Source organism: Pongo abelii, chromosome 23 (genome assembly GCF_028885655.2).
Source record: "Pongo abelii isolate AG06213 chromosome 23, NHGRI_mPonAbe1-v2.0_pri, whole genome shotgun sequence".
Taxonomy (NCBI): domain Eukaryota; kingdom Metazoa; phylum Chordata; class Mammalia; order Primates; family Hominidae; genus Pongo; species Pongo abelii.
This window is the reverse complement of record NC_085929.1, coordinates 41,417,692-41,706,049: the sequence shown is the minus strand read 5'-3', so window position 1 is coordinate 41,706,049 and position 288,358 is coordinate 41,417,692. Positions and strand designations below refer to the sequence as shown.

The 288,358-nt window shown below is 44.9% G+C and overlaps 1 protein-coding gene and 1 long non-coding RNA gene across 3 annotated transcripts; one reads left to right on the top strand and one right to left on the bottom strand.

Annotated features, from left to right (window-relative positions):
- Positions 1 to 82,434: 82,434 nt before the first annotated feature.
- ISX (intestine specific homeobox) lies at positions 82,435 to 102,715 on the bottom strand. Its single transcript, XM_024240067.3, has 4 exons — positions 102,487 to 102,715; positions 87,159 to 87,310; positions 85,329 to 85,445; positions 82,435 to 84,372 (listed from the first exon to the last, which is right to left on the bottom strand). The coding sequence occupies exons 1-4, from the start codon at positions 102,713 to 102,715 to the stop codon at positions 84,133 to 84,135; spliced, it is 738 nt and encodes a 245-aa protein (XP_024095835.3). The 3' UTR covers positions 82,435 to 84,132.
- Positions 97,986 to 287,237, top strand: LOC129052732 (uncharacterized). 2 transcript variants are annotated; one of them, XR_010139522.1, is made up of 11 exons: positions 97,986 to 98,457; positions 98,961 to 99,103; positions 147,083 to 147,241; positions 167,338 to 167,394; positions 171,259 to 171,372; positions 172,349 to 172,488; positions 268,733 to 269,365; positions 270,891 to 271,050; positions 273,484 to 273,604; positions 279,987 to 280,135; positions 281,451 to 287,237. It is a non-coding gene; the product is annotated as an uncharacterized LOC129052732 (long non-coding RNA). The 2 variants fall into 2 exon arrangements; XR_008517877.2 differs by lacking the exons at positions 97,986 to 98,457; positions 98,961 to 99,103; positions 147,083 to 147,241; positions 167,338 to 167,394; positions 171,259 to 171,372 and having other exon boundaries at positions 171,965 to 172,488; positions 268,733 to 268,873; positions 268,970 to 269,365.
- Positions 287,238 to 288,358: the final 1,121 nt, after the last annotated feature.

Genomic DNA, 288,358 nt, shown 5'->3' with positions numbered 1-288,358 from the left:
AAATTATTTTCATTCTTCTCGAGCTTCAGATAATAAAAGGAAAAAAAAAGTCACCTATCATCTTACCATGCAGAAATGTGTCCTAACTAACACTCTGGTGTATTTAATCTCAGAGTCTTTTTGGTTCATATGTTACATATAAGTATACATTCTTTTTTTTTTAAAGGTAGCTGTGTAAATTTATTTTATTTTTATACTTTAAGTTCTAGGGTACATGTGCACAACGTACAGGTTTGTTACATATGTATACATGTGCCATGTTTGTGTGCTGCACCCATTAACTCATCATTTACATTAGATATATCACCTAATGCTATCCCTCCTCTCTCCCCGCCACCCCACGACAGGCCCTAGTGTGTGATGTTCCTCTTCCTGTGTCCAAGTGTTCTCATTGTTTAATTCCCATCTATGAGTGAGAACACGCGGTGTTTGGTTTTCTGTCCTTGCGATAGTTTGCTGAGAATGATGGTTTCCAGTTTCATCCATGTCCCTACAAAGGACACGAACTCATCATTTTTTATGGCTGCATAGTATTCCATGGTGTATATGTGCCACATTTTCTTAATCCAGTCTATCATTGATGGACATGTGGGTTGGTTCCAGGTCTTTGCTATTGTGAATAGTGCCACAATAAACATATGTGTGCATGTGTCTTTATAGCAGGATGATTTATAATCCTTTGGGTATATACCCAGTAATGGGATGGCTGGGTCAAATGGTATTTCTAGTTCTAGATCCCTGAGGAATCGCCACACTGACTTCCACAATGGTTGAACTAGTTTACAGTCCCACCAACAGTGTAAAAGTGTTCCTATTTCTCCACGTCCTCTCCTGCACCTGTTGTTTCCTGACTTTAATGATCGCTATTCTAGCTGGTGTGAGATGGTATCTTATTGTGGTTTTGATTTGCATTTCTCTGATGACCAGTGATGAGCATTTTTGCATGTGTCTGTTGGCTGCATAAATGTCTTTTTTTGAGAAGTGTCTGTTCATATCCTTTGCCCACTTTTTGATGGGGTTGTTTGTTTTTTTCTTGTAAATTTGTTTGAGTTCTTTGTAGATTCTGGATATTAGCCCTTTGTCAGATGAGTAGATTTCAAAAATTTTCTCCCATTCTGTAGGTTGCCTGTTCACTCTGATGGTAGTTTCTTTTGCTGTGCAAAAGCTCTTTAGTTTAATTAGATCCCATTTGTCAATTTTGGCTTTTGTTGCCATTGCTTTTGGTGTTTTAGACATGAAGTCCTTCCCCGTGCCTATGTCCTGAGTGTTATTGCCTAGGTTTTCTTCTAGGGTTTTTATGGTTTTAACTCTAGCATTTAAGTCTTTAATCCATCTTGAATTAATTTTTGTATAAGGTGTAAGGAAGGGATCCAGTTTCAGCTTTCTACATAAGGCTAGCCAGTTTTCCCAGCACCATTTGTTAAATATGGAATCCTTTCCCCATTTCTTGTTTTTGTCAGGTTTGTCAAAGATCAGATAGTTGTAGATGTGTGGTATTATTTCTGAGGGCTCTGTTCTGTTCCGTTGGTCTATATCTCTGTTTTGGTACCAGTACCATGCTGTTTTGGTTACTGTAGCCCTGTAGTATAGTTTGAAGTCAGGTAGCATGATGCCTCCAGCTTTGTTCTTTTGGCTTAAGATTGATTTGGCAATGTGGGCTCTTTTTTGGTTCCATATGAACGTTAACATAGTTTTTTCCAATTCTGTGAAGAAAGTCATTGGTAGCTTGATGGGGATGGCATTGAATCTATAAATTACCTTGGGCAGTGTGGCCATTTTTATGATATTGATTCTTCCTATCCATGAGCATGGAATGTTCTTCCATTTGTTTGTGTCCTCTTTTATTTCCTTGAGCAGTGGTTTGTAGTTCTCCTTGAAGAGGTCCTTCACATCCCTTGTAAGTTGAATTCCTAGGTATTTTATTCTCTTTGAAGCAATCATGAATGGGAATTCACTCATGATTTGGCTCTCTGTTTGTCTGTTATTGGTGTATAAGAATGCTTGTGATTTTTGCACATTGATTTTGTATCCTGAGACTTTGCTGAAGTTGCTTATCAGCTTAAGGAGATTTTGAGCTGAGACGATGGGGTTTTCTAAATATAAAATCATGTCATCTGCAAACAGGGACAATTTGGCTTCCTCTTTTCCCAATTGAATACCCTTTATTTCTTTCTCCTGCCTGATTGCCCTGGCCAGAACTTCCAACACTATGTTGAATAGGAGTGGTGAGAGAGGGCATCCCTGTCTTGTGCCAGTTTTCAAAGGGAATGCTTCCAGTTTTTGCCCATTCAGTATGATATTGGCTGTGGGTCTGTCATAAATAGCTCTTATTTTGAGATACATCCCATCAATACCTAATCTATTCAGAGTTTTTAGCATGAAGGGCTGTTGAATTTTGTCAAAGGCCTTTTCTGCGTCTATTGAGATAATCATGTGGTTTTTGTCTTTGGTTCTGTTTATATGCTGGATTACGTTTATTGATTTGCATATGTTGAACCAGCCTTGCATCCCAGGGATGAAGCCCACTTGATCATGGTGGATAAGCTTTTTGATGTGCTGCTGGATTCAGTTTGCGTATTTTATTAAGGATTTTTGCATTGATGTTCATCAGGGATATTGGTCTAAAATTCTCTTTTTTTGTTGTGTCTCTGCCAGGCTTTGGTATCAGGATGATGCTGGCCTCATAAAATGAGTTAGGGAGGATTCCCTTTTTTTCTATTGATTGGAATAGTTTCAGAAGGAATGGTACCAGCTCCTCCTTGTACCTCTGGTAGAATTTGGCTGTGAATCCATCTGGTCTTGGAATTTTTTTGGTTGGTAGGCTATTAATTATTGCCTCAATTTCAGAGCCTGTTATTGGTCTATTCAGAGATTCAACTTCTTCCTGGTTTAGTCTTGGGAGGGTGTATGTGTCGAGGAATTTAACAATTTCTTCTAGGTTTTCTAGTTTGTTTGCGTAGAGGTGTTTATAGTATTCTCTGATGGTAGTTTGTATTTCTGTGGGATCGGTGGTGATATCCCCTTTATCATTTTTTATTGCGTCTATTTGATTCTTCTCTCTTTATTAGTCTTGCTAGCGGTCAATCAATTTTGTTGATCTTTTCGAAAAACCAGCTCCTGGATTCATTCATTTTTTGAAGGTATTTTTGTGTCTCTATCTCCTTCAGTTGTGCTCTGATCTTAGTTATTTCTTGCCTTCTGCTAGCTTTTGACTGTGTTTGCTCTTGCTTCTCTAGTTGTTTTAATTGTGATGTTAGGGTGTCGATTTTAGATCTTCCCTGCTTTCTCTTGTGGGCATTTAGTGCTATAAATTTCCCTCTACACACTGCTTTTAATGTGTCCCAGAGACTCTGGTATGTTGTGTCTTTGTTCTCATTGGTTTCAAAGAACATCTTTGTTTGGGCCTTCATTTTGTTATGTACCCAGTAGTCATTCAGGAGCAGGTTGTTCAGTTTCCATGAATTGAGCAGTTTTGAGTGAGTTTCTTAATCCTGAGTTCTAGTTTGATTGCACTGTGGTCTGAGAGACAGTTTGTTATAATTTCTGTTGTTTTACCTTTGCTGAGAAGTGCTTTACTTCCAACTATGTGGTCAATTTTGGAGTAAGTGCGATGTGGTGCTGAGAAGAATGTACATTCTGTTAATTTGGGGTGGAGAGTTCTGTAGATGTCTATTAGGTCTGCTTGGTGCAGAGCTGAGTTCAATTCCTGGATATCCTTGTTAACTTTCTGTCTCATTGATCTGTCTAATGTTGAGAGTGGGGTGTTAAAGTCTCCCATTATTATTGTGTGGGAGTCTAAGTCTCTTTGTAGGTCTCTAAGGACTTGCTTTATGAATCTGGGTGCTCCTGTATTGGGTGCATATATATTTAGGCTAGTTAGCTCTTCTTGTTGAATTGATCCTTTTACCATTGTGTAATGGCCTTCTTTGTCTCTTCTTACCGTTGATGGTTTAAAGTCTGTTTTATCAGAGACTAGGATTGCAACCCTTACCTTTTTTTGTTTTCCATTTGCTTGGTAGATCTTCCTCCATCCCTTTATTTTGAACCTATGTGTGTCTCTGCACTTGAGATGGGTTTCCTGAATACAGCACACTGATGGGCCTTGACTCTGTATCCAATTTGCCAGTCTGTGTCTTTTAATTGGAGCATTTAGCTCATTTACATTTAAGGTTAATATCGTTATGTGTGAATTTGATCCTGTGATTATGATGTTAGTTGGTTATTTTGCTCGCTAGTTAATGTAGTTTCTTCCTAGCATCGACGGTTTTTACAATTTGGCATGTTTTTGCAGTGGCTAGTACCAGTTGTTCCTTTCCATGTTTAGTGCTTCCTTCAGGAGCTCTTGTAGGGCAGGCCTGGTAGTGACAAAATCAGCATTTGCTTGTCTGTAAAGGATTTTATTTCTCCTTCACTTATGAAGCTTAATTTGTCTGGATATGAAATTCTGGGTTGAAAATTCTTTTCTTTCAGAATGTTGAATATTGGCTCCCACTGTCTTCTGGCTTGTAGAGTTTCTGCCAAGAGATCAGCTGTTAGTCTGATGGGCTTCCCTTTGTGGGTAACCCGACCTTTCTCTCTGGCTGCCATTAACATTTTTTCCTTCATTTCAACTTTGGTGAATCTGACATTTATGTGTCTTGGAGTTGCTCTTCTTGAGGAGTATCTTTGTGGCCTTCACTGTATTTCCTGAATTTGAATGTTGGCCTGCCTTGCTAGGTTGGGGAAGTTCTCCTGGATAATATCCTGCAGAGTGTTTTCCAACTTGGTTCCATTCTCTGCGTCACTTTCAGGTACACCAATCAGATGTAGATTTGGCCTTTTCACATAGTCCCATATTTCTTGGAGGCTTTGTTCCTTTCTTTTTACTCTTTTTTCTCTAAACTTCTCGCTTCATTTCATTCATTTGATCTTCCATCACTGATACCCTTTCTTCCAGTTGATTGAATTGGCTACTGAAGCTAGTGCATTCGTCTTATAGTTCTCATGCCATGGTTTTCAGCTCCATCAGGTCATTTAAGGACTTCTCTACACTGGTCGTTATTCTAGTTAGCCATTCGTCTAATCTTTTTTCAAGGTTTTTAGCTTCTTTGCGATGGGTTCGAACTTCCTCCTTTAGCTCGGAGAAGTTTGATTGTCTGAAGCCTTCTTCTCTCAACTCATCAAAGTCATTCTCTGTCCAGCTTTGTTCCATTGCTGGTGAGGAGCTGCATTCCTTTGGAGGGGGAGAGGTGCTCTGATTTTTAGAATTTTCAGCTATTCTACTCTGTTTTTTTCCCCATCTTTGTGGTTTTATCTACCTTTGGTCTTTGATGATGGTGACGTACAGATGGGGTTTTGGTGTGGATGTCCTTTCTGTTTGTTAGTTTTCCTTCTAACAGTCAGGACCCTCAGCTGCAGGTCTGTTGGAGTTTGCTGGAGGTCCACTCCAGACCCTGTTTGCCTGGGTATCAGTGGCGGAGGCCGCAGAACAGCGAATATTGCTGAACAGCAAATGTTGCTACCTGATCGTTCCTCTGGAAGCTTCATCTCAGAGGGGTACCTGGCCATGTGAGGTGTCAGTCTGCCCCTATTGGGGGGTGCCTCCCAGTTAGGCTACTCGAGGGTCAGGGACCCACTTGGGGAGGCAGTCTGTCCGTTCTCAGATCTCAAACTCTGTATTGGGAGAACCACTACTCTCTTCAAAGTTGTCAGACACAGACATTTAAGACTGCGGAGGTTTCTGCTGCCTTTTGTTTGGCTATGCCCTGTCCCCAGAAGTGGAGTCTACAGAGGCAGGCAGGCAGGCCTCCTTGAGCTGCGGTGGGCTCCACCCAGTTCGAGCTTCCCGGGCACTTTGTTTACCTACTCAAGCCTCAGCAATGGCGGGCGCCCCTCCCCCAGCCTTGCTGCCACCTTGCAGTTCGATCTCAGACTGCTGTGCTAGCAATGAGTGAGGCTCTGTGGGCGTGGGGCCCTCTGAGCCAGGCATGGGATATAATCTCCTGGTGTGCTGTTTGCTAGGACCATTGGAAAAACGCAGTATTAGGGTGGGAGTGACCCGATTTTCCAGGTGCCATCTGTCACAGCTTCCCTTGGCTAAGAAAGGGAATTCCCTGACCCCTTGTACTTCCCGGGTGAGGCGATGCCTCGCCTTGCTTTGGCTCATGCTTGGTGGGCTGCACCCACTGTCCTGTACTCACTGTCTGACAAGCCCCAGTGAGATGAACCTAGTACCTCAGTTGGAAATGCAGAAATCACCCATCTTCTGCGTTGCTCATGCTGGGAGCTGTAGACAGGAGCTGTTCCTATTTGGCCATCTTGGAACCACCCTCCATAAGTATACATTCTTAAAAATGAGACAATAATAAATGTATAGACTTCTTTTTAATTGCTCTATTAACTTTACATTTTTTCCCTGCAAATGAGCAAAGTTCTACTGATGACAGAAACAGACTGGGTACAAAGGCTTTATTTATTGATATTTATCGATCATCTGCAAACATCAAGCTAGAAGCTGGAAGCACAAGATTCACCTGACTCATGGAAGTAACTAACATAAGGTTCACAGCAAATGAGTAAAGACGTATTAGGAAAATGCAAGGAAGAAGAAAACAATGGGAATCACAATATTAACCTCATGGAAAATGGCAGGAGTCCAGGCATTGGCAAAATTCATCATGATGGTCATGGGGATTAGAGAGCTTCCCATAAGGATAGACAGACAATTCCTCAATTGTAGCTCCCTTTTCTCTCCTGATTCCTCTCATCTCCTCCATGAACATTTCCATATCATCTCCACCTCTATTCATCCCATCATTGACCTGCCTATTGGGTATGGCCCATTGAAAATTAGGGGCCAATAAAAAAGAATGAGTTCATGTCCTTTGCAGGGACATGGATGAAGCTGGACACCATCATTCTCAGCAAACTAACATGGGAACAGAAAACCAAACACTGCATGTTGTCACCCATAAGTGGGAATTGAACAATGAGAACACATGGACACAGGGAGGGGAACATCACACACCGGGGCCTGTCAGAGACATGGAGGGAAAGGGGAGGGATATAATTAGGAGAAATACCTAATGCATGCGTGGCTTAAAACCTAGATAGGCCAGGTGTGGTGGGTCACACCTGTAATCCCAGTACTTTGGGAGTCTGAGGCGGGTGGATGACGAGGTCAGGATATCGAGACCATTCTGGCTAACACGGTGAAACCCCATCTCTACTAAAAATACAAAAACAAAATTAGCCGGGCGTGGTGGCAAGTGCCCGTAGTCCCAGCTACTCGGGAGGCTGAGGCAGGGGAATGGCGTGAAACCGGCAGGCGGAGCTTGCAGTGAGCTGAGATCGTGCCACTGCACTCCAGCCTGGGCGCCAGAGCGAGACTCCATCTCAAACAAACAAACAAAACAACGACAACAACAAAAAAACCTAGATGATGGGTTGAAAGGTGCAGCAAACCACCATGGCACATGTATACCTATGTAACAAAGCTGCATGTTCTGCACATGTATCCCAGAACTTAAAAGAAACAAAGAAAATTAGGGGCAAGTCAGCGAGCCTGTTTCTGTTTATTCTTTTCTGTAGGCTGGTGGTCTTTTCCTCCTCCCAAGGGTGATCTTGCTCTCTATTCTGAATAGGCTTCCCTGTTTTTTTGTTTTCCTGGTGGATGTTGGCCACTATGAGACTTTTTTCTGCTCTGCTTTCCCGAGTCCTGATGACTGTTAGCATTTTGATGTATTTCCTTCCATTTTTTTTTTTTTTTTTTGAGATGGAGTCTCATTCTGTCGCCAGGCTTGAGGGCAGTGGCGCGATCTCAGCTCACTGCAACCTCTGCCTCCTGGGTTCGATTCTCCTCCCTCAGCCTCCCGAGTAGCTGGGACTACAGGTGCCTGCCAGCACACCTGGCTAATTTTTTGTATTTTTAGTGGAGATGGAGTTTCCACCAGCCAGGATGGTCTTGATTTCCTGACCTTGTGATCTGCCCTCCTCAGCCTCCCAAAGTGCTGGGATTACAGACGTGAGCCACCGCGCCCAGCCTCTTCTACCTTCTTTTCTATGCTCATGCTTATATATTCCAAAAGTACACATTTTTACCTATGGATATTATGACATATTCAGTTTTCCCGGTTTGTATTTTCACTCAACATTATATTAGAAGAAATTCTTCATGCCATTGAAGTGTTTTTTGAAAACATGACTTCTAACTCCTGCATGTATTTCATTATGTGAATGTACCTTACTTCACTTAGCCATTTCCTTGTTTGACAGCCGGGTTGCTTCCAATATTTCTCTACTGTAATTAATCCTGTGATGACTATTCCTATATAGGTACTGTGTTCATATCTTTAATTATTGTCTTGGGTTAAATTTCTAGGGATGGAATTACAGCGCCAAAGGATATGAACTTTTTATGACTATTGTTATATATTTCAAAGAAAATTGGACACATTTACCCACTTATCAGCAAGTGAATCTGCTGTGGTCTGAATATTTGTGTCCTTCCAAAATTTATATGTTGAAATCATAACCCTCAAGGTGATGGTATTAGGAGGTGGGACACTTGTAAAAAGATCGGTGCCCTTATAAAAGAAACACGAGGGAGACCTCTTGCCTTTTCCACTGTGTGAGGACACAGTGAGAAGTCACCGTCTATGGGGAAATGGGTCCTCAGCATCACTGAATCTTCTAGTACCTTGATCTTGGACTTCCAGCCTCTAGAACCGTAACAAATAAATTTCTGTTATTTACAAACCACCCAGTTGATGGTATTTTGCTATTGCAGCCCAAGGAAACTGAGACAATATTATCTCAGCTTTTGACATGTTCTAGTGAACACTCCTTAATAGAAAACAACTCTGTTTATGTTATGGGTAAAAATTTGTGTCTAATTGTCATTTTAAGGTACATGTCTTTGTTAGTGAGGGTTTGCAGTATTTTGTTTATTAACAGAAAAGTGACTTATTTTTTCCTTTATGAACAGTCTGTTTATGTTCTTTGCTCATTTATCTACTGTGGTTAATGTTTTTTTCTTCTTACCTATTTGTATGATATATTTGAATATAATGATATTAATCCTGGTTCTGTAATACTTGTGGCAAACCTGTTCTCTTTGTTCAAAGCTTCTTTTCAAATAGGGGCAGGGAGCTGGTGTCATTCAGGTTAACCCCCAACCCTGCCAGTTTCCTTTGGGAATGGCACTGGCCCACATCCTTCTCCATAGAGTTAGCCCCGACCTGCAACCCCTGGCTTGCTGAATCCTTCATTTTGTCTTCAAAAGGAGTTGAATTTTAAGCATCTTTTATGGTCCTCTGGGAGTAAAACCACTTTGCCAGCTTGAGATCGTTCATTTCCCCTTTTCTTTCCTCTCTTCCATTCCTCATAGATAATCCCTGGCAATTATTAAGCATTTTTGTGTTGCCTTAGACTTTTGAGTGCTTAATGATCCTTTAGTGGTTCAGCAGAGAAAGGAGAATCTTTCCTTCCTTCTCCCACCCCCTTTGAAAATTCTGGGCTGTAGGAATCTTTCTGATGGACTCACAGCTCTTGGAAGGGAAACAGATCCTGGACATTGTCCATCACCCGGTCCAGATCTGGTAATTTCAATGTGGGGGAAAAAAGGCCAGAGAAGGCACAGGAGTCATGTAGGATCTCACAGATGCTTGGTGATGAAGCCATACTTCCCTAAGTGAGGACTGAGGAAATAGAGAGTTCTATCCTGGAGAAGGCAGTAGACTAACGAGATGGTACACATGGAAACAGCCCCATAGAAACATGTTCTTAGCAGCATGGCATGTGAGCAGCATACAGCTCCACCATAGCAGAAATGGAGATAGCACTGTCCTCCCTGGACCTGGGAGAGTCAGGAGCTGGGCACAACGTGGGCACAGAATGGGACTGGAGATGGCCCAGGATGAGGGCTATGGGCAGTCAGGGACAGGGACGGCTGTAGAAACTTTATGATGCTCTTGTTTCAGGAAAGGCAAGGCCTAGGCAACTCCATTTAGTCCCCCATCCATGGAGGCTTAGGAGGGAGAATGGCCTGCTCTTTACCCCTGCGGGAGTAGAAGGTGTAGGGGAAGGAAAGGGCTCTGGGAGTCTTTGGAGCCCAGCTTCCTGACGGTGCTGAATGTTGCATCTTAACCATGCAGCTCTCTGGCAATGCAGGCAGAGGAGCAGCAACCGTACTTTACCTGCCCTGGCCGCAGGGTCAGGCCTGCTTACCCACCTTTCCACCCAGCCCACCCTCCCCCCACAGGACCCCGATCCAAGGCCCTCCTGCAGGCCCCTGCACAGCAAAGAACTCTCTTTTCAGCACTTCCGCTGGAGGCTCCCCTTAACTCTCCCACTTGCAGCTCCTTATCCAAAGGTGTAAGTCCTCTTTCTAGTTCTCTCTCCTCTCCCCTTGCTACTGCCTTGGGATGCCATGTGAATTCTCTTCTCCCTACCTTTCTTTTCTCATGGACAGGCAGTCCCAAATTTAAAAACATATTTAGGCCAGGTGCGGTGGCTCATGCCTGTAATCCTAGCACTTTGGGAGGGCAAGATGGGCGGATCACTTGAGGTCAGGAATTTGAGACCAGCCTGGCCAACATGGTGAAACCATATGTCTACTAAAAATACAAAAAATTAGCTGGGCGTGGTGGCACGTGCCTGTAGTCCCAGCTACTCGGGAGACTGAGGCAGGAGAATCGCTTGAACCCGGGAGGCGGAGGTTGCAGTGAGCTGAGATTGCGCCACTGCACTCCAGCCTGGGCAACAGAGCGAAACTCCGTCTCAAAAACAAAAACAAAAAATTACCCTGGTGTGGTGGCGCGTGCTTGTAATCCCGGCTATTTGGGAGGGTGAGGCATGAGAATCGCTTGAACCTGGGAGGTGGAGGTTGCAGTGAACCGAGATCTTGCCACTGCACTCCAGTCTGGGTGACAGAGTGAGACACTTTCTAAAACAACAACAACAAAAACATATTTAATATTTTCTCATATTCTTATCTTACTATTATCTGCTAACATCTCTATTGCTGATGCTTCCTTCATTCATTCAGAACATATTTATAAAGCACAAAGCACTGGGCGCAGTTTTTCACACCTGTAATCCCAGCACTTTGGGAGGCTGAGGCAGGCGGATCACTTGAGGTCAGGAGTTCGAGACCAGCCTGGCCAACTTGGTGAAACCCTGTCTCAACTAAAAATACGAAAAACAGCCGAGCATGGTGGCACATGCCTGTAATCCCAGCTACTCAGTAGGCTGAGGCAGGAGAATTGCTTGAACCTGGGAAGCGGAGGTTGTAGTGAGCTGAGATCGCGCCATTGCACTCCAGCCTGGGCGATAGAGTGAGATTCCATCTCAAAAAAAGAAAAAGAAAAAAAAAAGCACAAACCTTGCGGCTAAACAGGGATTAAAAAGACAAACCATGCAAGCAGAGAAGGGGGACTGCTTTGAGAAATACACAGGAAGTGAAGTCAATACTGGGGTGTGGGGAAGAATGGTATTGGGACCTCTGCTAGCCTACCTTTGAGAAAATTAGAACCTTTGTTGCCATCTGCCAGGAAGTGGTTGTAATAAATAGAGAAATCTATGCTGTCATGAATGGCGGGCTGTCTCAGGCATGTCCTTCTCATGACAGCAAATGGAAGGGTGAGAACAAAATGAGCAGGTGCGTTCTCATTCTTTTGGACAAAGCCCCGTCACTGAGCCCAGAGTTAAAGGTGTGGGGCAGTTACCTGGCAAAGGATATGGATACTTGTAAGGTGGAAGAAATGTTCTGTTACAGAATCGGTTTGTTAGCCAGTCTGCTACAGAATATAGGTTTTTTTTTTTTTTTTTTTTTTTTTAATTGAGACTGTCTCGCCCTGTCGCCCAGGCTGGAGTGCAATGATGCGATCTCAGCTCACTCCAACCTCCACCTCCCGGGTGAAAGCGATTCTCCTGCTTCAGCCTCCCGAGTAGCTGGGACTACAGGTGTGCACCACCACGTCTAGCTAATTTTTGTATCCTTAGTAGAGATGGGGTTTCACCATATTGGCCAGGCTGGTCTCGAACTCCTGACCTCGTGATCCACCTGCCTTGGCCTCCCAAAGTGATGGGATTACAGGTGTGAGCCACTGCGCCCGGCTGGTGTGTTTTTTTTTTTTTTTTTTTTTAACTCTGCAAGAGTAGAGTATTTTGGATTTGGGGGCTTATGGGCATCCCGCATATCCTAATCTAGGGGTGAGTGGAAGGTCATAGAGCACATTCTCAGGAGGCTTTCCATTCTTACAGAGATGAGCTGGACATGACCCATTTAATAAGTTTGGAAAAGCTGCCTTCTAGTGAGCCATAACACAGTCATGGACAGGGAGACAGTCATGTGAGCTGTAGAGAGCTGTAGAGAACATTAAAGACCGGAACTAAATATAGCTCTGAATTTATTAGTATTACCAACTACCCCAAAAGCTCCATCCCCAGGGACTGAGATACACAACATCACCTCAGAATCCTTACCAGAGGCTTCCAGGAGGAGCTCAGATCCCTCTGGACAGGGATTAATTCTTAATAGAATTGCTGCTGCACAGAGTGGAGCTGAGGCTACATTAGGCACCCTCATCTCAGTGCGGCTTCATGCAGGATCTCCACCCCCACCTTGCAGGTGCCCTGGGTCCAAGCCTAGAGGGATATTGATTTTCCCATGATGGCCCAACACCCCATCCCCAGCTAGTAAATGGCAGGGCCAAAGCAACCTCTGCTCAAGCCACTGCCTGTGAAAAGTTCCGACAACTTCATACAGACCCCGAGATATGTAAGAGCTCAGGAAATGGCAATTAATATTCTAATAATAATACTTTGTAGGTAAATATGAATGAATAACTATTGAGTATCTCCTAGGCTTCACGCACCATATGAAGCACTTTCCTTGAAGTGACTTTAGCAGCTGGGATTGTCATCCTCATAGATGGGGAAACTGAGACCAGAGAGGTTAAGTGACTTGTCTAAATCCTCCTCTGGAGGTAAATTTAGTTTTAGGAGATGGTTTTGCTAACTTTGGGGAAAATAAACCGTGCATTGTCATTCAGTTTGCTCATGAGACTTTTAGGAATGGCATATTTAGAGGTGAGGGATAATTGGAAATTCTATGAAAAAAAATGGAAAAAGTACTTGGAATAAAATGAAATACCCTTGCCTCAAGTTTTTTACCTGTATTTTTTTTTTTTTTTTTTTTCCTGGAATGTTATATCTCTGACAAGGAGTTAGAGCTTTGGGGCCTGCCGCTGACAGGAAGGCTGGTGGAGCCAGATACGGGCCAGATGGAATGTGCAAAGTGTCCTATCTGTCCCTTTAATAACTCCTTGGCCAGGGTGACCTGTCACTATAAGCAAGGGAAAGGGAGAAAAATGAGCCAATTCATTTCTAAATGGCTCTGTAACTCCAGGGTGTTATCGAGCAGAGACAAAGGACACCCCATAATTCTTGGAAAGGGAATCAGGATCTCCGGGAAGCAGGCACAGGCTCCATCCGGTCCGCCGAAGCCTCCTGCCAACCAGGGATCCACGTTCCATAAATACACAGAGAGATAGATCTCCTGGCCCCATTGATTTCCCCTTGCCATTATTGATTGCATTCTTAGATAAGTGGAGACTTTTCGACCAGAACTAAACTCTGTATCTTTCTTGGAAGCCTTTGCAATGCCAAGGGTTCGGCCGAGGGAGGAAGTGGTGTCTGCCGTCTTCTCAGAATGCTACCCACCAGCTATGTCCTGGGTAAGAGAAAATAAAGGGCTCTCCCTGGGCCCCTCAGTTTTCCAGAACATGTCAAGTTGGGAGTTCTCCCAAGGGGAAAAGAAAGTGGCTTCAACTGACAGAGCCTCTATAGGTGTTCTGTGTGGATGACATCAACTTTGGTTATAATCCCTTGAATTATGAATGCAGAAGGGTAAGGTTGCCCTTGGCAGAATTTCTCAAACTTTAAAATGCAAAGAGGTCCCTTGGCCATCTTTTGTGAAAGCTGCCTCTGATTCAGTAAGTCTGGGGTAGGTCCTGAACTGTGCATTGCTGACAGGCTCCTGGGTGTGTGGGGGGCTCTGGGTCCCCACTCAGGTCAACTCTGTACTCTCTCAGGCTGTACACGTGAGCCTTTGCTATCCTTCAGAGCTTCCTTTAAGTATTAATTCATTCATCAAGCATTTATTAGCTTCTACTGTGTGCCAGGCCCTGTGCTGGGCTCTGGATAGAAGATGAAGGGAACAGAGAGCTCACCTTCAAATTACTTACGGCTGGGTTGGAGACACAACTTTCCAACAAGCACTGCTAATGCAATGTGATTGCAATGTGATTACGTCCTGAGCAAGGATGGAAGGCCCTGCTACAGGACCCTTCTCAGGTGAGGGGCAATTAATTCTGCTGGGAGGCCTCAGGGAGGGGGATATTGAAGCTGGGTATTGAAGCATGAGGAGGAGCCTTTCAGATGAGAGAGTGGAGGCAGAGGAGATGAGTATGAAGGGCTGGAGGTTTGAAAGTTTGCCATTGCCAGGAAAACATGGATGCTAGTTGCAAATGCCCCCAACTAAGAGATGGCTGGCTGGATGTGGAGTGCTGATCTGGCTATCACCACCAGACTCGGAGTCCTTGAGGTCAAGAGCCTCATCTGGCTTATCTCTACTCCCCCAGCTCTGGCAAACAGTGCGCAGAAAATAATTAAACCAAAATGAAGTTGATTTGTTCATTTCTGGCAGAGGTGCTCATTCTTGAGTGTACATCAGAATGCCCTGGAGTGCTTGTTAAAAAGACTCATGGGCCCCACCCTCAGTGCTTCTGACCCCGCAGATCTGGGCTGGGGCCTGGTATTTGCATTTCTAACAAGTTTCCAGGCAATGCTGCAGCTGCAGAACCAGGAACCACCCTTTGTGGACCACCAATCAACATCCAACGTCATTGTTTTCAAGTGAGTAATTCCTCCTGAGGGAGGGGAGTGGGTGGTTCACAGAAGGCAACGTGGATTAATGTAGAAAGCATGGCCTTTAAAGCTGCATACACTAGGTTCAATCAAGTTCTGCCATCTGTGTAACCTTGTTTGGATCAGACATTCCATAATACCTATCTTAGGACTCTTTAGTCAAGTTTCAGGTGAGAGAAACCCAGCTCAATAAATAAAAAAGAAATGACTGGGACATATAACTCAGAAGTTTGGGTGTCTGGAGTCGGGTGTGCCTGGATCCAGGAAGTCAAATCATGCCCTCGGAACTCCGTCTCTTTCCACCCTTTGGCTAATCTTTCTTCTGTATTGATCCCATTCTCAGGCAGGCACTCTTCCTGTAGCAGCTAGGATGACCAGTTGGCTCCACAATGATATTTTTTTTCATAGTTACTGATCCCAGAGAAAAGAGTATCTCCCTTTTCTAGTGTTTTTAGCGAAAGCCCCAGAGATTCGTTTGATTGGCCTGGGCTGGGTCATGTGCCCACTCCTGAACCAATCACTGAACCTGGGGTACGGAGCGCTGTGATTGGCCAAACCTTGGTCACACGGCTATTCCTTGAAGAGAGGGGGTGTGTGTGTGTGTGTGTGTGTGTGTGTGTCTCTGTGTGTCTGTGTCTGTGTGTGTGTGTGTGTGTGTGTGTGTAGGGTATTGTTGAGGCTGGCATGGATGGATGGGATTTTCCTGAAAAGCCGCTCTGTTGCCAGAAAAATGGGGCAAGGAAAGTATGTATGCTGGGCACTTTAAAACCACCTCGCTTTCAAAATATTCCGAAATCTAGAATCGTCATGTCACCATTTTAGAATTCCTCTCAGTCGGCATGGCTTAATGAGGTTTTTAAAGGACTGATAAGGACTTAAGAGCACCTCACATTATATACTTAGGAGGACCAGATAGTGTTTTACATATTTTACACATCAATTCACGTAGTCTTTCTAAGAGCCTTATAAAGTAGGGACTCTTCTTCTTTTTAACAGATCAGGAAACTGAGGCACAGAGAGGTTAAGTAACTTGGCCAAGGTCACAGAGCTAGCGAGCGGTAGAGACCAGCTGCAAACCCAGGCAGTCCAGCTGTCTGTGTGCCTAACCCCTATGTTCACAGCCTGCCTCTTGAGAATTTTGAAATCTTATTACTGGAAAATGCCTTGGAGATGATGTCAGCCAGCACCCCAACCCCTCCTCCATGTTTATTTATTTATTTTTTAACAATTGAGGACCAGAGAGGAGGATTCATTTACTTGAGGTCATGCAACCCAGTAATGGCACAACCAGGATGAGAATTTTTGTCTTTGAATGCTGACTCCAGAGCTTGTTCTGCCCCACCATCCCTCTGCTGCCTCCTACTGGGTTTTCTGGAAATAGTCGCTGTTCTTAAGCGTGTGCAGGAATCAACTTTTACGATTCTCCACGACCACCAACCACCTGGAACACCTTGTCCTTTGTATCCTGAGCACCTGGCCCTTGTGTCTAGTAGCTTGTGCAGATACTGTTCCTATATGCAATTTTTTGGTAATACTGAAAGCTTTTCCTCATGTTTTACCCAATCTGACTCTATTTCTTTGGGTCAGATCAAGGGGAGGCTGGGCACACTGGAACCACTGACCACACAAAAGCAGCGTTGATGAGCCCTTGCAAATTGGCAACTGGTCAGCACAGCTCAGAAATTCCGTTTTCCTCACCCCTCAAAGTGGGGTCTGAGGATATGCAGTAGCAGGATTTGCTGGGAGCTCCTTGGAAATGCAGAATCTCAGGCCCCACCCCCATCGACTTTTTAACAAGACCCCCAGGTGATTTGTTTGCCCGATGAGAAGCCTCATTGTCAACCTGACTCTTAGCCAGTCCTGGAGCGAGAGGAGAAAGTAGCCACTAGGTGGGGGTATTGCCTGGGCCGAGGACTAAATTGCTGGAGCGGTGGGATGCCTGCGAAGAAGAGGCGCGAGGAGCCAGGAGAGGCTCAGCCAGCCAGGCTTTGAGTTGCAAATGGCACAAATGTTTTGGATTTCAAATAGCATCCCCTCTGTCCGCACCCATGTATTCCCTTACTCCCAGCGGCTCTGGAATGTTTAAAAACATTCAAAGTAACATTAAGGATAAAGATGTCCCCCACAGAGAAGATTCAAAGAAGATGCCTCAGGCCCTGTAGACATCCTCAAAGCCAGGTTAACTTACTTTGTCGTTGAGGAGACAGAGGGTCCAGGTTGGAGGTGACTGACTTGGAATCCTCTTTGAGGATCTTTGACTACAAAGCTTGTGTCCATTCTGCCCCTGCACCTTGGTTCCAGAAATGTCCTGAGCGTGGAGCACCTTGTTAGATTCAGTGTCTAGTTTGTACTGGGGACTTTTGTACCGGGGACTTCTTTAAAAAGTGTAGGCACAAAGGTCTGAGGCTGTAAAAGTTCTCTCCTTTTGTCCAAAAAAACTTGCTACTGGATAGTGCAGGTCTAGACATCACACTGTCTCCCAAAGCTTTTTTTATTTTTTAGCAGTCTCTCTGATCAGGGACTGATACTCTTCCAGTCTCTGGCTCTGCCACTCACTGGCTGCATTTCTTGGGACAGGTCACTCAATCTCTCTGAGCCCTTGAGACGGGGATGATAGTATCTGTCTCGGGTTTATTATAAGCATCAAAATCAAATGTCATTATAAAGCAAAAGCACCTTCTAAGCTGCAGAGTACTGTAAAAAATGAGGGGCGACTGGGGATTTGGCCATTACGAGGAGATAAAGGGTAATTTTTTTTGCAGCAGTGTAGCTAGCTGTTGACATCAACATCGTCTCAGCTGCAGAGGTCTCCTCTCTGTTTTCCCTGCTCCAGCTTCTGTCCCACTCTCGACACTGCAGCCAGAGTGATTTTTTTTTTTTTTTTTTTGAGGTGGAGTCTCGTTCTGTTTCCAGGCTGGAGTGCAGTGGCACGATCTTGAATCACTGCAACCTCTGTCTCCCGGGTTCAAGTGATTCTCCTGCCTCAGCCTCCCGAGGGCACCTGTCACCATGCCCAGCTAATTTTTGTATTTTTAGTAGAGATGGGGTTTCACCATGTTGGCCAGGATGGTCTCGATCTCTTGACCTCGTGATTTGCCCGCCTTGGCCTCCCAAAGTGCTGAGATCACAGGTGTGAGCCACCACGCCCGGCCCAGAGTGATATTTTAAAGTAAAAAATCAGTGTATGACTCCACTCACCCCTTAAAACTCTTCGGCAGTTTCCCTTTTCCCTTAAAATTAAACCCAGTTCCTTATCTGAGCTGCAAGGCTCTTCTGCTGCCTGCTCCTATGCAGGGGGTCCTGCTCGCCCCTCACTCATCCCACCCCCTCTTACTCTCTGTCCCTCATTCCCACCTTAGGATCATTGCATTTGCTGCCCCTGAGCTTGCTTTAGGAGCGCTGGCTCTTTCTTTTCATTCAGACCTCCATTTACCTGTCACCTCCCCAGTGAGCCTGTCTTGGGCCATGTGGTCTGAAGTGGCCATCTAGCCAGCCCCTCTTGGCACAACACCTTATTGAAATTCTCTGCAAAGCACTTCTCATTGTCCGATATTCCACTTGTTTATTAGTCTAGTCTCCATGACTAGAGTGTAATCAGCATTTGAGGGGGGATTTTGTCTGCTTTGCCCACCTTGTCTTCCTAAGGCCTAGAACGAGCAATGCCTGGCACATAGTAGTAGGCACTCCATGAATTTCTGTTGAGTGAATGAATGGCTGAATGAACACATCTACCACCCTGACTGCTGGGAATACTCCAAACCCAGTGGAACACCTAGACCCTTTGCACAGATAGGATACCTGGAGCCACTGTGCTACATGTGCCGCCATCTTGGCCCTTTGCCTTCTGCCTTGAGAGATTGGAGGAATTAGGAGGGAAACACGTGCTTTGTTATGTGAAAACATGCGTTTCCTCCGAAGCCCCTTAATTCCTGAGAGTTGGGAGAATAATTAAATCCCATTTAGTGATTCAATGTTATTTCACACTTTGGGTTCTGTTGTAATTATTAAGTAGGATTGAAAATAAAACGTCCAAATATCATAATTAACTTTCAGATCAGAACAGATGTCAGCTTGGGGAGGACTCACACCTCTGGGGCAAGTCTCTTTTTCTTCTTCCTGCAGCACCTGCCTGTCCCTCACCTGTGTCTCCCCTCCCCTCATCAACTAGACGTGCATCCTAATGTGGTAGGAGTTATTAGGAAATTATTTTAGGCAGATTGAGAGGAAAAGGGGTCTTTGGAAAATTTTCCTGTCTTTTAAAGCAGCTCCAGAAACATTTCTTGTCTAGCAGGAAAGCCCCAGCTCTTAGAGCCCACTGGCAACCTTTGATATGCAAATGCAGGCCATTAGAAAGTGGGTCCACCCAACATGGCGATTCACACTGTTGTCCTCTTGCCCTTGCCCCTACATGTGCCTGGCAACATGGCCGCCCCCACATATCCCCATGTGTGTACAACATCATGGCGCCCTGCATTTGCATATTAAAAGGGCAGGGTGGGAGGGCCAGTGTTTTCGAGGGCTACATGAATGACATGCATGGTCAAACCACTCCCCTGAGGCCTATGCAAATCAGATACCATCTTCTCCAGCCTCTTCATATACCTGGCTGATTTCTGCTGCACTTGGGGTCTCCTCTCTCGACTTTGGAGCCCCCCATCTCTGTACAAGGGAGCTTCTTCCTTCTGGATCCTCCTTTCTTTCTTGCCTATCAAATTCTCTGCTCCTTAAAACCACTCCATGTGTAGGCCGGGCGCGGTGGCTCACATCTGTAATCCCAGCACTTTGGGAGGCCGAGGCAGGTAGATCACGAGGTCAGGAGATCGTGACCACCCTGGTTAACACGGTGAAACCTCATCTCTACTAAAAATAGAAAACAATTAGCCAGGCGTGGTGGCAGGTGCCTGTAGTCCCAGCTACTCAGGAGGCTGAGGCAGGAGAATGGCGTGAACCTGGGAGGCGGAGCTTGCAGTGAGCCGAGATTGCGCCACTGCACTCCAGCCTGGGCAACAGAGCGAGACTCCATCTCAGAAAAGAAAACAACAACAACAACAACAACAAAAAACACTCCATGTGTGTCCATGTCGTTTTATCTAATTTGACTTGAGACAAAGAGCCCTGGTGTTCCTCCACTCATCAGAGCCGCGTCACTAATCCTATTTCTCTGCTCATGCGGTCAACATACATTCACTGAGCATTGCTTAGTGATAGACTTTTATGGAGAACAAGAGGGAGAGAAAGAACTCCTCCTCATACTTCAAAGCTTAGCATAAACTTCACCTCTATTTACTGGCTTCCTGGGTTCTTTTTTTCCCCCACTCTGTGGGAGTTGGGTTCTGCCTTATTCCATATGGGGTTTGCACCCAGTGCTCAGTGGAAGACAGGCTGGACACGTACATGTCAGTCCCCCCAACCCCACCCATACTGACTGCACCTTGAGGATGATGCATGCCTTGTGTGTCATCAACCCAGTGCCTACAGCAGAGCCTGGTACTTAGTAGGTGCTCAGTAAATATTTACTGGTGAATAAAAGTTCTTATTCATTTCTCTGTCTCTAAGAACGAGTCCATTGTCAGGCTCAGTAAATATCTGGAGAATAAATGAGCAAAGGAGGTATCTTCAGATATGGAGAGAAAGAGAGAGTGAGGCAGGGGAGAGGGAGGGGAGAAGCAGGCCAGGAGGCCAGAAAGGAAAAAGGACTAGGAGTCAATGAATCGGCTGGGGCGGCCAAAACAGAGTACTGCACACTAGGCGGCTTAAAGAGTGGAGATTCACTTCTCACAGTTCTGGAAGATCATCAGGACAGCTTTCTTCTGAGACCTCTCTTGGCTGTATAAGGCTGTCTTCTCCTCAGGTCCCCATGTGGTCTTCCTCCTGTGCGTGTCTGTGTTCTAATCTCCTCTTCTAATAAGGATACCAGCCACGTTGGTTAGTGCCCACTGTCATTACCTCACTCTACCTTAATTACCCCTTTGAAAGCTCTATCTTCAAATACAGTTGCATTCCGAGGTACCTGGGGTTTAGGGGCTTCAACATACGAGCTTTCATGGGGACAAAATTTAGCTGTAACTGGGTCCAAGGCCCCTTCTGTTACTATGATGGAGGCGGAAACTGGACCAAAAGACTCTAAGAGAGGAAGGGATAGTGACTTTTAGGCTGTATGGCGGGGAGCAGTGATGATGGTGTCTTCCTCCTCCTCTGGTTCCTCCTCTGCTTGCTCCCGCAGTCTTTGACACTGGACAGTCACGCTGAGCTCGTTTCTGGTCTTGCCACCAGGGGGAGCCAGAGCTCATAGCACTGGCCCCACTGCAGGAAGCCAGACCTGCTGGGGCAAGCCAGGGGCTTCCCACCCGGTCGCTGGCACAAACCCAGGACCCCAGTTCAGAAGCAGCAGAGTGGTACAAGCAGCCCTGTCCTGAATGTCTAGAGTCCTGGGTTGGAGGGGACTCGGGTGCAGTGGGTGTCCTGGGGCTCGTCACTTGTCAGCTCTGGGCACCCTCCCATTTGTGGAACAGAGGGGGTCTGCTCCCTGCTCCCTAACCCCCTTCCAGCTGGCATTCTGCAAGGGGGCTGCCAAGCTACCACATCTGGCTGTAATCTCCGGCTGTCATAGAGGAATAAAAATAGCAGCATGACAGACGATGACAACTTGTTTGGATGTTTCCCCTGCCTTTTTTGTGCATGTCAATTTATTTTCTCCCAAGTTAGGGAAAGATTCCTTGATACAATCAGGATTATCTGATAATGCTTAATGAAGGGCCTCCTGGCGCCTCGGTCACAGATTACTTTAAGCTCTTGCTAACCCGCTGAAAGGATGATAGAAATCAGCACAGGTACAAACCCACCCCTTCCTTGTGCAGGGCCATCAGAGCAGAGGGTATGAGGACTTCAGCAGAGCCAGTAGGCCTACTGCTATGGCCTTGTGTGGTGAGGCAGACGTTCAAAAAGAGAAGAGAGCTGAGTCTCTGCTGCTCACTCACGTACCCAGTGAGACAGGCACTGTCACAAAGTACACTGGGTGTCCCATCCCAGCTCTGGGTCCCATCCCAGTTCGGTCCCATTCCAGAACTGACCATGTGCTAGGGAATAAGCCACTCCTCTAAGCAGGGCCTCCTCTGGAAAATGAGGGAGTAAGTTTTCTCCTGCAGGTCAGTGTTGTTTGACTGGCTGCCTGAAGGTCATGCTGAGAAGGGTTTGGAGGCTACATGGGACTCTTCAAAGAATGGCTGTGCTCAGTTGGGGATGTCTGCCATGGCCAAGACTGGGAGGGTGGCCATATACATGCCACTGGACCTCTCTGGACTATATGAAATCTAAGGCTCATCCCAACTCTGATATCTTATTAAATCTTATGGATATTCATCCTATGATCAAAACAGCCATAATATTCTCCTTACTGTGGCTTCTTGCCAAGTCCTTCAAATCATCTTTTCCTATCAAAGGTGGCGAACGTATGTAGTGGACACTCTTGTGTGCTACCCAGCTCTCTCCTTTAGGATTGGGGTTCTCATTTCTTTCCCCCCAGCTGCCAGGATTGGGGGCTGCTGATGGCTCATGATCCCTTTCCTGGAATTGCACTGGGTTGAAGGGAGTGGCTTTGTCTTAGGTCATGCCTGCCCCCTTCCGCAAGGGGATATCTGTATCCAGTGACTGGTCTATTTAGGAATACAGTGTGGGACAACTTTCTCCTAAGTTTGGACAGTTAAAGTCTGTCCCAGCTCTATAGCAACTAGAAACTCCACACCGCACAGTTTCATAGCACCAAGGACTAGGGCTGGAAGGGACTAAGGGAGGTTATGTCATCTGTCCCCTGCCCTCTGATTCGATGGTGGGAAGGTGGTAACTTATGTAACAGGCGAGAAGGAGCAGTGGCATGTATTGACCAGCTGTCATGGCTTCCCATAAGCAAAGCTCTTCCCTTGGTAGAACTGAGCTTCTGTTTATTACATCATTAATTGCATCTTAGTTCATCTTTTCCCTTTCCCCAGTCCTGTATCTTTCACTCTCTTATAAATGCTATTCCTGAAAGTGTTCCCCAAGGAACTGCCTACATGCACATCTCCATCTCAGGGTCAGTTTCTAGTGAGCCCAATCCAAGAAGCAAGCTGATTGCTGCATGTCAATGACCTGGGTCACCTGGGTTTCCAGGCTTCCTGTTCACAGACATTTGAGAGAAGCTGATCAACTGCCTGCACAGCCAGCCAAGGGAAGAGACCTTGCTTAGGAGAAGCCATGACAGCTGGTCAGCAGATGCTGCAGCTGCTTTTCAGCAAAGTTACCTAAGTTCCAACCTTCCCACCATCTAATCAGAGGGCAGGAGACAGATAACGTATCCTCCTGCAGTCCCTTCCAACCCTAGTCCTTGGCGCTGTGAAATTGTGCAGTGTAGGGTTGTGTGCTGTAGTGCATAGGCTGGAGACCCAGGTTCTGATTGCTGCTCTGTTACTAACTTGTGTGACCAGCGGCAAATCATTCCGTCTGTCTGAGAGAATGGAAAACTGAAGGGATCATTTGGATAGTTGGCTTGAAAACTCACCTGCAGCCCCTCCACAATTGCTTCCCCGCAGTTCCCCATCACTTGTTCTTACTTAATCTTACTTCACTGCCCAATGTGTAGAGGAGATTGCAGGGGAGCTGCTCTGCTCCACGAGGGATGGCTGGCCTGGAGTCTGACCTACTTGTCCTACGCACTCCTGCCTGAAGATGCCCCCAAAGGCCCTCTGAGGAGCAGGGTTTAAAGATTATTGACCAGGCTGGGGGCGGTGGCTCACACCTGTAATCCTAGCACTTTGGGAGGCCAAGATGGGTGGATCATCTGAGGTCAGGAGTTCAAGACTAGCCTGGCCAACATGGTAAAACCTGACTCTACAAAAATACAAAAATTAGCCGGGCAATTCTCCAGGCTGAGGCAGGAGAATCACTTGAACCCACGGGGCGCAGTGGGGAGGCTGCAAGTGAGCTGAGTTTGTGCCACTTCACTCCAGCCTGGGTGAAAGAGCGAAATTCTGTCTCAAAAACAAACAAACAAAAGATTATTGACCAGAGGGTCTTCAAGTCCCTCCAGTATATACTCCTGTATTAGCTTCCTATGCCACTCAAAACTTGGTGGCTTAAAATAACAGAAATTTATTTTCTCATAGCTTTGGAGGCCAGAGTCTGAAATCAAGGTGCTGGCAGGGTTGTGCTCCCTCCGGAGGCTCTGGGGAAACCTCATTCTGTGCCTCTCTTCTAGTTTCTGGTGGCTGCTGCAGTCTTTGATGCTTCTGGGCTAGTGGCCGCAACATTTCAATCTCTGCCTCCATCTTCATATTGTCTTCTCCTCTGTGTATCTGTCTGAAATCTTTAGATTTAGGGCCCACCAGGATAATCTCCTCTTCTCAAGATCCTCTACTTAATAACATCTGTACAACCCCTATTTTCAAATAAGGTGCATCTACAAGTTCCAGGGATTTGGTATCTTCTGGGGGCCATTTTCCAGCCTGCCACACCTAATAGGGATGGAGTGAGTGATTCTTGGGAGGCCAAGCTGCTGGCGGGAGACATAGCCTATCGTTAGGGCTTCCTAGGCCAATCCAGCATGAGAACCGGGGGCAGTCGGGGTGGAGGTCAGCTGTGTGGTCAGAGTGGGTCTTGTCTTCCTTCCCTGCCTTCATCCCTCTCCCTGCTTCTCCTGCATCCTCTGAAGAAGAGCTATGTTGTGTATCCCTCAATTTTCCTAAAATGAGATTCCAAAGACAAAATGGTCCAGAGACAGTTCTGGTTGGGGGGCCCAGACTGGGTCACCATTCGCCTGCCAGTCACGGTCACTTGCAAGTCTGTCCCCCCAAAGCTCAGCTCCCTTTTTGACATGCGTTATGAATTCAGCTCATTTCTGGATCATGGCCCTTCTGGGGAATTAATAGAACATAAAGAAACCTCTTTCTAAAGTTTCAACACTTTTCATAAATCAATAGTCTAGTGAAAAGTCAATGTTCTTTTTTGGCATTAACTTTTATATCGGTCAGAGTTTGGTCAGAAAAACAGGAACCTCTCTGCGTTCCAGGCATGAAGGTTATAGGGGCTTACAGGACTGCCAGAAACAGGGGCTGACAGAATGGCTGGAAGATCCGGGGTGTCAGAGGTTAGAGGAGCTGCTGACAAAATCCAGGGACATTGACATGGCCAGGAACCTGGGCCTGAAGTATTGAAGCTGGTGGTTCTCACAAGCCTGCAGGAAGTTGCTGCAATGCTCGAGGATCTCTAGAAGCTCCTTCCAAGTGCTTTGGTTGGAAGCAGCAAAACCAGTGGTTCCCAAGCAGCTACTCTTTGAGAATGATGGCTTCTCCTTCACTTCCACCTTTCAAATCTTGTGCCAGTTCCCCTCAGTGACAGACTCAAACCCAGAACCACATGGGCAAAGAGATGCTGGAAAATGTGATTTGTAGATTCCTAACTGGGGAGAGAGTGGGGGATGCTGAGTTGGAAACACACAATCCAGTGTGGTTTTCAAATGATTTTACGTCTTCCAAAACCTGCCTCTCCCTTTTCTTTCTTTGAAAAGAGGACCCCAGTAGCCAGGGGGTGGGTAAGGAGCCCCACAACGTTTTTAGGACAAGGGTCTATTCATACTTAAGTGACATGGAAGAAAGGGCATTTGTTGTGACTTAAGGGGTGCTCAGAGGTGGGGGCTGTTGGTAGGGCAGGGGCAGCAGCCTGGTGTGGGGGAAAAAGCGTGAGCTCCACACCAGCTTGGGCTGAATCCTGGCTCAGCCCCTTGACTGTGCCCACTTCAATTTCCCTTCTTCAAAAGTTGGCACATAGTAACCTGCCTCACAGGTTGTTATGAGTATTTAATGAAATAATGGCATGTCCATGCCAGGATGTTTAATGCAGCATTATTCATACAAGTTAAAATTTGGAAATAACCTAAATGTCTATCAAAAGGGGAATGGCTAAATAAAGGATAGAAATCAATGCTATGGAGCAGTATACAGCAGGTAAAAAGACTGAGGCAAACCTATAGTACTAACCTGGAAAGATTTCTAAGACATCTAAGTGAGTGAAGAAACATATTTGCACAATACTAATGACAGAAAAGCAACCTTAATGGCTGATGCTTACATAGCCCTTTTATTGCTTTGTGTACATGCATACGTGTGTGTGTGTGTGTGTGTGTGTGTGCATGCCAGGCAATGCCCCTGATTATGTGGGTCTCACAACAACCCCAGGAGTAGGGTGCTATTATTATCCCCACTTTCTAGGAGAGGATACTGAGACACACAGAGGTCAAGTAGCCTGCTGAAGCTTCGGCTGCCACTTACATAAAACATGTCCAAGGCGGGCGCAGTGGCTCACACCTGTAATCCCAGCACTTTGGGAGGCCAAGGCAGGCAGATCACCTGAGGTCAGGAGTTCAAGACCAGCCTGGCCAACATGGTGAAAACCCATGTCTACAAAAATTAGCCAGGTGTGGTGGCATGCCCCTATAATCCCAGCTACTCAGGAGGCTGAGGCGGGAGAATCGCTTGAACCCAGGAAGCGGAGGTTGCAGTGAGCTGACATCATGATACTACACTCCAGCCTGGGCGACAGAGCAAGATTCCATCTCAAAAAAAAAGGAAAAACATGTTTGCATTATGGTCTGCATGCAAAATTGGTACAATTGATACTATTTATGTTATGAACCCCAGAAAAATGTAACGTATATGTTTGAAAGTAAATGCATGAGAAAAGACAGGATGATGTTGGCTAAATGGTCACAGTGGTTCCTGGAGGAGAGTTCAGGGGGAGGTTACAGTGATCTAAGTCACTTATGGACTTATCCATAATGTTTTACATTTTTTATTAGAAGGCTGTTGTATTATTGGTGTACTTTAATGCCACCTTAAACACATTTAAAGTGTGAGATGAAGGGTGTAGGAATGTGGCACCCAGAAGGAGCTTGAGGTCAGTGTGTTCTTCCTCCTCTGTCTTCCCTTCTGCCAGGTGGGTGCCTGGGAAGGGCAGGTGGAGCTGAGATGGGTGTGAGGGTCTTCGTGGCTCCCACCACTCATCTGCCTGTTTGAGCATCATGCCGGCTGGACATCATTTTCCTCAGGAAGTTCCAAGGAAGGCAAAAGTCCTCCTCAAGCCCATTGAACTAGCACAGCAGGCCAAACCCTGAACAAACTGCCAGCAGAGAAGGCGTGCGTGTACCCCAGGTGCCTCCAATTTTCCTGGTGACCTCTCACAGCTGAGCTATTTAACTTCCTCGGGCCTGATGGCTCCAACTGTAAACCAGTGAGAAAATCATCCCTGCCTCCTTGGAAGGGGAGGTCACCTCTGAGAGGAGCTGGCACTGTCCAGGAGTAACCCAAAGTGTCCTGGCACTTTTGCCAGGCACTGTCCAGGAGTAACCACCAGGTGAGTGCAGGCGGAAGAGTCTGCTGGGCTGAGAAGGTCGCATCACCTAGGGTCAGGGCACGAGGCGTCTGGGGAGGACAGCAGACATGAATCTGGGGATCCACAGAGATCTCCCAGTAGGCCACATCTGTTCTGTGACTGTTTCTCCTGGTAACATCCCCCCCTCCACAGCGGGGGCATGAGATCCAGCCTGGACCTGTCTGAATCCTTCCTCCTCAGACAGTTGTGTTAGGGGACCTGGAGCATCCTGGGCCCACATGCTCTTCACACAGAGAAAGCTCATCTGCAGTGGGAGAAGATGAAGGCGATGGCAAAGAGACACAGACAAAGATGTGTTTCAGCTCCTGAGTTGGCCTCTCTTGAGGGGATGTCCCTTCACCCCTACCTTCATCGTCATGATTCCATTAGAAGAGCCATAAATCCCCGCCCCTTTGTTTCTGCTTAGTTTCCTTCACCATAAGTGTCATTATTAGGTACTTAGATCAAACCCACCTCCTCATTTTACACAGGGGAAACTGAAGCCCAGAGAAGGGGGCTGACTGGCCCATGACTCACATCCAGGATGGACAGACCTGGGGCTAGACCCCAAGGACATCTGCTCCTTGAATCAACCAGGCTGGCTGGTTCTGTGTGTGTCCATGGAAAAGAGGAGCCCTTTCCTGGGGGATGCAGGAATGGCCACTCATCCATGTCCCAGCAGGGCGCTCCACTCTGGAAGAAGCGACCAGAGCATTGGAGCTGGGGAGTTATCAGACTGAGGAATGTTCTTTATTTTCTTGTTTCTCTTCCACCAATCGCCTCTGTGATCTCTCTGTGTCATCTGCTTGTCCTCCTTACAGCCCACAGCCCCACGTGTGGACCTCCTGTTTGGCTCTTGTCATCGTCCACCTTAGATTAGACTCATGTAGGAACATGGTTTGCCCTCTCCCTCACTCCTGAGCACCTCTCCCTCATATTTCTCATATCCATCCCATCCTGCTATTGCCTTAACATTGCCATGTCTCACCCTGACTAATCCGACAGCTTCCATATTACATAGAATAACACTCATTAGTTGTGGTAGCAATCACCAAGCTCAGTGGCTTAACACGGTAAAAGCTAATTTCTCGCTTGTGTAACAAGTTGGTGAGGGTTGGGCAGCTCTCTTAGGCTTCCCTCCTCCAAGTGGTGACTCAGAGATCCAAGCCCCTTTCACCCATCACTAGACCATCTTGGAGTCCTTCTCTTCTAATTGTGTGCATGAGGGGAAGGCACGCCAGGTACCTTACCACCTTGCCTTGGAGGTGACTTACATACTTCCCACTCCATTGAATTGCCCTGAATCAATCACAGGGCCAGCCAGCTACAAGGAAGACTGGAAAATATAGGGGGATTCCCGCATAAAATACGGAGGAATGCTAACAAATTCTACCATGTCTTTCTAACAGGACTTCAGTCTCGCACAAACCTTTTAGATAGGATAGTCGGGGCTGGAGTTTTGGTACTGCAATTGACTAATTCAAATGTCTTCCACCTGTGGTAAGCCCGGTAGTGAAATAATAGCCAAATGGGAAATGTATAGAAATTTCAATGGCTAGGCAAATACCTGACAAATGAGCCCCCAACTTCCCTCCTAATGTAGGACTTTTCTGGTAAGCCGTGTGGGAGGAGAGGTTCAGGTCCCATTTCTTTCCTCTGCAGCTAAGTGAGCAGTCTTCCATCCTGTCACCCAATCAGCCATGTGTAGAAGGCCTTAGAGCCTGCTTTGGTGGTGGGGATGTTGAGAGATGGGAACTCTTCTAGAAAGCATGAGAAGGAGGAGATCCTCTTTTGCATGGACCCAGGTAATGACAGAAGGCTGATTCTTGGGACCTGCCTTTAAGGCACAGTTGCTCTGTCTGGTAGTGACTTAGGCCTGGGAAAGAGGGGTCCTGTGTTTTAAAAGGTCTTATTTGCTCTCCTCCAGCTATGTCCCTTCTCTCAGGGGACATGGACAGCTGGAGGAGCTGTGCCCTCTTCCCTTATAGATCATGTTCTGGGTACTCAGAACCCTGGAATTTTCTGGCCAAAGGGCCTCAAGGCAACTTCCAGTACCTGGAGCCCTCTTTCCTGTCCTTATTCTTTACAAGGTGGACCCCACTGTTGGTGGGTGCACTCCCAGCCCAGAGGGTACCAAGGGGGTGTATGGAGCTTGGATGTGCAGCCAGAAGGTCCACACATGTGCAGGTAGGGACCGGGGAACACAGGATTCAGGACAGAGACACGAGCGGCTGCATGCTGGGGGCTCACGCCTCAAACCCTCTCCCCACCATGTTCTAGCATGGAACACCAAGGAGTTGGAGTAGCCTAAATTTGGACCCAGACTTCTAGGTTGCTATGAAGGTCTATTTGTCATGTTAGGTGGATAGAATGTATTTTATGAACTTAGTTTGAGTGATGACTTTTAAATATTTAAAGTATGGTCAGGGCTGCTTCTTGGGTGTGGGAGCTACGGGAAATTTTTATAGGGTGTGTAGGAGCTGGGGCAATTTTTTTTTTTTTGAGACAGAATTTCACTCTGTCGCCCAGGCTGGAGTGCAGTGGGGTGATCTCGGCTCAATGCAACCTCTGCCTCCCAGGTTCAAACAATTCTTCTGCCTCAGCCTCCATAGTGGCTGGGATTACAGGCACCCACCACTATTCCCGGCTAATTTTTGTATTTTTAGTAGAGATGCGGTTTCGTCATGTTGGCCAGGCTGGTCTTGAACTCCTGACCTCAAATGATCTGCCTGCCTTGGCCTCCCAAAGTGCTGAGATTACAGGCATGAGTCACCGCACCTGGCCTGGGGCAAATATTTTAATGTCCCTGTTTATATAAAGAATTTGTCACCCTGAATGAGTGTTGGTGCCAGTCTACTGGCACAATCACAGGTCATCTCATGCAAGAAAAACCGGCCAGTGGGAGCCATCTGCTTGCTGGTTCCTTTCCGGAGCAGGAGTCTGGCCTTGGGCCAGAGGATGGAAGGTGGGGGAAGGGAGAGGGTCAGAGAGTGCCCCACAGGGGAGAAATGGGGACTGCAGCCCACGTGGGACCCAGCTTGGGCCTGGATTGCACCCCAGGTTGGCACTGCTGGCCATGGGTGGTCATAGGCCCTGGCGGAGGATGTAGAGTGTTTGAGGAAGGCAGGGTACAGCGAGGGGCCCCTGGAACATGCCCCTAGGGGCAGTACTGGGGATGCCATATGGGCTCTATTTAAACTCTCACTCTAGGCCCCACAAATGTCAGACATGGAGCTGATCCACCCCCTTGTGCCATGTGGCCCAAGACATCACAGCCTTGAATTACTCAGGGGAGCAGCCAGCTCTCCCATGTGGGGGCGCTGTCTCCCCATAATCCCTCTCGTTAGGAGTGAAATTTCCGTTCCCTGTGAGCCAGCCCTGTAACCCAAAGTCTCCTTTCCCAATGAAGATCTTTTCTTAAAAGCCTCAGGTCAGAGCCAAGCCCTTAGCCTGGCATTCCCGGCCTTTCCTGAGCTGGCCCCATGTGTCTTTCCAGACCTTCCTCCTGCTACTCTCTTCCGAGCAATTTACCCACTATTACCCATGATGATTCACAAATTCCAATTCAATTTGAATTTTTTTTTTTTTTTTTTGAGACGGAGTTTTGCTCTTATTGCCTAGGCTGGAGTGCAGTGGTGCTATCTTGGCTCACTGCAACCTCCACCTCCCGGGTTCAAGCGATTCTCCTGCCTCAGCCTCCTGAGTAGCTGGGATTACAGGCACGTGCCACGACGCCCGCCTAATTTTTTGTATTTTTAGTAGAGACGGGGTTTCACCATGTTGGTCAGGCTGGTTTCGAACTCCTGACCTTAGGTGATCCGCCCACCTCAGCCTCCCAAAGTGCTGGGATTACAGGTGTGAGCCACCATGCCCGGCCTCAATTTGAATTTTAAAACACATATAATGAGCAGTTAGCTACTGCCGAACACATGCCAAACACATTCCTCAAGCAGCGGTTTCTAACCTTGGGCTCCTGATATTTCCTCTTCTTGGAATGACCTTCCTGGCAATGCTCCTTGCCCAGTTCAAACATCATTTCCTATAGTTTTTTCTTCTCGTTTGAATAACTTTGCTCCCCAATTAAAAACTTTTTTTTTTTTTTTTTTTTTAGTAGAGACGAGATCTCGCTATGTTGCTCAGGCTGGTCTCAAACTCCTGGCCTCAAGCCATCCTTCTGTGATGGCCTCTCAAAGCACTGGGATTATAGGTGTGAGTCACTGTGCTTGGCTGGTTCTCCCCTTTTATTATGGCATCAATTCAGTTCAATCAAATTTATCACATAACAAAGCATGATACTCAGTGGATAAGACCCAGCCTTTGGGGTCAGTTTGAATTCTGGCCCGGAAATGTACTAGCTGTCTGACCTTGGGCAAGCCACGTCCTCTCTCTGAGCCTCAGTTTTTTTCACTGTAGAATGGGGATAGCAATAGCACTATCTCATATGGCTTTTGCAAGGATTCAATGAGCTAATGAGGATGATGATGATACTTAGAGCCTATCCCTAAGCCTGATGTCTGGCACTAGTTCTCAATGACGGTTAGTCATTACAGTCATCATGGCTGTTACTAATATTAATTATGTACCTTCTGGGTTCTACACACTGTGCTATTATAATGAAGCACAACCCCTGCCCTCAAGGAGCTCACAGCTGAGTGCAGAAGCAGGCAGTTGACTCTAATACACCCGAGTTCCATAACAGAGGTCTTCTGGCAGAATCAGGAAAAACTTTGCAGAGGAGGTGTCCCTTGGACTTGCCTTGAAGGAAGGGCAGGTGTTTGGCAGGTTGGGGTGTGAGGGAGTTGGGCTGGGAGGTGCCTAAGGTCTAGTATAAAATACCTGGAGCCAACTGGATGATCCAGTTGGCCATTGGGCTGCTCTTCCAGGAAGGGGCCTGAGTTGGCTTGGTGGCCTGGTTGTTGCTTGACATCATTGATGGTGAGCCCCCTTGGCCCTCCTCATGGCAGGACTGAGGGGAACTTATTTTCTCTCTCCTAGCCTCCCTCTCTCAGACCTGATGTGGGCCATCTCCTCTGCTTGGAATGCAATTTCCCTGGGTGGCACACTCCTATTCAACCTTCAACACTCAGCCCAAGTGTCACCTCCTCTACATCTTAGCATGCTTCCGCTGCACTCTCGTGGATCCTGGCATTCCTGGTCTTCTGACACATATTGCTGTGGACTGTGATGTTCCAATTTACTTGCCTGTCTTCTTCCCTAGTAGATGAGGGCCTCATGGGGCCTCTGGAGGCAAAATTTTGACTTATTTATTTATTTTTTTTGGGTGCTCCCAGTGCCTGGAATAGAGAGTGTTTGTTGATGGTTGAGTGTTGATTACCCAGAATTCCTGGACTTTCAAGAGAGCCACATTCCTGTCTACAAATGCTCCTGTTTTAATTATCCAGCACAGCCTGACTCCTAAGCAATCCCATTCTGGGTTTTCTGTGCATTCTGAATGTGGTGCATTCAACCTCGCCACCTGTTGGGAGATGGGAAGAAAATGAGACAAATGGCCTTACAAGGACCAATTGCTATGGCAGTGCACTCATTGCAGGCAGCTCCGGCATTGGTGATCACCACAGCTCATCAGATGTGATTCAGGGGCTTGGACTAGGATGCATTGATAACTGCAATGTGCCTAGAGCAATGCCAGCCACCCCTTTCTGTCCCAGATTGTCTATACATGGAACCCTTCCCATAGCCTCTGAGTCAATACCACCCCCATTTTACAGGTGACCAAACTGAGGCTTGTAGCGTTGTGGTGGCTTGTCCATGGTGATGCTGTCAGCAAAGGCAGAGACTGAGTGGAATCCCCCAAGCTTTTCCTTCTCAGGTGTTGAGAACAAAGGTCCCAGCCTCTCTCTGGTTCTGTAGTTGGGAGAGGCCTGAGCAGTGAGCTGCCTATACCCTTGGCCAACCTTCACCTTTTAATAGGTGTTTTCTCAATATTTACTCGGTGTTGGAGGGGGAGTCAACAGTGCGAGAGACCCTTCTTCCCCCCTCACATTCTCCTCTCCCTGTCTTCCATTCATCCATTGCCAAGTCTTCAATATGCTGGCCCCTTCCCAACCTTTATTTTCCCCACAGTTTTGTTTCCCAAGCCCCAGACTGCTGAATATTCCTGTTTGTGATCTGTTATTGTCTTTCTCAAAGTCCCCCAGACCTATCCTGGGGAAGATGAATGAGATATTTTCTTTGCCCTAATGAAGCTGAATTCTGGTAGATGAACAACAGATCAGAAAAAGAAGATTCGGAGAGCTTAAGTGTCTCCTCAAAGTGTCACATGGCAGAGAGCCAGCCAGGACTCACACTTGAGACTCCAGACCCCTCACCCAATATCCTGGCGCTCTTTTCACAGTGCCAGCCTGTAGCTGTGCTCTAGAAAGGAGGGAACTCAACAATTAAGAACCATATAAAAGAAACACTGAAACAGAACAAAGAGAACCCAGGAGTCCTGGGTTCTAGTTCTGGCTCTGCCTCTGTCTCACTGTGCAACCCGAGATAACTCATTTTTCCTCTCTGGTCTCATGCTCTGCCTGTAAAATGAATAAATACTTTCCACCGTCCAAGGCCCACAAGTCCCCACACACATGCCATTCCTCCATCCTCCATGTCCACTGGCAGCAATTATTGTGGTTTCTGTCTTATTCTTTCCTGACTTACTTGTACCCATCACTCTCAGTAGAACTTGGACTCCTTAAGAGGATAAACCGAGTGCCATTTGTTTCTATTCTTCCATAATATATAACGAAGGGCCAGTTAAATGAACTGGGATTAATCCTGTAAGCAATAGAGAGCCACTGAAGGCTTGGGAGCAGGGCCCAGTGTATACAAAGCACTGTTTCAGATTTTTCTAGAAGTTATTCCTCTTCTTTAAATTCTAAGAGGCAAAAGTACTGTGGTGGTAAAGTCTTGAAGGCAAGACTTGATCAAGAACGAGTAACCTGGAACACAGCGGGAGAGTGTTGCCGGGGACAGTACCGCTAAGTGCATCCCCATTGGCACCTTTCAGTGCCTCTCCAGCCCTAAAATTGGGTAATTATGCCCACTGAGAAAGCTGTTAACAACTTGTGCTCAGCACAGTGGGAAACAGTCAGCGGGTGAGTTCAAAAGAGTGTGATAATTGGATAATGCCTGATGATGCTTTAAAGCGTCCTTGGTGGATAGATGGAACCAGATGACTTCTTTGAGCCCTTCCAGCTTGAACATTCATGATCCATGCACACCTTTTAGTTTCTTTGTTTCTCAAGTGGGGAGAGGGGAGAGAAGATGCAGAAACTACTAGAGAGAGGGAGTTACCTGTTGAAAGCGCTTGGGTTCACATGCAAAAATTAAAATCCAATCCTACAATTATTGTGTGACACCTTCACCAGACTTCCTCTTGGTCTCGACTTTCTTGCTGTAGGGAGGCTTCATGTCTTACCCTGGTGAGCATTCTAAGATGGAAATGGAATGCTAGGGCAATACCATTGAGAGGTGAGGGCAGGTGGTAAGGGGAGGCTCCCACCAGCAGATGGACTCTCAGGGCTGAATTTCCAGGCAAAGGAAGCCATTTCCAACACCAGAACACTGATGAACATTTTCCCAAGAGAAAGCCAGGTAGGGAGGAGGTGGGAAGAAAACTCTTTCAACTGAGTACCTGTTATGGTTCAGGTTCTGTGCTTCATGCTGGAGATTTATTTTCTGGGCTCAGCCTCACATCATTTCTGCGAGGAAATGACAACAAGCCCAGTTTTTATCACAACACTGAAGTTCAGGTTCTTTTTTTTTTTTTTTTTTTTTTTTTTTTGAGACGAATTTCACTCTTTTTGCCCAGGCTGGAGTGCAATGGTGCAATCTTGGCTCACTGCAACCTTTGCCTCCTGGGTTCAAGTGATTCTCCTGCCTCAGCCACGCAAGTAGCTGAAATTACAGGTGTCCACCACTGCGCCCGACTAATTTTGTATTTTTAGTAGAGATGGGGTTTCACCATGTTGGTCAGGCTGGTCTCGAACTCCTGACCCCAGGTGATCCACCCGCCTCGGCCTCCCAAAGTCCTGGGATTACAGGCGTGAGCCACTGCACCTAGCGAAGTTCAGGTTCTTTAAATCGGCTGAGGTCATAGAGCTAGAAAGCCTCAAACCTTGGATTTAATGAGCTCCCTCTCCCTATTGGTTTCTGCATCTTCTCCTAAGGTCAGAGTTGCCACCAGCCTATGTGGCACATTTGCACACATTAGAAGAAGGTGCATTTCCTCAGGTGGATGAAACCCCATACCAGCATGCACAGCTTGCTGAGCAGAGCACAGGCTGTATTGCAACCCCCCGGCCCCCTCAGCTGAGCATGGTTGTGCAGTGTGGAACTTCAACAAACATACATGGCAGCCCTGTCCAGGTCTGTCTCCTAATCCTGTGCTCTTCAAGACACACTGGGCCTTCTTGCAGCCAGATAGAATCACCTCTTTTGCCTCCTTCACAGACATTCCTTCCATCCAGTGGATAAGAGGTTGGATGAGAATCATAGAATCAGAGAAGGAGGAGATAGAATTTGAATTATCAAATCCAAGCCTCTCATTTTATAGATGAGGATATTGACAACCAGGAGGTGGAAGTTACAGCCAAGGACTTCATGACTCACATCTTGAGTCGTGAAGAGAAACTGTCAGCTCATTGGCCTCCCGACCCTGTTTGCATCTCACCCTCAAAGGGTTTTGGTCTCAGCGCTTGCCCGTCGGTCTCTGGAACCCTATCCAAATGTTAACAACATCTAGGCTGTGACCAGGCCCTGATGTTCGATCTGGAGTTCCTTTCCTTCTCAGGGTGGCTGAGAGTTTGGGCTTTCACCCTTCACCCTCAGTTTGCCAAAGTCTCTTCTTAAGACACACAGAAGGAAATTTGGTAAATTACTTTCTCTTTCTTGTTACTCTCAAAGAGCAGTGCCACTTCCCTGCGGTTAGGATTAAATGAAAGAAAGCATTTGATGAAAGGCACAGTCACTCCCCAGGGGCAGGCGAAAGGGCTGTTCCTTCTTCTGTCCTTTCCCTGGCCTCCTGCTTTCAAATACAGATGGAGCCATTCTCCTCTAAGATCTTCACGCTCAGGAAATCAGGGTTGTTGGCAGGGGAGGCATTCAGAATATTTAACCACCAGCAGGACCTGGGCACTGTCCAAGCAGGGCTGATGCAGGCGGTAGCTAGAGCAGAGTCCTAGAGCCCCCCTGTGGCTCCTGAGGCTGAATGAAGGGGGGGCGGGCGAAGGTAATGGTGGTCTAGTTGGCCCTGGGGGAGGGGCAGGGTGGCAGAGGCTCGGAACAGAAATGGTTCAATGACAAATGGTCTGCCTGTCCCTGTGCCTCCAGACTTACAGTCAACCCTGGCTGTTGGTGAGAAGTGGGTTAACCTCTGATGCCCACTCGCCAGGCACCTTCCCCAAGTCTGGGACAAGCCCACATGGTGAAAGAAGGTACTCAGGCCGAGGGGCCTGCGGCCCTCCCCTATCAGGTCAGAATTCCAGCTGGAGGCTTTCCCTGGGACAGCATGAGGTGCCACGGCTCCTCCCTTTACCTTTTCACCCCCGTGCCCTGCTGGTGACCCAGGTTTATGGGGCAGCCTATCTTCTACAGTTGCAGGGGAACCCTTATCGCAGTGCTGATTACACTCAACAAGGCAGAGACACTCGCCCTGCTCTGTTGGGAGAACAACATGGAGCTCTAATTGTTTTATGGCCTCTTCACACTCAGAAAAGAGAGGAGAAATGCCAGCCACCTCTATCTGATTTCTGAGGCTTCTATTCTACAGTTACCTCCTTGTCAACCACTCCTGAGTCCCAAAACCCTGGTGTGGGGGAGCCCACATAGGGAAGGCACCTGAGGGCTGTCTGAGAGTTTCAGGGTAGTTGTGAGAAAACATCCCGAAACTGGCTTTTCTATTTAGTGAAAGGAAGCGGTGAAAGGAATCTAGCTCCCCTAGATCCAGACAAAGCCCTCATCTTGATGGTCCTCTTGCCAGGCCCTGTAACAGGCACTGTGACTTCTCCGAGCCCAGCCAAAGCAAGGGGCTGCACAAAGCCCGCCAGGCTGAGTAGAAAAACTCACGTTTCTCAGGAACATACTGGCATTCCCTCCATCAGCCAAACTCCAAAGACTGACATCTGTCATCTCCTGGTGCCTGCAGCAGTCCAAGGAGTGGGTGGGACTGGGGAGGGTGGAGGGAGGGCAGGGAGAAGTAAAGATTATTATCCACACTTCATGGTTGAGGAAACTGAGACTAGGAATGTTAAGGGACCTTTCAGAGACAGCAAAGAGAAGAGCTGGGATTTGAACTCCAGTCTCTCCTTTTCCCTCCCCTTTCCTTCAGGGCCCTCCTCTCCCCTCCTCTTTCCTCTCCTTTCCTCCCCTCCACCTCACCTGCGCACATGCGCACACACACGCATGCACACACACGCACACTCGCTCACCTCTTTCCTGGGTCTTTCTCAGGTCGCCTCTCTCTCCTTCCTCCTGCCTTGTCTCCATCTCATCCTGCTCTCACTCTCTGTTTTCTGGCTGCCCTGCTCCGTCCCTCTCATCCTCTCCCTTGCTCTCTTTCCCTCTCATTTCTCTTTCAGTCTCTGTCTGCTTTTTGCATCTCCCGCTGCCTGCTTGGTGGATGTTATGCTTCCCCTTTTCTTCCTTTCTCCCTGCAAACTGCTTTGACATGAGGGTCCAGGAAGCCTCTGCTTCTCCCTGTCTCCTCTGCCAGTGAGCGTCAGAGCTCCATCTGCTTGGCACAAGGGCCCTGCCCCCAACTGGACTGCAGAAGCCCAAGCTGGCAGCGGACTCCATGGGAAGCACATAACCTGTTCCCTGAGCGGACTGGGACCTAGCCTTGGTGTCTTGGTGCCTTGGTGACAGAGCCTCCCCTCGACTTCCTTAGCCAAACCATTAATTCCCTATACTTGTACTCAACAGTGGCCCAGCATGTCTGTGAAAACACTTTCAATTCTATTATTTTATTTTGATCTTCAAAACTGCATGGTAAGGCAGGCTGAGCAAGTTTGATGGTTCTCGTATTACAGAAGGAGACATGGGAAACTAGCCTTTATCAAGGGCTTTCTCTGTGCCAGTCAGTAAACACACAACTGTGAGGCACACGCCAGCACTCCTGCTGACACTGGGCATCTATGTGCAAATTAGGAAAAGATGCCTACTCGTTGGTACTCTTTCTTGCTACCTGCTTGAAGACCGTAATAGTAAAATACAAATCCATGCTGCTGCTGCTATGAATGATACCTTCTAGAGTTGTGCAGTGCGTGACCTGCACACATGTACATGGTAGCTCTAAATAATAGCAAACCTGCCAAGGAGAGAGAATTGCTTGAATTTTGCACACAACGATACCGATTCTGATCCCACCATCTCAAGACAGAAGACTTCCCTTTCATTCCAACAAGCCTCTTGGTCCCCTGGTTTGGTTTTCCTGGTTCCCGGATATCAGCTGGGTTGGGAGCCACTAGCAATCTCTGATCCTCAGCCTTGATGTGTTCAGTTCAGGTGGTTCCATGATACAATGCAAAAGGCACCAGGCTGGGGGTAGGAGATTTGGCTCAAAGCTAAGCTCTACCACTTACTAGCTGTGAAACCCTGGATTAGTTACTTTAACTTCATTAAGCCTCAATTTTCCCATCTATAAAATGGGAAGAATCATGAATACTTTCCCCACAAGGTTGTCTGAGGATTGAGTGAGATAACGGATGTGAAAATAAATGACATATGGTAGACATTAATAAATGTTTGATGAATAAAATAATTCATGAATAAATATAGTGGAAAATATTGCTTCATAGGAGAAAGTGGACATAGGAGACTGTATTAAGAGCCAATGCTCCTGGGTGAATTCCTGGAGTCAGAACAAGGTTAGCTGAGACTTTGGAGTCGGCAAGGTGCTCCTGTCACCCACAGACCCCCAGGCTCTCAGTACCCCAGGAACAACTGTCTTGAACTGCACTTTCTGTTCTTGTCATGGCCTCCACATTCATATCTCAAGGACCCAGAACATTCTGGAAGAGAGGAGTTAGTAGGCACTAACTAGCTCTTTTTTTTTTTTGAGACTAACTAGCTCTTTTAACACAAGGTAGCTTCTGGCCTGTCGACATCTGGTCTATGACAGACAGAATGCCTTTCTTTACACCTTGGGAACACTCTTAGAATGTCAGGAGTAAATTGAAATTTTGCAAATCAAATTCTATTTTTGTGGTTCTAACTCAAATCTTCTTGATGGTGTTGTTTTTTAATGGGAAAATGAATCCTCAATTATCTGGCCTTCATCTACTAGATGCATTGTTTGCTTTAATTGTTAGAAAGCTTAGAGTCAAATCTGTGACCACTTTTGCAGCAAGTGGCTGGGACTCTGAGCAAATCCCAGATCTAAGCCTCTCTTCCTTTAACTTCCCTTTGCTTATTTTGCTATCTCCTTGTCTATGTCATTAGGTGCTTTATCTTGTGTCTCACGTATATCTTGGTACACTACCTTAAATCCTATGGGGAACAAGGCAGGGCAGAGATAAAAAATTTAATTTAAATGTGTCAGGTTAGTAGAAGCAAAGTCCACCTATGAAACTGAGACGATTCTGCAGATGCAAGGGTGTTATCGGGCTTCCCTTTGCTGAGCCTCCCCCACAGCCTCAGAGGCTGCACTGAAAGCTGGAATGAATTCACAAATGAATACATGGAAATCTTGAACCAGCCCAGAGGTTTGCAAACTGTGATCCGTGCAGCTTAAGCTTTCTGTGGACCCAACAAGAGCTCAAGCCTTCTGGCTCCCAGCTTCCACTAGAGCCATCTGCGTTTCCTGTTTTACCTATTGGGCCTCCACATGAGATTAAAGGAAGTGTTTCACAGCTAAAGACATCCTGAAAAGCCACAGAAGGAGGTGGTCTCTAGAGTTCTTTCAAGTCCTACAAGTTTGATTATAACTTTCCTTGTCAAGCTTTTTTTTTTTTTTTTTTTTTTTTGGAAAAGGGTAACACTCTGAGAGTCACTCTTGTGCTCTGGAGCTGTCACCTCAAGGACTCTAAGATCTCAGTTCTGGGCTCTGGCCAGGGTGAAGCCAGTCAGGCTTCTAGGATGCAAAATTAAGGAGGCACATGCTCTCAGCATTGGGCAAACGCTGGCCTTGCCCTTTAAGGAATGAGCATCTCCTTAAGTTTTGCCACCGCCCCCTCCCCCTACCCCCCACGGACCTGCCTTAGCTTAGCCTTGCTTTAGTTGCCTTTCCCATCACCCTGCATTTTGCTGTCTTGGATCTTTAAAATATGCTTAAATTCCACCTGTGTTTTGAAACAACCACCATCACAACAACCTTGGCCCTTCACTCCCTTGTGGTTGCCTTCGCCTGCCCCCTTCCCTTGGCTGTCACACTTCTTCAAAGGTTTTCTGTACTCTTGGTCCCTGTTCCTTCTCCCCATCCTCTCCCTCCTCAAGCCACCTCTATTTGGATTCTTCCCCATTGTCTCCAACAAACAGCTCTCAGGGAGGGCATCATGGACATTCCCCACGTTGCTAAAGTCCTGGACACTTTCAGACCTATCTCGTTGAAACAGCTCCTCCTTGGCTTACTTGGTACAAGAGTATCCTGGCTCAGCTCCTGGTTCTCTGGATGCTTGTCCTCTGTCTTCTCCATTATGGTCGAACATCCTTTACCAGGCACTGAATGTCGATGTTCCTCAAAGCTCCATCCTGCCTCCTCTGCTCTTCCTCACTACATTCTCATCTGCCGCCATGCTTTCAGTTGCCACCTGCATCCCCTGTCTTCAGAATTTATATCTGCTCTCTCTGCTGGGTTCTAGACCACTATATAAATTGTCCCTTGTCATCCCTACTTGGATGTCTCCAGTGTATCACAAAATCCACATATTCAAAACTGAACCCATGATCTCCTTGTTCTCCGTCTCCACACCACCCCTAAAGACCTGGTTCTGTTTATTCTTTCTTCTAAATATTTTTATAATCACGAGCTAGCTGATGTGGGAGAATATTGAGGCAATGTAGGTGGGAGGAGTCATGGAGGCTGCATGACCTTAAATCCCAAGGAAAGGGAAAAGTTATTTAATTGTCAAAAATATGACAGGACTGTCAAAAATAAATTAGATGAGAAACATAAGTTGTGAAACATGAGTCACCATTCTGTTCACTCTGAGATGCAATATTCATGGCGAACTTTTCATAAAAAATTACAAGTGGCCAGGTGTGGTGGCTCATGCTTGTAATCCCAGCACTTTGGGAGGTTGAGGTGGGTGGGTCACCTGAGGTCGGGAGTTCGAGACCAGCCTGGCCAACATGGCAAAAACCCATCTCTACTAAGAATACAAAAATTAGCTGGGCGTGGTGGCTCACGTCTGTAATCATAGCTACTTGGGAGGCTGAGGCACGAGAATCGCTTGAACTTGGGAGGCAGATGTTGCAGCGAGCCGAGGTTGCGCCGCTGCACTCCAGCCTGGGCGACAGAGTGAGACTGTGTCTTAAAAAAAAAAAAAAAAAAAAAAAATTATAATCACCATGGTGAAATCTACTGATGATAGCACTTGATGAAACTGGTGGAGTGAACTCCATCACCACATTTGAGAAACCGCTATGCCATCCCCTACCCTACTCCCAGCCCACCAGTGGGGAATTTCACTGAGCTGCGGGAGATCCCCAGAGGTAGCTAATGAAAGCAAAGCTCTACTTTGCACATGTTGTTCCCACTACCTGGGATTATTTTTCTTTCTCCTCTCCCTCCCCAGCTCCTCTCTATTCTTTTCCCCTGACCAAGTGTTTCTCATCCTTTGTTTTTTTTTTTTTTTTGAGACAGAGTCTCACTCTTGCCCAGGCTGGAGTGCAGTGGCACTATCTCGGCTCACTGCAAGCTCCGCCTCCCAGGTCCATGCCATTCTCCTGCCTCAGCCTCCCGAGTAGCTGGGACTACAGGTGCCCACCACCACACCCAGCTAATTTTGTTTTGTATTTTTAGTAGAGATGGGATTTCACCATGTTAGCGAGGATGGTCTTGATCTCCTGACCTCATGGTCTGCCCGCCTTGGCCTCCCCTCATCCTTTGGTTTTTCAGTTAAATGTTACTTCTCTGAGAAGCCTTCCTAGAATGCCCTTCCTAAGATGGTTCTGGGGTAGCGTCAGCCAGTGGAAGTGCTCATGGGAAGTATAGGCCATGGAAGAGGAACGCTTTACTCTCTAGAGGCATAGCAGCCAGGGAGGTGTACAGGCTTGAGCCTGGAAGCTTCCAGGGGAGCTTCTTGAGAGTCACCTACATCAGGGTCACAGGTGGAGGAGCTTCTTGGTGGCCTCTGGGTGAGCTCCTGAAAATCACTCCCTTCAATGCTGCTGATAATAAATAATATCCATTTTTTCCCCAAAACCATAAGCTCCATGTGGTCAGGGTCACCATCTACATAATACATGACTGTATCCCCAGGTAGTAGATTAAACTAAAATAGAGCCTATGTGGTCCCATTTAACAGATTAGAAGACTGAGAGCCAGGGTAGGTCACACGATAGTGGCAGAGCCACCGTCAACCTACTTCTGAGCGTGTTCTTTCTTTGCCATGAGAACACTAGAAATGAAAGAGGGAAATGGCTTAAGTTTGAAATAGCTTTTGAGTCATGGTTTCAGGTGTTAAGGCTCCAAATGGAGATGCTAGTCACACTGAAACTGAATCACAGGCTTCTCACTAATACCACTGAGTTATGATCACCATATTCCAGTTGACAAAATTATTTCTTATCTTTGTGTTTTACAGGTATAGTAATAAAAATTATTGTCAAGGGTATTATTACAATTTTTAACTACTAATGGAATTAAAATGTTTGATGGAGTATTGGCAACGAAAATGTACTCCTCACAGCATGCAAGAACTTTTTATTTATCATTTCTGGGCTTTCCAGTTGCTGTAGCAATACAATTCCTACTCACTAGGATTATTAACATTTTCAACCACTAATGGAATTACTATTTTTGTTTGTTTGTGGTTTTAGGCCTTAGAGTAAAATGTAATTCCATCAACGGCATTGAAAATTTTAATGTCCTTAAACATTACCATGAAAGATCAACATAATAACAGAATTCCTCTAAGCTGATGATCACTCCTCTTTCAGCCACAAGGTCTTCTTGTTTCTCTCACTATGAGATCCAAATTTGTTAAGAAAGCATTTGGGGCATTCATTCATTATACAAGTATTGAGTAAGCAGGCCCTATGCTAGGGGTGGAGGCTGCAAAGACAAGTAAGATGTCTGGCATGGTAGTTAAGGATTCAGGCTTTGGGCCCATGTGAACCTGAGTTTGAATCCTGGTTCTGGTGGGTGGCTCTGGGCAAGTTATCTAACTGCTTGAAGTTTCTGTTTCCTTATTCCAAAAGAAATGAGGAAACAATTCCCACTGTTTGATGTTGGGCGAAGGTGGAAAAAGACTATCTTTGCAATGTGCTTGGGAAGATGCTTGGTGCAGAATAGATGCTCAATGAATGATGGTGGTTGCTGTGTTTGTGGTTGCTGATGCTGTAGTCATAGCCCAGCCCTTTCTCTCAAAGGATCTGTTTTTAAGCAGGGGACATTGCATAGTTGTGACGTGCGCTGCACAGAGTATCTCAGGAGAGCTGTCTAATCCACCTGGGAAAGGTCAGGTGGCTTCCTGCTGGAGGTGACTCCTAAGCTGAGTCTCGAAGGATGGGTGGTATTGCTACTCAGGGAGAAAAGGAGAGGACTTTCCAGGTAAGTGCAAAGTCAAGAAAGCCAGTGAGAGCTTAGTGCCTGTGGGTGCGAGAGCAGTCATCAGATAGAGAGCAGTGAGTTTCTCCGTGGGCTAAGCGACCCCCACCAGGCAACTCTGACTTTGAGCAGTTCCCCAAACTCCTTCCTTCTCAACATGTGAAAATCCATTAATCATAATACACCATGCTTGGAGAGCCTTCAGGCTGTCTTTGGATGAAAGGAAGCATTATCATATTAACTAATTACATGAATTAAAATAGATTAATTAAATAAGTGGCTTAACGAGATTAGTGCATTTATTGTTTAAGTATCCATCACTACTATTGATAATAATAATGGATTCTGCCCTTATAACAGGTGACAAATCTGTCAGCAAGCAGTGGGGTTTAAAAACCACAAAGGGGGGTCACATAACATAGGGTAGACAGAGGATGCTGCAACTCCCCTGGGCTTGTCCCTCGGAATCCCATGGTGACGAAGGCCAGGATGTGGTCAGAGTGCTGGTTTTCATCCCTCCCTTAGGCGACCTCTCAGAGTTTTGGTTTCCTCACCTGTAAAAAGGACTGGGGCTGTCTCAGCTTAGTGAGATTCAGTGATACTAAAATTAGATAATGTTCCCAGCCAGATAAATCTGGGTTTACCCCAAAGGAGAGCCTGGGTCAAAGGATAATGAGGGAACGCCGTCGTTGCCACTCAACCATGCTATCTCGGTAAATTCATCCACTTGGCCTCTGAAGATGAACAGCTGCCATTTGACTGGAATTCACCATGTCCACCAACACTGGACATACCAGTTCCCTGGCAACATCTACCACTCTTATCAAAAGGATAAGAGGTCTTGTATTAGCTTCCCTTCTTTCCTATTTTTATTCCCCCTGATCCTCACGCCTTCATTCTGGGATCACATTCCCAAATAAACTATCCACATAAACTTTTGGGGGAATCCAGGATAAACATCGGGAACTGAAAGTGTCCCTTGAAAGCAATCCTCCAGGTGACATTTTGGAACTGACGCCTGCAAAGGTGCCTGCCCCAGGCTTCTCAGAGATGCTGGTTTACTCTCTCTACACCCTGGCCTGCCTCCCTCCCAATAGCATGTGGCTTATTGCCTCAGTGGAGGGTGGGTTTGCCTATGTCACATAATAAATATAGCTAGCTGCTTTATTTATTATATATAATAATATATATAATAAATATAGCTAATATAGCATAATATAGCATACATATATAATATATAAATATAAACATATATTTATATTTATTGACCAGTATATTATATTGGTGTCCAGACATATTTATTGACCAGTATATTATATTATTTTAATATTTTAATATTATATTAAATATATATAATATATAAATATAAATATAGCATAATAAATATAGCTAGCTGCTATATATTTATTAGGGAGGCACCCTAAGCCTTTTGATCCCTTTCTCAATATTGTGCCAGAGCAGTTCTAGCATCTTCACTTCATCTAATTATACTTTGGGAGGCTGAAGCAGGTCGATCATTTGACCAACCTAGCCAACATGGTGAAACCCCGACTCTACTAAAAATACAAAAATTAGCCGGGCGGTAGTGACGCGCACCTGTAATCTCAGCTACTCGGGAGGCTGAGGCAGAATTGCTTGAGCCTGGGAGGTGGAGGTTGCGGTGAGCCGAGATCACGACACTGCACTCCAGCCTGGGTGACAGAGTGAGACTCTATCTCAAAAAACAAAACAAAACAAAAAACAAAAAAACCTCAACAAATAAATCACTGTGCTCCAGCTACAAGGAGCTGTCCCAACAGAGTGTTAGGATGGCCCCCAGTATCCTTGTTAAAACAGGTCACAATCGAGTGTCCTTGTGTCAGTACTTCTACCCTAACCCATGAGAGTCTTTTTAGCTGGGTCTTGCAACTCCTTCAGTGTGAAAACTACCCCAACCCAGAGCTGCGCTTGTATGTTACTGCTTGGGCTGTACCTAGACTTTATTCTGTTTATCATCCTGAAAGTAATGAGGGACTGTAGGGGTAGATCTTGAGGAGGACAAGCATCAATTTGTGAGATACCAGTCTCAGTCTCTGCAGGGTCTCTAGGCAAGAAAACATAGCACTGCTCTGTAGAGGGGAAGAGGATGTTTCTTTCTTTTTTCTTTTCTTTCTTTTCTTTTCTTTTTTTTTTGAGACAGAGTCTTGCTCTGTCACCCAGGCTGGAGTGCATTGGTATAATCTCAGCTCACTGCAACCTCTGCCTCCCGGGTTCAAGCCGTTCTCCTGCCTCAGCCTCCTGAGTAGCTGGGATTACAGGCATGTGCCATCACTCTCAGCTAATTTTTGTATTTTTAGTAGAGATGGGTTTTCACCATGTTGGCCAGGCTGGTCTTGAACTCCTGACCTCAGGTGATCCACCCACCTCGGCCTCCCAAAGTGCTGGGATTACAGGCGTGAACCACCATGCCCGGCCGGAAGAGGATGTTTCTATCGGCCTGATATGTTCACAGCATGTGGGGTCCAATATTCTCAGGCTAGTTTACCTAACTGTCCTCATTCTGAATTTCAGGGTCCCATTCATTCCTCTGAGACCTCTGATGATCACAGGAGTCTTGTGGCTGCGCATTCAGGTTCCTCTGTGATTCTTCCACTCTTATGATCAGATCCAGGCCTGATTCTCAGCACGTTTTGCCAGGTAGCTTCAGGAGATGAGGGTATCCTTAAATAGTGCCGTAGATGCAGCACAACTCTGCCTTGAATTGACAGGTTGGCTTATCTGAGCCTGTCATTTGTCATTTTTAATGTTTCTCAAGCAGTTAAGAAAAGCTGGCTCACTGCACAATCTTCATAATTACTCTTACCCTTAGGCTGGTCAAGTGCCACAGTCACTACACAATTCAGAATTTCACTATCCAGCTGTACCTTATTCTGTTCAACCACAGATGGAGGCCTGAGTGGTTGTGATGCTACAGAATTTCAGGGGTTATTAATAGCTGCAGAATGTTAACTTTCAGGATTGCTTTCCAGGGCCACTCCCAGTACTCAGTGTCTTAGCCTGGGTTTCCCCAAAGGTTTATGTGAAGATAGTTTATTTGGAAATGTGATCCCAGGAAGGAGGAGCGAGGATAGCGGGGAATAAAAACAGGAAAGAAGTAAATCCAGTACAAAGACCTGCTATCCTTTTGATGTGTTTGGCCACCTCTAAAGAGGACTACTTATTCAATTTCAGAGTTCCTTTTTTTTTTTTTTTTTTGAGATGGAGTCTCACTCTATCACCTAGGCTGGAGTGCGGTGGCAAGATCTCGGCTTACTGCAACCTCCACCTCCCAGGTTCAAGCGATTCTCCTGCCTCAGCCTCCCAAGTAGCTGGAACTACAGGCACGTGCCACCACACTCAGCTAATTTTTGTATTTTAAGTAGAGACAGGGTTTCACTGTGTTGGTCAGGCTTGTCTCAAACTCCTGACCTCAGGTGATCCGCCCACCTTGCCCTCCCAAAGTGGTGGGATTACAGGGGTGAGCCACCTCGCCCAGCCCAGAGTTCCTTCTAAAAGCCTTCTGGGTTAGGTTTCAGAACCATCTACTGGAGGAAAGAAAGGGGGTGTCTATCCCCTACTGGTCAAGAATTGTCTGAAGAGGGTCAGCTGCCCTGCACTTCCAGTTTGCATGTTAGTGCTGAGTGGATTTTTCCCAGACACCTGGGGTCAGGAGGTGAGAAATGCATAGTAGGGGCCTGAGATAAGGCACAGTCAGGTTTAACATTCATGAAATTGGTCTAAACCTGCACAGTTCTGCTCTTCACAACAGTGGCTGGAATAAGAGATGAAGCTGATAAGATTTGATGTGATGTCCAAGGAGCGGCCAATATGTAAAGTGTTTTGCAAAGTTTCTTGTACAAAAGAAGAGAACAATTTAAAAGGCAGTTATGATTTTGTATCCCTGGTTACATGCCTTCAATAAATAATGGATGAAGGAAAGAAAAGAGTAAGTCCCTGGCCTTTCGTAAGAGGGTCTCACATGTATATTTAAACGGCTTAGCTCACATGCTAATGCAATGTGAGTGTGGGACGTCTGAGGGGTGTCTGTCCACATTCTACAAAGATCTCTGTGCTGAACCAACAGGACTTGATGTTCTTGAGAAGAGATTTTGGCCTATGTCTCTAGACGAGCACACCTGAATAAACTCAGGTGGCCTGGGGAAGTATAGCCTAGTGGTTATGATCATGGGCTCTGAGACTGCTCAGGGTTGAATCCAGACTCATTCACTTATTAAAATGTGTGTGAGTAATGTCTGCTTCTGGGAAGATAGGACAGACATACTTTTCCTTACTTCTCTTGCTATGTGCCACTAACAACCCTGAACATGAAATACAAAATAAACATAAGACTCTAAATGGTGGAGAAGGCGGCAGACTGGCTAGGGACTTTGGGATCTGAGGAAAAATCGGGTGATGAGTTTCTAGGAAATGTCAATCCAGATTCCTATACCCAGTGAAAATATCCTTCAGGAATGAAGGGGAAATCAAGCTATTCTCAGATAAAGGAAAATAAGAATTTGGCGCTAATGGACCTATCCTAAAAGAATGGACGGAAGGGCCGGGCGTGGCAGCTCACACCTGTAATCCCAGCACTTTGGGAGGCCGAGGCGGGTGGATGACCTGAGGTCAGGAGTTCCAGACCGGCCTGGCCAACATGGTTAAACCCCATCTCTACTAAAAATACAAAAATTATCTGTGCATGGTGGCAGGCACCTGTAATCTCAGCTACCTGGGAGGCGGGGCAGGAGAATCGCTTGAACCCGGGAGGTAGAGGTTGCAGTGAGCCGAGATTGCACCGTTGCACTCCAGCCTGGGCGACAGAGCAAGGCTCCGTCTCAAAAAAAAAAAGAATGGACAGAAGAAATTCTCTAAACAGTGTTTAAGCTGCAGTAGGGATTAGAGGGAAGTGGAATGACATAAAAGGGCAACATGCAAAAAGAGGGATCTTTGTGGTGATGGAAATGTTCTGTATGTTGATTGTATCAGTCAATATCCTGGTTGTGGTAGTTCTGCAAGATGTTACTACTGGGGGATTTCTCTGTATTATTTCTTGCAGCTGCATATAAAGCTCCGATTATCTCAAAATAAAAAGTTTAGTTAAAAAATGCGTGACTTCAGGCAAGTTACTCACATCTTTCAGCCTTAGGTTTTACCATCTGTGAAATGGAGATGATACAAAGATTCCCAAATGTAAAATGGGAATGCCACAGAGTGTTGCTGTAAATAAATAAAATGAAACAAGACAGTTACTCAGAACAGCATCTGACACATGGTAACCACTTATTGTATGTTAGCAATAATTACCACTAACAATAAAAAGAACTACTTTGCGGCCAGGCACGGTGGCCCATGCTTGTAATCCCAGCACTTTGGGAGGCCAAGGCAGGAGGATCACGAGGTCAGGAAATCGAGACCATCCTGGCTAACACAGTGAAACCCTGTCACTACTAAAAATACAAAAAATTAGCCGGGCGTGATGGCGTGCGCCTGTAGTCCCAGCTACTCAGGAGGCTGAGGCAGGAGAATTGCTTGAACCCGGGAGGTGGAGGTTGCAGTGAGCCGAGATTGTGACACTGCACTCCAGCCTGGGTGACAGAGCGAGACTCAATCTCAAAAAAAAAAAAAAAAAAAAGTACTACTTTGCATTGGGTAGCACATCAAACCCTTAACATAGCTTCTCTCACTTAATCCTAATAATAGCCCTGGGAGGCAGATGCTACCAGAAAGGCCATTTTCAGATGAGAAAATGGGAGCTTTAGCAAGTTTTCCAAGGTCACACAGCTAATAAGAGGCACATGCACTTTGGGAGGCCGAGGCAGGTGGATCACGAGGTCAGGAGATCGAGACCATCCTGGCTAACACGGTGAAACCCCGTCTCTACTAAAAATACAAAAAATTAGCCAAGTGTCGTGGCGGGTGCCTGTAGTCCCAGCTACTCTCGAGGCTGAGACAGGAGAATGGTGTGAACCCGGGAGGTGGAGCTTGCAGTGAGCGGAGATTGCGCCACTGCACTCCAGCCTGGGCGACAGAGCGAGACTCCATCTCAAAAAAAAGAAAAAGAGGCACATGTGGGATTTGAACCCTGGCTTCTCCCCCTGCCCAGGTTCGAAACCACTTTGTCACATTGCCCAGATATTGGTTCTTCTTCCAAGATGGATTTTTGTTGTTGTTTTTATTTGCGTCCTTTGTCTCTTTACCGGAACAATGATTACAAAGGTTTATGAAGCTAGTCTTTGACTTAGAGAGACCGTGCCCCATGTCCCAATCCTCCCCCACCAGCCATAAAACCAAGAGATAGTGTAGGAGGAGGCAGTGTGAAAAAGAGCAACACAAATAGGCAGGCTGGGGTCCTAGAGCCTATGACGAAGAGGTATAAAGAGTGGGAGAGGGCCAGGTGCTGGTGGCTCGCGCCTGTAATCCCAATACTTTGGGAGGCCGAGGCAGGCAGATCACTTGAGGTCAGGAGGTTGAGACCAGCCTGGCCAACATGGTGAAACCCCATCTCTACTACCCCAAAATGCTAAAATTAGCTGGGCGTTGTGGGGTGCACCTGTAGTCCCAGCTACTTGGGAGTCTGAGATGGGAGAATCTCTTGAACCCAGGAGGCGGAGGTTGTAGTGAGCCGAGATTGTGCCACTGCACTCCAGCCTGGGCGACAAGAGTGAGACCCTGTCTAAAAAATAATAATAATAAAAAAAGAGTGGGAGAAATCAGCCAAGGCCAGGAGGGGTCCCCCAGGGGCCTACCCCAGTGGGAACCAGAATGACAGACAAAAGTTTAGCTCCACATTTCCCTACTTGCTGATGCTATGACCTTGAGCAAATGCACTAACCTCTCTGAGCCCCAGTTACTTCATTGACAAAACAGGGCTTGTGTTAGCACCTCTGGATACTCCGAAGACTAGATGAGGTCCCAGTTGTAAGCACCTTGCACCATTGCTGGTACACAGTAAGCACTTAATAAATGTTCCCTCCTTCTGCTCTCCTCACTGGTAGCTGATTTAAGTGGGTGAGGTGATCCTCACCTTGGGGCTCATAGAGCTTAGGGGGCTTTGTTGCTACAGAAGTCAGATATCAAAAGTTGTGGAGGTTGTTTTCTGCTGTTGAAGGAAGCGTCTTTCTATTAATGTAATGTTGTGTTAAGGGTATTGCACGTGGTAGGCGTGGCAAGGGGTGAGCTGAGCTGTCAGGAAAGGGCCCTTTCCCCAGGTTTCAGGGAAGGAGGCTCAAGCCTAAGGTGATTTTTAAATAATAGTCCCAGCTGTGTGGCTCAGGAAATGAGGATTTCATAAGAACAACAATAATAAAAATAGCAACTACACGGCAGATACTTAGCATTAATAGCAGGCTAGTTTATCAGCAGAGCACTCAGCAGGCCTTAACTAATTAAAACTGCTTCAAGGTAAGCAGTTATTGATTTGTGAGGAAAGATTAAAATAACTCCACGTAGAGCTTCTTATGTCCAGTCAGGCTGAACAACGAGTGAGCCTGCGACCTGAGAATGGCTTCATTCCCAGGTGCAAGGGGTGATGCCTGCGGGGGGCTTCTGGGAGGCTGGACCCCCTCAGAAGGCCTTGGATCTTCTGGACCAAAAGCTTTTCTCAATTGTGGAGAGGAGACAGCCGTGCTTGCCCTCCGGGGGCTGGGTCCGGGGGAAGAAGGTGCCGTGGGATAGAAGAGGGTGCTATAGTGACAGTAACACTGGCTGCTGTGAATTGAGCACTTACCATGTGCCAGTGACCTAGGTGTTGACTCCCACTATCATATTTAATTTGAATAACAGCCCTATGAGGTGAATACCGTTATCCCTGTCTTACAGATTGAGAAACTGAGGTTGTGGGAGATGAAGTCATTTTCCTAAGGTCCCATAGCTAGTAAGAACGAGCTTTTTCTCAGGATTTCTTGAAGGTTTTGCAGACATGCTCTCAGTTGATCCTCAAAATGAACGCCTGGGGCTAGGGATGTGTTCTCCTTTTACAGGTGGGGAAAATGAGGCCCATGAGAAGGGCATCCCTTATCAGTGGTGGGACCAGGACACACAAGTGCAGGGCTGTCTGACTCCAAGACCACTTTTCTTTCTCCTCCTGGATTCTGAGACTAACGGAAAGAGGGGTTCTCTAGGCTGTACCTTGAAGAGGAAGTTTCCGATGTCAAACCTGGTGCTGAGAGTTTGTGACCTTTGCTCAGCACACTGGTGGTGGGGATCAGAGCCACAGATTAGATTCTCCAGCTACTCTGGTCTCTTTCCAGCCTTGGTCTGTGCCTCTGCAAAGCATTCCATGTCTACAAAGTGTTTTTGTATCTCTTTTCTCAATGCTGCTCAGCAAGCAGGACTGGAAAATGAGTCAAATGCCCAGGCCAAGTCACAGGGCAGATTCACTACTGAGCTTAAGCCACCTCCTACTGAAGGCCAGGGCTAGGGGGAACCCCAGATGCTTCCTGGACTGGAGGATCCTTGTCACCAACATGGCATCCTGGGACCACTGCTGGAGAAAAAGGAGACGGAAAGGAAACACGTACTGAAAACCTACAATAGCTTCATATTGTGTTAGATATTTTCACTTACTCCTTAATTTAACCCTGCCACAAAGCTAACATTATCATCAACTTTGCTATAGTGCAGAGGAGAGAGCTGGCTGACCCAAGGATACACAGCTAGCAGGTGAGTGAAGCAGAGCTTGATTCCGATATGACAGCTCCAGAGCCCACCTGCTTAACAGTGATGCACGCCCACCTGCCCTGGAAATGGGGCATGCACAGTGCATTATTAATGATAAAGCTCATATTTCTGAATGGGTGCTGTATGCCATGCACACGGCCCTTTTATGTAATCCCTAGGACAGTCATAGGCAGAAGGTCTATAAATCTATAAAATGCCCATTTTATAGATAAAACATTCAAAACCAGGAGGTGCGTAGCAAAGTATTCCATGTCTACAAAGTGCTTTCATATACCTTTTCTCAATGCTGCAAAGCAGGAAGGATTAAAAAATGAGTCAAGTACCCAGGGCCACTCATGGGGCAGATTCGCTACTGAGCTTAGGCCATCTGACACTGAAGACTCTTGGCCCTCCATAGGATCCCTGTCCATGGATGGATTCAGGGAAGGACAAGGGGCTGTGCCCACCCAGCCAGTACCCCGGGTGGGCTGTCAGACCCTGGCCTCCAGATTTAAGCCCCATTCTCCATGCCAGGTGCTACCGGTAATGAAGGCATAGCTTTCCTGAGTGGCCTTTCTTGGTGAGTAAGGAAGCAAGACGTGGTACTCAAGTGTGTCTGACTCCAAAACCCAACTCTCACCTACTACGCTGATATTTATTTCATCTTTGTTTCTTACGCTTGGACATCTCCTAGTATCACCTCTTCATAGTCCTTCCAGCTTCTGTTCTTGGCTTTAAAGTCAACGTATCCCAGTTTGAGGTTGGGTATCATTATAGCACAGTAGTCAGAAGACCTGGGCATTGATATTTGTAAAAGCTTCCCCATGAGGTTCTAGTGTGTGGCCTGGGCTGAGAGTCACGGCTGAAGGAAAAGGTGCAGAATCCTAGTTCTAGAACAGTCTCCTGAGATCTGGTTCCATGCCCTGTCTTTGCCCATTTCACAGGTGAGTCAGGAACCTGAGGCCCAGGAAGCTGAGGTGGCATGTGAAGGGCGTGTTGAGCATGGGTGGGGCCTAGAAGCGGATCTCCTGGCTCTGGTGTGGGGCTTTTTCTTGTACCACTTAGCTCTGCAGCCACGGCCTTGAATGTGAGCCTTGCCATCCCTTTCCTGGGCAGCTCTGGTTTCTCCCTGGTCCCCACTCTTATGGCCTTGTCCTCCCATGGGCCACTTTCTTCTGGCCAGCCTTGATTATATCACAAGTCGGGGCCTCCAAACACCGCAGGACCAAGGAATTGTGGAAGTTACAGCCGAAGGAGTACTGAGAAGGACTGTTGTTGTGGTGAGAGAGAGGGTCTTCGCTTCTGTTGGATCTGACCATCCCCCAGACACACTAGCACTTGCCAACTTTCAGCTTTGGCCTGCATCTGGAAGTAAGATGATGGAGAAAGGCAGCCCAAATAGCACCTTCATTACCGATAGTGCCTGGCATGGCAAATGGGGCTGAAATCTGGAGGCCAGGGTCTGACAGCCCACCCGGGGTGCTGACATGGAGAATGGGGCTTAAATCTGGAGACCAGGGTCTGACAGCCCACCCGGGGTACCGGCTGGGTGGGCACAGCCCCCCGCCCTTCCCTGAATCAATCTATGGACAGGGATCCCTATAGAGGGCCAAGGGTTCAGGTCCTCTATCTGAGCATCTGGCTCCTAAGAGAGAGGGAAGAAGAACGGACAGCGTTGTAGGGGCCCCGCTTCTCCTCCTTGTCAGTCCACAGGTATGAGGGCAGCAGGGCCAGGAGTGGGGTGCTGAGGGCAGGCAGAGGATGCTTCATAAACACCTGTGTAGTAAGAGGGTCTGCAAAGTGGGGAGGGTAGTATCCATGCTCCCAGGACGGCTGATGATTCAATGAGGCTGAAGCAATTCTGTTGGGATGAGCTGTCTTGTAGACACTTGAGGGTTTATTCTGAGAGAGCAGGTGGTGAAGGAGCTCTGGGTCTGAGTTCTCATCCTGGCTGTGTGGCCCTGTACATGCCACCTCTCCCAGCCTCAGCCCCCTCACTTGTAATATGAAGGTAGCCATAGAACCTGGCCTGTTTCTCAGGGTTACCCCGAGGATGCAGTGAAGAAAGGCATGCTCTCATCCCTGGTAAGGGTAGGAACTGCTGCCTGGCTTCCAGGGCTCTGCAGTGTGCCTGGCTTGGTGCCCTGGCAGGGTCTGGTCAGCCTGCCCTTCCCGGACGCCAGGAGTGAGCCCCAGGCTGCACTGCCTTGGCCGGCTGAGCTGCACCCCTTCTCTGTGCTATGACAGCACCACTTTATAAACCAGGTGCTCTCCTCGAAAGCTATGCCCGGGGCACATGTTTTTATCCTGCAGCCATAAAGTGGCATCAGGGAAGAATTTACAGTCAAGGCTATAAAGTAATAACAGGAAAGAGGCCATTTTGCTGGGTTCAGGTGGAGGTGAGCGAGGAGTTCAGAAGTTCAAGACCTCCAGGCATTTCCTGGGTGGCTGATAATCCTCCTGGTGCTGAATCCGGCTGTGCCCCGGTCCTGGGGCTTCTCAGGGTCTGAATGAAGGGGGCCATTGTTGATGGTTCTCAGCTTGGACTGATGAACACCTGTAGGCTTGAGTAGTGTCCCCAAGTGCGGGCACTGGGGGTGGGGTGCACCTTTTTGGGCTCTCACTTTTATGCCACCTGGGGAGGAGGTTTTCCTGGGCTCCTGTCTCATTCTGGGAACATAAAGGGAGGGGCGGAGTGTGGCCAGGGAAGTCAGCTAAGCTTGGCCATGTGGGGTTCCTCGGCCTGGGCTCATGTCCTGACTCACCACTGGCTCTGTGGCCTTGGGCAAGGCCCTCTACCTCTCTGGGCCCGTTTCCACACCTGTTCCTGGGGGAGAATAACACCTCCCATAACTGAGCTTATATTCCGGCACACAGTTGGTAGATAACAGAGGCGGCTCCCTGGTCTTCCTCTGCCATCCTCATGATCTCTGCTGCTGGACTTTGCACCTTCCCAGCACTCAGAGACGTGGACCTGATGGGGCCTCGGAGTCATCCTAGTCTGAGAGGGCCAGAGGTGGGAGCTCTGGCCTCTAGACCCCAAAGCGTTAGGTTCTGGTTCCCGTATGAACACTTCTTAGCTCTGTGATCTCAGGCAAGTTGCTTAACCTCTCTGAGTCCCAATTTCTACCTCCATAGAAAGCAGATTTTGTTGCCAATGTTCTGGAGCTATTCTCTGGACACCCTGCTGTACCTGGTCACTGTGCCTTGTCCTAGGGGAGGCTTTCAATAAGTGCATTTACTGAGGGGAGAATGAGGCCTAGAGAGGTGGGAGGACTTGCCCAACGTCACCCAGCTGGGAGCTTGGTCTGAAGAAGGAAGGGGCTGTTGCATCTTCTAACTGGGATTTCTCAGGCTTTCAAGGATAGAATTGAGTGTCAATGGCAAGGCAGATTTTGTGGGGTGGTGAGAAAAATGGCCAGTCACAGCAACTTTGTATTCAAATCCTCTTTAACATCATATTTTGGTGTTAAAATTTGGCCAGCAATATTTTGGGATTATTGAGGGCCAATGATGGCCTGCGGGACAAATCCAACCCACTGACTGATTTTGTGAATAAAGTTTTATTAGAACACAGCTATGGCCATTCTCTGATGTGTTGTCTCTGGCTACTTTTGAGCTACAGCTGCAGAGTTAAGTAATTGCAACAGGGATCCTAAGGCCCACAAAGTTTAAAGTATTTACTATCTGGCCCTTCATAGAAAACATTTGTGCACTTCTCTAGCAGCTGTGGGATCTGGGGCTGGGATCTATGCTCGAATCCACTGTCCACCTTCCTTTTCTTTTTTCTTTTTTTGAGACGGAGTCTTGCTCTGTCGCGCAGGCTGGAGTGCAGTGCGATCTGGGCTCACTGCAAGCTCCGCCTCCCAGGTTCACGCCATTCTCCTGCCTCAGCCTCCCAAGTAACTGGGACCACAGGTGCCCACCACCTCGCCTGGCTAATTTTTTGTATTTTGTTTAGTAGAGACGGGGTTTCACCGTGTTAGCCAGGATGGTCTCGATCTCCTGACCTCGTGATCCGCCCGCCTTGGCCTCCCAAAGTGCTGGGATTACAGGCGTGAGCCACCACACCCAGCCACCACCTTCCTTTTCTAGAAGCTGAGGGGCAGCTGCCTGCCCACTGCCTCATTGTGTGGCAGAGAGTGACCTGAAGCCACAGGACACCCAGATAGCTTCTAGCATCAGGTTACAGCATGGCTAATTTGTACTGTCCTCACCCAGGGTCACACCAGAGAGGAGAGGCAATGGTGGTGGGAATGTTCCGCGGGCCCCCAGAGCTCTCCCTCCCATGCATGAAATGCTCTGCAGTTGAAGCGTTTTCCAATCCCCTTTGTGTTTCCTCAATTCTCACAGCAACTCTCCTAGGCATGTACTTGTCAGTCAGTGCTGAATGGATAACGCAGGAGGGAATCCCAGTTGTGTATTTTAGAGGAACTGTTGAAAGTCCCATGGCTTCTCCATCAGGCTCAGAGCCTTCCCTGTGGTGCCACTGAGCACCAGCCATCCCTGTGGTTCTGCTGGGCACATCTTGGGTGGAGGCGGGCAGAGATCTGGACCCCAGCCTGTCTCTGATTCCTCACGTGGGGCTGTCTGCCTGAGATTCTTCCGTTTGTTCTGTATGCCCAGCACACCACATTCGCTTTATCCACTCACTGGTCGTGCACTGAAATGCAGAGTTTTACAGAACTCTTTAAAGACACTTGAGTGAGCCACTTGAGAGGATGTGTCTTCCTGTTGTCAAAGATGTTGCTCAGAGAGAGCTGGCTGCGTGCATATGGAGCTCCAGCTGGTGGATTTTCTCTTTCCTCCTTTCATGGTCACCAAACCCAGGAAGTTCCTCTTCCTAAAGGTTCCTTGGAGACCTTCTGGATGCCTTTTCGAGAGAGCCTGGCTCAAGGTCAACAAAGGAGTCCAAGACACAGCTAGAGTGAGGATCCATTTCTTTGGACTCCAAATGTGGACCAAGCATTGTAATATGGGGGTGGAAGAAAGAGCAAAAATGAGGGAGCCAGGAGGAGCTGGCTTTGAATCCTGAATTTGTCATAGCTGTGTGATGTTGAGCCTGTTGTAAGATCCTCGGGACATATCTTTCCTTATCTGTAAAATGGGGAAGGTGAGGGCTGCCTGATTCATTCAACGAATATGTCCTGGGGCTTCTTCCAGATGTCAGCAGCTGCCGTGTGAGTTAAATGAAATAATTCCCCCAAAGAGTCTGGGCTCAGTAAGTCCCCATTGGAGAGCTACTTTGATTCCTATCCATGTTCTTGTCCTCAGTCCTGGGTTCCCAACTTTTTTCCTCCCTGGGGCCATAGAAATGGCCTGACTATTTGCACAGAATCCTGGGATGGGCCCACAGGAGAGAGGCAAGGATAGAGAAGGGCTAGAGATCCTGGCTTGGGAGGAAGCACAGAGGGACCAGGGGCCATGGAGCTGGGAAAGATGAGGCTCACAGGGGACACAGTCCCTTCAGCCAGAACATGGCTGGGCACATGGAGAAGGCTGTAGACACAGTGAGGGGGCACGTCTCCACCCAAGATGTGCTCAGCGGTGCCATAGGGATGGCTGGTGCTTAGTGGCACCAGGGGGAAGGCTCTGACCCTGATGGAGAAGCAATGGGACTTTCAATAATTCCTCTAAAATACACAACTGGGATTCCCTCCTGCATTATGCATTCATAACAGTGGCTAAACGGTGGGCTCTGGAGCCAGATGGCTTGGGCACCAAGGATCTGCCACCTGGGATCTGTGCGATTCAGGGCGGGTCATTGGTCAATGTCTCCCCTGGGGACTGGGAATAATCACCGACCCCACCTCACAGGCTGCTGTAAGACTCAGATATGTTAGTCCGTGAGAATGAAGCCTAGCATGTGAGGTGGGCCACAGATGTGGGTGTTTTCATTCTAGAGGGCTCAAGAGGGAGGAGCTTTGTGAGGAAGGGCAGGAGAGTGGAGTGGTTAGGTACATCCAAGTTCTTGGCCTTTGGGTCAGACTTGAGTCATCTATCTGCTTCTTGTTAGCTGGGTGAGCTAGGAGAGTAATGAAACTTCTCCAAACCTTCGATTCCTCAGCTGTAGGAGAGGCACACTCTGACCTCATAGAGTACTTGAAGAGTTTCACTGAGATCACACATGAAGAATACTCAGCACAGAACCTGGCCTATAAAAGATGTTAAATAAATGGTAGTAGGATAAATATTACTGTTATTGATGATGAAAGAATCAGGGAGGTGAATTTCAGCTCAGCCCAAGGAAGGGTTCCAGATGGAATCTCACCTTCAACAGTGGGAGTGGGCTTCCTTGACAGGTCATGAGTGTCTTGTGGCTGGAGGTGTTCAAGCAGGGGTGCAGGGATTGCTTCCCAGGGATGGAGTGGAGGAAATCCATTACTGATGTGAAGATGTATTATTCACACTCAGCGTACCTTCCAGTTTGAAAATAGGGCCTGGGCGCAGTAGCTTACGCCTGTAATCCTAGCACTTTGGGAGGGCGAGGTGGGTGGATCACCTGAGGTCAGGAATTCAAGACAAGCCTGACCAACATGGCAAAACCCTGTCTCTACTAAAAATACAAAAATTAGCCAGGCAGGGTGGTGGATGCCTATAATTCTAGCACTTTGGGAGGCCAAGTTGGGTGGATCACCTGCGGTCAGTTCGAGACCAGACTGGCCAACATGGTGAAACCCCATCTCTACTAAAAATACAAAAATTATCTGGGCATGGTGGCAGGTGACAATAATTCCAACTGCTTGGGAGGCTAAGGCAGGAGAATCGCTTGAACCTGGGAGGCAGAGGTTGCAGTGAGCTGAGATCTTGCAACTGCACTCCAGACTAGGTGACAGAGCAAGACTCCGTCTCAAAAAAAAAAAAAAAAAAAAATAGGCCTCTTTGTCAGGGCTCATTGGCTTGTCCAGCCAGGGAGGTTAACCCTAAGCATAGGGAAAAATATTAATATGAATACATAGAAAAAAATGTTCTAGGTCAAACAAGATTGGAAAGTGTTGGCCCATCTCAGGAAGCCACAATGCATATCAGCACATTTAAGGCTTTGAGAAGTCCTGCAAAAAAAAAAAAAAAATCTGAAGAAATTTGTTTTGTTTTGTTTTTAAATGGAGCCCTTATTCAGATATTGCAAGGCAGTTCTAAGTTCAACAGAATATACTCTAGAAACATTTGTCTATGATAGATCCCATCTCTTGGAACTTGCTTAATGTGATGACCCACCTCACCCCGAAACCCAGACCCTCTCAGAGACTTCTGGAGCAGTAAGCTTTCCTCTCCAATACCCTGTCATTGCCCAGGGAGCCTGAATTTGTAAACTGTACAATCATCTCAGTCCCTGCCTTTTGTCACTGGTTTCTATGACAGATGATGGCCCATGGACATATGAAGACTGTCTTATAGGCCTCTCTTTGCCCCTTAAAAATGTTGGTCTGCCAGGCATTCGGCAACTTGGGCTGTAAGTGGGTTCCTGGCTGTGATTTCTGCCCTGGTTTTGCCAGAGGTTTCACACCCCATCCTATTTCCCTGAGCCCCAGGACATATCAACTACCTCATTACATACTAACCTTTGTGCACACAGCACAATGACAGCTAAGGAATTAGTAGAATCTTGTAAGAAGTTGCTTGCTCTCCAACTCCCCTCCACGGAAGCAAGCTTGGAGCTCACAGCAGGTGTGTCTGTCATGTTTGCTGGTGAATTCTTAGCACCAGGGCAGTGCCTGGCACACAGTAGGTTCTCAGTGAGTGCTTCCAAAAGGATGAACATCTCAGTCCTGAGGGTCATTTGAAAGTAGAAACTGAACTTTGCTTTAGGGCCATTAATGCGATTTCAGAGATCACAAGCTGGATAAGAAAACAACTTTGTCCTGGGCTTGATTGCATCGTTATGAAAAACTCGAGGAGGATCCCAGGATGGAGAATCAGGTTTCTCGGGCTCTTATACCCCGGTCCTCCCTGACTCTGTTCCAGTTGAGGCCCATTGCTGTCTTCCCACCAGCCTTCTCTTCCTGTCTCTGGGATTTTGTTCGTGTTGTTCCTGTCCTGAAAAGCCAGACCTCCACTTCTCTCTGTCTCTCCCTCCCCTCCCCTCCCCTTCCCTTCCCTTCGACGAAGTCTCACTCTGTCACCCAGGTTGGACTCGGGTACAGTGGCATGATCTTGGCTTACTGCAACCTCTGCCTCCCAAGTTCAAGCAATTCTCCTGTCTCAGCCTCCTAAGTAGCAATTCTCCTGTTTCAGCCTCCTGAGTAGCTGGGATTACAGGCATGTGCCACCACGCCTGGCTAATTTATTTGTATTTTTAGTAGAGACGGGGTTTCACCATGTTGGCCAGGCTGGGCTCAAACTCCTGACCTTAAGTGATCTGCCCACCTTGGCCTCCCAAAGTTCTGGGATTACAGATGTGAGCCACTGCACCCGGCCTGTCTGTTGTTCTTTCTTCTTACTTTTTCAGTGGTTAGAAATCTACCACATTTTCATGACACCTTTTCAGAGTCTTCAAAGCAATTACTTTTGCCACATCTTTGGGCTCTTCCCTTGAGGTTTAACCACTTAATTGTCCATTTCCCCAGCCAGATGCCACATTTCCTAAAGGCCATGTGCCACATCTTCTAATCTCAGCATGTGGCATAGGATTGGACATGCTGGAGCTTAGCACAGTGATTCTCAGTACCAGCAACTGAACGTTTGCCATGTGCCAGTGCTATGATAAGTTGCCTAAAGCATCTCATTCCTTGGGCTGTAGGTATACAGTACTCTTGTCAATCCCGTTTTACAGATGGAGACATTGGGGTTTATAGCTCAAGCTTGCATAGCTGGGCAGTGGTGGCAGAGTTGGGACACAAGCCGAGGACTTCCAGAGCCTGGACATTCAACTCATCACACTCAGTGGGTTCAAACCCTATAGGGACTGGTGAGATGAGGCCCCCCCCAACATTGGTTTCTTCATTTCTTGAACTAAGGCCTTATATGGGAATGTATACATTGGAAATAGTGAGAGCCTTGGAGACAGATGGTCCTGGTTCTAGGCATGGCTTCCATGTTTACTGTCCTTTGACCTTGAGTGCAATTGACAGTAGCAACCCTCTAGGACCATTGAGAGGACTTGGGGGGATGTTATATGTGAGGCGGTGCCCACAGTCCCTGGCTGCCCAAGAACGTCTAATACATGTTATTCTCCTTCCCATCCCCCCCTTTAATGCTTTAAGTTCCTCTAAAATCTTTATCTGATTTTGATTGTAACCTTTATATATTTTGGGATTCAAAAAAATCTTCAACTCCCAGAATATGGTGGATGTCCCATAATTTTTGTGAATTGATCAAAGTTAGGCCCAGGAGGAATGTCTTGTGGAATTCCACCTGACATGGGGTGATGGAGGCAGAGATATCTGGGTTTGACTTTTGCCCTACATTTACCTTACATCGACTCTGCAACCATGAGTAATTTATACAACCTCATGGAACCTTGGTCTGTTTATTTGTGCCATGGAGATAACAGAACTCATCGCACTGGGGGTATTTTTAGAATTAAATAAGATAATGAAGATAAAGCAATTTGCACAGTGCCTGGCACATACTAATTGCTGAAAATATTTAGTTTTGGTAATAATCGTTTTTCCCATTTTCTTGCTCATTAGTCAACATGGAAGAAACTGATGTCAGTTCAGGTTATTTTTCCAAGGTCACCAAGAAAGTCTAGGAAGAGTTGGCATACAGTGCAGTTTTCCTCATTTATGTGCTGTGCACTGCCCGAGGGCAGAAGGGAATCCTGCGGTGAATATCATTCATTCATTCAGCAAACATTCATCAAGTGCCTACCATGCATCAGACACTGTGGTGTGAGCTGGAGGCAAAGTCAACCAGGACTTCATCCTTCTTTCAAGAAGCTGATGGTTTAGAGCGTGAGACAGGCAAAAAGAAGATACCCGTCTGATCACTACTGTGGTCCAGGCACAGCGGATGCTGTGGGTCACCTAACCAGTCTGTGGGGCTGGCGACAGCTTCTTGGTAGAGAGGAGGGATTATTCTTGACAGAAGGAACAGCATATGCAAAGGTGCAAAGATGTGAAAAGCATAATCTAGACGTCTCCGTCTGGGAAGATAGAGTAGATGTACTTTCCCAGAGTTCTCCACTAAGTGCAACTAAAAACCATGGACATCGGTTAGGAAATAAACACAGGAAGACTCTAAGAGGTGGAGAGAAGACATAGATAGACTAGCTAGGGAACTTGGGATCCAAGGAATGGCATGGTGAGTTCTCTGTTTTTTTTTTTCCTTACATTTCCCGAATTGGGGTTGAAGAAGCTGGCAACCTGGAAATGGACCATTTTGTCCCCCTAAAGCCTGCTTTCTTTAGCCAAAGGGCCAGAAAAGTGGCATCCTAGCAAGACAGAAATCTTTTGATTAATAACTGCTCTATTCCACTCAAACACTGTAGGAAAAAATATAGCCCAATTCCCACCCAGGCCAGCAGAGGCCGAGTGGGGACTGGCCTCTACTTCCGCACTAATGAAGTTATAACAAGGCTCTCCAAATCCCTTGTTGGGGTGGTGTCTCAGAAGGGTGAGTAAGGATCTGAGGATTTTATCCCCACTGGCTAGGGACTAGCCCCCACTTTGTGGCATCAGAGAAGACCATGGGCAGAGTCTGGACTTCACTCTGCCAGGCAGCACTCCTGTCTCTCTCCTTATTGGAGTGATCAGAGGAGGCCTTGTAGAGAGTTAGGACTTTCATTATTGCCCATAGTTAATGAGGCCACCTACTCATTGCAGTGCCAATGAAGATCAGATGGAGAGCTAACCCCACCCCCTCCAGTGGTAATGGGAAGCCCTTCCCCCTACCTTGGGTGTCAGTGGGGGGAATCTGGACTTCTACCTCTACTTAACAGTAATGAGCTGGTACCCTTCTTTCCCCGACCAGAGTGGAATGGTGTTATAGACATATAGCAAAAACAGAAGGTTCAAATAAGATTGAATCTCAAAATATAATATAAAAATGTTCATGTTTCAGTAGAAAATCACCCACCATAAGAACTAAGAGGCTGTCAAAGTGAATGAAAAAAGATGGTTAATAGGTGCCAAAGCTAAAAGGACAGAGATGTCAGGATTATCTCTAATATTTTAAAGAAGTTGCAATAAAAATGCTTCAACAAGCAATAAAGAACACACTTGAAACAAACGAAAACACAGAAAGTCTCAGGAAAGAAATAGAAGAGATAAAGAAAAACCAAATGAAAATTTTGGAACTGGGAAATACAATAATAGAAAAAAATAAAACCTATGTGGTTAGGCTCAACATCAGAATGGAGGAGACAGAGCAAAGATTCAGTGAACCTGAAGATAGAATAACAGATATCTGAACAACAGAGAGAAAATAGATTGGAAAAAAAAATGAACAGAGCCTCAGGGCCCTGGGACACTATAACAAAAGTTCAAACATGCGTGTCTTCGGAGTCCCAGAAGGAAAGGAGGAAAAAGATAGGACTGAAAAAGCACTTTCTTTCTCCTTGTGAGCTTTATAAATTGCTTGATCGCTAAAGCAAAAATTATAACACTGCCTGATGTGGTTCTAAATGTAGATAGAGGAAACATTTAAGACATATTATAAATGGTAGAGAGTAAAGGAACATGTAGGGAGGCAAGCTTCCATATTTTACTTGAACTGATAAAATGATGACACCAGTGGACTATGGTAAGTCATAGGTATATATAACGTAATACCTAGAGCAACCAATAAAAAGGTATACACTCAGAAATACTATAGATAATTAAAAATGGAAAATATGTTTAAATATGCCACAAAAAATAAAACAGAGAAACCAAAACACAGAGAACAAACAGAAAAAAATTAGATGGTAGACTCAAGCCCTAACATATTAATAATTATATTAATTAAAACATACCCATTAAAAACAGAGACTTGTAGAGTGGATTTAAAAGATAGTACAAAAAAGTAAATTACAAACCAATTTTTCTTGTGAATACAGATGCAAAAGTCCTTAACAAAATATAAGCAAATAGAATGCAGTAATATATAAAAATAATTATACACTATGATCAAATGGGGTTTATTCCAGGGATGCAAAGTTGGTTTAACATTTGAAAAATCAATCAGTGTAATTTACCATATTGACAGCCTGAAAAAGAAAAATTATGTGGTCATGTCATTTAATTCAGAAAAAGCATTTTAAAAATTCAATACCTATTCATGCAAAAATTCTCAGAAAAATAAAAATGGGGAGAACTTCCTCAGCTTGATAAAGAACATCTTCAAAAAAAAAATCTAAAGCTGACATTACACTTAATGGTGAAAGAATGAATGCTTTTCCCTTAAGATCAAGAATAAGGTGAGAATGTCTGCACTCACAGTTCTTACCACTTTTATTCAACCTTGTGCTGGAAATTCTGACCAATGCAATAAGGCAAGAAAAGAAAAGGCATGCAAATCATAAAGGAAGAAATAAAATTGTCCCTATTTTTGGATTACATGATTATCTATATAAAAAATTCCAAGGAATCTATGAAAAACTCCTAGAATTAACAAGTGAGTTAGTAAGTTCACAAGACACAAAAAGAACTTACCAAAATCAGTTGTATTTACATGTACAGCAAGAAACATACAGCCACCACCATTAAAAGTGCAATATCATGTGCATTTCTCAACAAAAAAGAGAAACACATAGGTGTAAACCTAATAAAACTTGTAAAGAATTTGCATGCTAAAAACTACACAACGTTGATGAAAGCAATAGAAGGAGAGCTGGATAAATGGAGAGACATGCTGTGTTATGAATCAGAAGACTCAACATAGTACATCTGTCAGTTCTTCTCAAACTGATATACATATTCAACACAATTCCTATCAAAATACCAACAAGATTGTTTTTGTACATACAGACAAGATTATTCTAAAATTTACGTGCAAAGACAAAGGAACTAGAAGGTAAGGTAAAGTCATTTTGAAAAACAAGAATAATGAGGAAGGAGTCAGTCTACCCACTTTCAAGACTTACTATATACATCTATGGTAATGAAGACCATGTAGTGTTGCTGGAGCAATGGACACATGGGTGGAACAGAATGTAGAACCCAGAAATAACTGAACACAAATATGTTCAACCGTTTTCAATGAAGGTGCAAGAGCAATCGAGTTGATGAAAGATAGCCTTTTTAATGAGTGGTGCTAGAACAATTGCACACCCATAGGCAAAATGGAAACCCCAACCTATGTCTCACACCTTAGATAAAAATTAACTTCAAATGAATAATAGACTTAAAATGCAAAATGAAGAAACTTCTAGGAAGAAAATAGAAGAAAATCTTTGGGCTGTCTGGCTAGGCAAAGAATCTTGGACTTGCCACTCAAAGCAAGATCCATAAGAGAATAACAATAAATTGGGCTTTATCAAAATTAATAACTATTGCTCTATGAAAACCCTGTTAAGAGAATAAAAGGACAAGCTTCTGTGTAGGAGAAAATATTTCCAATCTGCATGTCTGTAAAATGATAGTACTTATAATATTTAAATGACTCTCAAAACTCAGTACTAAAAAGCAAACCATTCAGTGAGAACATAGTCAAAAGATATGAAGAAATTTCACTGAAGAAGACATACAGGTGGCAAATAAGCACATGAAATAATATTCAATGTCATTAGCCACTAGAGAAATGCAAATTAAAACCACAATGAGATATCACTATATATCTATCATTAAGGCTAAACTTAAAAGTACTGTTAACACTAAATGTTGATGAGGATGCAGAGAAACTAGATCACTCATTATTGCTGGTGGGAATACAAAATGGCACAGCCACTCTGGCAAACAGCTTGGCAGTTTCTTTAAAAACTAAACATGCAATATGGCCATGGCATTCCCAATAATTTGTCTCAGAGAAATGAAGATGTGTTCACATGAAAACATGTATTCAAATACTTAAGGCATCATTATTCACAATAGCCACACACTGGAAGGGACTCAGCGGTTTTTCAGGGGGTGAATAATGATCAAACAAACCGTGTGGTGCATACACACCATGGCATAGTGCTCAGTGGTAAAAAGCAATGGACCATTGGCACACGAAGCAACTTGAATGGATCTCAGGAGAGTTATGCTGAGTAAACAAAACCAATCACTAAAGGTTACAAACTGCATGATTCCACTTATATAAACGATTGAAAGGATAAAATGATAGAAATGCAGAAAGGATTAGTGTTTGCCAGGGATTAAAGACAAAGTGAAGGTGGGAGGGGGGTGAGTGTGGTGATAAAGGGCAACATGAGGAATCTCGTGTTTTTGGAAATTTTATGTATCTTGACTGTGTCAGTGTCAATATCCTAGTTGTGATAGTGTTTTGCCAGATCTTACCATTGGAGAAAACTGGGTAAAGGATATTTGGGATCTCTGTATGTTATTTCTACCACCCCCATTATCTTCCAAAAGTACCCCCAGAAGGCTGACTGCCCACTGTTTTGGGTGCAAATACCTGCCCCAACCAAGGGTGTGTGTTGTCATGGAACAGAAAGCCACTCATTCTAGCTTCAGCCCCAGAGTGGGAAGGAAACGAGAGACGCAGGTGCAGATTTCCTGAGCTTTGTTGTGTTATTAATAGATTTCGGTGGGGGCTAAAAAGCCTCGTGGTCAAAGTCTGAGACGCACTGGGTTCCACTTTCCTGCGGAACCTGGTTTCTTTCCCGCAGATCTTCCCAGAACCTTGGACATGCAATGAGCTCCGAGATTCTGTACGAGGGAGCCACGCTTTACAAATTTCCCAAACCCATTCGTCCTAGGAAACTTTTCATCAAACACCTACAAACATCTCAGGAATCACAACATACCCAGGATTTCTATTTGGGAAATGCTGGACTAGATGTTTCTTCAGGCTTTCTAGCTCTGATATTTTGTGATTCTGGAGAGGAAACTTCTAGGGATGGGAAATGTTTCTCCCACTAAATCCACAGCAAGGGGCCTGTCCCACCCACATCTGCTGTAGAGAGCAGCCCGCCATAGAACTTTAAAAAGCCTCCTCTTCTCTCATTGCCATGAGCAGCCATCTTTCCTTCTCTTGTCTTCCCTGTCTACTCCCCACCCCCAACCAGGTTCCCAGTTTATGGCCCCCTTCAAATAACATCTCGGGATTCTTGGGGCGATAAGAACCACCCTGTAATTGTTTGAGAGCTGTAAATGACTTAAATTGGTTACGATTCTAATTACCACGAAATGACTTTATTGCCTCCTGGCTGTAACCTTCCTCCCTGGGGAGTACAGGTCCCCATTCCCAGGGGTCACACAGTGGTCAGGGCCCAGGCTGCTGGGGAAGAGGTGAGAGGCCTTCTTTTTCCCAAACCGTGAGAGTGTCTGGGAGCAGCCCAGGCTGGTGAAAGTGACCACAATGGAGGCCCCCTCAGCCCCTCTCCTCCCTCCAGCCCTCCATCGACCTCCTGGTGACCTTGGCAGGCCCCTGCCACTCTCTGTCTGAGTCTTGACACTCATCTTCGAGGACTGCTTCTCTATCCCACATGGAATCCTGGAGCCTAAATCTATGTATTTATTCCAGCGTTACAAGTTTATAGTAGTGGGGGTTATTGTAGAGAGAGGCACAAAGCTAAGTAGTCATAATGCAGGATTTATTCATTCATGTAACATTTATTGAGCATTTACCATATGCTAGACACTGCTAGAAAAGAGAACAGACACAGTGCAGAAGGGGAGGCTGTGTGTATATACCCAGTGTATACTCGCATGGATTAGGCATACATACATGCACGCATCATGTGCACATTTATAGAGGCTTTGACATTAGGCAACCCTGAATTCAAATGAGACCCCTGCTGTGTAACACTGAGTAAGTTGCCTCCCCTCTCTGACACTTAAGATGCCTGTGTCATGGGATTGGTATAAGAATAAAACATTTGGCACGTGGTAGGACCTCAGTATATGGGACCTCTGTAATCTCAATAAGGGTACATAATGTTGTGGGAGTGAAAAGGAAGAATCACTATAAAAGATAATATATAACTGATCTATGATATCTATCTATAAAGATAATATAACACTTTTTCTAAGCTGCAAAGTCATGTAATAGCCACCCAGCTCATTCTAAGCACTCGTGTTATACAAAGGGTGTTCTTATTTTAAAGGAGGGAGTGAGGACTGTGAGGGGTGGGAGGAGGGCAGCTGTTTGAGTAGGGCCTTGAAGTTTGAGTAGTTACAATAGCTGAAGAGAGGAGAGGATATTTCTGACCAAGGACAGCGCAGAAGGGTGTGTGCTAGGAATGTGCCTGAGAGCTAGGAATGTTCCTGGAGCCTCAGATGATTCAGAGTGGTTGGGAGAAAGGGTTCCTGCAGGGTTGTGGTGGAGGAGGGGTTGCAGAGTTGGAGGGAGAAGGGGAGTTCGGGAAACTTCCTCTTCTGGTTTTCATATTAAACTTGAACTTGCCTTTCTAGATTTTTGCATTTTGGTCCTGGCTTTGCCTGGTGGGGCGGTGCAGAGCAAGTCTCCCCTCTTACGCCAGACAAGTTGTTCAGACATTTGACCATTGGGGTGTATCTCGGAGGTCCCCAGCTGCCTCCCAAGCACCCTGGTTCCTTCATGTGACCCTCAGGAGACCTGGTTTGGAGAATCTGTGCCTTCCAGATAATTTTTTTCTGTTCCAGTCTTCTTTTATTAAAAAATAAATAAATGATTTCTGGATTAACTTTTTTTATTATGGAAAATTTCTAGCATATACGAAGGTAGAGAAGATAGCTTAATGAACACCCATATGCCCACCAGCAAGTTGCAACATCTAGTAACATTTTGCCAGTCGTTTTTTAAAATCTCTCCAACCTTCCTGTGTGTGTGTCTGTGTGTTTTCTGGAGTATTTTAAAGCAGGGCCAAAACATTATGTCTTTTCACTTATAGGATTTTCACGTGCATCAGAGGAACATGAAAAAATCAAATTATGGGTTAAAGCAAGCTTGTCAAATCCGTGACCCGCAGGCCACATGCGGCCCAGGATGGCTTTGAATGCCTCCCAACACAAATTAGTAAACTTTCTTAAAACATTATGATTTTTGCCTGTAGTCTCAGCACTTTGGGAGGCTGAGGCAGGTGGATCACGAGGTCAGGAGTTCGAGACCAGCCTGACCAACACGGTGAAACCCCGTCTCTACTAAAAATACAAAAATTAGCCTGGCATGGTGGCATGCGCCTGTAATCCCAGCTATTCAGCAGGCTGAGGCAGGAGAATCACTTGAACCCAGGAGGTGGAGGTTGCAGTGAGCCGAGATTGCGCCACTGCACACCATCCTGGGAGAGAGAGCGAGGATGTCAAAAACAAACAAAATATAAAACATTATGATTTTTTTGCGATTTTTTTTAAGCTCATCAGCTATTGTTAGTGTTAGTGTATTTTATGTGTGGCCCAAGACAATTCTTTCATCCAGTGTGGCCCAGAGAAGCCAAAAGATTGGACACCCCTTGGTTAAAGGGTGCAACCATACAGTAAGATAAAAGGAATATATTCACTGTTTGATAGCAGAATTGTGCTTGGGGGATGGACATCTTAAATACCCTGACTTGATCACTATGCATTATGTACATGTAACACAATTCACGTGTACCCCATACATTTGTACAAGTAAAAAAAAAAACACACACACATTATTATGACAGTCAACAAAATTAACAGAAAATTTTAATATCCTCTGTTACTCAGTCCATATTCAGAGTACCTTGATTGTATCTAAGGTTTTTCTTAATTTTATTTTTTTTCAAAATCAGAGTTTAGAAAAGATTTACGTAGTGCGTTTGCTTGCTACGTACCGGAAGTTGCTTTTATTCTGAACAGTTCCTCTCCCATTTTTTCCATGCTGTAGATTTGTTTTTGTTTGTTTGTTTTTTGAGACAGAGTCTATTTCTGTTGCCCAGGCTGGAGTGCAGAGGTGCAGTGTCGGCTCACTGCAACCTCTACCTCTCAGGTTCAAGCAATTCTCCTGCCTCAGCCTCCCGAGTAGCTGGGATTACAGGCCTGTGCCACACACCTGGCTAATTTTTGTATTTTTAGTAGAGACTGGGTTTCACCATGTGGGCCAGGCTAGTCTTAAACTCCTGACCTCAAATGATCCTCCAGCCTCGGCCTCCCAAAGTGCTGGGATTACAGGCATGAGCCACCAAGCCCGGCCCATGCTATTGATTTGTTGGAGAAATGGAATCATTTGTCCTGCTGACTGTCCTATATTCTGAACATGGCTGATTACTTCTGCATGGTGTTTAATTTTTTTTTTTCTATCCTCTATGCTTGCTGTAAATAGGTACTTAAGTCTACAGAAGAACTGGAGTCAGGTTCAATTGTTTAGGTGAGAACACCTCACAGGTGGCGCCGTCTACTCCCCACTGCCTTAGGTCAGGATTCACGCAATGTAGCTATTCTAGTCTTAGTGAGACTAAGACTAATTGTGGGTTCAGATGGTGCCAGCCTGATCTCTCTGCAGGTCGTTTCTCTTGTGCATGGTCCACTTTGTCTACATTTCTCTCTTAAGAGGAAGCACCAAGAAAGAAATGAATCACTCCAGTTAGGGCTGGATTACAGAGGAGTATCACCTCCCTTAGCCTTCATCTAATGCCCCCATTTATGCAGTTGAAGGTCCCATTAACTCGTTAGGGGGCTGTAGCACATTGCTAACTTCCACTGAGCTCACCTTGGAATAAACTACCTAAACCTTTTTTCGTAGATGATTACTAAGCCACCTCTTTTTCTTCATGAACTTTCCTGGTTGGTTTTCTGGTCTCAAGGGCAGGTCCTTATATTTATTAACAGGAAGTTTCATCTTGTTTCAGCCAGGTCTTCAAGGTTTTTTTCCATTGTGATTTTTCCATTGTAAGAAGGCTGGTAAGAGAAGGGACCTCAGAGAGCATTGATGTTTATGCTTTCACCTTACAGATGAGGAAAATGAAGTACGGAGAGATTGTTTTGAATTAAGTGGTTCAAGGTCATGCACCATGGGGTAGACTGTTAGACTGGTGGCCCCTTAGTGAATCACACTTCCAGATCTTCACATGCTTGTGTAGTCTCCTCCCACATGGACCCTGGGTGTGGCCTTGTGACGTCGGCAAGCAACGTAAGCAAAAGCTCAATAAGCACTTGCACACTGGGCTTGTCTCATTGGAATGCTAGCTCTGGCAGGCCAGCCACCTCACTGTAAAAAAGATCAGACGTGAGTGCATGGTCAGGAGGCCTGGAGGGTGAGAGACCTCAGCCTGCATGTTCCAGCCCCAGGGGCATGAGGGACCTCACCCTATGCTATGTGAGCAGAATCACCATCAGCTGAGCCTGGTCAACCCACAGAATCATAAGACATGATCAATTGTGGCTGTCAAGCTTCTACTTTTGGGGTGGTTTGTTATACAGTAATAGATACGGAAACAGAGCTGTCTATGGAAGCTTGGATAAGAACCCACTTCTGACTCAGAGTGCCAATCCCTCTCCACAGGGCCAGTCTGTCTCCTGGGGCCATTCGTCTTTAAGGTGGGCCTTCACCTTTGAACCTTTGCTCAAGTCACATCTTCTTGTAGGGGCTTCCCTTCATTACTGCAACCTGCAACCCACCTGCAGTGGGCTCTTCCCCTTAACCTCTTCCCCTTAACCCTGCCACATCTTTGCTTTTATTCTATATCACTTATTATATTTTGGTATCCTATACAGTTTACTTCTTCATTGTGTTTATTTTGGTTCTGTCTTTCTCTGCTGGAGGGTAAGCCCCTTATGAGGCTTCTGAACACACACACACACACACACACACACACATACACACACACACACACGGGTAATCCCTACCAGGGCAGGGCTTTGGTCTGTCTTGTTCACCACTGAATCCTAGCACTTGGAACAAGGCCTGGCACATAGGGACTTGATATTATTGGTTGTATGGATGAATGAATCTACTCTTTCTCTAAGATTCTGGTTCTCCTCCAATGTTCTAATCATACCGTCTGTATCATGATCCAAGCAGTTAGTGGAAGTGTTGAATATTTCTTAGGGCTGATAGCAATCTGGTAATTAGTGCAGTCATTTCACAAATATTTATTGAGTCCTTACTGTGTGCCAGGCACTGTTCTAGACACTTGGGACCCATCAGTGTACAAAGCAGTCAGGAATCTGAAGCTTGCATGCTATAGGGGAGATAAGGATCAAACTGAAAGAAAAGGAAATCATAGGGTATACCAGGTACTATGGAGGACAAGAAAGCAGAGAAAGGGCTATGGTTATGAGGAGGTGGGAGCAGGAGGGTTCACGGTAAGCCCTCTGATCAGGGAAGGCCTCCCTGGGAAGGTGGTGTTGGAATAAAGGCTTAAGGAAGATGCAGGAGGGGTCATGTGGGATTGTGGGGAAAGAGTGTTCTAAGCAGTGGGAACAACCAGTGCCAAGACCCTGAGGCAGGAATGTGCCTTTTGTATATGTCCTTTAGTCTCTTTAACTTATCCACTTGGACTTGCATCAAGCCAGTTTTTCTCCATGACAGTAAAAGTCTTTGTTAAATGCTTCAACAACACCCATTTGTCTGTCGTAGTCAGTGTGACTAAGGTCCCAGTTTGTTTGAGCAGTCCTGGTTTATACCCAGTTGTCCTACTATGACTATTAACAGCCTTTCTTTTTCGTTCTCGAGGGTGTCCTGGTTGGGATGCTAAATTATCTGGCCATCCTGGTTATGACTATCTGAACTTGTTTCCCCTGTTAAAGGATAGTTTTCAATATTAAAATTGTAATTCTCTTAGAAATATAAAACGAACACCTGGCAGAGATTTTATTTAACTCATTAATTAATGAGGGAGCCAGTAAGGTGTTACAAATGGTTCAATGAAAATTGGACTTCAGGGAGAGCTATATTCTCTATTGGACAAAATTCATTTGGGCTACCATGGACAGGAACCCCATGCAGTGTTATGAATGGGAAACATCTGGATCATTGGGAGCCCTCTGCACGTTAACTTCTATCTATACAGAGCTGCAGAAGAGTCCAGCCAAGACAGCTCTAGGTGCAGACCCTGCAGAGTCTGCTTGCCCCTGGGGTCTACTAGGCAATGCCCAGCTCTCCATGGGAAGGACACCCAGCAGGGCCAGCCTCAATATGTGACTTGTGTTGTTACCCAGGGCTCTGTTCTTAAGAGGAGCACACACTTAGTTTAATGCTCTGCTGTTGCAGTCTTGTAATTCTTAATCCTCTTTTAAAATGGGGTTCTTGATTTCATTTGCAATGGGCCCTGAGAAGCTTGCAGCCGGTCCTGACACCCAATCATCTATTTTGCCCATTGTTCAGTTTTCCCTGACCTCTCCCAAGACTCCAGCCCCTTCTGCTCTTCCTTTGTGTTTAGCTCCAGATAGATGGTTGAGGTGATGGATATGTTAATTACCCTGATTTGATCAGTACACAATGTATACATGTATCGAAACATCATATTGTATCCCATTATTATGTATAATGATTATGTGTCAATCATAAAAAAAGAAACCAAACAATTAATTTGAGTGACTCAGCCCACAGTGGACCATTTTGTCAGCCATGGCCCCAGAGAAAGATTAGTAATAGCTTCCATTGGGAACCTTTCTCTGCAGACCCTGAGGCTTATGGCAAACCAGGCTGATTAGTCCTGGCCTCCACCTTTCGGGGAGAAAGGAGTCAGTGCTATTTGAGCCAGTTTCTGACTGGGATCCTGGGGCATAGAGAGGAAATGACTCGACATCTCCAAGGAGTCTGGGCTCAGAATTTGGCTTTCCGCAAACTGGAGAGAGTTCCAGAATATCAGAACTGGAAGATACCTCAGAAGTCATATTGATCAGTCTTACTGGACAGATAAGGAAACTGAGCTGCTGAAAGTAGGTGGCAAATCAGTCACTGCCTGCCATGCAGGATGGGGATGTGACCAGAACTCAGGTTTCCTGAATCCCAGACCAGAAGTTTACTTTATATCGTGAATATCTGCACAAAGAGTGCCTAAAGACCCGTGTGGAAGAGGTTAAGTCTGACTAGGGCCCTGGGAGGGGGAAGCAGGAAATGGGGCTGGAACTGGAGGTGGGCTCTGATTTGTGTAGGTGGAGATAAGATGGACTTGGTGTGAACAGCAGAAACAAAGACTAGAGGATGGGAGAGTCACTCGTGGGGGCTAGATGGTGAGGGCCCTGGTGTATTTCAACACGGCATGGTGTAAATTACTATGTGTACGGCCTGAGGGCTAAGACCCTAGGCTTTGGAGCCACATGGATCTGAGTTTGAATCTCAAATGGATATAAGTTGCTAGACCCTGGGCAACATAGTGAGACTCTACCTCTACAAATAGGAAAAAAAATTAGCCAGGTGTGGTGGCACATTCCTGTAGTCCCAGCTACTTGGGGGGCTGAGGTGGGAATATGGCTTGAACCCAGGTGTTCAAAGCTGCAGTGAGCCATGATTTCACCACTGCACTCCAGCGTGGGCAACAGAGTGAGACCCTGTCCAAAAAAAATGTTGCTGGGAGCAATAAACAAAATAATACATGTTAAGTGCCTGGCATTAAGTGCTCGATAAACATTTGCTGAGTTGGGGATGGTGGCTCATGCCTGTAATCCCAGCACTTTGGGAGGCTAAGGCGGATGGATCACCTGAGGTCAGGAGTTTGAGACCAGCCTGGCCAACATGGTGAAACACCATCTCTACTAAAAAATACAAAAATTAGCCAGGCATGGCAGCAGGCGCCTGTAATCCCAGCTACTTGGGAGGCTGAGGCAGGAGGATCACTTGAACCTGGGGGGCGGAGGTTGCAGCGAGCCAAGATCGTGCCATTGCACTCCAGCTTGGGTGACAGAGCAAGACTCTGTCTCAAAAAAAAAAAAAAAAAAAAAAAGAGCCCAAAAGCTTTAAATAAAAGTTCTGAGCACAGAGCAGGGGCTCAAAACCTTGTCAAGTGAATCCTGTGTTTTGCCGAATTCTGCGGATGACTTGCTTATAAAAAGGACACCAGAACCCAATCCCCTTCCCACCCCGCCACTGCCTTGGTTCCCCTGTAACATCTTGCTCAGATATTGATTAGAGGCCTCAGCTCAGGCATTGCCATCGTCTGTATGTGTATCTGTCCAAGAAGCAGTGAACCAGCTCCCTGGCCTGATCTCTACAGGAGGTGTTTTGTTTGTTTGTTTATTTATTTATTGATTTATTTTTGAGACAGAGTCTCGCTCTGTTGCCCAGGCTGGAGTGCAATGGTGCCATCTCGGCTCACTGCAACCTCTACCTCCCAGGTTCAAGCAATTCTCCTGCCTCAGCTTCCGGAGTAGCTGGGATTAGAGGTGCCTGCCACCACGCCCATATTTTTAGTAGAGACGGGGTTTTTTTTGTATTATTTTGTATTTATTTGTATTTTTAGTAGAGACGGGGTTTCACCATGTTGGCCAGGCTGGTCTTGAACTCTTGACCTCAGGCAATCCACTTGCCTCGGCCTCCCAAAGTGCTGGGATTACAGGCGTGAGCCATCATGCCCGGCTGGAGGTGGGTTTTTTTTTAATTTTTATTTATTTATTTATTTATTTTTAACCTGCTCATCCTCTGCCTTTACGCCCCTGAGATTACTTTACAAACCATCCTATGTGTAATCCTATGTGTAAGAGCTGTTTCTTGGGTGGGAGGGCTTCTTTTCTCTAATTCTAGGCCTGCCGTTTTTCTCTGTGAGTGGACCTGATCTCCTTTTGCTTTGGGTCCCAGAGTTCCCTGTTTGCTTCTCCTTGTCCGCTGAGTCCTGCTCTCCCTCCTCTGGATAACCCCTTCTAGCCCTTCATTTCTCTCTCCTGTTATTTGCAGGAATGGCTCATTGGCTGACCCCTTCAGTCCCCATGGGAGACCCCTCCAGCACCAGAAGAGGCAGAGTAACATTTTCTTTGGTAGCAGAATGTAAAATTGTAAAATGTGAAAGATAGGAGAAACATCATTAATTGTTCTGTTATTTATTAACATTTTAATTTATAGAATTATAGACTTACAGCAAAAATTCAAACACTGAGGGTCATCGGTGAAAATAAACATTTCTGTCTCTATCGCATGATACTTCCAGCTCACTCCCTGGATGTAATTGTTGTCAGGCTCTTTTGTGTATTCATCTAGAAATTTTCTATGCATAAATAGACACATGCACATATGAGTGCGTGCTGCATGTGCATAGAACAAATATTGAGTGCCTACGATGTGCCAGGCCCCGTTTTGGTTCCTCAAAATAAACCAGCATTCTACTGTTGGGAGATAGACGATAAGTAAATAAATAAATGTATAATATGTCAGGTGTTGATACGTGTTATAAAAACAATAAAGTGGGGTATAGGGCTAGAGAATGATAGTGTGTGGGGGTGGATCTGTGGGTGGTATTGGAGGGAAGACAAGGAGAAAGTGAGGGAGTGAGCTGTGCAAATAGCTAGAGAAGGATGCTTCAGGCAGAATGAGTAAATGGTAAGTGCAAAAGCCTTGGGGCAGGATGATTTGTGCCTTAGATCAGCAGGTGGGCAGGAGGCCAGCATGGCTGGGGCAGAGAGCACTGGGGAAGTGATAGGAGACTCAGGGCCTTTGAAGATGGCCATGTGAAGGACTGAGTTTATTTCTACTGAGACAGAAAAGAACTTGACGGTTCTGAGAGGTATAATCTCATTCACATTTTACCAAGATTTCTTGGGTTGCTGAGTGAAGAATAGAGCCCATTGGGCAAGGTGAGAGCAGGGAGACTAGGGAGTGTCTGTGGGCATTAGAGCACACACACTGGTGTCTGGTGTCAGGGAGGTGGGGTTGAATGCTGGGTTTGCCAGTTGATTAGAAAAGAGAGTTATTGAGGATGCTGTTGGGATTTTAGGCTGAGGAGCTAGAAGAAAGTCATTGCCATTTGCTGGGAGGGGGAAGGCTGAGGAAGAAGCAGGTTTGGGGAGGGTAGTTCATAGAGTTTGTACATAGACATGTTAAGCTTGAATGCCTATTAGACAGACATACAAATGTAGCTGTCAGGAGAGTTCAGGGAAGAGGTCTGGATGAGATGGACATTGGGAGTCACGGTGGGTGGTAAACAAGGCATGTGATATGGTTAGGCTTTGTGTCCCTACCCAAATCTCATCTTGAATTATAATCCCCATAATCCCCACGTGTCAAAGGAGAGACCAGGTAGAGGTAAATGGTTTCTGCCCTGCTGTTCTCATGATAGTGAGTGAATTCTCATGACATCTCATGGTTTTATAAGGGGCTCTTCCCCCTTCACTCAGCACTTCTTCCTGCTGCCAAGTGAAGGAGGTGCCTTGCTTCCCCTTCCCCTTCTGCCATGATTGTAAGTTTCCTGAGGCCTCCCCAGCCACGTTGAGCTGTAAATCAATTAAACTTCTCTCCTTTATAAATTACCCAGTTTGGGGTAGTTCTTTATAGCAGTGTGAAAACATGCTAATACAGAATGGCACTTGGCAGCACTTCCCACAAAGAAGAGGAATCTACTTTCCTATGCCTTCAATCTGAGCTGGTTTTGTGATTTGCTTTAACCAATAGAATGCAACAGGAGTGATGTATGAATTCTGAGCCTTAAGCTTCAGGAGCCTTCCCTAGCTTCTGCTTTTGTGCTGTTGGAATCCAGTGACTCCTAAATGAAGAAGGTGATGAGAGCCATGTGGCCCACTCACTCTGCTACCTCAGCTAACAGCCTGCCAACCCAGACCTGTGAGTGAGGTCATCCTAGATCACCCAGTGGCCATAAATTGACCAGCTGAGATTAGTTGAATCAGCCCACACCAGATGAAGAACCTAGTCAAGCCATAGAACTATGAACCAGAGAAGCGATTGTGTTTCAGGCCACTAAATTTTGGGGTAGTTTGATATGGAGCAGAAACTGACTTATGCAAAAACCATTGGCCTATAAAGGATGTAGATTAGTACAAGCATGGAGTACGGCACGGAGACTTCTCAAATAACTCAACATAGAGCTACCATTTAATACTGCAGTCCCACTACTTGGTATCTACCCAAAGGAAAATAAATCAATATATCAAAAAGATACCTGCACTCATATGTGTATTGCAGCGCTATTCACTATAGCAAAGATATGGAATTAACCTAAGCATCTGTCACTGGAGGATTGGATGAAGAAAATGTAATGTTCATATGCAATGGTATACTATTCAGGCATAAAAAAGAATAAAATTATATCTTTTGCAGCAACATGGATGGGACTAGAGCTCATTATCTAAGTGGAGTCAGGCACAGTTAGACAAATATTACATTTATCACTCATAGGTGGGAATTAAAAGATATGTATACATAGACATAGCAAGTGGAATGATAGACAATGGAGATTTGAAAGGATGAGGGGGTGGGGGGGATAGATGATGAGAAAATTACTTAATGGGTACAATGTACATTACTTGAAGGATGGATACCCTAAAAGCCTTGATGATCACAATACAATCTATGCACGTAACAAAATGGCACTTGTTTTTATAAAGATGTCATTATCATTTTTTTCTTAAGTGAGATCATAATACTGTTCTGCAACTTGATATTTCTATTTAATGACATATCTAATGGTAATTTCTCATGAGGTACATTACAATCTCTTATTTTTAACAGCCAGATGAATATATTACAATAGACTCAACCAGTGTCCTATTTAGATGGTTTCTAGTTTTTGCTATTATAAAGCCTTGGTGAACATTCTTATATACAGTATTTATATACATGTGTATTTATTGGATAAATTCTTGCAAATACAATTACCAGGTCAAGAGATTTGCACTTAGAATATTAATAGTTGATGCCAAACTCTCTTCAAAAATGATTTACTAATTCACACTTTCTTATATATGAGAGTGCCTGTTTCATCAATTCCTCACCAACATTTTAAATATTTGCCAATCTGAAGGGTTAAAAATATATTTCATTACTAACTTACTTACATTTTTAATTATGAGTGAGGTTGAGAATATTTTCAAATGTTTAGTATCCATTTGTATGTTTTTCCTGTGAATCTCTTATTTTTGCTATTTGCCCATTTTCTATTGCTTGGTTAGCCTTTTTTTTTTTTCCCAGATGGAGTCTTGCTCTGTCACCCAGGCTGGAGTGCAGTGGCACAATCTTGGCTCACTGCAAGCACCGCCTTCTGGGTTCATGCCATTCTTCTGCCTCAGCCTCCCTAGTAGCTGAGACTACAGGCACCTGCCACCATGCCCAGCTAATTTTTTGTATTTTTAGTAGAGACGGGGTTTCACCGTGTTAGCCAGGATGGTCTCGATCTCCTGACCTTGTGATCCACCCACCTTGGCCTCCAGGTTAGCCTTTTAAGAAATTGAACTATAAAAGGTGAATGGATATTAAAAAAATGTTACTGTAGTTCAAAACACTTTACAGATATGGGCTTTTAAACTTGAGTTCTAGAGGAGCTTGAAAAGCAATAAAGATTTCCTACACTCATAAAGTGTTTTATAAGCACAAAACTATACACACATCATCTAATATAATCTTCACAGCAATCTTCTGAGGCAGGTCTTGTCATCCCCATTTAATGGATGAGGAAAGTGAGATTCAGATAGACAAAGTAACTTTATGAGGGTACAGATTTTTGAAAGATTTTGAAAAGGGCCCATAAAGATTACAGGGTATTTTGTCTAGCACATTCTTTCAGAATATCTGCATCTTTATTATCTTTGAGCTATTTTTCAACTTAAATGAGTAGAAAATGGTTAGAAAGGCAAGTTATTCTTGTCACTAGAAATGCAAATAAGTCATGTTTGGTGGAGATGAAATTGATCGTTTCCTTATGGCTATTGACTCTTGTTTTTCTTTATTTGTAATGCATTTCAGCATTCCTGATTGCCTGTATGCTTGTCTGTTCCTTTAATATGTGTGCATGTTCACGTTTGAGCTGGTTATGACATCTTAGCAGTTCTCTCATTAATTAATGAGCTAAATAAAATTTGGGCATTTGTTCATTTTCTATTTTCCTTAGTTCATTTTGTGCTGCTATTACAGCATACCACAGCTTGGGTAACTAATATATGAACAGAAATTTATTGGCTCATGGTTCTGGAGGCTGGGAAGTCCAAGAACAAGGGACTGGCATCTGGTGAGGGCCTTCTTGATGTCAAGGTGTGTCATACCATGGTGGAAGGAAAAAGGTGGAGGAGTGGAGGAGAGAAGGGGACAGAAGGTGCCAGGGGTTGGGGGGCGGAGAGAGAGAGATTCTGAACTTATCCTTTTATAAGGAACACATTCTGGTAATAACAACATTAATCCATTCATAAGGACAGAGACTCATGGCCTAATCACCTCTTAAAAGTTCTATCTCTTAACACTGTTACAACGGTGATTAGGTTTCTGACACACACTTTTTGGGGGGCACATTCAAACCATAGCAATATTTTTTTATTTTACCTTTCTAAAATAGTTATCCTTGATCTTCTCTCAAGTCTGTAGTCCTCATAAGCTAGAATATGAAGGTGTCAAGATCTGACTCAGATATGTCTGACAGGGAGTCTTTATTATTATTTTTTTAAGCCCCAGAGCTCTTTGAAAAGCTGATGAAAGCAGTGAACCCTTTCCCTAGAAAAAATAAACACACAGATACACACAATTTTGCATAGTCTCTTGGGAGCTCCTTGACTTCCTGGAGACTGGTTTAAGAACTCCTGGAATAGGGCTTGAGATCAGGATGGATGCTCAAGCTCAGAAGTAGAAAGAGGTAGAAGGCGTATTTGGGAAAATGAGTTTTTCTTAATATGGCTTGAGTGCCCACCATGTGCCAAAATGTATTAACTCATTTAATTGTCACAGAAACTCTAAGAGGCAAGAAATTGTTGTTATCCAGGGAACAGGTACAGAGAGGGGACATGCCACTTGCCCAAGTTCACACAGCTGGCAAGAGTCCTAAAGTGATTCCCTTATCCCACACACATAAGGTAAAGGGAATAAAAATAGTTATTGGGGAGAAAATTCCTAGGGGGAAAGAAATGGCCTCACAAAATCAATGTTTACCTCAATAGAGAAGCTGAGACATCTGGTCATCTGAATCTCTATGGTTGGGAAAATCCTATTTCAAGAGGAGCCTGGGGAAGGAGTACGTTGCTGAGAAAGGGGAGTGGGACCCCAGAGCAGAGGGGACCTGCATCTTTTCCATTCCTCTTACAAGTTTGGAGATCTGCAAGTCTCATCCATGACCTTCCTATCACCAGGGCATGAGAAATGGCTGTGGGAGGTCTAGAATGAGTGAGACCTGCTGCCTGGCCCAGGGCTCCCATGGCCCTAGAAGTGTGTGGGATAGTTGCCAGCTTTTCCTCTTGCTCATGAGAGAGAGAGGAAGCCAGTGAGGATTCACAACTGTGGTGAGAGGCTACAGCAGAGGATGTGGAGTGAACTCCCAATAGGGAGTTGAATGGGGTGATGCATCTGTAGGGCAGAGGGGTCATGCCCAAGGCCAGGCTAGATAAGACATTAGTAGGAGACTGAGAAAGCTGGGAAGCAAACATCCCCTCTGGGAGGCTGCAGGCTAGATAAGACACTAGTAGGAGACTGAGAAAGCTGGGAAGCAAACATCCCCTCTGGGAGGCTGGAGGTGGCACTTGTATAAACACTTCTCCAACCCTCCCCCTCAGCCTAGCAAAGACCCCCGTGGGAAGAAGGGGAACAGAGGGCAACGATCTCAAGTGACTGCCTTTAAACCTGAAGTGCCTGAGGCATCAGTAACCTAGAAGTTACCAGAATACATTTCCTGCAAACAACATAGAAATTAAATCCAGTTATAGCAAAATGATAGAAATTTTATTTTGCACATTTGAGTTTAGGGTCCTAAAATGGGTACCTGCTACCCAAGTGATGAGCTACTGCCTTTGTTTGTTAACTGCTCTTTCCTTCCTCAGCCTCTAGACTTCTCCTTTCATCCAGCGGTGCTAGAGACCTGGTGTTGATATCCACATTCGTAGGCTCTGAGTGATCTGGCACTTTTAAGATGGCAAAGCACTTTTGCATCCTGTGGGCTGTTGTCTGTAGTTCTGGCATATTGCATGCCTGGAGACAGAGCTAGCACTGCTACCTCCAATACAGGTGAGAAAACTGAGGCCCAGAGAGATTAATGGTAAGGTTACACAGCAAATTAGAAGGAGTATAGGACTAAGACCTAGGCTTCCTAACTCCTGGTCCAACTCCTGGATGGGTCAGGGGTGCAGGTAGATTGCAGAGGATCTGGGATTTGGGGAAGATTCCTGGAATTTAGGCTTGTGCAAGAGGTCATTCCAGGCTTCCCAGCTTAGGGGAGCAGGCCCTGTCCTCCACCTGCAAGGACAAGAATCAGAGACACCTGTGCAGAAGGGATGCTCAGCGGATGACCTCCCTGAGAGCAGGAACTACTTACTCATCCTGGGCTGGGATCCAAAGCAGCCACTTTTGCAGTGGAATCTTGGAATAACAATATCACTCCACACTGGGCCTCGCCCTCACTTTGCAAAGTACTCTCATGTCCTCTCAGAGCCTCCTGAATGCTCTTTGAGGCAGGCCTGGCTACCTTCATTTTACGGTTAGGAAAACTGAGGCTCAGACAGAACATGTGGTTTGCCCAGGGTCTTTGCATGGAAATAGGGAGTTGAATGAAAGCTCAGGCTTTCGAGGACAGAGTGAGGCTGGTCTTCCAGCTGGTCCCTTTTCATATATCCTGGAAAGATAAACTGAATGAAAAGAGCTTTCCGTCCTACTTTTCATTTGTGCCAGAAATGACAACATCCCTTCCCCATCCAGCAAGATAACTAAAGACACTAAATCTTGTTTAGAATTTAAAAAACTTTCTACATTTTTCTCTCACTCTGAGATGCTCACAGTCATAAAGAATGTGTTAGACTTGGGCCAACAGCAAGGTTGTTGAGCAAGTGTTCTGCTTTCAGAGGTGGGCCAGCACCACCTTTTGACAAACGTGGACAGGACCTGAATTGCTTATCTCTACATCCCATTCTGTTTATGGAGTCCTCAGTAGGTACTCATGTGTCATGGATGAATGCATGCATGAACAAACAACCTCTCCTTGGCCTCCTCTGTACCTCAGTGCCCACCATGGAAGGGTCTTCAGAAATCATATTATCCAGCTGGCTTCTCTTACAGATGAGGTCCAGAAAGGGTGAGTGACCGGCTGGAGGTCACACAGCAAGTTAGAGGAAACACAGGTGCTGGAGGATTACCTCCCTATTTCAGAGCTCGGCCTGAGATCTCATCCAGCCTGTCTTCTGAACCAGGAGAGCAGCTTTAGCCAGGAGAGAAGAGAGCTGTCCTTTATTGTTTACTTTGCTTTTGAGGCTGGTGCAGCCTTCCAACTGGTATGTTCAGGGTAGCTTCCTGGGCTGTGGGCCATTTTTGGATTGTGAGATCGATTTCCCCAGAGGCCCAGGGCACATCTGCTACCTGCCTTCACCTGGAGAGGAAAGTGGCTCATTTGGGGAGAGCATGTCCAATCTCTATGTTGAAGTAGCACAGATGCTGCCCCATTTGGGGTATGGAGGTGGAAGGACGCATAGCACAGGGATGCAAGTTTGATGGATGGGAAGACCTGGAACAGGCTGTGTTTCCCATGGGTGCGCTGGGAGGAGGGTGATCCAGGCAGGGAACCAGGCAGAGGCCAGCTGATCTTGAGCCGATGGACAACAGCTCGTGGGAGGAGCCAGCCTGCACAGAGCAGTGGATGTCCACATGGGACCCTGTCACAAGGAGAGGTCAGGAGAGAGAAGTGAGTCCTAAGCTGTCTCTGCAGCTTCTCAGCCTTTCCCTCCATGGCTTGGGCAGCTAAGAGTGGGTCATGTGATCCACTTGTTCTGGTTTGCTGAGGACCTTCTGGCTTTAGCTCTGAAAGTCCTGTGTGGACCCATGCAAACCTGGATGGTTGGTTACTGTAGGTGGGAAGAAGTGCATGGTCTGGGGATTTAAAACCTGGCTTGAGTCCTGGTACTTACAATTGTTTGACATGGAAAAGTCACTTTGCCTCTCAGAGCCTAGCTTCTACATTTGCAAAGAATGAATAAATGAAAAATCCCATCTCATGGCATCGCTGTGGGTATGTAAAAACCTTTAACTCTAGGGCAGGGAAGTATTGTCTATCTTGTTTACTGCTCTATCCCCAGTGTTTAGCACCTGGTGCCCACTCAAAAATGTGTGCTGTCTCCGTGGATGGCTCCCTAAATACTTAGGGAGCACTTCCTAGGTGCTAAGCATCCTCTACATCTCAGTTATTTCATCCTCATCAAAAAACTTTATTACATTCTCTGAGGGATAAGGTGACTCTTCCAAGCCACACCTCAGGCAATTCAGAGCTGGGATTCGAACTCAGGCACTCTGACTCCAGATCCCGTGTGTCCAACATCCGTGTACTGCACTTCCCTCTGTGATCCTGTTTTGTAAACTGAGAAGTTTTGCACAGGAAGGACAGGCACCATGATGTTCACTAAGGGAGTAGGACACGAGGACAGAGAGGCAGCCACTTGTCCCAGGCCCCACAGTCTTCCAGATTTCTCCTTGCCCCACGCTGTTTCTAAAATAATTATCCTTGCACTTTTTCCTGTAGACAGAGCCCCCGAGCTGCTTCTTCACTTCTGAGTCGGACTGGGATATTTCCAGACAATGGCTCCCTCCATCCTACCTTGAGGCCTCAGCCACTTACAGCCACATCCAGATTTGTGGGCAGGGCCACGCTGGCTTCACTCAGCTGCTGTGGAGCCCCCAGGTTGCCAATCTTCTCCTGCTTCCGCCACTTGGCTCGCTGATTCTGGAACCAGATCTGTAATTAGGGAGAAAGGATGGGGATAAGCAAGAGTTTTCCTCCATCTAATACCACTTCCCCCAAATTCATAATAACTGCACCTTCCAAGGGACTGCACTTTATAGTTTGTAAAGCTCTGTGGCATCCAGGATGCCTTTGGATCTGGAGGTCAGCTTTCTGAGAGGGAACCAGGGTTTCCACCTTCAATGCCTACAGGGCCAGGGGGCCATGCATGAGTGAAGCAGCTGGTGCTGCACAATTGGGAGTGGTGGGGTCTGTGGTGAATAGAGCCAAAATGGGGCAGCTTCTCAGCTCCTGTCAACAGTCACCACGTGGAAATGTGAGTCTGGTGTTGCAGGTTCATGCAATCTCCAAAGTGGAATATTGACTTATATGTGAAAGTTTCTGAATTTTAAACTACTGTGCAGACCAAATGGAAGTCATGTGTGGGTCACCAGTGGGCCACCCCTTTTCAACCCCTGGGACCTCTTGGCAGGCTGAATATTGGCAGCTCCCTGCATTCCTGAGCAGGTGCTGATGGTCCCTGACTTGTGGCCATTTATCCTTGGTAATTCTGCATAGGCAGGTGTTGAATTCTGGGCTTTGTGGCTGATACAGGGGTTTCCCATTTAGCTAGTGCCTGATTCTAGATGGGAAGAAAAAGGAGAGAAGTCTTAGACAGGAGTGGTCCTCAGCCAGAAGGAAAGGATAGAATAAAGAACGGAATGTTGGCCTGATTTTGAATTAGAATGAGTCCATCACATTTGTGGAAAGAAAACAAGAAGAGCAACTTAGAAAACTATTTTAGAGAGAATGCTAACAGTGTCACAGTCGGATCTGGTGGAATGTCGTGTGCTAGAGTGGCACTTGCAAAGCTGGGTGCATGTGAAGAGGGCAGGAAATACCTCTGGGGAGTGACAATGGGCTACTGTATTTCTAATCCTGCATGAAGCAATAAACTGGGGTGAAGAGATCACAGATGAGAGACTAGCCTGTTGGTGCTTAAACCAGGTCTCCCACAAAGACCATGAATTCAAGACCTTTTCCACTTCTCTACACTGCCTCCAAGGGGATCCCCATGTGTTCTAGATCAGGGGCTGACTAACTGCGGCCTACAGGCTAAATCTGGCCTTCCACCTGTTTTTGAATGGCTCATGAACTAAGAATCGTTTTCACATCTTTAAATGGCTAGAAAAAAAGGAAGGGTAATATTTTATGACACAGGCAAATTACACAACATTCAAATTTCACGTTCATAAAGTTTGTTTACATATTTTCTGAGGCTGCTTTTGTGCTACCTTGGCCGGTTGAACAGTTGCTCTGACACTGACAATATATCCTGCAAAGCCTAACGTCATTACCATCTGGCTCTTTGCAGAAAGGTTGTTGACCCCTGATCTAGATGGCCAAGACCTATTTTGTGAATGAGGCTGCATGGTGAACGACATTTGGGAACTGTCGCCAAGTGGGGAGGAAGGGTATGGAGCAGAGATCCATGGTGATCACTGATGCCACTTCACTCCTTTTCCATTCCCAGAGGAGAGAAACCATTTTAGAACTATGGTGACCTCATTTCATGGAAAATAATATTTGGCCAAAATGACTGTACTCACAGGATAAAGCCAACAGAAACTTTTAGATGGGGCAACCCTGAAAGGCCCAGGATATATTGTGTCTCACACATGGTCCCGAGGGCATGGAGGCTGGGGGCTGAGGCAGGGATGGCTGTACCTGCACCCGAGCTTCTGGGAGGTTGATCCTGGCTGCCAGCTGGCTGCGGATGTGAACATCTGGGTAGTGGGTAAAGTGGAAGATCTTCTCCAGCTCGTGCAGCTGCTCAGTGGTGAAGGTGGTACGAACTCTCCGCTTGCTCTTCCTTCCTTCTGCATGGGAGAGGGTCCAAGTTGGGTCAGTGGCCTTGGTGTCAGCACCTAGGTGGGGTTTTTGTGTTGCCTTGTCCTACCCTTCCACCCCACTGCTGCTCCCAAGCCTTGGCCCCTGGCTCCTCAAGCTTGGAGCGTCACAGTATTCTCTTTCCTAAAATCCTCTGCCTCTAGACTAACACTCACCCACCATGGACAGTGAGGTCAAGTTAACCTTCTAGAAAATCTTCTCTGATTGTGCCTTTCTGCTGCTACGTTGCTTTCAATGACTTCCTTTTGTCTACAGCAGGAGATGGCAAACTATGGCCACCAGGCCAAATCTGGCCCACTGTCTGTCTTTAAATATAGTTTTATTAGAACACAGCTTCTCCCTTTGGTTTACATATTGTCTCTGACAGTTTTTGCACTATAATAGCAGAGTTGAATCATTGCAACAGAGACTGTGTGGCCTGCAAAGACTAAAGTAATTACCACCTGGTTCTTCATAGAAAAAGTGTGTCAGTCATGGTCTACAAAGTAAAGGCTGAGCTTGATAGCAGTCAAAGCTGTTGACAGCCTGTCTCCAACCCACCTGTCCAGCCTCCATTCTACTCAGGGCTGGCTACATCATTTGTGGGACCTAGTGCAAGATGAAAATGTGGGGCCTATTTCTCAAAAAGCAGAAAAATAGCTTTTTATTTTTTCCATAGTCTCTTAAACTGTCATAGTGGGCTTTTATTTGCTATTTCATGTCATGCATCCCTCAAAGAGCACAAGGATACTCACAGGGTGAGATTAGGCCTTGCAAGGACCTAGGGACCCACCCTAAGACTTAGAGTCATGGATACCCCATGAAGAAACTTGGTTTCACTCTGCAACTCAGTGCTTGACCTCAACCCTCCATGAACCCCTGCCCAGTTCCCTTCCCCATCAAGACGGAGGCAACAGTAGTTGCTAGGTAGGTGCAGGGAAACAGTTGACCAAGACCATCCTAGAGAAGCTGAGAGGTTATGAGAAGGCGTTGATCATCTCTGGTGCATGCATCACTGTTCCACTGGATTCCACTAATCAGAGATTCAAACATGCAATTATTAAGATTTCAAGTTGGCAACAATAAGCATTCAATCCCACTCTCAGGGCCTCCTTCTATGCACAGGGTCCTGAGCATCTGCACTGGCCATACACACACCCATGAAGCCAGCCCTGCCTCCAATACTTTGTTGACCCACACACATTGCTCATCCAAGTTGGGCTGCTTACCATATCCATAACACATCATGTGTGTGCTTATCACTTTGCTTTTTCTAAGGCAATCCCCTCGGTCTGGGATCACCTCTTCTCTCTTGTCTGCAATTCTAACATCTGCTGATTCTTCAGCATCTGCATTCATTCTTTTAATCTCCAAAAATTATTTTGTAATCTTTCTAGCCCTGGGTAATCTTTCTTACTGGCAATATATTCATTCCACTTGCTAGCTTTATCTTTCATTCATCTACCTTTTTGTTAAGCGCATACCTCTTTCTGCCAGGCACAACACTAGGCAGTGAGTTGCAGAAAAGCTGAAGGCTTGGTCCTTGATTGGAAGCACTCATCATATGGTGAGATAAGGGGTACAGATAGGCTTGCACATGACCTAGAATACATGGTAGTCACTGTGCTAACAGAGGGAGGTGGACACCTGTTGGGATTTATCTGTCCAGAAGTGCCTCTTTCCTGGGAACTGCCCTGCCCTCCTTTTGAAAACTATTCTTCACCTACACCAACCAGGTAGTTGTAGTGGGAACTGGATTGGTTCAAGTGTGGGAACCTGAACTGGAACTATTGGAATCCATCCCTGGAAATTTTTTTATACAACTAGCAAAGAGAATCAAAACCCTCTAGTGGTACAGTGGTGGTGGATGTGAGAAGTAGGATGAGCTCCATCAACTACCATCTCTCTTGTCATGCTGCTGAAGTTGTTTGCAGGGAGATACAGAGCTAATTATGGGATATATTTTGGAGAGAGGCTGTCAGGTGAGATTGATGGATTATCTTTTGGCTGAGATAAACCAGGGACAACAATTTGGTTTTGGCTTGAGCAAAAGATGTGTGTGTGTGTGTGTGTGTTTGTGTGTGTGTGTGTTCATGTGTTTGTATTATGGGGAAATCAGTTGTTCATTTTGGACATGTTAAATGTGTGATGCCTATTGGCTAGCTAAAGAAAGCTATGGAATAGGAAGATGCATTGATAAGTTTGGAGCTCAAAGGGGGACTGAGGTTCAAATTAGGGAATTGGCAGCATTTATTGGGCCTTTGTAGTCATGGGAATGGGTATCACATAGGCAGAAAGTATAGGTGGGGAAGAGGAGAGGGCCCAGGAGCAAGTCTGTGGTGCCTCCACCATGTAGAGGTTCAGCAGTGGGGAAGGCAACAAAGAGACCGAGAAGGGGAGGCCTCTGAAGGAGGAGGAAAGTGAGGACTGAAAGAAGGCACAGTCAGCTGGGTCCATGCTGCAGAGAGAGCAATTATGATAAGGACAGAAAAGTGGTCCTTGAACCTGGCCACATAATGGAGAGTAAGGAAGATTGCCCCATCGGCAGAATGGGAGACTCAACCAGCATTGCCTGTAGCTCCTGGTTGGAGCCAGGTAACAGAGGACATTGGAGGAAGGACCAAACCCAGTGGCAGTGGGTTTGTTTACCTGACCATGGACTTCTGAGGACAGAATTAAAATCCTTGTCTTAATTGGACCTCAGATTGTCCCTGTGATGTGATTTTAGGGATCGTAGAAAAGGCACAAACCCTCTCCCCAGATCACCTTCACTTTTGGGGCACAGTGGAATTCCTACCATTCTAGCTAACACCTTGCCTCTCCTGATTTTTTCCACATTCCTTGTAAGAAAAACCGCTCTTGGGAAATAATTAAGAACCGAGGTACTTCTTGTCCCAGGGTCACTTACACTCATGCTTAGAGAACTCTAAGCCTCCCAGGGAAGGGAGCCTCATGTGTCTGCTGTCATCCATCTCTAGGCTGTGAGCCCCTGGAGGGTGGGGACTGTATCTGAGTGGGGACTGTATCTGAGTAGGGACTGTAACTGACTGTATCTGAGACCAGCTGAGGAACTGGCTCCCTGAGAGAGCTTAACAAATATATGTCTTAAATGGATAAAAGTAGAGATTCAAGCTCTGCTCTCAATCCTGTTGGACAGAAAAGACTTCCACAGGATTTGTCTGAAACTTTGTACAATGTCAGATGTCACACATCAGAAAAGATGACTGACGTGAGCTGAAGCTGCTACAAAGGAGGGGTGGGAGTCTGAGCTCCAGCTGAGGTCTCCTGACTCCCACTCAGCCCACTTTCTTTTTGCCCCAAATAAGAGAGGTAAAGCCATCACATACTAAGAACTGGAATAGACACTCAGTGAAAAATAGATTTCACTTCTGAAGGTTTAACACCTGAAGAAATCAACTAACTTGTTTTCTTTCTTGGTGCTTTTGATCGATCCTGCTGTCATTGGATAGTAGAAAACCCAGAGAGCTGGACGTCAGAAAATCCAAGCTCTGTTCCTGGTTCCACTATGCAACTTGTGCCACATTCTGGATTCATTATCTGGGCCTCAGTCTCCCCATCAGTAGAATGGAGGGGGAGAGAGGCATTGAATGATCAGGTCACTAAGGCAAAATCCACCCTGACATTTATAATCCTCCGTCTCTGGGATGGAGGATGAATGGCTCAAAAGCACTCGCCGCAGGCTTGCCTGCAGGACCCGTTTACTTGGTGAAAGGGACAGGGCTCGTGAGATTTCTCTCTGGGAAGCCACCAGGACCGGTTGCCTCAGTTGTAGAAATGGGATTTCAAGTTTGCTTTTGCTCTCACTCCTTTCTACCACCGCTCATTTTTGTTGTTAATCCATTTTTATCTTTTCAAAGTACTTTTGATCACTATTGTGGATTTTTGGAAGCTTCTTGGGAGTCGCAGGCAGTGAGGCTTTGAACATTACTCCCCACTAGAGTAAGTTATTGGCCTGTGACCCACCTCTGTAGGAGAGCCTCATCTCTGCCTCTCCTTCTCTACCCCCCTTCCCTCCCCAAGTCTACACTGCCTTTTTAACTTCGTGGGTTTTTTAAAAAAGATATTTATTCTATGTTTAGAGCTGGTGATGTGTTTAAGGGATATAGCTGAAGTCAGTCAGAATTGATGTAGAGAGAAATGGCAGGTATTAATTCATTCCAAGAGCTCAGTGAATGTCATCTCTGTAACCAGCACCTAATAGGCCCTGAGGGCCAGTCTGCAGGAGTACAAAATGAACAAGCCATGCTTGACAGTATTGGATTTACTCCTTCATTCATTCAGTCAGTCAGCATATTAGATGATAGTAAATGATATAGTGCAGTTCTGTAGGAAGCTGCGAAAAAAAAAAAATTACAAAAGGGAAGATTCCAGGTTGACCTGGAAAACTGAGGTGTCAAGGACAGCAGGGAGTTGAGGTCTTCCTGGGACTATAGAACTGTGGGAGAGAATGTGGGATGTGGAACCAGAATACAGGAAATGAAATAATATGGAGAACAGAGGAGCAGAAACAGAAGACGGGTCATAATGAAAATAAGCCATCTCCTCCATTTACCCCAGAAGGAAACTCAGGTGAACAAGGATTTATGACTAAGAATAGAATCTATAATAAAATAAATATTTCAAAGTTTCCATTTGTGTAAGCAAGGGAGCAGCTTTTAAGACATGATGGGCTTTTTCCTGTTCCCAAGAGTACTGGAAGAAGGTAATTTAGAGGTGGGGTGAAGAAGGAAAGGATCTAAACTCTGCTCTGCAAAACAACCTGACTGCTGACTTCATGGGGGAGGGGCTGCCTGCCAAGTCATAGCCTGGTGAGAAAAATGTTTTCTCATTAGCTTTGAACTACACATTCTCAGGATAAATGTTTGTCCTTGAGAGGTGATGATGATGATGATGATGATGATGATGATGATGATGATGTTGTGCCTGTGTCTCACAGTTTTAGTGGCCTCTCTTGGAATAAGGGAGGGTGCCTAAAATTCATACTGGTGAGGAATTATGACTGGAAAGACTCAACCAGAAGGCCAAGAGCAGTTTTGGGAGAGACAGATAGACTTCAACCTGGAGTCATGGAAATGAGGTTAGAGCAGTGTCCAAGGGGGCAGCTCAGGAATGATGAAGGTCAGCACTTCAACTTTCCTACAGGAAAAGAGGAGGCTGTGAGGGTGCCGGGAAGGCTGATGCTTGGGTTACAGACCACAGAGAGTTACAAATAAGGGAACAAGGTAGGAGAAGGCAGAACAGCATAATATGGAACAGAGAAGAAGGTAGAATGCAGTTCAGCATGTAGAATTTTAGAAACTCGTTATTAGACAAGAGGCTGGAAAATACAAGCTCATTGATGGCCCTGGCCCATGCATAGGATAGGATTCTCAATCACCAGGAGAAAGCAGGGTGTTCTGGGTCCCTGCTAAGAGGGGACACTTCTGAGGCAGCATGGATCATCCTGGAAGGAGAACTGAATCAGGAGTGAGAAAGCCCTTGGGTTCCCATCCAGCCTAGCATCTCCCTACCAGGTTCTGGGCAGAGAAGCCGAGAAGCAGGTGGTCACAGCCCAGCCTACCTGGGGAGTGGGCACGTGGGGATGTGCCCACAACATCCCCCTCCACAATAGTGGAGGGGGATGGAGGCAGCAGGGAACTGCCACCCTTTTCAAGTTGCTCCTCTCTCCGTTGTTAATGGTGCAAGCTGTGACTCACACTTTAATAGGTCTTCAAAGAGAATGAATCAGCAGAACTTAATTAAACCTGAGCCGTTTAGCACATCGATCATAAGAAACACACAATTTACACAGGTGATTAGGCCACCTAATTATAAACTGATGTTTCTCCTCGCTCAGTGCCCTCCCCTGATTGCTTCTTCTCTGGGGTCTGCTAATCCGTCCTGGTTGCGCAGCTAAAGGCCCGGGGGACTTTGCCGCTGGGCAGTCTCTGGAAATGGGCCGCATCCTTGTCTTCTGAAAACAGTGGGTTCACCATGGAGGACACCCAGGGCCCCCTTTGCAGCCCTCCTGTAGGCTGGGGACACCTCCTGACACACGAAGGTGGGGTGCAGGGCAGGAGTCTCCCCATGGCTGACCTGTGCTGGCCTCATTTTGCTAGTCAGGCCACAGACTTCCTTTGGCTCCCTGTGCCCACAGGGAACAAGGCAAGCAAGGCCTTTCCCATTCCATCTTTCTAGCATCATCTGCTTTCCGTCAATTGTCATTTCCATAATTTTAGTCCCATCTGACCATTTCCAGATTCCCCAAATCAGCTATGCACTTTTATTTTCCAGGTCCTTGTTCTGTGCTCCCTAAGTCTGGAATGCCTTGTCCTCCTCCTTTGCCTGGTGAACTCCTACTCATCCATCAAAGCTCAAATCAATCAAATATTTCTTTATGAGGTCTGTTGTGAATCTCCTGGTTGAAACACAATAGTTTTTTTTTTTTTTAATTTAAGAGTGTGAAATTTCAGCTTACAACAAACTGGCTTCCATATTTGTAAAAAAAATTTTTTCTATGAGTCTCTATGAGTCAATCAATCAAAATATCTGTAGTGATTATTACTGGATGGTGAGTTGGTAGAATTATAGTTACATTTCTTTTACCTTTTTATCTGTATTTTCTATTTTTCTGTAATACACAGGAACTTCTTGTGTAAATAAATAATGAAATAAAACAGCAAGGTGGAAAGAGATGAGAATAAAGAAATCACTGGAACAATTAGGAGGAGACCCTTGAGAAACTCACCAGAAAGGGAGTGCCACTCCCGGGGGTGACTGGCTTACCACTCTCTAGGCAGTGTGAAGCCTGCATCTTCCACACCTGTGGTCTCACTTTCATAATATTTTATATGTATGAATTTTAGCATATGTACTCCCCCGACCACACACCCACACCCACATTCACCCATACTTTTTACTTATGTATTTAAACAATTTTTTCTTTCTTCCTTTTTTTATTTTAAAGCAACTGTACCCTTTGTTTAAAGGAAATCATAAGGAAACACTACAAAACAAACAGCAGTAGAGCTCCTTTATTGAAGTGTGTGTGGGGCCCACTCCATCTTCCCTTCATCCAAGGCAGCTCTGGTCATGCATCTCAATGAAAGCCTGAAGTTCCCAAAACATTTTAAAATCTAAGGCTTAAAAAATGCTGATGTACATATACAAAGGCCAAAGTTCTTGGCTTGACACACTTGACCTTCCATCTACCTTACCTCTTTCATCTCTTGTGACTATGCTCCATGAATTTTAGACTCCAGCCACTCAATTTTGTTGTTTCTCAAAGGATTATTCCTTTTTATACCTCTTGGGTGCTTCACAGGCTTTCCTTTTCCTGGCATGTCCTGTCCCCTTCTCTGCCTGACTCCATCTCAAAAGCCACTACTTCTCTGAAGGGCTGACTCTGATGGTGTTATGCAGAGTTCATTATTGCCTCTTCTGTGTTCTAAAGCACTTTGTTAGGTTTGTATATCGTATTTGTGTTATGACAGTGTTACTAATGATAATGTGCTTAGGTCTGGTGAGAATAAACATGAAGAATGGGCACAGATTATTGGTACAGGGTAGCAATGGGTTGATTTCATGTGCTATAATATTTCAACGGTTCTAACTCCTTCCTTGCTGGGAAGTTGTGTGCATGCATGCGTGTGTTCCACTTCCTCTCCAATCTATATTGTGTTGATGCAGGGGAATAATCAGATAACACAAGCTGTGCAGTCAGGGGATGTTTCAAGGTGTGACACAGGAAGTGTCCTAGAACTTGTTTCTGTTCAATGGGGAAATCCATGTTTAGTTACCCTTCTTGCCAAGAACTGAGGAGGAATTTAATTGTTCTCTTTGCTTAAATACCTATGGAAGGCCGACCAAGGTGGCAAAAGTGCAGAATGCCCAGATTAGAGATCTACAAAGCCACAGGGCTTTGCAAACAGGAGGAAGAGACATTTCTGGCCAACAAATTATTAACAACTGCCTCCTTACAAGGAGTGGAGAGGAAACCTCTTTAGCAACACACCATTGATAAAGAAACTTGAGGGTTCCATATATGGAGACTAAAATGATGTACGAAGGGTTCTAAGAGTCCTGAAATAAGGAACCATCATCCCAGCACGGAACAGTGAAGGAGAAGAAGGGGAACAGCAAGATGAAGACTCCAGACAAGGCCCAAGCACACACAGCTGCTCCAGCCACACCCTCTGGTCTCAGTTGATTGGTTTGGAGGTGGACATCTCACTCAAGCTCGGCCAATGGGTGTCCCTCCTCTGGGGCTTTTGAACATGGGATTTTAGAGAGCTTGAGGATGTCACTGGAGGCTGATGTAACTCTTGGAGCTATTGGAAGCTACTAGGAGAATGCCAATTAGCAGCAAGAAAGAGGTGAGCTCACATGCAGAGAGAAACAGCTGCAGAGACTTGATGACATTATTGGTTCTGGATCCCATCACGGCTGAAGTTTGCTTATCATTCTGCCCTTCACGTAGCTTAGTCTGGGAAGTGATTTCTTAATTTTCTCCAAGGCAATACATGTCCCTCTCCATTTTAGCTAGGCTAAGATAATTTTTGTCAATTGGAACCAAATAGCTCTCATTAATACTGATCACTGTACACTTTCCTGTCGAAAATTTGAAAATTGTTGTTCATTCCCCTAGGAATACAAAGCAAAAATAAAAATCTCTACCATAGCCTACAAGGCCAGCGTGGGTTGGCTCCTTTCTGGCTCCTAGACCTCAAATTGTATCCTTGGACATCATCTATTAATAGGCCCTTGCCCTTGGGGCTCCCTCCATGTGGAATGCCCTCCCTTCCACCTTACTCAGTCTTCAGATTACAGACCAAACGTAACTTCTCTGGGAAGCATTTTCTGACCTCCCTGACATACCAAACTCCCGTGGAATAGTTCCTTGGAGTACCAAGTCACCATCTCCCCAGCACTTGCCACAATTGTATTTGTACTTTTATTTGTGATTATTTGATGGTTATTTGTCTCACCTGCTGTCAGATCAGTGGCAGCATTAGATTCTCCTAGGAAAAAGAAACTCAGGGATCCCATTGATTCTACATTATGGTGAGTATGAATAATAATAGAAATAAAGTACACAATAAATGTTATGTGCTGGAATCATCCTGAAACCGTTTCCCCACCCACCGTCCATGGAAAAATCATCTTCCACAAAACTGGCCAAAAAGGTTGGCGACCACTGCTCTACACCATCTCCAGCGCCCAACTCAGTACTGTAGTGGCTGTCAGATGGGTTTGCAACTTCGTGGACACTCCTCCTTTCAAATTCTCCTTAAGTGGGCCCAACTTGGTGACTCATTTCTAATGAATGAAATGCAGTGAAAGTGATGTGATGTGATTTCTCAGGCTAAGTCCTAAGAGGAAGCTGCTTCCACTTGGCTGTCCCTCTAGGATTGTTTACTTTGAGAAAGGCTGTCATTTTGTGAGGACACTCAAGCAGCATGTGGAGGGCACTATATAGGGAAGAACTGGGTCCTCCCACCAGTGGCTGTTACCAGCTCACCAGCCATGTGAGTGAACCATCATGGACGTAAATCTTTTATTCCAGTCCAGCCTCCAGATGACTGCAACCCCAAATAACATCTTTACTGCAATCTTATGAGGGACCCTGAGCCAGAACCACCCAGCTAAGTTACTCCCAAATTCCTGATCCACAAAATTGAGTGAGATAATAAATATTTATTATTTTAAGCCACTAAGTTTTGGGATGATTTGTTGTGCAATAGATATGCCTGGCACTCAGTAGATATTCAGTGGCTATTTGTTGCCTGTCTGGATAAATAATACAGTGGATAAATCAAACTTAAATTATAGCCAATGTTTTAAGCCTCCTCCTCTGCCCATTTGGATTTCTCCTAGCTCTGACATTCTGGGCCCTATGATTATAGTTGATGTTGTCAATGGCTGGCTTGTATCACCCAGACCTTTCCGTGCTCCATATCTACTTCTTACTGCCAGGGTTTGTCTTTAGGGATGAAATCCTTGGATAATTCTGGGGAGTATGTTTGCTCCATTTCCCAAAGGATTTGAGCTTCAGTTACTCATACGGGCCACTGGTTTAATAACACACCCTTGATTCATTGCCTCTCCTTCCTTGTTTTATTTCACTACGTCCTTGCAGGTCCCATATCAACTACTTGTGCTCAGATCCTTTCCTTAGGGTCTGCTTTTCTGGGGGACCCCACACTAATACCGTGCTCTTTTTTGCAGGTAGGGGCCATGCCTTCTACTTTCTTGTGCTCCCACAGGGCCTGAGACTGAGCCAGGTTCTCAATTCTAGAACCAGTCTCCCAGTATCCCTGTAGGAAGGTCCCCATAGCTCTGGTGCCAGGAACTAAGAGATGGAGTCCATTGGAGGAAGACCAAAGCACACTTCTCTTGGGGAAGTGCCCATTTTTAACTCCACATCCTTTTGTCCTGTACTCGTCTGCTCTGATGGGAGCTCCTGGGTCTACCTGGGTAAGAGCCAGAGCTGTTAATCACCAGGTGATGAGATACACACAGGCCTTAGTCACAGCCTCAAACCAGGGCTGCCTCTCCCAGTTCCCATAGCAGAGCAGCTGTCTTTGATTTCAGGTAGTTCAGGGGAGGAGGAGGGCTAGGGAAAGAGGGAGAAGAGAGGGAGGAGGACAGGAGAAAGAGGGGAGGGACAGGGAAGGAAAAGGATCCTCTCTCCAGAGGCGCCTGACCCAGGGTACCTCTCCCTTTCTTGTGGGGTCCTTTCTGCTGCTTCTCACAGTCTTCTGAGACAGCACTGAAGAGGCCCTTTCCGACTGGGAGCTGACAGTTGTTGATCTGTCCTTGCCAGGAATTTTGCTCCAAATAGTCTTTGTAGATATAATTAAGGCTCTGGGCATAAGATCATTGCAGATTTAGGGTGGGCCCTAAATCCAATGACAGGTGTCCTTATAAGAGAAAGGGACATTACACACACACACACAGCAAGACTGTGAGAAGATGGAGGCAAAGTGGAGTGATGCGTCTACAAGTCAAAGAAGGATAAGGGTTGCTGGAACCATCAGAAACTACGAGAGAGGCATGGATCAGATTTTCCCTTGGAGCCTCTAGAAGGAGCTATCTCTGCCAATATCTGGATTTCAGACTTCTGGCTTTCTGAATGGTAGGAGAATACATTTCTGTGTTTTAAGCCACTCAGTTTGTGGTAATTTGTTACAACAGCCATAGAAAATTAATACAGGGAGGAAGAGGGGAAAGAAGAGGAAGAGGTGGCAGGAGGAGCAGTGGCTTCTAAATGGCAAAGACGCCAAAGCATTTAAAGGGCAAGAAAGGTTTGGAATTTGGAGAGGCGCTGCCTGCACCTCGAAGGTAGACAGGGCCGGGGAGGGTGTGATGGGAGGTGAGCCTGGACGAACGGGGCCAGTCTGGGAAGGACTTTGAGTGCCACACTAATGTGTCAGGGTCACGTCCTTGATGAACTGCAGCATGAGGGCCAAATCTGGCCCGACCCCTGTTTTTGTATATAAAGTTTTATTGGAACATAAGCCTACCCATTTATTTACACGTTGTCTGCAGATGAGTTTCAGCTGTGATAGAAGAGTTGCGTAATTGTGACAGAGACCATCTGACCATCAAAGCTTAAAATTACCATCTGTTCCTTTGCAGAAAAACGTTGCTGTCCCTTGCTACAGGATGCTTCTCAAATGCCAAGAATTCTACCGTGCCCCTGGCCAGCTCCACCAGACAAGATGGGCAGAAGGCAGCACTGCCCCAAGGTGGCACTGCCAGAGACTTCCATCCCCCTCCAGGTGAGTGGTCACTACATCTTGTTTTATTCACCTTTACCTCCCCAGCCCCCAGCCTGGCCCAGAGTAAGCACTCAGTGATTAGTCACTGACTGAATGAATAGCTGGTGAGCAGGCAAGGGAACATACCTGGGTTCCCCACAGGCCAGGCAGTCCATACTGGTTTACCCACTGGGGTGGTCTCTCTTCCTTGTCAATTTTCTATCACCTTTCCCCTGGGGCCTATGATTTCCCCACAGAGGATTATCAGTGGTAGAGATGCAAAGATGGTCTCTCTCTCTCTCTCTTCCCAGAGTCTTAGCTTTCAGTATAAAGAGGCTTCCTCCTGACTGGGTCTCCGTTAACTTTGGAGGGTCCTGGGTTTTGGAGGGCTTCCCTCTCCTTGGGGGAGAGAGCAGGAGGCTGGGTGTAGAATCTTTTCGGATAGAGAGGTCGTCTTGGATTTTCCCATTGACTTTTAAGACCTGGGAGTGTCCAATCTATAGATCATGGAGGTCCCTGCAGGAATGGGAAGATGTCAGGGGGGACCTTGGTCCCTGCCGTGAGAAATGAGGACAGTAGAGCACTACACTAGCCTTGGAGCCCAGATAACTAGCCTGGCCCTATCTCTTGTATGTACCGGCTCTGTAGCTTGGAACAAACCACTTCACCTTTTTGAGTCTCAGCTTCCTCAAAGGACCACTTCCTTGGGCCACCAACATCAGAATCACTGGGGAGAGCTTGTTAGAATGCAGACTCCTGGGCCTTTTGACTTAGAGTCAGAGTCTTGGTTGCTGGGCCTGACAGGCTGCATTTTAATAAGATCCCTAGGTGAGATGGCAAGGGTTGTCTATGAGCCAGTCTAGGAAGCCTTTTAAATGTTACGTGGAGACAAAGAGGAACTTATTCCTCTATCATTATTCTTGGGGCAGGAGAGGGTGTTGCTATTTCTGGTCCTGTTGCTCTCTGCTGAGGGGTCCTGCACAAAAGGAGGGACATAAAACAGGAAAGTAGAGAAGCATCAGCCAGCAGCAATAAGCACAGGGCTGGGCATGAGGGCTCCTGTGAGGGTAGGGAGAGGCCTTCCAGTCTCTCTGCTCCTGCCCTGCCTGGGATCATGACCATCCTTTCCACAGGGAGAAAGATTCTACGGTGGAAAATCACCACAAGGGAATCCTCCAAGGTTTTTCAGCAACTAATTTGTTGTTAAATTGGTCATGGCATGTCAGAGCTGGGAGAGACCTTATGAATATTCTAGCCCTGCTCTTTCATGTTACAGGTGGGGAGATTGAGGCCAGAGAGGGAAGTGACTGGCTTGAGGTCCTCCCGTGCATTGGGGCCAGATATGGGCTTAGAGGGCAGGTTTCCTGAATCCCTGCCCTCCTCACCCAGTGTGTTTCACAGACTCCAGCTCATTTGCAATTTCTGCGGGTTTCTTTTATATAGTTTCTGGCAAGTTCGTATCCCATCTGTATTATTTGTTTAGCATTTTCCCAAATAGACTTTTGTGTTTGACTCAAATAATAAATGTATTTTAAAATAATACCTTATATCATGATCATACACGAATAACAGTGTCTTTCATCATAAATACAAGGTTAGTATAGAAGTAATTACAGGACTATTGAGCTAGATCATCTTTATCTATGTACCCACCAAGGTCATCTTGAGAGCTGCCAGTGGGACCCTCTCCAAGCTTTCAAAAATGCTGAATTCCAGCATAGTGGGAGATGGATGGATTTAAACTATGTTCAGGAATAATCTAGAGTAGATGGCCTAAGGCCACCAGGGTTCAATTCTAGTGCTCATTAATCACATAGTTTTTGTGGGGGATTTATCTTCTTGGTTTCGTCATCTGTAAGTTGGGCTCCCAAGTGTGACAATGAGATGGGAAAATGGCCACAAAAGTGCTGTGGAAGGAATATACCACCATTCAATGTCACCACCGCTAGTCTCGTCAGCACTTACTGGGGTCTGTTCTGGGACCAGATGGATAGCTGACACGGAACATGCCAGAATCTTCCGTGGAGGCCTAGAAAGAGTGGTTTCCTTTCTGAAGCCTGCCGTCATCAGGCTAGGGGAAGGGAAGCTGCTCTGGTAGGAAAAGCGAGACCTCTCTCTCATGACACAGGGTGATCATAGATTTATACAACTGCAGCAGGAGAGACCCAGGACCCCAATGGAAATGTTCCTATGAATCTTTAATGGACTGGAAGACATTAATGAACTTCCAAAAATTAAGCTAGAGACCCTTTCCCTTTGGAAAACTCAGCTACAGGGAAACACACCAGGCTCCTTCCTGCCTGCAGACACACAGCCCTCCTGGTCTTCCTTATGCCTGCAGCTGAGTGCGACCCCTCATCAGCTCCCTCCATGGGAGACTTGCCTTGTCGGTGGGGACGTGGAGCTCTATTTATGGCAGGTAATGACATTAAGGGCTCCCTGAGCTTCCTTTCCAGCATTTTCTTGGAGTAAAAGGGGTGAAAAGGGGAGAGAACTGAGAACCTCATGTGAGATATTCCAGGCTCGGTGACAGTCAGACTGACAAGGCCCTTGAGACATCGCCAGCTTCACCATTTCTTATTCCTTCACTCAGGTGTTTTGCTGAGAATAAACCTGAGGCTGCAGTGGACAGGGACTTTCCTGAGGTCACACGGCAGGCCAGGGCAGAGCTAAGACTCACATTCTGGGTTCCTGACTTTTAGCAGGTGTGTGCGTCCACCCCAATGCCCCAGTGCGGCTTTCCTCCCTTCCTCAAGCCGGCTCTCGATCTACCTGGTCACTATTATCTGGGGACATGCCTTGGGGTGGCCACTGGCTTGGGGAAGGTGATCAGGGTGGACAGACTTTTCCCAAGCCAAAGCTGCAGCCCCTGGGCAAAGCTTCAGCTCCTGGAAGTTGTGCAGACTGAACTTGGCTTAGGAGGAGGAGATTGTGCTGGGCCCAGCAGGGATTTGGGGGAGTTAGAGCCAGGTCCTGATAGCGGGACTTCTGTTTACCAGCTATGTAACTTGGTGACATTATCCTCCTCTTCTCTTTCACAAGTGAGTTTTCTTATCTGTCCAGTTATGATAATCATGCTTTCTACTGAAATTAAAAGAGAATGCCTATGACATTGTCAATGCTGAATAAATGGTAACTAGCATTCTTAGCCAGGGCCTGGTTACAATAACAAGCCCCAGGTCCCTGCATTCTGCAACTAACTGAGCCTTGGTGTCTGCAGCTGAAAAACCACAGTTTTGGGTTAGATTGAAAGGTATATCAGGAAACCAGCCCAGAGCCAGGTCTTGCTCTGAATTTTAGAGTCCTCTATCCAGTTAATATGGACGGAGAAGCTTTTTCTCTGCCTGAGCCCAGCTGGGTCTTGGAGACCAGGAAACAGAAAGAAATGATCAGAAGACACTTACCCTGGGGCTGGTCCTTTCGAGGCTTTTCTAGCCCAGAGCCTGAGGCTGCAACTTCTCCGGGGCCCTCTCCACCTGGCCCTTCTGGTCTGTCCATATCACTCCTCCTGGCAGGCCTCTTTAGGATCGCCTCGATAGAGAAGGACAGGCCCAGCTTCTTCGGGGCCTCACAGCACCTCAAGCTATTTCTTTCCATACCCCTGCAGAGAGTAGGGCCCACCTCAGCACACATTGAGGGGCTCAGGGGTGACTCTGTGTAGGCCAAGGAGGGTGCCAGTGGAGAGTGGTGTACTTCATCCCCTGAACCTCCTGGGGTCAAGAGGGCGCGTGGAGGTGAAGAACAGAGAGCCTCCAGTTAGATGATCCAAACAGGATTTCGTGTCCACAGGGACTTCCATGGGCAGGTCACAACAGAAGAGCTGGAAGGAGTGGTATCCTGTGCCCACGGCTCACAGCCCTTACCAGTTTGATGTCAAAGGAGTCACCATGGCTGAATTGGGGTTCAATCTTCCAGAGAAGGGTCTTCTCGGACGCAGTTGCCTACAAAATCACCAGCTTAGGCCAGGATCCCTGAGGTCACCACCCAGTGGCGAACAAAGAGAAGAGGGAGAAACAATAAGGCACAGGAAAGAGGAGGTCAGTCTCCAGGGGAGGTTTGGAGGCAGGGGTCCACCTTTGTCCTTTCTCTGGCTTCTGGCCCTTTCCTGTGGCTCTAGCCAGCCTCTAGGAGGAGGTTGGAGTGCCACCCTTGGCCTCAGGTGGCCAATTCAGTCCTGGGCTTTACTGCTGCTTGAGGGGTCTTCCCAGACACCCATCTTTACTTCCTTCAGTTCTGCTGCTTCCAGACTCCAGAACGTACCTTCAGTGCATCAGTGCTCCTGCTGTCCTGCAGGTGGAGGCTGAGGAAAGGGGATCCCTGGGTGCTGCCAGGCCTGTCTCTTCTCTGTGCCAGGGCTGGGCTGAGCTGTGAGTCTGATTCTTCTCAGGTGCCTCTGGACTGGCCCTGGATTTTTTTCTGTTCTATTTTCCCTGACGTCACTTCACATGCGAAGCCCTCTCTCCACAGGCGCCTGACCCAGGGTACCTCTCCCTTCCTTGTGGGGTCCTTTCTGCTGTTTCTCCCAGTCTCCTGAGACAGAACTGAAGAGGCCCTTTCTCTCTGACTGGGAGCTGACAGTTGTTGATCTGTCCTTGCCAGGAATTTTGCTCCAAATTACTGTGTAACCAAGGAGGAGGGGGCAGTAAAACAGGCTGATAAGAGAAAAACTCTCCACGCCCCTTAAGGCTGGGGATGCAGGTGTCAGTGTAGAAAAGTGGCAGGAGGCAGTGGGGATCTGAAGGACAGATATTGGAGGCCCCAGGGAGGGGCTGTGCTGGGGAAGTGGCCAGAGCAGGGGAAGGGAAGGTGGGAGCAGAATGGCCAGGAAGTGTACCCAGGCCCAATAAAACATGTTTACTCAGCCAGGAGAGCCTGTGGTCATGGGAGGCTGGGCTGAGGTGCAGTCTGCTGGCTGTCAGCCTCAGGCATTCATTTGCTCTCAGATGTGCTTTCCATGGCTTGCAAATATCAGATCAGGAAAAGCATTCCAGGGCTTTCTGATGTGGGGAAACTGAGGTCCAGACCAAGGTGGTGCAGAAAATGTGATGGCAGGGCCTGATCACAGCACTCCCCTGGGGATCTCCATGATGCCATGCTGGCCACAAGGAGCCAATTTGCATAGGAGGGATGGATACCCTGGCAGAGACTGTGAATGTGAATTTGGATGTTAGAATCCAGATCTTCTCATGGAGAGCAGGGGTGGGAGGTAGGGGCTAGGGAAAGTTGGTCTCCACTCCCTGAGAAGAGTGAGCCAGGAGAGAGAGGGACTCACCCTGAGAGAGGGAATGGGTAAAGATGCCCCATTTTAGGAGCTGTGCCCCTTGGAAGTGTCAGGCTGTCTGATTTAGTTAGGGGGGGAATAGGCTTTGCTGCAGTAACAAGTAAACCCTATAGTCTTGGGAGCGTGATAGCTCACCCATATCACATTCTAATGTAGTCATTTAGGGACCCAGATTCCTTTCAACCAGTGATGCCACCATTCTCCAATCATAGGCTCCAAGTTTTCTGGGGAAAGGGAGACAGCAAAGGAGAATTTTTTTTTTTTTTAAATTTTAAGTTCTGGGATACATGTGCAGAACGTGCAGGTTTGTTACATAGGTATACATGTGCCTTGGTGCTTTGCTGTACCTATCACCCCATCATCTAGGTTTAAGTCCCGCATGCATTAGGTATTTGTCCTAATGCTCTCCCTCCCCTTGCCCCCAACCCCCTGACCGGCCCCAGTGTGTATTGTTCCCCTCCCTGTGTCCATGTGTTCTCATTGTTCAACTCCCGCCTATGAGTGAGAACATGCAGTATTTGGTTTTCTGTTCAAAGGAGAAATTTTGATGAGTCAGAAGTGGAAGTGGTTGATAGACCTTCTGCTCACATTCTGTGGCCAGAGGGAGTCACATGACCCTGCTTAGACCTATCCCTTTCCTAGGGCTGGATGAGGGAGTTTTCCTGCCAGGAGAAAAATGAACCAGTTTGTTGACTTTTGCAGTGAAGAGGCCAGAGTCCCCTAGAAGTCAGGCCCACCATTGGTCCGTGGAAGGGGTTGTTGGATGGGAGGACAAGGTTCCTTACACTCAGGGCAGAGGAAGCTCTGATGGGTACTTGAGATGCTTGCTTGGTCAAGAGCAAGGACAGGATCTTTGGGGGTGGAAGTGGCAGAGGCAAAAAGAGAGAGGCGATGGAGCCCTTTCTCTCTGCTGGGCCTTGTGCCTGCAGCTGTGTGCTCACCGTTTCACTTAATCCATTCAACAGCCTGATCAATTAGGTGCCATTAATGCCATTTAACAGCTGAGGAGACATGCCCAGAGAAGTGGAGTGATAGGTGTAGGGCTACACAGCTAGCCACTAGAAGCAGCAAGATTCAAACCCAGGTGAGTCTGGCTCTGCACCTCACATCCCTCCCACTTTGCCGTAATCTGCAGAGACCATCTGGCTCAGCCCTCTCATTTCACAGGTGAAGAACTGAGCAGCAGAGAGAGAAATTGCCAGAGTTACACCTGTTGTTTTCAGCACCTTGTTTGATTTGCTTTCATTTTGCCTCTTTCCAAGGTGTGACTGGCCCCTGGACAGGTTAACAGAACACCCTTCTGTGGTGTGGACTCGGACACTTACTCCCCTCTCTCCCATGATTAGCCATAATCCTGATGTTACTGACTTCAATTCTTTTATCACTCACGTGTATGCTCATTCCACGTGCATCTACTATGTGTCAAACACTCTGGAGATGTAGATGAAGGAGATATGGCCCCTGCCCTGAGGGACTTACATTCTGGGGTGGGGGTGGGGTGGGAGGAAGGGGGACATGGCTGCAGACGTACAGTGACACAAGGCAGGAAGTATCAATGGTCAGTGATGGAATCTTGTGGGTGGTCAGAGAAGCCAGAGATTGAGTGGCTGTTGGATTAATGAAAGTTTTGAAGAGGAGGAACAACAAAGGAAGGAGAGGGGCCATCATATATAGGTCCCTTTTCTGAATTGTCCTATTGAATCTACTGTAAAACTCACAAGCAAATAAACTCTGCTAAGGTAGATATCTTAGCCCTGTTTTACAGTGAAGCAACTAAGCTTCAGAGGCTTTAAGTAATGTGCCCAGGGTCCCACGGCTATGTAGTGGCACAGCTAGTGTTCCATGCTGAGTCAATTACCTTGATCTTTCTAGTGTCCCCTACTGACTCTCAGAAGCAGAATTTGAACTGGGCATCAAAGAATGAGTAGGTCATGTGGTGATAACTGTGGGAACAAAGACTTGGAGCAGGGACACATTGAGGCGTGCATGGTTGATATGGTTTGGATCTGTGCCCCCATTCAAATCTCATATTGAATTGTAATTCCCAATGTTGGAGGGTTGGAGGTGGGGCCTGGTGGGAGGTGATTAGATCCTGGGGGTATTTTCTAATGGTTTAGCACCATCCCCCTAGTGCTGTATTGTGAGAGAGTTCTATGAGATCTGTTTGTGTGTAGCACCTCCCGCTTCTCTCTCTCTCTCTCCTGCTCTGCAATGTGAAGATGTGCCTGCTTCCCCTTTGCCTTCTGCCATGATTGTAAGTTTCCTGAGGCCTCCCCAACCAGCTTCCTGTACAGTCTGTGGAACTGTGAGTCAATTAAACTTCTCTTCTTCATAAATTACCCAGTCTCAGATAGTTCCTTATAGCAATGTGAGAACAGACTAATACAATGATGCACTGTTGCTAGTTTCATGGATGAGAGAGGGGTTTCATTTTATGAAGAAGTATTTAGGAAGAGCATGTGGGAAAGGTAGATTGCGGCCATCCAATCATTTATGCATCCATAACATAATTTTGAAGCATCCACTATGATGTGCTAGACCATGATCTTTATGCTGAGGAGACAGTTGTGGTTAAAAGAGGCAAGGTCTACATTCTCATGGAACTTACGTTGAAAATAGATAATAAACAGATAATAAATTGATAGCACATAAATGCCCAATGTAATTTCCATTTGTGATGTTGAAAAATAAACTGCGGCACAATACAATTTGAAAGTGTTTATTTGAGCAAATAGCAATTCATGAATCGGCAGCTCCAAAGCAGAAGTGGTTCAGAAGGTCTATTGAAGACATAGGCTTTTATAGAGAGATGAAGAAGTGATACAAGGAAAATATTTGATTGGTTACAGTTATAAAGTTGCCTTCTTTCATCTATTCCACTGAAAAGTCCCTAGTTTTGTAAGTTTGTTGGCGGCTTCTTTTTGGTTGGACTTCGGTTCTGTTTTTCATTAATATAGGCATTCACAAGAAATAGCTTAAGTTTAGTTTTGCTTGTGTTTGTAAATCAAGCAATGATAAGGTCACTTATGAGGCCTAACTGGCTTTGTCTGCTCAGGTGTTCTCCGCTTTCATTTACTTTCACGATGACAATGTTATAAGTAAAACAAAATAATAAGAGAGAGGCCAGGTGAGAGAACACACTTGGATTTTTCCAGATATGAATTTTATCCCACAGGCAGTAAAAGAGCCATGGGCATTTTTGTGAGTGATGGCTCTACCATCAACCAAACTACAAGTTAAGGAGTCATTGGGAACCCAAGTAAAGTGGAGGCAAGTTATAGGCTGTGTGTGTTGGAGTATGGGAGGGAGTGTGGATCAGAATGATCTTGGCTGCAAGTGATCAGATACCCAACTTGAAGAGGCTTAAACAATGGGGGTTTGTTAATTCACATAATCATGTGTGTAGGTAGGAGGATGCAGAGTGGCTTAGTTCAGGCATGAAAACAATGTGAAGAACCAAGCACTTCCATCTTTCTTCTCTGCCATCCCCAGTGCATTGGTTTAACATATTCTATTTTCATTTTCTTATTATTTTTTAAAAATTATTTATTTTAAATGACAAATACAAATTTTATATATTTATCACGTATAATATGATGGTTTGAAATATGTATTCATTGTGGAGTGGCCAAATCAAGCTACTTAACATATGTATTACCTCATGCAGTTATTGTGGTTTTTTTTTTATGGTGAGAACACTTAAAATTTATTCTCAGCAATTTTTTGTTGAGTTGGAGTTTCGCTCTTGTTGCCCAGGCTGGAGTGCAATCTCAGCTAACTGCAACCTCTGCCTCCTGGGTTCAAGTGATTCTGCTGCCTCAGCCTCCCGAGTAACTGGGATTACAGGCATGTGCCACCATGCCTGGATAATTTTCTATTTTTAGTAGATATGGGGTTTCTCCATGTTGGTCAGTCTGGTCTCAAACTCCCAACCTCAGGTGATCCACCCACCTTGGGCTCCCAAAGTGTTGGGATTACAGGTGTGAGCCACCGTGCCCAGTCAGCAATTTTTAAGAATACAACACGTGGTTATTAACTATAGTCACCATGTGGTACAATAGAGCTCTTGAATTCATTTCTCCTGTCTAACTGAAATTTTATATCCTTTGACTAACATCTGTCCAATCCCCCCTCCAGCCACACCCACAGCCCCTGGCAATCACCGTTCTTCACTCTTCTTCTATAAGCTTGACTTTCTTAGATTCCACATATAAGTGAGATCATGAGGTATTTGTCATTTTGTGCTTGGCTTATTTCACTTGACATAACGTCATCCAGGTTCATCCCTGTTGTTGCAAATGATAGAATTTCCTTTTTTAAAAATGTGAATTTTAATTAATTATTATTGATACATAATAGTTGTATGTATTTACAGCATGCATGTGATATTTTGATACATGCATACAATGCATAATAATAAAATCAGGGTAATTGGAATATACATCACCTCAAACATTTATCATTTCTTTATGCTGAAGATATTCTAAATCTTCTTTTATAGCTACTTTGAAATATGTAATAAATTCTTGTTAACTGTCATTGTCCTACTGGATTTCCTTCTTTTTCAAGGCTGAATAGTATTCTGTTGTGTATATATACACCACATTTTCTTTGTCTGTCATCCATTGATGGATACCTGGTTGCTTGCAGATCTTAGCTATTGTGAATAGTGCTGCATCCATTGCACTGGTTTTATCTTTAGCCTTGTCTGACATGGCTGGTAGATGGTTGCTGCAGGTCCAGGCCTCACACAAACCTTTCCAAGGTGGGAGGATAAGGCTTGCCTTTTTTCATTCTTTTTATTTATTTATTTTTAACTTTTTTTTTTAGGTTTGGGGGTACACGTGCAGGTTTGTTATTAATAAATTAGTAAATTGTGTGTCATGGGGTTTGGTGTTCAGATTATTTTGTCACCAAGGTAATAAGCATAGTACCCAAAAGATAATTTTTCCATCCTCTCCCTCCTTCTACCCTCTACTCTCAAGCAGGCCCTGGTGTCTGTTGTTCCCTTCTTTGTGTCCATGTGTGCTCAATGTTTAGATCTCTCTCATAAGTGAGAACATGAGATATTAGGTTTTCTGTTCCTGTGTTACTTTGCTTAGGATTATGGCCTTCAGCTCTATCCACGTTGCTGCCAAACGACATGATCATCTTCCTTTTTTACGGCTGCATAGTATTTCATGGTGTGTATGCACCATCTTTTCTTTATCCAATTTACTGTTGATGGGCATTTAGGTAGATTACTTGATGCTGCTATTGTGAACAGTACTGTGATGAACCTATGTGTGCATGTGTCTTCATAGTAGAATGATTTATATTCCTTTGGATATATACCCAATAATAGGATTGCTGGATTGAATGTTACTTCTGTTTTAAGTTCTCTGGGAAATCTCCAAACTGCTCTCCACAATGGCTGAACTAATTTACATTCCCACCAGCAGTGTATAAGCATTCCCTTTTCTCAGCAACCTTGCCAGCATCTGTTATTTTTTTCCTTTTTTTTTATAATAGCCATTCTGACTGGTGTGAGATGGTATCTTATTGTGGTTTTGATTTGCATTTCTCTAACAATTAGTGATGTTGAGCATTTTTTATATGTTTGTTGACCACGTGTATGTCTTCTTTTGAAACGTGTCTGTACATGTCCTTTGCCCATTTTTTAATGGGTTTTTTTGTTTTTTGCTTATTAATTTGTTTAAGTTCCTTATAGATTCTGGCTATTAGACCTTTGTGAGATGTATAGTTTGCAAATATTTTCTTCAATTCTGTAGGTTTTCTGTTTACTCTGCTGATAGCCTCTTTTACTGTGTAGAAGCACTTTAGTTTAATTAGGTCCTATTTGTTAATTTTTGTTTTCCTTGCAATTGCTATTGGTGTCTTTGTCATGAAATCTTTGGCAGGGCTTATGTACAGAATGGTGTTTCCTAGGTTATCTTCCAGGGTTTTTATAGTTTTTGGTTTTACATTTAAATCTTTAATCCATCTTAAGTTGATTTTTGTATATGGTGTAAGGAAAGGGTCCATTTTCAATCTTCTGCATATAGCTTATCAGTTATCCCAGTGATGGCAGTGGTGGCCTGTCTAGAGTGACCACTGCCATGATGCTGGCTGCAGTGGGAGAGGTGCAGCCAGGGCTGTGCACTCCATGGAGCCAGTGGGATTGGGAACAGGCAGCAGCCCCTCCCCTTTCTGAGCTGGCAGGGTGGGAGCTTTGCATTCCCTGGGCACAGCTTGTGGCCACCCAGCTGCAGCTGAAGACCTGGGCCTCCCTGTGCTTTTTGGGGGTGGGAGCAGAAAGGAGCCCCACCCTCCCAGGCACAGCTGCAGCCACCCAAACAGCGGCTGCGGACCCAGGCATCTCTGCATTCTCAGGTCTCCCTGCCCCTGCAGGCTCAGAAATGTCTGCTCCCACTACCTGGCCTCTCTCTGCTCCCAGCACCTGTTCTGCAGGTTTGAAAATGCCTGCTTCCACTGCCTGGCATCTCCCTGTTCCTGGTGCCTGCTCTAATCTCAGAGAAAAGTTGAGGACAAGCCAGGGTGCTGTCGCAACCTGGCTGGGTATGTGCATGCTGGGGACAGTGCTGACACGCCAGCCCCCTGCTGCCTTGGCCTGCTCTGGACTTTGGGTGCTAATGAGCATGGGAGGGAAGCCAAGGAGGGTCTGAGGGTAGTTCAGTGCTGGCCTGCAGGCACCCCTCAGCACCAACAGCATGAGTGTCATGAACAGCAGCAGGAGGCAGACAGGCTTCTGAGCAGAAAGGGACGGGTCTCCGGTGAAGCCTCACCTTCAAGCTGGGGAAGCCCTGAAGCCTAGGGGCTGGGCTGCCAGCCCTATGAACCAGAGTGGGAACTTGTGCTTTTTCTGGGCCCACCCATGGACCAATCAGCACGCACTTCTTTCCTTTGGAGCCCATAAAAACCCCAGACTCAGCCAGATTTAGAGAGAAGATGGGATAACCAGCTGCAGAGAAGAGCTACCCACCCAAGGTCTCCTCTCTGCTGAGAGCTGAGATGATGGGACAACCAGCTGTAGAGAGGAGCTATCCACTGCAGGGTCTCCTCTCTGCTGACAGCTGAACAGTCATCAGAACATCCTGGCTGCAGAGAGGAGCTACCCACTGCAAGTCTCCTCTGAGCTACTCTATTCCTCAGTAAATCTCGTCGCATTGCTCACCCTCCACTTGTGCACATACCTCATCCTTTCGGGGCATGGGACAAGAACTCTGGACCTGCTGAATGGCAGGGCTGAAAGAACTGTAACACAAATGGGCTGAAACACTCCCCTTGCTCATCACGTTGTGGGTGATGAGGAGAGAAGAGCTGTGGACATTTGGGAAGCCTGGACCTAGGAGCTCCCTGAGCCAGGGCTGTGACACCCTCTTTGGGGCTCTGAGGTTTCTGGTGTCTCCAAGCTTCCAGGTGCCACCACATTCCCCAGTGCCAGCTGTGAAAGCTGCTTGTGGGACACCTGGTCCAGCCACAGCCTTACAAGGAGCTGGCACCCATGCCAGCACCTAGAGCTGCCTGCCTTGCCACAGCCAGTGTGCCTGGCTGTGCACATGGGACAGAGCCTGTGCTTACTTGCTCACGCAGCCCTCACCACTCTGCTTGTCCTCAGCAAGCATGGGATCCAGGCTGGTAGTGCAAACTTAGCGCAACCTGCCACGCCAAGTTGGCCCAGTGGTTTCCAGCTGGCAAAGCAACACCCCAAGGATCCCATAACACCATTTATTGAATAGGAAGTCCTTTACCCACTGCCTGTTTTGTTGGCTTTGTTGAAGATCAGATGGCTCTAGGAGTACAGTTTTATTTCTAGGCTCTCTATTCTATTCTATTGGTCTGTGGGTCTGTATTTGTACCAGTACCATGCTGTTTTGGCAACTGTAGCCTTGTAGTATAGTTTGAAGTCGGGTAGTGTGATGCCTTCAGCTTTGTTATTTTTGCTTAGAATTGCCTTGGCTATTTGAGCTCTCTTTTGGTTCCATATGAATTTTAAAATAGTTTTTTCTAATGCTGTGAAGAATGTCATTGGTAGTTTGATAGAAATAGCATTGAATCTGTAAATTGCTTTTGGTAGTATGGCCATTTTAATAATATTGATTCTTCCTATCCATGAGCATGGACTGTTTTTCATTTGTTTGTGTTATCTCTCATTTTTTTGAGCAGTGTTTTTTAATTCTCATTGTAGAGATCTTTCACCTCCATGGTTAGCTGTATTCCTAAGTATTTTATTCATTTTGTTCTCACTATTTTTTATCATAGAGAAAAACCTTTCCTAGAAGTCTTCTAGCAAGTTCCCTTTATTTCCCATTGGCCAGCATTGTGTCACATGTCCCCACTTAAACCAGTTGCTGGCAGATATAATGCAATTACCATTACAAGTTAAATTACTCAGCATTTGCTCCCTTGGACTACGCAGTGGGACAGCTTTCCTTACCACTCTCTGGAGCTTAGTTCCTGGGAAAAATTTGGGGTTTGTCAGCGAGAAGAAGACAGGTAGTTGCTGTTTGGGGGGTGTGACAAATGGTATCTGCTTCAAGGTGTGTGTGACAGACAAAATGGTTTTTCTTGTCAGAAGATGGTGCCAGAAAAGGCATGTGACTGCATGTGTGGGGCATTAGCACTTCCTGAGCAATGGGAGACGGACTAATTACCCTCCTGCAGTTCATGGGAGAAGGTAGAAAGGAAGAAGAGAAGGAAGAAAAAGCCCCTTCTTGAGTGTCTGCCCTCTGTTTATCCTACAGCGTGCCTTCACATTTGTTTACAATTGGACTATGTCCTAAGCACATTGTATTTTGGCATTTGACCCTTCTTGAGTGTCTGCCCTTTGTTTATCCTACAGCATGCCTTCATATTTGTTTACAGTTGGACTATGTCCTAAGCCCATTGTATTATGGCATTTGACACACAGCTTCCATTGGAAGTGGGAGTTATAATCCCTGTTGCACAGTTAAAGAAACTGAAGCCCACTGAGGCAAGTGACTCACTCAAAGTCTCTCCATTATCTCCTAGCAGGAGGCAGAGTCCCAGCTTTAACCCAATCTTTCTATCGCCCAATCTCAAGTTCTTTCCACCACTCCACACCTCTTTTCTGAATTATTTTTCCATCCTAAGTTTTAAGAAGGAGCTTTCAAAGAAGCATCTCTGTGAAGATCTCAGTGGGTTGGTTGTTGAGAGATATGAGGCCTGTAGGGTTACTACTCTCTACTACTTCCCTCTAGAACATTTTTTCCAGGGACTAACCCTCTGTGTGTATCTGAGATTATGTGATACTGTCTTCCTGAGCAGAAGAGGGCTAGGTCATATGTGCTGAAGGATCAGGGACAATGAAAGGAAGATAGCCTATCATGGGGATGATCTGGTGAGAGGATCAGTAGTTCTCAGTGGACCCTTAGTCCTTGTATTATTTACTTGCCCTTGAGACCTGCATTTGACATGGCTTCCTAGGGAAACCAAGATACTTTAGTCTGCCCTTCGGAGCTCACGTTTGGCTGATTCTTTTTCACCCCAGATTTTGTTGAGAACATTTGAATTCACTGCCGAGTTCTAAGCCCCCTTGCTTGGGAATGAGATCTGGTTCCTCCCTGCAAGCTGGGGAGATCCTGGAGAGAGTTACAATGCTCAGAGCACAACATAAAACATAGAACAAAACCCTTTCAGGGTTTAGTAACCAGAGAGTCTGGACTTGACTCAAAGTGGACTCACATCCCTCTGGGTGGTTATATTCAGCCTGCTTGGACCTTGAGTTGTGTATGATGGTTAAAAGCCCCATTTATATCACATATTTCAAGTTAGTCATAATAATGTCTGAAGAACAGAATGTCAGGGTTGGTGTAGGATTTTCAGGGTTCCACTTAAACTGCTCTGGAGTAGAACTAATTTACCATAGATCATCTCCTTATGAACAGATGTGTCAAGTTGAGTAGACAAACTTTCACCAATGGATTTATAAAGCATTAAGCATTAGCACATGGCATGAATCTGGGGAAATTATCCGCTCAACCCTTCATTCAGCAAACATTCTTTTGGTGCCTACTGTGTGTCAAACACTACACTAAGTAGAAGAGATATATTGAACCAGACCGACATGGCTCCTGATGTGGTCATAGATCAGAGAGGACACTAATGATAAACAAATAGAGAAGTGATGAAATAGTTACAAACTATGGTAAGTAGTTTGAAAGAGTCAGTGTTGTAAATTGTATTACAGTTAGCCTTTCTTATTTATTACTAAATTTAGGATGGTGATTTTCACCCAGAGACAGAGTGATAATATGTCTCCCATCTTAACCCTTGGTATTGCCATGCTTAAGGCTATTAATTCATGGTTGCATCACAAAAGATGGGGCTGTTGAGAAAAGGGGAATGGAACTTTCAAATTGCTGAAAATTGCTTTTTTGAGAATCTCTTGAAATGCTGAGAGACACCTTGGGTACACTCCATTACCACTGTTGATGGGGTTGTCGGAAAATTAAAACTGGCTTTTAGTTCATTTTAATTTGAGTAAATGTGGATTTTTGTCCTTCATTCTTGGTTTGATAAATAATGTCAGAAAAAAACCCAAAACAAATGAATAAAGAAGTAAAACAATTCTTAAACTGTGGCCACTGTTAGCTGTGTGAAAAGGGGTTTGGAAGTGGCACAATAATCAATATAAAACTTAAATCTTGCTATACAGTCATATTGCATCTTGTTGGGGATTCATTTTCAAAGATGTGACTCAAGGTTATGAATGTTAGAATTACAATACTCCAGGAAGTCCCCTAGGTAAGTACCTTACTGAGATGTGTGCATTGGCTCTGGGGAAGTCCCAGGTGGCAAGTTTTTCTTCTCTAGAGTTGGAAGAAATGGCTGTTTCTTTAGATAAGTCCTAGATGGGACAGTTGGCTTGTAGGGTTCATGTTTAATCTCTTGACTTAGACTTGTAGTGGTGAGATGAGAGACTCAGAGAAAGGACTGATGGAGGGCTCAGTCCTGTCTTACGCTCACTCAGGATGGTGGCTCCCAAGGCCCCAGCTAGGCGATTCTGCAGCTTAGAATCACCCAGGGAAAATGTTCACAAAGCTGGGCACAGTGGCTCATCCCTATAATCCCAGCACTTTGGGAGGCCAAAGTGGGAGGATCACTTGAGCCCAGGAGTTCAAGAGCAGCCTAAGCAACATAGTGAGACCCCATTTCTACAAAAAAATAGAGAAAAATCAGCCAGGCGTGGTGGCACGCTTCTGTAGTCCTAACTACTGGGTAGGTTGAGGCAGGAGGATGGTTGAATTCGGAAAGTTGAGGCTGCAGTGAGCCATGATTGTGCCACTGTACTCCAGCCTGGGTGACAGAGTGAGACCATGTCTCAAGAAAAACCCCACAAACCCCCACAATTCTCTGTGGCTGGGCCACACCCACACTAATTATGTCAGAATCCTTTGGGGAGAGAGCTCACACACAACTTCAAGCTAATACATCTTTCAGGGAGAACATATTCTTGGAATGGTTACCCTTAGCAGAAATTTGGAGGGTGAGATTTCTGAGGTCCAGTTTCAAAGTGATACTCTAAATCCCTGCTTCTGAAACTTCAGTGTGCATTGACATTTTCCAGAGTCTTATTGGAAGTGCAGACTCTGATTCTGTACACTTGTTTGATTAGACTTGGCATTTCTAACAAGCGGCCAGGTAATTTGCATGCACCCATTGAGTGGCAAAGCCCTAGGTGATATGTAGAATTAAGTACTGTGACATTTGAGAAGTGTTTCCTTAGAGCATGACCCCAACCCTGGCTGCACATTAATATCACCTGGGTAACTTAAAAAAAATACCAGTGCCAGGCCTCTCCCCCTGGAGTCCTCCTGATTCAGTTGGTTTGGGGTGGGTCCCCAGCGGCAGTAATTTAAAGAAAGTTCTCTAGGTGATTCTAATATGCAGCTAGGGTTAAGAATGTGTGCTCTAGAGGCTTGCTGTTTTTTTTTTTTTGTTTGTTTTTAGCTTAAGATCAATGCTGCTCAGTAGAAATATAATGCATGTGAATTACTTACTTATTACTCTGTGATAAATTACCCGGGGCTTAATTATTTCACACGGTTTCTGAGGATCAGGAATCTAGGAGCAGCTTAGCTGGGTGGTTCCAACTCAAGATCCTGCATGAGGTTTTGGTCAGGATTTAGGCTGGGCTATGATTACCAGAGACTGGACTGGGGCCAGTGAATCTTCTTCCAAGAAGTTTCCCTAACATGCCTGTGGATAGAGGCTCAGACCTCGCCACATAGGCCTCTCTATAGGGCTGCTCATAACATTGCATTTAACTTCTCCTGGAATAAGCGAAGAGAGAGAGAGAAAGAGTGAGTGAGCAAGACAGACAGCAGTTGCAGTCTTTTGTAGTCTAATAGTGGAGTGACATACTGTATTAGTTAAGGTTCCCTGGAGAAACAGAATCAATAAGATATAGGTATATAAGGGGAGACTTATTATGGGAATTGGCTCATGTGACTAGGGAGGCCAAGAAGTCCCATGATCTCTGCCATCTGCAAGCTGGAGAATCAGGAAAGCTGGTGGCAGAATAATTCAGTCCAGGTTTGAAGCTGAAGCCTGAGAACTGGCTGGGGATGGGGATGGTGGATGGGGTACTGGGGTAAGTCCCAGAATCTGAAGACACAAAAACCAGGAGCTCCGATATCCAAGGAAGGGCAGGAGAAGAGGGATGTTCCATCTCAAGGAGGGAGGGAGGGAGGGATGGAAAGGGATGGGGGGTGGGGGTTGGGAGAGAGAGAGAGAGAACAAGTTTGCTATTCCTTTATCTTTTTGGTCTATTTGGGCACTCAATGGATTGGATGATGCCTGCCCTCATCGGTGAAGGCCATCTTCTTTACTCAGTCTACTGATTCAAATGCTAATCTCTTCTGGAAACACCCTCAAAGACATACTCAGAAATAATGTTTTGCCAGTTTTCTGGGTATTCCTTAGCCCAGTCAAGCTGACACATACAATGGACCATCACCCATGTCATCACTTCAGAAGTATTCTATGTGTCATGCAGACCAACCCTGATACCTCTGAGGCAATGTGGGAGGGACTACACAAGGCTGTGAAGACCAGGAGGAAGAGATCACTGGGGATCATCTTGAAAGTGGTTACCATGATGCATGAAAGTAATTTCAAATTCCCTAGTGGTCATAATAAAAAAGTAAAAAAAGATGGCATTAATTTTAATAATATATAGTATTCTATTTACCCTAAATATTCAAACATTATCATCTCAACAGGGGATCAACATAAAATTATGATAATGATGATAAAATCATTATGAATGAGTTGTTTTGCATATTTTCTTTCTATTACTTTGAACTCCTGTGTATTTTACGCTTAAAGCACACCTCACTTTGGATTTGCCACGTTTCAAGTGTGCAATGGCCAAGTTTGTTTCCTCTCCTGAACTCCATATGTGCCTCTTGTCTGGATGGATCCAAACAGCAGATTATCCTACTTTGTAAAAGGATCACCTTCTATTTTTCTCCAAATGATAGACCCATTGGTTTACTTCACATTCCAGCTAAACTATCTGCCAACTTCCCTCTTATGAATTGAAAGTTGCATTTCTCAAGCTTATATTTTGTATGAGGAACCCCTGGGTTTTTCAACACATTTATCCCACATTATTGACCTTTTTATACCACTTGTGCAAAAATTTGTCAGGCACGATGTAAGAATTACAATAGCAATGACTGATTTTGGCCTTCGACTCAGTGGAGAGAAACTAATTATATGGAGAGAAACCAATTATGGGCTAAACTACAGGAGCTCAATATGAATCCCCACCCTGCCACAGGTGCTTATGTAGAACTTGCACCTCAACACAGCATGAGGGCCAGGTCAGCAGAAATAGGGTCCTGATGAGCCAAATAGCAATTCCAACTACAGCACAAGAGCAATGTACTTCCGTCTCTGCTTCCTTTAACGGGTATTTTATGACTTGAAAGATTTTTGGATGAGCTGAATGCATTACTCTTTGCTATAGGGAACAGAAAGTTACAAGTCTTTTCTATGCAGATGACATGGTTTTATTGTCATGAACCAGGAATAGCCTCATTACTGTCAGAAAAAAATGACTCAGGATGAACTACTCCCACCCCCCAATTGTCATTTTTGGCAGATGTCCTCCAACATTGAGTTGGCTTTTATTCAATAACCTGTGAATTGCATTCACTCATTTAGTCACTTAGGGCTCCGTTTTCCCACTAAGCCATTCGAGGGACTCACCAGGAGGTTATATTTGCTTAACATTAGGCATCTTATGGGTGCAGTTTTAGGAATTTTCTAACTCCTTCTTGGGAGATTAGTAAAATGTACTTTGAAAAACATTTAAGCTAAAATGATTATGGCTTAGCTTGATTGGCTAGGACATTTTTTTCTTGTGTGGGAGCAGATCCACAGCCATCTTCTCTAGGAAAACAGCTTTCCACAGGCATCCCATAGGTATTGCCACAGGCATTCCCATGGTATTCTCATAGGTATCCCCACAGGGGTTCTCAGAGGCATTCTCACAGGTATTCTCACTGGTATCCCCACATGCATTCTCATAGGTATACTCACTGGTAATCCCATGGGCATTCTCACAAGCATTCTCTCAGGTATTCCTACAGGCATTCTCACAGGTATTCTCACTGGTATCCACACATGCATTCTCATAAGTATTCTCACTGGTAATCACACGGGCATTCTCACAGGCATTCTCTCAGGTATTCCTACAGGCATTCTCACAGGTATCCCCACAGGCATTCTCACAGGTATTCTCACTGGTAATCACACGGGCATTCTCACAGGTATTCCTACAGGCATTCTCACAAGTATCCCCACAGGCATTCTCACAGGTATTCTCACTGGTAATCACACGGGCATTCTCACAGGTATTCCTACAGGCATTCTCACAGGTATCCCCACAGGCATTCTCACAGGTATTCTCACTGGTAATCACATGGGCATTCTCACAGGCATTCTCTCAGGTATTCCTACAGGCATTCTCACAGGTATCCCCACAGACATTCTCACAGGTATTCTCACTGGTAATCACACGGGCATTCTCACAGGCATTCTCTCAGGTATTCCTACAGGCATTCTCACAGGTATCCCCACAGGCATTCTCACTGGTATTCACACAGGTATTCTCACTGGTAATCACACAGGTATTCTCACAGGCATTCCCAGAGATATTTCCACAGGTATTCCTACAGATATTTCCATAGGTATTCCCATAGGTATTTCCAAAGGTATTTCTATAGGCTTTCCCACAAGTATCCCCACAGGTATTCTCACAGGTATACTCACTGGTATTCACACAGGTATTCTCTCAAGTATTCCCACAGGGATTCTCACAGGTATTCTCACTGGTGATCACACAGGTATTCTCACAGGCATTCACACTGATATTTCCACAGATATTCCTACAGATATTCCCATAGGTATTTCCAAAGGTATTTCTATAGACTTTCCCACAAGTATCCCCACAGGTATTCTCACAGGTATACTCACTGGTATTCACACAGGTATTCTCTCAGGTATTCCCACAGGGATTCTCACAGGTATTCTCACAGGTATTCCCACTGATATTTCCACAGGTATTCCTACAGATATTTCCATATGTATTCCCATAGGTATTTCCAAAGGTATTTCTACAGGCTTTCCCACAAGTATCCCCACAGGTATTCCCACAGGTATTCTTACTGGTATTCACACAGGTATTCTCACTGGTGTTCACACAGGCATTCTCTCAAGTATTCCCACAGGCATTTTCATAGGCATTCTCACAGGTATCCCCACAGGTATTCTTACTGGTATTCACACAGGGATTCTCTCAAGTATTCCCACAGGGATTCTCACTGGTATTTACACAGGCACTCTCACAGGTCTCCCCACAGGCATTCCCACATGCATTCCCATAGGCATTCCCACAGATATTTCCATAGGTATTCCCGTAGGTGTTTCCAAAGGTATTTCCATAGGCTTTCCCAAAGTATCCCCACAGGTATTCCCACAGGTATTCTTACTGGTATTCACACAGGTATTCTCTCAGGTATTTCCGCAGGGATTCTCACAGGCATTTTCACAGGCATTCTCTCAGGTATCCCCACAGGTATTCTCACAGGTATTCCCACCGATATTTCCACAGGTATTCCTACAGATATTTCCATAGGTATTCCCATAGGTATTTCCAAAGGTACTTCTACAGGCTTTCCCACAAGTATCCCCACAGGTATTCTCACTGGTATCCCCACAGGCATTCTCACAGATATTTCCACAGGCATTCCTACAGATATTTCCACAGGCATTCCTACAGGTATTTCCAGAGGTATTCCCATAGGTCTTTCCAAATGTATTTCTACAGGCATTTCCAAAGGCATTCTCACAGGCATCCCCAAAGGTATTCTCACTGGTATTCACACAGGTATTCTCATGGGTTTTCTCACTGGTATCCCCATGGGTATTCGCACAGGTATTCTCACCGGATCTCCATGGGTATCCCTTCGGCCTTTCTTTGTGCAGAGGTTGGTCCATTAATTGATTAACACACTTGGATCCTCCCTCGGCTGGTAACATAGAATGTCTGTGTGACAGGCCGGTCCTTGCTATAGACTACAACTTCAAACTGTTTGCTCTCCACGTCGTATCTCTAATTAGATGGAGAGAAAAGCACTCGGCAGAATTCCTTTTAGAAGGTGAATAAGATCTTGAGGAGGCTCTCATTATGTTCCTTTTGTGAGGATCCATGGTTAAATTCTCCTCAGACTACCACGCCAGGGAGAGCCCACTTCCAGGAGCAACTGGGCCATTTTCTGTCTTTTAGAATCACTGTCATCCTGATGGCTTGCAGGTGGCTGTGTTTCTGTTCCCTCCAACCCCTGTGGCTACCAGAAACTAAGCTGAAAAATTCATCTGGCCAGCTAGACATGGTGGCTCACATCTGTAATCCCAGCATTTTGGGGGGCCTAGGTGGGTAGATTGCTTGAGGTCGGGAGTTTGAGACCAGACTGGCCAACATGGTGAAACCCTGTCTCTATTTAAAAAAATACAAAAATTAGCCAGGCAAGGTGGCACGTACCTGTAATCCCAGCTATTCAGGAGGCTGAGGCATGAGAATTGTTTGAACCCAGGAGGCAGAGGTTGCAGTGAGCCGAGACTGTGCCACTGCACTCCAGCCTGGGCAACAGAGTGAGACCCGGTCTCAAAAAATAAATAAAAATTCATCTGGCTTCCTGGATCTTAGAATATGCTGGAGCATCTTGCTGCCTCCCTCTTCCTTTTCCTCACTCTGGTTTCTTTATTCCTTCCTTTAAAAGATGATCTGGGTTGCATGTATTCAAATCAACCTCTTCAAGCCTTTTCCAAGATAAGGCAGAGGTGCAAATAAATACTAAGAACGGAACAAGCCATTAATCATCTTAAACAAGTAAGCGGTATGGAGGGGACTGGGACCCAGGTATCCTTCCTGCCTAGCCAGTGCTTTTCTATCAGACCATGATCCAGGCACACGGGTGTAACAGAAGACTTTAGTTGTCATGGAGGCAACATACTCCTGCCCCAACAGATAGGAGTCATGGATAAAATGTAAACACAGAATCTTTGATCCATGGGGAAGTTCCAAACACAGACTGCCAAATGCTGAGGGACTTCAGCAGAGGCAAAGAAGAAATTGCCTCTGACACACGTGCGTGTGTGCTTGTGGTGTGCATGTGTAAGTGTACTCAAATGTGGACAAGGAGAACCTGAGCCTTTCGGCCTGGCAAACAAGCTTATCACTATCCACTCTCTGCCTCTGTTTATTTCTCTGCACCAAGTCTACTCAAGTGACTCATTGTCCTGTGACAGTCAATACATCATTTGGGTGACTTTTTCTGTCCTTCCTGGCTGGGTCAGTTTCCCTCTTCTGTACAACGCCACTTCTCTGTATCCCTCAGCTCTCTGAACATTCTACTATTATAGTTTCCATAAGCTGGCATGCTGTTTACTTGTGGAATTCCCCTGCACCGTGAGACCCTTGAAAGCACAAGGCTTACTCATCTTTACTACTCCACACCTAACACAGTAGCTCGCACATAGCAGGTGCTCAGTGAGGGTCTGCTGAATAAAAACACATGTGTTAGCACATTTGTTTGCATTATTTTTGGTTGCATGTCACGGAATACAGAAATAAGTGCCTTAAAAATAGGAATTTAGTTTTTTGTCATGTAAATGGAGTTCCAGTATTGTCAGGCCAGGGCTGGAGTGGCAGATCCACTGTCATCAAGGTTTGCCTACCTCAGCGTCAGCTTCCAGCCACATGGTTGCCTCATAGTCCAAAATAGCTGCTGGAGCTCCAGACATCAGGTTTGCATTCCAGGTAGAAAGGAAAAAGGATAAATCCCTCAGCTGGGTTATCTTCTGCCAAGAGCCCTTCTGGAGGGAACTCCATTCAATAATTTTCTCTTTCATCTCATTGGTCCCCCTTCTTGCTTAGGTGAAAGCAGGGCTCAAAAATGTGGTTTTTCACATGCGAACATTGCTGCTTTAAATAAATTGGGGTACTGTGGATTAAAAGCAGACACATGGGCCGGGCACAGTGGCTCATGCCTGTAATCCCAGCACTTTGGGAGGCCGAGGCGGGTGGATCACAAGGTCAGGAGATCGAGACCATCCTGGCTAACACGGTGAAACCCCGTCTCTACTAAAAAATACAAAAAATTAGCCGGGCGTCGTGGCGGGCGCCTGTGGTCCCAGCTACTCGGGAGGCTGAGGCAGGAGAATGGCGTGAACCTGGGAGGCGGAGCTTGCAGTGAGCCGAGATTGCGCCACTGCACTCCAGCCTGGGCGACAGACCGAGACTCTGTCTCAAAAAAAAAAAAAAAAAAAGAAAAAAGCAGACACATGAATATTGAATCCACAGCCAGCAGCCTGCACTACTGCTCATAGTTGGGAATTACAATGAGCAAGTCCCCCAGAAACCTGGAGAAAAGAGGTTTGGTAATCCTTTCAGTGACAAAGTAATAATGAACACATAATACACTGAAGCAGAGATGGCTAAAGGCAACTTAGTGAGCCACAAAGCCTGTAACCTCTCAAGAATGTGTCAGTATGAAAGGGATTGTCAGCTGGGACATGGAGATCCTGGGGCACAGAGAAAACCTACAAAGGGGCAAATGTAGCAGTGCTTCTTCCCTACCCCTGGGGTCAGGGACTACAGCCAAGGGGAGAACTTTAGCAAGTAGACGTTAGTTATTTTGATTCCACTGGGGATGTGCGTGTAACCAATTGCATATAAATTCAAGCCTGCTTCACCATTTTGGAGTACAAACAGCTGTAAAAGGAAACAGCTCAAACCCTCAGCTCACTAATGTGAGCATGCTGGGACTCAAACAAAAATACAGAACGCAGCAGGCAATAGTGTTATGAAGGAATAAAAGAGTAAGGAGATGAGAATGGGAGGGGAAGGTGCCAGATAGGGAATGGCAGTGTTAGGGAAGAAGCCCAGAAAGAACTCAAAGATAGAAACCAAGATGCTGAATCCTTGTCCCAGCTCTGCTGTTGACTTGCTCGTGTGTGGATAGACAGTTGGGTCTCAGTTTCCACTTCGGTGGAATGGGGCAATGGACCTGGTGACCAGAAGGGTGCAGTGATTGATAATAGCATGGACAGTCGAATGGGTGTTTCCTGCATTTGAATTCCTGCGCAACAGTTACTGGCAATAACTGAGCAAGAAACAAATCTCTCTGAACCTTGGTTGCCTTGTCTGTAAAATGCGGATGAGAGCAGTTACCACGCACGTGTGTTTTGAGGTAGCTTAAATGAGGCCATGCAAATAAAGTGCCTGCACGAAGTTGGTGCACAATTAATAGCAGTTTCTTCCTCTGCAAACTCCGACTTCAACCACGAAAAGCTGTCCTTTCTGGACAATCTGCTTCCAGCTGTCATCGCCGCTGACTGCAGACTCCCTTTTGCAGCCTGTCTCCCCAGTGACAGTTGCTATGATTATCTCAAAAGTTCAGCGCTACCGCCCTTTTCACGGAAGGCCCGATGTGCTGCTTGCTGTCTGGAGTCCTTTAAACTCATGATTTATTAGGTTGTTGTCCCTGATGATTTCTCAAATGAACCCATAGATTAGAAATGTTAATAAGGCATCTCTGGAGTCTTCAACTGATAACTTGTGTTATGGGGTCCATTTATGAACCAATTATGGTCAATTGACACTTCAATCTGCATCCCCATCCATCAGGATGCAAATGGCTCTTGGACTCGTGCTCTGGGGTTGAAAGGCGACGGCAGCTGGATTTTATGGCTCCAATGATGTGGGTCTTCCTTTCCTCTGCACCTGCAGGCTCCCTCTATTGTCAGATCTATGACTAAAATATACTTGACATTCCTTTACTCCCCATCTGCATTCCAGAGCTTTCGCTTGGTGGATGATGCATGCATGGATTTATTCATTCACTTACTCATTCCTTCCTTCTTGCCTACTTTCCTTCCCTCCTTTTTGAAGGTTTACTGAGGTACCTCTTACCTTTTTGGGCAAGTCTATAATTGTATGATAAAGATGAAGGTCATGATGATTTTTAAATATCATATCTGTTTTTCAGTATTAATACATGCCAGAAACTCCCTTTTCCAGAGGAGGAAACTGGGGCACACAAGCAATAATATAACTTGTTCAAGATCAGAGAGGTTAAGTGACTTGCCCAAAGGCACACAGCAAATAAGTAGGGAAGCCAGGGAATTTTGGGCAAATTATTTTAACACTGTGTGCTTCAGTCTCTTCTTCTGTAAAATGGGTCTATTGATTGAACCTGTGTCGCAGGGCTTTTGTGAGAATTGAACATAAAGGGCATAGAACAGTGCCGGGTCTGCAGAAAGCCCTCAGGATGCAGTAGCAGCTGCTATCAGCATTATACCTAAAGTTGACCATTTAAGTTAAAATCTCCCAAAAACCTCATGAGGAAAAGGAGGTCCAGAGAGGTGAGTAACTTGCCTAAGACCACACAGTTAAGAAACAGTGAAGGTGGAATTTGAACCCAGGACTGTCCTGCTTTAGAGACTATACACTTAAAAACCACTTTATCTTCCAGTGTTCATTGAAAAACCAAAGCTAAAAGTGACTGTTAGAAACTGCCTTGGGGTTTTCAGTGGAAGGTTAAGTTCCTTCCCTTGGGGCATCAGGGAAGACTTCCTGGAGGAAGGGGCACTTGCGCAGTCTCTGAGATGAGGGGATGGAGAATGTGCTGTGGAGATGGAGGATGGCAACCTAGGGGAAAGCCTCACCTGGGGAAGAGCTGCCGTGAATTAGCTGGGGTTGGAGGGAGGCTGAATGTTCTTTCCATGGACTCTGGACTCTGGGCCTGGCCACTGGGAGGGCCAAACCTGGCCCATCCTCTTGGGCCTGCTCTCAACTGACCTATGTCTAGCTTTTCATGACCTAATAGAAGTGGGGATAAAACAATGTCTCCCTCTCAGCTGTCAAGAGCTTGAGATGAGATGAGGTCACTGAACATCACAGGTGTGCAGTGAATGGCGACTTGGTGACTTGCATGATAGACCTCATTGTGGTTTAAAACAGAACCCTGACCTTGGAGCAGCTCTTTGTTTGATGAAGGGAAGGAGGAACAGGGAAGGGGAGCACAGGTGGGAGCTCCGAGGGACATGGGTTGAGGAGCTGAGTGGCCAGGTCTATCATTGCCATGGAGGGGTGGTCAGCAAGTGTGGGGTCACCAGCAGAGGGACAGACCAGAGAACAGGCCGCATGACAGAACTTCTCTGGGAGGTTTTCTCTATAGAGGGCAGTGCAACCCATTTCTCACTCTGGAAAGGTCTGCTGGTGCCGCTAGAACTTTCTGGAAATTGCAATATTTACACAGTGGATTTTTTTTAGTAGAAAAAGCCTGGAGAGCCCATTAAAGATGGGGAACTGCAGCCCATGGGGAGAGGCCATTTCCCCAAGCCCATAAGGTCAGTTTGTGGAAAAGCCAAGACCTGTGTGGCAACTGGGTCTCTTGATTCCTGATTTTGCAGCATAGAATATTTCAGAGCTGGGGGACCCCTTGTGGAGGTTGACAGCAGCATCACCCAGTGGCTAAGGCTCCAGGCTGCCAAGGTCAGACCATCTCAGCTTCACCTCTTCATTCTGCTGCTTGCTGTGAGCTTTGTCTGATTACTTCTTGGGACTCAGTTTCCCTCATGTCTTCAGTGGGACTAACAATGCCTATGTCACAGGCCTGCTGTGAGCATTAAATGAGATCATATGAGGCCAGCACCATGTATGCTGTGGCCGTTTCCATGTGCCCTTGCCTTGGGTTGGGGCAGCTGATCAGGCTCCAGGCCTCGGCCCAGATTGACCTAAACCAGGAACCTATGAATGATCCCTGCCTCCTTTTCCTCACATCCCACACCCACTCCATCAGCAAATCCTGCGGGTTAGAACTTTCAGATACATCCTGAATCCCACCACTTCCCACACCACCTTGGCGGACCCTGGAGTGAGTCAGGTGCATTCCTCCCGGACAACTGCACTTAGACTCTCTGTCTTCTTCTTTCTCTTCAGTCTGTGCTCCATCCAGCTGCCATATCTGTCTCCGTATCTGTCCATTCCTGGTCAAAAGCCTTCCCTGACACCACATAAAGTCAGATGGCCCGTGAGACTGTAAAATCTGATCCTCATGGACTCTGTCTTCCAGTTACACAGACCTCCTGGCTCTTCCTCAGAACACATCAGGCACACTTGCATCTTTGCACTTGCTGTTCCCTCTGCCAGGAATGCTTTTCCCTACATAGTCTCATGGCTCATTCTTTCATTCCTTCCAGTCTGCCCAGACACCATCTTCTCAACCAGGCCCACCTTGCTCGCTCCTGCTCTGGCATTCCTGATCCTCGTGTTTTTTTTTTTTTTTGAGATGGAGTCTCATTTTGTTGTCCAGGCTGGAGTGCAGTGGCACGATCTCAGCTCACTGCACATTCTGCCTCCCGGGTTCAAGCAATTCTCCTGCCTCAGCCTCCTGAGTAGCTGGGATTACAGGTGTGTGCCACCACGCCCAGCTAATTTGTGTATTTTTACTAGAGACAGGGTTTTGCCATGTCGGCCAGGCTGATCTTGAACTCCTGACCTCAGGTGACCCTCCTGCCTCGGCTTCCCAGAGTGCTGGGATGACAGGAGTGAGCCACGGCGCCCAGCCTCCTTTTCATTTTTTATAATACTTGTCCCCTTCCAATATGCTATTTAATTTACTTACTGAGTATGTCCATGGTTTAGAGCTTATCCCCCCGTCCCTTCCATCAAGCTGAATTAGAGGCCGTGAGAGTCAGGATTTTTTATCTCTTTGTTCACAGCTGTATTCCAAGCATCTAGCACAGTATTTGGCACACCAGATATTTATTGATCAAAAGAAAGAAAGAAACGCTCTTGCTTCAATTTTTCCTGGCCTGGGTCACCTCTCTGGCCACACAAGTATGAATGTATTTCTTTCATAAGTTTCCAGTTACCCACTGGAATATCAGTTCCATCTGTCTAATGCCAACCTTATGAGTCCCTCATCCTATTAGCTGATACCAACCTGTCACTGAAATATACAGCTAAATATAATGAAAGTAAGTTAATTGTATCTTATGTTTAACACTATTTTATTAGAATTAAAATTGTGCACTAATTTTTAGAGTGAACACAGAATGAATCACATGTTCCTCTTTTTGGTAGAATTTTTCTGACAAGATGGTATAAGGGTATGTTAGGACAACCTTCACTTCTTATTATATTTTCATAGCACAACTCTAAAGAGGGTCATTTTTTTTGCAAAAATGCTTGAGGGTTTCGTAAGTTTTCCTAAGGGCTTTTCGTAGTATTTTGATATTGAAATTATTCTCTTTCGAGGTACTTATTCATTATCCTCATTGATTTTTCTCTTTATTAATTATTAACAGCCCTAACCCTTCTACATAGCTACTAATAACTAGCATTTTTGAGAGCTCACCGTGTGCCAGGCTCTTCATATGTGTTCATGGATTTATTTTTACTACAACTCAACATGGTAGGTCATATTGTGGTACCCGTTTTTGTTTGTTTGTTTGTTTGTTTTTTGTTTTTGAGACAGAGTCTCACTCTCTCACCCAGGTTGGAGTGCAATGGCATGATCTCGGCTCACTGCAACCTCCGTCTCCCAGGTTCAAGCAATCCTCCTGCCTCAGCCTCCCAAGAAGCTGGGATTACAGGCATATACCACCATGCCCGGCTAATTTTTGTATTTTTAGTAGAGACGGTGTTTCATCATGTTGGCCAGGCTGGTTGTGAACACCTGACCTCGCGTAATCATCTGTCTCGGCCTCCCAAAGTGCTGGGATTACAGGCGTCAGCCACTGCACCCTGCCTGTGGTGCACATGTTCTAAGGAAATTGAGGCATAACGAAGTTAAGTACCTTGTTCACAGATGTGCAACTAGGAAGTGGGGAGCAGGGACTTGGAACCACACCATCTGCTGCTTAACCACTCATTTGTCAGAGACTTCGTGTGTGTCCCGAGCCATACGCTAATATCACTTTCACTGATCTCACGTGAGATTTGCATTTACAAATGAGGTTAATCTGCATTTCTTGTGTATACCATTATGGGATGTTAAGTTCCCACAGTCTGTAAGAGTAACTGATGATTGACCCAAGGGTGTGATGAGCCATGATTGAGATGCATAAGTGTTAAATAGGGTGGGACATTTGAGCAAGCTGGCCAGTTCATTATTAAGTTTGGCCATGGAAAGAATTGATGTTTGGTCGTAGAAGGAATTTACTAGGGAAACCTAGAACACGAGAACTGCTCTAGGGATCCCTAGTAAATTCACAACTGTGTGTTTAGAGTGAAACACCAGGCCTCACCCCGGGCTGTATCCTGGATTCATTCTTCGCCATCACGAAAAGCCAATCACCGCAGTTTGATGGGGCAGGGCCAGGGCTGGGGACAAAGGGTGTAGGTGGAGGCCTCAATTTAACATTTGTCGAGTACAAACTCTGTGCTAGGCCTTCTGGGAGATTTAATTAGTCTTTACTGCAAGCCAAGGAGAAAGGTATTATCATGCCCATTTTACAGATGAAGAAACTGAGGCATGAGGGGGGTGAAGTCACTTGGTCTAGGCACTCAGATCTAGGTTCAAATTTGGGTTGGTGGGTCTCCAAAACCTAGGCATTTTGCACTGTCCTGCACTGCTTCCTTAAGAATGCAGAAAGATTAACTGAGGGGGGACGGTGGAGACGGATGGCACAGTTTGGTTGGGAGGCGGCCAGAGTGGTGGTAAAGGCAGGAAGTGAGATCGACCTGGCCACGGTCTACCAGCATCTGTTCCCATTGGCTGCTGCCTGGGTTCTCCGATTCCTTACAGTTGGAAACAGACTTGTTTTCTAAGAATGAAAAGGAAGGATGGCTATCTGATGATTTGATCACTGCTACTTAGGAAAACCCCAGGATACTCCCCAATTTAGGAGCTGCAGCAAAGTAGCTTCTTTGCCATCTCAGAAATGTCAGGTTGACCAGATGGAGAGGAGCCAGAGCGAGGCAGAGAACACAGCGAGTTTTCCAGCAGAGCCCCGCAGAACGTAGAGGGAGTGTGTCTCTTGATTCATGTACCAATTACACACAGTGTATTACATTACAAGGCTAATAGGAAATAAACCAGAGCAGCATCTGTCTGCGCCAGGGCCCACGCACGCCTCTGAATTGCTCAGCCCTGGCTGGCTACCTCCTGGCCTGGCCCCTGGAAGCTGAGGAAGTGGATTATATTTTTGGATCATCCAGGAACCATTTTCAAGAGGGCCATGCGCATTGAACAGCCAGTCTGTGTCGGTCAGGAGACCCCTTTTCTGTCCCTATGGCTTCCCTAGATGGTTTGAGGTTCAGGTCCATGTGTAGGGTCTTGGCTAAAGAAATAGAAGATGGGCCAGGTGCAGTGATTCACACCTGTAATCCCAGCACTTTGGGAGGCTAAGGCAGGCAGATCACTTGAGGTCAGGAGTTTGAGACCAGCCTGACCAACATGGTGAAACCTTGTCTCTACTAAAGATACAAAAATTAGCTGGGAATGGTGACATATGCCTGTAATCCCAGCTACTGGGGAGGCTGAGGCAGGAGAATCGCTTGAGCTTGGGAGGCAGAGGTCGCAGTGAGCCGAGATTGCACCATTGCACTCCAGCCTGGGTGACAGAGCTAGACTCCATCTCAAAAAAAAGAGAAATATGGGCCCCCTGCATCATTCCCTCTTGTGCTTCCAGAACTGCTGCTGGCCATGGTGCAGAGCCTGTGGCTAGTCAGAAAAAGGCTCCCCTCAGAGCAGATGTAGCCCTGAGGGTGCAGCGCTTGATAAACAGAGTGAGAGAGGGTTTAGCTGGCCCATTCAGCTGGTGCTCCTGTGCAGAGCACAACCTGCTTGATAGTGGGCAATCCGAGGGAGATGAGAGGGGGCAGAGCGGGGTGTGGGGAGGAGAGGGAATACACCTGGAGGAAGAGGCTCAGAGACTGGGAAGTAGGCATGTGCCTCTCCCTCTGCCTTGGCTCCATTCCCTTCTCCCAATTTCCCTACTATGCCTTTTTCCTACTTGTCTTAACATCTCCTTCCAATTTCTCCACTCTGTGCAAGATGACTCCGTTAGGACTTTGGGAGACAGTCTTGGGGTTCAAACGGACTCTGGAGGAAATGGAAATGATTAATAGCACAAGAAAATGTGCTCAATCTCATCAGTAACCCAGGAAATGGAAATTTAAGTGAAAACAGGATGCCTGGGAATTTTATACAAGAGAGGGATGTGGTCGGAATGCTTTCTGAGGCAGTCACCTTTGCTCATTTTGAATTTTTTATTCGGCATATAACTCCCTGGGTATGTCTAAAGATGTAAGTGATTCAAATTTTATATTTTAAAAAATTCTGCAAGACTGTAATACTGAAAATGGGCCTTGTGATCACTGGTAGATGGTCCCCAAACCCCTGTTGTTCTGAAACTGGAAGGTAGAGTTAAAAAGAGCCATCTCATGGTCTGGGGTCAGGATACACATAGGAATGAGTGTGATTTAGGGTGGTAGAGCTCTGCAGGCCAGCACAACTGGGCTGAATCCAGGTGTGACACTCCCTGCCACGTGACCTTGGCTAGGACAAGGTGGACACCAAGTTCTGCCACAAGATGCCATCCCTGAGCCCCTGGGAGGGGCATGAGGGGAAGAATGCTTGAATTCTAGCTCCATCCTTTATTTGCTAAGGGATCTTGTGATATGGTTTGGCTGTATCCCCACCCAAATCTCATCTTGAATTGTAGCTCACATAATTCCCACGTGTCATGGGAGGAACTCGGTGGGGGGTGATTGAATCGTGGGGGTGTGTCTTTCCTGTGTTGTTCTCTTGATAGTGAATGAGTCTCACAAAATCTGATGGTTTAAAAAATGGGGGTTTTGGCCAGGCACAGTGGCTCACGCCTGTAATCCCAGCACTTTGGGAGGCTGAGGTGGGTGGATCACGAGGTCAGGAGATCAAGACCATCCTGGCTAACACGGTGAAACCCCGTCTCTACAAAAATAAAAAAAAAAAATTAGCTGGGCATGGTGGTGGGTGCCTGAAGTCCCAGCTACTTGGGAGGCTGAGGCAGGAGAATGGTGTGAACCTGGGAGGCGGAGCTTGCAGTAAGCTGAGATCATACCACTGCACTCCAGCCTGGGTGACAGAGCAAGACTCTGTCTCAAAAAAAAAAAAAAACAATTGGGGTTTCCCTGCACGTGCTCTCTTTTTGCCTGCCACCATCCATGGAAGACGAAACTCGCTTCTTCTTGCCTTCCGCCATGATTGTGAGGCCTCCCCGGCCATGTGGAACTGTAAGTCCAATTAAACCTCTTCTTTTTGTAAATCACCCAGTCTCAGGTATGTCTTTATTATTAGTGTGAAAATGGACTAATAGATCTTGTTTTGTTTACCCGCACTTCTGAACCTCAGTTTCCTGGCCTGTGAAGTGGGGCTGCATGCACTTCTTCAACAGGGTCAGCACACGAGATTAAATGAGATAATGTGTAAAGAAGGCTCAGTATAGTGACTGGAACATCATAGGTATTCAAAATGTGCCTTTAGATATGATGGAGGTTGACTGGGAGGAGGGGGTAAGGCATTCCAGGGAGTGGGTACAGCTTGAGTAGGGAAAAGCATCGAGCAGTTTGGCTTGTTGGGGGAATTGTAAGTTGCTCATGGTGTCTGCCATGTACGGAAGGATGTGGTAAGAGATGGAACCAAAGAGGTAACAGGCAGTTAATCATGGTGGTGTTGAATATGCTGTGGAATCGTCTGTTTCCTCTGATCCGGATGTATTACCTGATTGTGTTTCGGCTCCCAATTCATCCTCCTTTGCCCTGCTGTGTGACAGTGGAGTGGGACCCTGTGAACTTTTCTCCTTTGCCAGCTAGCACAATGCTCGGCCTTGGCAGTAGGGGGCACTGGAGGAAAAGTCTTCTTTTCGTGGTTCCTAGGCTTTTGTTTCTTCTGGCTCCTAGGGCATGGCTGTGAGCAAGTGGCTTCCACACCAGCAGAGCAATTCCCTGCTGGTGATATGCAGGAGACTTATAAATGCACAGCCTCTGGTGAGAAACCAACCAGTGGGTGGTTTCCTGTCTGCTATGATCTGAATGTGTCCTCTCAAATTTATATGTTGAAACTTAATTACCAAGGTGATAGGATTAAGAGGTGGGGCCTTTAGGAGGTGATTAGGAATGAGAGTTCTGCCTTTATGGATGAGATTGGTGACATTATGGAAGGGCTGGAGAGCGCTAGCTAGGGCCTCCTGCCCTTCCATCTCTTCTGCCATGTGAGGACATAGCATTCATCCTCTCTGGAGAATGCGGTATTTAAAGCAATGTCTTAGAAGCAGAGACTGAGCCCTCACCAGACACTGAAACTGCTGGTGTCTTGATCTTGGCCTTCCAAACCTTCAGGGCTGTGAGAAATACATTTCTATTATTTATAAATTACCCAGTCTGTGGTATTTTGTTACAGCAGCAGGAATGGACTAAGATACTGTCCATTAGCCCTGGCCTGTGGCATCCTAGCAAACACTACCAGCCCCCAGCTGTCCTTGGTCACACCCTCCCAGAGCTGCTGAAATAGACGGCCACCAACAAAGTGACTTAAAACAACAAAAATTAATTCTCTCACAGTTCCCAAGGTTGGAAGTCCAAAATCAAGATGTTGCCAGGGTCATGGTCTTTATGGAGGCTGATTTTAGTCCATTTTGTGCTGTTATAACTGAATACCACAGACTTGGTTATTTTTTGGAGAACAGAAATTTATTTCTCACAGTTCTGGAGGCTGGGAAGTCTAAGATCAAGGTGCTGGTGTCTGGTGAAGGCCTTCTTGTTGTATTCTCACAAGGTGGAAGGTAGAAGGGGCAATAGAGGATAAACTCTGAGTCTTCACATGGCAGAAGAGAGAGAGAGAAAGAGAGAAGGAGAGAGGGAGAGGGAGAGGGGGGGAGAGAGGGAGAGGGAGAGAGAGAGAGAGAGAGAGAGAGAGAGAGAGAGAGAGACATTCCCTCCTGAAAGCCCTTTTTATAGAAGCATTAATCCATGAGGCTTCTGCCTTCATGACCTAAACAGCATCCATTAGGTCCCATCTCCCAACGCAGTTGCATTGGGGATTAGGTTTCAACCTGAGTTTTAGAGGAGATAAAAACATTCAAACCATAGCAAGACTATAAGTAGGGATCTATTCTGTGCCTTTCTCTTAGCTCCTAGTGTTCCCAGCAATCCTTGACATTCATAGGCTTATAGCTGCATCACTCCAGTCTCTGCCTCTGTTGTCATATGGCCTTTTCTCTCTGTGTTTGTCTCTGTGTCTCTTCTCCTTTTCTTATAAGGACACCAGTCACATTGGATTAAGGCCCATCCTAATGACCTCATTTTAACTTGGTTGCATCTGCAAGAATCCTATTTCCAAATAAGGTCACACTCACGGGTTCTGGAGATTAGGACTTCAACACTCTTTTTTTGGAGGACGTGACTGAACTCATCACAGTAAGTAAAGCCCTTAGCTTGGTGCCAGTGCCTTGTAAGTACTCGATAAATATTAGCTGTTATTATTATACTTCTGAGGCTCAAAGGAGAGACAAAGTAAATAAAGTCTCTTTGCAAATCATAAACAGTGGGCAGTGCTATTGGTATTTTCTTTGTTTGTACTAATAAGAGGTGCCTTCTGACAGACGTGAGATGCAGACATCCTCAAGGAAAGAGCTAGCATGGCGATAATGCATAACTTCACATGCAGGTGGTAGACACAGAGGGCAAGGAGAGAGGACAAACCATGCCAGGGCAGGAATCTTCCATCCATGACTGATGGCCAGCTGTGGGACAAGCTGTAGACATTCCTGGAGCAGGGCTCAGGGTGTGGGTGCTCAGCCAGGGTCAACCCAGGGCAAAGCTGGAAAGAAAATAGTCCCATCTTCAGTCTCCCAGTTAAGGCCATCTGACTACTCATATGCTCTCTCAGCTCCTGGTGTTCCCAGCAATCCCTGATGTTGGTTGGCTTGTAGCTATGTCACTCCTGTTTCTGCCTTTCTCATCATATGGCCTTCTCTCTGTGTCTGTCTCTGTGTCTCTTCTCTTCTTATCAGGACAGTAGTCATATTGGATTGGGGCCCATCCTAATGATGTCACGTTACCTTGCATCTGCAAGAATCCCATTTCCAAGTAAGGTCACAAGGTCCTGTTGACTCTACTTCCAAAATATGTTCCAGTCCCAGTTCCCTCCATGACTCTTGTCCAAACCATCACCATCTTCCACCTGGACAGTCGTGACAGCATCCTCACTGGCCTCCCTCTTCTCCCTTTGCCCCTCTGCCTTCCACCCTCCTACCACCCCTTCCTCTTGTTCCCCAAGCTCCGCCTCCCTGGTTTCTTTTTGTGTCTCTAACACATCAGGCTTGATCCTGCCTCCGGACCTTTGCACTGGGCCTCTTCCCTCTCTGTGGAAAGTCCTTTCTCAGGTCGTGGCCTGGCTTCCTTCCCTCTCATCATTCATGCCAATGTCTGTTCAAATGTCTTCCCTGACTACCCTGTTTAAAGGAGCGCCTTTCTCCAGTCCCTCTCTCTTACTACATTCATGTCTTGTCTTCTCAATACCTTGATCGGAAATTATCTTGTACTTTATGTATTTCCTTGTATGTCTGTTTCTGCCACTAGAACATAATAAGCTCTGAGAGATCAGGAATTATGGTTATCTTGTTCAGTGCTGCATCTTTATGCCAAGAACAGAGTGTGGAATACAGTAGGAGCTTAGTAATATTTGTTGCATGAATGAAAATCACCTCTGAGACCAATATGAGTGTGTGGGAAAAGGCATCAGGAAATTCAGCACCAAGTCCTTCCCACCACTCGTCCATTGGTCTTGGTTTTGATAAATAAGCCTCTGCCTTGTTCCTGGAACCCAGTCCCTGCTTTCTCAGTTTGTTTATTCAACAATTGTTGAGTACCTACAAGGTGCCACGTACTGTAACAGGTGTTGGAGAGGCAGATTTTAAAAGCACGGTAGATGGAAGCAGAGAAGACATCTACCTAGACCTGGAGTGGGAGGACAGCCGGGAAGACTTCCTGGAGGAGGGGGCACCCCAGCTTGCATCTGAAAGTCAGACAGACAGGGTGTGGCAACCAGGCAGCAGTACAGGTGAACAGACAAGGCTGAGCCGTATTCATAGTTATCACCTACTCAATATTGCCAAGCCTTGTGCAAAACACCTGGAAAGGATGATCTCATCTGTCCACGTGGCAACCCTAGAGGCAGGTCCTTTTACTGTCCATACGTGGCAGAGGAAGGAACTGATTTAGAGAGAGATGCAGTCTTGTCTAAGGGGACACAGCTAGTATGTGCAGGTTCTCAGGCTCCATGTGGGCTTCTGTGCTCTCTGGCTGGTACGCTTGCCTCTTGTCATGCTGCACACTAGGAAATGGCCTGAGATCCTGAGTCCTTGCTCTGCACTCATACTGGACCCTGCCCTCCTTCCATGAGGGCTGCCAGACTCAGGGATCGTCAAGGTAATCCTGGTGGTGAGAGCCTGGCTCCTGGGCCTCTTTGATGTTCGATTGTCCAAATCTTGGCTTTCCTCACATTCTTGGCTGTTCTGTCCTGGACCCTGTGCCCAGCAGACCCTCCTTGTGATTCACTTAGGATGCTTTTGGCTACAAGTGAGGGAAACCCCAACCCAACCTGCCTCCCATAAGGAATGTAATTATCTCTGGAGACAGGTGTGGGGTCCTGCATCTACCCTGCCTCCAGCAGCCGCCTGCTGCATCCTGGGACCTGTCTATCTTCATCCTTATTAGACAGAGACAGGAGCTGCCGAGGCTGCCCACTGAGGTCCTCGGGCCCAAGGAACCATCTCTCTGTTTGCCTCAACACAGCCACCAGTGTGACTGAGGACCATGGAGATTGAGAGGCTCAGGAGACACTCCTTACCTGGGCTTTCACAGCCCGAGAGACCACCAGGATGAACCCCACACACAGCTGCCACCAGGAACCACAGCCCCAGGTCAGGACAGTGAATTTAGATAAGATGTTCTGGAAGGAACACCTGCCCAGTAACAGCACCTCTACCAATGAAATGACTCCAATGCTGGCTTTGAGGCTCTAAAACCAGTAAACTCTGTTTCCCAGCAGCTTATGTGAATGTCTCCTTTTGCCAACAAAAGTTTCTCTCTTCAGATGCATATGTGGCTGGTCATAGCTCTGTGTGTGTGTGTGTGTGTGTGTGTGTGTGTGTGTGTGTGTGTGTGTGTGTGTGTATGTATAGTGGGCGGCGAGGTGGCAGTTAGAATTCTCTTTTCTAATTCCCTAATAATTGCAACATATCTAGAGATATTTTTTCTCTGATTTGTTTTTGGTTGATAATACCCCACCTCAATAGCACCTTCCCATCATTCTCTCATTCTCTTTCTCTTTCTCCTCCTTTCCTCCCCTCTTCATTCTCTTCTCTTCCTACCTGTCCCCCTTCTCCACTTTCTTCCCCAACTCTCCCTCCTCCCTCCTCGTCTGTCCTCTTCATCGTTCTCCTATCCTCCTTCCCCTTCCCCTCCTTCCCCTATCCTCCTTCCTCCTTCCTCTTCCTCTTCTTCCTCTTTCTCCCACTCTGCTTATTTTACTTTAATGCACTCATCGCCCACTCGTCACCCACTGATACAACCCTTATTTGTTTGTTTATTATCTTCCTAAATCATTAGCCTTGCAGCTCCTTGAGGACAGAACTTTTATCTGTTTTGTTCTTTGTTATTTGGGAGCCAGATGACAATGGTTCTAATTTTGAAAAATTGTATTATTAATGTCATTTCCCCTCCACATTTTAACACCTCTGAAATTGGGATATTTGTTAAAATCGCCACTGGCCTGGCAGCAGTCATAAGGTAGTTGTCATAGCATGTGCATTAAAATCAGAACTTCCAGAACAGGTATGAGCAGCTGGAAAGAAAATCCCAAGACAATAGCAAAGCATTCTTTTAAGGAATGCTGCATTACACAGAGGCACTGATGACAGCATTGTGTGTAAAACAAGGACAAACATGATTTTGAATCAAAAAGTGATTCAGAAGTTTTAGTTGCTGAATAGGAAGATGCTTAAGGAATATCTTAACCCAATTATTTTGCATATATTTTTTCTTTTATGTATTCACAAGTGAGACAGGTGATACAGCTCTACATTTAAAGAACCTAAACAACTTTTATAAATATAAAGTTTAAAAAAATCTAAGTATGATGAAAGCATGGGGGTCTAGTTTAATTTGGGAGGGTTTTGTTCTTTAGTTGTATATAAAAATCATGCATCTTACAAATGATGATGGATGAAATTGGGCGTCGGCAACCTTTTTACATAAAAGGTCAAATAGTAAATATTTTTGGCTTCCCAGGCCATCCAGTCTCTATTGCAACTACTTAGCTCTGCTGCCGTGCAACCATAGATATTGCTTAAATAAACATGCATGGCTATGTTCTCATAACATTTTATTTATGGAATTTTAATTTCATAATTTTCATGCGGCATGAAATGTTATTCTTTTGATTTTTTTAACCATTTAAAAATGTGAGGAAATATTCTTAGCGCATGGGCTGTGCAAAAATGGGCCTTTTGGCTGATGTTTGTCGAATCCTGTGTTGAATTCAATGAAAGGTGGTAAACCTGTTTTATAGAGGAGAAAGTCAAGTCCAGAGGAGTCATTGAAATGTCTTGCTCAAGAGAAAAGAATCCTGGATCTGGCAGCTCTCTTAGATATTATCTCTTTCAATTAGTTATAGGTGTCTGTGCCCAGTCTGCAGATGGAGAGGCCAAGAGCATTGTATGGTTTGACATCACAAAGTGAGCTGCTGGCATTGCTGGGAGGATGCTTGGTGTTTCAAACTGTGTTTCAAAGATACAGTAATGAGTGTAAAAGTGCTGAATACAATTCAAGGCACGTGTTAAAATTTTACTAAGTTGGTGGCTGGCAAGATGGCCAAATAGGAACAGCTCTGGTCTGCAGCTCCCAGTGAAATCAATGCAGAAGGTGGGTGATTTCTGCATTTCCAACTGAGGTATCCAGCTCATCTCAATGGGACTGGTTAGACAGTGGATGTAGCCCATGGAGGGTGAGCTGAAGCAGGGTGGGGTGTCGCCTCACCCAGGAAGCATAAGGGATCGGGGAACTCCCTCCCCTAGCCAAGGGAAGCTGTGAGGGACTGTGCCATGAGGAATGGTGCATTCTGGCCCAGATACTGCGCTTTTCCCACAGTCTTTGCAACTTACAGAGCAAGAGATTCCCTCGGGTGCCTACACCACTAGGGCCCTGGGTTTCAAGCACAAAACTGGGTGGCTGTTTGGGAAGACACTGAGCTAGCTGCAGGAGTTTTTTTTCATACCCCAGTGGCAACTGGAATGCCAGCGAGACAGACCATTCACTCCCCTGGAAAGGGAGCTGAAGCCAGGGAGCCAAGTGGTCTACCTCAGCAGATCCCACCCCCACAGAGCCCAGCAAGCTAAGATGCACTGGCTTGAAATTCTTGCTGCCAGCACAGCAGGCTGAAGTTGACCTGGGACGCTCAAGCTTGGTGGGGGGAGGGGCGTTCGCCATTACTGAGGCTTGAGTAGGTGGTTTTCCCCTCACAGTATAAACAACGCCGACGTGAAGTTCGAACTGGGTGGAGCCCACTGCAGCTTGGCAAAGCTGCTGTAGCCAGACTGCCTCTTTAGATTCTTCCTCTCTGGGCAGGACATCTCTGAAAGAAAGGCAGCAGCTCCAGTCAGGGGCTTATAGATAAAACTCCCATCTCCCTGAGACAGAGCACCTGGGGAAAGGGGCAGCTGTGGGCGCAGCTTCAGCAGACTTAAACTTTCCTGCCTGGTGGCTCTGAAGACAGCAGCGGATCTCCCAGCACAGTGCTTGAGCTTTGCTAAGGGACAGACTGCCTCCTCAAGTGGGTCCCTGACGCCCGTGCCTCCTGACTGGGAGATACCTCCCAGCAGTGGTTGACAGACATCTCATACAGGAGAACTCTGGCTGGCATCTGGCGGGTGCCCCTTTGGGACGAAGCTTCCAGAAGAAGGAACAGGCAGCAATCTTTGCTGTACTGCAGCCTCCACTGGTGATACCCAGGCAAACAGGGTCTGGAGTGGACCTCCAGCAAACTCCAGCAGACCTGCAGCAGAGGGGCCTGACTGTTAGAAGGAAAACTAACAAACAGAAAGAAATTGCATCAACATCAACAAAAAGGATGTCCACACAAAAACCCCACCAGAAGGTCACCAACATCAAAGACCAAAAGTAGATAAGTCCATAAAGATGAGGAAAAAGCAGCACAAAAAGGCTGAAAATTCCAAAAACCAGAATGCCTCTTCTCCTCCAAAGGATCACCACTCCTCACCAGCAAGGGAACAAAACTGGACAAAGAATGAGTTTGACAGCTTGACAGAAGTAGGCTTCAGAAGGTGGGTAATAACAAACTCCTCTGAGCTAAAGGAGCATGTTCTAACCAAATGCAAGGGAAGTGAAGAACCCTGAAAAAAGGTTAGAGGAATTGCTAACTAGAATAATCAGTTTAGAGAAGAACATAAATGACCTGATGGAGCTGAAAAACACAGCACGAGAACTTCGTGAAGCATACACAAGTATCAACAGCTGAACTGGTCAAGTGGAAGAAAGAAAGGATATCATAGACTGAAGATCAACTTAATGAAATAAAGCATGAAGACAGGATTAGAGAAAAAAGAATAAAAAGGAACCAACAAAGCCTCCAAGAAATATGGGACTATGTGAAAAGACCAAACCTATGTTTGGTGTACCTGAAAGTGATGGGGAAAATGGAAACAAGTTGGAAAACACTCTTCAGGATATTATCCAGGAGAACTTCCCCAACCTAGCAAGACAGGCCAACATTCAAATTCAGGAAATACAGAGAACAAAGCAAAGATACTCCTTGAGAAGAGCAACCCCAAGACACATAATCGTTAGATTCACCAAGGTTAAAATGAAGGAAAAAATGTTAAGGGCAGCCAGAGACAAAGGTTGGGTTACCCACAAAAGGAAGCCCATCAGACTAACAGCAGATCTTTCTGCAGAAACCCTACAAGCCAGAAGAGAGTGGGGGCCAATATTCAACATTTTTAAAGAAAAGAGTTTTCAACCCAGAATTTCATATCCAGCCAAACTAAGCTTCATAAGCGAAGGAGAAATAAAATCCTTTACAGAAAAGCAAATGCTGAGAGATTTTGTCACCACCAGGCCTGCCTTATAGGAGCTCCTGAAGGAAGCACTAAATATGGAAAGGAAAAACCGGTACCAGCCACTGCAAAAACATACCAAATTTTAAAGGCCATTAGCACTATGAAGAAACTGCATCAACGAACGGGTAAAATAACCAGATAGCATCATAATGACAGGATCAAATTCACACATAACAGTATTAACCTTAAATGTAAATGAGCTAAATGCTCCAATTAAAAGACACAGACTGGCAAATTGGATAAAGAGTTGAGACCCCCCATGTGTTGTATTCAGGAGACCCATCTCATTGAAAAGACACACATAGGCTTAAAATAAAGGAATGGAGGAATATTTACCAAGCAAATGGAAAGAAAAAAAAAGGTAGGGGTTGCAATCCTTATTCTCTGATAAAACAGACTTTTAACCAAAAATGATCAAAAAAGACAAAGAAGGGCATTACATAATGGTAAAGGGATCAATGCAACAAGAAGAGCTAACTATCCTAAATATATATGCACCCAATACAGGAGCACCCAGATTCATAAAGCAAGTTCTTAGAGACCTACAAAGAGACTTAGACTTTCACACAATAATAGTGGGAGACTTTAACACTCCACTAGCAATATTAGACAGATCAACAAGACAAAAAATTAACAAGGATATTCAGTACTTGAACTCAGCTCTGGAACAAGCGGACCTAATAGACATCTACAGAACTCTCCACCCCAAATCAACAGAATATACATTCTTCTCAGCACCACATAGCACTTATTCTAAAATTGACCACATAATTGGAAGTAAAACACTTCTCAGCAAATGCAACAGAATGGAAATCATAACAGTTTCTCAGACCACAGTGCAATCAAATTAGAACTCAAGATTAAGAAACTCACTCAAAACCACGCAACTGCATGGAAACTGAACAACCTGCTCCTGAATGACTACTGGGTAAATAATGAAATTAAGGCAGAAATAAATAAGTTATTTGAAACCAATGAAAACAAAAACACAATGTACCAGAATCTCTGGGACACAGCTAAAACAGTGTTTAGAGGGAAATTTATAGCACTAAATGCTCACAGGAGAAAGCAGAAAAGATCTAAAATCGACACCCTAACATCACAATCAAAAGCAATAGTGAAGCAAGAACAAGCAAATTCAAAAGCTAGCAGAAGACAAGAAATAACTAAGATCAGAGCAGAACTGAAGGGATAGAGGCACAAAAATGCCTTCAAAAAATCAATGAACCTATGAGCTGGTTTTTTGAAAACATTAACAAAATACATAGACCGCTAGACAGACTAATAAAGAAGAAAAGAGAGAAGAATCAAATAGACACCAAAAAAATGATAAAGGGGATAACACCACTGATCCCATAGAAATACAAACTACCATCAGAGAATACTAAAAACACCTCTACACAAATAAACTAGAAAACTTAGAAGAAATGGATAAATTCTTGGACACATACACCATCCCAAGACTAAACCAGGAAGAAGTTGAATCCCTAAATAAACCAACAACAGTTCTGAAATTGAAGCAGTAATTAATAGCCTACTAACCAAAAAAAAAAAAAAAAAAAGCCCAGGGCAGGACCAGATGGATTCACAGCCCAATTCTACCAGAGGTACAAAGAGGAACTGGTACCATTTCTTCTGAAACTATTCCAAACATTAGAAAAAGAGGGACTCCTCCCTAAGTAATTTTATGAGGCTAGCATCATCCTGATACCAAAACCTGGCAGAGACACAACAAAAAAAGAAAATTTTAGGCCAGTATCTCTGATGAACATCAATGTGAAAATCCTCAATAAAATACTGGCAAACTGAATCCAGCACCACATCAAAAAGCTTATACACCATGATCAAGTTGGCTTCATACCTGGGATGCAAGGCTGGTTCAACGTATGCAAATCAATAAGCAATTCATCACATAAATAAAACCAATGACAAAAACCACATGATTATCTCGATAGATTCAGAAAAGGCCTTCGATAAAATTCAACAACACTTCATGCTAAAAACTCTCAATAAACTAGGTATTGATGAAAAGTATCTCAAAATATAAGAGTTCTTTATGACAAACCCACAGACAATATCATACTGAATGGGCAAAAGCTGGAAGCATTCCATTTTAAAACCAGCACAAGACAAGGATGACCTCTCTCAGCACTCCTATTCAACATAGTATTGGAAGTTCTGGCCAGGGCAATCAGGCAAGAGAAAGAAAGAAATGGTATTCAAATAGGAAGAGAGGAAGTTAAATTGTCTCTGTTTGCAGATGACACAATTGTATATTTAGAAAACCCCATCATCTCAGCCCCAAATCTCCTTAAGCTGATAAGCAACTTCAGCAAAGTCTCAGGATACAAAATCACTGTGCAAAAATCACAAGCATTCCTATAATAGAGAGCCAAATCATGAGTGAACTCGCATTCACAATTGCTACAAACAGAATAAAATACCTAGAATACAACTTACAACGGATGTGAAGGACCTCTTCAAGGAGAAATACAAACCACTGCTCAAGGAAATAAGAGAGGAGACAAACAAATGGAAAAACATTCCATGCTCATGGTTAGGAAGAATCAATATCATGAAAATGGCCTTACTGCCCTAATTTATAGATTCAATGCTATCCCCATCAAGCTACCATTGACTTTCTTCACAGAATTAGAAAAAGCTACTTTAAATTTCATATGGAACCAAAAAAGAGCCTTCTTTTTTTTCTTAAGCAAAAGAACAAAGCTGGAGGCATCACGCTACCTGACTTCAAACTATATTACAAGTCTACAGTAACCAAAACAGCATGGTACTGGTACCAAAACAGATATATAGACCAATGGAACAGAACAGAGGCCTTAGAAATAATGCCACACATCTACAACCATCTGATCTTTGACAAACCTGACAAAAACAAACAATAGGGAAAGGATTCCCTATTTAATAAGTGGTGTTGGGAAAACTGGCTAGCCATATGCAGAAAACTGAAACTGAACCCCTTCCTTACACCTTATATAAAAATTAACTCAAGATGGATTAAAGACTTAAATATTAGACCTAAAACCATACAAACCCTTGAAGAAAACCTAGGCTAAAATACCATTCAGGACACAGGCATTGGCAAAGACTTCATGACTAAAACACCAAAAGCAATTGCAACAAAAGCCAAAATTGACAAATGGGATCTAATTAAAGAGCTTCTGCACAGCAAAAGAAACTATCATCAGAGTGAACAGACAACCTACAGAATGGGAGAAAATTTTTGCTAACTATCCGACAAAGGGCTAATATCCAGAATCTACAAGGAACTTAAACAAATTTACAAGAAAAAAACAACCCCATCAAAAAGTGGGCAAAGGATTTGAACAGACAGTTCTCCAAAGAAGAAATTTATGCAGCCAACAAACATGAAAAAAAGCTCATCATCACTGGTCATTAGAGAAATGCAAATCAAAACCACAATGAGATACCATCTCATGCCAGTTAGAATGGCGATCATTAAAAAGTCAGGAAACAACAGATGCTGGAGAGGATATGGAGAAATAGGAATGTTCTTACACTGTTGGTGGGAGCGTAAATTAGTTCAATCATTGTGGAAGACAGTGTGGTGATTCCTCAAGAACCAGAAATACCATTTAACCCAGCAATCCCATTACTGGGTATATACCTAAAGGATTATAAATCACTCCATAAGGACACATGCACAGGTATGTTTATTGCAGCACTATTCATGATAGCAAAGACTTGGAACCAACCCAAATGCCCATAAATAAGAGACTGGATAAAGAAAATGTGGCACATATACACCATGGAATACTATGCAGTCATAAAAAAGGATGAGTTCATGTCCTTTGCAGGGACATGGATGAAGCTGGAAACCATCATTCTCAGCAAACTAACACAGGAACAGAAAACCAAACACTGCATGTTCTCACGCATAGGTGGGAGCTGAACAATGAGAACACATAGACACAGGGAGGGGAACATCACACCTGGGGACATGTTGGGGGGTGGGGCTGGGCGGGGGAGAGCATTAGGAGAAATACCTAATGTAGATGACAGGTTGATGGGTGCAGCAAACCACCATGGCACATTTATACCTATGTAACAAACCTGCACGTTCTGCACATGCATCCCAGAACTTAAAGTATAATAATAATAAAAAAATTTACTAAGCTTAATCCCCCTTCCTGCTTTGTCTTCTCTTTAGCCAACCTTCCAACTTTTTTTTTTTTTTTTTTGAGACGGAGTCTCACTCTGTCACCCAGGCTAGAGTGCAGTGGCGCAATCTCGACTCACTGCAAGCTCTGCCTCCCGGGTTCACGCCATTCTCCTGCCTCAGCCTCCCGAGTAGCTGGGACTACAGGCGTCTGCCACCACACCCGGCTAATTTTTTGTATTTTTAGTACAGATGGGGTTTCACCGTGTTAGCCAGGATGGTCTCGATCTCCTGACCTCGTGATCCGCCCGCCTCGGCCTCCCAAAGTGCTGGGATTACAGGTGTGAGCCACCGCGCCCGGCCCCTTCCAACCTTTTTGTCAAGGGAGAAGGCAGGCCCTAGCCCCAAGGCTCTGCGCTCCTCCTAACCCCACTGGGGCTGGAATGCCCCCGCCCCAACGCGTGGCACCAGGAGTGGGGGGCACAGTTCCGCGACCTGTGCCTGTATCCCCTCCTCCTGCCCCCCTCTGAAGCTGTCTGCTTTTTCGAGCCATCACCTAGGCTCTGCCTTCCTCCTCTCACCTCTTTCTCGCTTGCTCCCGCGCTCTCTCTCCACTTAGTGGTTCATTTACTGCTCAATCTGTGATTAATTAAAACAATTTAAATAACTGTGCTGACGCTAAATTCATTTACAGCCACCTCCCCCGCGCAGGGCTGCGCGAGCACAGGGGAGCCGCGGTGCGGGCTCGCACTGACCGCCAGGGGGAGCTGTGGTCTCAGGTTTGACTGGGACCTTGGCGCCGGATGGCTGGGTTGGGTGCAAGAAAAAGGTTAAAATATGCAAGTTCTCCGCTCCCGCCCACTTTGCCTTCTTCCACGTGGGATTCTACCGTGTCCGTGCCCTCGCAGTCCCCAAAGATCCACTGGGTTAATCCAGAATAAAAAATGTCAGGGAAGCAAACTCCTTTCTCCTGCCTGAGGTCAGCCCCAGGATATTCCCAGAACACCCGGGGCCCAGGGACCAGGAAGGTCATGTTTGCAGGAGGGGAAACAGAGGCACAGACTGTGAGAAAGGAAGACCTGCCCATGGCCTCCCTTGGTGGGGGAAGGGTAGATTCTAAATCCAATGACTGGAGTCCTTATAAGAGGAGGGGACGCAGAGAAACACATATACTGTGTCAAGGGCCGGGCGCAGTAGCTTACGCCTGTAATCCCAACATTTTGGGAGGCAGAGGCAGGTGGATCACCTGAGGTCAGGAGTTCGAGACCAGCCGGGCAACATGGCGAAACCCTGTCTCTACTCAAAATACAAAAAATTAGCTGGGCATGGTGGCAGGAGCCTGTAATTCCAGCTACTTGGGAGGCTGAGGCAGGAGAATTGCTTGAACCCAGGTGGCAGAGGTTGCAGTGAGCCGAGATTGCACCATTGTACTCTAGTCTGGGTGACAGAGCAAGACTCTGTTTCAAAAAAAATGCTGTGTGAAGATGGGGCAGTGATTGGTGTGATGCTGCCATGAGCCAGGGAGCCCAAGAATCACCAGAAACTGGAAGAGACAAGGAAAGATCCTTCTCTGATCCTTCAGAGGGAGTGTGGCCCTGTCAACACCTCAATTTCAGGCTGCTAGCCTCCAGAATTGTGAGAGAATAAAAATAAGTTGTTTAAGCCGCCCAATTTGTGGTCGTTTGTTATGGCAGGGCTAGGAAACTGCGACAAGGTGTTAGAAAGAAACCAGTATCTAGGAGCCTACTCAGTGCTGGGCACTTTGCTAGATGGGTTCATGAACGTTTTCTCATTTAAGCCTCACCATAGCCATGTGCTGCAGGTTCAATTCACATCCTCATCTGTTTTGCAGGGCCGAACAGATGGGAAGAGGCCGAACAGAGGGAACCAGGTTCAAGAGCAGGCCAGCCTGGGTCGGCAACTGGGGGACCCAGCAGGTTGCCTACGTCATGCTCTAGGGCCCCACCATTTCCTGGGACCTTGCCTTGAACAGAAATGAGACCAACGATGCGTAAGTTTGCTGAGTAGGGGAGGGACGGGAGCTCAGACACGGTCAGGAGGACCAGGCATGGCTGGAGGATGCTTGCTGTGTTGGCATGCTCTGGTGGAGAGAAGACAGCTCCACCCAGGCTGGTCGCTCACACAGAACTTCAGGACTCTGCACTCGGGAGCAGCGGCCTGCCTTATGGGTTAGCATGGTGTGAGACTGGTATGAGTCAAAGTGACCTTGGGCAAGTGACTTCACTTCTCCATGCCTCGAATCTCACTGGGGCCAATTTTGCCCCCCAGGAAACACTTGGGAATATCTGGAGATATTTTTGCTTGTCACAACTGGGTGGAGGGTGCTACTGGCTTTGAGTGGGTAGAGACCAGGGATGCCGGCCAATGTCCTACAATGTACGAGACAGGCCCTTACGACAAAGAATTATCCAGCCCAAATGTCAGTAGTGCCAAGGCTGAGGGACTGTCTCTACACAGTTCTGCCCCATCAGTTCCCTTAGCTCATCCCCAGCCACTGTCCCCTGGCCCCCTCCACTTATCCACACTGGCCTCCTCTGTGCCTCGAACATGCCCTGCCTGAGAGCATTTACACTGGCTAGTTCATCCTCTCTGCCTGGCTGGCTCATTCCATGTCTTCCAGGCCTTTGCTCAAACGCCACCTTCTCAATGGGATCTAGTCTAACGACCGTATTTACAGTTGCAACCTGCGCCTCCTCCGTGGCCCTTTCATGTATCTTATCCTGCTTTAAAAAACTTTTTTTTTTTTTTAAATTGTAGCACGGATCACCTTCTAACATTCTCTGTATGTTACTTATTTCCTATATTTCTTGTCTGTCAACAAATAATTCTATTTTTGGTTTATTTTATCAACTGGTGTGTTTCCAGTGCCTAAAAACAATGCTCGGGACATAATAGGTGTTCAATAAATATTTATTGAATCAAACAATGTCCCTTTACTAGATTTCTTTTTCTTTTTTTATTTTTTGAGCTGGGGTTTCGCTCTGTTGCCCAGGCTGGAGTGCAGTGGTGTGATGTCAGCTTACTGCAGCCTCCGCCTCCCAGGTTCAAGTAATTCTCCCACCTCAGCCTCCTGAGTAGCTGGGATTACAGGCGCCTGCCACCACACCTGGCTAATTTTTTGCATTTTTAGTAGATATGGGGTTTCACCATGTTGGCCAGGCTGGTCTCGAACTCCTGACCTCGGGTGATCCGCCTGCCTCGACCTCCCAATGTACTGGGATTCATAGGCGTGAGCCACCACGCCTGGTCCTAGTAGATTTCTAATACACTTGGGAACACTCAAGGCCCTGGGAAGTCTGACAGTAAGGAACCGATGTGGTTTTGTCTTACTCAGAGCTTCTCAGTCTCACTTGAACATGGAATCCACTCTCTCTCCCGCTTCATTCCCATCGACTCCAGCCATTCTGCAGGGCACACACTGACAGTTGCTGTCCTGTTCCAGCCCTGTCCAGAGGATATATACGGGCAAAGATTCTGAAAAGAAGAGTTAGGGAGCATTAGGACAAAGCAGTAGGGGCAGAACTTCCACCAGGACAGCTCCATGGGGACAGATGCACCCAGCCTGGCCCAGACGGGCAGATGCAAGCTCTGGAGCCTGAATGCCGGCTGGGTGGAAGAGAGGCTCAGCTGGGCAGCACCCTGCGTCGCACCTGTGTAAATACCATGTTTTATGAGTCCAGGAAAGAACAAGCCTGCATGTGCTCAGGGGCCCTCTTTGGAGGATCTGGGAAAATAAACCCTCGCCTACTTTCCCTGATGTAAAAGAAAACTGGCAGTAGTTGTGTGAAAAATCAGGGTGTGTGTTTAGAAGACACTGAACTGCTTGGGCGTCTCTTCTGAGGCCGTGTGCTGGGAAGTGGTGTCTGGGGAACCAGGACCGCTGGGCTTGAGGGGATGCTGGCATGGCAGCCTTTATCCAGAGGATGAGGAGGAGAGCGTGAGGGGCCGGATGCCCAGCCAAAGCAGGGGGACACTGAAAATGCAGAAGAGGACACGCAGTGAGTGGGTGGGTAGGTTTAATCACTATGACCATTGAGGCCAGAGGTAGGGTTCGTGGAAGAAGCTTACCAGGAGGGACAGCTTCAGCCCTAGATAATCCAGAATCTCCCAAGGCTAGGAACACTTTCTGGATGACTGAGCCTAACGAAGCACAGCAATACTGTTCCCAGATGTGCTCAAGCAGGGCCCTGTGGCCAGCTGGCTGTGTTCACACAGTTCCGTGCCTGGGACCTCACTCTTCCCTGCAATGTGGTGGTGAAATGTGGAGCCAGACCCAAGTTCAAATCCTGACTCCTTGGTGATTCGCTGTGTGACCCTGTGCAAGTCACTTAACCTCTCTGTGTCCTCTCTCTTTCCTTGTTACTAAAATGGGGTAATACTGTCCCCACTACACAGGGCTGTTGTGAAGATTAAATGAGGTAGTTCCTAATAAGAGTCTGGGCTGCCCTGTATGTAGAAAGGGCAACATGAATGGCGTTTTTGGTATTCCAGCTCTCCATTTGGAGTCCTCTGCTTCGGGCTCGCAGTCCCGTTGGCCTTGTCACTGGCCCTGCTCTGACCTTTGGTTCAGGTTTCCTGGGTCGTCTTCCCTTGCTCTAGATACTTTGGTTCCCCAGGCCTGGGTCCCCAACTCTAATTTTGGCTGACTTTGATCTCATCTGCTGGATCTATAATGAGCATGGCTGGTCACTAGTCTAATATAGTATTAGTAGCATAGCCATTAAAGACATGGAGGCTGAACATGAAAAAGAATGAGATCATGTCTTTTGCAGGGACATGGTTGAAGCTAGAAACCATCATTCTCAGCAAACTAACACAGGAACAGAAAACCAAACACCGCATGTTCTCACTCATAAGTGGGAATTGAACAATGAGATCACATGGACACAGGGAGGGGAACATCACACACCGGGGTCTGTCAGGGGGTTGGGGGCAAGGGGAGGGAGAGCATTAGGACAAATACCTAATGCATGCAGGGCTTAAAACCTAGATGACGGGTTGATAGGTGCAGCAAACCACCATGCCACATTAACAAACCTTCGTGTTCTGCACATGTATCCCAGAACTTAAAGTAAAATTAAAAAAAATATATATATATCTTACAAAAAAAAAAAAAACCTAAAGACATGGAGGCTGGAGTCAGGGAGACAGAGAGACCTGGCCTCGAATTCTAGCTCTTCTACTTCGTAGCTGTGTGAGCTTGGATCAATCACTTAACCTCTCTGCACCTCAGTTTTCTCATCTATAAAATGGAGATGAATAACAATACTTACCTCATAAAATTACTAGGTGATTTACGTATGAAAAGTGCTTATAATAGTGCCTGGCAGGTGGTAAGAGTTCAGGAAGGGTTATCTATGATTACTGGCACCATCATTATTGCTGTGAGTCCTACTATTCCAGGTTCAAACCCTGGCTCTGCTGTGTGACCTGGGGTAAGTCACTGCCCCGCTCTGGGTCTCAGAATCATCATCTGCTCCCTGGAGCAGCTTTTTCTTTTCTTTTTTTTTTTTTAACCGTGTGTCCATTTTCCAAACTCTCATGAGGTCCTGTTTTCCCAGCTGCCTTCTGGCCCAGGTCTTCTGAGACACCCATCCTGGCCTGGGTGTCTGAGTGCTAAACTCAGAGTCCCTGGGCCCTTGAGTGTCTGTGTTAGTGGCCTGCACAGAAACCCTGCCTGGGGTTTCCCTGCCAAAGCCTAGAACCCCATTCCCACCCCGGGAGGATTCTGTGTGAGGACAAGAGGACTCCCTCATTGGGAGGGATGCCTTCACTGGGAGGGACTCCTTTACTGGGAACACCCTTGACACTTCCTTCTGGCTCTGGGCACGTAAGGCTGTTGTTAGATTCACTGCTAGCTTTTCTGGTTTCCATAGCTTCCATGGATATGTCAGAAGCCATTGAGCCTATCTGATCTGGAACAGCATCAGCTCAGAACACAGGAAGGAAGTCAAACTGCCGTCTAACCTTGGGGTCATCCCTGTGTCCATCCAGCAAATATTAATCGAACACCTGATCAAGCTAGGCACCATTTTAGAGACTATGGATAGAGAATCAAAACAGAGCTCTTAGCCTCTGGAAGACTGATTACTACTGGTCACCATCCTCTTCTTCCCTTCCTGGAAGATGATTATACTTCCGGGTCCCATTGAATGTGGGCTTCATTCATACAGAATAAAGTCTGCACAGAATTATGTATGCCAGCGTTCATGCTTTGCCACGTTCTCTTTTCCGTCTGGCAAGTCATCTGCTACATTCTGGATAGTGGCTCTCCATCATCCTGGGTCTTAGAGTGAGGACCATTGTGGCATGGGAGCAGACCCCACAGCTGATATAGGGCCTGATGGACCACAGCAAGGACATGGGATTTGATCCCAGGGGTACTGGGAAGCTGTGGGAGGGCAGAGAGCAGGGATATGGCATGATCTCACTTATTTTACAAAAGGCTCCCTCTGGCTGCTCTGTGAAGAGATCGCAGAGGGTGAGGGACAAAGCAGGGAAGCCTTGGTGACCTCCCTGTGCCAGGCCACAGGCATGATCCTATTCATTCCCACTCCACCCGGTTAGCCACACCCTGACATCACCCCTGGCTCTAAGCTGCCAGAGGAGATGCCCCAGCTGGTCTCCCAGTGCGGCAGCCAATAGGAACCTGGGTAAGGGTCCCTCCTGGGTTTCTGCCCTTGCCACTCCTGCCCTCTTTTGTGTTATAATAACATGCAACCTCCCATCACCATCAACTCCCACTCACGGGTACCAAATCCTGGATCATCCCTGGTTTATATAACTGGAATTTTCCCCTTGGACTCAATTTCTATGCTCCTGTTCTCTCTGAGCTAGTGGGAGGCTGGGCACTGGGAGTGGGGAGCATTTAGAACTAACGGAAGTGACGGAGAGGCACACAGTTCTGTTCACATCATTCACTGAGAACTTGCCCTGCGTCAAGTCCTGGGAAAGAGAGCAATAAATAAGACATCGGCCGGGTGCGGTGGCTCACGCCTGTAATCCCAGCACTTCGGGAGGCCGAGGCAGGCGGATCACGAGGTCAGGAGTTCAAGACCAGCCTGGCCAACATGGAGAAACCCTGTCTCTACTAAAAATACAAAAAATTAGCCAGGGATGGTGGCATGCACCTGTAATCCCAGCTACTCAGGAGGCTGAGGCAGGAGAATCGCTTGAACCTGGGAGGTGGAGGTTGTAGTGAGCTGAGATCACGCCGTTGCACTCCAGCCAGGGTCACAGAGCCAGACTCTGTCTCAAAAACAAAACAAAACCAAAAAACAAGACATCACCAGGACAGCCTCCATCCAAGACAAGTCCTTGTCCACAAGAAACTCGAACTAGTTGGGGAGAAGAACCAGGAGAGAGAGAATTTCAGTACTAGTGATAAGAACCACAATAGAGAAGAATTTGGATGTGGTGGGAGCCTGGGGCAATGCCCAAATTGGTCAGGAGGCGGGGAAAGGGAGGAAGAGGAGGTAGACAACCTGAAGGAGATGCTTGAGCTGACTCTGTGTGTAGTTTTGAAGTTAGTTGGGTGGAAAGGTTTGGGGATAAGACTATTCCAAGCAGGCAAAAAAATCCTAAAGGCACTAGTAGGCTGGGCCTATCAGGGAGCTGTGGGCAGTTAGGCATATGCAGAACGCAGACTACAATGGAGAGATGTGTTCGTGGGCCCTGATGCTACTCTAAGCTTGGGCTTTATTCCGTAGATCCGAGGTTAGCAAGCCTTTTTTTGTAAAGGAACAGGGAGTCAATATTTTTGGCTTTGTGAATCATACGGTCTCTGTCTCAGATACGCACTGCTGCTATGGTAACATGAAAGTAGCCGTTGACAGTGTGTGAACAAATCAGTGTGGCTGTGTTCTAATAAAACTTTATTTAGAAAAATAGGTAATGTTTGGGTTTGGCCCATGGGCTGCAGTTTTCTGACTCTGATGCAGACAACTGGGGACACTTGAGGGTCTTAAGAAAGAGACAGGCGGGTTTTTAGTGTTGGTTGATTAATCCATTTGATTGTGCATTCGGAAAGCATGTCTTGTGCTCCTCACATGTGCCAGGTACTGTGCTGAGTACTGGGGGTCTGGGATGAAGGAGATAGAGGTCCCTGACTCCAGACACCACAGTTAATGGGGGAGATAGACTCATATGAGCAATTAGATTGGTGGCTCCATGAGGGCATGGCTCCATGGCTCCTGTCTGTTTCGGTTGGTATTATATATTATATCCTCAGAACGTAGCACAATAAATATTCACTGAGTGCTCAATAAATATTCACTGAGTGAATGAATGAGTGCCTCCCTTCATCCAGGTTGACTCTGACAAGTGCTATGATAGAGGCACAGGTGCAAGCTTTGACAGGATCTTAGGGGAGTGAGAGATTTACTACCACTGTGTGTGTGTGGGGTGAGGGTGGAGAGAGAGAGAGAGAGAGGTGGGATCTGACTTGGACTCTGAAGGATGGATGGGATTTTCATGTTTGGATTGGTAGATCTAGTGGAGGAGCAGGTAGAGGGGAGAGGATGAGCCAGTTTCACTTTTCTACTCTAGCTTTCCCATTTCCTTTGGGTTCTTCTGTTAGAATTCTTGCCACCAAGACAGGTGTGTCCCTAAACACTGGAGTGATGAGCACCCTCAGGAAGTATGATCTGCAGAAAAAGCTGCCCACCCTACTTGAACACTATTAATTGGGAACCCCCAAGCCGTTCTGAATCATCGTGGCCAGCCTATCCCTCCTACAGCTTCTGCTATCCCTCCATTAGGAGAGGCCAGATCATAGCTTGGTGGGGACAGGCTGAGGCAGTGTATCAAATAAAGCCATTTCCTATAGCCACCTTGAGACTCGGCAGACTGCTCTATAATAATAATGCCATAAATGCAAAGACAAATGTTATTAACTTTTAGAATTGAGATTTATGGTGCTGATTTCAGGAGGATGGAGAGGCTATAGCTGTTTGCTTTTAGGATTTTCTAAGCATAGACCATGATGTTGAGTGGCTGGATCCTGGAATGGTCATGCAGAGAAGGCAGGAGGCCTCTCAGGCTCTGACCCAGCTCTAACCCTAATGCCAGGTAGATGGTTGGGTCAAAGGAGCCCACCCAGTTTTTCCCGTTGTTAACATCTTTACATTTCTATGGTACATTTGTCAAAACTAAGAAGCTGAGATTAGTACATTACTATTAACTGAACTGCAGACTTTATTTGGAGTTCATCAGTTTTCAAGAACCAGAAAGCTCAGATGGCTTAAATAATTTTTTTTATTTTTTTGTATTTTTAGTAGAGACAAGGTTTCACCATCTTGGCCAGGCTGGTCTCGAACTCCTGACCTCATGATCCACCCGCTTTGGCCTCCCAAAGTGCTGGGATTACAGGCATGAGCCACCACGCCTGGCTTTTTCTTTTCTTTCTTTCTTTTTTTTTTTTTTTTAACACCTTGGGGGAATTTACTCAAACATCAAGAGGGTCACCTGGGAGTCCCGCAGCCACCCGCCCACAGTTCAGCAGTACTAGGAAGCAAGCCTCCTTTTTCTCTTCCAGGATCCAATCCAGGTCACCACCTGGCATTTATATGTCATGTCTCCCCCAACCCCTGTCTCCTCTGGTCTATGACAGTTTCTCAGAATACACTTGTATGGAGTCTTCGCTGTATCATGATGGGTGCTTACAGCACCCATCTTAACGCTTCTTACCATCTTGTTTCCTCAGTTTTGCATGCTACCCATGTCTCAGCTGTGACTTGGGCTCACGTGTCTGTGATGTGAGCATCCACAGCACTTTTCCCACGAACATCTGAACATCTCAGCACAGTGACCCATGACAAACGCTGGACTCAGAGGGCCCCAGGCCCATCATCCAGTTTCAACTTTTCCACTTGCTAGTTGCAGACTTTAGGGCAAATTACTCATATCAGCTTGGATCCAAGAACCAGAAAGTTCAGAAGGCTTAGATAACAAGGACAATATAGTACCTTACATGCTGGCAAGTCCTGAGGTTGGAGGGGCCAAGTTTGGCTCATTCAGTGGCTCAGTGATGTTACTGGGGACTCAGGTTTTTTCATTCTCAATGCTCTTCCACTTTTAGCTTGTATCGGCTCCCCTCGGGGTCACAAGATGACCAACTGCGCACTTAAATTTTCTCCCTCTGCACCTGGAACGTGACGGTCAGTCAGTCCTGCTTTTGAGATCATCTTGCCTCAGTCCACTTGGGTAGGCGCCAGACTGGCTCCTCCTTGTGGCCCGCATCCGGCCCAGTTTTGTCCACACTCTGGGGGACAGGTAGCTCAATCTTGACATGTCGTGCCTCCCTCCGCCTGTTCACTGCTTCAGGCTGGTAGCCACAGCCTCTCACCCCTAGATTCTTTAGGCGTGTGTTGCATGGCAGACCATGGTGTGCAAACCACTCAGACCCAGGGAAGGTCCCCACTGGCCTCCTTGAAGACCATCTTTCTGGGCTTGAGGTGAGAGGGAAGTACGCTTATCTCCATTCCACCATCTTGGGCAAGGCTTGGCTCTCCAAATAAAAGTCCCTCCATATCCAAACGCTCCTGAAGCTGCTGCAACTTTTACTGGATCAGAGGTGTGGTCACCCAAGGATGGGAGAACAGGGATCCCGTGGCCACCTTCATACATCCTGGAGTGGGGGTGAGGACTCATCTTGAATATGGAATGTCCTGGGACCTGAAATGGAAATTGAGCTAGAAAGAGTCCTCTTTTAGCATATGTCACACTATTATTATTGACTTTGATGCAATTATTACTATTATTTTAGGGGAAGAATGTGGACCAGAATCCCAGTTTCCTGACTCCCAGAAAGGTCCCTTCATCCACCCCATATTGTGTCTCAGAGGTCCCAGCCAGATGTACTAAGGGACAGGCCCGTCTTCTGGAATCAGCGCCTTTTCTGCGGAAGCAAGCATGCCTTTCTCAGGGAACACGGAGACACACACATACAGATGCTCGCATGCAGAGAAAGCAATTAAAGAAACCAGTGCGGTGACACAGAGACAGTCTGTCAACTGCACCAAGTTGACAGATTTTGCATTGTAAAAACAAAAACAGGAGCTTAACCCCCTCCCACCTCCAGCTAGGAGTGTAACTGAAACACCACATCTCTCTTATTGGGAAGCGGAGATGAGTTCTGGCTGGGAAGAGGAGGTCTTGTTAATGGAGGCAACCATCTCCCAGTCAGCAGGGCTCGGGCATGGGGAGCTCATGGTGGGAGAAGGCTCTGCAGAAGCTGGAGCTCAGGGAAAAGAGCTTGACATTTACTGAACTCCTGCACACACGACGTGGATGTGATCGCTTCCACCTCACTCTAACCCACATGCAGGAGGAGAACACCCATTTCATAGGCAAAGAGACAGGCTCCGAGAGGTGCAGCTGCTCCATGGCCCACCTCCAGACAATGGCACTGCAAGGGCTCAGACTCAGCTTTGACCGCAAAGCCTCCCTTCTTTGGATCACGGATCTCTGCACTCCACATTTTGACAATCTGTTCACATTTCCTCCTTGTAGACACCTCCACTCTGTGCCTTCTGAGTTATTTTACCTTGACCTTGTCTTGTGCCTGACAGAGCTTGTGTTAAACAACTATTCTGCAAATAGACCCGTGGTTAGTGCCAGCAACTATTCTAGATGTTGAGGATTCAGTGGCAGACAAAACAAAATCTCTGCTATGGCGGAGTTTCCTTGCTAGAGGGGAAGACGGAAAGCAGCAAAAAAAGAATATAATGAGGGCAAACTCTCGCTGTGTGCTGGGCACCATTCTAAATCTTTACATCTTTTTTTTTTTTGGAGACAAAGTCTCCCTCTGTCACCCAGGCTGGAGTGCAGTGGTGTGATCTCAGCTCACTGCAACCTCTGGCACGTGGGTTCCAGCGATTCTCGTGCCTCAGCCTCTCGAGTAGCTGGGACTACAGGCATGTGCCACCATACCCAGCTAATTTTTGTATTTTTAGTAGAGAGGGGGTTTCACCATGTTGGCCAGGCTGGTCTCGAGCTCCTGACCTCAAGTGATCCACCCGCCTCGGCCTCCCAAAATGCTGGGATTATAGGCATGAGTCACCACAGCTGGTCAGTCTTCACATCTTTTGACTCCTGTAATCCTCATGATAACCCCATGGGGCAGGTGCTGCTATTTTCTTCATGTTAGGGGTGAGGGTATTGAGGCAAAGGGAGGTGAGTAGCCTGCAGCCACCCAGCCAGTAGAAAATAGCTGGGGTTGGAACATAGGCCGTCTGGTCCTGCTTTTGGCCCTGATGCCACACTCCCTTTCCCTGCAACTGGGGAGTGCTCTGAGGAACGAGCAGGGTGGGCACCCAGGAGGATGAAGCTGCTCTTCTGGACTTGGAGGGTGGTCAGAGAGAAGACCTCTTTGAGGGGTGATGTTGAACAGTCTCTCCTTTCTGTGTGGAAGGGATGCTGGGAGTGTCCACTCTTCAAGCACTAGAGTGCTGGGACGTAGCAGTGGTCCATGACTCCAGACACCCAGTGTCCACAGCTCTTTTCTATGCAGCAACATGGAATACAGAGCACTAAGGATTTTCCCGGACAAATAGATCCTTTGAAAAATTCATGTTTTAAATGCATGTTCATCTTGCTAACATCTCTTTTCCTCTATTTCTATGCTTAATAAACACCACTTGGAATTAGTTTTGGCCTATTTTAGAGGAAGAATTCTGGTATTGAAAGGAAACTCCTGGGGCTGGAAGCCTGAGCTCTCTGGGCTTGGTCTCTGCTCTGCTGGGGCTCTGAGAAAGAAAGATGGTGACCTCTCTGAGCTCCAGCTTCTCAGCAAGGAGGTGGAGGTGAGGATGATGTCATCTCCTTAGGACTCCGCATTTTTTTTTTTTTTTTTGAGACAGAGTCTTGCTCTGTCAACCAGGCTGGAGTGCAGTGGTGTGGATCTTAGCTCACTGCAAGCTCCGCCTCCCGGGTTCACGCCGTTCTCCTGCCTCAGCCTCCCGAGTAACTGGGACTACAGGCGCCCGCCACCACACCTGGCTAATTTTTTGTATTTTCAGTACAGAAGGGGTTTCACCATGTTAGCCAGGATGGTCTCCATCTCCTGACCTCGTGATCCGCCCGCCTCAGCCTCCCAAAGTGCTGGGATTACAGGCGTGAGCCACTGCGCCCGGCCCAGGACTCTGCTTTTAGGATCTTGTTTACTGGAGAAGTCTGGTGACTGCTGACCTCATGATATATGAGAGTGAACGGTGTCACGTCATAAGAATGTGCAGCTCGAAAGAAACAGGCTTTACTCAAAGTCACAGAACCTCAACCGTCTCCTGCCTTCACAGCCCTCCTGCATATCTGGTTACTGTCCCATCCAGTAACCATAACAGCCCACATCTCATCATAAGCAGCATAGGCTGTGGTTGAGAGAGGTGAGAGGAACAAGTGTCCTGTGTTTGTCTTCAGGCATCTCGCCCTGTAAGCGAGGTTCTTCCTGAGGTCCATTGTGATGTTGTTACGGGCGGTATCGGCTGGCAGCAGAATGGTCTGGGGGTTGGGGTGCAGGCCCTGGGTCACACAGACCTTGGGTCTAATCTTTACCACCTGCTAGCTGTTTAGCCTTGGGGAAGTTATTGAATCCCTCTGAGCCTCAGTTTCCCCATCTCCAAAATGGGGATTGTAATCATGGAGATGCCTAAAGTGCATCCAAGAAAGGTGTTGGGGAGAAAAACTGTGGCTTGAGACTAACTTTTGAGAGCTATTGGTGCAGAGGAGGAAGTTCAAGCTTGGGGAGTGAGAGATTCCCTTGTGAGTATGCACAGTGAGGAGAGGAGCTAAAAGATACAAGGAAAGAATCTCTATGTTGTATTAATAAACAAGAGAAGTGGAGAAATAGCAGCTTGTGGAGGATGCGGGAAGGGGCAGCCCAGTAATTAGAAGAAGCAGAGGAGTGATGTCTCATTACAGCATAAGTCTTGTTTACATGCCTGTCTTTATTAGCTTTAATGTCTTAAAGCATTGCCTTAGTCATCTCCGTATCCTCCACATCTGAAGTGTCCAAAACACAGTAGATGCTCAGCATTCTTTGGGCTATGTCTCTCTACATTCTTTGGCCTATCGCTCTGCTTGGCTGCTCTGAAGTTTTGTTCTCATTTTCTACCCTGCCTGCTTTGAATGGCCCATAATGCCCCGTTTCAGGTTATGAACAGTGACTCTCCTCAGGGCAGCATGACAGACATCTTCTATCCTACCATACTGTCTCCCGTGGCAGACATCACCAACTGATCACCGCACTCTGTCCTCTGAGTCTGGTCCTGGATTTAAAATCCTTCTCAACTCTGTGGTTCCATTACCAGCCAGTACCAATCAATAAACACTGGAATTCAAGGTGGCCATCTTTGCTCCAATGGTGTTATTCAAGGGAAGCCAGGTTTCTCTCTGGTTCATCCTGGCTCCTGAGTCTCCTCTAAGCTGGGCCTTGCCTAAGCTCATCGCGGCATGGCTCCAGCCATCTGCAAAGTCTGCACTTTGCCTATAGTTTTCTGGCCTAGTTTTTTTTGCACCATGGTGGCTCTTAAAAATATTTTCCTGGCAGCAAATGGGTGTGTTCCTGCTGGGAGGAAAAGGGAAGAAGAATTAGCCGCTTCCCATCTGAGAACTTCCACTGGAATTGATTTATCCCAGCAGAAAGAGCCTGGCATTTTCCTTCCAAATTAATATGCAAATGAGTATAAGCAACACCTCCCACGGGCAGGTTCAGAACACAGCGGTATTATCCCGGAACATTTATTAGCACTATTAATAGAGTTCACTGCCTTCCTCCTCCCCCCTGCGTTTATTGCCATTCTAATTATGGACCATTTTGTTTCATTTTCTCCTTTCCTGGTCCTGGTGCAGGCCCACCACGCAGGCCCATCACTTTTAGGAAAAGTGCTCTGTCGGGCGAGTGGGCTGCCTGGGTCGGGGGCCGCATTCTTCGTGGGTGTCGTCTCATTCCATGACATTGCTCTCCTTGCCTGGTGCCCTCTGTCTGCAGAGGGCAATTTCTTCATGTCTCTGACATCACAGTAACTTGAAGAGGAAGGCTACTGAGATCCAGAAAACTGCCCTTGGAGTGCGGTTACAGCTAAGCAGCCTCTGAAGGAGCTTTGGGGTTTCTCGAGGAAAGGGGCATCCAATGGAGGTGGCACCCCTTTGAGAATCCCAGGCCCCTGGGAGTCCTTGCTGGGACAGGCAGTGTTCCTGGCACCCATCTTATTCCCACCATCATCCAACGAGGAAAGGGTGGGATACCCGATTACCGGGGAGGAAACTGAGTCACAGAGCTGTTATAACTTCACCTGGGTTGATGGTCTGGCTCCAGACCCTATGTTTTTAACCAGTTTTCCATGGGGGTCTCCTCCTGGGGCCTCACCATCTCTCTCCTTTTCCTTGACAAAGCAGTCAAGCTCAGCCATTATGCTGTTAAGTAATTTGATCGAGGTCCCACACAAAGTATGTGGCAGTCTGGGTCAAGAACCTGTGGTTTTTCACCAAATGAATTTCCCTCAGTTTTCCCACTGTGACCAGGTTTTGAGAAGCTGATAAAATGGTTTAGAGGTTCCAGACATTGCTACGGGCCCATGACTTTTTGCTCAGCTCAAATGGAAAGACCCTCAGGGAAGGCCTGTATATTCTTTCCACCAGGAAGAGAACACCTCATGTTTGGAAACTCCCTACTCTCTTTTTAAAATCACAGACAATATAGTGGAAAAGAAATGGTTCCTTCTGTTCATTCATTCATCCACCCACCCATTCATCCAGTCAGGTTTCACTCAGCGTTTGTGGCTTCAGAGATGCTGAGCTTGGACATTTTATGCAGCATCACTGCGAGGTCAACTGTCTGTGCCAAGCAGGGGTTGACCTGTCTTTATGTTTCCCAAAGGGCAGTGCAGACCCCAGGCTTTGGGGAGAAATGTGCGTGTGCCTGGCTTTGTAGAGGATGCTGAGATTTGCTATTGGGGCTCAGGAGATCTCGGATGTGAACACGTCTTGTAAATCCCATGGCTGTAGCCAGTGTACAGCCAGGCTGGTGCCTGGCAGTGCTTACTGTGTGCTTGCTTGAGGGTTGATGGGCAAAGATGGTTCTGCACAGGAGAAGGCGTGGCTTTAGAAGCCAGGCTGGGCTCTACCAGGAAATTTTATTTCAGCCCTTGGCCAAGTCACTCCCTGCTTTGGAGCCCAGTTTTTCCAACCCATAAGATAAAGTAGTGGTTATAAATGAGGGTGCCACATTCTTGGGGTTCCCTCTTCTTCCTAAGCTGCTGTTAGGCTCAGGCTGAGCATCCTGATGCTGAGTCCAGAGTCCCCCACTCCTTGCTGCAGCTTACCTCCTGGCCCATCTGCCCATGCTTCCCTCTTTGTTCAGAGCAGACTTTGCCTGGGTGGTTGTGGAAGGAGCTGGCAGGGTGCTGTTGGTGGGAGCTTGGCTGCCAGGATGGATGGCCGGGTGTGGCTGGCTGGGGGAAGGAAAAGATGCTTGAAAGACACCGAGGGGGCAACATTTATTTTGCATCCAGAGTGAAAGGTCACTCTTCCCTTTGACCGATGGGGCTTTTGGGGAGGTGGAGTGAGTCTGAGACCAGGGAACTGAAACTCTCTGGGTATTGCCATCTCTGCATCCTTAACAAGACTCCATCCTTAACAAGACTCCAAGGCCATTGGGTTGAGATTCAGTTACTTTCTGTAGGGCTGTCATTAGAAACCACAGGTCAGTGGGCACCACGGGCCATCCTGCGTCACTGGAGAGGAGGGCAGTCAGTCCCTTGTGTCAGCCCTATTGACCAGGGTGGCCTCTTATTCACAGAGTCTGGGGAAGGCTGTGCTGTATGATGATGAAGTGTGGATGGGAGATTCAGGGGGCTGAGCAGGGGAGGCTAACAGAGCTGGCGGATTTATCTCCCAGGGCCTTGGCTTTCCCCGAGATACCCAGGGTGGCTGCATCCTTTGTGGGGTCAGAACCCCCAAAGGCTGGAGAACTCATAAGCAGGGTGGGGTCCTCAGTTTAGGCTGGGACACAAAATGTTTCTGGAATGATTTAGGTTGACACCGAATGGTGTCCCCAGTCCCCTGGCTCATACGTGAGCCCCTTGCACAGCAGCCAGTTTCTTGAGCACCTACTCTGTGCTGTCATGTACTAGGCACTCAGCACACGGACTTCTCGTTAACTTTTTTTTTTCTTTTTTTTGAGATGGAGTCTTGCTCTGTCACCCAGGGTGGAGTTTAGTGGTGCGATCTCGGCTCACTGCAAGCTCCGCCTCCTGGGTTCATGCCATTCTCCTGCCTCAGCCTCCCGAGTAGCTGGGACTGCAGGCACCTGCCACCACGCCTGGCTAATGTTTTGTATTTTTAGTAGAGATGGGGTTTCACCATGTTAGCCAGGATGGTCTTGATCTCCTGACCTCATGGTCCACCTGCCTCAGCCTCCCAAAGTGATGGGATTACAGGCATGAGCCACCGCGCCCAGCCTCGTTAACTCTTTACTACAACCCTGTGAGTTAGTTGCTGTTGCTTCTGACCTAATGAATGAGACAACTGAGACCGAGAGAGCTACAGCACTTACCCAGACACTTACTCAAGGTCACACAGCTGGTGAGTGAGGATAAGGGTCTCATTTCCCCATGCCTGTGCTCCCCGTCTGGTACCACCTCATCTGAATTTCTTGCCGTTTTGCAGACAGAAGGGCTTGGGTTGAGAGGGAGCAAGGTATGACCCTTCTGGGCAAGTGAGACCATGTGAGAAAATTACAGAGGTGGGGCTACACCTGGCACACTTGGGGTTGGCAGGAAGGACAGTGAGGACACATGGAGTTTGTGTAGGGAAAGGAGTCAACCTCCACAAAGGCTTAAAAGTGACCATTACACATTCACTGGTTACTTTAGCCACCTCCATTTACCTGGGGTCCGTATAAAGATGTGGTCAGGTGCACAGGCTTGGCCTTGAGCAGGGTTCTAATCCTGCCACTTGGAAGCTGATAACCTCATGTGAGCAACTTGCTGTAGTGCCTCTGTTTCCTCATCTGTTAAAGCGGGCCATGAATGGTGTCTACTTTATAGGGTGGTTGTGAGACTGAAATGAGCACCTAAGTTGCTTACACAGCACTGCACGTATGATTAGTCAGGGTCTGTACTGTGCCCACTGCTGAAGGGTTTAAATTTCCCTCTGGATCCAGCTCTGTCTGTTTCATTCAATGTTCCTTTTACGAAGCCACAACATGTCAAATCAAGATGAGAGGGAGGAAGAGGTAAGGGAAGACCCCCAGCTGGAAAGGGAGGCAAGGGAAAGGAGGGTCAGTGACTCACAGGGCATAGTGTGGGGCCGGCAGCCCAAGGGCCAGGCTGTCTAGGGTCAGGGTGGGGGAACGTCAGTGCGGGGGTCATGGCCTGCCAACCCAGCTTCCACATCTCTCCAGTATTTTAGTTTCCTCTAAGGACTGATGTCCCATGGCTGCTCCAGGCAGTAGGAAACTCTATTTCCTCCTCTCTTCACATCATTTCTCTTCTTGGCATAAGGGGGTCATAAATGGTTTGTGATGGCTTTTTATTCCCAGTGTCAAGACCTGGCTTCTGCTTTTAGCCCTGCCATGAGCTGGCTACGTGACTTTGGGGGCAGCACTTTTCTTCTCTGAGCTTCAGTTTCCATGGGTGTAAAATGGGTGGTTTGGATTAGAACTGGCTGTTTTCACACTGCCCTCCACAGAACCCCCAGACCCCCACCCCCACCCACTGTTGGGCAAGGAGAAGGGGGTGAGGAGGCAGGTTTCTCCCAACTCCTCTTTGTATGGTTCCATGGCTTAAAACGTTGTGGGTAATCTTTGTGTAGATGTAGCCGGTTCATCATAGATGCTCATGAGCTACAGCGCCCACCCCATGGTCCTGAGGTAGATGAAGGGGGAAAAACTTCACTTGGGCAGAACCTGAGAGAGAAGAACATCCCACAGAAGGCTGGGTAGAGCCCAGCTCCAATCCCACCTCTAAGGCAAGCCTTCTCTGATTCTCTTACACATTTGTCTTTCCACCAAGAGGACAATAGATGTAATAAATAATACCTATGCAGCACTTACTTTGTGCCATGCACTGTTCTGTTTTTCACATTTTAATCCTATTTGTAGCACCCCCATGAGGAAAGTGAAACTATTAGCTCCTTTTTAGAGATGAGCAACCCAAGGCTCACAGAGACATGAAAGGTCTGACCCAGGGTCCTGCAGTAGAAATGGCAGAGTGAACATCTGACCCTAGGCAGCTGGACTCTAAGGTCCAGGCTTTTAACTTCCATCCCATGCTGCTCATCACCACAGTCTGCCCCCATCTCAAATTTAAAAGTCATAAGCTGCATCACTTAGGGACTGCAGATAGTGGAAACTGATCGTGGATGCTGTATTGGCTTATAGGGCTGCCATGACAAAGTACCGCAGACTGGAGGGCTTCAACAATACCGATTAATTTTCTCATGGTTCTGGAGGCTAGAAGTCCAAGGCCAAAGTGTTGGCAGGGTTGGTCGTATTTGGAGGTACTGAGGGTTAGGACTTCAACATATAAATTTTGGCGGGAGATATAGTTCAACTCAAAACAGTTGCCTCAAGCACAGAGGGAATTGGAAAGATATTAGGGAGGGGTATCAGATAAACATGATGTAGCTAGACCCACAGCATTGGTGGTACCCATGGTACCAACTAAACTGTGAGAACAGCCTGGAGGGCTTGCAACACTGGCCCTGTGTTGACTGTGATGCCTGGTCAGCCCTTTGAGAGAGACAGAAAAAAAAAAAAAAAGAAACAGAGAGAGAGAGAGAGAGAGAAAGACAGAGACTAGCTGAATGTGAATCATATATTTGGGCCTCTGAAGATGCTAGGGCTGAGAAGCTGAGGATGAGTCCTTCAGATTTCTATCAGGGTAGGTGGGTGCTATTACTTGCAAACACTGCCTGTCATGGGGGCACACCCAGAAAGGATGGGAAAGTGCTATTATCAAGGAGAGTTAGTTCTAATCCCCTTCATTTCTTCTGCCCTTCCAACCCCCAAATCAACAATTGTCTCTGCTATGTGCTTGTCTTCCAAGCCAAGCTCTGTGATCCTTAAAACATCTGCTTGTGGATCAGGTGTGTGACACATGCCAGGTGGTATCAGACTTATTTATTGAGTGCTTACTGTGCGTTAGGCATTCGGTTATGTGTTTGAAATTTCTAATTTCACTTAATACGGTGGCTCTGCAAGGAGATATTGATACATGCAGAATACCTGATTGCTATTGTTTGAATATATTTATACATGTCCCCCATTCCAGGTTCATATGTTAAAAATCACTAGTGCAGTGGTATTAAGAGGTGGGGCCTTGGCTGGGCGCAGTGGCTCATGCCTGTAATCCCAGCACTTCGGGAGGCTGAGGCGGGCGGATCACGAGGTCAGGAGATCGAGACCATCCTGGCTAACATGGTGAAACCCCATCTCTACTAAAAATACAAAATATTAACCGGGCGTGGTGGTGGATACCTGTAGTCCCAGCTACTCAGGAGGCTGAGGCAGGAGAATGGCGTGAACCCAGAAGGCAGAACTTACTGTGAGCCGAGATCGCGCTACTGCACTCCAGCCTGGGCGACAGAGTGAGACTCTGTCTCAAAAAAAAAAAAAAAAAGAGATGGGGCCTTTAGCAGATGATTAGGTCATGAATGCTGAGCCCTTATAAAAGAGCTTTTTAGCCCCTTTCACCATGTACGGATGCAGCAAGAAGGCACCATCTTTGAAGCAGAGAGTTAGCCCTCACTAGACAGTGAATCTGCTGGTGCCTAGATCTTGGACTTCTCAGTCTCCAGAACTGTGAGCAATAAACCTCTATTGTTTATAAATTACCCAGTCTAATATATTTTGTTATAGCAACAGAAATGGACTGAGACACTAAGGGTAGATTGATTAGGTCCTTCTTCCAAGATCCTACCACTGGTATATGAACTCATTCATTCAGTCAGTCAACAAATATTTAGTGAGTACCTACTATGTGCTAGGCTTGATGCTATGGAACACAACAGTCTCAAGTCAGACATGGTCTCTGTCATTACGGAGATCAGAGACCAGCAGAGAGGAAGGAATTCTAATTCCCAATGATTCCAAAACCCAGGGTTTTATCGGTTGTTTTAGAATGACTTCTGAGAGAGCAGAACAATTTTCAGATGCAGTATTTTAATTGTAATTTCCATCTGGAGGGGTGATATAGCATAGTAGTTAAGAACAGACTCTGAATCTTGATACTGTGGATTCAAATCCCAGCTCTACTATTTACTACTAATAATAGAGAATTAAGGGAGGTAATTTATATAGCATTTAAATTGGAGAAATGTAAGAATCACTAAGAAAGAGCTCTATCTCAGGTACCTAAAACAGTGCCTGGCATATAGTAAGTGCTCAAAAAATGTGTGTCGAATGAATGAATCCATAAATTACCCATGTGGGTCTACTGAATTCAACACTTAAAGGCAATGACACCTCCTTATCTGGCTTGCAGAGGCTGCCTGCTCCCTCGGTATTTCATTTCTGGCATCAGAGAAGACTTTCAGGGTTTGAACCTTGTTCTTCTTGGGATGGGTGTGGCTGATGACAGATGTCATATTCGTAGCTTCTTGAGGATCATGCCTCATTCTTTTAAGTTCTGCTCCAAGGCTTCTACATGGTAGCAAGGATGAAGGAGGAGCTGATTCTCAGAGTTGCATCTGAACCGGATGGATTTTGTGTATCCTTCTGCAGCCATGACCTCTGACTACAGCTCAGGCCTTCCCAAACCCTCACCCTCCTCTGCTTCCAATTGTATTCAACAGAGCACAGTTTGCTTTCTCTGCTTTCTCTCCCACGGGATGGTTGTATCAGGAAGTAGGGACTTGTTTCTTATAGAATCCCTTACTTCTAAGACCCACTCAGAGGAAAGAAGGCTTAATTACTATTGACTCTGTACTTTATTTTACTCTGGGAGACAAAGTTTAACAACACTTAGGAATTAGGACAGATATTTTTCCCAGGTTGGGTTCTGCTGACCAGCACAGAGCTTTCTCCGATTCATCACATCTTCTAAATCAAAGCAACTCAGTATGACTTTTACTCTCTTTGTTTTCTAGGAAGAGATAATCTCAAACAACAGTATATGACTCAAACTCTCCTCCTCCTCCCATAAGGTAATTAAACAGGTAAATCCTGGGGCTGCCTGTGGCCCTGTCTCCATATAGTGTCTCACTCAAAAAAGCCTGCCTTTCCAAAAGGAAACCAACAGTGCTTCATTTCTCACCTGGTCTCAGTGGAATGCTGAAGAACAGAATCTTTATTTATTTATCCCTTTGAAAGAAGATTTAATATACTACTGATTATAAAATGAATCACTTTTTTTTTTTTTTTGAGACGGAGTCTCGTTCTGTCGCCAGGCTGGAGTGCAGTGGCCCAATCTCAGCTCACTGCAACATCTGCCTCCCAAGTTCAAGTGATTCTCCTGCCTCAGCCTCCTGAGTAGCTGGGACTACAGGTGTGCACCACCACACCAAGCTAATTTTTATATTTTTAGTAGAGATGGGGTTTCACCATGTTGGCCAGGATAGTCTCAATCTCCTGACCTCGTGATTTGCCTGCCTCGGCCTCCCAAAGTGCTGGGATTACAGGCATGAGCCACCATGCCCGGCTGAATCATTATTTTTTTGTAGCACTAAGGAAGGAAAAAACTCTGCCAATTTAATTATCTTGTACCATCCATTGTAAAATGCAGCCCTATTTCAGAGTTGTTAAAATGTGAAAAAATGTATGTCTTAGATTCACTGCAAAATAGTAGTACATAGCATAACAACCACCACTACCACAACCACAACAAAAAATAGTGTAGAGGAGCCTAGGACCGAGAAGCTCACTTGGGCTTTCACTTCCCTAGTCCTGGACATCAGGGACAATGACAAAAAAAATCACTTCTTGTTGTTTCATCTGTATCACTAATTAGCCTTTTCTTCTTTCATTTCTTAACAGCTTATTTTCTTAAAATATATAATATTTTAATTTGAAAGACTCAATATATGACAGATAATAGCTTTATCTCCCCTTTCTCCTTTTCTCCCAGAGGGAATTACTGTCTTGAATTTGGTGACATACATTACTGTCATATATGTTTTCTAATTTTTATGACAGATGTTTGTATCCATATCAACAAAACTTTACCAACTTTTTTTTTTTGAGACAAGATTACTCTGCCACCCAGCCTAGAGTACAATGGCACGATCTTGGCTCAGTGCAACCTCTGCCTTCCAAACTCCAGCCATCTTCCCACCTCAGCCTCCTGAGTAGCTGGGACTACAGCTGCGTGCCACCATGACTGGCTAATTTTTTTTTTGTTTTGTATTTTTTTAGAGACAGGGTTTCAGCATGTTGCCCAGACTCAAACTCCTGGACTCAAGCGATGTGCCTGCCTCGGCCTCCCAAAGTGCTGGGATTACAGGTGTGAGCCACTGTGTCTGGCTGGTGTATTCTTAGAATACAAAAACATTCTGAAGATCCTCTCTCTTGAATGCTGCTTCTCTCTCTCAGTATTTTAATGGAGATGGTGGCTGCTTCACTCACCCCCAGATATTTTTGCCTCCCCTTACCTCCCACCTCTCTCCACATTCTTCCTGATGCTCAGTCTGCCTGCATTCTGTTTCCTCTCTCTAGGCTTATTGTGTAGATCAGGTTGGCAAACTTCTTCCTTAAAGGACCAGTGAGTAAACATTTTAGGCTTTGCGGGCCACATGGTCTCTGTAGCAACTACTCAGCTCTGCCACTGTAGCCTCAAAGCAGCCACAGACAATATTTAAATTAGCAGGCATGGCCATGTTCCATTAAAACTTTGTTTGTGTACACTGAAATTTGAAATTTATATAATTTTCACACTATGAAATAGTACTTTGTTTTGATTTTGTTTCAACAATTGAAAAATCTAAATACCTGCTGGGTTCAGTGGCTCACACCTGTAATCCCAGCACTTTGGGAGGCTGAGGCGGGCAGATCACTTGAGGTCAGGAGTTCGAGACCAGCCTGGCCAACGTGGTGAAACCCCGTCTCTACTAAAAATACAAAAATTAGCTGGACATGATGGCAGATGCCTGTAATCCAAGCTACTTGGGAGGCTGAGGCAGGACAATTGCTTGAACCCAGGAGGTGGAGGTTGCAGTGAGCTGAGATTGCGGCACTGCACTCCAGCCTAGGCGACAGAGTGAAACTCTGTCTCAAAAAAATAAAACAAAATAAAATAAAATTAAAAAAAAAGGTAAAAATCTAAATACCATTCTTAGCTCAGGTCAAAGGCTGTATTTGGCCCACGGGCCATAGTTTGCCAATCCTTTATCTAGATTATTGTAGCCTCTCAGTGGTCCTTAAATTCTCTCTGTCTCACCCATTATCCTAAATTCTCCCCAGCAAAGGACCAATGTAGGCTGAGATTGCAAGCAAGAATCCCTCCCTTTTAGTATCTGAGGGGAGAGGACTACAGGAATACTCACGCATTTATAATATTATATCTGCTACACTAAGGGGGTGTCACACATTCTGTCTCTGTCTCTCTCTCATGCACACACACACACACACACACACACAAACACACATTTTAAGGGATTCCTTTAAAAGTCGTCCATACCACATGGCTCCATTTGACCAGGAGTGATTTCCCTCCAGCCCGGCCGCTCCTTCTTTATATTCCTGGCTCCCACCCGCTCTCCTTGCACCGCTGGTACCTCTCCATCGGCCAGCACTTGGATTTAGGCTGGAGAGCAATAGGCAGGAATTAATTTAAAGAGAAAAGGATTCTGAGTCAGCAAATGTTTGCTCAGCATCTCCTGTGGGTTCAACATCTGGCTAGTTCGTTTTATTCCTCTTACCATCTTCACAATCAAGTGAGGAAACTGAGGCTCAGTGAGGATAAGGACTGCTCAAAGAGAGAAGAGCCAGTGATGGAGCTTACAAAATCCACATCCTGTCTCCTTTTAGGAGCTCTGATGGCCTTGACAAAGGTATTGACTCCTAGGAAAGTTGAGTGCACGCATTAGTAGATTTGGCGGCATAATGAGACAATAGAAAGCAGGAGAAAGAGCCCTGGGCTGGGAGACAGGTGCCTGCATTTTGCTCCTGTCTCCTCCTCCAAGAGTCTGTGCTATTTTGGGCAGGTCTCTTGCCTTTTCTGGGGATTGGGCCATGTAGTTGGATGGTGTGATATTGCCCAGTTTTACTCTAGGACTGGGAGCAAGACTTTCCCTTCTACACCTGCTCTGGGTGTCAAGAGCTTTGCCTTTTGTTTTGAAGGGGCTTACTAAAACACAGGGCCATTGAAAAGTGGGATTTCCATGTCGGAAAATCTGGATAGGCTTAGCAAAGCCTCTGGGTGTGGCTGGAGTCCTGCTGCTGGATAGTCCATGGGGGACCTGGGCTGCTAGGCAGGACTTGATTCAAGTGCTGTCCTTGCTTGAACGATGAGACATAGTCTGGGGTGTTGACCGGACTCCTACATGGCTCCGTGCTGCTGGGCACAAAGAGCATATGAGACCCATCCCAGGCTGCCTGGGTGCCCTCCACGTGGTCTTGGTTCTTTAGTCTTCTTCTTGGCTACAACTCACATCTCCTTCTTCTACTCCAAGCCTAGTATTTGAGCATCATTTTTCAAAAAGTTGAAAACGTGACGTTCAGATATAAAATAAAGATTTTATTTAACTCATTAGTTAATAAAGGATCAGTAAGATATTAAAACAGTTTCAGGGAGAACACACACACATGCACACACACACCTACATGCACACACACACACCTACATGCACACACACACACCAGTCAGGGATGCTGAAATAAATTTGCTGATAGATGCAAAATTAGTTAAATTAGTTCATATGCTACAGGGCCGCAGTTCTCAAACTTTTTGGTTTTGGATTATCATTACAGTCTTAGAAATTATTGAGGACCTCTCAAAGAGCTTTTATTTATGTGGGTTATATCTATCAATATTTGCTGTTTTTAAAATTATTTATTTATTTATTTTGAGACAGAGTCTATGTCACCCAGGCTTGAATACCATGGTGCGATCTCAGCTCACTGCAACCTTCACCTCCTGGGATCAAGCAATTCTTATGCCTCAGCCTCCTGAGTAACTGGGATTACAGGTGTGTGCCACCGTGCCTGGCTATTTTTTTTTTTTTTTTTTTTTGCATTTTTAGTAGAGATGGGGTTTTGCCATGTTGGCCAGGCTGGTCTCGAACTCCTGGCCTCAAATGATCTACCCGCCTCGGCCTCCCAAAGTTCTGGGATTACAAGCATGAGCCACCATGCCCGCCCAATATTTGCTGTTTTAGAAGTTAAAACTGAGACATTTTTAAAACACAAGAATACACAAGCGCAAATTCCATTTGCTGTCAGAGCAATACTAAGAGTATCACAAGTCATGTAATCTCTGGAAGATGTCGCCATACACTCATGAGAAAATGAGAGTGAAAAAGGCAAATAGTGCCTTACTATTATTATGAAAATAGTTTCAACTTAACAGGCTCCCCGAAAGCGTCTCAGGCAATCTCCTGATGTACCCAGGTGACACTTTGAGATCCACTGCTCTTGGGCAATAAAATGTAATGGTTGGGATTATATTTTTCCCAATAAAATTCATTTTCATTGCTATGGACAAGAATCATTTGCATTACTGTGAGCTCTGTATAACTTCTAACCATAGAGAGCTGTAAAATACCCCAGCTGATTGAAGTTGGCCAAAGGTACTCATCTTGGTAAGAGTAGGTAATCCCTGGAGATCCATGGGATAATACACAGAACTCCAGGGAAAGGACGCCCAGCGCTTGGTTTTGTTCATTTCCAAGTCTTTGTCAGTTTTTGCTGACACCACAAACCCTCCTCTGGTTTCCCTGGTGACAGGGCTGCCTGACTCTCTGCCTTCTGTTTCTGGTCTGTCCTTACGGCATAAGCTCCATGTCCATCTTCCCTCTGGGCTCTTCCCTTTGGTTCCAAAGAGCTTATTGTAGAAGTTAAAAAAAACATACAGTAAAGAGATTATCATAATCCTAATTATCCTCTAGGCAATGCAGAAAAGAAAAAACATAAGGATAAACATATTGAGATTTGCTCTTGCTCCAGCACAATTCCCTGAAAGGCTTCTTCTAAGCCTGGTATCCTGGGAGTGGCAGTGTTTTCAGCGTGGCAGACGGAGCAGTCAGGAAGCTGGGAGCCCAAACAGCGTGAGACAAAGCCACAAAACAGAGGCCGCGCATCAGTCGGTAAGTCATTTCTGTCTTACATCTCACCTTGATAATGAAAGGAAATAAATGTCTTGGTCACGAAACCAGGATCATGATGTGGAAGGACTTCAAATCTAAACCTTATGGGGGCAGGGGGTGCATCTTGATGAGCCCAATTGGAAACATACAGAAGATTGGTCCAAGGATAAGAGGAATCAGCAAAGATCTGTCCAAGTAGGGCTACCCGGATAGGGTGGCTAGCAAGTCCTTGCATGAACCAGGATTGCTTTTGGCTACATGTAATAGAAAAACACCTCCATAGTGGCTTAAACACATAAAGGATTATTTGTCAAATAGACCAAGTGCTTCATCGCCTTTCTTACCACGTAGGCCTGTACTCTTATGCTTGTCACCTCATAGTTACTTGCACCATGGCTGTTGCATCCCTAGGAGTCTTCCAGTAGGAAAGAAGGGGTAAGGGACAAGCAGCACCAAGGAGAAAAGGGCAACATACATACATTCATGCACACATGCACACACAGCACAAACACACACACACGCACACACACGACTTTTTCTAGAAGGAAAAACATTCCCTGGGGCTTCTGCTACATCTCGCTGGCCACAGCTGTGTGTATGGCTTGCCAGGCAGGTGGGAAATAGGTTATTTTACCCTTCTCAACCTTTGAAATAGAGAAAGACAAGGAGAAATTGGTTATAAATAGTCTTTGGGTAGACAATTCACAGTGTCTGGCCCAGCCCCCTCGTGAGAAATACAGGGACGAACAGACTCGACACAGAACTCAAGGTAAGGAACCTGGGGGTAAAGTGCAGGTCTGCATCACAGCCCACAGGTTCCCACTTTCCACTTCACTGCCAACGTCCCTGCCCACTCCCTCTGCCATACTCCTTCGTAGGTGCAGCCATACCTACTCATTATTTCCAGTTTTCTGAATACACCGCTTTGTTTCACACCTTCATGATTATTTTCATGCTTTCCCCTCTGCCTGGGATGCCTCTCTGTGGTCACCCTCCTCCATCCACATAGTGCCCATGCTGTGTGCCAGACATAATACAATGAACAAGATCCCTGGAGTCTCTGCTATACTTAGACTTAAATCCTGGGGGAAGGGACAGAGCTAAAGATGGAGCCCATTCCTGATGGGCTGTGGGCAGCTTATGGAGGTAAGTGTTGTTATCATGTCCATTTTAGAGATGAGCAAACTCAGGTTTGCTCATCAAGTTAAATGACTTGCCCACGGTCACAAGGCTTGAGAGTGAAAGAGGTGGAAATTGAACCTGGGTTTGCCTGACCCAAAGTCAATGTGTTATGCTACCTTTTACTTTGCCTTTCAAAGGACAGTGCTTCATATACATGTGAAGACTGCAGTCAAATTCTTGAAGAATCTTTCTTTTCAGAAAGATACATCTCCATTCTAATTGCCCACACCTCCCTAGATTGAGTGTTCTCAAGGGTAGGGCCTGGGCCATATTTAATTTAACATCTTTGGAGTTGAGCATCTTGTCTGTCACATAGTAAGAACCTCAAAACCCAAGAAACTTTGATTTGATTCCCAGCTCCATCAAGACTGTTGACCTTGGACAATTTGCTCAACCTTTCTGGCCTCAGTGACTCCACCTATAAAGTGAGCCTCAATTGTGAAGCTTGCTACTATGGTGTCTAATAAGCCTCCCAAATGCTTTATTTGGATCAGAAGGCCTGAGTTTAGAGGTATCATTGCCATGGATGGCAAAGGATTCAGCTTAGTTCTGGTTCCTTGAGATATTTGGCCATGTAACTTTCTGTGACTTTCAGCCCTGTAAAATGAGGAAAAAAATACCTTCAAAGTATGGACAGGAGGATAAAAAATAACATACATTATAATAATGAGACTAGCTACCATTTATTGAGCACTTACCACGTGTGAAGATCTCTGCTACGCCCCTTTCACGTTATTGCTTGAAGACTCATAATAACACAGGAAGAAATGTATTATTATTCCCATTTTTCTGATAGTGAAACTGAGAGGTTAAGTAACTTGCCCAAGGTTGTCCAGATGGTCAGACCTGATTTGAACTCAGGATCGACTCCAAGGACTGTGCTATTAAATGGCAACGATAAAATGAAGCCGTGTAACTACAAAATGCTGTGGAACATTAGTCCATGTACCCAAAATAGGTTGCATAATTGAACGAGTCAATGAATGAATACCTTTTCCATCTTTTAGCTTCTTCTATTTCATGTCCAGCACAGTGCCATACATATAGCAGGCATATAGTGCTTATTGATAAGGAATAATGAATGAATGGGCTTTGTGATGGTTAATTTTATGTGTCAACTTGAGTCCATCAAGGGTGCCCAGATTAAGTATTATTTCTGGGTGTGTTTGTGAGGGTGTTTCTGGATGAGATTAGCATTTGAATTGGTGAACTCAGTAAAATAGATTGCCCTTCCCTTGTTGGTGGGCATCATACAACCGCTGAGGACCTGGATAGAACAAAAAGGCAGGGGAAGGAGGAATTCACCCCTTTTGCTTCCTGCCTGCTGAGTTGAGACATAGATCCTTTTCTGCCCTTGGACTGGGATTTACATCACTGGTTACCATGGTACTCAAGCCTTTGTACTTGGTCTGGAATTATACCACTGGCTTTCCTGGGTCTCCAGCTTGCACATGGCAGCTCATGGGACTTAGCCTCCCTAATCATTTGAGTCAATTCCTCATACTAAATCTCTCTCTCTCTCTCTCTCTCTCTCTCTATATATATATATATATATATATGTTCTGTTTCTTTGTAGAACTCTGACTAATACAGGCTTATACACCTTTGCATCCTTGTCTTACCGTGCATAACCTGTTCATTCATTCTGCTGATGGTTATTAGGTGCCTACTGGATACAAGAGCTTTTCTAGAGGTTAGAAATAAACCCAAAGCAAGGGATAAAATAATTGCATATGAAGTAGTTTGCAGAAGTGGAATGAAGAGAACCCAGAGGATTGCTCCCACCCCCAGCCCCCAGACCCAGTTATCGAGATTAGCTTATGCTCTTGGAAAAACAAACCAGCCACCTGCCTAGTTGATCATGTCATTTAATGTGCTATTTCCCCTGCCTTTGCTGTTCTTCCTGCTGGAGAAGGTCCTTTGCGAGCAGAAAGGAACTCTCTCGTCCAGAGAGCATGTCGTCTCCTTCCTTGTGGCCCACCTCAGCTCAGTTGATCGTCTCCGGCTGGTGACACTGCAGTCAACTGCCTGGGAATTACTGTGAAATTACTCTGGGAAAATTAGGATGCCAAGAGGGTACTGAGCAGGGAGAAGAGGTGAATATTGAGCTGCAGGGGAGCAGCTTTCTGACAAAGACCTGGGGAAACTGTTTATAATGTCGCAATCCATTTGGGGATGTCTGTTTAACTTACATCAACAAAAATGCCTGTGAGATCGTAGTCAAATTGCTCCAACTCCCAGGGCTTTGGTTTTCTCATCTTGCTTTAGCTTCCTGCTGGCCTTCTACTCCTTGAACGCAAGCTCTGTGGCCTCTGAGTCTTTGTACTTAACAGTTTAGGATACTCTTCTGTCTTCTCTTTACATGAATGACTCCTCTTCATCCTTAAAGGCTCGGCTTAATGTCACCTCCTCAAAGAGCCTTGTCCAAAGCAGGCATGCCCTACTTAATCCTGCAGTGACTCTGTATCACATGTATCACTTCTGATGTTATTTTCTTCACTTACTTATAAAACTACTACTACTACTTCTAACGTAAGCTCCATGAACTGTCCTGCCTTTGTCCCCAGGGCCTGGCCCAGGGCCCAGAACGTAGTAAACACTCAATAAATATTTGTTTGGAGAGTCAATAATAGGTAGTTGGTTAATTACGTTATTTCTAGCAGCACTGATATCCCCATTAGGGAGGGACAGAGATCTGGCCTGGGAGATAGTGGACATCTGGTACCCAAATGCTACCCACAGCTGTCATAGTATGACATTCTCTGCTAATGTGTTAACAGATATGTCTTCATTCTCTGGGCAGCAGGAGAGCCAGGGACAAAACAGCATGATCTAGAGGAATCGGTCGTGCTATTGGGAAACAGGGTTTGATCTAGGTGATTTGCCCTTTCAATCCATGTGCAAGACAGGTGCTTTCGACACCTAGAGGAAAGCTTTACTTCCAAATGAATCCTCGTTCGTGGGAGTGAAAAAGGAGCTCAGCGTAGTACAGAGGCCTGATTTAAACTTTAGCTTTGCCTCGGAGGAGATGTGAGAGCTTAGGCAAGTCACTTTGCCTCCTTGAACCTCATTTGTTTTTCTTTCTTTGTGAAGATGGGAAGATAGAGAGAATTAACTATAACAATGATTGATATAAAGGTGCTTATAAATGTCAAATGCAGTGCAAACATGATTCTCTCCTTCTCTTTCACCTCTTCCTCCCTCTTCTTCCTCTTCTTCCTGACTCGTGTATTATTCTCTAAGTCCAGACATATGTTATATAAAGTGAACAGCAGGTTTATTAATATGAAAGGAGGGAAGGACCTGTAGGATTGTACATCTTTGAATCACAAGACATAGAGGCATGGAATGAGACTGGACATCAGATTTTATTTGCCTCCCACACTAGCCTGCCTGCCTGTCTAGAGATTTTAAAGGGATAACCCTGGAGCAAACATCTTGGACCAAAGACTTCCACTCCTTGGGCCTCATTTCATCCTGAGTAAAGGTGTGGGGTCTATCAGGGATGGCCAAGTTGTTTCTATGCTGGGAAAGAGACTGGAGCTATCATGGGGCTCCATGGCAAATGGTGCTGGGATGGACTAGTGATGTCTGCCACGAATCTGTCAGGAAGAGTGATGGTGCAGGTGCCCTGTACTGGCCCTCTCTGGTCACAAGTGCTATTTCAGGCATTTCCTTGCAGTGACTCTCTAACTGAATTGTCACAGTGAGTCAACTCAGAGAGATACATGCAGCCTAATACTTTGTCTGTGACAGAGGTGCAGAGAGAAGTTTCATCAGAGAGCACACCTGTTTTCCAAGACTTCAACCTTAAAGTTTAAGGATTTCCTTCCTAACAGGCTTTGATAATCCATTAGGAATCAATCACTCATGAATTTAACTAAGCTTTTTGGGAAGTGATCTAAAATTTTCACCTCAGTAGCCTCCTGGGGAAATGAGTTCCATAAGTTTATTACCTGCTGCATCACCTGGTGCTTCTTTTTAAATTTCTTTTTTAAATCATCCAAGCCATGAAAAGATGGGGGTGGTGGCGGCATCTGCCTCTAATCGGGAGCTGGTGAATGTGCTCATGGCCACCTTGCAGCCTGCCCTGAATTCCGTGGATTTCATTTCTTTCCCTCTCAGTCTGTAACTATCCAGAATGAAGAGGCCAACCAATTGTCCAGCTTGTCAGGCAGCAGCCCATCTGTGGAATGAAGACAGTTCTGACATTTCCAAGTCTGGATTAAATGCTGCCTCCTCTTGGAAGCCTATCCACATTTCCTAGGGCCAGAATAAATCTCCTGTTATTCTGAGCAGCAGAAGCACTTGGGGGTAATATAAAAACTATCTACTACATGTAGAAAAACTATACTTTATGAAGCACTTCCAAATCATTTTGGGTCCCCTGAATTTATAATAATGATAATGATAATAATAATAATAGCTAATATTTATACAATCTTGCTTTGTGTTGGATACTGTGTTAAGCATTTTATCTGCATGGATTATCTCATCTCCACAGCCAACTTTTGGGAGAAGCACTATTATTCTCATTTAGTAGGTGAGGAAACTGAGGCACTGAGAGATTCAGTTATTTTCTCAAATTTAAATGTGAGAAAACATAAGCTCAGGGAATGTAAGTGAAAAAACCTGGGTCATAGTTTCTATTACATCAAGTTTCTTCTCTCTGTCTTTCTCCCCAACTTTTCTCTCTCTCTCAAGAATATTTCATATTGTGTCATGTATTATCATTTGTTGCTACTTGCCTGCTTTCCTTAGTACGTTGTGAATTACTTAAGGTCAAGGTTGTGCTTGAATTATTCTTGAACATTTACTATTCCTGGCTGGGTGCAGTGGCTCATGCCTGTAATCCCAGCACTTTGGGAGGCCAAGGTGGGAAGATCACTTGAGGTCAGGAGTTTGAGACCAGCCTGGTCAAAGTGATGAAACCCTGTCTCTACTAAAACTATAAAAATTAGCTGGATGGTGCTAGGGCTGGGTTCTCATCTGGATGCTTGATTGGGGAAATAATTACTTCCATACTCACAGTTCTTGGTAGCCTGTAATCCCAGCTACTCAGGAGGCTGAGGCAGGAGAATCACTTGAACTTGGGTGGCAGAGGTAGCAGTGAGCTGTGAGCTGAGATTGTGCCACTGCACTCCAGCATGGGTGACAGATTGAGTGAGACTTTATCTCAAAAAAAAAATATTATTCCTTTTCCAGGGCATAGACTAGGATGGGTTTACCAGACTCTTTCCTTTTTCTTTGGGCATGAGTGAGGCTATAATTCTCAGCATTTCCTGTAGTCAGGAGAAACCATGTGCCTGAGTTGATGAGGACAGAAGTGACTTGTCTATTTTCTGGCTTTACTCCTTACTAAAAAACCACCCATGTGGTTCTCTATGTTCTGTTTCTCCCCATGTCTACAAGCTGGATGCAGAGGTTCCAGTGGAAAACTTTGAGGATAGGGGATGGGGAAGCCACAGGATGGCAGGAGGCTGGGTTCCTGAATGACTGCATGGAGTAGAGCTAAGTTCTCTCCTTATTTCTCTATGACAGGCATTGGGTTCTGATGTGAATCCTCATGAAGGATTTGGGGTTGTTTGTTATAGCAGTGGCCTACCCTGATTAATAAACCGTTCCGTCAGCTCTTAGCACAATCAATCAGCTAGTATTCTGCCTACATAGAACCTTGATAGATACATGTGTGTTGAATCAAACTGTCTTGGTCTGCCCCTTTTCTGATTAAAATTTTTCTCCATTTCCTCATTAATTAATTCCTCTAGAATTTACCATGTATATCAGTTATCCACTGCTATGTAATAATATTATTATAACCTTGTGGCTTAAAACAACTTGCATTTATTATCTCACAATTTCTGTGGGTTTGAAGTGTGGACATGGCTTAGGTGGGTACTTTGCAAGGTTATCATTAAGGTAATGGTTAGGGCTGGGTTCTCATCTGGATGCTTGACTGGGGAAGTAACTACTTCCAAACTCACAGTTCTTGGTAGAAGTCAGTTTCTTGAGCTATAGGACTGGGGATTTTGGTTTCTTGAAGGTTGTTAGTGAATGCTATCTTCAGCAACTGGAAGCTGCCTGTGGTTACTTGCTACAAAGCATTCCCTAATATGGCTGTTTTCTCTCTCAAAATCAGCAACAGAGTGAGAGACTCCACCAAGAGGGGCACTACAATTTAATGTAACATAGTCACATAATCACTTATATGTAATCATGTATATCCCATTGCCTTAGCTACATTCTATTGGTTAAAAGTAAGTCACAGGGCTCACCCACACTCAGGAGTTTTCAGGTATCCTTTCCTTATTCCCTCCATACTTTCTAATCACCAGCTCTAGTGGGGATGATTAGCACCAGGTGTGTATAGTGTATCAGTGTAATTGAGGCGGGGGTTAGGGGGTGAGATAAGGGGAGCAGCTTGTTGCTGGGAACTCATTAGGAACTTTCTAATGTCTAGGGGTCTCACAAATGTCCCAGTGGTTAAAGGGATATGTATAACCTTCTATTTGATAAGTGCTATTTCCTTTTTATTAGCCTAAACATATGAACCTGTGGCCCAGGAGAGCCTAATCAATACTCTGAAGCTGCCCAACAGCTGCCAGTGTCCTGCCAGAGGCTTGGTACAGTTAGTAATTGTCATTGAAGCTGAAAGTAATGAATTAGATGACTCTTGACTATTTGCATTTAATTTTTAAAAATTATATCACAAAACTGGGGCATGATGAAGGATTGCTGTCAAAAAGGAAAATAGGTGGGAATACGTCCTTAGGCATCTAAGGAAGAAAGATTGGGAGAAAAATGGAACCAATCTCCTTTGAGCTCACTCTGTGAGCCAGGCACTGTTTCCAGCCTTCAGATGCACAAAGCCATTTAAATTTCATAAGCACTCTGTGAGCTAATGTGATATACTCATTTTTCAAATGGGGAAGCTAAGGTTCAGAGAGGTTAAGTAACTTGCTCAAGGGCACACAGCTAATAAGTGGCAGAGGCAGGAATAAAACCTGGCTCTGTTTGACTCTAGGGCAATATACTTGCCCTTGGTGGTGCCAGCATGGGCTCTCTTCACTTACCTTTGCTATCTAAACATTTTTAAACCTCTCCTCTATGTATAGGTTTCAGAGCAGGGACCTACTTCTGGGAATGCTTGTCTGGATCTGCCCTGTAGTGAGGTTAGGAAAGGAGAGGAGAAAGGAAGCAGCAGGTACAGCATTGTCTTCCTACTAAAACTTCTCACAACCTATGGAGGAAGAGCATAGAAGTGACAGAGAGCTTGAGATCTTTTGGGTAAGGCTTTGAGAGCTATTGATAAACCCTGATCTTCTTAGAGCATTCTTGAATTGTGTTCTACAAATTGTCTCCCAAATAGTTTTACTTTGTTCATCCCCACTGTCACCTTCATAGGTCTCCATCATCTTTCTCTTATAGACAATCGTGACACCAAATGTCACAAAATTGTGATGACCAAACAGGTGGTCGACTTCAGTCTTGTTTCTGTCTGATCCATTCTAAATAGGACAGTTAATGGGATCTCTTCAAAACCAAAAGTTAACCATTTAAATTTCCAGCTTTGAATACTTCAAGGGCTTCCTTTTGCTATTTATTAGTATTATATTTGAACTTCTAAACATTCTTGACAAGGCCCCCAAATTTTGTCTTCTCTTTAATTCCCCATTTCTCACCACTTTTTTCTTGCTCTTTCTAACCAAAAAGAAATTATTTTTTTCTAAAATTCTTCATGCTCCCCCTACCACAAGTCTTTGCTTGATATACTCTTGCTTGTCCTAATCCCCACACTTCAGATGATTCTTAAGGACATAGACACATGTTTTTACCTGCCTGGTATTTCCTACCTCTTCTGGAAATTGCACCTTGACTTTTCTTTGACGAATTGCCACTTTCAGGCCATGTGGTTTAGTAGGAGTGTGACAATACCCCAGTTCCTGGCCACAGTGGATCTATGCAAAAATTGACTGTGACTCAAGTCTGGACAATGAGCATAGCATTGAAGTTCTTGCTGGAACCGTTGGGAAAGAAGCTTTCTTTCACTGGAGTGGTTTATCTAAAGCATGCAAAGCTGGAGCTTGCGGGGTCTTCTTTACCACTGCCCTTGAGAAAGCCTGCTTGAGAATAAAGCTCACATAAGGGAAAATAGAACCCAGAGACAAAGGCCATTTTTTTTTGTTATTTCATTTTAGCATCTAGATCTAGTCATATCTAAAGCAAGAAACCCTGCATTTTTCAATTGTATGAACCAATATCTTTTCTTTTTTACTTTAGTCATTTTTAGTTAGATTTCTGCCACTTGCATTTAAAAAGGACCTGCCTTGAAACACTTGTCTCTCCAGTTAAAGCCTAAAGTTCTTTCTTCTGCCTATTTTATATATGAGAAGGTTTAAATCTCATTGTTATTTGATTAGTAACTTTTATTGAGCACCTACTAGGTTCTAGGTGCTGGAGAGTCAACAAAACAGGTAAAAACTTCTCAGGGAACATATATTAAGGTGGAAGAAAGAAGAAACAACCAATGTATATAAAATATATGTTTATGAATGGTGACAAGAGTTAAGGAAAAAATAAAACAAATGTGTGGAGAAATCCCAGCTATAAGTGGAAATGTAGGTGAATGCAGATTTTGTATAGAGTGGTCAGGAAAGACTCCACTGAGATGAAAACATTTGAGCAAAATTTTGAGGGATATGAAGGAATTATCTATGTGGCTATCTGTGTTCCAGGTAAAAGGAGCAGCACAATTAAAGATCTAAAATGGGAACATGCTGATGGGTTACATGCTCCCATAGTAATTCCATTTTACCTTTTCAATTACATATGTTAGGTCAATAGATAGTATATTAGAACATACTGTTTCCATTTATACCTTATTTTCTCTGTGTTTCAGTTTGAGGGTTTTATATTGATTGCTTTTTGAGTTGCTAATTTTTTCTTCTGCTAAGTTTGCTTTGCTGTTAAGTCCATTCATTGACTTCTTCATTTCAGATATTGTAAATTTAAGTTCTAGAATTTCCACTTAGTTGTTTTTATAAGTGTTTCATTTATCGTCTAAAATTCCCCCTCTGACCACTAATCTGCACAAATTTTCTACTAAAGTTCTTTAATATGTTTATAATAATCATTTTAAAGTTCTTGTTTGCTCATTCCCAAGTCTAAATCATCTGTGGGTCTATCTTTATTGACTATATTTTCTCTTGATTATGGGTCACATTTTCCTGCTTCTTTGCACGTCTCATAATTTTCAATTATGTGTTGGACATTTTGATTAAAAGAACGGTAGAGACTGAATGAGATGATACATTTTATTTTGTTTTCTCCAGAGAGTGCCCACCCTTTTCCCTATCAGGAAGCTAGGGTGAGAGGCTGATCATTCAGATCCCACCATGATCAAGCTGAACTGGGCTGAGTTGAAACCTTGTTTAGTTTTAGTTTACTCCTTGTTTCAAATGAAATAACAGATATCTTTCATCTTCCATTATTCCAGTGTCCAACTTCCTATGCAGCCACTGGTGAGGGACTTATCCATTGATCTTCTCAGAATTTGGGCTAGGAGGGAGTTGGTTTGCAGCTTTAGTAAGTTTCAGTTTATCTCCAGATTTAGCCTAAGCACTGCACAAGACTGCAAGATCTATCTCTGCTTTCCAGCTCCTCCCCCACAGCTGCTGGCTCAGCACAATTCCTGTGGGGGAGAACTGTTGTGCCAAAAGATTTATTATTGCACTTGGACTCTTTGAGATTCCAATCTGTCACACCAGCCCACATTGTCACTAAAAGCTCGGTTGGTTTATCCTTGTTCCAGCAAAGCTCCTCTGCCTATGGCAGGCCTTCTTCTCCACCCACACATATCCAGACCTGGCAATTGGCCTTAGGTATGAGAGTAGCAGTTGCTCTTTCCTCACTGATGAAGGGCTCATTCCTCTCTGGCATTTGGTTCATTTAACCTTTTTTGCATCCACCATTCTTGTGTGACTTTAAAGAGAAATACAATATTGAGTTTATCTGGTGTTTTATTCTGTTATTGATGGGAACATTTGTCCTTGTACATTCTAATAACAGTGGATCTCCTACATTAACTTCAATCACAATGATAACATTTGTAATTACTTGTAAAATTTCTGACTCCTCAGCCAGTCTATAAGCCTCATGAGGAGATTATAAATTATGTCTGCTTTGTTCAATGAAGTACACCTGGTGTAGCCCAGGGCCTAGCATATTGTGGGTGCTCAGGTCTATCATCAAGGCCCTGTGTCAGATGCAGGAGCAGCAAGGTGGGTTAGACCATCTCAGTCCTCAAGCTTCTCACAGTTGAGATGTGAGCCTGAGTCAGAGCACACCCATTCCTTCAATTGGCAAAGGACTTTCAAAGCCCAGGTCTTCAGGGCTGTCTCTCTAGATTCGTTGTGCTTTGAGGAAATCATGACATGGGACACGGAGGGGCCAAAATTTCTTTTGTCCAGCTGAGCCTTCTTCCATGATCCATAATCCAAGTGCTGCTCTCCTCTTGGGGTGGGGGAACAGCCAGATTGTGGAGGGTGGGTGCCAAGTTTATAGGAAGATTGTTGGTCTGGCTGACTCTGGGTCTATGGGTCTCGGCTTGAAGAGAATACCAATCCTAGAAGAGGCTCTGCTGAGTGAAGAACCATTGAAATTCAAGTTCACCAGCCTCTGATAGGGGAAACAAAGTCAAAATGAGAAAATCATATGCCTCCAGGCACATATGAGACATACTTTTTACTCAATCTTTATCAACAAGAAGAAGACAATAATAAGTATTTATTGGAACTGTCTGTGCTAGGCATTGTGCTAAACTCCTTTTGTTGTTGTTGTTGTTGTTGTTGTTGTTTTTTTTTTTGGAGACAGAGTCTTGCTCTGTTGCCTAGCCTGGAATGCAGTGGTGCAATCTTGGCTCACTGCAACCTCCTCCTCCTGAGTTCAAGTGATTCTTGTGCCTCTGCCTCATGAGTAGCTGGGATTACAGGCATACGCCACCACAACCAGCTATTTTTTTTTGTGTGTTTTAGTAGAGATGGGGTTTTGCCATGTTGACCAGGCTGGTCTCGAACTCCTGGCCTCAAGTAATCTGCCTGCCTCAGCCTCTCAAAGTGTTGGTATTACAGGCATGAGCCACTGTGCCTGGGCAACTAAACTACTTGTATATATTATTTAATCAATGTCACTCTGTGAAAGCAGATGTTCTTATACCTATTTGGCAGGTGACACACTTGGGTTCAGATAGGTCAAGCTGCTTGCCAAAAGTCACACAAGAAAGTGAAGGAACCAGGATAGGAAACCCAGTACCTGATCTCAAAGCCAGTGATTTTTTTTTTTTTTTTTTTAGCCACCTCCAGGTCATTGTTTACCACTTCTGTGCAAGGCACTATAAATTCTATTTATAAATATTATTTCTAATTTTCTGAATTTGATAATAGGACATTTCTAAATAAGGATACCGATGTTCAGAAAAGATAAGGAATTTGCATAGTGTCACTTAGCTAATATGTGCTACAGTTAAGATTTGATTCCAGGTCAGGAACTCCAAAACAAAATCGAGAGCTTTTCTGTTTTTCACCTGGATACTCTTCATCTGCTCATATCTGTCTTGGTTCTTTCTCTGCCCTGCTCTGTGCCCCACGAGCCTGACCTCTATGGACTGCACTGCAGGGCTCTTGCCATTTAACTTCTTGTCAGGTTTCACCAGTTGAGGGAGTTGGAGTTTGGGAGGAGATAGATGCCGGGGGTCTGAATTCACCCTGTCCTCCCTGCTTTGTTGTGGTTTTGGTGATGGATGGATGTATCTCTTTCCACAGCTTCTGGTAGGTGGCGCCTTGTAAAGAACCCAGCTCTCGACTGGACCCTGAGAGCAACTTTTTCTTCCTTTTTCCTTTTCGCCCTAGGAGTGGTCACAGCTTCTTGCTGTTGCTAGTGCCTGGGTTCCTCAACATTCCCTCTGGGCTGTCTGAATTCTGCCCACCCCTGTGTACCCATCATAGTCCCTTCGTTAAAAATCTCCTCAAAAAATACCAGATGAGTGAGTTTCTGTTTCCTGCCAAGACCCTGACTGGTATAATTTCTAATCAGAGATCCAAAATTTGGGGAATAAGATTTCGAAAGCTAGCTTGGCTCAGAGCCTATTTTGAAAAACGATTCACTTCCTTCCAGAAAAACAGTTCCTATCTTGGCCTCAACTCACTGTCCACCCTCTACAGATCTCTGTGGTTTGACTGCAGGTTCTCCATCCCAGCCAAAGTGCCTGACCCCCAGGGTTGGCAAATACCTGACATTTCTGGGCATCTGTGTCTCACATCACCCTCTTGCTGCACTTCCATGGCACCAACCATAGTGGCAGCTGAGAGCAGAGACAATCTAATTAGACTCATTCTGGGTGTCAGTGGGAAGGGGAGGGACAGATGTCTCTTCCTTGTAGCTGTGGGAGCTGTTCCTGCTTGAAGGCTGATGTATGAGTGGGATCTTTGGGTGGGAGCCCTCAGGAGAGCAACTTTCCAGCCTGTCTCGGCCAAGACGGGGGAAAAGTTGGCTAAACATCTTGTCCTGGGGAGGGAGACTTCATTCCTTGTCATCCTAACCTGCTTCTCTTTTCTTGTCTCTGTCTCCTGCCTCACCAGGCAGGCCTGATATGCATGTTTTAGGGATCCGGCAGGGCTTGGAAGCATAGATCAGGGCTGGAGAGTGGAGTAGGTGGGGGACCTGCCGTGAATCAAGACCAATGACAGGAGTTTTCTGGCAGACACCAGGTGTTCTCTCTGTTAGTTGGTGGATAAAGCAAAAGGAAAGGAAGTGACATTCATGGTACATGCAGCGCTGATAGGAACCACTTGGCATGTGTTGGCTCATATGGTCTTCACTGCAACCTTGGAGAGGGGCCATGGTGATCCTACTTTGTAGTTGACAGAACTGAGGTTTTCAGAAAGGTTATGCGATCTGCCCAATCCTGTATAGCTTGAAGAGGCAGGGCAAGGTGGTGAACCAAGGTCTGGCTGACTCCTGAGTCTCATTCTGTCCCCTCTACACACACTTCCACAGGTCAGATGACTTTGCAAATGGCAGTGACCAGTTGGCAGAGCTTCCTGAGGGAAGGCAGCCCTGCCTCCTACTTCCCTGTATCTCATGCATGGTGCTAGACTCAGAGCAAGCAGTGCTCCATGAGTTCCTTAAGTCCTAAGCTGTCTGAGGCCTTAGAGATAAAGGTATCTCCCACCTTTATTATCCAGAGGAGGTGACCAAGGCCCTGAGAGGTAGAGAGATGTGCTGGACATCACACAGAGCATTGAAGTTGAACCGAGCCTTACATATGGCCTCTAATGCCCTGTGTGATATGCCCCCCTCCCATCAGGCCAGACACCATCTGCTCTCTGTCCATGCCTGTAGCTCTTCTCCCTGCCTTGTGCATCCAATAACACCTGCAGGCCAGCAAGGTACTGAGAGAGTTTACCTATCTATTTAAAAGAGTCACAGACCCAGGCTTCTATCATTTCCAAATGTGGGAAGATCAGCCAACTGCCTCAAGCCTCATTGCATGGAGTAGGATTTTTCTTTGGTTCAGTAGAAGACATTTTAAATCTTTTGAATTTTAGATTTTTGCGCTATAAAATGGGAATAATGAGACTTCCTTCAGAGAGCTGTTTTGAGGATCAAAGAGATAATGGATGTGGCAAGACAAAAAACTTTAAACGATGTCAAGCTGATGCAAGAGGCTGTGGCTGCAGCAGAATGTCTGTATGGGAAGAGGTTAGGGACCCAGTGCAGTTATGCAGGGCTACTGGACAAACAGTGTTGAAGCTTGTTTGCACAGGAAACTATTTTGTTTTTAAGTAAAATTACTTTGTTTATTTCTGGTGTCTTTGCTAAGTGGCTGATGGAGGCTGGGAGGACTTAGCCCTGCAAGCTACTCCTCAGTGCCTTGTTGGTTATTATAATGATATTACTGATTACCTACAATGACTTTACATATCTTGCAGAGCCCAGAAGCTGTCTTATTAATAATAGTTCTAGAATTGCGGTGTCCAATATGTGGCTACCAGCCACGTGCAACTATTTTAATTTAAATCCATCAAACTTACAGACAATTAACTATTCATTCATCACAGCAGACGACCTTTCATAGCTGCGTGTGGCTAGTGGTTGCTGTATGTGACAGCACTGATACAAAACATTTTCATCACTGCAGAAAGTTCTGTTGAACAGCAGAAAATGGACTGTTCTAGAATATCTGGCAATGCCAAAGCTGGCCGAGTTATCAGAGTACATCTAGTCTAATTCCTGGCTGGTGAGGTGGCTCACGCCTGTAATCCCAGCACTTTGGGAGGCCAAGGCAGGTGGATCTCCTGAGGTCGGGAGTTTGAGACCAGCCTAGCCAACATGGTGAAACCCCGTCTCCACTAAAAATACAAAAAAGTTTGCCTGGTGTGGTGGTGGGCACCTGAAATCCCAGCTACGCAGGAGACTGAGGCAGGAGAATTGCTTGAACGTGGGAGGCAGAGGTTGCAGTGAGCTGAGATCGCGCCACTGCACTCCAGCCTCGGTGACAGAGCGAGATTCCATCTCAAAAAAAAAAAAAAAAAAGTACATCTAGTCTAATCTAACTCCTGATTTCACTGAGAAAGGAATGGAGGCCTAGAAAAGTACAATTGTCCTGGGATCCAGTGTGTTCAAAGTGCTCTGGTAGTGACTTCCGGGTCTTAAGTCATCAACTGACGCTCTGGGGGCTGAGGCCAGCAGCTCAGGGTGTTTCTGGAAGGGAAGGGAGGAGAAGAGTGTTTCCTCTTGGATCCTTAGAGAATTGGAATGGGATGTAGGTATGGATGGGAGAGGCAGACACTTGCCTGAGTAGTGAGTCGAGGGGCGGATCGTTTCCCAGGTGACAGGTTGGCTCCCTCATGAAGGATGCTGTGTCTGCGTTCTTAGGCCCTGCTGAGAAGCTTTGGTAAAAGTCTATGGGGTGACTCTAAGATTCCTGGCCTGGAAGCTCCACTAGTTAGATGGCCTGGCCCACCAAAGCTGGGCTGGCTTCTTATTCTGGCAGAATAATACAGAGACTTGGGAGTCACACAGACCTGGGGTCAAACCAGCACTCCCCTACCCCATGGCTATGAAACCCTGCACAGGCAATTGGATCTATTTGAACTTCAATGTCTTCAGCTGGAAAATGAGAGTAATATTAATAGTTGTTCCCTCTTAGGATTGTGAAAAAGTTTTAAAAAATGGACAGATAAAATTGTATGTATTTATCATGTGCAACATGATGTTTTGAAGTGTGTATTTTAATACATTGTGGAATAGCTAAATCTAGCTAATTAACATGCATTACCTCATATTGTTATAATTTTTTTTTTTTTTGAGATAGGGTCTTGCTTTGTCACCCAGGCTGTACAGTGGCACAATCATGGCTTACTGCAGCCTCAACTTCCTGGGCTCAGGTGATTCTCCCACTTCAGCCTCCAAAGTAGTTGGGACTACAATTGTGCACTACCATGTCCGGCTAATTTTTTGTATTTTTTGTAGAGACAAGGTTTTACCATGTTGCTCAGGCTGATCTCGAATTCCTGGTCTCAAGAGATTCACCAGCCTTGGCCTCCCAAAGTGTTGGAATTACAGGCAAGAGCTACCATGTTTGGCCAGTTATCATTTTTGTGGCGAGAACACTTAACATCCACTCTCTGTTTTTCAAGAGTACAATATATAGTTGTTGACTATAGTCACCATGCTGTGCCATAGATCTCTTGAACTTATTCTTCCTATGTATCTGTAATTATGTATTCTCTGACCAACTCTCTCCAACCCACCCTTCCCGCTAATGACCCCAGCCTCTGGTGACCACTCTTCTACTCTCTACTTCTATGCATACGAGGGAGATCATGCAGTATTTGTCTCTCTGTGCTTGGCTTATTTCACTTGACATAATGCCCTACAGGTTTATCTTTGTTGAAAATGACAGAATTTCCTTCTTTTTATGCTGAATAATATTCCATTCTGTATATATGCCACATTTTCTTCATTCATTTGCTAATGAACACTTAGGTTGCATGTAGAATATTTAGTATGGGGCCTAGCCCCAGTGGATGCTCAATAAGTGTTAAATAATATCATTAGAAGGGGTCGAATTTGCAAGACTTCCAAATATGCCCAAATATGATTGTTATCTGAATTACATAGTCTTGATCTGAAACTATTGCAAAATCTGTTGCAGGGCTTAACATGTTACACATCCACCTTCATGCGTTTTTCATGTTGAAACAATTTCTTTGGCTCCAGCTGTTACCAGGGAGGAAGCATTTCTTTGGCCCTCTTGGGGTAGTAAGCACACGGCTTTGGGGGTGGAACAGGCTGAGAACCTTTAAGTTCATTTGGTTGGTAGGCATGAGAAGATGCTGTCTCTTTGTGAGCAGGGCTCACCCACCCACAACTTTTATCTCAGGCCCATAACTAGTGTAACAGCACCTTATGAAGGTTCTGAGACTGAATCTAGAATTTTTACTGAGACCTGAGCAACAAATCTGCTGTAATCATAAGAGCCAGGTATTTACCAGACCAAGGCTTCAAAGAGAAGCAACTAAAGAGGAAGTCCATTTTAATCTCTGAGTACATAGGACACACTGTTCCTGATGAAGGCTCTCACCAACAAAGGTCAGACTGGAGAGGAGTGGAAATGTGTATGTGTTAACACCTACAGTTGCCCGTATCACTCAAGCTAGGAGAGATGCAAGTTGCGGGCATATTCCTCCACAAGGCAGTTGGAGGACCATCCGGGTGGCCAAGGTGGGTGTATTATGGAAGGAAAGAAATTCCAGAATGAGCAGCCCCTCAAGAGGTAATGATCTGCTCTTAGACAATGGTTTCGAGGCCCTGTCTTTTGTTCTAGGGGGTCTGAGAAATCATGTCTTGTAACCAGGGATTTCAGTCACATATTTATTTATTTATTTATTTATTTATTTTGAGCTGGAGTCTGCCTCTGTTGCCCAGGTTGGAGTGCAGTGGTGCAATCTTGACTCACTGCAACCTTTGCCTCCCAGGTTCAAGCAATTCTCCTGCCTCAGCCTCCCAAGTAGCTAGGATTACAGGCATGTGCCACCACGCCTGGCTAATTTTTTTTTTTTTTTTTTTTTTGTATTTTTAGTAGAGATGGGGTTTCACCATGTTGGCCAGGCTGGCCTTGAACTCCTGACCTCAAGCGATTCACCTGCCTTGGCCTCCCAAATTGTTGGGATTACAGGCATAAGCCCTTGTGCCCAGCCAGTCATACATTTTATTGAACCCTTTTCCCATTATGGACTTGAAAGGAATCTAAGCACATGGGTATAGATCACTTCCATCCAGTAGGATGTCCCAGTGATTTTCTGCTCTCTAGAAGACAAAGACAGCCAAAAAATAACTTTACTTCTGGTTATTTCACTCAGTCACTTTCTTATTTGCCCATTTATTTAACACACATTCATTGGGTATGTAGTGAATTCTACTTCCATCAGTTTTCTCAACCATACAATGGGAATCCTGTTAGAACCTAACTCACTGGGCTGTTGTAAGGATTAAATTAAGTAATGCACATAAAGCTTTTAGCAAAAATCCTGAAAACAGAGTGTGTGCCTAATAAAAGGTAGTGATTATTATGGCTACTATACAAAAGGTACTGTGCTGGGCATTGAAGCTACAGAGAGGTAAGGCCAACTCTCTGCTCTGGGAAAGTTCTCTGCCCAATGGAAAAGATGATAATTATCAGTAGAAGCATGCTCCAGTTACAATAGGAATAAAGTAGAGGGAGTGACTACCTTTGTATGAAAGACCGAACAGATTTAGAGAAGAGGGGCATTTCAATGGGTTTTTGAAGGATGGATAAAAGTCCTCCATGTGGAAGGTAAGGATGGCTTTTTCTGAAGAGGGGTCACCACGTGTGAAAACACAGAGCTCTCTTGCCTTTCTCTCTATCTCTCAGGCTGAGGCCCTAGACAGACTTGCCAAGTAGCTGACTCCCTGTGTATTATGGATTCTCAATGCTCCATCAGCCCAAACTGAACTCCGCTAGCTCCTCTTGGGACCTAGGTGCTATGACCTGGGAACCAAACTCAGCTTGGCTTTGCAGTTGATATCTCCTCACAATGTTGATTATGTGCTGTTGACTGGGCTCCTTCCAGGCTGACCTCCCTGGTAGACTCAGAAGACCCCCTCATCGCTAACCTTGTCAAAAACAGAACCCTCATATCCACTCTAAAATTTCATTTGAAAAAGGATGTCTGACACCAGGCTGAGGAACGTGGAGAATCTGAGGAGGAAAAATTGCTTTACTGTAGTTCCTTAGTGAGGGGCAGAGGCAAGATCAGAACTCAGATTGGTCTTATTCTAAAGCCACAGTACACCTATAGTATTTACTCTGAATATCCCCCAAGTCACAGCCCTTTCATGCCCCCTTCAAGAACCCTTCCATTCATTCATTCTTTAGGAAGATACCATGTGCCAGGGACTGTTACAAGCTTGGGATGAAAATGAACAAAACAGAGTCCTTACTTTGTGCCTTGCACTGTAATTGGGATATTGGGGAATGGCAAAGTCCCTACCTTCACAGTGTTTAATTTGAATGGACGTGACAGATAGTAAATACATAAGCAAAGCTAGGGTTAGGCATCATGGGTGGGGCAAACATGGTGCGTGATAGCAAAGGAAGTGGGGAACCCACTTTGGACATCAGAGGAGTCCTGTGCAAGTAGATGGCATTGATCAGAGTCTTAAAGAATGAAGAGGGGAGGCATCACCTTGCTCAAGTAATGCTTGCTGGTACTTTTGGCTGGAACAATTTTGGGCTGCCTGTCTTAGAAAACTGGCTCTGCACGTGGGATTCAGAAGACAGAAGCCCTCCCTTCCCACCTCAGTGACTTGTACTGTTCTCCCTGACTTCTTGGCTCTGTGTGTTAAGGCCTCCTGGGTCTTGTCTAATGAGTCAACTTCTTCTGTGTCCAGGGAAAGTTTGTGGGTCACTGTTCCTGGGAAGTTCTTTGACCCCTGTCTCTGCACCAGGCAGAGTTAAGGCCCTTCTGCGTTTGCAGGGGTAACGGTTACAACTATGGGCTCATTTACTCCCTGCCAGTCTGTGAGCATCTTGAGGGCAGAAACAGTGCTGGGTTCACCTCCATTGCCCAGTACTTAGTTGGACACATGAGTAGGAGGTGCATAATACGTATCTGTGGCGTGAAAGAATAAGTGCTTTAGCTCCCTGAGGGCAGGAACCACATCTTCTAACTCTTTGTACCTCTTTCTTGTCCATCTCTGCCCCTGCAGTGCCTAATACAAACTGAGAACCTGATAAATACTTATGGAATAAATGATTATTTTAATTACTCAATGAGTCACCACAGGGTTCCCTTAAATAGCACTTATTCTGGTGCATTTAAATGTTCATTTATAAATAATTAACTATGTCACCAGGAGGCTTGGAGAAAGGAGTCACACAGGGAGGGAAGGGCTGGGAGAAAAGCTTTAAGCTCCGAGGTTAGGCAGGACAGTGGAGAGGAAGGAATGAGGGCCAGAGCCTGGGATCCTGGGCACCAACCCTCACTAGCAACACGACTTCAGGCTCTCCTAGCCATCTGCACACGGGGAGAATATTTTTGCTTTAATTGCTTCTTGGGTTGGTTGTGAGGATCAGATGTATTCTATAATCTTCTAGGACTGGGGATACGATGGTGCACCTAGCATATGAGCTCCTGTCTTCAAAGGGCTTATGATAAAATGAGTTAATCATGGTAGACTTCATGTGGGTGGCTTCTTATGAATCACACTTCCTGTGTAGTCCCCTCCCACCTAGACTCTGGGTATGGCCACGTGACTGACTTGAGCCAATGGGACATTAGTAAACATAATATAAGTAGAGGATCGATATGCATTTGCACATTGGGGCCCCTCCTCTTGAAACACTTGCTCTGGGAAACCAGCCATCATGCTATGAAAAAAGCTTATGTTAGACCACTGAATGACAAGAGACCATGTAGAGAGAGAGCCCCGGAGGGTGAGAGGCTAACCTGGACATTTCAGCCTCAGCATTGCTCTCAGCTAAGCTCCCAAGTATGTGAGCAACCTCAGCTGCACCATGTGGAGCAGAAGAACCGGCTAGTCAAACTTAGCCACAGAATTGCAGAAGTTTTGCATCATAGTCGTTTTCAGCACTAAATTAGCATTGATAACTAAAATGGAAATCTACATGAATGTGCATTATACAAATGCAAACTGCTAGCTCTGAAATTCATTTCCAGGGGAAACTACAGAACTTGGAAAAGCTGAATAAATGTAAGCTAATGGAAAAATGTAACACTAACAATTTTCATTTATTTATTGAAAGCTTATAATGTGCCACAAAACTCACTGATAATAATAATAGCTCTCCATTTATTGAGGTTTTTCTATGCACTGCTTGCTGTGCTAAGTGACTTACATGAATTATCTCATTTGATCCTAAAAGAACTCCATGAGGTAGCACTGTATTGACACACATCTTTAATATAGAAAGGGCTGAGCCACACAGAGGTTAAGTTACACAGCCAGTAGGTGGCAGAGCCAGGATTCAAGCACTGGCTAACTCTAGCCTCTTGCAACACAAAAATGTGGTCCACGGACTGACAGCATGGGCTTCGTCTGGGAACTTGTTAGAAATGCTGTCTCACCCCAACCCCAGACCCACTGAATCAGAATCTGCAGTTTAACAAGATCCCCAGGTGATTTGTGTACATATGTAAGTTTGAGAAGTGCTGGTCTAGACCACACTTACATTTGGCAGGTTAACAAGCTCCCAGGTGATTCTTATGCTTGTTAAGTTTTGACAGTCACAGGCCTAACAGAGTAGCCTTGTTTCTAAAGGACCCAGACCTGGACTGTCTCCACACTGTGAAGTAGGGAAAGTTGAGCTTTTGGGTAAGGACTCATATGACATAATGAAAATAACACACCTTTTAGTGCTTGGCCAACTTGAATTTGAAGCTATCTCTGCCATCTATTGGCTGTGGTAATGAGCAAGTCACTTCTTACCACCTCAACTTCCTCGTCTGTAAAATGGATGCGATGATACTGAATTCATTCTCACCTTCACCCTCCTTGATTTGACCTACCAGAGGAACCATCTGTCCTTGTGTTTTGATTAGGAGGTTTGTCATTAACTTTCTATAATATGAGCCCATCTAGAGCATTTATAGTGTCAGGTAGTAGAGAACCTGGCCCCTCGGCCACTGCTGTCCCTTACGTGTGAGACAAGAGTGTTGGCTGCCATCATCTTGAATGAATGGTAACATGGTTTGACTTTGTTTCCCCACTCAAATCTCATTTTGAATTGTAATCCCCAATGTTTAGAGAGGGACCTGGTGGGAGATGATTGGATTATGGGGGCGGATTTCCCCCTTGCTGTTCTTGTGATAGTGATCTCACAAGATCTGGTTGTTTAAAGGTGTGGCACTTCTGCTTTCACTCCCTCTCTCCTGCTGCCATGTGAAGATGTGCTTGCTTCCCCTTCGCTTTCCACCATGATTGTAAGTTTCCTGAGGCCTCCCCAGCCATGTCTCCTGTATAGCCTGAAGAATGGTGAGTCAATTAAATCTCTTTTCTTTATAAACTACCCAGTCTCAGGTAGTTCTTTAGAGCAATGTGAGAAAGGACTAATACAAATGGGCTGACTGGGCATTTGATAGCTCAAAAAGGAATCTGGTGACGTGTGTGTGTGTGTGTGTGTGTGTGTGAGGGAGGGGAAGAAGTGGAAGGGTCCTGGACAGTATGAATTTCACCTCAATTTCCAAGGATGTTGTTTATTCTTCCCTCAGGTCACCTGGGTTAACTGGGAGGTGATTTCTAAACCAACTAGGAGTTCTTAGTTGTGGGAAATGGTTTTAACCATTTTGCCTTCTTTTAACGAGGTCTAGGAATTCAGTTTTAGGAAACGGAAGTAAAAGTACTTTGAAAATGAAATATGGGAAAGTCATAAGTTCCAAGCATGCATGGTAAATTAATAAGGGAGATGCTTTTTGGACCAAGGTGGCAGTATGCCCTGGGCCCCTCAAATCCCACTAGAAGGTCCCTAGTTATACTGTGCACATAGAAGGTGTTGAGGTGGGGGTCAGCTGTGTCGCTCTGGCCCTGACTGGTATTTGCCCAGCAGAGTGATGCTTACCTCCTACTTTTAGGATGGGCCTGGGGGAGACAAGCTTAGAAGGCAGCCTGTTGGTGCCCTGGGGAGAGAATGTTTGGCAGCAGTAACTAGGAAGGAATTTGCCTTCTTGCTTAGCAGTGCAGACCAGAATCTGTGATGTGCGTTTTCAGCTCAAACACCATGGCTGCGTTCTTCGTGGTCATTTACACCACTTTTTTTTCCTCTCCCCCTGTCAATAGCAGCTTCCCTTGAGGCATGGTTATGAATACTTCCCTCCCTGTGAAATAGCTTGTGTTCTGCGAGGCAGGAGCTTAATGGGAAGGGAGATTACGACCAGCATTTAATCCTAGGCATCCAAGGATGTGAGCAATGGTTGGTTTTGTGCACTAATCTGCTTAATGAGCACATATCCTGGGAAACCTGAGGACCACTGGGAAGCTACTGCTGGAGATTAGGAGGGTGGCCAGGGTGGTGGTTTGCTATTTCAGACCTGACTGTGTGGAAGGCCTGTTCAAGGCACTCGGTGCATATAGTACATGGTTTAATTCTCACCCCAGTTATTCGAGATGAATATGATTATCTTTGTATTGCAGATGAGGGAAAAGACTCAGAAAGATTAGAAAACTTGCTCAAGGTCACATGACAAGTGGTGGAGTCAGGATTTGTAAGTATGCCTGACTTCTTTTCAGCAGATGTGGTTAGTGGGACTTCAGACTTTGGAAAACAGAGAATGTGAGCATGGAAGGGCCTTCAAGTTTGTTTAGTCCACCTCTCCACTGAATGTATGAATCCCGTTAATACCATCCTCACCAGTGGCTATGCAATGTACACCACTTCAATTCCTGAGTGACAGGAAGCTCACTACTTTTCAAGGCAGCTGGTTCCTTTGTTACACAACTTTATGCTGACAAAGTTCCTTCCACTGCATCTCCCTTGCTGGATCTTCCACCTAGGGTCCTGGCTTTAGCTTGCTTCTGGGGCCTCCTCCACACACAGCTTTTTGGAGGGTGGGGCCTCACTGCCTTTGCTCCCTGATCTTCTTCAAGCAACCCAATCTGGTTCATTCAATTTCTTGGCTGTGCCATTGTAGATAAAGGAGCCTGCCTGACATTGTTCTTTCCCAGAAAGGGCTGCTTCATCCAAGGGAGTAGACTGAATACCAGAGCTAAAGGAAGCATGTTTAAGAAGCAGGAACCAGAGCCAGCCTAGCAGGGAAACATGGTGTTTAAATAGCAAAACTCTCATTCATTCTGCCTGCCTGGTGGTGCACAGCTAGTCAGTGGTGGGTGGTGGGGAGGGGATTGTGGGAGTGGGGAACTCAAATCTAGCTGGGTTGACCCCGAAACTTGCTTACCTTCCATTCTGCATGCTTTTTCCTGTGGGCTTGTCTGCAGTAAGCACCTCTGAGTTGCCTGCCAGTAGACCCCTGCCTCTTGATCATCCAAGAACAGGGGCACCTCTGCAAGGTGAGTGTCCACAAGCTGAGGAGCTTCTGGGCATATCCCTCTTGGCTAACACTGACTATGCATGCCCTGGTTTCCCAGGAGGGTGCCACAATGCAAATCATCCTTCCTGGCTTCCTGATTCATCCCTGAGACTCTGCCTGGTGGAATTTCATCCTGGCAGGAGGCAGAGGTCGGGAGTGAGGGATACTCCAGAGTGTAACTAACCTGCTGTGTACAAAGGCTGCTTCCCTCTGTGGGCCTAGCCTTCCTCTTCTGCAGCACAAGAGCTCTGGGCCAGGTCAGTCACTCTCAGTGGCTGCCTGTTCTTCCAAGCTGCACTCCTGGAGATTGCCATTCAACTGGGTCAGACACTCAGATTTTTTAAAAAAACATCGCAGGGGATTCTAATGTGCAGCCAGACTTATGAACCAGGGGGCTAGAGAATCATTTCGTTTTTGGATTTGTAAAAAGATTTGGAGTTTTCCCAATTTCACATATGCTGTCTCATTTGATTGTCATAAGCAGAGGTGGGTATGATAGGAATACTGGTTTCCACTTCGGAGATGAGAGTGTTTAAGTAACTCATCCAAGGCCATACAGAAGGAATAGAGCAGAATTGGAATTCAAAATTAGAAATTCTGATTCTAGATTCTGGGCTCTTTTCATGACACCAGGCTGCCATCTCTCTATCCCCTCGTGGCTCTAATAGCTATGTGCCATCCACTGCCAGAAGGGCCAGCATTCTCCATGCGAGCCTTCTGCTATTCAATAACAACAATAATAACAAATGTAATAAGATAGCGATAATGTATATTTTACTGGGCATCCACAATGTGTTGGAGTCTCTGCGTGCCTTGCTTCTTGTAGTTTTCCCAGCAACCCTGCTAGGTGGGTGTGTTACTCTTGGGTTCACAAATGAGGAATCTGAGGCACAGCGAGACTTAGCAATTTGTGCAGGTCACACAGCTGGCTCATGGCAGAGGTGGGATTTGAACCCTGGTTTCTCTAATTTACTAAGTCCCAGCACTGTCCCCCGCACCACACTGCCTCCATTCAGAAGCATGGCAAGATTCAGACCTTCCTGCCACCCAGACCCAGAGCACCTCTTGCCTCAGAAATGACTATTAGTCACTCCTGGGTATCGAGGGATCTGTCCTTCCCTGGCAAGTCTTGGCTGAGCCCCATGGCTTGGATTCAATTACACAATCGAAAAGACAAACAAATTAAAAGAGGAGCAGAGCTCTGTAAACAGCTTCTTTAATGACTCTGAGGACCGAGCCTGCCTCTTCCCTTTGGCAGAAGGATCTCTTGGCATCTAGGATGCCTGGGTTTTCAAACAGGTCTCAGCAGTGCATTAGGTCAGTGCGGATGGGCAGGTGCAGCTCATGGTCAAGGCCAGAGTGTGCAGCTCTTAGAATATGATACACGTTGCGCTAAAAGGGACATAGAGTGTGTGTTTGGACCCAGAAATTCTAAAAAAAAAATCTAAAATTCTAAAAGCATATCTAAATCCCTCTCGCAGGGAGCTTGTTAGAAATACAGGTTCTGGAGCCCCACCCAGAGATGCTGCTTCTGTAAGCCTAGGAGTGTGGGCCCAGGAATCTGCATATTAAACAGATCCTTAAGTGATTGAGATTTAACTTGGCCCTGACTGTGTGTTTGGGAACTCCAAGTTCTTCCTGATTTAGATAAGGTCCAAATTGGGGAGTGACTTGCCAGAAGTTACAGGTCAGCAGGAGAGCTGGAACCCTCATTCAGCTCTCTCTACATAACCTTATCCTATATTTTTGGAATGTATTCTGTAGTGCCAGGGATGTGGGCTCATGGTAGCCAAGTGTATGAATTTCCTAGGGCTGCTGTAACAAAGTAACACAAACTGGGTGACTTAAAACAGGAGAAATTTGTGTCTCACAGTCCTGGAGGATAGAAGTTCAAAATCAAGGTGTCATGCTGGGTACGGTGGCTTATGCCTGTAATCCCAGCACTTTGGGAGACCAAGGTGGGCACATCACTTAAGGTCAGGAGTTCAAGACCAGCCTGGCCAACATGGTGAAACCCAGTCTCTACTAAAATACAAAAATTAACTGTGTGTGGTGGCACACACCTGTAATCCCAGCTACTCGGGAGGCTGAGGCAGGAGAATCGCTTGAACCCGGGAGGTGGAGGTTGCAGTGAGCTGAGATCATTCCACTGCACTCCAGCTTGGGTGACAGAGTGAGACTCCATCTCAAAAAAAAAAAAAAAAAAAAAAAAAAAAGGTGTCAGCGGGTCCAAACCGTCTCTGAAGGCTCCAAGGGATGACCCTTCCTTGCCTGTTCCAGCATCAGTGGTTGCCAGTGATCCTTGGCTTCCAGCTGCATCACTTGAATCTCTGTCTCTGTCATCACCCAGCCTTCTTTCCTGTGCAGCTGTGTATCTGTGTCTCTCCCCTTCTTATAAGGACACCAGTCACTGGATTCAGGGCTCATCCTAATTCAGTATGACTTAATCTTAACTAGTTACATCTGCTAAGACCTTTATTTCCAAACAAGGTCACATTCTGAGGTTCTGAGTAGACATGAATTTTGGGGGACACTAATCCACAACACCACATAGTACACTCTTTCACCCCAACTCTTCAGTTGGGGGGACTCTTCTCTACCTTTAAGTCTCAGGGAAAAAGCCACCTCCACAGGAAAACCCTCCCTGACTACTCCATCTATACCAATGATTCTTTATTACAGCCTTCTATATGCCTCCTTCATAGCAGTATGGCCATTTTCTCTCTGTACTCCTAGACCCTAAACTCCTTAAGAATGGGAACTGTGTCAGTGCTGTTCTCCTAGTGCCAAAGTAGCCCCTAGCATGTGTTCAATGGCTAATCATTGAAGGAATCAATCCTCCTTAGTATCAGACAGGGGGAAGCAGCAGCCCTATTGGGCTCAGACCTGCCTCCACCTTGCTGTGTGACCTTGGGAAGTCTCTGAGCAGCTTGGCGCCTCAGCAGCCTCATTTGCTAGAGGAGACCCGGTAGGAATCTCTCCAAGGTTCCATTATTTTAAGAGAGGTTTGTCCCTGTTTCCGTCCTCATGACAAGTCCTTGGCATTGAAGAGCCCTTTCCTAGTAGGTATCCTGTCCCAGCCATTCTCAGGGGCCCTTTAGCTACAGTTTTCCATTAGCTAATTTGGATGATTTTGCTTTTCTCAGCATTTATAAACATTCTCCTTTTCTTCCCCACCTCCCTCCACCCCAGCCATGTTTTTTCTTTTTCCCGACTCTGCTGTTATGAAGTGAGGTCAGGTGCTCATGATACCCAGTGAGTCTAATTACCCGGGAAAGTAATTAACATTTCTAATAGAAACTGCCACTGCTTATTTTCATCAGGGCCACACAAAAGCAATAAGGTAAAAGAGTTTTGTAATTAAAGACTTGTTATTGTGGGCTCCCCATTCCATTCTGCAACGAAGAAGACTTTTGCGGGGGAAGTGAGCGTGCTGTGCTTCATGGAGATGGACGGGGTCCCTGCTGGAAACCCTCTCATTGTATTTCCCTCTCCTACTCAGTTTCCCTCTTCATCTGGGGCTCCATCTTCTGCCTTCCTCTCCCTCTTCTCTTAAAGAAAGCCTCATTTCAGAAGCAAAGATTGAACAACCCATAAAGATGCTTGGCTGTGATCTGAACGATTCCAAGTGCAGCTTGGAGATGTGAAGCCAAATTATCAAGTGTAAGCATACAGGAGCCAGTGCAGGAGGGGTGGAGCAAGAGCACATGGAGGAGCCACATGGATTCTGGGTGTGGTACTCAGAATGGGAAGGGGAGTGTTACATAGAGCCACGTTTCTCCTGGCTTTGTTAAAGAATCCAGACAAATCGCTGACATTCTCTGAGGCAGTTTGTTCATCCTTAAAAAGGGGACATACTTAACTGGATTGGGAGGGTGACGTGAGAGGCTAAGTGATAATAATTATTTTGGCTTAGTTTTATCGAGGACTTACTATGTGTCTGGCTCTTCTGGGCATTTCACAGACACCAACTCATTTCATTCACATAGCAACCCGATGAAGTTAGGTGTGTTTCTTTTCCTCATTTTCCATAGGAGGAAATTGAGGCCCACAGATGGTAGGTAACTTGCTCTAGTCATGCAAGTAACTGAGAGGACTGGATTCTAGTGCAGCTGTGCTCTTAATCCCTCTCCCACAGTCACACGAGATTGTGTTGTTATTTTACCAGCAGGGAGTGCTACTAAGGATGATGGATCTGTGACCTGTGTTTGTAAAGGTGTAGTAGGGGCCATGGTGGGATTTCTGGCCATTCAGCTGCTTGCCAAGAAGCCAGGACATAGGAGGTGTAGATTCTAGTCCGAGGGCTTGAGACACTACCATTGAGACCCACAGGCCCACAGTAGTGGGATGTGAAACAAAGAGAACAAGCTCTGAGGCCATGGGGGCCTGGGTTCCAATCCTTGCTCTGTCCCTTACTAGCGGTGTTATTTTGGGAAATTAACTTACTTCTCTGAGCCTCAATTTTCCCCACCTACAAAATGGGAAGCCCTATAAAATGATTGCGACCATTCAAGAAAATAATATTGGTAAAAATGCCTGCCACATAAGAGCTATTCATTAAATTGCAACCCCTTTTCTCCCTCTTGATCTGTTGTCTTCTGTATTTAATATTCATTCATTCACAAAATAATCTTTGCCTGTCTATTTTGGAGTGAGACCTATTTTAGGCCTGGAGAAAAGAGTGGTGAAATAGTGAAAGTCTTTGCCTTCTTGGAGCTTACAGATACTGGGGATGAAAGTTGATAAATGGGAAAACAACTATTATGTATTAGAACCTCAGGTAGCAAGCTTTTCCCCCATGTGAACTGTGGGGATAAGCGTATTTGACTAGTTTATTTCTGAGGTGCCATTTATATAACAATACGTTGTTATTCTAGGTTGATTTTTTTGAACATCGGCAACTGAAGGCCTCGATGGAGGCTGGCTTAACTGTAAACACTGTGCTACAGCTTACGGAGGGCTGGAAAGAGAATGGAAGGGGAACAAAGGATTAAAGAGGAAAATGTTGAGGCTAGGACTCCACTGAAGACAAAAAAGAAAGAAAGAGACAAAAATAAAACAAAGGGAAGAGAAAAAATGAGTACAGGAAGAACAGTGAGGCTGAGACCCTGAAGAGCAGGAAGTAAGGGTGAGTGTTGAGACTGATTTGGGGGAGGAGAAACCAACTCCAAGCCTCTGAGAGCAGCAGGAGTCCAACAGTGGATGTGGATGGGGCCTCTGGAGGGAGTCAGCTGTGTAACTGTAGGCTTCCTTAATCTCACCAAGCTTTAGCTTTCTCATCTGCAAAAAAGGCATCATATCATATATTAGTTATCTATGACTGCATAACAAATGGCTCCAAAACTTAGCAGTTTGAAAAAACAAGCATTTACTGTTTTATAGTTTCTAAGGACTAGGGATCTGGACATGGCTTAGCTGATTCTCTGGCTCGGGGTCCCTCAGGAGGCTGTAATTAAGGTCTCAGCTGATGTTGGAGCCATCTCAAGACTGGGAGAGGAGCCACTTACTGGCTCACTGAAGTGGTTGTTGGTGGGATTCAATTCCTTCTGGCTTGTTGGACTGAAGCCTCAGTTTCCCTCTGGCTGTTGGTTTGAGTCATTCTTTGATTTCTTCCCATGTGGGCCTCTCCCTAGGGGAGCTCACAACAGGGCAGCTGCTTCCATCACACTGAGCTATTTCATTCATTAGAGGTGAGTCACTAGCTCTGGTCCACACTCCAGGGGAGGAGATTACCTAAGGGTGTGAATTCCAGAAAGCAGGGGTCATTGGGAGCCATTGTAGAAGCTGCCTACCATACACAGCCTCCCAAGACTTTTGTGAGGATTAAGTGAGAGGATCAGGGAAAATCTTTAGCACGTTGCCTGGCACATAATAATTTTCAGAATCAGTTCTTATTGCTATTATTATGAGGGTTTGATCAATGTCCATTGCTAATACTCTTCTGTAGATGATAACGAGGAATGCATATGAGTGAACAAAAAAGGGATAGTGTATCAGTTATCTATTTGCACAATAATGCTGCATAACACACAATCCCCAAACCACTGTGCCATTCTATAAGAACACTTATTTTTGCTTACGGGTCTGTGGATTGACTGAGAGGTTCTGCTAATGTGAGCTGACTTGTCTCTGCTCCCTGTGGTCTCTCACCCTCCAGCAGGCTAGTCTGGCCTTGTCCTCAGGGAACCTTTTTCAAACAGGGTTTCAAGACAGCAAGTGGAAGTCCATAGGCTTCTTGAAGTATAGGCTAAAAACTGGCGGTCCATCACTTCAGCCACTTCTGTTGACTAACGCACATCACAAGACCAGCCCAGACTCAGCGGGTGGAGAAATGGATTCATCTTCTTAGCAGAAGGAACTGCAAAGTCATATCAAGGGGCATAGATCTATGGAGAAGAATAATTAGGGTTTTTTTATTTTTTATTTTTTGCAATCAATTTACCATAAACTGAAAAATAAAGAGATGTGGAATTTAAATGCTATGTTTTCTAAAACATTTGGGTAATTCTGAGGGAAAAATCAGAACAGGTATTGAGTACCATTAGTGAGTTTTGGATTTTTTTTTCTTTTTTTTTTGAGATGGAGTTTCACCCTTGTTGCCCAGGCTGGAGCGCAATGGCGTGATCTCGGCTCACTGCAACCTCCACCTGCCAAGTTCAAGCGATTCTCCTGCCTCAGCCTCCTGAGTAGATGGGATTACAGGCACCCGCCAGCATGCCCAGCTCATTTTTTGCATTTTTAGTAGAGATAAGGTTTCACCATGTTGGTCAGGCTGGTCTTGAAGTCCTGACCCCAGGTGATCCGCCTGCCTTGGCCTACCAAAGTGCTGGGATCACAGGTGTGAGCCACTGCACCTGGCCTGGACTTTTTATCAAGTTGTTCTGACACTGTGTAAATATAATACTAACAATGAAATTATAAGAACATTTTAAAATTCACTCATTCATTCATTTTTGCATTCATTCACTCATCAAACATCTAGAGCATGGGTTGGCAAACTTTTTCTGTGAAGGGTAAGATAGTAAATATTTTAGGGTTTGGGGCCATACAATCTCTGTTGCAACTACTTAATTCTGCCATTGGAAAGCAGCCTATTATTGCTATGTAAATGAATGGGCATGGCTGTGTTCCAGTAAAAGTGTATTTATGGACACTACAATTTGAATTTCATATAACATTCATGTGGTGTGAAATATTATTTAAAATTTTCAATTATTTAATATGGTAAAAACTATTCTTAGGGCCAGGCATGGTGGCTCATGTCTGTAATCCCAGCACTTTGGGAGGCTGAGGCAGGGAAGGATCACTTGAGCCCAGGAGGTCGAGGCTGCAGTGAGCCATGATTGCACCATGGCACTCTAGCCTGGGTAACAGAGTAGAACCCTGTCTCAAAACAAAAAACCAAAAACAATTCCAAACTTCTGGGTCATAAAACTCAGGCAACAAGCCTGATTTGGTCTGTGGGCCATAATGATGGTCTAGGACACCTCTGGAGTATCTATCTCTCTGTAACTGACAGCTGTCTTTTCAGAGCCCTGTTGCATATGCAATCTCCTTTTACCCTCATTATGAACCTGTATCTGTGATACAACAGAAAGAACAGCAACCAGGGGCTTAATTCTACTGCCTCGGGAAGTACATGAGGTGGTGGTAGGCCTGTTGAAACATCGCCATGTCTGTGTGTAGCAGGATAAGCTCAGAATTTGCAGGACCCAGTGCAAAATGAAAAATCTTGGTTTCCTTGTTCAGAAGTTGAAGCTTCAAAACAACAACAGCAGATAATTAAACCAAGCAACCAAGCGTGGGCCCTGTGTTACAGTACAGGTCATATGCCCACGCGGTGACTTCCTGTTAGCTTTGAGCTTGCCTTCTTGTATGTTTTAAAAAGCTGGCTAATAAGTTCTACTCCCCCAGAGTTATTTTAGGGATTAAGTGAGCTAATGAATGCTAACTTTTCTAGCATGTTTCTTGATATATAATAGGTGAATAAGAAAAGTTCCATGACACTTTCTGGCACTAGACTTTGCCTCCCTTCTGCCGCTGGTGTTTTTATGCCATTGGCGTCAACATGGCGGCAGGAGGTTTGGGTAAAGCAACAGCTCAAGGAGGATTTGCACTTCCATTTTTAGTGAGTTTTCTGAAGGCTAAGACATCTGTATGGATAGCCGTTACAAAATGAGACATTAGGGATTTGGGCTCAATTCAGCATAATTTGGAATAGTGCACCTGGTCTTTCATTTATAATATTTCTGTCTTTTTTGTTGCTTTTATGATTTATATCTTACAAATCTCTCTGTTTTTTCTTCCTCTCCTTCTGTTGCAGTTTGATCAGATTATGGAAGGGCAGTATAGACATGTGTTTCTTTAAAGCCATCCCCCTCCCCCAGGCCAGAACAGGTGTTGTAGAAATTCCTGGGTGACTGTTTTTCAAACAAAATTGAACACCACACACAGAATGGTGTGCAAGAGATTCCTTTCTGCCAATGTCTTCTATCAAAGGCATTGTTGAAGCAGTGACTTCACACTGGAGTAGGAACCGTTTCCTGATACCTGAGTAAAGGTGGATAGAATCTCTTTAGAGATATATTTCATTGAAATTGATGGGTCTATTTCAAATATTGCTAAGTAACTTACAGTTAGTTCTAAAAGAGGTAAGTGTGAGAATTTTTGACTTGCCAAGAATGGGTTTTCCAGATGAATCCCAGCAGGTCAGTCTTGGAGAATGCTTCCTCCTTAATTTGTACATGACCTGCATGCATGTGCTTGACAATGCAATCTTTTTATAGGTGACATGTGTCAATCCATTCCATGAAAAGGCAGAGATGGTCACTTCCAAAGTGCTCCCTATTGTAGCCCTTAAGCTCAAAAACAAATCAGTATCATTTCTTGAACATTTACTGTGTGCCCACTTCTTTACATGCATGGGTCTAATTTACATAATTACCTAATTTAACTCTCACATGTGACCTGTGATCAAAATATTACTATTATTACCTTTTGACAGATGAGGAAGTATGAGGAAGAGGTGATTTCACTAAGATATGGTGAACTGGGATGAGAATATAGGTTAGCCAGGTTTATTTTTGTTCATTGAAACGAAAGTCACATAACATAAAATTAGCCATTTTGAGGGGAACAAGTCAGTGACCTTAAATGTGTTCACAGTATTGTACAACTACCACCTCTATCTAGGATCACGCATTTTCATCTTCCCAAAAGGGAACCTCATGCCCATTAAGTGGTCACTACGTTTACTCCCTCACTCCAGACCCTGGCAACCACCAATCTGTGTTCTATTTGTGTGGATTTAGAAAATGAAGGCACAGAGGGGTCCAGAAAGTCATCCAAGTCACACTATTGGAGGACCCCTTGTTCACCTCCTTAGTCCCTGTCTCCTCCCAACCTCCAAAAAGGTAACCCCATTCTGATGCCAGTTTCAACCATAACATGATGCAAACAGCTAATGTCTATTTAGTGCTGATATATGCTGGGCACTGTTCAGGAACTTTGCATGCATTAATTCCTTTCATCCTTTCTACCTTATGCAGAAGATACTGCTATTACCTCTGTTTTACAGATGAAAACATGGAGGCACAGAGAGGTCCAGAAAGTCATCCAAGGTCATAAGGCCACCAAGAGCCAGACCCTGGATTGGAAACCTGGCATTCTGCCACCAGACTCCCTCTCAACCACTAGGATGCACTGCCTCTGTGCAGTCTCATCCCTCACACAAGGGGTCATAGCATTACCAGCAAATTTGCAGCTGTGCAATATAGCTCATATAGCAAATCTGCAGCCCATGCACTGTAGCCCATACCCACAGCACAATTCAGAACCACAGCACAATTTAGAACAACAGCTTTCAGAGGTACCTGGGGCAGCCACCCCCTTCCCTGACTTTACCGTGAATCCCAACTCCAGCTGGAAATCAATATGCTAAGAGCTATAATGGAGGAACATACAAAGGCCCATGGAGGCCCAGAGACGGGAGAGATTAGTTCTGCCTGGGGAGCCCAGAAAAGCATCTGGTTCTTTCATTTCTGTATTCCTTTACACAAGAATAAAATCCAAAACTACGTTCACATATTGGGAAGGAGCAACAATCTTATAAAATCAGGATGAATTTTAGTGGTGGGCAAGATCCATGCACATAGCCTTGGTCATGCCACTAATTATCTGAGTGACCCTTGGCTGGTTGCTTTACCTTTCTAAGCCTTTGTTTCCTCATCTTTAAAATCAGAATATTCTGACTTGCAGACATATAAAGTCCCTGGCATGTTGTAAGGCTGTAATAAATATTCTTAATAAATGTTTTGATGTCTCAACCAAGACCTGTTTTTAGGAAGAGAGATGATGAACTTCATGTTAAGGTATAAATAACAACAACAATAAGAGCAATATTTACTGAGCTCTTATGATGTTCCAGACACTATTTTAAGTACTTTACATCTATATGGAAATGACTGGGAATATATTGCTTTTTTAACCAAAAAAAAAATATGTTTTTAAAAACTATGTTAAAAATAACCCCAAACAACTGAGTTCCATTTCACAAACTGATGTTCTGTAGGGAAACCCAGTCCTGTGATTTGGTCTGGGAAATATGTAATGAAAATCAGAAGGTTCCGGGTTCATCTAGGTTAGGGAAACTCAGCACACTATCCTTGTGGTTCCCAAGCTTTGCTGCACATTGAGAGCACCAGGCCATGGTTGGTGTAGACCTGTGCTCGGCCCAGCTCCAGGCATTCTGATTGATGTAACTTGGGTGCCACCTGGGCATCTGGATGTTGTAAAGATCCCGGGTGGGTCCAGTGTGCAGCCAGTGGGAACTACCCCTCCAGCTCCCTCTTGAAACTTCACTGGACTTAGTGGCACATTTCAAACTTTGAAGAGTTGATCTACTTTTAAAATTTGCATTTCCCAACTATTAGGTTGGTGCAAAAGTAATTGTGTTTTTTCCCATTACTTTTTTTTTTTTTTTTTTTTTTTTTTGAGATGGAGTCTTGGTCTTGCTCTGTTGCCCAGGTTGGGGTGCAGTGGTGCGATGTCGGCTCACTGCATCCTCCGCCTCCTGAGTTCAAGCAATTCTTCTGCCTCGGCCTCCTGAATAGCTGTGACTACTCAGGAGTCACAGCTGTGACTATAGGCATGCACCACCACACCCGGCTAATTTTTGTATTTTTAGTAGGGCTAGGGTTTCACCATATTGGCCAAGATGGTCTTGAACTCCTGATCTTCGTGATCCGCTCGCCTCAGTCTCCCAAAGTGCTGGGATTACAGGTGTGAGCCACTGCGCCCGGGCTTCCCATTACTTTTAAGTGGCAAAAATCACAATTACTTTTGCACCAATCTGTATATTTTTGTTTGAGCTCAACCAACCACCTTTTGGAAATCCCTCTCTCTTTCTGTTATTGTTTTTCTTTTTCTGTTAAACATTATGAAATATTTAAAACATACATGATGCCCCCTGTCTCTTGCCCCATTACCTTGGGAGCTCATCTCCTATCTCTCTTCCTACGCTCTTTGAGCCCACCAGGCACTCGCCCTGGGCCTCAGCACCTGCTCTTCCTCTGCCTGGAGGGTCCCTCCCTGCTTATGCCCGTGGCTCCCTCTCTTATCCCTGCCGTTTTGATCCTCGTGTCTCCTTTGTATCAAAATCTTTCCTGGCTTCCCAATTTAAACCTTCTGTCCTCTTTTCCCAACACCTCTACTCCATATTGACCTTCTTTGTCCTATTTTTCTCCATAGATCTTATCATCATCTGACAATTTAATAATTTTACTCATTTATTTTTTGTCTGCACATCTCTACTGTCTGTGCCACAAGGGCAGGGATTTTGTCATATTCACAACTGTGTCCCCAGCACCTAGAACAGTACCTGGCACAAAGCAGTTACTCAGTAAATATTTGTTGAATGAATGAGTGAATGAATGAATAAATGAATTGGAAACAAATTATAAGCCCTTGTCTATCCACCATCCAGTTTCATGGGTATTTGTATTTTGCCTTATTTCCGTAGGTCCTTTCTTTTCTAAAAAAATAAGACGTGACAAATACTATTGGAGGCCCCCTTGTTCACCTCCCCAGTCCCTGTCCCCTTCCAAGTCCCCAAGAGGTAACCCTTTTCTAACGCTGGTGGGTAATCTTCCAGCCCAATTTTGTACTTTTATATATGTGTCTAGGATTCTTTTGGGGTTTTAAAATTTTACATAAACTGCAAACTTGACCTAACTTTCTACAATTTGCTTTTTATATCAACATTATATTTTATTCATGATGATACATACAAATTTAATTCACTCATTTTAAGATTGGTATATAATTCTATTGTATGAATATTTAATAATTTATTATTTCCCCTGTAAATGGATATGTAGGTTGTTTCCAATTTTTTGCTATTACAAACGGAGCCACAGTGAACACCTTGGGGCATATCTTCTGTGCACATGTGCGAGAAGATTTTTTCTTTTTAGATCTGGGTTGTGAAACTGCTGGGTCTCAGGGTGGGTCTTCCCATTTACTAGGTGTTACTACATTTCTCATCAAAGTGGCTGTACCAATTGATGTTCCCTCCTGCAATGATTTCTGCCTATCTGGTGACTTGTGAGTTGATATCTTATTACTGCTTATTGTTTACCTTTCCCTGGCTCCTTGTGAGGCCGAGCTCCTTGTCACACATTTATTGGCCATTCGAGTGAACTCATCTGTGAATTGTCTTCCGACTGCCTTCATCCATCATTGTTTTGAGCTGTTTGTCTTTTTGTTACTGACTTGTAGAAATTCTTTATATATTCCCGACACTAATCTTTTGTTAGCTATGTGCTTTGCAGACATCTCCCATTCTGTGGGCTTTTAACTTTGTTGATATTGGCTTTGCTATGCAGACAGTATATAGTGAATGTCAGAGCATTTTCCATTACACAAAATGAAAGGAATGGATGCTGGAATTTCAGGTAACATGTTAACAGGGTAGGGAGGAAGGAGGATGCAGTTTCTGGGGCTGGGAGCTTCACTGTAGTCTTCATCATGTCACTAGCGATTCTACTACAATCTCCAGCCCTAGAAAAGCTACTTGATTCCAAACCCTAATGTTAGTTAGTGAGAACAGAGCTGCTTCCTGCAGTGGGTCCAGTTTGCTTCTCTATCTGGAAGAGATTCTGTGGTACTGTACTCCACAATGGGCCAGCAATCCCAGCTGCTGTCTCTGCTGCAAAACCTTAGCTGATTTGCAGAAATGCACCATTTTTCCTTTCTGATATATGTCGCCATGATAATGGGAGACAGTGGGAGGGAAGGATGAAAACAAAACTGTCCTAGGGTTGCAGGACTCAGAGATCCAGAGGTTTAGACAGGAAAGCCAACAGAAGGTTTCCATGGGAGACCTATGAGTACCCCACACCCACAGGAGACAGGAAGCCCTTTCAATGGCAGGCAGACACTGGTTCAGAAGCCTCCTTTAGAACCTGTTACCATGATGGTTTGGGGTGCCATATCTTATCAGTTACCTTCTGTTGTGTAACAGTTTACCCCAAAACTTAATGACTTAAAACAATAGCCATTTACGTAGCTCATGACTCTGTGAGTTCGCATTTGGGCTGGGCTCCACTGGATATTTATTCTCTATTGGTCCTGGCTGGTCTCACACATGTGTCTGTGGCCAGCTGCTGGTCATCTAGGAAGCTCTGTTCCTGGGGGCTGCCTGTCTGATGGCTGGAGTAATAGAGGAGGCTGGGCCACTGTCTCTGTTCCTCTAGCAGGCTAGCCCGGTACTTCTCATACTCTGTGTCCAGTTTGCCAAAGCTGCAAAAGCAGAAGATGCAAAGCTGACTGAAACCTAGGCTCGGGACTCAAACAGTGCTACAGCTGCCATATTCACTTGGCCAAGGCAAGTCCCAAGACCTTACAAGATTCAGCAGGTGGGCAGCAGGCTTCTTGATGGGAGAAGCTGGAAAGCATTGTGGCCATTTTTTCAATCTATCATAGTTAGAGAATTCTAAGATGCAAACCTCCATTCAAGGTTGTTGCCAGACCTTATGATTGACTAAATTCACTCACAGGTTTAATTGTCATCTCCAAAAATGTATATAACAGAGACAAAATTGTTAATGTATGTAGAGTCGTGCCCACTTTCTCTCTGCACACGAAGGAAACCTCTAGATTTGTCTGATGGATGTGATTTTCCTGCCCTGTCCAAGACACACACACACACACACACACACACACACACACACACACACACACACACACGTGGAGTCATCTGGAAAAAAACGGAGGTGCTAGTCTGGGTAGATTCAGTTTGTAAAGGAGAAAGGGAAAAGAAAATTAGTGTGGAAAAGGGTAGAAAAATGAGAGCCCCTGCTGTGATTTCAGGAGGAATCCCGAGGCAGAGCAGTGAGAGAAGGAGAGAGGCTTTGGGGCAGCTGCTGAGGATGAGAGAATTGGAGACTGGGAGGAGTGGGAGATAAGAACTATAAAGAGTGTGGCTATGTATTAGGATTTGGGTCTTCTGCAATGTATTTTGGAAGATTCAGATACAGATTGGAAATACTTCTGATGCAGGACTCATTAAAAGACCATACCAGGCCAGGCACGGTGGCTCCCGCCTGTAATCCCAGCAGGCGCGGTGGCTCACGCCTGTAATCCCAGCACTTTGGGAGGCTGAGGCGGGCGGATCATGAGGTCAGGAGATCGAGACCATCCTGGCTAACACAGTGAGACCCCGTCTGTACTAAAAATACAAAAAAATTAGCCGGACGTGGTGGTGGGCGCCTGTAGTCCCAGCTACACGGGAGGCTGAGGTTGGAGAATGGCATAAACCCGGGAGGCAGAGCTTGCAGTGAGCCACTGCACTCCAGCCTGGGCGACAGAGGGAGACTCCATCTCAAAAAAACAAACAAAAATACCATTCCAAGGCTGGACTGTGTGACCTCTGGCACTTAATCGAGGTTATGTCATATGTCCCTTTGCTGGGACATACATGCTACATTTCCTCTCTTCCAGGCCATGCATAGGCACATGCCCCTGCAATGGAAGAGCTTCCTACTGCTCAGCCCTCACCCTCAGTTAGGCAATTCTCTCCCGTGGAGTTGGGGGTCTTTTTTGTGTCTGCCATGGTCTCATTCAGCAGGAAGTCTGCAAGTTGCCTCATGCTATTGTCTAGATGTTTGTGTTCTCCTCAAATTCATGTGTCAAAATTCGAATCCTCAGGTGATGGTATTAGGAGGTGGTGTCTTTGGGAGGTGACTGAGTCATGAAGGCTCTGAAATTAGTGCTGTTGCAAAAGAGACCCCAGAGAGCTACCTCACTCCTTCTGTCATGTGAGGTTACAGTGAGAAAGTGCTGTCTACAGGGAATGGACCTTCACCAGACATGAAATGTTCCACTGTCTTCACCTTGGACTCCCCAGGCTCTAGAATTGTGAAAAATATATTTCTGTTGTTTATAAGCCACCTATTTTACGGTATTTTTGTTATAGCAGCACAGATGGACTAAGACATGTCAAGATTGACTTTCTTTTTATGAAGAGGGTGTCTGGCATGTTCATGGAAAAGACAATATTCCATGGCAGAGATCATCAGCATTAAGGCCATTCATGGTGGTACGTTGTCAAAAAGTTTTCCTGTCCATTGCTCAATTGCATTTGTTGGGCGTGTGGAGGAAGGACCTAAAATATGCTGTAATTTTGGATGTATTATTTTCAATATTTGAATAAAATATCTGAAAGTAGATATTAATAGTCCTCTCTCATGATGAGGAAACTGAGAATCAGAGAGATTATTTGCTGCAAATTATATGGCCTGCGATTACTAGAGCTGGTATTAAAACCCAAGTCAGCTTGGGTTTCAAAGCCCCTGAAATGGACTTTTAGGGGACTTTTGATGGCACAGTATCTGTGCACACTTTCCTTGTACTTGGGGATTCCCCACCACGGAAGTTCATGCATCCTAAGACACAGTACATTGACTTGCTTTCCTTGCAACCATAGCCCTGGCATATGACATTGATCATGACAACATGGAAAGCAAGTGCAGTTAGAAAGTTCAGGTCTGTGCAAAACCTGGACTTTCTTTTTAATTTTTGAGATGGAGTCTCACTCTGTCACCCAGGCTGGAGTGCAGTGGTGCGATCTCAGCTCACTGTAAGCTCCACCTCCCGGGTTCACGCCATTCTCCTGCCTCAGCCTCCTGAGTAGCTCGGACTATAGGCGCCCACCACCACGCCCGGCTAATTTTTTGTATTTTTTAGTAGAGATGGGGTTTCACTGTGTTAGCCAGGATGGTCTTGATCTGCTGACCTCATGATCCGCCTGCCTTGGCCTCCCAAAGTGCTGGGATTACAGGCGTGAGCCACCGCGCCTGCTGGGATTACAGGCGTGAGCCACTGCACCCGGCCAAAACCTGGACTTTCAAGGGAGTGGAGAGAAGTGGAGGAACAGGAGCCATGTAGAATCCACTCAGTGACGGTGATGGTAGGCGTGTCCTGCTTGGCCGAGGCTCCAGCCGAGCTGAGCTCTGTGGGGTTAGTGCCCTTGTGGCACTGTGGAGCTTTTACTGAGGCAGGTCCTGGCTGCACAGCCTCTGAGACTGATTCCTGACCCACTTGGAGATCTGTGAGTGCCCTGACATTCTCATAAATTCACTTTCTGCTAAACTAGCTAGAGTGGGCTCTGTTGTTTATAAATAGGAATCCCAACTGGAATGGCTTATTTTGTTGGTTTTTCTAATTTTCAGTTTTTTCATTGTGGCAAAATATATATAACAAAATTTACCATTTTAACCATTTTTAAATGTATAATTCAGTGGCGTTAAGTGCATTCACTCTCTTTCTCTCTTTTTATTTTTATTTTTTATTTTACTTTAAGTTCTGGGATACGTGTGCAGAATGTGCAGGTTTGTTACATAGGTATACATGTGCCATGGTAGTTTGCTGCACCCATCAACCCGTCATCTAGGTTTTAAGCCCCGCATGTATTAGGTATTTGTCCTAATGCTCTCCCTCCCCTTGGCCCCCATCCCCCCAACAGGCCTCTATGTGTGTGTGATGTTCCCCTCCCTGTGTCCGTGGGTGTTTTTTTGTTTGTTTGTTTTTGAGACAGAGTCTTGCTCTGTTGCCCAGGCTGGAGTGGAGTGGTGCGATCTTGGCTCATTGCAAGCTCTGCCTCCCAGGTTCATGCCATTCTCCTGCCTCAGCCTCCCGAGTAGCTGGGACTACAGGCGCCCGCCACCATGCCTGGCTAATTTTTTGCATTTTTAGTAGAGATGGGGTTTCACCATGTTAGCCAGGATGGCCTCGATCTCCTGACCTTGTGATCCGCCCACCTTGGCCTCCCAAAGTGCTGGGATTACAGGCATGAGCCACCGCACCCGGCCTTTTTTTTTTTTTTTTTTTTAAACAGTAAAGAGGATCCATTCTTGTTCCAAGCCAGGAAAAGTACCTGATTATTTCCTATTAAAATGAAATGGACAGACTGGCACAGTGACTTTTCTGGGTCATTCAAGAAATGATTCTGAAATGGTTTTCTTGTTGAGGGCGAGTGTCTGCGCCTCCACAGAACAGCTGGGTGTTCAGGCTTTCCCCAAGGTGGGACTTGAGTGAGTGTGGGCTCCACTCCTGGCCCCTCAGACAGGATGGACCCCAGCAGCCCACCCTGGGTTGCATTCCTAATGAACTTCACTGTTGTCCTGCTCCAACACCTCAGTACAAAGGGCACTGCCAGCACCGGGCCTGTGCAGATATTGAAGTACATTCTCAATGTTGTGCAACCACCACCTCTATGGTATGGCTTTTAACATATGTGTTTTATTAAGTTATCCCAACATCTCTTTAATAATGAGGATTATTAACCTTGTTTTATAGTTGAGAAGCCAGACCTCAGAGAGAGTAATTGTGAGTAATTGACTTACTCAAGATGATATCACTAGTAATAAGAGTAGTAATAGTAGCCACCGTTTATTAAGTACGTACTACATGTATGTTACATGTAATCCTTTAGAAAGTCCTGCAAAATGGGCATTACTGTGGCTCCCATTTTACAATGAAGAAACAGGCTCAGCGAGCTTAAGGAGCTCACAAGTCATGTGGCCAGTTAGCAGATTTGGATTTTAACCCGTGTGTGTCTGACTGTAAAGCCCTTGTTTTCCTACCACCCCATCCTATCTACTGAGGATCGGAGCCCAAGTCTTCTGATTTCCGTCTAGTGCTTGTCCCTCATGTCATAAAGTTGGTCACGCCTTTAATCCCAGCACTTTGGGAGACTGAGGTGGGCAGATCACTTGAGGTCAGGAGTTCAAGACCAGCCTGGCCAACATGGTGAAACCCCGTCTCTACTAAAAATACAAAAATTAGCCTGGCGTGGTGGCACACGTCTTTAATCCCAGTTACTTGGGAGGCTGAGGCAGGAGAATCACTTGAACCCAGGAGGCAGAGGTTGCAATGAGCTGAGATTATGCCACTGCACTCCAGCCTCAGTGACAGAGCAAGCCTCTGTCTCAAAAAAAAAAAAAAAAAAAAAAAGCTGATCATCCTCAGGGGGAGTATCTACTTGCCGATGCTCTCATGATTAGGCTTTCTTTCTTCTTGTGCAGACCTGGGTTAGAAAGTGAAGCTAGAAGATTAGGTAGTGGCAGGCTGGGGTTGAAGGCTTGTTCCCTGTGCCCTGGTTGCTGCAGTGCCTGGGACATAATTAGGGGCTCAGAGGGAGTTTGTTGAACAAAACTGAGCTCTGTTGAACCCGAGATAGAGGAATCTCTCCCAGTCCCCTGGTTGGGCCAATTGCAGTAGCAAAATTTGCCTGTGGGTTCCAATGGCTAGCACATAGGGTAAAATAAAGGGTGGAGCACTGATTAATGAACCACTGAAGCAAGTAGAAAACAAGAGTAAAAAGACACTGGATTTGAGTGTTGTAACAAGAGTTGCAGCATGTCAGCAACACTTTGATGAGTTTTGTAAGTTGAGCTCGAATTATATGCTAGGGGCCACACTGAGTACTGTACATGAATCATTTCCAGTCCTCACTACTGCCTAATGAGATAAAAATCATTGGCATTGTTGGAAGAGCAAATCCTAATGCTTAAGTGCAGGCATTCTGGTCAAAGAAGAAGTCAAATTCCAGTGCAGTGTGTGAATGTTGGGGATGTTACTCAGCTTCTCTGTCTGTTTCTTCTACTGTAAAATGGGCATAACGATTGTACCTCTACCATATGGTTTTTGTGAAGTTTAAATGCATTCCTGCCTTTCGAATGCTTAGGACAGCACCTGGCACAAAGAAAAGCTCAGTAGATGTTGACTATTATTGTTCTTACTTGATAGACAAGGAAACTGAGCACCAGGAAGGTTTAAGAACACGAATAAAGTCACCAAAGTAAAAAAGATGAAGTTAAATTATGAACACAGGTTTGATCTCAAAGCTCCTGCTCTTTCCAGTCTATTAACAGGTATTTATTGAGCATCAGTTATGTGCTCCCACCTAAAAAGACAGGAAAGAAAGAGGCAGACAGAATTCCAGCTCCTCAAAGAAGCAAATGTTTTTGCGGGGGGAGAGAGACAATCAACATGTATCCAAGCGATAAGCAAGATCACTCTGGTGCCTTGAGGAGGATGAAGAAGGAGAGGGCATCATATAAAGAGTGGGACTGAGGTGGGTAGTGGTGGGAGAGGGAGACCTCTTTGAAGACTGATGTTGGATAAAGGCCTGGGGTAGGGCAGGAGGAGGCAGCTGACTTCAAGGTCTGGGAAGAGTGTTCCTGATATAGTTTGTATATTTGTCCCTGCCCAAATCTCATGTTGAATTGTAATCCCCAGCATTGGTGGTGGGGCCTGGTGGGAGGTGATTGGATCATGGGGATGAATTTCTCATGAATGGTTTAGCCCCATCCCCTTGGTGCTGTCCTCATGATAGTGAGGACTCGTGAGATCTGGTTGTTTAAAAGGGTGTGGTATCTCCCCCAACCCGTGCTCTTGCTCCTGCTGTGGCCGTGTGATGTGCCTGCTCCCCCTTCACCTTCCACCATTATTGGAAGCTTCCTAAACCTCCATAGAAGCTGAGCAGATGCCAGCACCATGGTTTCTGTATAGCCTGCAGAACTATGAGCCACTTAAATCTCTTTTCTTTATAAGTTACCCAGTCTCGTGTATTTCTTTATAGCAAAGCAAGAACAGGCTAACACAGTTCCCAACAGTAGGATCAAGTGCCAAGGCCCTGGTGGCTTTGAGGAAGAGAAGGAGGCCAGTGCGATTGGAGAGCAGTGAGGTAGGAGGGTTTGGTGACGTCTTAGCCATTCATACCTTCTGAGCTTGGGCTCTTGCCTGAAAAGCAGGGAACATTACTCCAGTGTCTGCTTGGGGGGGCTGTATTAGTTTGCTAGGGGTGCTGTAACAAAGTACCACAAACCAGGTGGCCTCAAGCCACAGAAATTTCTTCTCGAACACTTCTGGAGGCTGGGGTCAGAAATCAAGGGGTCAGCGGGGCTGTGCTCTCTCAAGGTCTAGGAGGAGAAGCTGCTCCATGTCTTTCTCCTCGCTTCTGGTGTTGCTGGCAATCCTTGGCATCCCTTGGTTTGTAGACCTAGCACTCGAATCTCTGCCTTTGTCATCTCTTCTCCAGGCCACCAGTCATACTGGATTTAGGGTCTACCCTACTCTAGTGTGACTTGTCATAAGTTGATTACAGCTATAAAGATTCTATTTCCAAATAAGAGTTCAACATCTGGGTCTGAGTTTCTCCTCTGCCTTTAACGATGGGTAGGTGTTCAGGGAAGTAGCTGAGTTGGGGTGAGCTTCCTTTCCCATCTCTAAAAAGGGCAGCTTATAATGCTTAAAGCACCACCATCTAAGTAACTCCCGAGAGCTCCCAAAAGAGAGAACACAGGAACAGCGCCCCTGGAGGTGATCCGTGGGGGGTAGCGGGGAATACACCGGTACAGGAGGTTAGAACTTCAAAATCTCTTTCTGGGGAACGTAATTCAACATATAACAAGGACCAAAAAGTAGTAATATCGGTGAAAGCAACATTTCAACTGCATCGCGTGGTGCAACAGACCAGCACTGTTATTCTGTGGGGGAGGAAATCCAGGAAGGAAGATGCTGAGGGACAGGAGAGACCCGTCTTCTCACCATGATTCCACCAGACGGTGCTTGTGTGACCTCCAACAAGTTTACAACTTCTTTGACCTCATCTTCCTTATTTTCCAAAGTAGTCATTCAGGCTGGATGATGTACTTTTGAATTCCCATGGTTTCAAGAACATTCCACTTTATTGACCATAATTTACAATTATTCCACTGGCTAAGCAGGAGGTAGTACAGTCATTGCCATTCTTATTACACCTGAAGTTCAGCTTGTGAATATCGGCGAGAATCCAGACAAACACCATAATAAATAATGATAATTGTGATTATTGATTAAGTCACAGGTACTTTACTTGTGCTTTGCCACTATTAATTCAGTCTTCCTACAACCTGCTGAGGGATGTATTCCCCACCACCCCACGGATCACCTCCAGGGACGCTGTTCCTGTGTTCTTTGTTCTAGGGGCTCTCTGGAGTTACCTACGTGGTTGTCCTTTCAGCATGATAAGCTGTCACTTTTAGAGATGGGAAAGCAAGCTCAGTGAGACTTAGCTGCTTCCCTGAATGCCTACCCATCATTAAAGGCAGAGGAGGAACTCAGACCCAGATGCTGAATTCCAAAGTCTGAGCCTTTTCCAGGGTACCAAGCTGACATCTGCAGTCCAGAGGCAACTTTTTTATGGGAGGGAAAGTGGGACTGGGGCTAGGGAGGGCTGGGTTAGTATCCCAGCTCTGTGACTTTGAAAGAGTCACTGAACCCCTCTGTGCCTTGGTTTTCCCGTTAGTATAATGAGGTCATACTCATTCCTACCCCATAAGCTTAAATTAAATGAGGGTTGTATGTGGTGCTCCTGAAACTGTGCATGGCTGTTTAGGCACAAATGGAAAACGTCTTTCTCCATGGAGGAAAGTCACTGAGCACCTTCTCAGGGAACCTGCTCGCTGGGCAGATGGAGGAGCTGGTGATCAACACAGCCTTTTGAAGGGGTCGTCTTTTCCAACAGAACATGACACAGCCACAGGGAAAGTTGTTTTAGTTCCACTTAGTTTGATTTATTATTGATAATTTTGGAGATAAATTAGAATCATTAAAATAAGAGGCTGCAGTCTGCAGGCTGTTTTGAATTCCAGGACTGTCTGCTTCCCATTTCCTGGGAACTGAGTGAGTACATTTGCATGTTTAGAGGGAGAGGGCCCTCAGAGAGCAGGAGGCAGAAAGCACTGTCTGGAAAGTCTGGGCAATGAGAGAGGAAGCGCAGCTTGGAACTGTGTATTAGCTGCTGGGGCTGCCGTAACAAGACGCTATAGACTGGGTGGCTTAAATAACAGAAATTAATTTTCTCTTAATTCTTGGAGGCAAGAAGGTCTAAGATTAAGGTGCCAGCTGATTTGTTTCCTGGCGAGGGCCCTCTTCCTAGTTTGTAGATGGCTGCTTTGGCCTCACATGGCTCTTCCTCTGAGCATGCAGAGAGAGGAGGGTGAGTGAGCTCTCTGGGGTCTCTTCTTTTTATTTTTTGAGTTGAAGTCTCACTGTGTTGCCCAGGCTGTAGTGCAATGGTGTGATCTCGGCTCACTGCAACCTCCACCTCCTGATTCCAGTGACTCTCCTGCCTCAGCCTTCCGAGTAGCTGGGATTACAGGCAAATGCCATCATGCCCAGCTAATTTTTGTAGTTTTGTAGAGATGGGGTTTCACTATGTTGGTCAGGCTGGTCTTGAACTCCTGACCTTAGGTGATCCACCCACCTCAGCCTCCCAAAGTGCTGGGATTACAGGCATGAGCCACTGTGCCTGGCCCTGGTGTCTCTTATTATAAGGACATCAGTCCTATTGGATCCAAACCCCACTCTTATCACCTCATTCAACCTTAATTACCCCCTAAAAGCCCCATCTCCAAATACAGCCTCACTGGGGGTTAGGGCTGCAACATATGGATTTGGGGGAGGGGAGGACACAGTTCAGTCCATAGTGCACTGCTTTCCAGTCCTCCAGGAGGCCTGCCATGATTGTTAGTACTGTAACAAGAACAGTTGCCAGCACCTTACTTTCTATGTCCCTACAGAAGCATAATGAGGTTAGGAACCTCATTACTATTCCTTTCAAAGATGAGAAAACTGAGGCACACAAAAGGAAAGTCACTGACCTAAGGTCCTCAGCTGGTGAGGTGTGGAGCCAGGTCAGGGACCTTGTGCCTGGGACACCTTGTAGTGCTCATTGTACCTCGTCAGTCTTTCTCCCAGGGTGGCAGAGTGGGAAAAGTACCGATTGAAATAAAATTTAGATTCAGAGGGTACATGTGCAGATTTGCTACATGAATATATTGTGTGATGCTGAGGTTTGGGCTTGAATTGAACCCATCACCCAAATAGTGAGCATAGTACCCAATAAGTAGTTTTTCAACCCTTCCTCGCCTCAGTCCTCCTCCATTTGGAGTCTGTAGTGTCTATTGTTCTTGTCTTTATATCCATGTGTACACAATGTTTAGCTCCCACTTCTAAGTGAGAACATGTGGCATTTGGTTTTCTGTGACTGCATTCATTCAATTAGGATAATGGCCTCAATCTGCATCCATGTTGCTGCAAAGGACATGAGTTCATTTTTTTTATGGCTGTATAGTATTCCATGGTGTATATGTCACATGTTCTTTATCCAGTCCACCATTGATGAGCACCTAGGTTGATTCCATGTCTTTGCTGTTGTGAATAGAGCACCAATTTTTGAATCAACCTTGGGCTAAATACTACCTCTATCACTTAGAAGTTGTGAGACCATCAGCAAATTATTTGCTGTCTATGAGAGCAGTTGCATCACTTGGAAGGGGATAACAGGACTGCACTCACATGGTGTTGTTGAGGTCAAACAAAATGAGGTATGACATGTGCTTAGTATGAGGCCTGGAACATGGGCGCTATTCAGTCAATGCAATCATTTCCACTTTGGGTGCTGTGCATGTAAGACCTACAGGAGTTCAGGAGGCCTTTGAACTTGCCCATTGAACTTGCAGAGGTGTGGTCTCATTTCTTACCCAAGTATTCAGGACCTTCCCCCAACTCCAACCCTCTTCCCCCATCTTAAAAAGTGATCCCGGGAGAGGATGTGACAAAAATCATTTATGTTAAAGTATAAATGACAAAGAAGGATTTTTGAGGTCATCTTTGATGATTTTAGAGAGAAATTATGAATTTTTTTTTTTTTTGAGATGCAGTTTCACTCTTGTCACCCGGGCTGGAGTGCGGTGTCACGATATTGGCTCACTGCAACCTCCGCCTCCCGAGTTCAAGGAATTCTGCTTCAGCCCCCTGAGTAACTGGGATTACAGGCATGCACCATCATGCCTGGCTAATTTTGTGTTTTTAGTAGAGACGGGGTTTCACCATGTTGGCCAGGCTGTTCTTGAACTCCTGACCTCAAGTGATCCATCTGCTTCAGTCTCCCAAAGTTCTGGGATTACAGTGAGCCACATGTCCAGCCAGAAATTACAATTTTTAATCTTTGAGGATGATAGACTCTGGCAAGGCCAAACCTGGATCTTGGTGGCCCTGTTGTTCAAACAATATTGCTCATACCCTCCTATGTGTTAGGCCTTGTGCTGGAGACTGGCGGGTCCATGTAGAAATGACTAAGATTTACAACTACCCCAGAAGGACTGATTCCCAAATCTGCCCCTTTCTCAATTTCCTTTCTTATTAAAAGGCATCACTGCTCATCCAGTAGTTCATATTGAAACCCTCAGGGAGTCATCCTTGGTTCTTCTTTCACATCTGGTTCTACCCATCAGCAGGTCATTTCAGCTCCAAGCTTTATTCCCAATCCACCCACTCTGTACTCCCTCCAGAGCTGTTGCCCTAGTGCAAGCCAACAATCTCTTACTGGGACTGCAATAGTCCCCTGGCGAGTCTTTTGGATTCCACCCTTGCCTCTCTATGATCCATGCTCCACAGCGCAGCCAGAACAACCTTGATGCAATGTCAGCCCTGCCACACTGCCCCTGTTCAGAGTTTCAGTGGCTTCCCATGCAACCTAGAATGCAATCAAATTTCTCACCCTGGCATTGAGGAGTAGTGGTTAAGTAAGTCATGGGTTCTGGAGACAGACTGATTGAATTCAAATCCTAGCTCTGTCGCTCATCACGCTCTGTGATCTTCCACAACTTATTTTACCTTTTTGTGCCTTTGTTTTCTCATCTGTAAAATGGAGTTAATGCTATTACTTATCTTGAAGGATGCTGTGATATTAAATGGATTTATACATGGAAAGTGCTTCAAATAATGCCTGACACTTTGTAAGTAAGTACTTTGTGAGTGTTAATCTTTATCGTGATGATGCTATCTTGTAAGGCCCTATTTGACCCATGCCTGCTTCTCTAATCTAACTTTCCTCTATTCCTTTCTTCCCTCGCTGTGGCCCAGCTACACTTTCCTTCTTGCTTGACCTTGAGTATCCTAAGCATGTTCCTGCCGCAGGGCCTTCATGCTTGCTGTTCCCTTCACTGGGAATGCTGCATGAGGCTCCTTCCTTGATATTTGTGCAGTTGCCACCACCTCAAGGAGGTCTTCCCTGATGACACCCATGTCAATTTATTCTCTTGTTCTGCTTTCCTTTTCTTAATATTTCTTATTATTACCTGATAAATGTGTTTATTTGTTTATTATTTTCTCCCTATTCTGGTTATCCGTTGATGCATCATACACCACCCCCAAAACAACATTAATCTTTTTTTGTTTTGTTTTGTTTTTTTTTAGAGATGAAGTCTCACTCTGTCACCCAGGCTGGAGTCTGGTGGTATAATCATACCTCAATGCAGCCTCAAACTCATGGGCTCAAGTGATCCTCTCACATCAGCCTCCCGAATAGCTAGAACTACATGTACACACCATCACATCTGGTTAATATTTAGACTTTTTTGTAGAGATAAGATCGTCCCATGTTGCCTAGGCTGGTCTCAAACTCCTGGCCTGAAGCAATTCTCCCACCTCAGCCTCCCAAAGTGCTGGGATTTCAGGTGTGAGCCACAGTGTCTGGCCACCATCAATCATGTTATTATCTCTTATGGTTTCTGTGGTCAGGAACCTGGGAAAGGCTCAGCTCAGTGGTCTTGGCTTGGTGAACCCTCATATGGTTTCAGTGAGATGGTGGCCAGAGCAGCATCTCTGTCTATCCTCACTTTTCTTGTAGACTCAGGGCATCTCCATGTGGACTAGTTTGGGCTTCCTCACAGCATAGAGGCCTCGGGATGGTCAAACTTCTTACGTGGCAGCTCCAGTGCAAGTGATCCAGGGAATCAAGAGGAAACTGCCTGGTTTCTATGGCCCAGCCTGGAAGTCACAGAACATCACTTCCTCTTTATGCTGGTGACCAACCAATCATTAAGGTGGGCCCAGGTTCAAGGTGAGGAATAGAGAGCCCATCTCTTGATGAGAAAAAGATGAAAGAATTTGCAGACATGTCTTAAAACTACCACATTTCTCAGCTAGATATGAGCTCCATGGGGACAGGAACTTTGCTTTGTTCACCATGGTATCCCTGGCATCTAAAATAGTGTCTGTCGCCTAGTGAGTGCCCCCAAATATGTACATTTTTTTTCTTTTTTGAGATGGAATTTTGCTCATGTAGCCCAGGCTGGAGTGCAATGGCGCGATCTTGGCTCATCGCAACCTCCGCCTCCCGGGTTCAAGCGGTTCTCCTGCCTCAGCCTCCCGAGTAGCTGGGATTACAGGCATGTGCCACCATGCCTGGCTAATTTTGTATTTTTTTAAGTAGAGATGGGGTTTCTCCATGTTGGTCAGGCTGGTGTTGAACTCCGGACCTCAGGTGATCCACCCGTCTCGGCCTCCCAAAGTGCTGGGATTATAGGCATGAGCCACCATGCTCGGCCAAATATTTACTGAATGAATGAGACAGTTAAGACTGTGCTAAAGCCCCAAACTGAAAAGTACTTTTATCACCACAGTTATCCACAGTTCCAACAATCCATTGAACCAATTACTAAGCACATAGAAGAAATGATACTAATTAAGCATGAGAAAACAAACTTTATTTAGAAGGCAAAATGCAGTATTACCTCCATAGACACAATCACCAGGGTCTTATCCTTGGGGTTCATGTCTTATTCATCTCTGTCTCTTTTAGAGCTGAGCACAGAGCCTGGTGCAAGACAAGTGAGCAGCAAATGCAGTGATTGGGGTTTTAAAAAGAATGGCCAAGTATACTCTAGTCTTGAGATTATTTCATAGCCTCCTTATTAAAAAGTTAATAAAATTCCCACTTCTGGGCCCCTTGGCTCAGGGAAACAGGTGCACTGAAGAGAAATGTGTGAACTATCATTTATCAAACACCTGCCATGTGCCAGGGAATGTACCAAGTGCTTTGTAGGTACAATGTGGTTTATTTTCCATAGTCTGCCATAAATTTGGGTACCATTATTATGTCTTTCATCCCACACCTTGTAGATGTTGAAAGTGAGGCTTAGCGAAGTTAATCACAGCCTATTTCCCATTAAGGCTATAAGTAGTAAGTAGTAGGGAAGGAGAGAGTAGGGCTGGGAGAAGGGGGATTCTAAAGTTTATTTGGCTCCAAAGCCTGAGTTCATTGCGAGATTCGTTGCTGCCTCCTTAGGGCCTCAGGGCCTTCCCACAGCACGCATAGCTGAAGGCTGTTTCCCATCTCACCTGCGCCTGGACTTTTAATATAGTTGGTCCATTAAGGAGTATTTTGGCCATTTGAGTTGATGTTTAGCAAAGACCAATTAGTGAACCATTACACCGGCTGTCTGTTACTTTGCGATACTATTCAGGTGGGCATCTTCTTTATAAATGTTCTCATTATCAAGTGCTTAGAGTAAATAATTTTGAAGGCGTGACAGATGATTCCAATGCACTTGAACTTAGCAAATCTGATATCTGATCTTGGAGGAGTGCCTGGGGTTTATGTAAGTTGCCAGTACCCTGATGAGCTGGAGTTCATAGCCTATCTACACTTTAGGATTGAGACAGAGTTCTTGGTCCTCTGGAGCCTGCGGGTAACTCTGAGAGTCACTTTTAACAGCATTATTTCTCAGGAGGCAGTGAGTGGTACAGGAAGCTTGGGATGCGGATTCAAAGCCAGGGCTCCCTTTTCCTAGCTGTACAACCCTGGACCAGTGACTTAGTTTTTCTTTTTCTTGTTTTTCTTTTTTTTCTTTATTACTATAAGTTTTAGGGTACATGTGCACAGTGTGCAGGTTAGTTACATATGTATACATATGCCATGCTGGTGTGCTGCACCCCTTAACTCGCCATTTAGCATTAGGTATATCCCCTAATGCTATCCCTCCCCCCACCCCCCACCCCACAGCAGTCCCCAGAGTGTGATGTTCCCCTTCCTGTGTCCATGTGTTCTCATTGTTCAATTCCCATCTATGAATGAGAACATGCAGTGTTTGGTTTTTTGTCCTTGTGATAGTTTACTGAGAATGATGATTTCCAATTTCATCCATGTCCCTACAAAGGACATGAACTCATCATTTTTTATGGCTGCATAGTATTCCATGGTGTATATGTGCCACATTTTCTTAATCCAGTCTATCATTGTTGGATATTTGGGTTGGTTCGAAGTCTTTGCTATTGTGAGTAGTGCCGCAGTAAACATACGTGTGCATGTTTCTTTATAGCAGCATGATGTATAGTCCTTTGGGTATATACCCAGTAATGGGATGGCTGGGTCAAATGGTATTTCTAGTTCTAGATCCCTGAGGAATCGCCACACTGACTCCCACAATGGTTGAACTAGTTTACAGTCCCACCAACAGTGTAAAAGTGTTCCTATTTCTCCACATCCTCTCCAGCAGTGACTTAGTTTTTCTGAAGGTTTATTTCCCCATCTGTCAAATGGGGACCACAATACCTACCTTCCAGGCTGGATGAAGTGAGATAATAGAGAAATATTTATCAATCACCTATTATGTTTATGCCAGCAGCTGTTCTAGACAATGGAAATTTGGTAGGCATAAAACCAAGTCCCTGATATCATGGAGTTTACATTGTAGGCAGGCTTAACATGAACATGGAAAACAAATGTAAAAATATCATTTTAAGTGGTAATAAGTCCCATGAGTATAAAGGAATCACGGTGGCGGGGGTGGGGTGGTGGTGGTGGTGGTGGTACAGGGGCAATGGGAGGGCTGTTTACACAGCAGGGGTTGGGGATGAGGAGTTCTTTCTAGTATTTCAGCAGAGACTCAAGTTATGTAAGAAAGGGAGCTGATTTCAGGCTGAGGGAAGAGGGAAGAGCTAGTGCAGTGACCTGAGGGAGGGGCCTCCTTCTCTAGTGGAGGAACCAGGAGGCCAATATGGCTGGAGAAGAATGACAGGGGAGGGGGAGAAAATGAGGTCAGAAGAGCAGGGCTGGGCCATGGGGGTCCCGGAGCTCAGGATGGGGTCTTGGAGTTAGATTCTACAAGATGGTGTATGAAAAGTGCATGAGTTAATGGGTGCTCACAGGTCAGTTGAATAAATGACTCTTTGCCATCATCTGTCACACCTTCTGCTGGACAAGGAGCAGAGATAGAATAACCACACTCCCCATTCTTCAAGCTGCCTAATTCCTTAGTTCCTACGTTCTAGATGTCATTCCTAAGAACTGAAGATTCTGAGCATTTTGCTTGGTTCTGGCATCCCAGGCTAAAGTGCATCTGAAGAATTTCCTGGCTGATAAAAAGTATTTATTTTCCCTAACCAGATGCATTAAAAAAATAACAGAATGGAAAATGTCCTCTTTAATTAAGCTTTGGAATCCACTTCCTTTGTGGCTGAGAACAAATTTACCAAGCTTGTATTTGAGAGGTTGTCTTTGCAGGGGAGTGAGCGGGGGTCTCAAGCTCAGAGAGAGTGGGGACAGCCTTGTTTTCATGCTGCAGACTCAGAACTTTCCAAACATAAGCACAAGTGGCCTCACCCAGCGCCATTTTATGCAGGTATACAAGGATGGCAGCTGCAGTAGACAGGGACTCGCTATGTCCTTAGCTGCTCTTCTAGGCCTGAGGAAATAGAGGTCGATGGTTCTTTGCAAAGGGTTTCATCTATTCCTTACTATGCTGTGAGGCAGGGACCAGTTATTGTCCACGTTTTGAAAAAAAAGGAAAATTGAATCTCGGAGTGGAAAAGTAAGTAACCCAAGGTCACACAACTCAGAAGCGGGTGAGCAAGTGATCCTAGTGCCGATGAACTTGGCTCAGCCAAACTTTAATCAGGCTTCTCCTTCCTATAGGCTCCTAAACTTTGCTCATCCTTAAGTTTAAGCAAGCATCCAGGTGTAGAACAGCTTGTTCTGGGAGGCTGACCAGAAAGCGAAATCCAGTTAAACTCCCTCTTCATGTTATTTGCTCCCCTCACCACCTGCCAGCCTCCTCCAAAGTCCCTGCCAGTTCTGCTTCCCCCTCCCTAGAGAAGAAAGCCCTATTTGGTTTGAATTTGAGATGCTTCAAGACCCCAAAGTCACAATGTTCTCCGCATTGTAAGTCTCTCCTATCCTAAGTCAAGGTTGGTTTTTCATATGACATGGGTGAGCTGTGATTTAAATCCAGAATTCTCTGAACTATTTAATTTATTCAAGGGTTAGAGTACTCTGAAACATTTACTTCTATATGGAATACCATGACATATGGATGCATTTTCTTCTACAAAGCAAACTAGAAACAATATTGCCGATGACGTGGTCAGATTCAGATCTGACTATATTACGTGAAAGTTGGTCTTCAAGCCTAAAACACATACATAAAGAATTTTAAAAACATCTCAATTTTCTATAAAAAGCATGTTTCTATTTGTTCATTTGCTTGTCTTTTGCCCACATAGACCAGCAGATGTATGATATTTTAAAGAAAAATTATGGGAAACAAACTTAAGTGTAAGAAGACTAATATGTATTTCTTTTCCTGTGAAATATGGTATAATAACTTTATTTGAATTGAGCAAGTGTTCAGTAAAGAAACTGTCTTCTGAGCGCATTAAGCACAATTTCTGGGCTAGCAGAATTGCTTTAAGTGGTCGAGGGCACATGAATCAGAAACAATGGATTTGGGTTTGAGTCGAGGCTTTGCTGTTTGCTGGCTACACAGCCTTGGTCAATCTTCTCAGTTTTTCTGTCGATAAAACAAGGATTAAAATAGCACTTTCCCCCATTTTCCTGTTGTGATGAGGCTGAAGTATACTGATGCATGAAGCATGATGCATTATGCTTGCTCAATAGAGTTTAATAAATATAAGAGAAAGAATCCACCCTGGGGAGAAGCACTGTTTATCTTTAAAGATGGTTTGCAGAGCAGGAGAGACATTCTGATAAGCAGTAATAACTCACAGTTCAAGTCTACCTGATTGCATAAAAATGTGTCTTTTGTCCAATTTGCCCCATGGATTGCTTCTTACTACTCCAACTCGTAGTGAGTGTTTCCCAAGTTAATTGCATCAGTAGCTCCTCATGGAGGCTTCCTGCAGCTCTGGGGTCTTGGGTCCTTTAGGCTGTAGGTTACATTTACTTGTCACCAGCCACTTTCCCAGTGGTGCAGCCAGGTGTAGGCATAGAGGCCAGCTGGGGCTAAGTCCTCTCATGCACTGTTGGCTTCAGCTGTGCGCAGGCAACCACTTGATGTGTGGACAAGTAAACCTGCTCTTGAGCAAGGAGCTCTAGAGACCCAAGAGCAGGGGTTGTTGGGAAGATAAGGGGCTACACTTGGGGCTGTAACATTAGCTTGAAGCAAACCACCCAGGTCAGACTGTGGTTGCATGAATGAATGAATGAGTCTGCTTAATACAACCCTCAATTTTAGCACTAGTCACAGGGTGATGCATCCATTTATTCACCTGGTTGTGACAGTGTCACTGTATTTATTCCCGAGGGCTGCTGTACCCCAACATTGCAAATTGGATGGCTTACAACAATAGTTTATTCTCTCACAGTTCTGGAGGCTAGAAGTCCAAAATCAAGATGCTGGCAGGGCCATGCTCTCCCCAAAATCTCCTGGGGGGACCCCTCTTAGCTTTCTTCAGCTTCTGATGACTCTTGGCATTCCTTGGCTTGTGGCAGCATCACTCCAATCTTTATCTTCATTGTCACATGGCTGTCTTTTCCCTGTGCCCCTCTTTTCTTATATGAACACTAGTCATAGTGCCTTAAGGGCCTACTCTACTCCGGGAACTAATTACATCTATAAAGACCCTATTTCCAAATAAAGTCACATTCACATGCATCAGGGGTTAGAACTGGAACATAGCATTGTGGGGGACATAATTTAACCCCTAACAGTCACTGTTGGTGGCTGATCCCACTCCCATTCACAACGTCCTCTTCCAGCTACCTGATACTTAGAGGCAGACATATGGCACAGTTCTGACCACTGAGAGCTCAGGAGGTTTATGGGATGGGGCACCCAGGGAATCATTACTTTCCCTGATAACTAGGAAGAGACTTGACTGGCAAGCCTCCTTTTATCATTTTTCCTACTTCTGGTTTGGAATATGTTCATATTAGAGGCACAGCCATCATTTGGGGGCTAGAAGTGACATATGCAAGGAGAAAAGCCAACACGCTAGTGATGGTAAAGAGAAAAGAGAGAAGGAACTCAGGTCCTTGAGTTCCTGAGTCTCCACTGTAGCCCCATCCACCTTTGGGCTTATTGCTTTGGAAGCCAAATGAACTCCCATCTTTCAGTGTCATTGTTATGGGGTTCTGTTATTCTACAGCTAAATGCACACCTGATCAATACACATGGTTATATTTCCCTGATTATGAGAATGATGATAGCTAAATTAGAAAAACTACCATTCATTGAAACTCTCTTTGGAGGCATTGTACTAAATGCTTTACATGGATCATATAATTTGATAAATATATTATGTCTGTAAGGTAGCACTGCTATTATTCCCATTTAACAGATAAGGTAACAGAGTCCTAGACAGGTTAAGCACAGGTCGTGGTCACATAGTGAAAAAGTGACTGAAACAGGATTCAAGTACCAGTCTACTGTTTCTCAAGCTGGTGCTCCTTCTACTGTATCATATAGCCTCTTCCCAGGAAAACCTTGAGAAAAGAACAATAGCAATGATGACACTGCTCATTTATTGAGAACACATTATCCATTCAGTCACTTATTGAGTCAGGCAATGTGCTAATGCTTTACCTACAGAATCTCATGGTGAAGTCTTCAGAGTGCAGGGGCTTAGCACTCCTTCCACAGCCCTCGGCACAAATGGCTCTGAATAGCTGAGTGATGCTGGGTTCATTTCAGCTGGACTCTACAGGAAGAGTAGGAGTTTGGTAGGTGAGGAAGAAGAAAAGGAACGTTTCAGAGGGGGGAAACAGCAGGATCAATGGTGCCTTGCCAGGGTTTGGTTATCATAAAAGGTTTGAGTGTGGCTAAGGTTGTTAGCTGTTTCCCAATATCCATCCTCTCCTTCTTTCTGTTAGAAATAGCACATCCCCAGCCAGGCGCGGTGGCTCACGCCTGTAATCCCAGCACTTTGGGAGGCAGAGGCAAGGCGAATCATGAGATCAGGAGTTCGAGACCAGCCTGGCCAATATGGGGAAACCTCGTCTCCACTAAAAATACAAAAATTAGCCGGGTGTGGTGGTGCACACCTGAAGTCTCAGCTACTTGGGAGGCTGAGTCAGAAGAGTCACTTGAACCCAGGAGGTGGAGGTTGCAGTGAGCTGAGATCATGCCACTGCACTCCAGCCTAGATGACAGAGTGAGACTCCATCTCAAAAAAAAAAAAAAAAAAGGAAAGAAATAGCACATCCCCAAGTTTTATCTAAGTACATGGCCACCCAGCTATAGACAACATTTCTGAGATTCTCCGAGTTTGATTAAAGTCTCACCAATGGAATGTGTAACTTGCTGTTATTTCTTTAAGAAACAGCTTGCCTCCTACTTTACGTAGGCCAAAGTATGGGCATGGTAGTGACCCAGTTTTGATCACAGAGGTAAAGACAAAATACCAGGGGGTGATGTAGCAGGAAGATGGAAGGAACCTGGGCCCCTGAATGACTTCATGGAGCAGAGCTGCTCTGTCAGCTTGGACCTCTTGTCTTTGTTAGATAAGAAAGAAAGAAACTCTTGTCTTATTTAATCAGCTGAATTTTGGGGCTTCTTTGTTATAACAGATTAGTCTGTACATTAATGAATCTACTGGATCTTAACCTGGATCACATCTGGAGGAAGAAACACCTAGTTAATTCAGTCTAACTCTCAGGAGAAGACAGAAAATGGAGAGATGGGAAGAAGTTTGATTGGGGAGGAGAAGAAAAGCTGCAAGACCCTTAATGGTTTCTTTCACTTGTTAATTTACTAATGCAACAAATGTTGATTGAACACAGACTGGGGCAGCTACCTAAGCCGTATTTTCTCCCCTATTTTTTTAAATTTTATTTTGTTTTTAATTGACAAATAATAATTGTACATATTTATGGGGTACAGAGATGTTCTGATAGATATATACATTTTGTAATGATCAAATTGGATTAATTAGCATATATGTCCTTGCAAACATTTATCATTTCTTTGCAATGAGAACATTCAAAATCCTCTTTTCTAGCTATTTTAAAATATGCAATACAGGCCAGGCGCAGTGGCTCACTCCTGTAATCCCAGCACTTTGGGAGGCCTAGGCAGGCAGATCACTTGAGGCCAGGAGTTTGAGACCAGCCTGGCAAACATGGTGAAACCTCGTCTCTACTAAAAATACAAAAATTATCCAGGCGTGATGATGCATGCCTGTAATCCCAGCTACTTAAGAGGCTGAGGCAGGAGAATCACTTGAACCTGGGAGCTGGAGGTTGCAGTGAGCTGAGAGCCAAGATTGCACCGCTGCACTCTAGCCTGGGTGGCAGAGCGAGACTCTGCCTCAAAAAAAAAAAAAAAAAAAAAAAATTAAATAAATAAATAATAAAAAATAAAAAAGTAAAATATGCGATGCAATGCAATATTATTAACTGTAGTCACTCTACTGTTCGATAGAACACCAGAACTTATTCCTCTTAACTGTAATTTTGCACCTGTTGACCAACTTCTCCCCTTTCCCCTTTTACTCCTCCCCACCAGCATCTGGCAACCACCATTCTACTCTCTATTTCTATGAGTTTTGACTTTTTTAGCTCCCACATATTAGTGAGAGCATACGGTATTTGTCTCTCCGTGCCTGGCTCCTTTTACATAACATAATGTCCTCTAGGTTCATTTGCCACAAATGACAGGATTTCATTCCTTTTTATGGCTAAAGAGTATTCCATTGTGTATGTATACCGCATTTTTGTTATCCGTACATATGTTGATGGACGATAGGTTGACTCCATATCTTGGCTGTTGTGAATACTGCTACAATAAATAGAGGAGTGCAGATATCTCTTTGACATACTGATTTCATTTCCTTTGGCTATATACCTAGGAATGAGACTTCTGGATTATATGGTAGTTCTATTTTTACTTTTCTGAGAAACCTCTATACTCTTTTCCATAATGGTTGAACTAATTTACATTTCCAGTGAGAGTGTTTAAAGGTTCCCATTTCTTCACATCCTTACCAGCATTTATTATTTTTTGTCTTTTTGATAATAGCCATTCATTTAAGTGAATTTTTGTATATGGTGATAGATAAGGGTCTAATTTCATTCTTCCACGTGTAGATATCCAGTTTTTCCCACATTATTTATTGAAAAGACTGTCCTTTCTTCATCCTGTGTTCTTGGCATCTTTGCAGAAAATAAGTTGACCATATATTCATGGATTTATTTCTGGACACTCTATTCTATTCCACTGGTCTATGTGTCTTTTTGTATTGCAGTACCATGCTGTTTTGCTTATTGCAGCTTTCTGATATATTTTCAAATCAGGTAGCATGATGCCTACAGCTTTGGTCTCCTTGCTGAAGATTGCTTTGGCTAGTCAGGGTCTTTTTTTGGTTTTCTATTAATTTTAGATTTTTAAAAAATATTTCTGGGAAGAATGTCATTGATAATTTGATGGGAATTACATTGCATCTATAAATAGCTTTGGGTAGTGTGGACATTTTAATAATACTAATTCTTCCAATCCATGAACATGGCATACCTTTTCATCTATTTGTGTCTTCTTTAATTTTTTCTTCAATGTTTCATAGTTTTCAGTGTAGACATCTTTCACTTCCTTGGTTAAATTTATTTATAAGTTTGGTAGCTATTATAAATGGGATTGTTGTCTTGATTTTTTTCAGGCAGTGTTCTGTTAGTGTATAGAAATGTTATTGATTTTTGTATGTTGACACTGTGTCCTGCAACTTTACTGAATTTGTTTATGAATTCCAACAATTTTTTAGTGGAGTCTGTAGGGTTTTCTATATACATGATTATGTTGCCTACAAACAGAGGCAATTTAGCTTCTTCCTTTTCAATTTGAACGCCTTTTTTTTTCTCTTGTTTATTTCTCTGGCTAGGACTTCTAGTACTGTGCTGAAGAGAACAAATAGACGAAAACCATATATGATCATTTCAATATAATTTATCTCACATTTCAATAGCTGCAGTAAAAGCATCTGACAAAATTCAACATCCCTTCATGATAGACACTCTCAGCAAATTAGGAATAGAAAAAATGTGCTTCAACACGGTAAAAACCATATATGGCAAATCCAAGGCTGAGGTACTGAACAGAGATAAGTTGAAAGCTTTTACTCTAAGATCTGGAGCAAGACAAGGATGCCCACTTTTGCCACTTCTATTAAACATAGGACTGCTCTATTTTCTTCATCTCATTTATCGCTATTTAAAATTACATTATCTCTCTTGAGCAGAGTAGTATTTACCAGAAGGTAAATTTATTGCATTAGAGAAGGAAACGTTATCAAGTTTTGCTAGAGCTAGAAGAAATGTAATGTGGGAAGTCTGCAAATTCATGGGAACTGCTATAAATCATTATTGCCCCGTGGAGAAACGACAAAAAATAAGGAGATTTCAGCCCAGCAGAGGTCTATTTTCTGATGAGCACAAGAGTAAGGTGAGTCAAGAACACAGCTGGGCTTTGATTGAATGAAGCAGAGGGTACAATGGGGATAGGAGTCTGATCTCCCATACTAAGTTGATTAGGTACTGGGGCCCATACAAATAATAATGAGAGACGTCCTGTGCAAATGAAGTAAACAACATTGAAGACAGGACAACTCAAGATTGGGGGAGGAACCCAGAGGGGCTGTTCAACAGAATAAGGATGAGATCACAAAGGCATGAAATTGAGTGCTGGGTAGAAGAGATTGACCTAGAGCTTCTGGGTCTGTGTATACTTTTTATTTCTCTCACTATTTCACTTGCAACCAATTCTAAGCAGAGCACTCAAGGCCAATGGAGTCTCCCCTGTTTCCTCTGTTGCCCCCATTACATGACCAGACACCCCACAGAGAGCAAGGTGTGTGAGCCACAATTTATTTATTACTTGTTCAGTGTCTCCATGAGGGGAAGGAGTTGGTCTATCTTGTTCACTGTGGCCTCCCCAGCGCCTAGAACAATGCCTGGCACATAATAGGAGCTTCATAAATAACTTTTGAGTGAATGAATAAAGAGAGCAGACAAAGGAATAAGATAGTAGCCAATTTCAATAATTCACAGAAAGAGATAGCTAGTTTGAGATGGAGAAAACAGAGGGAACCATCCTTTAGGAATACAGCCAGGGAAATATGTTTATGATGAGGCTCAAGGGCGAGAAAGAGTCAGCTATGCTAAAAATAAGGAGGAAAGCATTTCAGGCAGAGGGAACCGAATGTGCAAAGACCTCAATGTGGGAAAGAGTTTGGCATGTTTCAAGAACTAAAATAAGGTTGGTCAGACTTCAAGGAGAGTGGGATGAACAGAGCTGGAAGAGGTCATCAGGGGATGGATCCTGTAGGGGCCTGGTGGGCATCATTAGGAGCTGGGATTTTATTAAGATTTATTTCTACTCTAGGTCTAGGGAGACCTAATTCAATTTTGCTTTGAAAAAAGAATCCCGATTTCTGCATAGAGAACGGATCGGAGGCAGGCAAGAGTGTAGGTGAGAAAGAGTGGTTTACGTGAGAAATGATGTTGGAATGGACTAAGTGTGTGGCCAGGCAATTGGAAAGAAGTGGGTAGATTTATTTGGAGCTTGCTGATGTATTGGATGTCGGAAGTGAGGGAGAGAGGAATCAAGGATGCTGTATCAGCTAGCTATTGCTGAGTCACAAATAACCCCCATATTAAGTGGCTTAAAACAAGTCATTTATTACAGATCATGCCTCTTGTGCATTGGTCGTGAACTGGCTGGCCTAAGGTGGGCTCCCTACTGACCTTGGCTGGACTCACTCATGCTTTTTTGGGTCAGCATGGGTGGGAGGAATGGGTGCTCTGCTTTCATCTGGGCTTATCTGGGCTAGCTAAGCTGAGGCAGCTCTGACCCTGTTGCCTCTCTTCCATCTTCTCTGGGATGAGCGGGCATGTTCTTCTCATGGCACAAGAAGGAGCAAGCTCAATTACACAAGAGGCTTTCAGGCTAGTAAATGTGTTACATTTACTAGCATTCCACTGGCCGAAGAAAATCCCACAGAGATAAGGAATTATGCTCTAGCATAGTGGGAAGTACAGCACCCCATTTAATTGGCAAAAGGTGTGGATACCAGAAGGGGTGAAAAATTGAACCATTAATGCAGTCTACCACAGATGCCTCTCTGCTTCTGGCTAGTTTTTATTGTAATTTCCTGCTTGTTCCACTTTAAACAATTTTACTCTCTTCCCACCCACAGAATAGCCCTCCTATTTACTTATCTTTGGAGCCTCCCAGGAGGTATAAAACAACAGAACTGGAGACCTGTTCGTGTGCTTTGACCTTCCTGCCCAGGATGGGAGGGTAAAGGTTTGGGTCAAGGGTAAGTTTCACCCCTTTGAGTTTGGCTCTGAATCTGTGGAGCTGAGGATGGATGTAGAGTCTGGCCACAGTATTGTGTGGGCTGATGCTGAACGTGGAACACACAAGTGCAGGTTTACAAAAGCAATTGAGAAAGGCCTTGGCTGAAATGCAGAGAATATCTGCAGCTTAAATACTGGAGCGATTATATCATTTGTGGGGTTTTGCAAGCTAATTTGTTTGCTGCCTTTTCAATTTGCCATTCAGTTTCCATGGTTTCACGGTTGGTCAGAGATGGAATATTTAAACCCCATAGACAAAGCTTGAAGTTGAAGTGCTAAAATGGCTGTGGAATTGTTTTATAGCACACTGGTGGAAAGGCGGCCATCCAGGGAATCGAGAGAGTGAGAGTTCTGGCTTTGTCACCTTTATGCAGAGTTCCTTCTCCGTGCCTTGATTTCCCCATCTGTGATGTGATATGAGCTCTATGGTGGTTCCTTCCAGCTTTATATTAGCAACAACAATAATAAAAGCAGCAAAGATAATAAGTAGAAGTAGCAGGAGTAATAATAGCTAATGTGTATTTAGCTATTATTTCATTAAATACCTTGGCTGGGTGAGGTGGCTCACTCCTGTAATCCCAGCACTTTGGGAGGCCGAGGCAGGTGGATCACCTGAGGTCAGGAGTTCGAGACCAGCCAGACCAATATGGTGAAACCCCATCTCTACTAAAAATACAAAAAATTGGCCGGGCATCGTGGTGCATGCCTGTAATCCCAACTACTTGGGAGGCTGCAACAGAAGCTTGAACCTGGGAGGTGGAGGTTGCAGTGAGCCAAGATTGCACCATTGCACTCCAGGCTGGGTGACAGAGTGAGACTCCATCTCAAAAAAAAAATACATTATATATATATTTAATGTCCAGTAGAACATTCTATTGGAAATATTCTGTGTGTACACTGTCCAATATGACATGGTAGCCACTTTCTACATGAGGTACTTTAGAGGTGCCTAGTTCAAATGAAAGACTGCCTTTTTAATTTCATTAACTTAAAAAACTTAACTTTGAATTGACACGTAGGTAGCCACACGTGCCAGGCAACTGCCATAGGGGACAGCACATGAGGGAGCATGGCCCTGGCCACACCCGAATGCAGCACATCACGGTGTTTAAGAGCAGGGGCTGTGGACCTAGATTTTCCAGGCACAAGTACCCATTTTGCCACCTACTGGCTGCGTGACCTTGAGCAAGTTACTTCCCCTTTTTGTGCCCAAGTTTTCACATCTGGAGGTAAGAATAAAATGAGTGAATTCATGTGGAGCACTTAGAACAGTGCCTGGCTTAGGGTAAGAGACATGTAAGTGGTTATCAGCATTATTGCACCCAGGGATAGGAAGATGAAAAAACTCTGACTTGCATTGATTTAATTTGATTCTCATAAGAGTTCCAGCTAGTGTGGTCCTCCCCCCGCATCCCCGTAACCCACTCTGTGCGCCCAGCCCAGAAGCTGTTTTGCTGCGATGGCTCTCACCTACACTGCCACAGTCAGAGGACTGTTCTTGGGAATTGGAGTCTCTTTGAGCATAGGCAGAGCCACCATGCCTGGGATTCCATGCCACAATGGGAACAGCCTGTAGTCACTAGTTGACCAGTGTGGGTGCAAAACACCCAGCTCCTCTGTCTCCAGACAAACTCTATCAGAGTCTGAGGGGTTGTTTGTGCCCCAAAGCTCCCCAAGGCTTGGGGCTGAGGCTGGGACTCCTGAAATTGCTCCCTTGCTTGACTCCACCCCACCTTCCTTCCCTCACCCTGACTTCAGCTCTGCAGGCCATTCTCTACTCACTTCATAGGTGAGGAATTTGAAGCTCGTGGAGAGAAGGGCTATTTCCAACATTGCGTGGTTTTAAGTGAGGCTGTAAAGCAGGGACCAGCATACATGTTCCTTCAAAGGCCATGAGTTGATATTCTGGTGATCACAATGTGCTGCCTATAGGGATACTATTTTCTGCACCCACGAATACCTTATACACGTGGTTGGTGCACACCAGTGACAGATGGCATCCATTCTGACTGTACCAGTTGTTAATTGTTTTCAAGATTATCCCTGCTTCTACTCCACACCTTTACGTGGCATAACATGTAGCTACATATTTGGGGCAAAATGCAGACCGCCCTAGAAGACCTGGGGCAGAGGGTTGGTGGGGCCCCTGCTCCTCTTTGCTCCCCGGAGACACAGCACTCAGCCTTCCCTCCTCCCCACGTAGCTTTCCCTCAGGCTGGATCTGTGGAGCTCTCTCTGCATAAAGACTGTCTTCAGCACCAGGCTGATTTGCACAGTCATTGAAGAGTGGTTGAGGCCAATTAGGAACCAGGCACCGTGCTAGATGAAAATGACACTCCAAGAGGTCAGGGAGCTTTCTGAAGGCCAAGCAGTCTGTAAGTGCAGAGCTGAGATCTGCATGGATATCTTTGGAGTCTCCATTTTGGAGGCACCCACCCTCCTTCCAAACAGGCTTTGCAGAAGATGAAACGTGCAAACTCCTGACCAACTGACCCTGGATGCATAACCCAGATCTCCACTGGGAACCTTTGCCCTTCAAAGGTGTAAATGAGACTCAAACCCCTGCCAATCCCTGAGGAAGTCCAGAGTCCCTCCCCTGGGTTTCTGCAGAGTCCTGAGGGCTCACTGTGTCCGGACTGCTCAGGCATCCTGTGATGCCTCTGTTGAGCAAAGTGAGGACCTAGCTGTGAATCTCATCTTCTCTTTGTGTCCCCCTCAGGTGAATTCACTTATACCAGGCATCAGTGAGCAATGGAAATTTGGTTGGAGGTTTGAGGGGGAGACATTGAGGCATCATTGACAGGCACTGCAGGAATCACCACTCTCTAATGTAGATTTTCCATTTTGCCACGTGGAATTTCACTGCTGAGTTCATCTCAGTCTATCTCCATCCTCCTGGCTCCTTGCTTCTCTTCCAGCCTCATTCTTCACTCTGTCCCTGGTCCCTTTCCTAGGGACAACTCTCTTCCTCTGAAGACCTGGCACCAGCGCCACACCTGGGCTAGGGGCAGTTGGTGGAGGGGAACAGGGCTCCTCTGTTACGTGGATCTCCCAGGCTTTTCTTCCACCCCAGTGCTGCTGTTTCTCATCCTAAGTGAGCATCTTGTCAGTGATGCTCTCCACCTGTTTTCACACCTGTGGTTATGGCTGAGTGTGAGGGGAGAAACGGAGGAATCACACAGCTATTTGCCCTTGGATCCACCACTTCCTGGGATCCACATTCCACAAGCTGTTGTGCCAGCTCTAAACACAGAGCAACAGTCTCTACCCGCTGGTCCTGCCTTATTGATTGCTCATCAACAAAACCCTGACCTGAGCTCCCAGACTCAACACAGCCCTTCATTCCTCCTTTAGGACATTCCAGACCACCCTCTGCTCTTCCTTCTCACTTTGAGAAAATTTTCTATTTGTGCTGATGTGACAATAAATGGAGACAGCTATTGTACAAGTCCTCATTCTTCAGCTGGCTCAACAGAACTTTTGGCAATTAAAACATTTCTGGGTTGATGCTGCAGATATGACAAACTGATGCTTGGAATCAAGGCAATGCTTTGGGATTTAGTTGAGAGAGATGAGGAGCTCATGAACACGGATGGAGGCAGAGCTGTGGGCCATCATTCAACTGGATTCTAAATTTAAGAATAATTGAGTCCTTATTTGCTGGCCAACACTTCAGGGGTTTGTAAACACGTTATGAGGGAAGGAAAATGATAATGGCAATGATGATGGTGATAATGATGATAATGGCCATTGCATTGTTAACAACAGCAGGTAGTATGTTTCCTATCTTGCAGACATAGATACTGGGTATCTCATTTAATATGCAAAATAACTCTTAAAGGGAGGAAGCCGAGGAGTTTAGGCTTAAACTCATTGCTTCAAAGGAGTCTCCAAACCAGTTCCCTAATCTATGATCCAGTAAGATTCCCTGTCAAAGTCTCTCTCTCTCTCTTTTTTTTTTTATTTTTAATTTTTAGTTTTTTTTTTTTGAGATGGAGTCTCACTGTGTTACCCAGGCTGGAGTACAGTGGCGTGATCTCAGCTCACTGGAACCTCCGCCTCCATTCAAGCAATTCTTCTGCCTCAGCCTCCTGAGTAGCTGGGATTACAGGCATGCACCACCACACCCAGCTAATTTTTGTATTTTTAATAGAGACAGGGTTTCACCAAGTTGGCCAGGCTGGTCTTGAACTCCTGACCTCGTGATGCACCCTTCTCGGCCTCCCAAAGTGCTAGGATTACAGGCTTGAGCCACTGTGCCCAGCCCAAAGTCTCTTTTCCCAAGCGTTCCCTCCACAAAGTGCATATTTTGATATATTTTGCCCATTGTATATGATATAGCATGTAAAGATAGCATGTTATTACTAGCTTCATCTTTTAGATAAGGAAATTGAGGCAAAGGGAAATCCATTCATTTGGCCCAGGCTTCACAAGTGGGAGGTGGTGGACCCCATGGCCACCGTGTATGGCTGTGCATGTTTTTCACAGCTCAGTGACACCTGGCCCAGGAGTCTGAAATCCGGCCACCAATCTGGTTAACAAGTCATGGATGCTAGTATGAGGCTGAGTTTGTTGGGAAGAACAAATCCTTTATCAAATTCATTAAAAGATATGACCTTTTCACCAAGCTGTGGGCCCACTGGACTTTTATCTGCCTAGAGGAGCTGCCTTATTTGATTTGCACCAAAACTTGGTATAGGACAGTGGCCCCTGAAGAACCAGTATTCAAACCCTGCAGCCTGATTTCAGAATCTGTTCTCTGACCTCACAAAGCGGGGGAAAGCAGTATCTGTTCCTTCTCAAAGGCTCCTTTTACTAGTGTTTCCTCCACAAAGTACACATTTTGGTATATTTTGCCCATTGTTTATGATAGCATATGAAGAACCATTATTTTTGTGGCCTCAAAAAATGGGGGTTTGCCTTTTTCATGCAATGAGGAGTCCAGAATTAGTGGTTTAGAGTACGTACATAGTCTTTAAGAACCCATATTCTGGGCCGGGTGCGGTGGCTCATGCCTGTAATCCCAGCACTTCAGGAGGCCAAGGCGGGTGGATCACCTGAGGTCAGGAGTTCAAGACCAGCCCGGCCAACATGGTAAAACCCCGTCTCTACTAAAAATACAAAAAATTAGTTGGGCGTGATGGCAGCCGCCTGTAATCCCAGCTACTTGGGAGGCTGAGGCAGGATAATCGCTTGAATCTGGGAGGTGGAAGTTGCAGTGAGCCGAGATAGCGCCACTGCACTTCAGCCTGGGCAACAAGAGCGAAACTCCATCTTAAAAGAAAACAAAACAAAACAAAAGAAAAAACAAACCCATGTTCCATCCAGCACCCTGATTTTGTTAGGATGTGGCTTTCAACCTCAGGGTGTCTGCTGCACGGTCGGACTTCACATGTGAATTTCAGGCAGAAAACATTGGGAAAAAAGCCAAGAAAAAAAAAAGGATTGATCCAGTTAAGTTGGTCTTTTTATATGAGGAAAATTATAGCTCTCTCAGAAGCTCTACTCTTAAATCTTATTGTCTAGAACTGGGTCCCATGGCCACTCCTAGTTGCAGAGAAGTTTGGGAAGTATTTTTAACTAGGCATGTGACTACAGGCTAGACAAAGCTGGGATTCTCTTAGCAAGAAAAAAGGAGACTAGATCTCATGGACTGGTCACATCCAACAAGTAAACTGCATGTATAAAGTAATATTTAACTTGTTCTTCCGCTTTTATGAGTCAAAAACACAACTTCTTAGAGGAGCATTTTTGTTGACAAGTAATATCTAGATCTATTGCCCGCTACCTTTAGGAGACTGTGCAATATACACAGGGTCAGGAAGATGAGCTGCTCTTCCACAGTCGTCTTCATGCTCACAAGTTCCAGCTTCTGCTGGGGTCCAATGCTGCCTTCCCTCCCATGTCCTTGACACCTGATTGATCCCCAGTCATCATATCTCCTCCCTACCTCTTTGGCTTTGCCGTACTTGGGCTTTATAGCTCCTGACTCCTCCACACTTTCTACCACAAAGATACTAGGGGCTGGGATTGCAGCCAGAGGTCCTGCCCACTGCCCACTAGCTGCTGTGCCTGCTGCACAGCCAGCTCTCCAGGTCCAGATGCAGGGCCTAGGGCCCTGGCTTGTTCCCAGCCCACCTATTTGATCATTGGCCATGGAGGATATGAACAGCACAGCCTGTTGTAGTTCCAGCCGAAAGTAGTCCCCTGGGTGTTTTAGCTAACCTGGGCAGTCTCGTTGTGAGTAAATATAGAGTTTTCACTAGGCCTTTGGAAATACTGGAAAATGGCTCATAGTTCTATATAATCCTTTTTAGCCCAGTGCTGTCTAATAGAACTTTCTATGATGGGGAAAATGCTCACTCTATCTGTGCTATCCAGTACAGTGGCTACTGGCCACATGAGGTTACTGAGAGCTTTAAATATGGCTAGTGCAACTGAGGAGCTCAGTTTCTAGTTTTATTTTATTTTCATTAATTTAAATTTATAATTAAATAGCCACATGAGGCTAGCAGCTACCATACCAGAGAGCACAGCTCTAGAGGTTTTCTCTATGGACTCAAGGTCCTAAGAAGTGTAGGAAGTGTGTAGGAAGCCAGCTACCTACACCGAGGTAGCTGGCTGAATCAAAAAACAAAACAAGGATGAAAACTGCACATACGAAATAATGAGATGGTAAATAGGCCAAAGGGCATCCATTGACTCTAAGGCCATAATGGTGACCATTTGTTGAATGTTTACTCTGTGCCAGGGATTTAATTTATAATTTTTGTGGGTACATAGTAGGTGTATATATTTTTGGGGTACATGAGATGTTTTGATACAGGCGTGCAAAGGGTAATAATCGCATCATGTAAAAAGGGGTATCCATCCCCTCAAACATTTATCCTTTGTGTTACAAACAATCCAATTACACTCTCTTTGTTATTTTAAAATGTACAATCAAATTATTATTAACTATAGTCACCCTGTTGTGCTATCAAATACTAGGTCTTATTCATTCTTTCTAATTATTATTTTTCTTTGGTACCCATTAACTATCCCCAAGTTACTCCAACCCTCCTACTACCCTTCCCAGCCTCTGGTAACCCTCTTCCTACTCTCTATCTCCATGAGTTCAATTGTTTTGATTTTTAGATTCCACAAATACATGAGAACATGTGATGTTTGTCTTTCTGTGCCTTATTTCACTCAACCTAATGACCATGTTGTTGCAAATGACAGGATTTCAGTCTTTTTTATGGCTGAATAGTACTCCATTGTGTATATGTACCATGTTTTCTTTATCCATTCATCTCTTGATGGACACTTAGATTGCTTCCAAATTTTGGCTGCTGTGAACAGTGCTGCAACAGACATGGGAGTGCAGCTATCTCTTCAGTATACGGATTTCCTTTCTTTCTTTTTTTTGGACAAATATGCACATTTTTATTTTTAAAAATTTTCAAATTTTGTAAAATTTTTATAGATTTCAGGTACAGGTGCAGTGGTGTTATGTGGACATATTGGGTAGTGGTGAAGTCTGGGCTTTTAGTATAGCCATCACCTAAATAATATACATTGTACCCAATAGGTAGTATTTAATCCCCCACACCCCTCCTACCCTCCCACTTTTCTTTTTTTTATTATTATTATACTTTAAGTTCTAGGGTACATGTGCACAACATGCAGGTTTGTTACATAGGTATACATGTGCCATGTTGGTTTGCTGCACCCATCAACTCGTCATTTACATTAGGTATTTCTCCTAATGCTATTCCTCCCTCAGCTCCCCAACCCCCAACAGGCCCCGGTGTGTGATGTTCCCCTCCCCGTGTCCATGTGTTCTCATTGTTCAACTCCCACTCATGAGTGAGAACATGTGGTGTTTAGTTTTCTGTCCTTGCGATAGTTTGCTGAGGATGATGGTTTCCAGCTTCATTCATGTCCCTGCAAAGGACATGAACTCATCCTTTTTTATGGCTGCATAGTATTCCATGGTGTATATGTGCCACATTTTCTTTATCCAGTCTATCATTGATGGACATTTGGGTTGGATTTCCTTTCTTTTAGGTATATACCCAGCAGTGGGATTGCTGGATCATATGGTACCTCTATTTTTACTTTTTTGAGTAATCTCCAAACTGTTCTCCATAGTGGTTGTATTAATTTATGTCCCACCAACAGTGTACCAGAGTTCCCTTTTCTCTGAATCCTCACCAACATTTGTTATTGCCTGTCTTTTGGATGTAAGCCATTTTAATCAGGGTAAGATGATATCTGATTGTAGTTTTGATTTGCATTTCTTTGATGATCAGTGATGTTGAGCACTTTTCCATATGCCTGTTTGCCATTTGTATGTCTTCTTTTAAGAAATGTTTATTCAAATCTTTTGCCCATTTTTAATTGAATTATTAGTTTTTTTCCTATAGAGTTGTTTGGGCTCCTAATATATTCTGGTTATTAATCCCTTGTCAGATGGATAGTTTGCAAATATTTTCTCCCATTCTGTGGGTTGTCTCTTCACTTTGTTGATTGTTCTTGTTGCTGTGCAAAAGGTTTTTAAATTGACGGGTTCCCATTTGTCCATTTTTGCTTTGGTTGCGTGTGCTTGTGAGGTATTATTCAAGAAATTTTTGCCCAGACCAATGTCCTGGAGAATTTCTCTGGTGTTTTCTTTTAATTACTTTATTTATTTAATTTATTTATTTGTCTTTTTTGAGACAGAGTCTTGCTGTGTCACCCAGGCTGGAGTGCAATGGTGTGATCTCGGCTCACTGCAACCTCTGCCTCCCGGGTTCAAGCAATTCTCCTGCCTCATCTTCCTAAGTAGCTGCAATTACAGGTACCCACCACTACTCCTGGCTAACTTTTGTATTTTTAGTAGAGATGGGCTTTCACCAAGTTGGCCAGGCTGGTCTTGAACTCCTGACCTCAGGTGATCCCTGATGCTATGTTGAATAACAGTGGTGAAAGTGTACATTCTTGTTGTGTTCCAGATATTAGAGGAAAAGCTTTCATTTTTTTCCATTCAGTATACTAGCTGTGGGTCTGTCATATATGGTTTTTATTATGTTGAGGTATGTTCCTTTTATACTCAGTCTTTTAGAAGTTTTCAACATGATGCTGTTTAATGGGCTCAACAGCCAGGCAATAGCTATTGTTATTCTCAGTTAACATATAAGAAAATTCCATCTTGGAAAGGATAGGTAACTTGCCCAGGTTACATGGTGCAGCCTTGATTCAAACCTAGGGCTGTCTGACCTGGAAGCCATGCAGGCTTCCTGCATTGTTCAGGCTTCCTTTCAAAGAACTTTCAGTAGCTCACTCCATCTTTACATAGGGCCTTCAACAACTTACGTTATCACTGCCCTCCTTTTTTCTGGGTTATAAGAATATGGAAGGTTTTACTGAACACTTAAGGCTTTGCTATTGCCAAGTCCAAATAATATAACTGTCACTCCCACAGAGGTTTATTTCAGCATGAACACACAGGTGCTCCTCTCTCTTGCACACACACACACACACACACACACACACACAGATGGACATATATGCTGCATAGACACAGATGCAGCTTGACTTTTCCCTTTCCACCCATTATAGACATGCACCCACCCTTTTCCCTAGTGAGAGGGCTCCTGTAGTTAACGGAGCATTTCAATACCCAGAACTAGTGATAGATCAGTGGCCAGTTAATCTGAAAGAGGCATAGATTTCCTAAATATTGTCCTTTTTCCAGGCTCCTCCCTAGTTAATGGAAGTTTCCAAATGAAAAAAGTGACTAAGGCCAGGAAAAACCAATCCCGGACTTCTGCTGACTTATGGTTTGGTGCCCACTATCCCTGCATATCAGTAATTGGAAGGACAATTACAGGACATGCCCAAAATACCAATGATTGACAGGTGGCAGCTCCTAGGTCTGCAGGGGCTATATGTGGACCCTGAAGAAAAACCTTTTAAAAATGTCACATGAAAGTCTAATGTCTGAGTGTTCCCTGAGCAATAGAGCCCATGTCTCTGCCCTGTTCCCTTGGATGGTACAGTAGGTGAGGAATAACTGTGCAGTGATGGATGATAAAAATATACAGGCCTACCTCATTTTATTGTGCTTTGCTTTATTGCATGTTGCAGATATTGTCGTTTTTACAAAGTTAAGGTTTGTGGCAACCCTGCATTGAGCAGGTCTATCTGTGCCATTTTTCCAACTGCATGTGCTCACTGTATGTCTCTTTGTCACATTTTGATAATTCTTGCAATATTTCAAATGTTTTCATTATTATTATATCTGTTGTGGTAATCTGTGATCAATGGTCTTTGATGTTACTATTATAATTGTTTTAGAATACCATGGACCATGCCCATATAATATGGCAGACCTTAATGATAAATGTTGTGTGTGTTCTGACTGCTCTGCCAATTGGCCATTACCCATCTCTCTCCCTCTTTTTGGGCCTCCCTACTCCCTAGGACATAACAATATTGAAATTAGGCCAATTAGTAACCCTACATTGGCCTCAGGTAAAAGGAAGACTCACATGCCTGTCACTGTAAATCAAAAGCTAGAAATGATTATGTGCAGTAAGGAAGGCATGTAGAAAGCTGAGACTTGCTGAAAGCTAGGCCTTTTGCACCAAAGTTAGCCAAGTTGTGAGCACAAAGGAAAAGTTCTTGAAAAAAATTAAAAGTGCTACTGTAGTAAACACATGAATGATAAGAAAGCAAAACAGCCTTATTGTTAATATAGAGAAAGTTTGAGTGGTCTGAACAGATGAAACTAGCCACAGCATTCCCTTAAGCCAAAGCCTAATCTGTAGCTAGACCCTAACTCTTTTCAGTGCTATGAAGGTTGAGAGAGGTTAGGAAGCTGCAGAAGAAAAGTTTGAAGCTAGCAGAGGTGGGTTCATGCAGTTTAAGGAAAGAAGCCATATGCATAACATCAAATTGTAAGGCTAGTGCTGATGTTGAAGCTGTAGCAAGTTACCCAGAAGATCTAGCTAAGACAATTAAGGCAGCCACACTAAACAATAGATTTTCCATGTACAATAGATGAAACAGCCTTCTATTGGAAGAAGATGCCATCTAGAACTTTCATAGCTAGAGAGGAGAAGTCAATGCTTGGTTTCAAAACTTCAAAGGACAGGCTGATTCTCTTGTTAGGGGCTCATGCAGCTGGTGACTTTAAAGCCAATGCTCATTTACCATTCTGAAAATCCTAGGACCCTTATTGTTGTCTCATTTATGCTAAATCTACTCTTCCTGTGCTCTAGAAATAGGACAACAAGGCCTGGATGAAAGCACATCTGTTTACAGCATGGTTTATGAATATTTTAAGCCCACTCTTGACACCTGATGCTCAGAAAAAAAGATTCTTTTCAAAATATTACTGCTCATTAACAATGCACCTCATCACCCAAGAGCTCTGACGGAGACTCATAAGGGGATTAATGTTGTTTTCATGCCTGCTAACACAACATCCATTCTACAGCCCATAGATCAGAAAGTAATTCTGACTTTCAAGTCTTATTATTAAAAAAATGCATTTTCTAAGGCTGTGGTTGCCATAGACAGCAGTTCCTCTGATGGATCTGGGCAAAGTAAATTGAAAACTTTCTGGAAAGGATTCATCATTCTTTAAAAACATTCCTGATTCATGGGAGGAGATCAAAATATCAATGTTAACAGGAATGTGGAAGAACTTGATTCCAACCCTCATGGATGACTTCGAGAGTTTCAAGACTTTGGTGGAAGAAGTAACTGCAGATGTGTTGGAAACAGTAAGAGAATAGAATTAGAAGTGGAGCCTGAAGATGTGACTGAAACGTTTCAATCTCACGACAAATCCTTAAGGATGTGGAGTTGCTTCTTAGGGACGAGCAAAGAAAGAGGTTTCTTGAGACGGAATGCACTCCTGGTGAAGACGCTGTGAACATTGTTGAATTGACAACAATGACTTGGAATATTGTATAAACTTAGTCAATAAAGCAGTGGCAGGATTTGAGAGGATTGACTCCAGTTTTGAAAGAAGTTCTCTTGTGAGTAAAATGCTATCAAACAGCATCTCATGCTACAGAGAGCTCTTTTGTAAAAAAAAAAAAAAAAAAAAAAAAAAAAAGTCAATTGATATGACAAACTTTATTGTTGTCTTATTTTAAGAAATTGCCACAGCCACCCCAGCCTTCAGCAACCACAACCCTAGTCAGTCAGCAGGCATCAACATCAAGCCAAGATCCTCCACCAGCAAAAAGATAATGACTCACTGAAGGCTCATTAGCAGTTTTTGCAATGAAGTATTTTTTTTTCTGAAACACAATTTATTGAACAACCTATATCTCTTTCCCCACCAATCTGAAATACCACCATTATCATATTTTTCCCATATTTATTCAGGTTTGTCTTCAGATGCTTCCACTCTACTTGTTTACTCTTCTCTAAGCAAAAACATGGTTCTGTACCAATCATTGCTTTATATTAGGTTGTAATTTTCAGTTTCTGGCTGTTCTTTTTTTTTTTTTTAATTTTACTTTAAGTTCTGGGATACATGTGTGGAATGTGCAGGTTTGTTACATAGGTATACATGTGCCATGGTGGTTTGCTGCACCAATTAACCTGTCATCTAGGTTCCCTCTCCTCACCTCCCCACCCCCCACAGGCCCCAGTGTGTGTTGCTCCCTTCCGTGTGTCCATGTGTTCTCATTGTTCAGCTCCCACTTATGAGTGAGAACATATGGTATTTGGTTTTCTGTTCCTGGGTTAGTTTGCTGAGGATGATGGCTTCTAGTTTCATCCATGTCACTGCAAAAAACATGATCTCATTCTCTTTTATGGCTGCATAGTATTCCATGGTGTATATGTGCCACATTTTCTTTTTTCAGTCTGTTCTTGATGGGCATTTGGGTTGGTTCCATGTCTTTGCTATTGTAAATAGTGCTGCAATAAACATACGTATTCATGTGTCTTTATAGCAGAATGATTTATATTCCTTTGGGTATATACCCAGTAATGAGATTGCTGGGTCAAATGGTATTTCTGGTTTTAGATCCTTGAGGAATTGCCATACTGTCTTCCACAATGATTGAACTAATTTACATTCCCACCAATAGTGTAAAAGCACTTCTATTTCCCCATAGCTCCACCAGCATTTATTTTTTCTTGACTTTTAAATAATCATCATTCTGACTGGCATGAGATGGTATCTCACTGTGGTTTTGATTTGCTTTTCTCTAATGTTCAGTGATGTTGAGCTTTTTTTCGTGTTTCTTGACTGCATAAATGTCTTCTTTTGAGAAGTGTCTGATCATATCCTTTGCCCAGTTTTTGATTTTTTTTGTAAGTTTGTTTAAGTTCCTTGCAGATTCTGGATATTAGATCTTTGTCATGCAATAAAGTATTTTTAAATTAAGATATATATATGTTGTTTTCTCAGGTACTATTGCACACCTAATAGACAGTGTAAACATAAATTTTATATGCACTGGGAAACAAAAAATTGTGTAACTCACTTTATTTGCTTTATTGCAGTGGTCTGGAACTGAATCTGTAATATCTCCAAGATATGCCTTAACTGCAGATTCTAGAATGGACAGCAAGATTGCCATGATTCCAGCTTGCATGACTATACTTCTGCTGTTCCAACAAGTATAGTGCATTACCTTCTCTTCAAGAGAGGATTTTGAAGACCATGAGTCTTGCTTTCTGTAATTCCAAATGGGGAAAAGTTAACCAAAACTGTCCTTGAGGAAATAGGTCAAATTCCAGATATAGTTAAGGTACCATTAGTTGGTATAATATGTGTACTCTAAAAGCTCAATGATTTATGCAATAGAAGTTTATTTCATCCTCATATGAAATCTAATCAAAAGTAGGGCATGGATAGGAATGAGGCCTGCTCCACTCAGTCATTCAGGGACCCAGGCTGATGGTGGTTTGTCATGTTCAGTAGCTGGCTTCCAAGGTGTCTCCAGACACTGACGTCCAGCCAGCAGATGGGAATGGAGAGAAGTTTTTATGCGCTAGGCCTGGATGGGACATACATCACTTCTGCCCGCATTCTGTTGGCAGTACTCAGTTACATGGCTCCAACTAACTGTGAAGGAGGCTGAGAAATACAGCCTAGCTGTTGTCCTAGGATATACGGAAAACAGATTTGGTGAAAAGCTAGTCTTTGAGATAGACCTTAATCCTTCAGCTGTCCAACAGGATTGAGAAAAGAGATCTGTGCTTTTGTTAAGAATCTATCTCATGGCCAACAGATTGTGGTAAATATTTTTTTCAGAGCATTGCTTTAGAGACTGCTTAGGATATAAGTAAAAGAAACAGAAGGGAGTCTAGTAACATGAATTGGGAAAGATCTCATTTTTGACTGGGCTCTGTGTACGCCAATCATGTCTGCTTAGCAGATGAGCCACAATGAGCTGAAAGATGGTGGTATCAGTCAGGTAGTAAGTGATGTGTCCTCCAAGGCACAGTGTGGTCCAGCCACTGATGTTTCCCCAGTTGCACCTCCTGGCACTAACCATCTCACTGACAGTATTCCAGGCATACTGGCCTTTTGGTTGCCTGACTGCTCTGTGTCACCCGGACCTCAGCCTTTGCAGAGCTGTTTCCATTTCCTGAAATGCTCTAGACGTCCCAATGCTTCCACTCACCTTGAGCATGAGGCACGTGACATTCCAGTTTCTTCAAGTGGTCTCTTCCCAGGACTCTGTGACTGACTGGGTGGGCTTGGGTTCTAGTAGTAGGAAATGCCGCTTGTGAGTTAGGTTTTTATCTTTTTATATGGTGGGTAAAGCACTGTTTATGCCTACGGCCCACCTAATGTATACAATTTATCATAATTTTGATATAGACATTAAAGACCAAAAGTTAGCCAGCTTTGTGCTTTTATTAACCAAAATGTCTAGGAATTATTGCTTTTTCTTCGTTTCATGCTATTTCCTTTCAGTGAGAAATCTGCTTAGTACATTTATTTGCTTTGGATAATAATAGGGTTTGTTTATGTGGGGTGTGTGAGTGTGTGTGTGTGTGTGTCATTTGAAAAATTGTGCCTGGGCCAGGTTGGTGCTTTTAGAAGTCTAAGATAAATAGCACTATTTTTTTGCTTTGGCTAAATTCCACCTATCTACTGGCAAGTTATCGTTCTCAGACCACACTCCCTGCTGCTGCTATTTTTCTCTAAAGTTGCCCAGTGGTGTTTTTGGCCAGAGCTCTTTTTAGTGGAGGTAGAATGAATTAAAAGTTTAAGAAAATCAAACAAATATTTACTGAACACCCACATTTTCTTATTTAAGCCCCCTTGAAACTCTGTGAGAGAGTGTTATTTCCCCCACTGGTGTTTTCATCTCTGTGCTTTCTTTGCCATCCTCAATCCTTTCTCTTTCTTCTCTGAAACCCAGGTTCCTAGGGTAAAGAAGTGTGACAATAATTTGAACTATGAGCTGTATTTTTTTTCTCCATTTTTATCCAGGTCACCAACAATGAAGGTGCCAATTTCCCCAAGACTAACCTCAAAGGAGACCCTGTGGAGTGTCAGATAAAAGCCACCAGGAAACCCAGCATGGCAGATTCTGTCTCATTTCCTCAGAGCACAAGTGAAGCAATCTTGCAGGCAGAGAGGGGATGCTGTTTGAGGGAGGTCATGCTACCCCCTCCTGCTTTGATAGGAAAGGGGTTGGGGGCCTTATGCTTCCCCATGAAGAGTGGACATTCCAAAGTTGGCCGGAGTGTCTGCTTCCTGCCAGGATCCTAAATGCAAGCTGGTGGCTCACACAGACATCCTGAAGGAGCGGGACACAACAGCTGTGGAGAGGGTGGTGGAGAGAGAGGTCAGTGCCCAGGGACGTCTGAGTTCCCACCAGGTGGACTGGCAGGGTTGCTGTGGTCGGCTGCACAATTGTGTCCAATATTTCTTCTCTTCTATATCCATGCCCTTTGCCAGGGGACTTTGGGGTTATTCCTGCTAGAGGTGGGGTCTCTTCCCGTATCCCATTGATGTGGGCATGGCCATGTGATTTGCCTTAGCCAATGGGATGTGGGTGAGAGTAACGGGCCGAGTCCTGAGCCTGGAGAAGCATCGTGGGCATGCACGTGTGCATGTGCACGTGTGTGTTTTCACTCACTCCTTCTGCCATTGCCTAGAGAAGGGCTGGGTTGGCTGGAGAGCCTTCCTTTCCAGGAAAGTGAAAAACACATGAGCCACAACCATACCCGCCACCCAGCGGACCTGCAACCTGAGGCAAGGCCACCTAGTCGTCCTGCAGAATTGAATAGTAAATGCTTGTTATTGTAAGCCACTGAGTTTGGGGGTAGTTTGTTATGCAACACTGTTGTAGCAAGAGATAACTGATACAGTAACCTGTAAGGGCCCGGATGAGCCATAGAATTTAGTAGCGACAGGGCTGGCTCACCACCCCACCGTACTTCCTGGTGGAGTCAAGGCTAGCATCTCCAGGAAAGGAAGGGCATGCCTGTGGCTTGATTATCCAGGGCAACAAGCTACACAGAATTCCCTCCTGGGGGCCCAGGAGCCATGGAATATGCTGCCACAGATGCGGCAGCTGATGTGCCCAGGTCAAGTCATACACACTCCCTGCTGTGGTGCAGTGGGCAGTATGAAGACGCCTATTGCTTGGGAGCAGAGTGTGTATTCAACGAGGAGCTTTGAACCAGATGGTCATCCATTTAACAAATATTTATTGAGCACCTACTATGAGCCAGGAACCCTTCTAGGTGCTGTGAATACAGTGGTGAATCAAATCAGTTCCTCCTTGCCCTCTTACCGCTTATGTTCTAATAACTGATAATAATAATAATAATAGTTGCATTAGATTGAATGCTTATCTGAGATATGACTAAGTCTTAAAACAGCAGTGACTGGAGAAATTACTAGACAGGACTGTGTGGACTGCATTGGGCTAAATATAATTTTCTTACTGTCAGCTGGGAACAGAGGCTTGTTAAAATAAATTATAGTCAGTATAAAACTGAAGTGAGCTTATGTGCTCACAAATATAACTTGTGACCGTCCTGTACTGACTGTTACACTGGAAGCACATCCGGCTTCCTTGACTGCTCTCTCTGCTTTTCTGCTCTTTGCTGAGGGCTGCCTTCCTCTAAATATACCACTTTACCTGCCCTCGCTGTGGGGAGCTGCATGTTTCACCACGTGCCAGACAACATTCTCCTGGCTGCACGTGCTCCATCCTTACTCCTGCATCCCTGTGTAGAAGCATTTCTGAGGCTCATGCCTCTCGGCAGCTCCACCACCCTCTGTCTCTTCTCCTGGCTGAGTTTTCTCAACCTCCTGGCTCCTCCTCCACATTCTTGAAGCTCCTGACTCATGAGCTTCCTTTCCAGATTCAGTCCTACCATTATCTTGAAGGACTTTGATGCCTATGAGGCTGGCATGTCCAGTATGTGAAACCCCAAAATCTGAGACAGGTCTCAGTTAATTTAGAAAGTTTATTTTGCCAAGGTTGAGGATGTGCCCCCATGACATAGCCTCAGGAGGTCCTGATGACATGTACCCAATGTGGTCAGAGCACACTTTAGTTTTATACATTTTAGGGAGACAGGAGACATCAATCAACATATGTAAGATGAACATTGGTTTGGTCTGGAAAAGGCAGGACAACTGGAAGTGGGGAGGGGGCTTCCAGGTCATAGGTGGATAAGAGACAAATGGTTGCATTTTCTTGAGTTTCTGATTAGCTTTTCCAAAGGAGGCAATCAGTTATGCATTAATCTCAGTGAGCAGAAGGGTGACTTTGAATAGAATGGGAGGAAGGTTTGCCCCAGCAGTTTCCAGCTTAACTTTTCCCTTTAGCTTAGTGATTTTGGGGCCCCAAGATTTATTTTCCTTTCACAAATACTTTCTTCTCCTATTTCACTGGCTTTCTCAAATCCAGTGATATGCCTTCTTCGACTACCCACTCCCATCACCAAACTATGAATGATGACTCCCTCCTTCCTTCCCTCTCTCCCTCCCTCCCTCCTTCCATCTCCCTCCCTCCTTCCCTCCTTCCCTCCCTCCCCCTCCCTCCCTCCCTCCATCCGTCTCCCTCCCTCCATTTCCCTCCCTCCATCTCCCTCCCTCCATCTCCCTCCCTCCATCTCCCTCCATCTCCCTCCCTCTATCTCCCTCCCTCTCTCCCTCCGTCTCCCTCCCTTTCCTCCCTCCTTTCCTCTTTGTTACTTTCTCTTCCTCTTTCCTTTCTTTTCTTCCATATCTATCAACTATATGCCAGGCCCTACACTGGGCTTTGTGGATTGAATAGTGGTAAAAATAGACTGTCTTAGTCTATTCAAGCTGTTACAACAGAATGCCTTAGACCAGTTGACTTATAAACAACAAAATTTTTTTTCTCACAGTTTCAGAGACTGGGAAGTCCAAGATCATGGTGCCAACAGATTCAGTGTCTGGTGAAGGCCTGCTTTCTGGTTCATAGATGGTGCCTTCTAGCTGTGTCCTCACAGGGTGGAAGAGGCAAGGTCTCTTATGAGGACACTAATCCCGTTCATGAGGGCTCTACTCTTATGACCTAATCACCTCCCCCAAACCCCTAATATCATCACCTTGGGGGTTAAGATTTCAACATATGAGTTTGGGGAGAGGGCACAAACATTAGACCATAGCATAGACACAGTCCTGCCCTCAAGAAGTGTAGAGTCTGTTTCATCTCGGACTTCTGCTGATCTGTCTCTGACTACAATTTTTTTCCTTTCAGTTATCTTGTTCCTTTCCTCCTAGGACATCCATACACTGAGCTCAGGTTCTGAGATCTCTCTTGAAGTAAGTACTGCCCTTGGAGTACAAAGAGCATTGTCCCATCTGTTCCCACGTTTGGTTAGCACATTCATCCTTCAGTGCATGTAATAATAATACCATTATTATGAATAGCAGACCCTTGTATAGTGCTTAAAGCATAAGCACTGGCCCAAGAGCTTTATGTATTTACATATCATTAAATCCTCATAAAACCCTCTGAAGTAGATATTATTGCTATCCTCATTTTACTGATGAGGAAATTAAGGTAGGAAGAGTTTTAGTAATCTGCCTGAGATCTCACAGCTAGGGAGTGGCAGAGCTGGGATTCAAACTTGGGAAGCTAGACTTTTAGCCACTGGACTATATTACCTCATGGTATGGTTGGTATTATCTCTGTTTTACTGATGAGTAACCTGCAGCTACTAAGGCCAGGAGGCTTGCTTAAGCTCACACATAATAAGTGGCAAAGCTGAGACCAGAACTCAGGTGACACTCCTTTTTAAAAAGAAAACAGCCTTGGAGTATGTCAATGGCTCAAATTAGTTTCCTAGGATTGATTGCTTTCCTGGCCTCTACCAGGAGCAGGTCTCATTGAGAAAATTGGAGTTCATGAGTAAGGGAATAGGGAAGAGGTGCTTCTGCAGGAGGGTTGAGGAAAGGGAGTTGTCTGCAATGTGGGGTTTGAGGCATGGGGAGCCGGTTTTGGGAAGATAAGATGTGGAGAGGCCAAGAAAGAAAGTGGGGTGTGCTCAGGGTAGTATTAGCCATAAGCAAATCTTCAGGGTGGGTAGGAGGAGCTACAGGAGTCCTATAAGCCCTCCCCATTCCCTTGCTAAACAGTTACACCACAGTTAAATAATTCTGATGAAGAAGGTGGGCTTTATCTTTCTCAGGAAGCTTGGAAACACTCAAAACCCATCTTGCATTAAGGGCCTCTGAGGCTTATCCTATTCGAATTAGAAAAATGCATGGGGTCTCCAGCCTGTGAAATCCCAAAGGCGCCTGACTTCTGCTTCCCGGCTCCTCTCCTCGCCTCTGTAATGTGAACTACAATCATCAAACAGTGCTTGGCATTTATCTATCCAGAGAGTTTTCTTCTGTTTCCCCTCCCTCTTTTCAAGGAGCTCAAAGCTATTATTAGAGCTGATGGCAGTAATCAGAAGGTTGTAGTTTGCTTTTTATTTTTATTTGAATCATAAAATTATGCCTGTACCAAAGTTAAGGACAGTTGGAAAAAATGTCAAAGAATTTGTGAATTAGGGAGAATTTCAGTTTAAATCTTGTGATGTCAGTTGAGGATAATGAAGGGCTAGTTAGCAATGGATCCCTCTGTGTTTTACGATCCAGGGTTATGCAGTTTTTGCTAGCATCCACCACAAATGTAATTGCCGTGTATTTCCTTGTGTGACTCCGTTTAAAGTCTTTTCTACCTACTAGATTCCAAGCGTAATGAAGACAGAACCTCTCCCTCTTGTTTACTGCTGTTTTCTAGTGTCTGGCATGGGGAGCTTGGCCAATAAATTTTTTTTTAATATGAATAAATGAATGAAGCCAAATAAAATCCACAGCTGGCGATGCCAGTGGAGTTCCTGCTCCCATTAATTCTCTCTCTCTTCTGGATTTCTGTGCTTGGTGTTGGACATGATTAATAAAGTATTCCAGGAAGAAAGGTGCTTAGATGGGTTTGGAAATTGGCATGCTGGGGTCTTGGCAGCACAGGCTCTACAAGCAGGGGCAGCAAGCTGGGGCCAGGTACGATAGTAGCTGGGGAAATTGGCCCAGCCACAGAGGCTGGCTCCAGAAAGGACAGCTGGGAAGTCCAGGCATAGGGTCTGCATCCATCTCAGACCCAATTTTGGCAGTAGGGCTTGTTGAAGTAGCCAAACAGATGGGCAGCAATGAGCAATGGGGATAACAGGTGGAGGCTGACCTTGTGAGAACCACGGGGGCTTTGGTGGAAATTAGTGGTGAGTATTCTATTACAGCGGGACAGGCAGCTCTGGTACCAGAAAGGAGGAGACCCACAAACACTGGAAATGACATGAGGCCCCTATAAAGGGTCTGAGGTGAGCCCCTGATTTTGAGAGGCATTGAGATATGATGCAGGTCACCCAGACAAACTCGAGTATGTACCCAAGTAGAGCACACCGACTACTAGAAGGGCCGTGGCTTGGGAATCACAAGACTCTCACCTGCCTCATGATGCCAGGGTCCAGTTTGTCACACCAACCTGGTGGTCTTGACTGGGTCTCAGGATCCCAAGTTTGCATATAACCTAAATCTAAATTATAGAATCATAGAGAGGGACAGCATTAGAACTATGTGACTGTCTTCTTTTGGGAATGGCTAAGGCCTGACCCCGAATATGAGGGCCCTACTTTTATTGAACTACAGAGAGCTAGTTCCCATTCATGAGACTAGGGTGAGCTTCAGAGGAGCTGTGATGTGGAGAAAGGGGTACTAGGACCTCGTCCAAGAATGATGGGTATGAATTAAAGATATCACAGCTTGGGGTGGGCCCAGAAGACCCTAACACATGCTAGAGGGAACTTCAGAATCTTATTAGGACGATAGTGTTGAATATCACATCTTAAGGGCTGATGTAAGTTTGGAAATTGGAGAATGAATAATGAGAACCAACCTTTCAAAGATAAAAAGCTGCCTGGCTGTGAAAAATTGAAGAACAAGTGGTCCATAGCTGAGTCCTTGTACAATCACATAATAAGTTTGCTGCTGCCTGCTACCAAGTGGGTGGAGGCGGAGGAGGGGTGGGAGGGCAAGAGCGCCTTGCTCAGCTGGATAATGGAGAAAGAGTACTCCAGTAGGAAACGATACTCTTACTTTAGAGATATTCTAGTCCCAGCTGCAAATGAGAGCCATCCCCCTTGTCTATTGCACACAGGCAAAGCTTTTACTTGTTAACTTCTATGGACACAGAGGTGTCTGCTACCAGCCAGGGGGCACCAGATTTTACCTGGTACTTGGGAAGAACTAATGGAAATGACCCCTGCTTTCTTTCTCCCACTTTTTCTGTCCCCAAGTAGCATCTAATAGCCTCCCTGAGGCCTTTCCTGGCTAATCTAGTTCTCATTTGGTAATCTCTACTCTTACTACCTGGACTGCTAACCTTTTATATAACACATGCAACCTAGAGGCTGCTCTCACAGGTGCTGACTTCTGTAAGTGATCTGTGTACATGACGGAAACCAATTTCTCCAAGTCCCAGCACATTCTAGCCCCACCGTATGCCCTAAGCTTGTCTCCTCTCACCCTTTCATCAAGCCTTGACTTGAGCCTATCTCAGAAGCCACTTCAGGTGCTCTCAGCCTCACCTGTCTACCTGTCTTCAGGGCTTTTTGTTCTGGCCCCAGTTACCCCTGTGGTGATCAACTGTACGTGGCAGAGCCTGCTTCATGGCTATGTGGTCAGTGCAGTTGGACAGGGCCCTGGCTTTGAAGGGCTCCATGCTTGCTTGAATGCTCTGCCATAGCCGTTTTGAAATTTGTAATCATTTTGAACAAGGGGCCCTGCATTTTCACTTTGCACTGGGCTGTGGCTATTTACACTGTATGGATTTTGACCAGCTGCATGCTGGCTCAACCTGACCGTGTCTCTCCTATGTCCAGTGCTGCGAGCCTCTTGCATCAAGCCCTAGAGTTTCCCTGTTGAAGCTGAAGCGTCAGGCACCTTGAGACTTGGTGTTGTTTGTCTCTACCCACTTCACCCCAGGATGAACTCTTAACCCACGGGTTGTAGGAGTCAAGGGGTAAATTCTTCCTCCCTACTCCTCTCTCACCTCCTGGTAAAGCATCCCAAGATGCATTGGTAGAGGATGGGCCTGCAAGATGGAGGAACTGGTTGTTCCCGATGGTGGCTAGTTCAGTAGCTAGCACACCCCATGTGGCTCCTCCTTCCCCAACTCATTCCCTTTCATGGTCTCTCCTGCTTTGGGGATACACTCTCTGGTAGAGAAGGTGTGCTCATCAGTTGATAACTACATGATTTTTACTGATGTTTGTTAGAGCAAGTCACTGTTGACAAGTCTCAGGGAGACAGGTCCATCTTCTCCATAAACAGCCTTTCCCAGCACCATGTAGGTACATTATTACCATAGGCAGCAGTGTGTGCTGGTTAGGAGCCTGGGTCCCCATCCATGATACTCTGCTGGGGTTCAAGTCCTGTCTCTGCTTAGTAGTCACAACTGTATGACTTGGCACTTTAATTTCAGATTCCTCTATAGACTAGAGATGATAACAGTTCCCACGTCGAAGAATTGTCAACATTAAATAATTCTCATTAAAAATTAGCACAGTGTTTGGCATTTGGGAGGTTTTCATGTGCAGGTTAGCCATTATTATTATTCCCATGTGCTTACTAGACCTGTCTTTCAAGGCTGAGATACAAGTCCTAGGCCCCGAGGCTGCTGAATCCACAGGTTTTCTGTCTAAAGAAAGGAAATGAGTGAGGTGTAATAAAACATGGGCTTTGGGGATGGACAGATGTGACCTCAAAAGCCAGGTCTACCACAAACTGGCACATTGTCTACATTCTCTGTGCCCCATCTCCTTATGTGGAGAATGGGGAGAATTATGTGTCAGGAGTGTTTTTGGCCAAAAATTCTCCCTGCCGGTCACAAAATTTATTATTTTCAGAGGATACTCAGAAAAAGGTTTGGAATGTCAAGAGACAGACATTTATTATAAAGTGTTTTATTTAAAATAAACTCTTAGTTTTTCATCCAAGATCCTATTAAGTAAAAATCTAATATTATCAGCCCTCTGCTGGTGAAGTCTTCTTCATCTCAACAGATCTGGGGGCCTCTCCCCACCTTAGGTGGGTGGTGAGAGTGGGGACTAGGATAGGCAGGGCTGAGAAAGTCAGAGGAGGACCAAAGCTTCTCTGATTTTTAGCAGCCCCACCTCTTCCTTTATACCCCAAATGATTGACAGTACAGATTGCCAGTTACACCTTGGCTTTATCATTTGGGTGCCCTGAGAGGGAGGGCTTCCTTTATTCTCATTTTTTTTTCCTCCAAATTGCTTGCTATAACTTATATAAATTATCTTCTTGGAACAAAATGGCTTAAGTGCTCTTAGAATTCACTTGCCTATTCTATATGTTCAGAAGTAAAAGATGGATCATCATATGCAAATAGCCAAGAAGCTTTCTAGCAGAATGTCAGGATTATTCAGAATTTTAGCACAAAAATCTACTTACTAGTTGAGATGGTAGCAGTAATACTAGGAAAAAGAACAAAAAATAATAAAAGCAGGAACTACTCTTTATTAAGCATATACCTTCATTTTTAAAATTTATTAGGTATGTTTGTCATTACCATTCTTAACAAATAAGAAAACCAACTCGGAAAGGTTAAGTAATTTTCCAGAGACAGCACAGTATTTACTGGCGAATAGCCAAGCTGGAACTCATATTTGGGTTTTATCTGACAGTTCTCATAACTTTCCCTCTTATCTCTTATACCATTTTGCCTCTCTCGGTTGTCATGGGGATTCAGGAGATGTGGTATATAGTGTCTGACACGTAGTAGAATGATGCTAAATATTAGCTCCCTTCCTCCTTTCTTTCCAAAGTCATTATCATTCAGTCCCACCTTTCCTCCTTTGATACAGACCTTAACTGTCCCAGTTGAAACATCATATTCTGGACCCAGTGTTATGAAATGAATCATTTATTTTCCATTACTATCTTTCCAGAGGGTCTCAAGTTCTGTCTTCTCTCTCTGGCTCACTTTCCCCATGACCGCCAAACTTGCAGTGATAGCCCCATCGTCTTTTGATTGCTGGAGGCTACTGGTCTTGGCCCCTCCATCATTTCTGCTCTGCTGGGCATCAAGGGGAAAGCGACTTCCTTCTCCAGACTTCTGGGCCAGCAAACACACGTCTCACGGTAGAGTATTAGGCAGTTTCCAGGGTATCTTGCACACTGTGGTTTTGTGTCCACCAGCGGTGGTGTTCACGGCTGACCTACATCCGTTGTCCGGACATATGCAGTGACCAGACTGTAAAGTACAATCTCAGAAATTCCAGAAAGAGGAGAGAGGAAGAGTGGCTAATGACAATTACTGTGATGATAATGATAACATTTCTTGAATGCCTGCTATGTGCTATGCCACTAGTATTAGTAGTATTAGTTCTACTAATACTGTAGAACTAAATATTTTATTTACATGAGTTATCTCATCAAATTAATATAACACTATTCAATAGGTGCTTTTATTTCTATTGTGGACACTCTCAGCACTGAGAACAGTGCCAGACAAGAAACTCAATCCTTATTTGTTAAATCGTGAATGAGTCTCCCCTTTCATCGAAGCCAGAGGGGCTAGGTAACTTACTTAAGGTCATACAGTGACTGTAGATTTTAACCCAGGGAATCTGAATCCAGAGCATGTTCTCTGCACCATTATAAACTACTGTCTCCTGTTAATGAGAGGCTAAATGAGAGGTAGGAGGTCTTAGGAGAAGGAGCCCTAAACTTCTAGTCAAGAGCTGAATTCAAGTCCCAATTTTGCCACTTACTAGTTTTGAGCAAATTTCTTAACTCTCGAAGACAGACACTGTTTATTGGCCAGTACCCTACTGCCTAGCTGCCTCCGCTACAGAGGGTTGAATTGTGCTCCCCTCCCCTTCTAATTCATATGTTGATGTTCCTCAGGGATGTGAGTTTATTCGGAGAGAGTCTTTACAGAGGTAATCAAGTTAAGATTAGGTTATTAGCTTGAAGCCTATTCCAATATGACTCCTGTCCTTGTGAAAAGGGGAAGATTGGACACAGTGACATGCAGAGAGAGAAGATGAAGTGAAAAGAAACAGAGAGATGATGACCATCTACAAGCCAAGGAGCAAGGCCTGTAATAGAGGTTTCCTTCACAGCTCTCAGATCGAAGCAACTCTACTGATATCTTGATCTTGGACTTCCCAGGCTCTAGAGCTGTGTGACAACAAATGTCTGTTGTGTAAGCAACCATGTCTGCGATATTTTGTTGTCTATGGCAGCCCTAGCAAACTAACACAGGCAGGTAAAAGAGCCATGGCAGATTGCCTTGCAACTAGGGCCAAAGCTGTGATAGTGTGAGCTGATAAAATATGAGCAAAGAGGATGCTGGAAGGGGTTCTGGGGAAGTCTTGCTTCCTGGGAAGGGAGGCTGTTGTCACTAGTTCGTTCATTCCCTGCATCCTGCCTTGACCATGGATGCGATGTCTGGATCATTTTATGATTAAAAAGAAAGCGCAAGAGAATCAGAGACACCAGTCCTGCCACCATTGGCTGGCCCATCCCTGACTAATTCTAGATAAAAATAAACTCCTCTTTTCTTAAACCACATGGGTCAGGCCAGCTGTTACTTGCAGCTGAACAAATTCCTGATACACTCTCAGAATGAGCTTCCTCTTCTACAGAGTGAGGATGATCAGATTCATGGGGCTGTAGAGCAGATGAAATGAGAATCTACAGAAAATGGTGCTGTGAATGGTAAAACACCATGTAACTGTGAGTTATGGTCACAATAAACAAAAACCTCCACAAAGCTATCATTTCCATTTAGAACTTGCTCCCAAGCCCTGACTCATAAAGTCCTGTGTTGGTTCTTCCACCAAGGAGCCAGATGGGCTGAAAGACATTTTGTTTCCAGTAGTTTAGCATGATTATTAAGTAAAGCTGGAAAAAGGCCTAGAGATCATTTAGTTCAAATGCCTTATTTTATGGATGAGGAAATAGGGGCCCAGAGAGGCTGAGTGACTTGTCCAAGGTCACAGAGCAAGTCTTTTTTTTTTTTTTTTTTCTTTTTAGTGTGTGTGAGAGTGTATTTAAAATTTTTATTAAGGCCCATGTAGTTGTATTTCTTTTTTTTATTGTTTTATTTTTTTATTTTATTAATTATTTATTTATTTATTTACTTATTTATTATTATTATACTTTAAGTTTTAGCATACATGTGCACAATGTGCAGGTTAGTTACATATGTATACATGTGCCATGCTGGTGTGCTGCACCCATTAACTCGTCATTTAGCATTAGGTATATCTCCTAATGCTATCCCTCCCCACTCCCCCCACCCCACAACAGTCCCCAGAGTGTGATGTTCCCCTTCCTGTGTCCATGTGTTCTCATTGTTCAATTCCCATCTATGAGTGAGAACATGCAGTGTTTGGTTTTTTGTCCTTGTGATAGTTTACTGAGAATGATGATTTCCAATTTCATCCATGTCCCTACAAAGGACATGAACTCATCATTTTTATGGCTGCATAGTATTCCATGGTGTATATATGCCACATTTTCTTAATCCAGTCTATCATTGTTGGACATTTGGGTTGGTTCCAAGTCTTTGCTATTGTGAATAGTGCCGCCATAAACATACAGACCTTGAGTCTAGATGTCTTTGGATTTCAGAGCATGGCTACTCCCTACATAAATTAGATGGACTCTGAGATTCATGTGAGAGTTTGTATTTAAGGGTTGATTGGTTAAAATGGTTTTTGGATTTAGGGCCCAGGCAAAACCATCCCATTTCCCCTCTTGTCAGAGCAGATGTGATCTCTTCATTTCCAGATCTCTGATCTGACCTCTTCTGAGCACATACATAGTCCCAGCACCAGTGGAGTTTATTTTCTTGTCTTGCTTTCCCTGCCACCATTAATAACACCAGTTACCACTGTTGACCACTTATCATGTGCCAGGCACTTTATAAACATTATCTTAAATACAACTGGAGTTAATGCAATGATGTGTTACTACCATCCCCATTTATATATGCTGAGAGGAGCTGAGATCAAGCTACTTTCTTTGGATCACCCTATTAACAAGTGGTTGATAGCACCTTTCTCCTGGCCATGTGATAAAAGACTTTTCAGTTCAGTTTGATTTAGGTCAATAAGTTTTCAATTCTGGCTGCCTTGCTGTGTGCTGGGGATAAAGTAGTGAACAAGACAGTGCCCATGCTCTCAAGGAGCTAACAGTGAGAGGAGATGCATTAATCAAGAGGCTGTGGTGCAAGGATTGTGGGCACAAGCTCTGTACCCAGACAGGCTGGGCTTGAGTCCTGGCTGTGCCACTTTTTGACTGTGTGACTTTGGATACCTTATCTCTGTGTGCTTTGGTTTTTTCACCTGTAAAAGAGGGATAATAATAATACCTCTGTATTAGTTCATTCTTATGCTGCTAATAAAGCCATACCCAAGGCTGGGTAATTTATAAAGGAAAGAGGTTTAATGGACTCACAATTCCACATGGCTGGGAAGGCCTCACAATCATGACAGAAGGCAAAGAAGAAACAAAAGCATGTCTTACATGACGGCAGGCAAAGAGAATGAGAGTCAAGCGAAAGGGGTAAAACCCTTATAAAACCATCAGATCTCGTGAGATTTATTCACTACCATGAGAACAGTATGGGGGAACCACCATTATGATTCAATTATTTCCCACCGAGGCCCTCACACAACATGTGGGAATTATGGGAGCTACAATTCAAGATGAGATTTGGGTGGGGACTCAGCCAAATTATATCAACCTCCTTCATAGATTATTGTGAAGATTAAAGGAGTTGATACATGCCAACTGCTGAGGACTCAATACATTTTAGCTAGTATTATTTTTAGTGTATTCACTCTGCACCTGTGTATTCTTTTATACAGTCTCTCTTGCCTCTAAGCATTCATTGCTGGGCCTGTTGGTTTCAGAGCTGGTTTGGTTGCCTTGAATGGGTGATGATCTCTACACTCTATTCAACTGGTCTTTATTGGACAACTCTAGGAAGTAAAGCCAATGGAAGTTGTCACCTACTTTTGGTAGAGTACAAGGGGGCTGGTCTTAAAATTCATTGGTCTGTGCTCCTCCAGTGTTGGAGGTGGTGGGATTTGGGTGAGTCTCGGTCCTTCTTTCTACTCAACTCTTCAGCAGGAAAATGAAGGTACTCTTCCCAGTGAATTTATAAGGGCTCCTCTGGCTTGAAGGTCTGATTGTTTGATGTTGTCATTGTGAGACAAGATACACAAAAGACCATCAGAAAAAATACAAGACAAATATATAGTGCTCATGTGCATGGTATCAACAACAACAACAATAAAATCCACACAAAAGAGAGTGTGGAGGGTTAGGTATCAGTGTGGGCTGGCATTTTCAGGAAGCCTCATAATTTCTCTGATAAACTAAGGGTAGACTAGATCATCTCTAAGTTTCATTATGCTACCAAACTTTCTAGAAACCCATGATTTTATGAGATCGACCTTATTGCGGTATTAAAAGGCAAACTGGATGTGGGTTGTTGAAGAGAAGTTGAGGGTGGCAAGAGGACAAGAGGGCAGAGAGAGCAGTCCTGGTCATAGCCTTCTCCAAGCATGTGAAGGAGCAGGCACCACACTTGGTGAGATAAAAAGGCCATGACCTTTTATCATGGTCATGGCAGGACCATGACTTTCAGGATCTCCAGCTTAGGCCAGAGGAAGGCAGGACCTGACTTTCAGGATCTCTGGCTTAGGCTCTGGGGAGGCTGTGATGAGTCTGGAACTTTGATTGGAGGGAAGGCCTGGGAGGGAAGGTAAGTAAGAATTTGTGAGCCTCTGTGAGTGAAAAAAACCCCATAAACTCAAAGTGAGATTGTCTATTCTCTTACTCAACACCACAATCAACACAGACAAAAGATTTCTGTGTCCGAATGTGAAGGGTTTCTCCCCACCAACAAATAAGCAATCAATTCTGCAGCAGATGCCAGCTGGGTGTCCTCTAAGGACACCCTGTATCTAAGGGTTGATTAGTTAAAATGCTTTTTGGATTTAGGGCCCAGGTAAAACCATCCCATATCCCCTCTTGTCAGAGCAGATGCGATCTCTTCATTTTCAGATCTCTTATCTGACCTCTTCTGTCTACCTGGAAGCAGTGTCAGATCCTGCAGGGTGAGGGCTCAGTTCCACAGGACTTCTCCCCTACCCTCCTCCTGCTTCAGACACCAGTCACAAGTCCAGGCCTCCAAACTTCTGACCAACAAGCTTCAAGTTGGGGTTCCCACGACTCCCTCTTCGAGTTTGATTAATTTGCTGGAGTTGCTCGCAGAACTCAGGAAAACAATTATGTACTTGTTTATTATAAAGAATATTACAAAGGATACAGATAGGAGATGCATAGGGTGAGGTATGGGGGAAGGGGGCAGAGCTTGCATGCCCTCTCTGGTGGGCCACCCTCCAGGAACCTCCATGTGTTCAGCTATCCAAAACCTTCCTGAACTTGTCCTGTTGGGCCCTTTATGGAGACTACTTTGCACAGGCATGATTGAAGCATGGACAACCATGTCAAAATATGATTGGGCCTCTCTGCAGCATTCTCCCCTCCAGGGTATGAGGCAGGATCCTCTGTGGAGCGAGGGTCTCAATCAGAAAGGCAGGGGAAGATTGGAGTTTTGCTTTGAGCTCGTGAAAGGTGGGCAGGGGAAGGTCAGAGAGAGAGAGAGCTTCTGTTTTCTGAGTCCTGCTTCTGAGGCCTAAAGCGCCCCAACATCATAACAAAAAACTGAGTTATGAGCCAGGAACTGTGGGCAAAACCCAACATATACATATATCATAATATCGCCGCCTCATTTCTAAACTGGAGGCTCTGTCTTCCAGTGGAGCCAGACCGATGTGGGTTTCAAAGCCTCTTCTTCCAAATTATATCTAGATAGTGGGGGAAATGATTGCAAATCTCTGAGCCTTAATTTCCTATGGAGAAAATGGGGATTAGGCACACTCCATGGTGCTATTGTGAGAATTCAATAAAATATGTTGACCATAGAGTAGAGATTTAATAAATAACTGTCTTTGTGACTCATAAAGGCAATTTTGGATGTTATCAGATTTTTTTCTGAAGGGTGGGTCACTTGCTTGGTAAGAGTTATTTATTGGGGAAAACGAATGTCTTTACTTACTGAATAATATTAGTCAGATTATTTCCCCTCTCTGTGTCTCAGTTTCTTATTCTGTAAAATGGAGAACAACACTTATATTATAGGATAATTAAAATCTAATATATCAGTACATATAAGGAGCTTATAACAGTGCCTGGCATAGAGCAAGGGTTCATTATATGGTGACTCATTATTATTCTATTATTATCATCAGCATCATCTTATTACTATTATTCTTGTTTTTACTTGTCAGCAGAAGAATACAATGAAGTTCCCCAAAACAGTCTCAGATATTAAAAATTCCAGATGTTGGAAGAAACTTTGTCGACTTAGCTTAGACAAGAAATATTTAATAACCTGGGAAGATAGACGGGATGAAAATGTGCAGATTGCTCCTTGTGCAAATTGCTGTAGCTTGGAGCCCTGATGAAAGAAAGGCACTTGCCTCTAAGAATTAAATTTGTAAGACTTCTCCTTCCCCTACTTCCCTAAAACCACTCAGCTTAATTTTAGGACACCTGCTACATACTGTCAACTCAGGATGTGACAGGGCTGCCATTTCACCTGTTGCCATGATCTGACACTTGTGAATATTTCTAGGGACTCACACTGAGATCCTCAGTCGCAGAAAGACCAATGAGAACCTTAGGGACAGGTAGTGTGGTGAAGGCTCGAGGGCTCGAGGTAATGTGGCCCATCAGCTTGTTCTGTTGTCCTGCTCATTGATTTAAGACGGAGGAAGCTTTCTTTATAGAGATCCTCATGTCAGCATCTCTTGAAAGATAAGATCTAGCAACAATCAGTTGGAGTTGAAGGCATGGTCTCACAGTTCCACACGCCCTACCTCTCCTTATTGCCTTTCGTCTTGGCCCACTTCACCCTTGCATGTTACCTGCCTGTACTGCAGGCATTTATATTCTCTCTCTATCTCCCACCACTCCCACAAGAACACCCTGGGCTGAGTCATCCTCCCTGAATGTGGCATACTTCCTGACCCCATTACTGAGGGGCTTGGCCTTGTGATTTGCTTTGGGCAATGGGAAGTTAGTAGATGATGTAAGAAAAGGCTTGAAATGTGGTTTGGCGGTAGAGCTGTCTTGGGGCTTCTCTTGCCCTGAGAAGAGTATCTTGGCCATCATGGCCCAGCTAATTCACAGGTAGGTGCCTGGGAATCCATAATGGAGGTTTCACATTGCTGAGATTGATGGATGTTTATTATGCAGCAGTAGCTGATTAATACACTGGGTTCTAATACAAGATCTGCCTGTAACTCTCTGTGTGAATTTTTTCAAGCCATTTTATTTTTCTGGGCATCAATTCTACATCCTCCAGTCTTCAAAATGGGTAGAATTAGACACAATTTTCTCAAAGTACCCACTGGTTTGTAATAATCTATTTTTAAAATAAGGACTGAAGTTCTAAGGAATGGATACTGTGAATTTTTCCTCTCCCTACATTCCTTTTGAATTCTATTGTTTGGATGTTGCCTTTAATGTAAATATATTTAATTTGATAATTTATCCCACATGCAAGAAGTAAGAGGAAAGAGAAGAAAGAACTAACATATATTAAGCACCAGCTTTGGATTAGATGTTTTACAAGTGACATGTACTTTAATCCTCAGCACAATCCTATGGTAGGTTTGATTATTCTTGTTTTATAGATAAGAGGCTCAGAGAGGTCACAGGACCCACCTAAGTCCATCCAGCTAGTAAATTGCATGCTGAGATTTAGACCTAGTTCTATTTGTTTGCGATAATCTTCTGTAATAACCTAAAATTGTACTTCTTACTTATCCTCCTGTTTGTTTTCTTTTGTCACAGAAAGTGCTCCAGGTGCCTGTGGTCCGTAGAGTGGAGTGAGTCTCTAAGCAAATCTGGAGGGACTCTGGGAGCTGAAGATTCAGAATATCTCCACTTATTCTTGCCATAGCCTTTGTTGCTCAACTGTTGGGTGCCATGATGGTATGAGCTGTTCCCTTCCTCAGCCTTTCCTGGCTCCTTCCATGAGCCCACTGATCTGTGGCAGCATTTTAACAGCCTTGGTCCGTCTATTTGTAGATGTGTTAGCATGAGACACACAAGGATCTGGAAGCTTTGAAGGAGACTGATACCACAATGCAGGAACTCTATAAGGATTCCAGGGAGGTAACACACACCAAGGGATTGGCACTTAAGATATCACTCTCCCTCTTCTTTTTCTCAATCAATGAGATTTGTAGACATTATCTCATTTTAAATATTTATATATATTGATACAGCACAATGGCTCCATGAGGTTGATATTATCATCTCCTGCCCTCTTTTCTCTAATAATGCATCTGAGCATCAGACTTTAAGTCAGTGATTTGAACCCAGTTCTTCTTGGCTTCAAAGCGTTGGTGCACAATCACTCTATTGGACCGCTAGGTACCTGCAAGTCTCTGCTTCGGACTTTTCCTGAGCGGCAAAACTCAGGTATTGTTAGAGCACCATAAGTGATAGATTTTCATGTGTATGAATGTGTTTCTACCCAGCAGTGCAATTAATGAGCTTTCGAGGGTATGTGTGTAGATGACATGTTCTTTACTCCCTAGGAACCATGTAGAAAGTCACCAGGACACCAAATTTCAATGTCTTTGCAAAGGACTAGGCCACAACCTCATTAGAGATTTTTTTTTTCATTTTTTTTCTTATGGTCACATTCATGCTGTGATTTATTTATTTATTTATTTATTTATTTATTTATTTGAGACAGAGTCTCACTCTGTTACCCAGGCTGGAGTATAGTGGCACAATCTCAGCTCACTGCAACCTCCACCTCCCAGGTTCAAGCGATTCTTCTGCCTCAGCCTGCTGAGTAGCTGGGACTACAGGCGTGTGCCACCTCACCTGGCTAATTTTTGTATTTTTAGTAGAAATGGGGTTTCATCATATTGGCCAGGCTGGTCTTGAACTCCTGACCTCATAATCCACCCACCTCGGCCTCTCAAAATGCTGGGATTACAGGCGTCAGCCACCGAGCCTGGCCCATGCTATGTTTTATAGTTTGAACAGCTCCTTTGCATCCATCATTTCATCTGATTTTCCTTATCACTGGTAAGACAGACAGGGAGACATCATTTTCACTTTTCAAGGGAGGAAATTGACACCCAAAGAGGCAGAATGACTTGCCTGGGTTTGCACAGCTGCTTTTCAGAAATACTACAAATGAGATCCAAATCTCCCAGCTCATCTAGAGCTCTCCTCCAGAGCAAAGAGCAACTCCAAGTCAGGGTTAAGAAGGAAAACTCTGGTAAAAGGATATATTTTCTTTTTCTTTACTCATTTCTCTCAAATTTCCCAAGGATTTCTCTTCATCTTCTCTTCCAAACCCCTCATTTTATTTAAAGGAGCAGCATGGCTCACTGGCTGGGTAAGAGCCTGGAGACTGAGAACCTGAAGACCAGGGTTATGATGGTGATAATTATGGTGATGATGATGGTGATGATGATGCTTACTTTGTTACCTTATATAAAGCCCAGATGTCCTCCAGAGTTCAGTTTTTCTTGAGGAAAATGAAGTCAATAACAAAGAATACTCATCAGTGTGCTTTGAGATTATACACCAATGTTGAGTGCTAGAGGCTGAAACTGGCCTAAAGAGGTTTAGATTGAGACAAACGAATGGAAGAACAGAAGAGGAAGCACCCTGCTCTCTGTGCCTATAACCTCTTTATGTAATCATAGCTCACATTTACTAAATGCTATGTCTGTTTCAGTTTTAGATTCCAATTGTTCATTGCTGCTTTATAGGAAAGCAATTGACTTTTGTATATTAACTTTGTATTCTGCAATTATGCTATAATTACCTACTAGTTCCAGGAACTTTTCTGTTGATTCTTTGGAATTTTATGCATAGGCAATCATGTTATCTGTACATATAATACATATAAACAAAGTGCTTTATATTTAATCTTCATTAACAATGCTAAGAGGTTGGCTTAATTATTCTTATTTTATAGATGAGGTCACTGAAATACAGAGAAGTTCATAATTCAACCAAGTCTATGCAGCTAAAAGGTGGCAGAACTACAAGTTGAACCTGGCAGTCTGTTTCCAAGCTTATGCTCTTGACCCACAAGACATTGCTTTGCAGGATTCACATTTGCCACCATCTTACAGGTATAAGGGGACATGATATCTAAGTTTAACTAATAGGCCCAATTCTTCACCCTTCCCTGGATCCATGCCCCAGCAATGTAACTTAGCAGGGCTCTCCCCCTATAGGTAGGTGTGCTTTTCCACCCTTTGATTTGGGGCTCTGTCATGTGACTCACTTTGGCTAATAGAAAAAGGCAAAGTGATGGTGTGCCAGCCCTGAGTCCAAGCCTCAAGAGCACTTGCTTGTCTCTTTCTGCTCCTTTGTGCTGCTGCCTTTGCTAGGAGAAAAACATGCCTGGGCTAGCCTGCTGGCCCCCAAAGGTAGGAGGATGAGAGAGATCATCCTCTGTGGATGTAGAGCTGAGCTATATCCCAGCTAGGTTGCTTCCACCAGGACATTCTAGAGTCAGGTCTAGAGTGGATCCACCACTCCCCCTACCTCCACTGGCCACAGATGGATGAGGGACCCCAGCTGAGATCAGCCAAACTCCAGCTGATCCCCCAGACCAGGGACAAATAGATGTTGAGGTTTCGTGGTGGACTTTTCCTCAGCAATAGCTAACTGATACTCGTGGCAACTGTGAAAAGAGCAGAGTTTTTGAATCAAACATGCTTTTAAATCACACTTATACCAGTTATTAACTGTACAATCCTGAACAAGTTACTCAAACTCCTTGAACTTCAATATTGTCATCACAATGGGGATAATAACATCTACTACTAGAGACATTGTATGAATGCGATAAGCAGAAGCATTGACTATGGTGTCTGGCACAGACTGTGTGCTTAATAACCATGGGTGTCCTCATTTTCCCAATTGCTCTTATCACTCTACATTTAGTGCTTATCATTAAGCATTTCATGTATATCCATGTTCACAGGCTGTGGGATGGGCTCTATGCACAGTGAATGAGGTTAATGGTCACTGTCAAGGTCACATGGAGCTTGGTGGCAGTGGCCCAGAGAGGAACTGTGTCTGGAAAGTCTTGATAAGAGGGGCTAGGAAAGGATCTGGCCAGGCAGACCCTGGGGCCAAAGCAGAGAGCACTCTAGGGCCATGGCAAGACTCAAGTTTCTCTGGATACTGGGGCATGGACCTGCATTTTGGGCAGAGATTTAGATGATTTGGGAGAAAAGACATTCATTGGAACTGGAGTATCAACTCTGTATCACAATCTATTGACACAATAATGCCATGTGACAAATCACCTTACAACTGTGGTTGAAAACAAGAAACATTATTGGCCATGAATCTGCTGGTCACCTGGGAGGTTCTTCTGCTTTTAGATGGGCTCATGTAGTTTCTGCAGTCATCTATGGGCTTGGCAGGAAGTCTGTGGATCTTGGAAGGGCTCTCTCTCTGCATAGTGGGCTGTAGGCTGTCTTCTCATCCTGCAGCAGGCTAGTTTGGGTGTGGTCCCACGCTACCTGGGCATGTTCTTATGGTGTGGCAGAGGTGTGAGAGGGAGGGATGTGGGGGACAGAGAGAGAGAACAGAAGTGGATAAATCCTCTTTAGGCCTAGGCTTCTATCACATTCTATTTGCCAAAGCAATTCACACAGCCAGCCCAGATTCAAGGAGGTAAGAAAAATGGACACCATCTTTAGATGTGTGTGTGTGGTTGGGTGGTGGGGACTTCAATATCCCATTACAAAGGGCACAGATACAGGAAGGCCTTTAATTGGGGGCATCGCTACAATCAATCTACCATAGCTCATACCTGGAATGGCCCAGTTACTAGGTGTAGGGATCGAGGTCACAATAGGAACAGCAGCCAGAATCAATGATTTCGGGTCACCAACTGCTGGCCTAGGCTCTTAAATTTCCCCTGATCAGGTCTAGGATTGGGATAGAGCTGGTAGAAGACAGATATTCTGAGTTGAAGGCATTGGGCAATGTGGGGGTTGGAGCCAGGCATATTTATGTCCAAGTAGAGCAGGAAACACAAGGAAATAAAGTGTTAGCAATGCGTGTAGGCAGCCGGGGGACAGCTCTTGTGTGATGAGAATTGTCTGCCAGCAAAACTGTATGGTGGGATATGGAATAGCATTATAAACCCCCTTACCCCACCCTGCCAATTAACTTCCAACAGAACCTATGTGAGAAGTAGGTTTCCTTTTGAGAATATGAAAGTAATACATGAGAATCAAGAAAAATTGGTCTAAATCAGAAACATTGAAAAACAAATCATTCAGTTTAATCAGCCAAAGACAATCACTGTTAACACCGAAATTTCTGTAACCACCTTTTTTCTCCTGCATACATATATGTTTATATATATTACACCCAGTATAAATAAGCATTTAAAAAGCCACAGTCTTTAAGGAGATTTGCTTTTATGTTCTGTTTGTTTTTGTGGCTTTAGAGAATATAATCTTGACTACAATAATTTCAGGTATCCACATATATGTATCTAGAATAAGAAAGGTTTTGCTTTTTTTTTTTTTTTTTAGTTGGAGTCTCACTCTGTTGCCAGGCTGGAGTGCAGTGGTGCAATCTCAGCTCATCACAAACTCCGCCTCCCGGGTTCAAGTGATTCTTCTGCCTCAGCCTCCTGAGTAGCTGGGATTACAGGTACGCACCACTACACCCAATTGATTTTTGTATTTTTCGTAGAGACGGGGTTTCACCTTGTTGGCCTCGATCTCCTGACCTCGTGATCTGCCCACCTTGGCCTCCCAAAGTGCTGGGATTACAGGCATAAACCACTGTGCCCGGCCTTGCTTTCTATTTTTAAACGTAAAAATAACAGAATGACTTAAACCAAAATTCTTCCAGAATAGGAGACATACAAAATTTAGTCATAACATCCACAGCATAAACAAACACCAAATAGTGGGTTCCATTATTGATCTCCAGCTCCCCACACTAAGGAACTGGTGTGAGCTCTTGGCCAGTGAGATTGGCAGACCTATCCAAATTCAGGTCTGGTTGGCATCTGTGTCTTTGAGGATATGCTATGTGGACTCTCCTGAGAGTTCCACATTGCTCAGTGTGGAAGATTGGAGTATTGGAAGATCTGACTCCCGTTTTCAGACCTTCTAACTGGCATGAGTTCGTTGACAGTCATCACTTAGGCACTTGCTCCAAGTTTGCTTTAAGAGTTAAATCTTTATCAGCTGGTTTCCATGGACAATATTGCTTCCTTCAATGTATCTCTACTGTGCCGTCCCTCTGAGTTCCCTGTTGTTGAGAGTGTTTGTGTGTCTGTGTTGCTAGGTTTATGTTTCTCTCTCCTTCTCAGTCTCTGTCTCTTTTCATGCCCTGGGGAAGCTTGTATTCTCTGTGTGGGGTCTGGGTGGCAGAAGGGGAAGTCAAGCTGTATCAGTAGAATGGGCACTTAAAATCCAAGTGCAAGAGCCACTTTCAGTTTGGGTTTCAACAGCACATTAACCCAGTCCTTTTAAACAGTCCCAGTGCTTCCTGCATATCACCAATAAACACCCCCCCAGATGCAGTAATGGAGCACGTAACATTCCTTCTACTCATTTCCCAGCCTTTGTCATAAAATGACAAAGCCATACTTTTCTTGTATAGTTGTGTTCATATTGCCTGTAAGTCTTGAAATCCTATTTCACGTAACATTATTTTAGCAGTATTTCTCTACGCTCTTATATATTCTAAGAAAGTGCCCTTTGTGATGGTTAAATAATATTCCACTGCATGAACCATTTAAAAAAATTAGTTCCCTTATAACTGAACATTTAGCTTGCTCTTAATATAACTAGTATATATAGTGAACACTTACACATACAGCTTTTATCTTTCTTTCCGAATTTAGAATCATTTCCTTGGGATAGATTTCCAGAAACAGGATTATTCAGAAGAATAAATGCATGGCCATTTAAAAAAGACTTCTGAAACAGTCTTCTAAATTACTCTTCCAAAGGATTTACCAATTGAACCTCCCACTGGCGATGGATCAGAGTTAAGGTTCACTGCCAAGAGGTAGCGTTTCCAGTAGTTACTTTGAACAATGGAAGACAGTAAGCCCAGGGAGCTTCAAAGCTGTTTCAGATAAAAGGCATGATTTGAAAAGGCAGATAGTTGGCAGACCTTGTAGCTGGGGGTGTTTAGCTGGGGAAGCATAATGCCAACAAGCCAGGGAACGAATTTTGTGGATTTCACAGGATTTCAGGTGTTCTACTCTCCCAGGTTCAACGTGGTTCCCGGGAACTCCTTGGCCATCAATGCCCAGCTCAATTGCCCCTCCTCTGCAAAGCCTCCCTTGTTCCCAGAACGGACTTGAGGGAGGAATTCTTCTTTTGTGCTCCCTTAGACTCTAAATGTTATAGTACTTACCACACAGTACCACATATGTACTTGAGTTCTCAGTAGCCCAGGAGCCTACTTTAGGCGGGACCAAAGTGCACTAATTTCTTTGTCTTTTACAAATTTCACTTTACTGCCTTGCTCATGGTAGAAGTTCCGAGAGATTTGTTGATAGGATGGATGGACCAAATGGGCTCTCTGTCAGCTTGACATGCTCCATCCAAGTAGCTGCCCTGACCTTCCCTCACACATAGATTTTCCATCTCCAAGGCAGTGGCCTTGCAATCCAGTTGAACATTGCTGCTCATGTCTTGCTTGACTGCTGGTCTCTGTGTCCTCTCTCTCCTTACACTTACCTGCAAGCTTGTGCAAGTTCCTGACCCCATCCTCATTGATACCCTATTCTGTTGACCTCTTCCCTTTCTCTATAGCCCTGTTCCTACGTCCTGTACCACCCTGGCTCTCAGTGTCTGCTCTATTACAGAGGGTTAAAGACTACAGCCCAGGCTCTGGGGCACATTCTGATTGATTACATTGCTCACACAACAAATATTTTCTTAGCATTTACTACGTGCCGGGTATTGTTCTAGGCACTGTATTGATCTAGAGAAATAGTAGATAGCAAGACAGGTAAAATTCCTGCTCCCGTAGAGCTCACCTTCTACTTGGGGGCACAGTGAAAAAGTAAACAAACAAACAAGAACATTCCTATTAGTTTTCAGTGCCATGAAGTGAGGGGCAGAGGGCGAGATAAAGTGGAATTGGATGCTTCCCTAGCATGGGGGGGCTAGGGAAGGTCTTCCGTTTGAGCTGAGGCTTGAATGACAAAAAGAAACCATCTAGGGGAAAAGACTGGAAATCAGAAAGTTCTAAGCAGATGGATCAGCCAATGCAAAGGGCCACAGAGTGCTAATAGCCTAGCATGTTTGGGAAATGCAAAAAAAAGAATGATGCAGCTAAATTATGGTACAAGAGAGGAAACGTGTTGAAGGATGAAGTCAGCAGAGCCCAGATGATTGAGGCCCTCATGGGTTAAAGGAAGAAGCATCAATTTTATTCCAAGGGTGACAGAAAGCTAGTGTAGAGTTTTAGGTAGAAGAGGGTGTGATTAGATTTACACTAAAAAATACATCCATCTGCTTGCTGTTCAGAAAGTGGGTTGTGGAGAGATGGGGAAGCTTGGGGGAGACCAGTAAGCAGGGTCTGACCAGTTACCCGGGCAAGAGGTGATGGTGGCCTGTCCCAGGTGGTGGTAGCAGAGATAGAGAGAAGTAGCTGGGTGTAGGTCAGGCTTTGGCAGTGGAAATTCTGGGGATGAGGACAAAAGATAACTCTAGGGTGGTTCTAAGGTGTTTGCCTACATGACTAGTTGAATGGTGGTTCCTTGAAAAACACCACGGAAGGACTAAGGATTTTTTTCCCCAGCGGAATGTTGGGAAGGAGCCAAGAACCAATAATTCTTCCTTGGGTGCCAGACCCTCCAGGTCTGGCCCTCTGACTTGGTCTTTCCAGGCTGGTCTGGAGACTTGGGTCTCACGTTTGAATCTCAGCCAATGAGGACTCGAAGGGGTACATTCCCAGATGCGTGTTCTGCTGGTGCACTCTGTCCTTCCTGACCCCATCCTCATTGATACCCTATTCTGTTGACCTCTTCCGTTCCTCTATAGCTGTGTTCCCATGCTCTGTACCACCCTGGCTCCCAGTGTCTGCTTCACTATAAAGAGTAAAGTTTATAGCATCACCATGCAGGTATGAGCCATAGCTGACCAGGCCTTTAGCTAGAAATAGTGACTAACACCTATATGGTATTTATTATATACCAGGCACATATCTTGGCTCAGTCCGCACAACAGTCCTGTTCAGTTGCTACTGTTATTATCCCCATTGTACAGATGGGGAAATTGAGGCACAGAGTGTTCATATAACTTGCCTGTGGTCCTACAGATGCCAGGTATCAGAGCTGGGAGATGAACCCAAGATATCTGGATCTACAGCCTATGTGCTAAACTGCTAAGCTCTGCAGAATCATAAGTAAGATGGCATCAGTCGCTCCCCTGGTACATTGGCTAGCCCAATATGCTGAGGGCTCACTAATATTGCAACTGTTGATTCTAGGTCACTGTATTTACTTTGCCTTCTCCAACACTGTTGCATCAGAAAATGAAAGGAAGGTTGAGTTCAAGGTATAGAGGTGTCAAGAGAGAAGCAGATCACGAATGAACAATCCCTACTGAGGCATTTGTTCATTGAAAATATATTAGTTGAATGCAATGCCATGCTTGGCATGTGTGACAGTAATGGGCAAGACAATGTGTCTCCTGCTTTCATGGAATATATGTTCTCCTTCCCAGTGTTGCATCTTCCACAGCATGTGTAAGTACCCCCATCCTTTTCTGTCCCTCTACCTCAACCCAGGCTCGGGAAGTCCTTGTTCATGACTTCTACTCAATTCTGTAATGGTTATTACCATTCCTGGCTGTGCACACTCTGTTCTACTCTCAGCCTTTGTTCTAGGGATTTTTTTCTAGTCTCTTCTCTTCTGCCCAAAGTCAAGAACATTCCTTATCTCAGCTACCCCTTACCTGTTTCCAGGCATGGGCTGCTTCCAGGTTTCTATAATGACAAACATCTTCTGAAATTGAGCAGAGAGACAGGTAGCTTGGGCTGCTTTCTAAAATTATGAACCTGTGAAGGCCAGGGACTCTGTAACCCAGTGAGCAGGCCACCATAAATGGATGAACAAATTAGGATGAAGGGACCATTAGGATTGGAGAACCAAGGAAAACTAAGATTAGTATGTAAAATGCCTGCTACAAGCTCCTATACGTTTGTTAGAAATGGGTTGAATATTGGTTTTGAGCTCCCTGGCAGCCAAAATAAAAAAGAAAACCATAATTAGCTTGTATGATATTCATGGCTCATTGTTTGCAAACAAAATAATTTGTCAGTAAAATACTAGATTTACTAGATTTTTCTTGTATAGAGAACAGAAAGAAATGCCTCCCTTGTGTACTCATCAAGAGACCCCTGTCTAATATAGTTGGAAATATCCCAAACAAAACTTGCTGTATTAAAATGTGCTTGCTTTGCTAAGTCATTTTGTATTCATGGAAGTAGCCTTGGGAATGGCTATTGCTTCAAGGTCAGACACTACTTTTCTGTTCCCCCCTGGCCTCCCATGGCAGGTAGAGCAATCTTCTGTGTGCAGTAGGTTCCCCGTCTGTGCTTTGACCTGATTTACTCTTAATTAGGTATCTGTTGGATCCCAGAGCCCTGTGTCTCATACTCCATTGTATCTAAGAAACATCCTATGACTTTAAAAATTGCTGATATATAACTGAGAGGCAAAATAATTAGTAAGAAAAATCGAAACAATTCCTCCTAAATTTATGGGCATTCTTACAGAGATATCTTTTAGGGAGTAAGAATTACCATAAATCCCCAGGGTGAACAATAGCACTAAAAGCAAAAAAGCCAAGAGTCAGCAAAAATCTTTGGCAGTACACACACTTTTTTTTTTGGAAGACAAACGGAACTGCCATCAAGTTGATTTTAATGGGTTGGCTACTTGCCCCCTCCCCTTCAGCCTCTTCCCATGGAGGTGGGATCTTCTCCCATTGGAGGTGGGATCTTCCTGGGGGTGTCCAAAGAGTGACAACATCCCTATCGATTACTTCCAACTGCTTGCAAAGAGAACATGATTGGAAAGGAGGTGTTTCTTTGTCAGGATTACAGCACCAGTGATGCACAAACAAGCCAGACCCAGGTTGATTGTTGGGGGGACTCTTGTCTCCCACTGCATGCAGAAGAGCATGCATTGGTGTAATACACAGGCATCTCTCCCTTGCATGTCCATCACTCCTTCTCTGGGGGAGCAGAGACTTACTTGATTGGTTAGTTTGGGAGAAGGAACTAGGCATCCCTGGTGTGGCCTCTTTCTGTTTTTCTCTTTATTCCTTCCTGCCTGCAGAAAGCACAATTCTACTCCTCAGTGCTGTAGGAATTGAGTTGTTTTCATGTTTTCAATTTTTTTTTCTGGGGCGGGCTCCATGGGGAAGCCAGCAGGCTTTCAGCACTCTGTGTGACCAGGTAGAGAAGTCTGCCCAGTTCTAATGTGCAATACTAGGAAACCCATTGCTGCTACTCATTTAAGTCTTGTTCTCCAACAACTGTTATCTGTGGGGAAGGGAACTTTTAAAATCCCAACTGCCTGAATCTTTTACTTATTTCTAAGTTGGTCTTGCACCAGGGCAGGAAAGAGGTGTCCAGTATTGAGACCTCTAAAACTCCAGCACTGAGTATGATCAGGAAGCTGCACAGATATGACTTAAGTAAGCAGGCCGTGGGTGCACAGACTAAAGGTGGCTAGTGGGTCTTCTCAAAGTGTCACAGATTGTAAGAAAGAGGCTACAACAAACTGAGAAGAAGAAAGCAGGTGGTTAGTATTGGTGGAAGCCCAAGTCTCTAGGTGAAAATTTAGGAGCAAGTAGGACTAGAGACAGGGAGGGAACCTGTGATAGACAAGTATATTTTTGCCTGTTGAGCCTATATATATTCTTCTTCTGGTAACCACACCCAATTTCCTTTGGGAAGCAACTAGTCTTTTAGAGAATATGGAGTTCCTACTACCTTTCTCCAGGGGAGGGTATCTAGCCAGTTAATTTCTATTCTGGAACATTTATAGAACTATTGGGAAGAATAAGTTATTTGCCTTGGCACAAGTAGTCTGGGAAGATGCAGTCTGAGGTCACCAATGACCATCTGGCCACCAAAAGGGAGCACGACTGAGGCTGCATCAATATGAAACCAACATGGACGAAAGCAGAGTTAGAGGTGGGTACAATACCTGTATCCAGGTATGCCAGGAGCTGTCTATTGGACTTCTTAATTGAGAGATACATTCCCTTTTGCTTAAACCACTTGCTATGGTCTGAATGTTTACCTCCCCCCCAAATTCATTTGTTGAAATTCAAATCCCCAAGGGAACTGTATTAGTCCCTTTCCATACTGCTATAAAGAACTGCCTGAGACTGGGTAATTTAAGGGAAAGAGGTTTAATTGACTCACAGTTCAGCATGGCTGGGGAGACCTCAGGAAACTTACAATCATGGCAGAAGGTGAAGGGGAAGCAAGGCACGTTTTTCACAAGGCGGCAGGAAGGAGAAGTGCTAAGTGAAGGGGGAAGAGCCCCTAATAAAACCATCAGATCTTGTGAGAGAACTCACTCACTACCATGAGAACAGCATGGGGAAAACCACCCCACGATTCAATTATCTCCACCTGGTCTCTCCCTTGAGAGACTCTCTCTCCCTTGACACGTGGGGATTTTGGGGATTATGATGATTACAATTGAAGATGAAATTTGGGTGGGGACACAAAGCCTAACCATATCATTCCACCCCTGGCCCCTCTAAAATCTCATGTCCTTTTCACATTTCCAAACCAATCATGCCTTTCCAACAGTTCCTCAAATCTTAATTCATTCCAGCATTAAGCCAAAATTCCAAGTCCAAAATCTCATCTGAGATAAGGCAAGTACCTTCTGCTTATAAGCCTGTCAAATCAAAAGCAAGTTAATTACTTCCTAGATACAATGCAGGTATAGGCATTGGGTAAATACATCCATTCCAAATAGGAGAAATTGACCAAAACAATGGGACCACAAGCCCCATGCAAATCTGAAATCCACTGGGGCAGTCAAATCTTAAAGCTCTGAAATGATCTCCTTTGACACCATGTTTCACATCCAGGTCACACTGATGCAAGAGGTGGGTTCCCATGGTCTTGGGAAACTCTGCTCCTGTGGCTTTGCAGGGTATAACCCCACTCCTGGCTACTTTCATGGGCTGGCATTGAGTGCCTGTGGCTTTTCCAGGTGCATGGTGCAAGCTGTTGGTGGATTTACTATTCTGGGGTCTGGAGGACAGTGGCCCTCATCTCACAGCTCTACTAGGCAGGACCCCACTGGGGATGCTGTGTGGGGGCTCTGAGCCCACATTTCCCTTCCACACTACCTTAGCAGAGGTTCTCCATGAGGGCTGCACCCCTGCAGCAAACATCTGCCTGGACATCCAGGTGTTTTCATACATCCTCTGAAATCTAGGTGGAAGTTCCCAAACCTCAATTCTTGACTTCTGTGCACCCACAGGACCAACACTACATGGAAGCTGTCAAGACTTGGGGCTTGCACCCTCTGAAGCAATGGCTTGAGCTGTATGTTGACCCCTTTCAGCCATGGCTGGGACACAGGGCACCAAGTCCCGAGACTGCACAAGGCAGCAAGGTCCTGAGCCCTGGCCAGAAAACAACGTTTTCCCCCTAGGCCTTCAGGCCTGTGATGAGAGGGGCTGCCATAAAGACCTCTGACATGCCCTGGAAACATACTTCCCATTGTTTTGGTAATTAACATTTGTTCCTCATTACTTATGCAAATTTCTGAAGCTGGCTTGAATTTCTCCTCAGAAAATGTTTTTTTCTTTTCTATTGTATTTTCAGGCTGCAAATTTTCCAAACTTTTGTGCTCTGCTTCCCTTTTAAACATAAGTTCCAATTCCAAACCATCTCTTTTGGAATGCATAAAACTGAATGCTTTTAAGAGCACCCAAGTCACCTTTTGAACACTTTGCTGCTTATAAATTTCTTCTGCCAGATACCCTAAATTATCTGTCTCAAGTTTAAATTTCCAGAGATCTCTAAGGCAGAGTCTAAATGCTGCCAGTCTCTTTGCTAAAGCATAGCAATAATCACCTTTATTCCAGTTACCAAGAAGTTCCTAATCTTTATCTGAGACCACCTCAGCCTGGACTTCATTGTCCATTTCACTATCAGCATTTTGATCAAAGGAATTCAACAAGTTGCTAGGAAGTTACAAACTTTCTCACTGTTCCAACCTCTGCCTGTTACCCAGTTTCAAAGTTGCTTCAACATTTTTGGGTATCTTTATAGCAGCACCTGACTCTCTATGGTACTAATTTACTGTATTAGTCTGTTTCCATACTGCTATAAAGAACTGCCTAAGACTGGGTAATTTATAAAGGAAAGAGGTTTAATTGACTCACAGTTCAGCATGGCTGGGGAGGCCTCATGAAACTTACGATCATGGTGGAAGGTGAAAGGGAAGCAAGGCACCTTCCTCACAAGGTGACAGGCAAAAGAAGTGCCAAGTGAAGGGAAAAGAGTCTCATAAAACCATCAGATATTGTGTGAACTCACTCACTATCATGAGAACAGCATGGTGGAAACTTTCTCCATGATTCAATTACCTCCACTTGGTCTCTCGTGGAGATTATGGGGATTATGGGGCTTACAATTCAAGATGAGATTTGGGTGGGGACACAAAGACTAACCATATCAGTGATGGTATCAAAAGGTGAAGCCTTTGGTAAGTGATTAAGTCATAAGATTAGAGCCCTCATAAATGGAATTAGTGCTCTTAAAAGAGACATCAGGGAGCTGACTAGTCTCTTCCACCATGTGAGGACACAGTGAGGAGGCACCATCTATGAGCCAGGAAGAAAGTGCTCACCAGACACCAACTATTCTTCTGTCTTTATCTTGGACTTCCCAGAACTGTAAAAAATAAATTTCTGTGGTCTATAAGCCACCCAGTCTATGGTATTTTGTTATTAACAGCCTGAATGGATGGATTAAGACACCAGTTTAAATCATTTTTTTTCCACTAAAAACTAAAATAGTTAAAATAAATGAAGAAATTAAATAAGAACTATGCTTGTTTGGAAGGAGATAGAATCCATACATTTATTCTTTATTTCAGTTGCACCATTATTCACTGAGCAGTTGCCATAAACCAGGCTCTGTGCTGGGCCCTGGTAGTACAGAGATGAATAAAGCACAATTCTTGCCCTTAGAAGCTCACAGACTAGCTAGAGAGACAGACAGATGAGCAGGGAAACATAGAGTGATATGGTATGTGAGATAGGAGAGGCACGTGGATCAGGGGGCATGGTGGCTCAACCATTCCTGGGAGGGATCAGTGAATTGAGACTTACACATGAGCAGGATGTAGGAAAGCTGAGAAAAATAAAGTGTCATCCATGATGATACAGAGAAAGGAGAGGTCAGGGTGAGGTATGTAATAATGATGATGAGGAGGATAATAAGTGTAATATCTAGTTAACATTTATTGAGTGCTTATCATACACTCTGCCCTGGTCCAAGTTCTTTGTATATATAATGTCATTTAATCCTCATGGTGATTCCTATTTTACTGGTAAGAAGGGGTTAGGGAAGTTGACAGAAACCACATAGCAGGCCAGGGCTGCTGGGATATATGACAAAAACATATAGAGTGTTGATAGATGAATCTCTTGAGAATTTGTGTTGGGTTTGGATTGTGAGAGGTTTTAAATATAACACAAGTGGCTCAATTAGAGGACAGAAAGTACATTGTTATTTACTGAGTGCCTACTATATCCCAGTTATATATCTGATCTGATCAAATTTTCACAACTCCCCTATTGGATAAGCATTATTAGCCACATTCTTACTAACAAAACTCAGACATATTTTTATTTTCCTAAATCACTCTATTAGTAAGTGGCGAAAAGTAAAAAAGGCTGGCCCCCTGAACACATTTTTTAACTGCTATATTATTGCCCATTTCCTCTTTCTGATAAATACTTTTAATCCTTTTTCCCCTTTCTGATCAACTGATAAAAGCTATCATTTCTCTCTGCAGAAACATACATGGAACTATATACAAACAAACTTTTGCTTGTAATTTATTTTATTGCATGGGAATTCCATTTTTTTTCATATGGACAGACCATACAAACAAGTCTTACAAAAAATTATTTGTCTCATTTCCTGCCTCCCTCCACAAAATATCACTGCTTTCTTCCTTAAAAAAGCAATAAATCCAAATTTTGCAAATGAATGAAAAATGTAAATTGAAATTCTGCTGAAATGCAACATTTCAGTGAGGAGCCTGCTGTTGTTTGACTTAAAAAAGAAATAGAAATGTTGGAGCTGTCTTTGCATGACAGCATCATTTTAGCAATCTAATCATTTCAACATTGTTTTTTGGCAACAAGTCCCCAAACTGTGACTCAGAAAGGTAAGTAACAAACCCCATTGTTGTTTCCAGAACTCACTTTGCCACACAAGGTCAGATGTGTGTCAAGGAGGCCCAGAATCCTCTAAGACTCTTTGAGTTTAATTTATTTTGTATAATCCCCTTTGTCCTAGAGTTAATGAGGTTGGCTGTGCATTCTTGATGCCATCTGTGTCAGCAAGGCAAGGATTATGAATCCAGTTCAATCGTAAGGCTGTCTACACACTAGTAAACCTCAGAAGAATTCTGCTATATTTCCTGGTGTCTACAGATTTCTGCTTATGGAGAAACAGACAAGGTTTTGTCACTGTGTATAACAGTCTACAAAAACATTTTTTCTTGACTGGGAAACAGGATAATTTTCCACCTCCTAGTTCTTTCAGAAGAGTGAAAATTGCTGAAATGCTAGGAACTTTTTGGCAGTGTCCGTAATGGTGAATGCTGGGCTTGAATTCAAACCGCTACTTTATCCAACTTGCCAAAAATGTCCACCAAGAATTTCTCCCTGTCAGATTATTCTGAGAAAGAGCATTTTAAATCTGCAAAGTAATAATAATGATAATAGTGACTATATGCCAGAAGTTCCATTGAGTGCTTTAAGACTTACCGTCTAGAATCTGGTGAGCCTCCCAAGATAAGGGCTTCTGAGTTCTACACCTGTTTCTTGATAAGCATTAAAAAGGTGGTTCAAGGAGAGGATAACAGGAAGTTCTCTGAGATTGACCAGCTGGACCTGACACTTGAGCACACTGATATAGAAAGCAACCAAGGGGCAATATCATCTGATGCTTTTTTCTTCGCTGTATCATTTCTCTTACAATTTAGTGCTTAAGCAACAGCCATTAATTTGGCTCATGATTTTGTGGATTGGCGGTTTGGGCTGGGCTCAGCTGGTGCTTCTTCTGGTCTGAGCTGGGCTCAGTTGATCTTGACTGGGCTTGTGCATGCATCTGCATTCCTGCTGGTGGATTGGCAAGGGCCTGCTGGTTTGTGGTGGCTAGCCTGGTCTTGATTGTTGGCATATCTGAGCTCACTCTCCATGTTGGTTTCTTATCCTCCAGGTGGTTAGCCTGGGCTTGTTCACATGGTGGCTGGCTTCCATGAATAGCCAGAGAGCAAGCCTGTGAGAACAAGACCAAGTACTTTTCAAGTATTTGTTTTTGTTCCTTTGCCCCTGTCCTACTGGTCAAAGCAAGGTACTAGTCAGCCCACATTCAAGGCTTGGACCCAAACTCCAACTATTGGTGAGAAACACTACCTTGTGAGGCTGTGGGAAGGAGATTAATCTGTGGCCATTTTTCTAATCTACCATATTTGCAAAACACAAAAGCCTTTTAAGAGTTAAGGGGCCAATATATTATACCTATCTCCCACTTTTGAGTTTAGAGCCAATTGAGAGAAGTACTTTGGGGTCAAATGGGGCAGATCAAATACCAGCTTAATTATTGGTGAAGTTAGAATGGGAACCCATTTTGCATTTGTAGTCTGAACAGACTTTCTATAATCCTCTCCTAGAATGAAAGTAACCATCTGGAATTGAAGCTGTCCTCCTGAAGGAGCTTAAAAATGTGTGTGTGTTTTGAGTAGGTGGATGCCAGAGAGAAAAAAAAAAAAAAACAAAAGAAAAAACAAACAAACAAAAAAACACAAGGAAGAGGGCTAGGTAGAGACTTTTTTCCTCTGCTCTGTAGGGAAAAATTGTATCACTGAATGCTAGACACTTCCTTTCCCATCATGGGAATAAAGAAAAAATTGGAAAGAGGGAAAATTTTCCTATTTATAAGCCTAGGTGGGAATGCTATGAGAGGGAGAAAAATGGTCCCCCTTATCCCAGATGTGTTTCCAAGCAATGAAGGTATTTATGTTTGTGTGTGCCCTGAGTATTTCATTTTTTCCTTCTAAGTAAATTGCTTGGGAATGAAACCATTTATCATTGTGAACAAGTGGATGGTAAGAGAAGATTCCCAGTGGGACTTGCAAAATAGGACTTCTTCATTGATAGTGTAAGTGAAAATAGATAAAAAAAAAAAAAACAACAGGAATTAGCTTCATTGAAATACATCAGTAGTTACATACTGTTGAAAGATGAAGGGAAATGGCTTCCTTTTCCATGACCTATTTCAAAATACTGGAGAAAATTTGATGTCTTGGGAGTGAATGCCATGTAACAGAGGTGATGCTTCTATTTTTTTTTCTAGTGTTTTTTTCTACCCAAAGTAGCTTGACCATGCCCTAAAATGAAGTTGTTTATGTGGTTTTTATTTTTCCTTGGCAATTCCATGAGCACTTGTTGGGGGCTGAATTTTCATGGTCACAACAGTCCTCAAAACTAAGGTTTGGGCAGGGCGCAGTGGCTCACATCTGTAATCCCAGCACTTTGGGAGGCTGAAGCAGGCAGATCACCTGAGATCAAGAGCTTGAGAGCAGCCTGGCCAACATGGTGAAACTCTGTCTCTACTAAAAATACAAAAATTGGCTGGGCATGGTGACGGGTGCCTGTAATCCCAGCTACTTGGAAGGCTGAGGTGAGAGAATCACTTGAGCCCGGGAGGTGGAGGTTGCAGTGAGCCGAGATCACACCATCGCACTCCAGCCTGGGCAACAGAGCGGGACTCCACCTCAAAAAACAAACAAACAAAAAACAAAACAAAAAAACCCAACTCAGGTTTGTAAAGATGTTAATTTGCTTTATTTCTGTATAAAAGAGTGTCTTAGCTCTCATGCCTCTAATGCCGTAAGGGCAAAAAACTTAATCTTGCAAAACCAAGTAGGCTCAGCCAAGTCTACTTTAATAGTTAGTCTCCTTGGGACAAATACACAATTAACTCAAGATGCTTAGCTCCTCCTTTTTCTTTTGTTTTTCCTAAAGGGACGGGAAGCAGATGGGCATAGGGCATCTGCTCCATGAACATCCTTTGTTCGTGCTGATCTCCGATGAAATATCTGAAGAAGGTGGGTCCCTGTCACCATGTATTGACATTTGCCTCTGTGGTGTCTGTGGTACTGTGTGGTCTCCCACTGATAGGCCATGCTCTCTGTTTCTTCTTCATCCTGACTCAGGCCCCTCTGGGCCAGTTACAATCTCTTAGCCCTTCTGCTCTCCCCTCAATGGCTTTGCAACTCTTAGTGTCTTTTCCCCCCATTTCCCCACTGGGGTGCATGGGACACCACTCTGAGGCCACTCTCAGGCCCATCCACCAAGACTCCTTCCTCTGCCATTGTTAACTGTACCACTCTTGTGCCTTGCTGGGAACAACCTCTCTGCAAGTCTTGCAGACTCCCCAAGGGACCTTGGAGGAGAAGATACAGATGTTTTATGCTCTGAGATCTCCCCAAGCCATTTGGTGTTTCTGTGAATCCTCTCTCCTTTCCAGGTTTAAGTGGAAAGGGCAAGAGGGAGAATGTGGTCCTTTCCTCTGGAACTTACCTCAATAACCAACTCTCTTACTTCCCTCTTCCAAATGTATGGTAACCTATGTCCTCTTCTTAGCCCATGTCATATATGTTACCTCTCCTCTTAGGCTTCTTTATCATTTATTTAATGCCTATGCCTTCTTTTGTTCAAAGATCAGCTCTTGAGTATTCTCTCAAGGCTGTTAAGACGGCTGTCACTGTTATGGCTGTAAAACTGGCATTCTAAAACCCAGTCGAGTTTTGTTTTAGGCTGTATTATCCTTTTCCACTGAGGGTAGGACATACAGAAAGTTTTTGCTGCTGGTTGGCATGGTGCAGGGGGTGAAGGGCAGGGTTGGGAAATACAGGTGAAGAGCATTTCAGTTAATGTCACAGAATTTAATTCTCCCATAGAACCTTCTACATCTTCCAGATAAGTCTTCTGTGGTGGGCCAAATAGAAGTTTTAGTATTATTGCAGTTTTTTCAAGTTAAGAATCATTCCCACCAAACATCCAGCTAGAGGCAGTAGTAGGTTGATGTAGTTACTTCTGGGGCAGGGGAGGGGGCTGGTTATGCTGTGGTCTGGGA

Excerpts from the sequence above, each read along its gene's own strand:
- ISX (XM_024240067.3), bottom strand. The coding sequence starts at position 102,715 with ATGTGTGCTGAGGTGGGCCCTACTCTCTGCAGGGGTATGGAAAGAAAT. Across the intron at positions 85,446-87,158 it reads TCCCAGAAGCTCGGGTGCAG|ATCTGGTTCCAGAATCAGCG; the intron begins GTACAGCCATCC and ends CCCTAATTACAG. Across the intron at positions 84,373-85,328 it reads CCACAAATCTGGATGTGGCT|GGTCCCATGTGGACATCCAC; the intron begins GTAAGTGGCTGA and ends TCCTTGTGACAG.